Source organism: Poromitra crassiceps, assembly GCF_964638095.1.
Source record: "Poromitra crassiceps genome assembly, chromosome: 9".
NCBI classification, from domain to species: domain Eukaryota; kingdom Metazoa; phylum Chordata; class Actinopteri; order Beryciformes; family Melamphaidae; genus Poromitra; species Poromitra crassiceps.
In genome coordinates, this window is record NC_139630.1 from 22,733,671 (window position 1) to 23,022,028 (window position 288,358).

General features: G+C 44.3%; 4 protein-coding genes across 7 annotated transcripts; 3 read left to right on the forward strand and 1 right to left on the reverse strand.

Annotated features, from left to right (window-relative positions):
• Nucleotides 1-50,839: 50,839 nt before the first annotated feature.
• Nucleotides 50,840-67,736, reverse strand: LOC310782120 (deoxycytidylate deaminase). 2 transcript variants are annotated; one of them, XM_083642804.1, is made up of 5 exons: nt 67,674-67,736; nt 61,621-61,717; nt 60,221-60,356; nt 55,484-55,600; nt 50,840-54,853 (listed from the first exon to the last, which is right to left on the reverse strand). In XM_083642804.1, exons 2-5 carry the CDS (start codon nt 61,669-61,671, stop codon nt 54,816-54,818), a joined length of 342 nt encoding a protein of 113 aa, XP_083498930.1. In that variant the 5' UTR covers nt 61,672-61,717; nt 67,674-67,736; the 3' UTR covers nt 50,840-54,815. The 2 variants fall into 2 exon arrangements, with proteins under 2 accessions (XP_083498930.1, XP_083498929.1); XM_083642803.1 differs by lacking the exon at nt 67,674-67,736 and adding an exon at nt 67,220-67,323 and having other exon boundaries at nt 61,621-61,714.
• Nucleotides 67,737-67,844: 108 nt separating this feature from the next.
• LOC310782575 (RAD52 motif-containing protein 1-like) lies at nt 67,845-92,782 on the forward strand. 2 transcript variants are annotated; one of them, XM_083643254.1, is made up of 8 exons: nt 67,845-67,970; nt 73,450-73,558; nt 74,365-74,544; nt 83,209-83,343; nt 87,789-87,975; nt 88,103-88,201; nt 89,955-90,031; nt 91,369-92,782. In XM_083643254.1, the coding sequence occupies exons 1-8, from the start codon at nt 67,918-67,920 to the stop codon at nt 91,441-91,443; spliced, it is 915 nt and encodes a 304-aa protein (XP_083499380.1). In that variant the 5' UTR covers nt 67,845-67,917; the 3' UTR covers nt 91,444-92,782. The 2 variants fall into 2 exon arrangements, with proteins under 2 accessions (XP_083499380.1, XP_083499381.1); XM_083643255.1 differs by lacking the exon at nt 83,209-83,343.
• Nucleotides 92,783-99,666: 6,884 nt separating this feature from the next.
• Nucleotides 99,667-225,993, forward strand: LOC310782542 (WD repeat-containing protein 17-like; the record flags this gene model as incomplete). Of its 2 annotated transcripts, none has more annotated exons than XM_083643216.1 (31): nt 99,667-99,789; nt 108,477-108,660; nt 120,093-120,323; nt 120,917-121,027; nt 125,286-125,426; nt 128,971-129,093; nt 131,169-131,356; nt 138,960-139,128; nt 145,992-146,083; nt 147,168-147,250; nt 148,539-148,625; nt 152,905-153,069; nt 154,422-154,537; nt 154,922-155,008; nt 160,199-160,348; nt 160,477-160,607; nt 164,056-164,181; nt 166,438-166,593; nt 176,006-176,070; nt 181,771-181,903; nt 182,668-182,756; nt 188,030-188,147; nt 193,682-193,821; nt 198,670-198,781; nt 200,742-200,883; nt 222,057-222,159; nt 223,213-223,314; nt 223,661-223,759; nt 225,245-225,312; nt 225,490-225,587; nt 225,874-225,993. In XM_083643216.1, 31 exons carry the CDS (start codon nt 99,667-99,669, stop codon nt 225,991-225,993), a joined length of 3,852 nt encoding a protein of 1,283 aa, XP_083499342.1. The 2 variants fall into 2 exon arrangements, with proteins under 2 accessions (XP_083499342.1, XP_083499343.1); XM_083643217.1 differs by having other exon boundaries at nt 225,499-225,587.
• A 41,563-nt stretch (nt 225,994-267,556) lies between these two features.
• On the forward strand, nt 267,557-271,191 carry LOC310782214 (inverted formin-2-like; the record flags this gene model as incomplete). The annotated part of the gene is made up of 3 exons (XM_083642896.1): nt 267,557-267,922; nt 268,206-270,317; nt 271,136-271,191. Exons 1-3 carry the CDS (start codon nt 267,619-267,621, stop codon nt 271,189-271,191), a joined length of 2,472 nt encoding a protein of 823 aa, XP_083499022.1. The 5' UTR covers nt 267,557-267,618.
• Nucleotides 271,192-288,358: the final 17,167 nt, after the last annotated feature.

Here is a 288,358-nt window from a genome sequence, read left to right on the forward strand (position 1 = left end):
TTGACATTGAGCATTCTAATTAACACATCAAGACTGACCCCAGGAAGAATAGCTGCAGCTCTGCTGTAGCGAAAGAGGATCTTAAATAAAGACAAAGACTAGCTCCAACGATTAATGATGTATAGTATTTGCAATTAATGTCACAATAGCAAGGGCAACACTCCAATATGCAGGGATTTCTGTTCCCAAGACTAAGTATAATCGGAATATCACTAACAGCTGGCTATTTCAGCAGCAAAGAATTGTCAAAACAGTTTCATTTATTTCCAAACTGAACAGTAGTGCGACATCTGTTTAACAAAATAGGAAACTAATTACCTAAAATATAAATAAAACAATCCAAATCATTCTAGTCCCTGGGGCCCAATTGGGTCTCCAGTGGGCCAGACAGAATATTGTATGGGTGCTTTCAAGGCCCTGCTCTCCAAAGGGGGCCCTCCATCTCTTCTAAGCTTAAAGTTGCGCTGAACCCAAGAATGACTTCCTGGCACAAGGTAGAGTGAGCAGCTGACTGACTTTTAGTTTCACACTTTTTCACATCAAAAGTTCGTTTTTAAAAATTTCATTGATAACAGTAATGCAGTTTGCTGACGTCACCTTGTACCATCAAATTTCTACCCCATTTCAACCAATCATATCACGACATGCAGCTGTCAATCAAATCTTCATTTCTGGATAATCTTCTCTTCCAAATGAAGTCGAAAATGGCGCCTAGTGCCTCTCATCTGGCAGAACTCCTATCCCATAAACTAACTACTAACTTGGCCAATTGTTAGAAACATGAACAAAAAACAAAAACTATAATCTCTAAGAATGCAAAGACATGTAACTGGCTCGTTAAAACGCGCATTCCAGGGATATAGCAACGATAATGGCGCCGCGCATCCGAGAGCTTGGTTGTCAGGGGTTGCACCTCAGAGATTCCAGGCCGACGTGCTGCACTCTCCGCTCGGCAACACGAAGGCAGCTGGCTGCCTGCGGGTCGCTGACATCCACTCCTCCCGTCAAAAGGCTCTTCCCGAGGGGAGCGCCACAACACCACTGAATCCCACTCGATTTGGAGGCGGAACACGCCAGGATTGGCCAAAGCCCAATCCAGTCCCCAGAATTGTCAAATAATATCATCGACATGATACATCTCGTCTCCCGTCTCCTCCTCTCCTGCCCTCCTCTTGTCTGTCCTGGAATAGAGGGACACACGAACCGCTCTCCAATTAAAGCAGTGGGACATAAAAAGAAGACAACAGTAACCTTCACAGTAATCTAAAAAATAATATCGATGATGGAGATCAATCAAGACATTTTTCATGCAGTAACCTCAGCCTTACCCATCATGCGGTTCCAAAGTGATACAGCTGGACAATGCCAGCAATCATGTTGTCATTGAAATCTTCTGATGAGTAGAGGGAGACTTAAAACAAAGCTGCAGGTGTTGGCCATGGGAAACTTCATCTGTTTGGACCTCAAAAACTCCAGTGTCGGAGTGTCACTGAAGCCCAGTGGCGGAATGGTGTCGGCTCCAGTGGCAAACATGAGGATATTTTCCAAGGTGACTGAGGTTGTACGGATTGTGCCGTCCTGCTCTTCCGTCTCCTGCAGATTTGCTTCTCCATCTGCAATGTAAAAGATGTACATCAATGAAATGATTAATATTACATTTATATTTATTTGCCATTTTCTTTTGAATTTAGCAAAGTGTGCTTACTCTGTACATCGATGAGCCAATCCCTCCAATATGCAACGGGAGCGTACCTATGTTCCCCAGGTCCTATATTCCCCGGGTCCTATGTCCCCCGTTTTTGTGGGACCGGGGAACATAAAACCCTTCCTAACCTCCCCCAGACCCTAACCCAAAACCTAACCTCTCCCACCCCTCACGCCTAAACGTAAGGTCGGCATTGCGGGTGGTCGGCATAGCGGATAGACACCCCAAATGTTACGGAGAGTGTTAAAAACGGGGAACATAGGACCCGGGGAACATAGGGATGACCCCTATGCAACAGTGCATTCCTCTGCTGGCCTCCAAGAGTTCCCCACCTCTGAGAATTTGACCTTGAATAAATTGGTCATCTGTAGTGCTGTCAGCGGGGTGGGGGGGCCTCCAACAAACAGCTGTCTGAGGCTGGGAGTTGTTCTTAGAGCATCCAAGACACCCAAGATCTTCAAGCCCTCCTGTAACCTTAAGAAGACATTGCATAAATTGCTGTTAGTGACTCCTTACATTTCCTTCAGTTGTCAAATTATGGTAAATAGTCTGCATTTATATAGCGCTTTTATCCAAAGCGCTTTACAATCAGTAGGTACATTCACCCATTCACACACCGATGGCGGCAGGCTACCACGCAGGGTGCTGCCACACCATCAGGAGTAATTTGGGGTTCTGTATCTTGCCCAAGGACACTTCGACATGCAGAGTGGAGGAGGCGGGAATTAAACCACCGACCTCTTTTATCCAAAGCGATTAGTGGACAACCCGATCTACCTCCTGAGCTACTGTATAATATCTTTAATTATCTATTATCGCCCCTTTAATTATCTTAAAGAAAGAAAAATTTAACACTTACTGTCTGACTGGGGCATCTAGTCTGGCACCCAAGTAGAACTTGAGAGCAGAATCTATAAGTTCATCGCGGTCATTGAGCGTTTGGATGAACCGCATAGAACCTAACATTGCCAGGTTTGATGCCGCGTCGACACAGGCTTGCCGGGCCTCCTGCACTGTTGCCGCTTGTTGGATCTGCAAAAAACAATAAATAGTTTTAGTCTTGGTAAATAATGTCACAAATCCATATACTAGCATTTCCTTCAAATGGCACGAAATGTAGTAGGCTTCTTGTGCTCCAAACATAACGTTTGAATTAAGGGTGCACATTGACAAAGGGAGGACTGTGGAGCTGATGAGAGAGAAGGAATGTATACTTCAGAGCATTTTCAGGGAGGGACCGCACACTCCAGGACTTGACTTTTATAGAAAATGTATTATTAAAAAACAACGCGTTTTGCTTGCGCTTCTTCAGGTGTAGGACTGTGGAGCTGTTTGTTTTTTCTTGATCCCCACACCCCTGTATTCAAACATGAGTGGAAGAATCGCCCTAAAGGGGGCATCCAATACTTAAATTGCCGCACTAGCACAACATGGATTTACCTATTCGCACTGAACTTTTCAGTGCGGGAATAGGCGTAGGCGGGCGCAGGGCGTGGTCTGCCCAAATCTGTGGTGGGTTCCATAATGACATGTGGTGGGGGGATAGTATGAGTTGTGACTTTCAATATTGCTTTCAGTTATTTGCAACTTGCCTTTTGAAACTGGCTCCTGAGGTCTTCATCATCAACCTCCTCTAGGTCCATAGGGGGATTTGGTTCTCCTAGGATCTGGGATAGGAGCCTGTGAGAGAAAACACGGGGCCCCACTCCTGCATGGACAAGGGCGACCGATAAGCTGTTCCCCACCAGCCTGTACGTGCCCCTGTTCAGTGCTGAAAGTATTAGACATTTGCAATTTAGCATTATCAAAAGCAAAACAGTTAATTCATTACATACAGTTGTACACAGTTGTACACTGTACTGGTAGATGTAGTTGGCCCACCAAAATCGGAAATTTGCATATGTTGTCAGGGTTTGGTATGGTTAGATGGTGTGTGTGGACCCAAATGCAGAGAGAGAGGCAGCAGGCAAGGCAGACCAGGCAGGCATGGATTTGAGGAGCAAATAAGTCTTTACTGAATGAATCAAAATACAAAATGAACAAAACGCACTAGCCCGAGGCTATAGCTCTACTCAGGAACAGGATATCAAAACCAAACAGATCACAGGGACAGGATTGCTGATACATACCACACCATGGAACAGATAGACAATGAACCGACAAACACCACACACAGACTCAGACAATATATAGACAGCTAACTAATGACACATGAGGAACAGCTGGGAAGGCAGGAACACAGGGCAAAACGGGAGAACTGATTGGTGATTGGAACTCAGGTAATGAAGCAGACTAATCAGACACAGGCAACAGGTGGGAGGAATCAAGGTAGACTAACAAGGGAACATAAACAGGTGGGGAACAGACAGAGACTACACAAGGAACAAACCTAACATAACTAATTTCTGTACAGTATACTACTGAATGTCCACTGTAAATAGTCACTCAGCAGGCAGAGCAGGCCACACCGTGGACTGAGCATGACAGTACCCCCCTCTCACGGAACGGCTTCCAGACGTTCCCCTGAAACACCGAGCAGGGTGGGCGGAGGGGGACCCGGAGGCGGGACACAGGAACCATAGACCCGGATGAGAACAGGACGGAGTCGGCAGCCTCAGGTGGGCGACCTGGGGGCTGGCCAACCAGGCGGGGCTGGTCTGGCTGACGGCCAGGCGGACTGCCAGGCGGACAGAAAAGGTCAGGAGGACGACCAGGAAAACCAGACCCAGGAGGAAGACCCGGAGCGGAGCCAGGAGTCGGAACACCCGGACCGGAGCCAGGAGGCGGAACGCCAGCATCGGAGCCAGGAGACAGAAGACCCGGACCGGAGGCAGGAGGCAGAAGACCCGGCCCGGAGGCAGGAGGCGGAAGACCCGGACCGGAGCCCGGAGGCGGAAGACCCGGACCGGAGCCAGGAGACAGAAGACCCGGACCGGAGCCAGGAGGCGGAATGCCCGGACCGGAGCCAGGAGGCGGAATACCCCGACCGGAGCCAGGAGGCAGAAGACCCGGACCGGAGGCAGGAGGCGGAATGCCCGGACCGGAGCCAGGAGGCGGAAGACCTGAACCGGAGCCAGGAGGCGGAATGCCCGGACCGGAGCCAGGAGGTGGAATGCCCGGACCGGAGCCAGGAGGCGGAATGCCCGGACCGGAGCCAGGAGGCGGAGGATCAAGACTGGAGCTGGGAGACACAAGATCAGAGTACCTGCGAGACGCCGGGACCAGTGGCACACACAGCACAGGAAGTTCCCGCACCACAGGAACAGGAAGCTTGCGGGGTGCCGGAACCGGTAGCCCCTGCAGCACAGGAACAGGAAGTCTACGGGGTGCCGCAACCGGTGGCTCCCGCCGCACCGGAAGTCTGCGGGGCGCAGGAACCGGTGCCTCCCGTAGCACAGGAACAGGAAGTCTGCGGGGCGCAGGCACCGGCGGCTCCCGTAGCAGAGGGACAGGAAGCTTGCGGGGTGCCGGAAGCGGTGGATCCCGCAGCACAGGAACAGGAAGTCTACGGGGTGCCGGAACCGGTGGCTCCCGCAGCACAGGAACAGGAAGTCTGCGGGGCGCAGGAACCAGTGGCTCCCGTAGCACAGGAACAGGAAGCTTGCGGGGTGCCGGAACCGGTGGCTCCCGCAGCACAGGGACTGGCACTAGAGACTCAAAAAACACAGGTACAGAAAGCTTACGGGGTGCCGGAACCGGTGGCTCCCGCAGCACAGGAACAGGAAGTCTATGGGGTGCCGGAATCGGTAGCTCCCGCAGCATAGGAACAGGAAGTTTGCGGGGCGCAGGAACAGGTGGCTCCTGCAGCACAGGAAGCTTGCGGGGTGCTGGAACCGGTGGCCTCTGTAGCCCAGGAACAGGCCGCACCAGGACCAGGAGACCACGGGGAGCAGAGAGTGAGGGCTCTGTAGCACTGGGCAGTGAGGGCTCTGTAGCACTGGGCAGTGAGGGCTCTGCGACACTGGGCAGTGAGGGCTCTGCGACACTGGGCAGTGATGGCTCTATGGGCAGTGATGGCTCTATGACACTGGGCAGTAAGGGCTCTATGACACTGGGCAGTGAGGGCACTATGACACTGGGCAGTGAGGGCACTATGACACTGGGCAGTGAGGGCACTATGACACTGGGCAGTGAGGGCACTATGACACTGGGCAGTGAGGGCTCTATGGCACTGGGCAGTGAGGGCACTATGACACTGGGCAGTGAGGGCACTATGGCACTGGGCCGTGAGGGCTCTATGGCACTGGGCCGTGAGGGCTTACCCTTGTGACGCTGGGGCTTGGATTTGCGCCTGAGCTCGGGTGGCATGAGGCTCAGAGGGCCACCCCGAGCCAGGCGGCTACCCCAGTAAGGGTTCAGGGCAGGGGAGTGCTGCTCAGCGCAATAGGCTGCCTCCTGTGCAAAAACTTGAAAAATAGTTAGTAATTCTTTTTGTTCTGTGGCCTGGTTGGGCTCAACACCGGGCTGAGACAGAGGCTTGTAGTGTGGGTGCAGATAGTCCTTCAGTCTAGCATTGACCACATCCAGGTGGGGGACAAAGTGACTCACCCATGGCCTCTCCTTCAACCAGCGTTGCTGGGCTGTGATGTCCTCCATCCATGAGGCTTGTAGCTGGTGAGGAGAGGCCATGAGCTGAGTCACTGTCCAGTCCAATGCCTCCACTTTGTCCATAAACATTTGTTTCTCTGCTGGGTCCATCTTTATGGTCGGCTCATTCTGTCAGGGTTTGGTATGGTTAGATGGTGTGTGTGGACCCAAATGCAGAGAGGCAGCAGGCAAGGCAGACCAGGCAGGCATGGATTTGAGGAGCAAATAAGTCTTTACTGAATGAATCAAAATACAAAATGAACAAAACGCACTAGCCCGAGGCTATAGCTCTACTCAGGAACAGGATATCAAAACCAAACAGATCACAGGGACAGGATTGCTGATACATACCACACCATGGAACAGATAGACAATGAACCGACAAACACCACACACAGACTCAGACAATATATAGACAGCTAACTAATGACACATGAGGAACAGCTGGGAAGGCAGGAACACAGGGCAAAACGGGAGAACTGATTGGTGATTGGAACTCAGGTAATGGGGCAGACTAATCAGACACATAGGCAACAGGTGGGAGGAATCAAGGTAGACTAATGAGGGAACATGGAACAGGTGGGGAACAGACAGAGGCTACACAAGGAACAAACCTAACATAACTAATTTCTGTACAGTATACTACTGAATGTCCATGGTAAATAGCAGTGATGGGCAAGCTACTTGGAAAATGTAGTAAGCTAAGCTATCAGTTACTCTCAATTAAATATAGCTAAACTACATTGAAGCTATCCCCAGAGAAATGTAGCAAGCTAAGCTACGAGCAACATGGCAAAAGCAGCTTGCTACATCAAAGCTACTTTTTTCTCACATTGAATTAACTTCATGTAGAACAACTTTCAACCAAACAAATAGGCAGGTAAAAGAAAATATCATTTTGATTGTTTATTATATTATAAAACACACTGAAACTCTCACTGGCACAATATTCAAAAACAGACAATAAAACCTGAAAGTCTTCTTCATCACTGCCAGTGGCTCCCTCTGGCTCTGCCATCTTTCAAAGTTCGTTGCTGATGTGACTTCGCCAGCACATGACATATTTTGCCCTACCCTTAACCAATCGTCAGTCTTCATTGCCTAAACCCAACCCAGTCAGAGGCAGAGTAGTGCCGGGTCTTGCTGCAAGAGAGGCAAGGATGCTAAAAAGCAAGGATGAAACAACAACACTGTCTTGTTGTCCGTCATAATGGAACTGGAAGTGCTTTATTGGCTACACAGGCACACTTGACATATGCAATGTCTCCTCCTGCTTAATCCAAACCGCAGCAGAAATCTCCACTGCGTGCTTTGCTCATGGATTTTCTCTGGCGAGTAGCTTGTAGCTTTTGCGGGAAGCTACAAGCTACTTGGGTCTATAAATAGCTTAGCTACTGAAAAAGCTACTTGGTTCAAAAGTAGTGAAGCTACCACCAAGCTACTGAGAAATGTAGTTAAGCTATGTAGCTTCACTACTTGTAGCAAGCTACTGCCCAACACTGGTAAATAGTCACTCAGCAGGCAGAGCAGGCCACACCGTGGACTGAGCATGACATATGTGGTCACATCTATTTTCCAATCGGTGGTTTTAGTTTTCTAAATATCTATATTGATAGTGCATTTTTCATAGTCTATCAGAGTCCTTCACAAAAAAGATACAATGCAACCATAACATATCATAGAATAAAAATGAGTCAACAAAAATTTCACGATCAATTTAAATCGATGAATTTGAATCGAAACCTTATATCCCATGATATGAGATATAAGGTTTCGATCTGTTATTGTAGTGTAGTTTCAGAAACTACGTTTTCCCATCTGTCACTTTTCATAGAACTTTTCTAGAGCTGCAGCTCTGAAATTAATGGGGCTTTCCGGACCAGTCCCAGCTTAGATCGCAATCAATGGGCCTGTAACTACCCAGATACCCAGAGTATGATCACAGATATTCTATATATATATATATATATATATATATATATATATATAACTTTTTTTTAACAAGTTGGCTCTCTCAGACAGCCTCTTCGATGTGTTTCTCAAGGTGAAAACTAAGTGGTGGGTGCAGTAAGGGTCCCACGCAAGGCCAACCCCCTCTCAAAACACCCCAATCGAAAAATCTATCATTTAGAGTTTAAGCCTATTTTAGAATTATGAAATTATTTAGGTACTACAACAATTAGATGTTTATCAAATTTTGATAATTAGGACTCCTTTTATCAATTCCAGCAAAATTATTGAAAATTCTGCAATATTCCACGTTTTACATGCAATTCTTTTTTTTCTTTACAAAAAACATGATTCCATCCATTTTGTCTCCAAGAAAAAGGTCAAGTTCTGGTAGATACAGTCTGTATATAAATAAAACAGTTGTAATAATATCAATAATAATACATCAAATTTATATAGCGCTTTTCTTAGTGATGTACATACCCGTGGAGTCGAGTCTCAGGCTTTTGGTCCCGTGAGGCCCGTCTACAAAAAACCGGGGGGAGGTCATCAGTTCAATCATGAGAGGCCAGTTGGTAGGATTAGACAAACTTTATTTAGCAATCGGCGTGCATGGCAAATACTTTGGCGCTTGACTCCATTGGCCAGTGGGCGCTTGACTCCATTGGCCAGTGGCGCTGCTCTTGAGGCAAGAGAAGGGCACCTGCATAGGCTAGGAGATCCCCCCCCCCGTGGGGGATCAGGAGTCAAGACTCGTTGGTGGCGGACTGGGGAGGTGGGTGGGGCAAAACAACGCTTCGGAGGACGGCTTCGAGGGAGATGGACTGCCGTGAAGCTACTGCTGCTATGATCGGCCAGAGAGAGAGAGGTGACGTAGAACCCTTGCTATATATATGAGGATTAACTGACGTCATATTTGACGTCATAGCAGACGTCATACTAGGACTTTGACTGACCACGTTATGCTAGGACTTGACTGTCGTCAGGGGATGATCGGATTATGCATGAGTGGCCTTCAGCTTGAAATATGGTCTGGAGACCTCACTTCTTTGATCAGCATAGTTATGAACTGCCTGGTGGGTCCGCCAGTGTCCACCGACCCTTCTCCCACACCGTCTGCATCTACAAAAACTACATCCAGTCTTGATGTGGCATCAAAGGAGCTTCTCTTAAACGCTCTGAGAGCGCAACCCAAAAGGTCAAACTTTGTTGCGTTAATTCGGTTTCCCAGAGGTTTTGCTTTGTCTGGGTCGATTTGTGACTGGAGAGTTGACATTATACTTAGGAGGTCTGCATGAGAGTCTGTCCTGGACATGGGAGGAGACCCAGACCTCTGCAGAGAGCTTGGAGACCCCTGGAAACACATAAGATTAAAGATAAACCATCAGCAGTAAGCACATTGTCCAAGTGTAAATATGGAGGAAAAGGTGGCATTTTATAAATGGGCATGTGACATAACAACAGGAGTGACATCACAAGAGGAGAATGTTCTGCTGGGGCTTACACAGGGATGCAAAGTCATGGAGAGTGAAAAAAGGTGTCAGATGATACCAGGGCAGACCTATAAAACGACTCAGAAATCCTCATATTTTGGGCTGAAAAATGTGACTGTCACCTAAAGGTGACTAGTTTGCACCCCTGTGACATCACAAGTGTTAGTTCCATGAAATGGACCAGTGCCCCCTGCTGATTCCAAAAACTAGTCAAAATGCACCTGTGTGATTGAAAAACAAAAACAAATTCCCCCAAATCCCATTGCTATATACCCCTTCCACATATTAGTGCAATGTGGTCTCCAACCTGCACCATGCTCTTTAAGGCGTTGAAGTTAGCAGTTATAATCAGCTGTCTTTTGCAGCACTTTAATGTCATTATTTTTGAAGTGCATACATTGAGAATAGCAAACATGAGATACATTGCTTATGTTACCATAGCATTGGTCATCAGGTCGACGACTTCATCTCCACCAGTCAGGTCGACCAGTGAATCCAAACCCTGCAAACAGTTGTTGAGTTAACACATAATATTGGGCATTGTTAAGTGTAGTGCTACTGTATATCATAGTCTCGCTTGCCAAACTAGATTTACACATGTTTTTTGATCTGTTGGGGGCCTATTTGACGTCTTTTGCAATATTTATGGGTCTGGGGAAAAACATCACAGGGAGATGTCTCTCCGCGCTCGCCATCCTGCAGCAAAGTCCACACGGGTTGGACTTGCAGGGAACAACATTTCCGCTCGATACACTGCACAGGTATTGCACTCGTAAATGTAATGAATGAAGCCACGAATGAATGCAGTCAAGTGTGATCACAGAAGTCACACATGAACACAGTGTTGACACACTTCACACAGCCCTTACACAATACAAATTGGTTGTGGTTGTGGTACGCAGCAGGTGGATGGACACTGCACTCGTCAATTTTTCAGCTTTCCAAATCGGGTATTTAAACTCACCATGTTGTCCGTGCCTGCCATGTTTACAACATCTGAGTTGGAGGGTGAGTTCTCATGTGGCTAGTGGGGACATGACAGACATAGCACATATGATTACTTTGCTCCCTGTATTTCTGCTGCTGTTACCTTGGTGTCTGAGAGGACATCATGCCTTCTTCAAATTGTGGAACTCCCATTTTTCAGCTTTCCAAATTGGGTATTTAAACTCACCATGTTGTCCGTGCCTGCCATGCTGTCCTCATCTGAGTTGGAGGGTGAGTAATCCTCGTCTGTTTCGGAGGGTGAGTTCTCATGTGGCTAGTGGGGACATGACAGACATAGCACATCTGATTACTTTGCTCCCTGTAGTTCTGCTGCTGTTACCTTAGTGTGTGAGAGGACATCATGCCTTCTTTGAATTGTCAAACTCAATTTTACAGCTTAAGACAAAAAGGGGGACCCAAATATGACAGAACGTGGCTGTAGAGAGAAGCTTAGCAATCCAAAATGATTGTAGGCAGGATGAAAACATTTAACTCACCACGATGGCTACGGGATCATCACCGCTGTCTGTGCTATCCTTTTATTTGAAACACAATGACATACGAAAGGCAACAAAAAGTGCTTAGTATGTTTCATGGGTATGTGAATAGTAGGGAAACTTGTCAGCTTTTGCCTTCACATCCAGATTTATTTTCACTCACCTCTGTGACATCCTCCCCATCCAAAGGTTGCTGTTAAATGAAATAGCACAAGTGTTATGTCAATGTAATACTACCAAAGCTGGCCAAAACATGTCATTGGTATTCTAAGGCAGTGGTTCTCAAATGGCGGTCCGGGGACCCCCAGAGGTCCTAAAATCACAAATCAGAATGAGGGGGTCATACTACCAAAGCTATGTAGCGGAAAGTGTTGTTGTTTTTCAGTAAATGTAGTTTACTTACACTTGGCCTTATGTAGAGCGCCGACCTCCCCAACACCATCCTGATGCTCTTCGGTGTACATTCTTCAAGTTTCTGTACTACATGGTAGCGGTTCACCTTGCAGAAGTCGAAGCTGCAGTTTTGTACTTGTGGGTACTTGGCCCGTACAAAATCTGCAAACTTCTCTTCGGTCATTGATGAGGGTACCGCTACAGTCGTCACTGGATCGGCTACAAAAAAAAAAAAAAAAAATCTGGCATTAGTTTTACCAATATGAGAGGGGTAAAATGCAGTGAAACAACTAGAGATGAAAAATGACTTCTTCCTAAATCTGAGATTCAATGTCAATCATCGCATAATGAATCACATCCCAGCAGAGATGAGGACTTGGACTTGACGTAATGACTGTACTCGTCCTCAGAAGCTTTGAGTCAGACTATAGAATTGGGACTTGTGAACAATCCTTTTTGTGTGCATTAACATAGAGAGCCGCAGGAATGAGTCAGAGTTTTTTTTTTCTTTTAGGTTAGTGAGAGGAAAAGTCTATGAAATTTGATAAGGGGGTTTCACTTCAATGCATAAAATAAGATTTGTGTTAACAAAAGTTTATGAAAACGCAAATTGGTGTTCAGCAGATTATTCTTCACAAACATGAATAACTTTTATGAGTTTTGGAACATAAATGTTTTTGTTTTTTACAGTTTTCATAAAATGCTTCGAAAGTTATAAACGTTATTCACATTTGTGAAGATTAATGCTGCTTAACCCAAATTTGCGTTCCCATACATTTTTGGTAACCACAGACCTTATTTTATGTTTTTAATTGAAATCCACATTCAAAAACCCAATTCACTTTCCCACTGAAGAACCAAATGTCAAATAATAAAAGCTCATACTGTATGCTAATAGATAAGGAGTGATGATAATACAATACATGCTTTGAATTTCTTAGTTTTAGCTATGCAGTAGGCTATTCTAAGCATCCCGGATGGCATCCAGCAGATGATCGAATGCACATCCATAAGCGACTTGGTTTGTGCTACACTCGCAGCAAAATCAGTACATTGATTTGCACTCGGGTATGTGGAGAGTATAGCCTAAGCCTATAACAAGAAATTCAACCTGGGTCAATAAATGGTGTAATCTTATGATATAAAATGTAATAGTCACTGTATGACTGAAGAAGTGTATTTCTGTGTGCTACTTTGAGATTGCCATCCCCTCTAGTTTGTGAATAAACACCTTGATCGTATAAGTATTCTTACCCCTTTGGTTGTTGTACCTATCCATGTCATCATGCAGCAGACACATCCGCATGGAAAAGGTTCTTTGTGGCTGCCTGCCATTGAAAAACAATATCATAAGCAACACATTACAATCTGAATACTTAGGTTAATGCTTTGATTTTTCACTTTCAATGGAAACTATTAACCAACATCATTTTGAAGCAAATGGACCTTTTTCACAACATCCATATTTGGTGTGTAAAAGGCAGGAAGTAACACGGAAGCAAGCTAAACATTAATGAGGGTTTACAACCTCTAATCCAGGGGTGAGCAACATTTTTTCCTGAGGGCCATACTGACTTACATCAAGTAAGCGAAGGGCCACACATTGGAGATTATACCTGCCAACACTCCTGATTTTCGCGGGAGTCTCCCTATTTTTAACCCTCTCTCCCATTGTGATGGGTAATTTCTTGTTAATCTCTTGATACAATAGTGATACAAATCCAATGGCTGTAGCACATGAGATTTATTAACATAATTCTGCCTTTTATAGAGTTTTTGGGGGTCGTTTTGTTTTACTTGGAGGGCCTTGGGGGGCTGATGGTCCAGGGGCCAGGTCCGGCCCTGGGGGCGCATTTTGCCCATGTGTGCTCTAATCCATTTAGGTGTTCCTGTGCCGAAGCCCTCATTAATGTTTCACTTGCACATGTGTTAACCCTGCTTTTTACACCAAAAATGGCTGCTATGAAAAAGCCTGATAATTTAGTAGTTTGGACGTCTTACATTGGCAGGGAGTCGCTATGCGCTGCAGGCCTAAAGAGAAAGCAAAGTAAAGGAATAGATACATGATATATCGAACAATGTGATTCACTAAGGATCCCTAAAAAGAAAACATTTCTTTTTGCAGACAGTTGTAATACACACTGCCTTTTCATAAAATTGTTGATAAGAGGCTCACCTTTCGTGGCATTGTGCCAGGTGCTCGGCAAGCAGTTCCATCCTCACCTCTGTTCCACACTTTCTGCAGGTCTCTTTCACATGCTCTGCCTCCTACAGAGTACCACAAATGTTAATAATTCAATCATAATTGCTGAGAAGACTTCTGCACAGTTCTATCATTGAAACTTATATTTTTTCTGAGCTTTCGGGAAATCAGACCTGCAGAGCATACAAGCAGTCAACAAGCTGAAAAAGACAATCAATCCCATTCCAATAATTGGCATTATGCAATCCACCTGTGTGCACCCTGGTGGTAGAACCTTTCCTCCTGGGAACTGTAGTTCAGTGGTTTGGAAGTACTGTATGAAGTACAGTGAGGCATAGAATTAGAAGCCGCACTTGCTACATAATACCAGATACAGTACTGCATATAGGACTTGCAAGCTACAAACAAGTGCTTACAAACTAGAAAACTTGAATTACAGTACCCAGGAGGTGGAGCTTCTCCCACCAGGGTGTGCACAATTGTATTGCATTATTTGCGTACTGCCAAAATTGGAATGTGATTGTCGTATTCTGCATGCCCATTACTGACTCATGTACAGTATGCTCTGATGAAGGTCCGATTGACCAAAAGCTCAGAATAAAGTAAAGCATTGCATCGATCAAACTGTGCGGAAATGTGTAGTCGTTATGGGCCCATTGATGCTTCTTGCACCTTTACAAATATCAAGCCTGGTGGGGAGGTAGTAGTAGTGATCCTGCTTTCATAATTATCGAACACTGACAAACACAAAAAAAAATCTGATGGTAGTGTGTAAAAAAACAAAAATTGTCTTACATTTGAATTCAGGGCCTCCGGGCACACAACACTGAGATCCACCTGGAGGGGCACAACATAGGCTACGGCCTTGTTGAGGTTGCTGTGGTCTTTTAAGAAAGAGACACTGTAGCCCCCTTGAGGCACAGGGACCTCCACAAGAAGCCGGCTTCTGCAGCACCTCATTAGCTTGAACCCCCCCACACCACACCATGCAATGCAGGAAATGCCTGTTCCAGTTTATCCTTCACCTCCATTGCGGATCCATCGGCAGGAAATGTTACCATTTTCCTGCCCAGTCCACTTCTAGTAAGGTGGGATGTCTCTTCTGCTGTGGGTATCCTCTCTGTGGATTTGAGGGCACAGCAGAAGAATGGGTGGATCCATGGACCGGCACCCAAAGGAGTCCTACTCCCCTGTCTGGCTTCTCGTGTCCTCGGATAAGGACTGAAAAGCCTAGAGAGTGTGTTGGAATAATAAGGCGCTGGCCTCAATGTTGAGTGTACTGCAGGTAGGAGTGGGTTGGAGAGGGTTGATGTGGCAGTAGGATTGGGAGAGGGGTAGGGGTGGGGGTGGGTGGGGGGCGGAGGGATGTGAGAGGGGTTGGGGTGGGTGGGGTCCGCCCGCAGTGCCGACACATCGCAATGCCGAAGGGTCACAATGCCGACCCCCGCCGGCACCTCGCAATGCCGAAGGGTCACAATGCCGATGGGCCACAATGCCGATAGTTAATAGCCTATGTGCCCGCAGGTTATGAGATGCACCAATGTTACAGACATCAAATTGCTGCTCCACTCCTGCGTGTTATTTGTCTGTCTGGAGAGCATAGCCTAATAGTAGCCTACCTAATATCCTACGTTTTCAGATTAAATTAAACACACACATGCACACACGGCGCGCGCACGCACGCACGCAAAAACGTACCTTCAAAAAGAAACCTTGAACCATGCTACACCTTTTTATGGAATTGTATGAAAATCAGCCCTGTAGTTTTTTCCCATATGTCTACTGACAGAGACAAGTCAAGTCAAGTCAAATTTTATTTATATAGCACCTTTCATACACAAAGGCAATTCAAGGTGCTTTACAAAAAAAATAATCGAAAAAACAAGCAGCAAAGCAATGCACATATAAAAAACACATAAAAAACACAGCCGACAGTTTTAGTTAAAATATATACTCAAATTAACAAACATGAAACATTATTTCTGTTTTAAATAAGTTACAAGGCACTCTTCAGTATTATTATTACATGTACAGTCCATTTGTTGGAAATGTACAGGAAAAATCTTTTTAAAATTACAGGCCGAGAGAGGCAGTAGTTTAGTAGCAGTTAAAAGCAAGAGTAAACATAAAGGTCTTTAGCTTGGATTTAAAAATAGGCAGAGTAGGGGCAGATCTAATGTGTTCAGGGAGTTTGTTCCAGTTATGAGAGGCATAGTGGGAGAACGCGGCTTCACCATGTTTAGATTTGGTCCTTGGGACAATTAGTAGACCAGTGCCTGAAGATCTCAGGGATCTGGATGGTTCATAGTGTAGAAGCATTTCAGAGATGTAGTGTGGGCCTGACCCGTTGAGAGATTTGTAAACTATTAGCAGAATTTTAAAGTCTATTCTAAGATTTACTGGCAGCCAATGCAGGGATTTGAGAACTGGTGTAATGTGTTCAGCTTTCTTGGTTCTTGTTAGAACTCTAGCAGCCGCATTCTGAATGAGCTGAAGTTGTTTAACAGCTTTTTTGGGAAGACCATTGAAAAGACTGTTGCAGTAGTCTAGCCTGCTAGAAATGAAAGCATGAATTAGTTTTTCAAGATCTTGTTTGGACATATAGGCCCCTATCGTTGCATCGGCGCAGTTTCTAGGCCGAGCGGCAGGCGCAGATCAAAGCAGTGGGCGTGGAAAGGCGCACTTGATATCGTCGTGCTGGCGCTAGATGCAGCCCAAAGCATTACAACCACGCCTTTTAGGCGTAAAATTATGCACCGTCATGCTCATTGGATAAGTGCAATAAACGAATCGCACGCTTGCCTTTTTAGCTCCAATTCCAGTGATCCCGCAAAACCAGACGAAAGCCAAACGCTCTGCCCCCCCCCCCCTCCCTTCATCCAGCCTGTCTGTCTGCATTATAGGCTATTATTCCATATTATTATGCTTCTCAAACCAATCTAACTGCAGTTTCAATACTGCAAGCATGTAAATACGCTACACTATAGCAAGATCAAAGTGAAAATAATGTTCTATGCATCAGCTAGAAAAATATAGCCTATTAGATTGGTGAAAGTTTGTCCAGAAAGATATCATTTTCTCTCGCCTGCTGCAGGAAGGATGATGCACATAAATATACCCTACATTATGTCAAGTCATTGCATAAATGTGTTTTTATTGTAAAACTAAATGTGAAATAGGGCCAAGTTATTGGACGGACATCACAGTATAGCAGATGCCATTAGAAGCGCGTTCCGAAGCGCGTTCCGCTGTTACTTCTCTAAATCACGTTAACTCGACAAGGGGTATATATATGCCCAGGAGGACATATATGTTTCACATAGGGTGGTGTTTTCATTTCGAGGTTTTATTTGGTCCAATATTGAAATGTTGACAATGGCAGGCTGTGTTACCATTACACATTAATTTAGAACTACCTTTTATATCTATTTTGGCTCATTTGGTGGCTATTTAGTAGCGAAATGAAGAAACACAATGCATGCTGGGAACTCAGAGAGAGAGAGAGAGAAGGGTGACAGAGAAGAAGCAGTGAAGGCAAAGAATAGGCCTGCTTTTGAAAAGCGCAAAGCGCTAAATGTAGGCCAGCTCCCAAGATATGACTAGGCTGGTATTTAGCGCCGACACGCCCACTTTGGGACTGCGCCACGCCCATTCGGCCTAAAGCGCATTTGGCAGCCTAAAGCCTATTGCTATCTTGCCGAAACAGGCGCAAGGCACGTTTTTTTGCGGTTAAGGCCCGTAATAGCGCCGATGGCCTGTGGGAGAATAGAGCCCATAGCCTCTAATCCTTGCTATATTTTTTAGATGATAGAAGGCAGATTTTCTTATAAGCTTGATGTGGGAGTTGAAATTTAGATCAGAGTCAATAATAATGCCAAGATTTTTTACCTGGTCCTTTGGCTTCAGAGATAGGGATTCGAGGTGAGCAGTAACTTTGAGCCTATCTTCTTTTTTGCCGAAGACAATTATCTCTGTTTTGTCTTTATTAAGTTGGAGAAAATTCTGGCACATCCAATCATTAATTTGCGCAAGGCACTGACACAGTGACTCTATGGGGGCATAGTCATCCGATGAGAGGGCTATGTAGAGTTGGGTGTCATCTGCATAGCTATGATAAGCTATTTTGTTTTTTTGCATAATTAGGCCCAGAGAGAGCATATAAAGGTTAAACAGGACAGGACCTAAAATTGATCCTTGGGGTACCCCACATGTCATTTTGGTTTGGTCAGATGTGTAGTTGCCAATGGAGACAAAGTAGTTCCTGTCTTGCAGATAAGATCTGAACCACTCTAGGACCGTGCCGGAAAGCCCGACAGACAGACATACTGTTGGAATGCACTAGAGGGGATTGGATTCAGCCGCAGTGATTCGATTTACATTTTGTTTGCTTGATGTTGTAATTCACACGTTTACACGTAATGCGGTCTGCCAGACTGTATGGGCTAGAATTCCATGTTTATGCATACCCTACAAGCACATCAATAGCGCATTTATTTGATCAAATTAGCCTACTCAAAATTGGGAAATATCCTCCAGGCCACCATGCTTTAATCAATCCCTTGAACTGCCACTGCCGCTTTTCAGTTTCATTCTTTCACAACAAGGGTGGTTTTAACCTAACAATACATTGATATTTACATTAGGCCTATAGGCTATATACAATAAAAAACGATTCTTGATAGGACACAGGTGGGACTAAATCATCATTAGCCTACTCTCTTAGGCCTATAGGCTACTTGTTATTGCATAACTATAAAACAATCAACATACAATAAAACACACATAGATGTAGGCTATTTAGGAAAAGTCAAAAGCTGGCAGGGTCATATAGCCTAGTTTTTATTGAAAAGAAGATAGCCTAGGACTATCATAAATAGCCTATCAAAATGGTCAAAAAGACACATGCGGCGATTAGTAGCTAATGTTTTTATTGCACAAAAAATGAGCCCTTCTGCCCTGCAACTCTCAAATTAGGGTAAAAAAAATCTGCCATGAGGTAGGCTGTAATAGAGAGCCATTCAAAAAAAAAGAAGGGAGCACCATGTGCCCCTCTGCCCAGATATGGCTACATCTCTCAAATTGGAAGAGAATAACAAAGAATCAGCCTTAGTCTTGGGGGAAAAGGTAGTTGACTAACATTTTTCGTCGACAAAATTAACACTGCATCATTCACATGAAATTGTGCACTGAATGCTGCACAGCATCCCAATATTGCTCGAGCGTGCGAACGCCTTGATGGTAGTCGCGTTTCAGACGCACAATTCTCTCCTCTAGGCGCCTCCATTTCCTCTTCTGTGGTGGTCGGGCTTCTCCTCGCTCAGCAGCTCTAATAGTGACCTCCACCAGACGCTGTTCATCTTTCAGCTGCCTCAGGAAGATCCACAGTGATGGATGCCGTCTTTGGAGTTTTGAGTTCCACCTTTGATGAAAACCTAAAATGTTGATTAAAAAAAACATGTTAACCGATGGTAACCCTTCTTGTGTTAGTGTTTGTTTCCCATTTCTTAAATCTTCCTTCCTGGTCCAAAACGACCACCCCAGCTGATTATAAATCCACACAGGCCTAGCTACATTGTTAACATAGAGGCCAATGTTGTTTTAGATAGCCTATATATATATTTTTTTTTTATTCTATCTTACTTTAGAACCTCCATTCCCATTTCACAAGGGCTATCACACATACTCCTCAGGAAATGCTTCTCTGTCATCAGCTGGTACACAAATAATAGTTACTAGTAAACTAATGAGAAACTAACTTTTAGTTAATGAATAGTTAATGATTAGCTAATGGAATCATGGGAATCATTAATTCATGATTAGTTAAAGTTAAAAAGTGAGTAGTTAATCATTAGTTAATCATTCATTAGTTAAAGTCACATTGTGAGTATAGTAGTTCATCATTAGTTAAGGTCACATTGCAGTATAGTAGTTCATCATTAGTTAATGATTAGTTGTCAGTTCCTAGAGTAATTACTCATTGTCAGTTTGTGAGTATAGTAGTTACTCGTTAGTTAATCATTACTTAATTATTACCTGTCCATTAGTTACACTTTTTGTGTTCCCTATTGTAAAGTGGTGCATCATACTCAGGAGTACTGAATCATTACTTAATTATTGCCTGTCCATTAGTTACTATTTTTTGTACCCTAATATAAAGTGAAACATTATACCTAATAAATTCAAGACATGTTCCAGGTGAAATTTGAACCCTCTGCCCCAAGGTTGTAAGTCTTCTACCAACTATGAGCTAACCAGCCTGTTAAGTCAGGTTATAGGCTAGTCGGTAGAGCCATACTATAAATCTGTAGTGCTGGATACCAAGTATTATAGTTTTGAAGGTATTCCACCCAAATACTACTTTCTATCCAAGTACTTCTAGTTTTTGAAGGTATATTATGTGCTTTAAAACACAAGTACTTACACAGAAGTAGTATTTAGCTGGAACATACTAATAAGTACTTAGACATGAAGTAGTATTTGGATGGAATATACCTTTAAAACTGTAAGTATTTGGAGATAAGGTAGTATTTAGTACCTGAACAGAAAGTAGATGTGGATAGAACATAATACTTGGTCTCCAGCTCTATACAGATCCATAGTATGGCTCTACTGACTAACCTGACTTTACAGACTGGTTAGCTCAGTTGGTAGAGAACAATAGTTAAGTTATGTTGAGGTATAATTACCTTCAACAAAGTTGTTGGTCCTGTTGTCTGAGGTCCTGTGAAAGACGTTCCACAGCTGCAGTGGAAACTGGCACCCAGCATTGATGTAGTTGCGCTCCAGGTAGACGAAGAAGTCAGCCAGACTGGGGAAGCGCCTTGTCAAACGAGCTGTGGCTCTAGCTCTTGCCAGGATGCGAAAGTTTTGGCGAACTACAGCCACTGGCAGGTACCCAATTGACATACATTTTTGTATGCACTTCCGTAGCCTGCCATGTCTCCGGTAAGGCCCTGAATGAATGAATTAATTAATTAATTAATGAATAAATGAAAGAATGAATTTACTAAATGTAACAATAAAAAAAACAATGCAGGTGAGGTAAGACACCCAAACAGGCTAATAAATAACAAGAAACCACTCCAACATTAAGTAACCTATGTTACTGGAATTCAGGAATTAAAAGCTTATCATTAATAGTTAGTTAATGAAGAAATGATGGGGTCTAATGAGTAAAAAGTGAAAAATTATTAATTATGAGTTCCTTAGTAATTGTCAAAAGCTTATCATTCATTAATGGTTAGTTTAGGGACCATTGACTAATTACCTGGGGAAGTATCATGGTGTATTATTATTATTATTATTATTATTATTATTATTATTATTATTATTATTATTATTATAATAATGATCTGTTATCGTATCGGTTATCGGCCAGGAGAAGCAGATATTTATCGGTTTATCGTATCGGTTGAAAAAATCCATATCGTGCATCCCTACTTTGATGTACAGTACTTACTAGGGGTGCTCCAAAAAATCAATTCTTGAAAGGATTGCGATTCCTGGATCGATTCCCAACTCCCAAGAAGCGATTCTTCAATGTATAATTTTTAATGCTGTGGTTGTCTTTTTGAGTTGCACGTGAAGGCAGCACTGCGTGATCTACTCGTCATAGGAAGAGCGGAAGGGCTCTCGGCTCAGACGGGCTCAGAGCCACAAGCCAACCTAGCTGGCTGCTATGAAGAGTCACAGAAACAGATGGAATTAAAATGTGTCAGACGATGGTTTTGTACACGGGAGACAGAGCTGCAGTTGCAGCAGACAATAGTGCTAGCTAGCATTAGCTGGCTGGCATGAATGAGATCGCTAGTTAGCTAACATTTTACTTGTATGCGGTAGCGATGTTAGCATTAACGTCAACGTTACAGCGTATATAAAGATCCTTTCCAATAAATTTGAATATTCTTTTATAATTCCATTCAGAAAGTTAAACTTTCATAGATTATAGATTCATTACAAACAAAGTGAAATATTTCTAGCCTTCAACGTTACAGCGTATATAAAGATCCTTTCCAATAAATTTGAATATTCTTTTATAATTCCATTCAGAAAGTTAAACTTTCATAGATTATAGATTCATTACAAACAAAGTGAAATATTTCTAGCCTTTATTTGTTTAATTTTTCATAATTTTGGCCTACAGCTCCAGAAAAGAAAACCCCCAAAACAGTATTTCAAGAAATTAGAATAGTGTGAAGAAAATCAGCAGTTACTTCTCATTTATGACTAACTCCAGCCTCAGTCCACTCCCTTTGAATCTCTGCCAAAAAAAAATTATCGTCTTTGCTTGACAATCCACTGAAGCCCATGGTCATCCATGGTATTTCCATGATATTCAAATTTGTTTAAAGGATCTGTACGCTTTCATGACAACAGTCGTGAAAGCGGCTAGCCAGACTTCAAAAAGTCTGTTGACTATCTGGCTATCGTTATGCAGACCATTTATAAGTTAGCAGCTATCTGAATATGCAGCTATGGCTTCAACTATCTGTGCTTCCTTTATTAGACTATAATAGCAGCTACCGTTAGCTGCTCAACAATATCCACTGTGTCTAACTTTAGTCTTTGGTCAGTGATTTTCACTGGATGCATGCAAGGCATTTTTGTCTAACCTGATGCAGGTGTTTATTCAGAACACTGTCAGTGTCTGCCCACTGTCATCAACCTGCCTGACGATGTTACACTGTGGGATATGTCCACCACATCGATATGATAATATAATAAAATAAGCTATTTGTATAGCACCTTTCTTAACAAGGTTACAAGGTGCTTGTACACTAGACTAAGCACACCAAAGACCAAATGTATAATAAGGCAAAACAATTATAAACAAGCACAGAAGAATTAAAAAGGAAATGTAAAATCACACATTAGAGATGAGAGAACTCCTTTATCTTCCTTAACCTCTCCTGGCTCTCCTGTGTGGTTCTGTGGGTAAAGCATGGCACTAATAATGCCAGTGTGAGCAGTTTGGATTCCCTCTGGGGCAGTCAGTACTATTTGCACTTTTACTTAAAATTTGTGTACTGCCACGGTGCCACCACCTCTTGGGCATAAGATGCGTAGTTATACTCGGGTTAGTGTACCCCCCAAAGTATATTAATAAATCCCTCCCAAAGTCTACAGATCCCCTCCAAACTCTATAAACCCCCCTATCTGAAGAACATAAGGGGGAATTACCGCCTAGTTTGCAAAATGAATTTTAGGCCCTGAATGTAATACTTCAGAAGTTGAATTTGAAGTTCACCATCATACCTTTTTTGTCTTAGATTTGTCTTTGTGTGTTATTGCCATATAAAACTACATAATTGAGAATCGATTGGGAATATAAATAAATAAATAAAAGGGCTCTGAGAAACACATTATTTGGTCTCCGTACTGTTTATGGTCAGATGTGGGGCTATTTGTGAGATTTTCAAGTGGGCCATCAGTTGGAAAGGTTGGGAACCGCTGTTTAGATATTATTGTTATACTGATCCCTTAAAGTTGAGCTAGCTGAAATGAAAAATGACTTATTTTCGATTTTAGATCACATCCCTGGGTATTCAGTGCACCTATTTAATAATGTATACAACAAAAAATCGAATTTCTTTAGTTTTCACATCAAAAGTTCATTTTCCAGGATTTCATTCATAACGGTAACTCATAATTCATAACTGCTTCTCACATCATGTGGGTTAAAAAAATCACATACAATACAATGGTACTCTTGTTTTCCATTTGTTTGCCATGCATTGTTTCTACTTGGTGCTTCTCTACAAAATGTGTGATAGTGGTGTCATCGTGGAAAAAACGCAAGTGAACTTGCTTGACAAACCAATACTGAGTGGAGGACCACATCTCATATATATATATACATGTATATACTTAAAATTGGCTAAGTGGGTGTTGTCTGTGGCAGCGGTGTCAGTCACGATTGTGATGTCACTCGAGCAATTGTGATGTCATCAGTGATGTAATAAATCCTTCCTGGGCGTCCGGGTAGTGTAGCGGTAGATTCCCTGCCGCCTTGTGTTCTCGTATGTGTCCTGGTCACTGCACTAGCACCTCCTCTGTTCACTCGGGGCGCCTGTTCGGGGAGAAGGGAATTGGTGGGAATAGCGTTATCTTCCGACGTGCTACATCCTGCCGGTGAAGCTTCCACTGCCAGGTGAAAAGAAGCGGCTGGCAACTGTGAATGTCTCGGAGGAAGCATGGTGCTACAGCTCTCCGCAGATCGCCAGAGGGTGGAGCACCAACCGGGGCAGCATGAGGAAATTGGCCAAGTACAATTGGGGAGAAAAATGGGGTGGGGGAGGGGCTAATACAAGAAATCCTTCCTGGTATGAGCCAATGGCACACAGTTGCACGATGGCGCCCAGGTTTTTGCTAATTTCACAAATTAATTGTTGTTTTTCTTTTAATTTGCAGCTGTAAATCCACAGCAAGCCCTGAAAAGATACAAGAAGATATTGCGCAAGTTCAAGCAAGGGAAGAACTTGAGCTCATCCTACAAGGCTGTTGGAGTTGACCGGAACACAGTGGTAGCTACTGCTCCGATTGCAGATTGTGTCGCCAACTAAGTATAATGAAGTCTTAGAAGGCTACTCAGGCAAGAAGCTGCAGGTCTTTGCCGATAAGTGTGCAGATGCTTTGAGAAATGACCCTGATCTTTTGACAAAGGTCGCTACATTAAAGAGCAAGGGAAAGCTTCTCCCCATAACTAAGCGAAACTAAAATGTGGGGTGGGGTGCCAGTTTGGCAAGGTTTTATATTTTATAGGTGTTGATACTGTCTTAAAAGTAAGATATCCCACCTAAAATGTTAACAGAAGTCTGTTACTGTATGTTTTAAAAGTAGTCATGTTTAAAGTGTTCATTTATACCATTTCAAAGAAATGGGAATTTATTTTTTTAAGATACCTAGTTGCACTTGCAGGTTTAGTTTTTTAAAGAGTAAGCCACAGAGCCCCAGCTCTCATTTATATAATGATAAGATGCTATGCAGCATTTTCCCCAAAAATAATATAGTATAGTAATCCCTCAATCATCACTACAAGTACCCTGGTTAAAACCATCCAGAACTGTGAACTCACATTCTGTTTCGTTCTGTGGATCCGTCTGGCCTCCAGCCTGAGGTGGGTGTTTTCAGAAACTACATGTACGGGCCAGTCAGGGACCAGCCGCCATGGCTCTCCGGCTCAAGCAGTAATGGCGACGTTTGTTGAGTTTACACAGCCATAAGTGCACTTATTGCAGAAATAGTCAATAACAACAATTAAACCAGAACAGGAGTATGCAACGGCGAAGTTTCTCTGTGGGAAATATGTTTTCCCCGTTTTTCCACACCACCACCACCTTACTCGACCATCACGCTGTCTTTGACTGAGCTGAGGAGGAAGGGCCAACTTTGAAAGCTGCGTTAATAACTATTCCTATTATTCTTACTACTACTATTCCTACTATCCCTGCATAGTATACCTTAAAGAGGACACGAAACATTTGATCAGATATTAATTTGCATTTCACCTCAGACAACACAGGACACAGATTTGCCTGCTAGAAAGACGAACATTTCAGCTTTTTGCCAGCTAGGGCACTGCTAGATGATGTCACTAGGTTGACTGTACAGTAGCCTACAGTAGTAAGCATTTTGAATGTTTTGATGAACCCAAACAACCACGATCCAAGTGAGAAACACAACAGCTGCTGTGAGCCTGTTAGAATTCAAAATCCTTGCTACCACAACTTAACTAGGCAAAATCCTTACTACTGTAGGCTACTGTACAGTCAACCTAGTAGGGCTGTCCCAGCGAGTCGGCGTAATCGATGACGTCGACTACGTAATTACGTCACAAAACAAAAAAGATGGCAGCGATGGCCGGAAAAAGTAGTCATTTCTGCACCGCAGCGAACATAACATTACACCATTTAACGGTGTTATTCGGCCGTTTAACGTTAACGTACATATTTCCGTTTGCTTTCACGGCTAACATGTAGAAAATTGATTAAACTAACGTTACAGACCATTGTTAGTCTGTTGCTGATCACGTTAATTTACTGCGTGCATCATTTAACAGTGCTATTCAGCTTTTTACATTCTTCTGTTTGGGTTCACGGCCATGTAAGATGAGATCAAAACTAACGTTACAGACCATTGTTACAGTCTGTGACTGTTAGTCTGTAAATCGTTTGTATTATTTATTTCCTTACCCCCACACTGATGCAAACATACATTTGGCTGAGTTAGCTGCACAATGCACATTACTCCAGTGATTAAATAAATCCATGTCCTGTAAAAATACTGATCCTCCTCAGTTTAGGGAAAGGGTTCATACATACAGTGATGAATCATGATGATGATCAATTTAATCTATGTGTCAGGTGGTCCGGTATTTTCGTGATGAGAGCAGGCAACTGACAAATAGGCAGGCACTATCTATTATATAATAATAAGATTCATATTAATAATAATAATAATAATTCATATGATCATATCATAATAACAGACATGGAAATTAGACTTAGACTAATTTTAAATATGTCCCTCCCTACAGTATTATATTATTATTTATCTCTCTCTCTTTTCAGGAAGCAAAGCAGTGTGGAAGAGTTTTTCCCCAAACGAGAATGAGATGGTTAAATAAAATACTGAAATTGAGAAGTTTTTGTTTATTTATTTGTTTTGGGTAAATTTATTGTTATATAATAAAAAAATTAAATAGAAAAGAATCGCTAGATTAATCGACTAATCGAAAAAATAATCGTTAGTCGAATCGATAAGAAAATAATCGTTTGGGACAGCCCTACAACCTAGTGACATCATCTAGCAGTGACCTAGTGGACAAAAAGGTGAAATGTTCATACGAGTCGTGATCAAATGTTTCATGTCCTCTTTAACTCATTCATGGCCAAAGACGTCTTTGAGGTGTTATCAGGAATAGCCCAGAGGGCCAATGACGTGTTTGACGTGTTTTTGTTTTGATTAGTGCAGCGCGTAGTTCAAACACTTCCCCAGCCTGTGACATGTTTTCAGGTCCCTAGCCTCAAAGGCAAGCCGACAACACGCGATCAAACACATACCGCAGCTGTTGTATTGAAATGAGCAGGAGGAAAAACAGAGAAACGCGCTTCCTTGTAGAGAGGAGAAACGGGGTCCGGGCGCTAGTCCGACCTCCCGCTGGTTCGACCTCTCTCTATTCCGACCTCTCTCTATTCCGACCTCTCACTAGTCCGACCTACGCTGCCATAAATTCGGCTCTGTCAACCAAGCTTTAATCACATGTAAATCAATGCCATGGGAAGCGCACACAAACAGCCGCAATAGGCGCTGTTTCGCACAACACCCACAGCATGCACACACCTGTGTACACACACACACACACACACACACACACACACACACGCGCGCACACACGCACACACACGCGCGCGCGCGCACACACGCACACGCACACACACACACAACTCAGCCCAACTCAACTCAGCCAGCTGACATGTACCTTTTGAGTGAACTCTGTCCCGAAAAATAAAAAACAATAAAAGAAAGCCACCCCCATGTTCTATTATTATTATTATTATTATTATTATTATTATTATTATTATTATTATATTTATGTTTTTATTGTTATTATGATTCTTATTATTGTTTATTATGTCGCGGGTCCACGTGTGTGTGTGTGTGTGTGTGTGTGTGTGTGTGTGTGTGTGTGTGTGTGTGTGTGTGGTTAATAACAATCTGTATGTACATTGCTCGCCATGACCGTGACATTGTGTTGGATGCAATAGCCTACAACAGATTTGACCATCTAGTGGAGCAATATATAATCATCCAAGAATGTTAGAATGGTCCAATTATACTTGCAATGCCTTTGCCTGCATCCCGAAACCCGATGTTGTTTGTTGACAACCGTCACTAGACAGCACCCTGCGAACTCATACACAGCGCAAGTGTGTATGCACCTCTCCATGGCACGGAGATCTTATTACGCACACGTTCGGTTTACATCAATCATGGCAGCAAATCCAGACAAGATTGCACGTTTCCTTTGTGTAGATAGCTAACATCTGTATATTGCTGCATGTTCTTGTGTGCATGTTGCATTTGGATTCAACCTAATGTCTACATGTTATGTGTATTGATCTTCAAATTGCGGGGCATTCTGTGCGCAAAATGTGCTCGAGTTGAATGTGCCTTTATAGCCTACGAGTGGAGGCATAACGTTAGATTACGTGGACAGCTGTGGAGTGGAGAGAGAGAAGGCAGATCAGCACCTCGGACAGCGACGGGACAGCCTCCGCGCAGGTCGCACCACGGCGAAAGAATCCTAAAGCACAATACAATATTCGTTTTTCAATCCCTACGGCTGCAGCCACTAGGGGGTTAAACCTTTCTCTCGCCTTTGGGCACGTGACCCCACTTCCAGTTTAGGTTAATTGTGTACCTGCGCCATTAACCTCGTGGCCGTCAGATAAGCAGCTGTCTAGACTTCTGGGTCTAAGGTGACGACATTGTGTAACTGGCCAAAGCACATAATTTACTTTAATTTACATTACATTTCATGTCTTGCAAAGTTCCAGTGAAAATGTGAAATAAATACATAATTTAGCTTTGAACCATGCAATAGTCTTTCTTGTGTTACAACTTTTCAGGGACTATGGGGATGTTTGATACAGCCGGTGCCGTGCAACTTTGTCATTTTGTTTATGCTGAAGTCACGTTGCTTTTCATGTTGTTGTTTGAGGGACTCAGCAGCAGGGGGAGAGGCCGTGTCTGATTTTAGCAATATTATGGAGGGGATGATGAAACTGACATGGGGATCGAAATAAAATAATAGCCTAAATGAATAGAAATTAAACAAAATTAACTAATTAACTAAATGACAAGAAAATAAAAGCATTGTAAAAGGAAGATGAATGAATAGACAATACATAACACTGCAGGCTATAAAGTTTGACTGACTGCACGTCTCATCTCTGGCTTGTTGCAGGTAGGCAACTTCTTCATTTAGATTATCTTTCAAGTTATTTAATTTCACGTTCTTGGAGGCGAAGAGACATTTAATGTAGGCCCGCCAGTGTCTTTCTTTAGGCATTAAACGGGAATATATGACAAACTCAGTTCTCAAAGTTTGTGGGGAGTTCATTCACTATAATAAAATATGTTTGTTGGACGATAATAGCTTTTGTTTTTTGTGTTTTATTGTTTAATCTTAATGGGTCTGCAAACCCGAACTGAATTAATTAATTAAAGAAGGAGCAGTGTGCCTGCAGCTCGCTCCCTTTAGACCGCAGTGAATAGTTAGAAAATTATTTGGAAATCAAAAAATGATTTAAAATAAAAATTTTGTTTGCTAAAAAATTATACAATAATATGTTATGTATTTAAGAAATTATTAATCTATCTTTTTTCAATAGGCTACATTTTGACTGGGCCGATAAATATTCTATAAAGCCAGAATTCTGGAATGTCGCCAGCTCAATTGGCCGGCCAGAAAAAATGCTAGCGGAATCCCTGCTCGGGGGCATGTGTGCAGGATGAGGCAGTCTTTCAGCCCTGTACATAGTTCTCTCTCTAGCTCTTCTACATTTACCGTGAATTCTCAACGAATCTGTTCATGTCACCATTAGCGGCTATCGGTGCTTGGATGCACGCAGCCGAAAATGATTGATCTACATTTCAGCACTCCTGCTGATGGACAGCGACAGCTGGGAAAGGATGTTCTCGAGTGGAGGAGAGATGCGGCCTGTCTGTGGAACATTGGGTGGTCGAGGGTATAGGTCGGAATAGAGAGAGGTCGGAATAGAGAGAGGTCGGAATAGAGAGAGGTCGAACCAGCGGGAGGTCGGAACAGCGACATGGAACCAGGAGAAACGCCATTGAAACGCCCCTCGGCGCGCTGCACTGCTCGCCTTGCTGCAGTGCGAACCTGGATTGAGTTGTTCGCAGTAGTCAAACCCGTGACGAACATGATCGATCCGGTTCCAGCGCCTGGTCCCAAAGCCAAGCCGGACCCTGTGTTGCAGCCATGGATTGTATGTCGCAGCATTCGTCCCAGCCCGAACGAGAGGAGGAAAACGATGCAGCAGAGGCAGAGGAGGCTAGACGCTGATCTCAAACCAGTTTGGTGTTCCCCTCCTATGTTAATTTGCGGGGGAAGGAGGTGCGATCCAGCAGCAGCTGTGGACAGAACTCTCTCTCTGTGTGTGTGTGTGTGTGTGTCTGTGTCTGTGTCTGTGTGTCTGTCTGTGTGTCTGTCTGTCTGTCTGTCTGTCTGTCTGTCTGTGTGTCTGTCTGCACACTCACTCACACTGAGTAAACTGTATTGTTGAATGTAAAAAAAGCACATGTATATATATATATACAGTATATATATTTTTTTTCTTTGTCATTTGTGTCATAATGAATAATATTTACATGTCTGATGTCAATACAGTTCAAAATAAAAGAATTGAGAGCGAGTTCTGCCTGAGATTGTGTCTTTTACAAAAATTGCCTTTTCTGCTGTTTCTCTTCTCCGAGAGACCTTTTTGGTGAAAACAGGGTGTATATAAATGGCTATAAGTAGAGTACAGAACATGCTAAAAGCTCACTTTTTTTTCCTGGTGAACCCAGAGACGTACATCTTCATTTTGAGGTATTGCAAATCACTTTGGTGCTAATAGATAATTTACTGTGGGTCTTGAAAGATGACCAACAATTATGAAAATCTTTGGCCTGTGCTAAATATTGGCAGTCCTAAACTGGCCATGAATGAGTTAAGTCATACCTTTGTTTAATTGTGTTTTATTGTTTTGTTCAATTAGGAATGTGAATCTATTTTATTTGATTACATTGGTGACAGTTTACAGTCTTGTACAATAGATTGAGAAAATAATTGCACAAACGTTTGCAACGCAAATTAGGTACATTTTTTTCACTGTTGCAAACAATGTTTTCTACTGTATATTTATTTTATTAATGCTACCTCATTGTTACTGTAAGTACACATTAAAATGCTACCTCATAGTTACTGTAAGTACACATTAAATGTGTCAGTTATACAGTTTTATACAGTAGTAGACTGTGAAAATAATTGCACAAACGTTTGCACAGCCAGTGGTATTGGTTTTATACTGTTGCAATAAACATATTCTACTTTATATGTTCTTCTCTGCTGTATATGCAAATTATTTGTAACGGGTGGAAGATCTACAGATGATATGTAACACATTTATGAGTGATGAATTGTTTACACTTTAGATTGGGGGATAAAGAAAGCTTTACAAATGATTTGTATACATGTACAAATCATTTGTAACCGTTTAGGAAGATCTACAGATGATATGTTACACATTTATGAGTGATGAATTGTTTACACTTTAGATTAGGGGATAAAGAAAGCTTTACAAATGATTTGTATACATGTACGAATCATTTGTAACCGTTTAGGAAGATCTACAGATTATATGTAACACATTTATGAGTGATGAATTGTTTACACTTTAGATTAGGGGATACAGAAAGCTTTATAAATGATTTGTATACATGTACATTTGTAACCGTTGAGGAAGCGTTATAAGTGAGTTGTAAATTATTTACACATCATTTATTACAGTTGGCAAACACTTTGTAGTTTGTGCTGCAGTGCTTCTAAGTGCTGACTGCTTCGGTCGGCCTGGGGATACATGGAGTCAGTCCCTGTTCACCCGCATGGGAGAAGCTTCATTAACAGGTCATAACCGGTACAGTATCATTGTTTTGAGGCTTTTAACAGGCTACCTTACAAGTAATTAATGAGACATCCACAAATTATATGCAGATCATTTACTAATGATTTGTTCATGATTAACAAATGTGTAAGTGGCGAGATACTGATAAATAGAAGATGCAATATAAAAACTGACTTAGAAGTGATTTATAATGTATCAACTAATTACTTTTAAATAATTTACTAATGATTTGCTCATCATTTGTTCATGATTAATAAATGTTTATAGAGATAATGGTTGGAATATAAAAACTTTGGATAGAATATTGATTAATTATTAACAATTTACTAACGTTTTATTTTCATGACTTACTGAAAGTTTATAGATGACTTACAACACGTTTTTAATATGTTTACATAGCACTTATTAATAATTTACAAATGTTTTGTAAATGATAAGTTCATCATTAATTAATAGCTTATAAATGATTTACTACCGAACGTTAATCATTTACAAATGTTTTGTAAATGATTAGTTCATCATTAATTAATAGCTTATAAATGATTTACTACTGAACGTTATTATAAAGTGTTACCGTTAGTTGTAGTACAGTCTGTAGTATAGTTTAGTTAGTTAGTTGTAGTAGTCGTCCATTAGTCTAGTCAGTCATGGTGAAGGCAAAAGAAAAGACCAAACACCGCATCGCCCCTCGGCGCGGTGCCCGAGCTGTTCGCCTTGCTGCAGGGCAGCGAACGCTGGATGAGTTGTTCGCGGTAGTCAAACCTGTGACCACCATCGATCCGGTTCCAGCGCCTGGTCCCAAACCCAAGCCGGACCCCGTTCCTGTGTCCCAGCCCGAACGAGATGAGACGGAGTCAGAACTTTCTGACGAGGAGGAGAACGAGGACAACACAGCAACAGACAGGATTTCCCAGGAGGAGCCGTTTTCCAGAGCGCATTTGCGCCGTGCAAAGACCCGCCGGGATTACATTGAAAGTGACTATGACTCTCAGCCATCACAAAGCTCCCAGTCGTCTGAAGAGGAGATGGTCACACCGTCGCCAATTGTCCATGTCGAGGGCGAGGAAGACTGGACTCCAATGCGACAGGACCCCGATGATCGCGGTAAGGAGTAATTTTGTTGTTGATATATATGCATATTGTACAGACAGTACCAGTACCAGTACCAGCTTCACGCACAAAGTCCCAGTGATGATGTCATCACACTCACACAAAGTCCCAGTAATGATGTCATCTGTGTGTGTGTGTGTGTGTGTGTGTGTGTGTGTGAGACTACACTGTCTCTCTGCATTCTATGATCGTATAGTTTACTGAGACACTAGTACACTACACTGTCTCTGTACTAAATGTGATTATATAGTTTACTGAGACACTACACTGTCTCTCTGTACTAAATGTGATTATATAGTTTACTGAGACACTACACTGTCTCTCTGTACTAAATGTGATTATATAGTTTACTGAGACACTAGTACACTACACTGTCTCTCTGTACTAAATGTGATTATATAGTTTACTGAGGATATGTTGCTTTTATTTCAGATGAGGAGCCGATTGTTGCACAACCCAGTGAGCCCACATCTCAGAATAAACAACCTAGATCAAAAGGTAAGATCTTGTTTCCCTCTTTTCTGTCTTTGTCCAAAATGGCTGATCTACAAGCTCACAATTATACATGTTGTGTGTGTGTTGTAAATTGTATTGTAATGTATGTATTTCTTTATTTACAGGCCGTGGTGCAGATGGAGAGCCGATGGAGGGACAGTCCAATGACCAACCCAAGAAGAAGAGCAAAAAGAAAGACTGCACCAAAGGTATGTTCATTTTCCCTCTTTGCCCAATATAGCTGATCTACAAGCTTGTGCATGTGTGCAATGTGTGTGAGTGTGCTATAGTAATGTATTTGTATTTCTATATTTTTATAACACCTATCCTGTATCCAGAGCAGCAATGGTACTGCATGGATGAAGTGCCGTGGGAGCCAGAGGACATCCCGTTCACTGCAGTTCCTGGACCGCTCAACAGTGCTGCTGCGCTGGAGTCGGACAAGCCAGTGGACTTCCTGGAACTCATCCTGACCGAAGAGCTGCTCCAGTATGTTGTTGACCAGACCAACCTCTATGCACAGCAGCAAATTGAGGCTGGCGCAACAAGTGTAAGGCTCGATGCATGGAAACCTGTTGACATCCCTGAACTGAAGACCTTCCTAGGGCTCCTCTTTCTGACTGGGCTCATTGTAAAGCCTGACCTGTTGAGTTACTGGTCCACGAACGAGGTGCTGGAGACCCCCTATTTTGGAAAGACAATGTCCCGAAACAGGTTCCAGATCATAATGCGTTTCCTGCATTTTACTGACAACACAGCAGTGAGAAACAAGGATGACAGGTTGTACAAAGTCCGCCCAGTCTTAGATATGCTAGTGAACAAGTTCCAGGAACTCTACCAGCCAGGCCAGAACATCTCAATAGATGAAGGAACTTTACTGTGGAGAGGCAGATTGAGTTTTAAAGTTTTTAACCCACAGAAACCTGTGCGTTACGGTATAAAAAGTTATGTATTATGTGAGTCCCAGACAGGATTTTGTTATAATTTGATGCCTTATTGTGGAGACGGTAAATCTCTTGTAGATACAGTGTGTGGTCTCCTGTTGGGGCTGGAACAGCAGGGCTACAAACTGTACATGGATAATTTTTACAATTCTGTAAACATGTGTGATATCCTGCTAGATCTGGGGACTCATGTATGTGGCACACTGAGAAAGCATAGAGGAGAACCACCAGCTATACACCATGCTGAAAAGGCCACCCTGCAACCAGGGGGCAGAATTGCCTTCCACACTGACCGGGTTCTGTGCTTGGCATGGCGGGACACAAATGTTGTGAGAATGGTATCCACATTTCACCAGAACGAGATGCGACAGGTCTTGACGTGGAAGAAAGGTGTGAGGGGGAAGGTGGTGAAGGAGAAGCCTGTCTCTGTATTAGAGTACAACCATTCTATGAACGGTGTTGATAGGCTGGATCAAATGATTTCGTACTACCCGTTCATCAGGAAGTCCTATAAATGGACAACTAAATTTGTTATGTACATGTTCCAAATCTGCCTCCACAATGCTTTCGTCCTGTACAGAGCTAAAAACCCACAGGGCACAGTAAAGACCATGTATGCTTTCCAGGAGTCTCTGATACAGGCGTGGACCACTGCCACAAAGCTCTATAGAGTTCCCTATGCTGACCGTCCGAGTAGGCTGTCTGCCAACCTGGCAAAGCATTTCCCTGTCAGGCATGACCCCACCCCCAAAAATGACAACCCAGCAAAGAAATGCAAGGTGTGTCTGGTCAACAAAAAGAGAAAGGAGACACGTTTCCAGTTCAACTTCTGCCGCATCCCCTTGTGCAGGGTCCCCTGCTTTGAGGTCTACCATGACACTCTGAACTATAAAGAGTAAATTCCCCTCAATGGTGGAATGAACTCCCCACTGAGGTCAGGATGGCCGAATCCCTGCCCATCTTTCGCCGAAGATTGAAAACTCCTTTTCTTTTCTTTTTTCAACTTTTTATTTTAGTTTTCAGTGAGTCCACCTTTGGAAAAAAAACTCACCTTTTCAAGCTCCACTTGAGTCCCTCCTGAACTAACCCTTTTGATGTAGCATCTTCCCCCCCCTTCTCCACCCCAAACCCCCTCCCCCCATCTAGCATCTTCCCCCCCTTCTTCACCCCAAACCCCCCCCCCCCCCCCCCACCAAAAAAAAAACAAAAAAAATACATTGATGTTACTCTACTGCTGCAAGGGTGTATCTGTGTAGATGATGTTCCACAGTTGATTCCACTAATGTTGACGGAATGTGACATTGTAAGTCGCTTTGGATAAAAGTGTCTGCTAAATGACGAAATGTAATGTAATGTAAAGAGACACACATGGGCCCCGCGCACACACACACATTCACACTCACTCACACTGAGTAAACTGTATTGTTGAATGTAAAAAAAGCACTTAATGTATATATATATATTATTATTTTTTTGTCATTTGTGTCATAACGAATAGTATTTACATGTCTGATGTCAATACAGTTCAAAATAAAAGAATTGAGAGCGAGTTCTGCCTGAGATTGTGTCCTTTACAAAAATGCCTTTTTCTCCAATTTCTCTTCTCAGAGAGACCTTTTTGGTGAAAACAGGGTGTATATAAATGGCTATAAGTAGAGTACAGAACATGCTAAAAGCTCACTTTTTTTCCCCTGGTGAACCCAGAGACGTACATCTTCATTTTGAGGTATTGCAAATCACTTTGGTGCTAATAGATAATTTACTGTGGGTCTTGAAAGATGACCAACAATTATGAAAATCTTTGGCCTGAGCTAATATTGGCAGTCCTAAACTGGCCATGAATGAGTTAATGTCATCTCCTTTTGTCCAGAGGAGTTGTTGCTACCAAAGCCTTTGCCGTGGGGTCCATCATCTGTGATTATCACCCGTCCCAAGATACAATGGGGAGAAAGATTAACCACTCCAGGAAGAACTTCAACGTGAAGCCGATCACCTGTAAAATGAAGTTCCCGGAAGGAGAAAGGAACGCCATCCTCTTCCAGGCCACCAGAGACATCAGTGTCAGTGAAGAGATCCGGTTCAGCTGTCTATACAGGAAGTCTTTCCGGGGGGAAGGACTGGACCTGGAGTGGTTGGATTGTCCCAAAGCCCCCTGCACGCCCTGGAGGCCATGGTGATTTATGGACTGCAACCTTTAAAGTACCTTCTTACCAGACCTGTCAAACCCAATGTTTTGTCTGGCCTACCACATTAATGCCCTTATCTCTGCACTTAACAAAGACTAAGGCCCAGGCTTTATACTGTGGACACAGATGAGGAGTGATGGAAAGGTTTTGTCTGTACCTCGTTCAACCTAATTAAAAACAGCCCACTCCAATCAGAAGGTGTGACATATGTTAATACCTTTCCAGTGTGTCCAATTATGTCCAGATATATGAAAAAACCAATACAACAAGCAATTCTGATATTTAGAACATTATTTTATATAGAGAATTTTGCATAGTGGTACAACGGCAGGTCAAGTTATATATTACCCCATTCAGAGATCTCCGAGGTGGATTCGCAGTGGTCCCTCCCTCACAGCTGATATGAAGCAGGTCAAGAAATAGACCCCTGCAAACCGACCTATTCTAATATTTTGCGTGGGCTTTTAAAGTGCATTTCCTTGTGGGCTGGTCTCTCCCCGAAGGTTCCTCCTCCTGGGGGACATCCTTCACTGCTTGGGCTGTCATTGGTGGTCATATCATCTCTCCCTTCTGTCACTCCTATTTGGAAGGCGTGTTTTTCTCCCCCTCTTGGTCCGCATCATGTGACCTGGCTTCCACTGGAGGTCACAGTACTAACCCTCACTTGAATACTGGTCATCCATTTTATTTCCTATCTACCAAAGCCACTGTCAATATATTTACTTCAAATTCCTATTTTCAACTCCTATGGTTTGGTCAGCTAATTTAGCTATTTACCTATTAAAGTCCTAGTTTAGAACATTATGTAAGGTTATTGTTAGACTAGATAAACTTAAACTATATTCTGGATAGGATCAAATTCAGCTAAATCATGGGTTAATCCCAGTCTGAACTGGATTTAAACATCATACAGTTCAGACTTACTGTCTCTCGGTCTGTAACCACCCTAAGGATGTAACCAGAGTAAGAGCGTATTCTTCAATCAAAACAGAGAAAAACTCACCCTGTTTAAACCGGATGAGAAACCCTTATCAATTACCACTTATCAACTAATTTGACTATACCTTTATTTTCCATTTGGTTGCAATAATAACAATAGGCTATTATTTATCTAGATATTATATAGCTCCCTTATTGTGTAGCAAGTAATGCAAATTGAAGTTTATTCAACACACCAAAATACAACATCTGACCCCATTCCATTACTGTTCTAGACACACTCTATCATAAGATAACCAATATATATTCTGCTGAGCATCTAATATTCCCAAAGACCAACGCCGGGCCGTCTGAGATTCGAACCCGGAACCTCTCCTCTCCTTTGCGCTGTGTTCTGTGTCAGATCCTGTCCTCTCTCCTGGGGGAAAAAGGTTAGCACATCGAATGTATAGTCTAAACTTTATTTCATATCAGATGTCAGAACCCACTCATTCAATCAGTAGGATATATATTGAATATTAAGCAACAACCGTCAAGCATGAGAGAAAACCCTCATTCATTTAGATTGTTAAATGCATAGTGTTGATTTCCTCTCCACATAGCTTCTGCCTGCTGGGGCATCTGGTGGAATGTTTCCCCACTTCTGTGGATGCTCTTGTAACCATTTATCTTAGAGAGACGCCATAAACCCTGTGTTGTTTTCCAGTCCCTATCCCAAAGTGACTGAGCAGAGACCATATATCCACTAAAAGAATGCCCTTATGTCGGCCGGACCCTGTGACCTCTGCCCCGACCATATCCTAAATGACCGTCCTTGTGCAGCTTATCCACTCCCAGACCTGTAGGCTTAAAATGAGAGCTTGTCAAAATAGAGCATTGTTCAACTCCACAGAACCTTCTAATGGTTAATTCCCATGGTCAGCACGTCTCCTAATAGAAATGGAGAAAGTTCATCATTACACAAACTCAGCCGCTCCTCCGATGACCTAGAACAGAACATTTAAACATAATTAAAGATATATTTGAATTAACAAATGCATGTATCCAGGGATCTGTGGAGAGAAATTCTATCAGGAGGAAAAGGACGTCATTCTTTTCCTTGCAAACAGGAACATTGATGTAAACAAAGAACTGTTGTTTGATTATGGAGTGGAGAGGAAGTCTTTTAGAGCAGAGGGTTTAGACCTCCATTGGCTCTCTAGACCTTTTGCCACCAGCAGCCTGCCCTGCATTGGCCTTGAGACATTTAGCCTTGACCGTGACCCAGGAACCAGTTCACGGAAAACCTCTCCATTTTGTAAATGTACTTTATTTTTTGCATTTTTGTAAATAAACAGAAAATCACATTTGAAAAAGTGACTGGTTCACCTTATTTATCTAGAAGGCTAACCCTAATTTCAAACATATCAAATTTGAAAGGAAAAAAATTGTATAATATTGTGTTTGGCTTACTATCAGGTCAGGGATACTCAACTTGCTTTGTCCGTGGGCCACTTGTGCAAAATGACAGGAGGCCAGGCGTCAGTTGATAAGCAAACATTAACACATTCACTGCCAACAGTTTTTCCAATACAGTAGGTAGCTTCTGCCAAGGTTTTTTTTGAGGATTCTGGCTCATCTTTCAAGAGCCGAGGATTATTTTCTGCTAGGACTTTGTGAACACAAAATATCTCAAAATAAGTAATAGAATGTGTGCTTTCTCTGTCTAAAAGAGTTAGTTTTTATCATGTTCTGTTATGTAGGCATTAGCAGTTGAATACAGCATGGTTTCAGCGTCTGAGAAGGAAAGCTGAGATCAATGCCTTTTTGTGAAATTCGATAGAACAGGCAGAACAGTCACTTTAACCATTTATTTTTGGCATCAGTGAGACATCAGACATCTAAACAATAGTTCTGAACAGTAATTTCCTCCAAAATAACAGCACCCCCACCCCCCTCTCCTTCAAACTCCTCCCTCCGTGGGTGTGTCTCTGGTGGCTGCAGCGTGTGTCACAGGCGAGTCTCTGCTGCCTGTCTGTGCTGCCTGGCGGCCGCTCCTCGGGCGAGTCTGGATCGGGCTCGTTAGTTTCTGGGTTTTCGGTTGTGAGCTGGGATGAAGCTGCGTGCGATTCTGGGCTTTCTGCTGTGTGTTTCAAAGTGTGTTGCACCCAGAGTCTATTTTTGGAATCCCCCACCGTTGTGCGCCAGCTCCCAGCGCGAAAGCGTTTTCGCCAAACCATTTTCATGAGAATGGTTTCCTCACGCTTTTTCCTGCTGTTTTTGCTCGGCTTTCTCTTGTCTGGAGAGCACTGTCGCCACTTAGTGGGTCGGTAAAATAGGTTATACACATTCAATAGCTCCCATATTTTTATAGGAGATGTAAAAGGGTTTGATCCACATCCCACCGTCAAAAAAAAATTAAAAAAAAATTGACGAGTTAACTCGTCGACGGCAGTGAACGTGTTAATATTATTATTTTTTCTCTAGCGACATGTACGTTTTTGGTGTGTCAGCCAGAGTTTAATCTGACAATTCAGAGCAATCAGTGCTCCATACACTGCCATAAACCCACAGAGCATAAATCCCAACCACCAAGCAGAATGCAAACGAATAATCAAAGCAGTAAATAAAGCGACAATCAAGGGCGTAGTGACTTGTAGGTTAAAGGTGAGAATTACCCCTCTGTTCTGCAGCCTACCATTATTGAAGTGCATTATGGAAACAAACATGCCCACTTGAAACAAACAGTGCCCACTTGCTCCCTTTTATATAATTCCTAGGCTAATTGGTAAATGGCCTGCATTTATATAGCGCTTTTATCCAGAGCGCTTTACAATCAGTACATTCACCAATTTAGGCAAGCTGTCACGCAGGGTGCTGGCACACCATCAGGAGCAATTTGGGGTTCAGTATCTTGCCCTTCGACATGCAGACTGGAGGAGCCAGGAATCAAACCACCGACCTCTTTCATCCAAAGCGATTAGTGACGACCCGCTCTATACCTGAGCTACAGCCGCTCTGCTAATTAATAGGCTCGGCCCTGCACCGCCTCACCTGCCCTGCAGCTCGACCGCTGTGCGGGCTCACATGCTCTTATGACATCACTGATGATGTCACAACTTTGCATCACTGATGACATCACAATTGCTCTTATGACGTCACAAGTGTCATCACTTCCAGTTGAGTGACATCACTTCCGGGACAAAAATTTAAACAGATATTTGTCCCACATGCTCCCTGGCTGGCACATTGACTGTAGGAGGCTCACACAGCCAGGCAGGCGGACAAAGCAAGATGGCGATGGTTATAGCGAATTTTAGAAAACGCTTTCGATTTCACACACACACACACACACACACACACACACACGCGCGCGCGCACACACACACACTCGAGTACCTTTGAGCATAAATAAGACCAGAATCGCAAAAGCTTCATCAAAGCTCTCAACCGACACCCCAAGAAACGAACGAGCCCGTTTTACAGTAATCCAGACTCGCCCGAGAGCGGCCGCGCCGCCAGCAGCAGCAGCACAGACGAGCAGCAGCAGCAGCAGCAGGACCCGTACGCCTCAAGATTGGAAGAAGGGGATCGCGAAGAAATTTCTCTCCCGTGTCTAACCCCCCCCCCCCTCGCCTCTCCTCTCCTCTTCCCCGCTCCTGCGATTCCCCTCTCTTTTTTGGGATCTGTGAGGCAACAGAAACTCGCCTGTGACAAAACACTGCAAAGCCACCAGACCTACGGAGGGAGGAGTTTGGAGACACACACACACACACACACACACACACACACACACACACACACACACACACACAAACACAATACAGTATACAGACTTGACCAAGGGCACCCATAATCACAGGCACGTGAGGTGGTTCTAAAAATCCATTTATCTCAAAACTCTCTGAAAATCTCTGAAACATACAACACAATTAACAGACGCGATATCAGGCCAGTAAGATAATAAACGCTTCGTCCGGTGGTTTTGGTTCGGTACCATTAAAAATAAAAAAGCTAGCGAGCTATCGTAGCTAGCAACAAGCTAACGCTGTATTCGCTAACCTGTTTTTCATGCACAATGCTGAACTTTGAAAACAATACAACGAGTGCAAACTTCGTGCGGTTAAACAAACACATACGTTAGGTACAATTGCAGGAATTACCGTATCGCAGGTTTACTAGCCGTTTTACAATTACAAGTCGTTTTGTGGACAATCTCCAGCGACACTGCTGAGACTTGGACGTTTTCAGGGAAGTGACGTGACATGACACAAGCAAAAAAACAAAAACCAAAAAACCCGCCTTGATGTCAGCCCCCGCCCCCCTGATGTCCGACCCCGCCCCATATCCGACTCCGCCCGATTCCGCGGGCTGCAGCGAGGACCCTCTCGCAGTCGGAGGGGAGCTGTTGGGGGAAGGCGGGGGGGGGGGGGGGGGTGCATACCATGCACGCATGCGTGTTTCGAATCGCACAAAGGTTACGCAAAAACCACGCCCTGTGCCCGCCTACGCAGCAGTCATGCGCCGGGATTGGCCAGGAGCTCATGCTCATGTTGGGCTCTCTGTTACAGGGACACATTCCTGTGAGAAGCAACAACACCAAGCGAGGCTGCAACGAGGATATTGAAAGACAAAATCCTACATCGCACCAAAGCATACAATGTATTTTAATGTTATTTGACGTGGTTGTGGGAGATTCCAGCTTGATCCTAGAACTAGAAGATGTGCTCACATTACTCCAATCCTAATCTCCCACTGCCTCCCAACTCAAGCCATCTGACTTTAAGGTGCTCCTGTTATCATTTAAATCATTACATGGACTTGCACCATCATATCTTTCTGACATCACTATCTATATATAAACTTAGCAATGTGGACTCTGTCTGTCTGTTTGCCACAGCTATGCCGTTTTACGTGCGATCGGGCTGAAACTGATGGAGCTGGATTTTTTAGTTAGGGCAGATTAATTGCCCTAATTGGCCTAGTATTGATTGCCCTAAGGCTGAGGCTATAGTTCAGACTGATGACATCACTGATGATGTCATCAGTGATCAAGTCCTACCTGTCATGCAGTCCTACCTGTCATGAAGTCCTCCTACCTGTCATGAAGTCCTGGGTCTCCACACTGCAGTTCACCATGCTGCTCACACAGCAGGGACTTGGCTTGTCTTCAGTCTGCAGGCTGTGCAGCTTGTTTAAATGCCGCATCCACTCCAGACCTTTGAGCCTGATATCAAGACCATCCACTCCAGACATTTGAGCCTGATATCAAGACCTTCCACTCCAGACCTTTGAGCCTGATATGAAGACCTTCCACTCCAGACCTTTGAGCCTGGGATACTCAACTTGCTTTGCCCGGGGGCCACTTTCGCGAAATGATAGGAGGCCAGGGGCCAGTTAATAAACAAACAATATACATTTTTCTGTCGCGGATTGTAGGTTTTTGGGGTGTCAGCCGGAGTTTAGTCTGACAATGTTGTGCACACCGGATAGTTAGGTTAAGTTAGTTAAGTTAAGTACATACATGAGTGCCTGTATAGTGAGCAGACGGCGGTATTTGACAATTTAGCTGGAGCTCAGCCAAACTTTATTTCACATTAGTTAGTTTTGTGAATTAGATTCTAATTCACAATGAAAACTAAGGTGAAATTATTAGGAAATGGTCGGGGGGCCACTCTGCACCCTGTCCCGGGCCGCATCTGGCCCCAGGGCTGCAAGTTGAGTATCACTGCTTTAGTAGTTACTTGTAGACCTTGGTCAACAGAAGCAAAGGTACACAATTATTCTAGGCCCAGGTTGGAAGTATGTACACTTCACACTCCCTGCAAGATACAGTAATAAAAGTCACGTGGTTAAAGATGAGAACCATGGTGTTTTTACAACACTGCTTTCCACAGCCAGGCCTACTTAACTATGAAGTCCTCCACCTCCTTGCATGTCCTCTTGCCATCATTGTGATGCTGGATGATGGCATCGTAGCCTCCTGTGCTGGTCAGGTCAGAGTTCTGTCAGTCAGATGGACATTAGATATTAGAGTCAAATGTAAGTATGTGTTCATTGTCTTTGGTTTTAGCTGCAGTGTGTTTGAGGTATAATGTAGATTATGTGTTTAGATATGTCTTGTTTATGAATTATTGTCAAAAATGGAGAGAATGCACACCATGAAATCTCAGTGAGGTGCCGGTGACGGACAATAATTCATAGAAAGAATAGAAACCTCACACTCTGGCTCTGATGCAATGAATTTAATAAAAGGACAACGTTTCGGCCTGGTGGCCTTTGTCAAGTCATGTACAAACAAGGTGAAGAGCACAGTCTTGTAGCAGAGACACACCTAGACCACAGCTGCAGCCAATCAATTAGAATCACTCATTACTGCATGTGAATGAGAACTTACAAGTGATCTAAATGTGAAGAGCACAATTTTTCAATGACAAAAAAGGTACAAAATAGAACCTTTACAGCCAAACAAACAATGAATGGTAAAAACCATCCAGAGTGAGAATTCACAAAGGAGATGGTGTTACAAAGTTACAATGGACCATTTTCACAGCTGCCACCCTGCATCCAAAAGGCAGGAAAAACAGAGGTGCAACCAACCCACCAACCAGGGACCCAGGACCAGAACACCTAAATGAACCAGAGACAGGAGACCCTGATTGAGGTTTTGGTGCACCCACGCCACTTCCACCCAAGACACAAAATGGCCGCTGCGAAAGAGGTCAAGTCTGAAAATGTAGGTTTGAAGTTTAATTATCAACAATATATCCTCAGCAATAGAATTGAACCTGCCCACCTCGATTGCCAGAGGGAGGGTACCAGTTCTCACCTGGGCACATAGAGATCTTCTGGATGTATCCAGGCGTAATGGAACATAAGGTTCTCTGGACTATACTTATTTTTAATTTGGATGTATGTTCTGAGTTTTGGTTTGAGCCACTTGTGATTAGCCCGTTTTTCTTGATTGTAATATAGTGATCACTAGAACGTAAACTGTTTCTGAAAATAAATTGCTGGTCAGTTTCCCTGAAAACAGCATTCATATCATTACACCATGGATAGTTATGTGCTTTATCCCCGTTAAACACTTGTTTTGCTACTCTACTCTCTGGCATATTAGATAGACGGTTCCACAAACATTTCATCTTTTTGTTTGATCAAACAAGGCTCCCAACACATGTCCCCTTGAAAAGCCAACACAGGTGCAAATGTATGCACGTCCAAAAAGCAGCAGATTGCACGGTTTTGGATGGCATTCACCTTGGAAAATTCCTTCCTTCCCCAAACTCCAGCTGCATAAAACAAAACTGGTGACACACATGCATCATAAAGCTTTGAAAATGCAGCATAACCAAGGTTTATACTTTAGGTTACTTACTTTATTACCTCTAGCAGCAGTGTCAGCCAACACACATGCCCTCTCCAAACATCAAATGTTCATCAAAAGTAAATCCAAGATATTTGGATGAACTGCTATATGCTAATGACATAGCTCCAGCATGAACATCAAAAGTGCTTCTCCTTGTTCCTGATTTCTGGAAATGCACAATTTGAGTTTTTTCTCTCTCTATTAATATAATAATTAATAGTCTACATTTTAAGATGAGTAAAACAATCATAGAACTCAAACTGGGAAGCTGGGTTTCCTCTGAGTCTGCATAATGAACCATTCATCAATCATTCTTGTCCATTACACTGTGACAAGAGGGTGACATCACAGAGGAAAGATACCAGCCAATAAGAGAAGGCCTGTTCAGTACCCTATAGGTGTCAGGCTTCACCACCAAACATCTGGGTTTAGGTGTAGTTACACTGGTCCTTTTCTTTTGGTGTTGTTTTGTTCTGCTATTTTACATTCAAGTCTTTGACGAGTGTCTTTTGCTTCACCACCAAACATCTGGGTTTAGGTGTAGTTACACTGGTGCTTTTCTTTTGGTGTTGTTTTGTTCTGCTATTTTACATTCAAGTCTTTGACGAGTGTCTTTTGCTTTTTCACAGAAAAGGGGGCGGGGACATGTTAGTACACTATTTGTGCAGTAGGGAACAGTTTCAAACAGGGCCATTGTTTCCATTTGGACTAAAACATTTAGCACAGATAGCAATATTTGGGATACATTTTTATTGCTTTTTTGTGATACATAAACACATGACAACACAACAAAGCACAAAAACATCTACATACATACATAACACTCTAATCCCCCCTCCACCACAGATCAGAGTTAACAGAGCTCCCACACATTTTCATGGATACAATTTCTAAACTTTTCCATGACTTTTAATAATAACAATTAATAGATTATAATTAATAGAATTTCCATGTAATGTGAGGCGGTGACTCTGAATAAATACCAGAAATTATTAGTATGGACAAATCGACACAGCTGCTCTTTATACTGGTTTTCAGTATTTTAGTGTCACTGCATCATGGAAGCCATTGAACTAAAAGAGGAATTTTCAATTAAAATACTAATATAAAATACAAGAATTCAAAGAAGTAAAATCAATACATATTAGAGCTGCGTTATGTCAAATGCTACAGAGAATACATTTGCCCTCATGTTACATTCCATGGAAGGTTATCCACAGGAAGATTACTGCAACAATTTCATTACACACAAAAAAATGTTATGACTTTTCCTAAACGTTCAAGGACTTTACCCATCTGTGTGGACTATCATGTGTTTCTTCAAGTCTCCTTTCTGACCAAAACCTTTACCACAGACTGAGCAATTAAATTGTTTATCTCCTGTGTGGATTATCATGTGTTTCTTCAAGTCTCCTTTCTGACCAAAACCTTTACCACAGACTGAGCAAATAAATTGTTTATCTCCTGTGTGGACTTACTCCACACTAGGGATGTCAATTTTCGGTTAATTTCACTTTCGATTAACCAACGCTAATAATCGATTAACCTATCGGTTAATTCATAATTTTTTAATATTATTCTTTTTTTTTTTTTTGGTCTATTTACTCAACGAGCTCATGCCCAAACAAGGCGTGTCTATTTAGATGCTGAAATGTTAATGCTTTTTGTGTTAGAATTATGCCTTTATTTTTTGTTGGCTTTGCTGAAATTTATAAGTTTATTGCCACATTTTGATCAGGTAATCATTCCAAAATCATTCTGGCTCTTATATGGATGACAAGGAAATATATTTTTGAGAGCTTTATTTCCTGTTTATGTAAACATTACAACAACAACAATCTGTTATTTCTTTTGATTTTTTCACATTAGGCCTACTGTCTTTTGCAGCATAAAAACTTAAACAAAATATAGCCTATTTCGATTTGCTGCCAACAATTGATTTTTTTTTTTTTTTTAATATTAATAGACCGACAGCAATAACCGAACAACGACGTTAGCGACGGTTAATCGATTAACGGTTAACCGTTGACATCAATACCACAGACTGAGAAATTAAATTGTTTATCTCCTGTCTGTGTGGATCATCATGTGTTTCTTCAAGTCTCCTTTCTGACCAAAACCTTTACCACAGACTGAGCAATTAAATTGTTTATCTCCTGTGTGGACTATCATGTGTCTCTTCAAGTTTCCTTCACGACCAAAACCTTTACCACAGACTGAGCAATTAAATTGTTTATCTCCTGTGTGGATTATCATGTGTAACTTCAAGGATCCTTTATGACCAAAACCTTTACCACAGACTGAACAATTAAATTGTTTATCTCCTGTGTGGACTATCATGTGTGTCTTCAAGGATCCTTTCTGACCAAAACCTTTACCACAGACTGAGCAAATAAATTGTTTATCTCCTGTGTGGACTATCATGTGTAACTTCAAGGTTTCTTTACGACCAAAACCTTTACCACAGACTGAGCAATTAAATTGTTTATCTCCTGTGTGGACTATCATGTGTGTCTTCAAGGATCCTTTCTGACAAAAACCTTTACCACAGACTGAGCAATTAAATTGTGCCTCTCCTGTGTGGACTATCATGTGTGTCTTCAAGGTTGATTTATGACCAAAACCTTTACCACAGACTGAGCAATTAAATTGTTTATCTCCTGTGTGGACTATCATGTGTGTCTTCAAGGATCCTTTCTGACCAAAACCTTTACCACAGACTGAGCAATTAAATTGTTTATCTCCTGTGTGGACTATCATGTGTTTCTTCAAGTCTCCTTTACGACCAAAACCTTTACCACAGACTGAGCAATTAAATTGTGCCTCTCCTGTGTGGACTATCATGTGTGTCTTCAAGTCTCCTTTATAACCAAAACCTTTACCACAGACTGAGCAATTAAATTGTTTATCTCCTGTGTGGACTATCATGTGTCTGTTCAAGACTCCTTTCTGACCAAAACCTTTACCACAGACTGAGCAATTAAATTGTTTATCTCCTGTGTGGATTATCATGTGTAACTTCAAGGATCCTTTCTGACCAAAACCTTTACCACAGACTGAGCAATTAAATTGTTTATCTCCTGTGTGGATTATCATGTGTAACTTCAAGGGTCCTTTATGACAAAAACCTTTACCACAGACTGAGCAATTAAATTGTTTATCTCCTGTGTGGACTATCATGTGTGTCTTCAAGTTTCTTTCATGACCAAAAGCTTTACCACAGACTGAGCAAATAAATTGTTTATCTCCTGTGTGGACTATCATGTGTAACTTCAAGGATCGTTTATGACCAAAACCTTTACCACAGAGTGAGCAATTAAATTGTTTATCTCCTGTGTGGACTATCATGTGTTTCTTCAAGTTTCCTTTCTGACCAAAACCTTTACCACAGACTGAGCAATTAAATTGTTTATCTCCTGTGTGGATTATCATGTGTAACTTCAAGGATCCTTTCTGACCAAAACCTTTACCACAGACTGAGCAATTAAATTGTTTATCTCCTGTGTGGACTATCATGTGTTTCTTCAAGGTTCCTTTCTGACCAAAACCTTTACCACAGACTGAGCAAATACATTGTTTATCTCCTGTGTGGACTATCATGTGTCTGTTCAAGTCTCCTTTCTGACCAAAACCTTTACCACAGACTGAGCAAAAAAAAAGTTTCTCACCTGTGTGGACTATCATGTGTGTGTTCAAGTGTCTCTGTGAGTCTAAACCTGACTGAGGTTCACTAGTTTCCATGCATTCATCATCACTGTCTTCAGTCTCAGAAGAGTCTGAAGTCTTGTCATCACTAGTTGGTTGTAAATTACTAGCTGGATCTGATACTCCACAGTCCTCTGCATCAGCTTTCATCTGTTCAGTTGAGCTGCTGGCTAGAGGCTCTGTCTCTCTGTTCTCCTCAGTTTGGCTTTGATGAAGCTGTGAGGACTGAGGTTTCTCTTCCTCATATTCACTCTTCACAGGGACAACAGAAAATGGGAACTTGGTGATATCATCAGCCTCCTCCGGCCGTTGAAGCTGCTCTCCCTCCTGACTGATCCATAGTTCCTCCTGTTCCTCTTTAATGTGTGGAGACTCTGGGTCCTCCTGTTCCTCTTTAATATTATGTGGGGGCTCTGGGTCCTCCTGTTCGTCTTTAATATCATGTGGGGGCTCTGGGTCCTCCTGTTCCTCTTTAATATCATGTGGGGCCTCTGGGTCCTCATGTTGCTCTTTAATATCATGTGGGGGCTCTGGGTCCTCCTGTTCCTCTTTAATATCATGTGGGGGCTCTGGGTCCTCCTGTTCCTCTTTAATATCATATGGGGGCTCTGGGTCCTCCTGCTCCTCTTTAATATCATGTGGGGGCTCTGGGTCCTCCTGTTCCTCTTTAATATCATGTGGGGGCTCTGGGTCCTCCTGTTCCTCTTTAATATCATGTGGGGGCTTTGGGTCCTCCTGTTCCTCTTTAATATCATGTGGGGGCTCTGGGTCCTCCTGTTCCTCTTTAATATCATGTGGGGGCTCTGGGTCCTCCTGGTGCAGACTGGGGCTCCACTCCTGCTGCTCAGTGGGAACCTCTTCTTTAACCAACAGCTGCTGGAGGTCTGGAGGCAAGGCTTCTCTGTGTAACGGCCACTGCACCCGACACAGCTTCACCACAGCTCTCAGCTTCTGGACTTTAGACATTTTGTAACGGCCCTTGGTTTGGACAAACAGGAGGTGGGGAGTCTCGACTGGTGATCCACAGTTTATTTTTCTCTTGGTCACTCACATCATGGTAAACACTGTGAAAACTATAAAAAGATCAAACATATGCAAGGGATCAATAAAGGTTAAACATACAAAATATCAATATAAAGTTTCACAAAATATCAATATAAAGTTTCGCATCAGATTGAATGATGACTGTTAAAAGGCAAAGTTTATTTGACAATTAACCATTAAAAGATGCCTTCCCCAAGTTAAGGTGTAAATGGATAAAATGCAAACATTCAATGGAAAACAGACTTTTGAAATGCAACTTTAATAAACGATCTACTATTAAAACTAATTATCCACCGTGTAAAAGTGCAAAATGTAAAGTGCCAAACATTTAAGTTGGTCAGGCTATACCTCCATTTAATTCACATATAATAAATCAAAGGGGGTAAAGTACGTCCACAACACACAACAACACATCAACCAGACCTGACGAAAATACATTCACATTCATACAAACACTGATCAATATGAATAACACCAACAATTGCGCATACCTCAATCCGCCCACCAAGGGTGTTAAACGAGGGTTTGTAGGTTCGTCACGGACATCGCTCAGTGGCACACTGACAAACAACACAAGCAAACAATGTCACCATCAACTAGACTGAACAACTCGAGGATAGCCAGTCTGCTCGGTACGTACCTCCGGGGGTTTACATGTGCTCATTCCAGGTAGCTCTATTTGTCTCTCAATAGGTGAAAATTGCGTTTCTCAGGCTCCATTCACTCTTGCTGCTAAAAGATAACACGCTGCCACGCCATCTTGGAACGAGTGAAAATGCGGCTTCACGAGCGGGGTCTCCGACTCGTCTTTACAGGGACCAAGAAGAAGAATGGGGGGGGGGGGGAGACTGCCATCTTGTGGACGCTACAGGTAATCACAGTGTCAAGCTGTTCAAATCCAGTTGATGGTGCAAAGCACTACAATAACTCAGCGAAAGGGAAGTGAACATATTTATTATAAAGACAGAGAAACTCGAGCAACAATAGGAGGTTGGCGGTCAGTTACAACGAGAGAGTGACCGGCCAGACTGAAAGGCAGAGAGAACATGGGGGAAATAAAAATGATCACTCACTAGCCAAAAATAATTGGAACACCAGCTTTCCATAAAACACAGCAGTCATGTTTATTAATATTAAGCAAAACCACCTCCTGTTCTTTGATGTTTTCTTCCAATTCATGTGTAACTTTTAGGCTGTGGCTCGGTTTTTTGGAGAGCATGACACTGAATCATAATCGACTGCCACTGGTGGTAATCATATTACTGTTGTTGTGCTCGTTATTTGGGTGAATTTAGTTAGGTAAAATAAAATATTAATAATCCGAAAATTATCAATATTTCATAAAATTATTAAAATCAAATATGTAATCCTTGATAAGGATTAACCTAGGGGCACCACCGGCTTAATCACCGGACCTAATCTGAATCACCTTCAGTCTAATCTGAAAGGGGAGAGTTCTTACACCCTAGACAACAGTTTACCACAATTCCACAAAATCACTCTGAAACAGTTGAATTCTAATAAAAGTTGACAATATTTATTATATATAAAATAAAAGAGAGGGATTGGCAATACAGTCAGTGAATTCAAGTTGTAACTGAGTTACATTCTAAACATTTCAATGCATGGTCGATAAATGTGAGGTAGGGGTATTTATCTGCATCAAAAGTGTAAAGCACCGGATGAACACTAGAGGGAGGCAGAGTGTGTGTGTGTGTGGGTGTGTGTGTGTGAGTGAGGGGTCTTTCCTCAAAATGGCCGACCCGGAAGGACCGACTAGACACAAAATGGAGGATACGGGGGTGTGCTTTCGGGCCAAAATGGCGATCGGCCCAAGATGGAGACTAAGGGAATGTGTTCTCGGCACAAAATGGCGGTTAGCCGACTAGTAGCTATGTGTGTGAGTATTTAGCGAGGAAGGGTCCGTTCACGCGCTTGCGCACGTGCCCGTGAGTGAGAAATAACACCGTCTAGATGAGAACAGGGCCGCGAGGCTCTTACTTCGCCACGATTAGTTAATCGACTTTGAATTGGCGAAATAAGTCCCTCTCGGCTCGTTGGCTATATTAGATCCACTCCGTGGATCGGTGAAGAAGTAACTGGCTAGCGTCTAAACACTCGGATTCAGTAATGCATGTATAACCCACAGTCACAGTCAGACATAAACAGTCACAGATTCATTTACAGTATCATATCAGTCAATCATGTATATCTAAAGATATATATATCATCTAACTCTAACAATTCTAAGCCCGGACTTGAGTGATCAATTCAGTCTTACTTGGCTTGTTCGTTCAGCTCTGCAAACGCGGATGCAGGTTTGTTGCGGTCGGACTCGCAAGGTTCCTCCAGCGGGGAGGAGGGGTGCTCGTGGAGCGGGCGGCCGCTTGTCTCGAAGAGGAAGAAGTGGAGGAAGGAGCGGGGGTTTGAGAATAGGCAGTCGATCTCAGCTGGCCACGCTGGGTTCTTGCATCTGCTGTCGTCTCAGTGGAGGAAAGGGGGAACCTCACAGCTCGCTTCTTCGGGTTGAGGGCACTCAGGCGATGCGGGTCGGTTTCAGGATATCAGAGCTGGCTTAGCCCTGATGTGGAGGTCGTCGACCTGGTTGCGGCCTGGGCTGCTCGGGTCCGGGCAGGGGGGAAGGGCGGTTTGTCTCGGGATACAAACGCACGTCCTGTCGCGACGATTAGTCACTTAGAACTTCTCAGAGGAGGACCTGTCTGCAGCTAGGCTGCTTAGGAACTGAGTTTTTCAGGCTTCAAACCTGTATATGTTTTGGGGTGCAGGGCGTGTCTTTGCTGTGGTTTAGGCACACCGATTGGTTCCCCTTATCTCGCTGCTGTGGGACAAAGGAATCGGCTCGCTTCCCTGTGGCTTTTATCACGGGTGTGGTATTCAAATTGGCCAGGTATGTGGGGGTTGTGTGCTCCCAGTGTCTCCACATACCAGCCAGTATTCAAACAACATGTCTTTCATTCAATGTCAGTGTTCGATCAACATGTCTACTCATTCAATATCAATGTTAATTCAATATCAATATTCCTTCAATATGTCTGGCCCAACAGTAATAATGATAATAATAATAATAATAATAATAATAATAATACATTTGTGTCATTTCGTTTTCTAAACAAATCTTATTTTTTGTTTTTATAATGCATTTACATTGAAAGGATTTGTTTAACTAATATTTGCGCGGACAGCCGCGTCCATTCGGGGTGTAGGCCTACTGTGCACGGCCAGGCGAAAACCGTCTGCACAGGTGTCTTGTGGAGGGGCGCGTCTGCTGATTTGACTCACTTTTCCGTGGGGACACTCGCCGATGCGGGAACCATATGAGACCTAAGCGCTTGTTGTAGGCTACATGCTTTGCAGTATAGCATTAGTTTTCCGTCCCGTTCAAAGACGCACGGGTATTTCACCTCGATGACAATTTCCTCGTTCTTTGTTTCTGTGCGGGGCTGCGAGCGGACACGGACCAGATTATTTTGCGAAAAACTGTAATGGAAACGCAGCTACTACTGGCTCTCTGCTCAAGATGCAATCGCCTGTCGGGTTGTAAATATCTAACATGTTAGATATGCCAGATTCACAATCGGGAAGAGGCAGTCTTCCCGATTGTGAATCTTTGAACCCCACACACTACAGGATCATTTGGGAAGATTATCTGCCCGACGCGCTTCAAATCGGGAGCACCCCCGAGAAAATCGGGAGGGGGGAATCTTGGCCATAATCTTGCAAATTATCCTGTAGTGTGGGGTAGGCATAACCCACAGACATACATGTACTGTAACCACATTGAGACTATAACCCACATACATACATGTACTGTAACCACATTGAGACTATAACCCACAGACATACATGTACTGTAACCACATTGAGACTATAACCCACAGACATACATGTACTGTAACCACATTGAGACTATAACCCACAGGCATACATGTACTGTAACCACATTGAGACTATAACCCACAGACATACATGTACTGTAACCACATTGAGACTATAACCCACATACATACATGTACTGTAACCACATTGAGACTTTAACCCACAGACATGCATGTACTGTAACCACATTGAGACTATAACCCACATACATACATGTACTGTAACCACATTGAGACTATAACCCACATACATACATGTACTGTAACCACATTGAGACTATAACCCACATACATACATACATGTACTGTAACCACATTGAGACTATAACCCACAGACATACATGTACTGTAACCACATTGAGACTATAACCCACAGACATACATGTACTGTAACCACATTGAGACTATAACCCACATACATACATGTACTGTAACCACATTGAGACTATAACCCACAGACATACATGTACTGTAACCACATTGAGACTATAACCCACAGACATGCATGTACTGTAACCACATTGAGACTATAACCCACAGGCATACATGTACTGTAACCACATTGAGACTATAACCCACATACATACATGTACTGTAACCACATTGAGACTTTAACCCACAGACATGCATGTACTGTAACCACATTGAGACTATAACCCACATACATACATGTACTGTAACCACATTGAGACTATAACCCACATACATACATACATGTACTGTAACCACATTGAGACTATAACCCACAGACATACATGTACTGTAACCACATTGAGACTATAACCCACATACCGGTACATACATGTACTGTAACCACATTGAGACTATAACCCACATACCGGTACATACATGTATTGTAACCACATTGAGACTATAACCCACAGGCATACATGAACTGTAACCACATTGAGACTATAACCCACAGACATACATGTACTGTAACCACATTGAGACTATAACCCACAGGCATACATGTACTGTAACCACATTGAGACTATAACCCACAGACATACATGTACTGTAACCACATTGAGAGACTATAACCCACAGACATACATGTACTGTAACCACATTGAGACTATAACCCAAAGACATACATGTACTGTAACCACATTGAGACTATAACCCACAGGCATACATGTACTGTAACCACATTGAGACTATAACCCACAGACATACATGTACTGTAACCACATTGAGACTAGGGATGGGCATTTCTAGCAAAAACACTATTCGAAATTCGCTGGCCAAAGTCGACTTTTAATCGAAATTCGAAAATAAAAATGTAGGCATTAGCTTGTGGACACACAGACATACACTGTATAGCTACTAGGTATTAGCTTGTGGACACACAGTCAAGATCGAAACGAAATTCTGGGAAACAGGAAATCAATCGGTAAGTAGGAGATGAAAGTAAATTACACAAAAAAGTAAACACTTTATCACAAAATACTTCCTGGAATGCCTTGAACATCACAAACCCTGAAACATACAGAAGTGCATGCACTGAATGAAGTCTTCCTGAGTTAGCCTTTTGTGTTTGTGTGTGTGTGTGCCTTTTGTGAGTGAGAGAGAGAGATACCCACTTATATCCTACGCCTGCCAAGTTGAGTAGCCTTCTGGAAGCAGTCATCTCTGGACTTTCATGACTTATCAGAAAGATAGACCACCTCTTTAATACCTGGACAGGGAGGGGGAGAGAGGGGACGATGGAGAGGGAGATGATGAGAGGGAGGAGAGATGAAGCAGTCATCTCAAGAGCATCGTGCTACTTAGCAGATTAAAGAAGTATCAGTGAAGGTCAATAAATGATGAGAGAAGAGAGGGGCAATGGCGTCATGAATAGACTCATTTGGAGCGGACGTCACACGTCACTGCAGTTGCGTGTTATCGCCCCCCTGTGGGGGCGGCTGTAGTTCAGGAGGTAGAGCGAGTCGTCCACTAATCGCTTTGGATAAAAGAGGTCGGTGGTTCAATTCCCGGCTCCTCCAGTCTGCATGTTGGTGTCCTTGGGCAAGACAGTGAACCCCAAATTGCTCCCGTTGGTGTGCCAGCACCCTGCGTGGTAACCTGCCGCCATCGGTGTGTGAATGGGTGAATGTACCTACTGACTGTAAAGCGCTTTGGATAAAAGCGCTATATAAATGCAGGCCATTTACCATTTACCCTCAGTGATGCAGATGTCATTCCTATTATCCAGAGCTGGAAATTACCAAAATCAAATTCCATACTGCGTACGAACCTGTGTGTGTGTGTGTGTGTGTGTGTGTGTGTGTGTGTGTGTGTGTGTGTGTGTGCTCTTCACTCCCACCTGCCTGGATGATGAGCTTGGCACACTCGTTGCAGGGGAACAGAGCCACGTAGATGGTGCAGCCCTTCACATCAGCACTGTTCTTGTTCATGATGGCGTTCAGCTCTGCATGGCACACTGTGGAAGCAGAGAGGACACTGTTCTTATTCATGATGGCGTTCAGCTCTGCATGGCTTCTGGTGGGATCTGATCTGATCTGGTCTGGTCTTGCACTTTAAAAAAAAAAAAATTGACGACAACCTTTGGTCACCGGCAGGGGCGGACTGGGATCATAATTCAGGCCGGGCATTAGATACCAAGCAGGCCAGGCCGATACGGGCCGACGCGCGTGCCTGCGTCCGAAGGGCGGCGGCGAAAAATTTGGGGCCAGATTTGGGTAGTTTAAAGCCAGATTTGGGCTGTTTGAAGCCCGATTTGGGCCGTTTGAAGCCCAATTTGGGCCGTTTGAAGCCCAATTTGGGCCAAGTCCAATTTTACAATGAGATGCACCCACTTTAAACCTGAATAAAGTAATAAAACTAGGGATGCACCGATTGCCATTTTCTTGGCCGATTCCGATTTCCGATTTTTGAATAGTCTGACTTGCCGATACCGATTTTTGCCGATTCTGATTTTTTTTTCTAAAAACAACAATTGACAGCTTACACAAACGTTTTTGTAACTTTGTTTAAAAATTAAGATTCATAGAACAATTCTTACATCTAATGGGGATCCAAATAAACAAATAAACAATTCTTATCATTTGCATGAAGTAGGACCTTCTCACTCAAACACATCTCAAAATAAAAGTGTTCCAGGTTAGGCTACTGGACAGAGCTTTTTTGTGCAAATACAATGAATACAAAAATTAAATTAAATCCAATAGCCTATATCCCACATCTATCATGCATTTACTTTTCCAAAAGAAAACAGGTGCAACAGAACATCAAAATGATCCATGGACAAGGAGTTTATAGACTGGCTCCAGACCAGTCCTCTTGAGTAGAGGGGAAATGAGTTTATGAGTTACAGTAACGATCTTCAGTCTGAATATCAGGCGGAGTTTACACACAGTCCGAAGTTTGGTATGCGTATTTTTATCTGCCATCCGAAAAAATATCGTCACGCACAGAAAACGTTGCACACTTGTGAGTCCGATGCATTTTTATTATTATGTCCGTCGTTCTCATGTCGTTCTATTTGCAATACGAAACAAATAGTCTCTCCTGTATCCACGTCACGTTACAACATGACTTGACAGGCTGAGGCAGCAGCGCTGATGTGGAATGGAAAAGCAGGTCGGGGAATGGTTATCATACTGGACACAATGCTCGCGTTCACCTCGCCAAGCCGGCTGTGCGCGGTGGCGGGTTGCTGGAGCACCGCTTCCCGGGGAGAGAGAGCAGAGAGAGAGGGACCAGTGAGGTGAAGCGAGCCGCTCTGACTGGACTCCAGCCGAGCGGGACTCGGCCGCATCTCTGTCTCCACGGCTTATTTTCGACTTGCATGTGTGACAAACTGCGAGCTTTGTCTACTTCACTGACGGTGAAAAAAATCCACAACGAGGAAGTACTATGCTGGCGTGTGTGGTGTGGTGGCTGGGTGCCTGTCTCGGTGCTTTGGGGTGCGCGCACGTCATGTGAAAATCGGCTCACAGAATCGGCTATTTAGAGTGACCGGAACAGATCACCGATCGAGGCCGATCACGTGAAAATCGGCCATTTCCGGTCACGTGCCGATCGATCGGTGCATCCCTAAATAAAACCACTAGTAAACCAGTAGGCGGCGCCTGGCCTGCTGTTCAGTGAGTGGCCTGGCCTGGCCTGCAAAAAAAAAAAAAAAAAAATTTTTTTTTTTTTGACAGGCCAGGCCAGGCCACCGGCATTTGCCCGACGTGCCCGATTATGCAGTCCGCCACTGGTCACCGGTGGGGGGGGGGGGAGGACCGAAAATATAATCTCCTGCCAGCTTGGCCTGGAGGAGATAATGAGCCAGGCATAGCTAGTTGAATAATCTACACTCATACATACTGTACAGACTAGAACACTTTCTAAATGTCTAAAGAACTAGAACAGCTGTTGTTCCCTAAATCCATAGTTTTGTGGGAGATTCCTTTAAAGTCACGCCAGTCATTATTGTAAGACCGACAGCAGCCAACACTCAAACTGTAAGAACCTGATCACAAAAATAAAATAAACTAGAACGACCGCAACGCGGACTTATGCCTCCGCCATTAGTTCATTTTGGAGTCCAAATCGCCATTTGAGGCAAATTGGAAGAGATTCCGTCAAGGCGCTCCTGTGATGTTGCGTTACAGAGCTTGGAAATTGGGTGTGTGAGAGGTCACAGTGACCTTGAACTTTGACCACCAAAATGTAATCAGTTCATCCTTGAGTCAAAGTCGATTAAATTCCGTCAAGGCATTCCTGAGATATCGCGTTAACAAGCTTGAAAATGGCGTTCGAGAGCTCACCTTGACCTTTGACCACCAAAATCTAATCAGATCATCCTTGAGTGTAAGGCGATGTTTGAGGCAAATTTGATGAAACTCCGTCAAGGCATTCGTGAGATATCGTGTTAACAAGCTGGAAAATGGCGTTTGAGAGGTCACAGTGACCTTGACCTTTGACTTTTGACCACCAAAATCTAATCAGTTGATCCTTGAGTCCAAGTCGATGTTTGAGACAAGTTTGATTAAATTCCGTCAACGCATTCCTGAGATATCACGTTAACAAGCTTGAAAATGGCGTTTGAGAGGTCACAGTGACCTTGACCTTTGACTTTTGACCACCAAAATCTAATCAGTTGATCCTTGAGTCTAAGTAGATGTTTGAGGCAAATTTGATGAAATTCCGTCAAGGTATTCATGAGATATGGCGTTAACAAGCTGGAAAATGGCGTTTGAGAGGTCACAGTGACCTTGACCTTTGACCTTTGACCACCAAAATCTAATCAGTTCATCCTTGAGTACAAGTCGATGTTTGAGACAAGTTTGATTAAATTCCGTCAAGGCATTCCTGAGATATCGCGTTAACAAGCTTGAAAATGGCGTTTGAGAGGTCACAGTGACCTTGACCTTTGACCACCAAAATCTAATCAGTTGATCCTTGAGTCTAAGTAGATGTTTGAGGCAAATTTGATGAAATTCCGTCAAGGTATTCATGAGATATGGCGTTAACAAGCTGGAAAATGGCGTTTGAGAGGTCATAGTGACCTTGACCTTTGACCTTTGACCACCAAAATCTAATCAGATCATCCTTGAGTCTAAGTCGATGTTTGAGGCAAATTTGATGAAATTCCGTCCAGGCGTTCCTCAGATATTGCGTTAACAAACATCGTACGGACGGCCGTACGGACGGACGGCCGTACGGACGGACGGCCGTACGGACGGACGGACAACCCGGATCCATAATGCCTCCGGCCTGGCTATCGCCGGCGGAGGCATAATAAAATAAAACAGGAGTGTGCCTCTGGTGTATTTGATTTAGGGGTGCTCCAAAAAAATCGATTCTGAAAGGATCGCGATTCTTAATGCCACGATTCCTGGATCGATTCCAAACTCCCAAGAATGGATTCTTCTTCGTATTGTAAATAAAATAAAAAATAAAATATATATATATATTTTTTACAGTGCACCTGAACGCAACATGCAAGATACCGGCTGAATACGTGTCCAAATGTTCATGTCATTTGTGTACTGTACTGCCACGGTGCCACACCTCTTGCACTTAAGAACTCTGGTTAATGTATTCCCCCCAAAATCTATAAATCCTTCTCAAAGTCTACAGATCCCCCCCAGCCTATAAATCCATCTTATCTGAAGAAGGGGGAAATTCCCCCCTAGTTTGCAAAATGAATTTAGGCCCTGACTAATACTTCAGAAGTTGAATTTGAAGTTCAGCATTAATACATTTGTCATTTTTTGTCTTATATTTACCTTTGTGTGTTATTGCAATATAAAACTACATAATTGAGAATTGATTCTAGATTCTGGAATCGAGAATCGTTGGAATCGAGAATCGATTCTGGAATCGGATCATGACCCCAGGAATCGGAATGGATCGTGGATTAGCCGGATCGGAGCACCCCTAATTTGATTAGTCTAATTTACACACAAAAGTGTGCGCGCACGGTCACACACGGCCAACCGGACACACGGCCGCCCCCGCCCCCGCCCCCACACCCACACCCACCCACACACACACACACACACACACACACACACAACGAATGTCTGAGTTGTAAGCAGAACATTGAGGCTGATGTGCTGTGAGTGATAAAGAAGGAGGCACCGACGCCAAAAGCAGCAACAGCTTGTTGCCGACTGATTCAAATTCTACAGAATAATCCTTTAAAACGCCACTGGTCATGGCTGTGAAAGTAAAGCAGACGGAATATGCTGACACAGACAAAAAGAACAAAGAAAAAGCAAAGAAAACACACCGTTTCCAGTAAGGGAAAGGAATATGTATATATATATATGAGAGAGAGAGAGAGAGAGAGAGATCAAATTCTTAAGTACTTATTAATAGACAAGGTGCAGATGAGTTCATTATTTATCCTCTAGCTCCCCCTACAGGTTTTGTGAGCATGTGTGTGAGCGTGTGTGTGAGCATGTGTGTGTGAGCGTGTGTGTGTGAGTATGTGTGTGAGTATGTGTGTGAGCATGTGTGTGAGCATGTGTGTGTGAGCGTGTGAGCGTGTGTGTGTGAGTATGTGAGTGAGCATGTGTGTGTGAGCATGTGTGTGCATTCTCACCATAAGGGTACTTTGTGTCCAGCCGGTTGTCAGCTGATCGGGCCCACGGCAGCAGGTCGTCGTCACAGCCGTTGGGCATACCGTTATAACCAATACCAACAATCTTATTCTCCGGGTTCACTATACAGGCTCCTACCTACAGAGAGGAAGAGGGAGGCAGAGGAAGAATCCAAAATTACGAGGAACGGTCATTTTTGAAGTAAATACATAGCCGTAAGTTCTTTCCAAACATGGCCGCCTGGCGCAGTGATATGCACACAGCGCCTCAAAAGCACCATGGCAACTAACGTTACTTCCGTCAACAAAACAAAAGGGACAAGAAGAACAATAGTGCAGGCGCCATGTGTAATCCTAAATCCCCCCTTTTGTGAGTAGTTAAAGAGGGCATGGTTTCACCATCAACTGCTGTACCAACGGCAGTTGCACCCGGAAGTACAGCCAATCCGTCTGTTTACAAACATGCTGATTGGACCTATTGCTTTGGCAACATAGGAATGTAGGGTACTCATCTGAATAAAGGCAGTTAAAAGTGAAAAAATATATATATATAAATATATATATTTGGGCGTCCAGATCAAAGACGACTTCTCCTGGAGCGCCAACACCAAGGAGCTAGCCAAAAAAGCACAGCAGAGACTCTACTTCCTGTGTCTCCTCAGGAAGCACCACCTCCCCCAGAAGCTGCTTGTGGCTTTTTACCACTGCTCCATTGAAAGCGTGCTCGCATACAGTGTGTGTGTGTGTGTGGTACGCCAGCTGCACAGCAGCAGAGAGGAAAGAGCTCCAGAAGGTCATCTCTTCCACACAGAAAGCGGTAGGTTGCCCTCTTCCCACTCTGGAAGAGCTCTACAGCTCCCGTTGCCTCAAAAAAGCAAAAAAAAATCCTCGGCGACGCATTGCACCCGGGACACGACCTGTTGGAGCTGCTGCCCTCGGGCAGGAGACACAGGGCGATCAAAGCCAGAACAAACCGCCTAAAAAACAGTTTCTTTCCTAGAGCAATAATCGCACTGAATGCCGTTTAGATGCACTAGGGGCGTTTTGCCCCCCCTCCCCTTTTTTAGCTGCTGTTCCTTAGTGCAATTCGTGGCAACGTGCAATAGGAGGAAGGCCCAGAATGAACACTGAATGACTGATTGCTTTCTTATTATTACTTGTTTACCATTTTTATTAAGATGTCTGTCCTTGTTGTCCTTGTCTCTGTCTATTGACTGTTTTTATATTCCCTTTTTAACCTTTTACACTGCAGAGGATGCACTTCAATTTCGTTGTTGTGAAAATGACAATGACAATAAAGGATCTTGAATTGAATATATATATATATATATATATATATATATATATATATATATATATATATATATATATACACACACACACACACACACTATGATGTATACCTGTGAGCTTGGATCCTTGCTCCTTTGAGCTGACAGGAAGGCCACAGCCATAAAATACTCGGGCCATTCCAGGTAGTCCTCTCTCTTCTTAGTTCTACTGAGACAGACAGACAGACACACATACAGACAGACACAGATAGAGGCATTATTAGATACTTCTATTGATTGTTAGTATTACAGTTGGAGAGTGTGTGTGTGTGTAAGATATTTTACAAATACTGTAGTTAGAAGCCAGCCTTAAAATCGGCACATATAAGTAAGTTACTGTGTGTGAACTTCTAGAAGTTGAGATTTGATTGGAAAAGACGTTTTTCAGCAACCATTTTGACATGTGAATACTACTAGGGTTTAATCCCGGGAAACGGGAATGTTGATGTATTTTTATATGTAGAACATATTGGAATAGGCCTTATTTTTAGAAATATGCCGACAGTTTACTTTCTTAAAAGATATAGCCGATGTTTTAAAAGAACATGTAATATATTAGGCTACTGTAAGCATTGTAAGTCATTAGATGTAGGCCTATATGCATTTCGGAGACATCAAAGTGAATCAATCAACCAACAATCAATCAATTTTCTATTTATATAGCGCCAAATAACGAGGTATCCAAAGCATATTTTAAGATTATATACTCTCCGACAACAATGCTACAGTCAGTAATTTGAAATGAGATATCCTTTGCAGAGTGGAATTAATTTCTGATTTTATTTCGGCGTGTTTTGGCTATGCGCCTTTGTGCGCTGTGCGCCGGTGGAACACACTGAAAGCTTATTGCACCTAGCCTAATTAATAAACACAAAGCCCACAATGTTTCTTTGCTTTTCTACTACACTTCTGACATGCTTGAGGGGATTTTGCCATGACCGTTAATGCAGTAGCCTACGACACGGCGACACGAGAGCACCGTGCAAACTTCACCAGCGGTGAAAACGACAATCCAGCCGTGCGTCCTCGGTTCCTGTGCCCAAGGTTGGGCATGATGGTCTGGTTGTAGGCGATGTCCATGCACAGAGGGGTGGAGATGGTCTGATAAAGACCAGTGTCTCAGTGGCTCCGGTGTCTCCATCTGGGCACGGCTGGAAGACGAGCGCGCAGCCGACAGAGCGCAGCCCATATCGAAAAGCACATGGTGCCAGATATCAGACAGCATGTTGATGTTGTGCGTAAAAGAGAGTGAAAACGGGCTGATCGACGCGTTTACAGCTGCATTCCTTCGCCCTCAGGCGATTGGTGAATTACGGTATACAAACCCTAACGGCACTATAGCCTAATATGTTTGTTAAATTGCGATATTTTGCCTTAATAAATATTAGGGGTACTCCGATCACGTTTTTTGCCACCGATCACTGATTGCCGATCGCCTATGGGAAATATCTGCCCAACCGATCATCGACCGATCACCGATTACCGATATAAACTCCTCAAAAAAAGTTAGGAAACGTTATTTCGGTCGATTATTTCTCCCCTTTAATTATAAAAAATTGAAGAAAGGAGCTGTTAGGAATTTAAATGACAAAATTTTATTGGAAGTAATTGTACCTGTGTACTGCAAAGAGTTTAACAGAGTACATCTTCAAAAAGGTGATACGGGCAAGGACAATACCGCAACGCGTTTCAACTAGGGATGTCGACGGTTAACCGTTAACCGGTTAACCGCCGACAACGTCTTTGGTCGGTTAAGCATGTCGGTTAAACGGTCAATTTCCATGTTAATTTGCATATAACAGTGTTGCCAATGTGGCGATTCCCCCCCCTCCTTCGTGGTCAGCAATGTAACATAAGTATATTAAATGATGGGGCAAGTATTAATCAAGCTAGATTTGGAAATAAACACATGGTTCATGTTGATTTTATCTACCTGATGTCTGATCAAACGCATTCCGCAGCGAAGCACACACACAGCTGAACACCTGCTGCAGCCACAGAAGTGAAGTGAGCGCACTGACTGCCCCGCCCCTCTGTTGCTCCTGTCTGAGCACACAGCTCAGATGTGCTCTGTGACCATTTCAGAACGATTAACACACCCAGCGAAACAATCAGCTCATACATGTTCTATAGTTTTGTTAACTCCGTGTGTGCTGTCATTAGCCTACTTTTTCTTCACTGTCTCATTCGGTCTGTTACGGCCGGGACACACATCTTGCATGTGCGTGGCGTGTGCGTGTGCGTGGCGTGCTTGCTGCGGCTGGCAACTCTCTCACTCCCTCTCTGCAGTGCATGTTCAGGCACACGCATGCATACGCTCGCACTCAATGATGAAACAGTAGTTTTTACCGTGTTACAAAAATGACATGAAGCGGTCGAATTGACGATTGAAAAGTATCAATTAACGTTAACGTTACTGTCCAACACATGGCAGTTCGGATAAATTGTTTCACAAGAGACTGCGTGCGGAGTGCGGACTCGTTTTTATAATGTTGCCCTGCCAGACACAGAGAGCACAGCCCTCGCCGCGTGTGTGAAGAGAGAGAGCGAACGGGTGAGACAGAAGCAAACTATGTTTTGCAGATCTCAAAAGCAGGTAAACCACTGTGGGATTAGTGAGACTATTGCTAAAAGAGAAGATACTGTAGTGATGTGCACTTTGTCAGTGCGCCCTGCAGCCTGGGCTGTCGTCCGCTCAAACAGTACTTCACGGGGCGGCTGCGTGTCAATTGACGTGTCCTTAATATGCAAAGCGTGCAGCTCTAAGCAGTATAGCCTATCGGAGGAATGTTTTTGTTTAGATGGCTGGAGGGTTCAACTTGTCTTCTCGTTTTGTTAATGTGTTTTTTTCTGCTTGTAGATGTAAAAATAAACGCTTTCTACTGAAAAAAAATCAAGCATTTGGTAGCCTAATGGTTTAATGGGGCACAGACAGTAAAATAGCGCATTTTAATCTTCTCGGTTAACCGACAGTTGTCGGCTAATGAGTGTCGGTTGTCGGTCAAGAAAAATTATGATTTTCGACATCCCTAGTTTCAACCGTTGGGTTTTCGTCAGGCTGTATGGATATCCTATATCGAAAAGTTCGAAAACCCAACGGTTGAAACCATGGATGTATTAAAAGAACTGGATAGGGGACGTGCCACGCCCACCCATGCATTCGGACGGAGGTTGCTCACTGGCGCATGAAGCCATCATGGGGGATTTTTCTTCCTGGTTTTACTTCCTGACCATGCAGCCCAAGGCGAAGTGCGCATGTGTGCCATGACGTGTTCCATGACGTCTCCCACCCCTCCCACCCATGGATTGTATTACAAGAAAAAAACTCTTGTTTTGAGTTGCTTGGTGGATTGGATGATTGCACTCTCCCACAGTAATAAGGAAAAAACAACACATATTGGCCATTTTTACACTTTATTAATTTGACACCGTCAGGGACCTCAGTAGCATGTGTAAGATCCATACGCAGCCACAACAGCTTGGCACCTTGGCACCACAAATTAGGTGCCAATCAGGTGTCAGTCACACACCTGCCAGCACTTGAAGCTCAAAACAAGAGTGAATACCAACAGAAGAATATTGCAGGAGATTTTGGCAAAAGAAATTGGGGCGATACCCACACGTTTAGCTGTGTTGCTCATTCCACGAATGCACAATCCTTACAAGTTGTAAAGATGCGTATTTCTGCACTTTGAAGTCACAGGTAGGGTCGGGTGGGGCAAACTAATTATATTGGAAGCCTAGTTGCCGAAAAAAAGTGAGCGGTGGTGGTCTGTCTAAATGCATTGTAGAATGTATGTACAAGACAAAAATGATGCCAGTGCGCATGCGTCTGGACAAACTTTTGTCTTAAAAAAAGGAACAGCTCACTTTTTTCCGCAACTAGGCTTCCGATATAACTAGTTTGCCCCACCCGACCCTACCTGTGACTTCAAAGTGCAGAAATAAGTAGGGATGCACCGATCGATCGGCACGTGACCGGAAATGGCCGATTTTCACGTGATCGGCCTCGATCGGTGATCTGTTCCGGTCACTCTAAATAGCCGATTCTGTGAGCCGATTTTCACATGACGTGCGCGCACCCCAAAGCACCGAGACAGGCACCCAGCCACCACACCACACACGCCAGCATAGTACTTCCTCGTTGTGGATTTTTTTCACCGTCAGTGAAGTAGACAAAGCTCGCAGTTTGTCACACATGCAAGTCGAAAATAAGCCGTGGAGACAGAGATGCGGCCGAGTCCCGCTCGGCTGGAGTCCAGTCAGAGCGGCTCGCTTCACCTCACTGGTCCCTCTCTCTCTGCTCTCTCTCCCCGGGAAGCGGTGCTCCAGCAACCCGCCACCGCGCACAGCCGGCTTGGCGAGGTGAACGCGAGCATTGTGTCCAGTATGATAACCATTCCCCGACCTGCTTTTCCATTCCACATCAGCGCTGCTGCCTCAGCCTGTCAAGTCATGTTGTAACGTGACGTGGATACAGGAGAGACTATTTGTTTCGTATTGCAAATAGAACGACATGAGAACGACGGACATAATAATAAAAATGCATCGGACTCACAAGTGTGCAACGTTTTCTGTGCGTGACGATATTTTTTCGGATGGCAGATAAAAATACGCATACCAAACTTCGGACTGTGTGTAAACTCCGCCTGATATTCAGACTGAAGATCGTTACTGTAACTCATAAACTCATTTCCCCTCTACTCAAGAGGACTGGTCTGGAGCCAGTCTATAAACTCCTTGTCCATGGATCATTTTGATGTTCTGTTGCACCTGTTTTCTTTTGGAAAAGTAAATGCATGATAGATGTGGGATATAGGCTATTGGATTTAATTTAATTTTTGTATTCATTGTATTTGCACAAAAAAGCTCTGTCCAGTAGCCTAACCTGGAACACTTTTATTTTGAGATGTGTTTGAGTGAGAAGGTCCTACTTCATGCAAATGATAAGAATTGTTTATTTGTTTATTTGGATCCCCATTAGATGTAAGAATTGTTCTATGAATCTTAATTTTTAAACAAAGTTACAAAAACGTTTGTGTAAGCTGTCAATTGTTGTTTTTAGAAAAAAAAATCGGAATCGGCAAAAATCGGTATCGGCAAGTCAGACTATTCAAAAATCGGAAATCGGAATCGGCCAAGAAAATGGCAATCGGTGCATCCCTAGAAATAAGGTGAGTTTAACGCCCAACACAGATTGTCTAACGAAAATCCTATGGTCGGTAAGAGGGCTCTTACTACAGTGAAGTCCTGAGACGAACATAGAAAGTGCTTGAGGGTAAAATACTTGTTGATGCCTCGCCTGACTGCGCTCGTCTGCTTTCCAGGCGAGGCGGCAGTCAACTCAAACGAGCCTCCTGACAGAATGAGACAATACCTAATAACGAGGCCGTCGCCGGCCTAAAAAACATAAACACACAGTGGTGTCTTTCATGCAGGCTAGCAAGCAAAACTGCTGTCTGTCTGATCCACTGAGTCTGACCACAGACTGTAGAAACAGATGCACGTCAAGATAGCCAAGCGAATGTGATTGGATGAAAGTTTGACACTAGGCCAATCAGAGGCAGAGAGGGGCGGGTCATGCCTTCGCCATCATGGGGGAAAAATATCGCCTACGGTTACAGGATGGACAGAACACACGAGCAGCAGCAAACAAGAAAAACACGTTTACCCGTTTTCATGAGCAGCCAGAGCAGGCGTTGGCGGCTTGTTTTCTTGTTCCATCTTGAATGAAGCCAAATCACCGACGTATCAGCTGTAGACTGTAGTCTGTAGTGTGTACACACACACACACACACACACACACACACACACACACACACACACACACACACACACACACACACACACACACACACACACACACACACACACACACACACACACACACACACACACACACACACACACACACACACACACACACACACACACACACACACACACACACACACACACACACACACACACACACACACACACACACACACACACACACACACACACACACACACACACACACACACACACACACACACACACACACACACACACACACACACACACACACACAGAGGCAGAGCAGCAGAGAACTAGGACGAACAACACAACACGTCCTCACTCACAAGTACCGGAGGACATCTCCCGCGCTGGAAGCTGTTCATGAAGTTCCGGAAGTACCCAGTTTGGTGTCTGGACAAGTAACGCGAGACTACTGAAATCCCCGCCCACCGTGTGTGTGTGTGTGCGTGTGCGTGTGCGTGTGCGTGTGCGTGTGTGTGTGTGTGCGTGTGCGTGTGCGTGTGCGTGTGCGTGTGTGTGTGTGCGCGCGCGTGTGTGTGTGCGCGTGCGCGATCCACACAGGCGCCCATGCGGAAGCGCGCAGCTTGTTTGCGGAAGAGGAGACAGCAGGACAACGGCAGGTAGGAAAGCTAATATGTTGATAGCGCATTAATGAATTCCTTATCCCTACACGTTGCCCCTTTCGGAACTCTTTTCGGGTATAATCAATCATCTCAGTCAGGCAGAGTCAGGTTATAACCCCGCTAGCCGGGCGCTTCTCGCTCATACTGAGCACGAGCGAGAAGCGCCCGGCTAGCGGGGTAAAGAGTCAGGTAGATAGACATAACAAAAAAGAAAAAAGGTAGATAGACAGTCAGGTAGATAGACAGTCAGGCAGAGACAGGTAGATAGACAGTCAGGCAGATAGACAGTCAGGCAGAGACAGGTAGAGATAGACAGTCAGGCAGATAGACAGTCAGGTAGATAGACAGTCAGGTAGAGAGAGTCAGGTAGATAGACAGTCAGGTAGAGAGAGTCAGGTACTAGATAGACAGTCAGGTAGAGAGAGTCAGGTAGATAGACAGTCAGGCAGAGACAGGTAGATAGACAGTCAGGTAGACATACAGTCAGGCAGATAGACAGTCAGGTAGACATACAGTCAGGCAGATAGACAGTCAGGTAGAGAGACAGTCAGGCAGAGAGAGAGTCAGGCAGATAGACAGTCAGGCAGATAGACAGTCAGGCAGATAGACAGTCAGGCAGATAGACAGTCAGGTAGATAGACAGTCAGGCAGATAGACAGTCAGGCAGATAGACAGTCAGGCAGATAGACAGTCAGGCAGATAGACAGTCAGGTAGATAGACAGTCAGGCAGATAGACAGTCAGGCAGATAGACAGGCAGATAGATAGTCAGGCAGATAGATAGTCAGGCAGATAGACAGTCAGGCAGATAGACAGTCAGGTAGATAGACAGTCAGGCAGACATGATACAGTCAGGCAGACATACGGTCAGGCAGATAGACAGTCAGATAGATAGACAGTCAGGTAGACATACAGTCAGGCAGATAGACAGTCAGGTTAGTAGATAGACAGTCAGGTAGATAGACAGTCAGGTTAGTAGATAGACAGTCAGGCAGACATACAGCCAGGCAGACATACAGTCAGGTAGATAGACAGTCAGGCAGAGACAGGTAGATAGACAGGCAGGCAGACACACAGTCAGGCAGATAGACAGTCAGGCAGAGAGACAGGCAGATAACTATAGACAACAAGTAACATTAGCTGCTCATTTCCACCACACATAACAGCATAGTGCGGCTCTACTTGGCCTCGTCTCGACCTGATGCACTGTTTGCTTCCACCGCAAGTTTACTCACCTCCGCCCACAACTGGTCGTCATAGCGACCGCATATCTGCCCTCCTCCGCCCATAGCGACATATCTGCCCTCCACTTGTATAGTATTGTAGCGATCCAGGGTCTGGGTGGATAAAGCGAGCACGTTGGTCCTCCTTGGACAAAGGGATTGTCCCTTTGGTCGGACGGTTAACGTCTTGGGCTTGTAAGTTGGAGACCTCAGGTTCGAAACCAGCCTTGAATGTGCCGTTACTAGGGATGGGCATTTTAAGCAATTTCAATACTCCAGTACTCTCCTTCTATTATGAACGAGTACTCAAGTACTCGCGCGGGGGGGGTCTGTGTGATTACTATGGTAATGACGGAGCAGTAATCTGCTGTGTGTGGGGCTGTTCACACATAACGTTTGCATTTTTGCATGGAGAAAGCGTTACCTGGAGCATGTGAGGAGAGGGACTGACTGACTGTGATATTAGGTGAGGTGACGCTAAGCTAACGTCTAAAGCCTACCTCAGACAGTATCTCCGATGGTTGGATGGATGGCATTAGCGCTTCGGAGGGCACAATATTGTTGTGAAACAAGCGAAGGCGTAATTCCAATATCCACGGATTACAAGGTCCGGTGTTCTGCCAAAAAGTGAAAACTGACCACTGACCAGTGTGATTAACGTTACAGCTGCAGCTAAATAGTGATCACCATGAAACGATTGTCTCCCAAAAAGCGATTCTTTCTCCACATTTCTTGTGACTAACGTTATGGGAAACTACAGTGTAGTCAGTAAACTACTGCAAAGTTTTGAATGAGTTTTATCGGGCGTGTGCTATGAAGAAGCGTGCATCTGTCTCCTTCGTAGCACTAACTCTATTGCAGCGGATTGGGCGTGATCAACCCTTCCGCGGGCAACGTTGCAGACAGAGTAGGAAGGCTGATCCGTGAGCGGCTGCTTCTGGAACGCGGGTCTGGGTCGTAATCGGCCTCGGCTGGGTCTACTGGGCGAGGGTTTATGATGTTGACAGACCCGAAACACCCCACGACCCCAGTTAACATCACTGATGACGCGTCCCAGCGCATGCTGTAGTATGTATATTTGAAAATTACTTAAACAAAAGTAAATAGCTTATTGATGCATGTTGGAGGAGAAAAGGGTATTTCAACGAACGAAGCAGCAAACCTTGTATCAAAATACTCGTTGTGATGTTATATGGCGTGAAACTATGGCTGTAAGGCATTACTCAAAATAAATAAGGTTACAACTTACGTTACAATAAGCCTTTTATTTTTAAATCAACAAAGCGGATGACGTACTTGTACATTCTGGCTGACTTGACGCCCGTGCAGTTCATGCTGCCAGATCCACATAACGATGCATGTGTAGATTTAGACAATTTTTAAAGGGGTGGGGGAGTGGGGCGAGTACCCGAACAGCGGAAACGTTACTCGAGTACTGACGTTATGAATGAGTACTCGAGTACCCGAGTACTAGCCGTTACAGTATAATTGTATAACGCTACCTAACATCTTCAGTGAGGTTGTTTTTAATGTTTGCCTGTTATAAATTCTAACTGAAGAAGAGGAAGAACAACTTTGAACTATTTACGATGTGAGATCCATTATTGGAAGAGCCAGCTTTTCTTTACTGTAAAACTGCAGCTAAACTAATGGCTACCAGTTTACAGGGCTGCAAACTAGTCACCTTTAAAGTCGAGGTGAACCCGTTCGTCACGTGCATCTGAGTCCGTTTCAGACTGAAAACAAATTGAGAGGTGGACCATATACGGTGTCGATGATTTGATTTGACAATTCTGTCGACTGGCTTTGGCATCGGCCAATCCTGGCGGGTTCCTCCCCCAAATCGGGTGGGATTCAGCGTGTTGTCATGCTACGCGAGTGGGATCCACGGAGTACCAGGCAGCCACCGGCTTCGTGCGGAGCGAGCGGACAATCCGATGCATGGGTGCTGCCCGCCCGCCTGGAATCTCCGAGAGACGACCCCTGACAGCCAGGGAGGCTGTCAGGCTCGGAGGCGCGCGCCATTATCGCTATAAATGTAAATAATATTCCTGGAATGCGTGTTTTAATGAGCCAGTTAAATTTATTTGCATTCTTAGACATTACCGTTTGATTTAGTTTGCATAATTGCTCAAGTTAGTAGTTAGTTTATGGGCTAGAAACTCTGCCAGATGACAGGCACTAGGCGCCATTTTCCCCTTCATTTGGAAGAGAAAATTATCCTGAAATGAAGATTTGATTGATAGCTGCATGTCGTGAAATGATTGGTTGAAATGGGGTAGAAATTTGATAGTACTAGGTGAAGTCAGCAAACTGTAAATTACTGTTATCAATGAAATCTTGAAAAATGAACGTTTCATGTGAAAAAGTGTGAAAAACTAAAGAAATTAGATTTTTGTGATTTTTTTGGCATACATTATTAACTCATTGAGTGCCAAGGACGTCGATCGACGTCAAAGTAAATAGTGACGTAGAGTGCCAAAGACGTCGATCGACGTCAAATGCGTTTTTTGACGGTGGGACATGGATCAAAGCCTCCTGCATCTCCTGTACAAATATTGTAGCTATTGATTGAAGGTGTATAACCTATTTTACGGACTCATTAGGTGCTCTCCAGATTAGAGAAAGGTCCGGAAAACAGCAGGAAAAAGCCCCGTGATGAAAGAGAAACCGCTCATGCTGCAGCCAGAGCCATATAGATTGCTCTGTCTGCAGCTGACGTTGGCTGCGAACAGCGGTCAATCCGCGCCCACAACTGAGCCCCTCTTCCTCTGTCTGTCTGTCTGCATAGTTTCTCCACACGATTAGCCGCCAGAAAGGCAGCACCTGACGCCGAAGGGCCAAACCTTTCCCTGCAGTCCGGTTTGGCATTTCCGTGTCGCGCTGGGAGCCGGCGCACAAAAACGGAGCGCTCCGAAAATAGACTGGGTGCGTGTTAGGCTGTGTGTTAGTGTGGGGAGGAGTTTGCAGCTGAGGGGGGGAGAGGGGGGTGGGGCACGCAGGGCACCACACAACTACACCACGTCACTACATCAGAAAATATTAGCTTCAGACTCAGTGAATGTGCTTGAAATGCTTCATTTCACAAAAGTGAGAAACGTGTCTTTTTGCTCAAAACAACCTATCTTCTCCGGCTCATAACTAAAGAACGGAAAATGGTATCAATAAACTTTTTTTTCCAGATGATAGAAGAGAGTCTCATCGTTCTTTGTGCGTGTTCGGTGTTTACATAGTAATATCACACAATATTCTGTGGGCCTCGAGAAATCACTGAAAACGCTCTGAAACTCTGGCACTGGGAGCGTCCGTTCTCCAAAAGTGGCTGGCACTCAATGAGTTAAATAGGTGCACTGCATACCCAGGTATTTGAACTAAAAGAGAAGAAAAGTCATTTTTGGGTTCAGCTCGACTTTAAGGCTCAATTATACTATGTTAAAGACGGAGATGGACAGAGCCTTCTGTCCGTACTCTGCGTTCATTTTGTGCGTTTTCTGTTCGTCATCTGAAAGCTTACGGATACGCATGAAATGCAGCAAAACCACACACACACTCATACATTTGACTCTCTACTGCCCACTGGTGGATGTATTGCTTAACATGATACCAACGTGAAAGACGCATGGAAGTATGTGGGCAGTGACGATAATAACGTTTGAAACGGACGCATCTATTTACGTATGAAAATAGAGTATAAATTAGCCATTAGGTGACAGTCACATTTTTGCTATATTGATAAAAAAAAACAAAGAAATAATCGTTACTTTAAGTGACAAAAGTGTATTTTGGTGGGTTCCCTTTTCCTACAGGATGATTCCTGTTGCCATTGTTTCCTCCAATGCATGAACAAAGATCAAATTTCTAGGCTGTTGGTAATGATAATAATAATAATTATAGCCTAGAAATGTAATTTGGAAGGTAAAATTAGACTTTTAATTATTGTTATTATTATTATTAATATTATTATTATTATTAAATTGTTTACATTTTGCATAGCGCCCCAAGCCTACTATGACACATCTTATAGAATATTATTTCGAAATTTCATGCGGAATCTTGCCTACGTGAGCCACATCGTGATGTACTGTATATCAATATATGGGAGAAAAAAAACCTTATGATTGATTATCATGATATTGATTTCAGCCATGTAGCCCAGCACTAATTAAGACTCATCAGTAATTAAGACTCTCACTCTGCATGAATTGACTCTGCGTTAATTAAGACTTGTCAGTAATTGCTTAACGGTCTGTGCAGCCTGATGGATCCGGAGGCGGTCATCGTGGAGTTCCTGGTTCCTGTGGAGAACAACAAGACTCTGTTCGTCTGGGACATCCAGCCCTGTCGCAGTGAGGCCGCCATCTGGGTGAGTTAGTTCACTAATGAAGTGCTTTAACACTGGACTAACTGTGCACCACACACAGCCAGGCTGTCCTCTGCACCACACACAGCCAGATGGAGAGACTCACTGAGAACCAACTCACTTTTTCTAACAATCTGGGAGCCGTTTCTGGCCTACCTCGATGAGGTTAGGGGCGGCGAGTAATTTGCACGCCTGGCTCCTCGCAGACCACTTGCGTGGGACCCCTTACACAACACAACATTTCCTACAGCACATTTTTTATTTTTATTTATTTTTATTTAACCTTTATTTATCCAGGTTAGCCACATAAGCACCCCTGGTTGTTGGTAGCACCACATTGTAACACTGAGTGTAGATATTATATGTATATTTTTCTTTCTTTTCCTTCTTGTGTCTGAGCCTGTTTGTTTTGTTCGTGTACTCTTCTACATAATATTGAAAAAAAAAAAGGAAAAAAAACGAGGTGGGTCGCTGATTGGCTAGCAATTTCTGCAAAGGGCTTGAGGCCAGATGGTCTGGTAGAAGGAAATGAAATGTGAGTTCACGTGACCGGCTGGTTTACCAGGCTACAGACACAGCAGATTACCCCTGCTCTACCATTACCATAGTAATATATATTCTACAGGCATATAGCCTATGAAATTAACTGTTTACCGTAGCCAAACGTTGGTACCGCCTTTGTCTTTCCCATTTTATATTTTTATTTTTGTGAGTACCCGGTTACTCATATTGAAATGACTTAACATGCCCATCCCTAACCCAGACCATGGTATAACTAATGGAAGAAGCTGTCTCCTGGTTGTGTGCAGGAGTGTGTGTTTGGTGTGTTCTCGTCCTTCGGGCCTCTGTACCTGGTGCGGGTCAGTCCCAACGCCCCGCTCGCCCCGCCCGGCTTCTACGCCCTCGTCAAGTTCTACTCTGCTACTCACGCCTCCAGAGCCCAGAGGCACACCGACGCACGCCCGCTGTTCCAGAGCACACCGCTCAAGGTGCAGACACACACCTCACACTGTCTGTCTGTCTGTCTGTCTTTCTGTCTGTCTGTCTGTCTGTCTGTCTGTCTGTCTGTCTGTCTCTCTGTCTGTCTGTCTGTCTGTCTTTCTGTCTGTCTGTCTCACCACTCAAGGTGGAGACACACCTCACACTGTCTGTCTGTCTGTCTGTCTGTCTGTCTGTCTGTCTCTCTGTCTGTCTGTCTGTCTGTCTGTCTGTCTTTCTGTCTGTCTGTCTCACCACTCAAGGTGGAGACACACCTCACACTGTCTGTCTGTCTTTCTGTCTGTCTGTCTGTCTTTCTGTCTGTCTGTCTCACCGCTCAAGGTGGAGACACACCTCACTCTGTCTGTCTGTCTGTCTGTCTGTCTGTCTGTCTGTCTCTCTGTCTGTCTGTCTCTCTGTCTTTCTGTCTGTCTGTCTGTCTGTCTGTCTGTCTGTCTGTCTGTCTGTCTGTCTTTCTTTCTGTCTGTCTGTCTGTCTGTCTGTCTGTCTGTCTGTCTTTCTGTATGTATGTCTGTCTGTCTGTCTGTCTGTCTTTCTGTCTGTCTGTCTGTCTGTCTGTCTGTCTCTCTATCTGTCTGTCTCACTGCTCAAGGTGGCGACACACCTCACACCGTCTCTCTCTGTCTGTTTGTCTTTTTCTGTCTCTCTCACCGCTAGAATGTAAACAACAATTTGAAAATGTCATTAATACAAAGTGAAAATAATATAATTTGCATGCAGAGCTTGTGAAACTGTGATGGTCAAGAGTCTCAGTAGTGATTACTACAGCAGAATAACATGGAGCTGATATCACCATTCATGTTCCTGACTAGGCCTGTCACAATAATCAATTAATCGACTTATCGACGTATCGATATATGGACATGACCTTAAAAGCAAATCTGACCTCAATAATAATAATAATGTTTGTTTACATAAAACATGTTTTGCTGTTATTTCTTGCTGTGCTGCTTCTGTATTTTATTTATTTTATTTTGTTTAAGATATTATAATGTATATATATATATATATATATATATATATATATATATATATATATATATAATATATATATATATATATATATATATATATATATATATATATATATATATATATAAAACAAAAGAAGGTACCACCGCACACTGAAGTATAGCTTTACTGTGATTTATTCAGCAAACAACGTGTTTCGCTGTAGCAGCTTCACCTGATGAAGCTGCTACAGCGAAACACGTTGTTTGCTGAATAAATCACAGTAAAGCTATACTTAAGTGTGCGATGGTACCTTCTTTTGTTTTGTGCCTTTGTACCTGCAACCTACCAGCACCTGATCATTCCACTGGCTGTGCGTGGGGACTCTCCTTTCTCTTCATATATATATATATATATATATATATATATATATATATATATATATATATATATATATATATATGGGACGGCACGGTGGCTCTGTGGTTAACACTGTTGCCTCACAGCAAGAAGGTCCCGGGTTCGAACCCCGGTCCGTCCCAGGTCCTTTCTGTGTGGAGTTTGCATGTTCTCCCCGTGTTTGTGTGGGTTTTCTCCGGGTGCTCCGGTTTCCTCCCACCATCAAGAAAGACATGTATGTTAGGGTTAATACTCCTGTCAGTGCCCCTGACCAAGGTACTGGCAAAAGAACTGGAGTTGGTCCCCGGGCGCTGCACAGTGGCTGCCCACTGCTCCTAGTTCTAGGAAGGTTCCTAGTAGAGGATGGGTCAAATGCAGAGGATGAATTTCCCCAAGGGGATAAATAAAGGATAACTTAACTTATATATATATATATATATATATATATATATATATATATTAGGGCTGTCAGCATTAACGCGTTAATCGCGCGTTAACGCGCGCCGATCATAGCGCGTTTTTTTTTTATCGCGTTAATCGCATGCCGCTATTTTGTCCCTTCATCGCCCCGTACTTGTAGTCAAGCCGTTCGATCCAATGGCTTCACGCGATATACACGTTATCAATACACAGTTTCCAATACCAAGCCATTATTCACATGGAAGTGCCAAAGTTTTTAGCTCAGACACAGCCTTCTTTGGCTGTGTCATTTTGGGTTTCGACTGCTCCACAGCGCCGCCGCCGGAAGTATCGGTTCTGGAGTGTTTACAATTATTGTGCATTTATTTTCTATTCAAGATGCATTTTGTGACCTCCTGTCTACATTGCACTTCTATTGAATTGAAAATAAATCTAAAATTCAAGATCACAAAGTAAATTTATTTGCATTCATTTGATTCCCAATCATGACACACTGGTAATAATTATTAACTCATTGAGTGCCAGCCACTTTTGGAGGACGGATGCTCCCAGTGCCAGAGTTTCAGAGCGTTTTCAGTGATTTCTCGAGGCCCACAGAATATTGTGTGATATTACTATGTAAACACTGAACACGCACAAAGAACGATGAGACTCTATTCTATCATCTGCAAAAAAAAGTTTATTGATCCCATTTTCCGTTCTTTAGTTATGAGCCGGAGAAGATAGCTTGATTCATCCAGAAACAGCAATTTTTTTCTAGAAGCTGAGATAATTGGCCTTTTGTGAAATTAAACATTTCAAGCACATCACTGACTCTGAAGCTAATCTTTTCTAATGTAGTCACACCTCAAAAATAATTTCCTTCAATAAAACAGTGAAGGCCAGGGAATTCTGTTTGGCAGAATAATATTTTTTAGCTACAACCAGCAGCGCTGGCCCCTGCGTGCGCTGCTGGTTGCAGCTTCTTGCTGGTCTTCATTTGCTGCTGGTGGGCATCGGATATTCTGGCTTGCGTTTGTCAATCCTGTCCTGCTGCCTGGGTCTGTCTGGGTGTTGTGTGTGTGCTGCTCTGCGTGCCCCCCCCCCCCCCGCCCCGCCCCGCCTCGCCTCAACTGCACACTCCTCCTCCTGTCTGTGGTGGCTCTCTGCTGAGTTTGCTGTGCGCACAGTGAAGGGTGCTAGACATCCTGCTTTTTTACAGCGTTCCGCGTGTGTTTGTCACCGGCAACGATGCTTCCAGTTGAATAATAACAACTCCACGGTGTGGATGTGCGGATTTGCTGTCGCAACCGACACGGAGCGGCTCAATTGTGGGAGCAGATTGGCTGCTGCAGGCACAGCTGCAGTAACGTGCTTCAGCATATCGATGCATACGGATGCGATGCGATTTCCGTTTCCATAACGACTTCTTCTTTGTTTTTTCCTTGCCTTTCTGTTATGTGGAGAGCACTGTCGCCACCTAAGGGTTCTGTAAAATAGGTTAGACACATCCAATAGCTATAATATTTGTACATCAGAGGCAGAAGGCTTTGATCGACGCCCCACCGTCAAAAAACGCAATTGACGAACATGTCCGTCCTTGGCACTCTACGTTACTAATTGAAATGACGAACATGTCCGTCCTTGGCACTCAATGAGTTAATATCTAATTAAAAATGCTTTGCAATGCAAAATAATAGCATTTTAAACATGCGATACAAAGACGCGATTAATCGCGATTAATTATAGTTAATCGCACGATTAATCGCGATTCAGAAAATTAATCGTTTGACAGCATATATATATATATATATATATATATATATATATATATATAAAATATATATATATAATATATATATATAATATATATATATATAATAGCTGTTCGTTTTGAAGAGTAAGAAAATGCTGGTTTAACTGAGAATTCCCAGTGAACTGCAGAATCATTCTAGAATTCTACTCGGCTTTAGAGGGTTAAAGGACGGCTTTACCGTGGGGAATATGAATATATATTAAATCTCACGCCCCTAAGGTTTTCGAATCCGTTGAAATTTTTGAAATTGGTTGTTCCCTGCCTGACCTATCATCCATCTCTCACATTATTTGCATGTCGCTCTGACGCAAAACGCGTCAGAGCGACAAGTCCAGCCTTGCGGAAGTCGAGCACCTATGAACTACAACTGTTGTTGGCCATGGTCCCGCCTCTAGAGGTCCTCCACGCCCCTTCAGAGGTCTGAAGAAAAACAAAAAGGCAGCCATCTTTTTCGACCACCTAGCCTGCTGTAGCTAGGTTAGCTTTCCATAGCTCCTTGCAAAGAGACGATTTTCTCGGGAACGGAAGCACGGACAAACACGTGACTGGCGGCATTGGAAAGCTCGTCAAATTTTACATCTAGTAGTAGGTGGGTTGAAGTAACGAAATCAACGCTGAGCAATGTACCCGTTTTTACACATTTTTACAGAAAATAGTTACAACATCAGATGCGCGTAACTCCTACGAAAATGCCTTAAAATGCATGAATTTTTTTTTATGAAGACATCTCCCGACATATATACTTCAGTTTAAATTTGGTGCAATTTGGAGGCAATTTATTTTCGATTTATTTTCGATTTATTTCTTCTTCTCTCCATGTAATATTGTCGAAGCCTTCTTCTTCTTCTTCTTTGAGTTTTATGGCGGTTGGCAAACATATATGTGCATTACCGCCACCTACTGGAGTTTGATATCAGCCAAACGCCTGAGGGGTGGGCATGGAAACGAAGGCCACGCGAGCCCAGTGCATTGTGGGAAATGTAGTATTTCGAGTCCCCGCACCCGCACCTCCCCCCACCACCCCCACACACAGAGTGGATTTCTGGTGATATCTCAGGCTGTAAACAACCAATTTCAAAAATTTCAACGGATTTGAAAACCTTAGGGGCGTGAGATTTAATATATATTCATATCCCCCACGGAAAAGCCGGCCTTTAAGAATTAAAAGTTCATCACTATTTGAAAGGGTGTACATTACATTATTATGCTAGTATTATATTATTATATCAGTGGCAAAAAGAAATAGTCTTAAAATGACAGCAACATTGTTTATCGCAATTATTTCAGCGGCAATTATATCAATCAACAAACACTAGTTATCGTTGCAGGCCTATTCCTGACAGCAGAATAACATGGAGCTGATATCACCATTCATGTTCCTGGCACAACATACGGACTGACACATTTTTGCATTGTGATGTATTACATTTCAATATATCGTCCCATCCCCAATCTTTTGTTTTTATAAAATATGTATGTCTACACATTGTGTTTTTATAATGTTAGTATGTTACAATACGTATATACATATGTCTACACAATACACGTCAAGAGCGCTGATCCAATGGTCCCACCAGACTTCAGGATGCCTACTACACATCGCTCTGATCTTTCGCTGTTTGTATTGTATTACTGCTTGTCTTACTGCTCATAGTTCTTTAACCCCAATCTGTGTGGTTCCAGAATGATATTTATGTAGTTTCTGCTAGTGGTCAGAAGGTGGCAGCACCCAACCAGGAGAAACTGCATTAGTCAAAACAGAGCCAAACAGAGATGGATTGCTCATAACTGTGTCCACTGGCAGCCATGATGGCTCAATCAATGTCTGTTTTGCTATAGTAACTGACTGATTATTTGTCAGCCATGTTGTTTTGCTATAGTAACTGACTGATTATTTGTCAGCCATGTTGTTTTGCTATAGTAACTGACTGATTATTTGTCAGCCATGTTTGATCACCTGACTTTAGGCCTGCAACTAATGATTATTTTCATTATTGATTAATCTGTCTTATTATTTTGTGGAGTAATCGATTAGTCGTCTGGTCAATAAAATGTGTCAAAATGGTGAAAAATGTCGATCACACCCAAAGCCCAAGATGACATCCTCAAGTGTCTTCTTTTGTTCTGAACAACAGTTCACAACCCAAAGAGAATCAGTTGAAAGGTCCTTGCACAAACACCCCTCCACCCCTCCCCACCCCACCCCTCCTCACCCCTCCACCCCTCCCCACCCCACCCCTCCTCACCCCTCCCCACCCCACCCCTCCACCCCTCCCCACCCCTCCTCACCCCTCCTGACCCCTCCACCCCTCCTCATCCCTCCCCACCCCACCCCTCCTCACCCCTCCCCACCCCACCCCTCCCATAAAAAATAGAAACCATAAAATATTCACATTTAACTCATTGAGTGCCAGCCACTTTTGGAGAACGGACGCTCCCAGTGCCAGAGTTTTCAGAGCGTTTTCAGTGATTTCTCGAGGCCCACAGAATATTGTGTGATATTACTATGTAAACACTGAACACGCACAAAGAACGAACTGGCTCTATTGTAGGGGTCGACCGATTATCGGTTTGGCCGATTATTATGGCCGATATTCAACATTTTGCCGATTATCTGTATCGGCATTTTCATTGGCTGTTTGCCGATATAATAATTTAATAAAAAAATGCGCTAATTTGCAGCTGCTGCGGCTGGAAGGAGCCTCTCCTACAGTACTGTAGTTCCCTCTGTGTGATCTGGAGCAATGTCCCTCCCACAGCGCTATCTGATTGGTTACACATCGAGCAATAGCCTATCAGAGCGCTGCTCAGAGATTAAATCTGACACCTCAGTGCTCCAGCCTGCACAGAGGCAGGCCGTCTGAGCTGTGCTGCCTCTGTGGAGCGGACTTGACTAGTTGGCTGTTGCGACTGTGTGACAGTCACAGTGTTAAGGTAAAGCTGCAGATATTGCCATGCCGAAGTTGTACTAAAGTTAATATACATAATAATTACCTACGCTGACATTTCAAAAACACCACGATCTTATGAGCGATTCGTATGAAGCGCAGCCTCGCACAGTGCAAAGTGTGTGGAGATAGGTCTGTCTATAAGTGAGAGAGATGAAGCAGTATCATTGAAAATGCGCGCATGCACTTTGTTGCAGTGATAACGATAAGATAACAGAGATTATTTGTGTACTGATAGCATATATCTTTGAGTAACGTTGGTGCCTGCTGTGCAAGTGCAACTCAAACTTATCACCGTCCACCGCTGTTGAAGAGGGCAAAATAGCCTAGTAACCTCACAAAGCAGTGTATGGGGCACTAGTTTTTAATTCCATAGTAGCGTGCGTGTCCACGGTGTAGCGTCGCTCTTTTTGAATCAAATGGCCATGGTTGTCAGTAGCGAAGCTGTTTTATTGATCCAGTCGCACTGCATGTCCGAAAAATACATTGGCAGGCAGGCATGTCTGGGCAAGCAGAGCGGACTTTTTTTCTGCTCTCTCTGACTCTCTCTCTGCTTGGAACAAGGAACCGAATAAACTAGGACGAGACATTTCGTCAGTGGACTCTAGAATGAAACAAGGAACCGAATAAACGAGGATGAGACATTACATCAGCGGATGCACGGATGAACGTGTTTGTTTCAGTATTCTCCTTTGAGAGCCTGGGGGTGAGGTTAGTGTCAGGTGTAAGCGGAGGGAAACCCTCTATTATTTTGGTACTGTAGTGAGTCGGTGTTAGTTTGTTAAAAGTATAAGTCCACAGCTTTATCTTGATATTATGCCCAAGTCTCCACTAGATTGAACACACACACACACACACACACACACACACACACACACACACACACACACACCACTTTGCTTAATGTTAATAGTTGACTATTTTCAATTAATATTGCAGTTGGATAAACTGAAGAAAATGCATTTTAACAATGGGTCGTGTTATTCAAAATTTTGACACCAAGATTTTCAATTTTACCGCAAATGTATATCGGTTCCAAAATATCGGTTATCGGTCTGCTTGACTCGCGATAATCGGTATCGGTATCGGCCATGAAAAACCCATATCGGTCGACCCCTGCTCTATTGTATCATCAGCAAAAAAAAGTTTATTGATACCATTTTCCGTTCTTTAGTTATGAGCCGGAGAAGATAGGTCGTTTTGAGCAAATACAGGCGTTTCAAATTATTAGCTGAGATATTCCGCCTTTTGTGAAATGCAGCATTTCAAGCACATTCACTGAGTCTGAAGATAATATTTTCTGATGTAGTAACGTGGTGTAGTTGTGTGATGCCCTGCGTGCCCCACCCCCCTCTCCCCCCCCCTCCCCTCCTCAGCTGCAAACTCCTCCCCACACTACACAGCCTCACGCACCCACTCTATTTTCGGAGTGCTCCGTTTGTGTGTGCCGGGCGGCTCCCAGCGCAATAGGGAAGAGCCAAACCGGACTGCTGAATGGTTTGGCGTCGGGTGCTGCTTTTATGGTGGCTAATCGTGTGGAGAAACTATACAGACAGACAGACAGAGACAGAGGGGCTCAGTTGTGTGTGCGGATTGACTCCTGTTCGCAGCCAACGTCAGCTCCAGACAGAGCGATCTATATGGCTCTGGCTGCAGCATGCATCGGTTTCTCTTTGATCACGGCTTTTTCCTCCTGTTTCTCAGGACCTGTCTCTAATCTGGAGAGCACTGTCGCCACCTAATGGGTTTGTAAAATAGGTTATAGACCTCCAATAGCTACAATATTTGTACAGGAGATGCAGAAGGCTTTGATCGACGTCCCACCGTCAAAAAACGCATTGGACGTCGAAAGACGTCCTTGGCACTCTACGTCACTATTTAATTGGACGTCGAAAGACGTCCATGGCACTCAATGAGTTAAGAAGCTGGAATGAGAGAATTCTAATAATTTTCTCTGAAAAGTTAGTCCAAACAATTAATCGATTATAAAAATAGTTGGTGATTAATTTTCTGACGATCGACTTCGACTAATCCATTAATCAACTAATCGTTGCAGCTCTACCTGAGTTCAACAATGTGGTCGTCACAGTACAACTTTTACTCTGTGTGTGTGTGTGTGTGTGTGTGTGTATGTGTGTCAGGTGAGGCTCAGCACCAAGCGGACTCCCTCCTACATGTTAGATCCCTACAACAGCAAACCGCTAAGCCACGCCCGCTGCCTGGATCTGGCCAATCACTGTTTGGGATTCAATGGCTGGTCCACACGCATTATTACTGTAAGAAACATTGTGTTTGTTGTCATGGAAATCGTGAGGAAGATGGTAAAGGTGATGATGATGAATGGAATCTGGCCAGCTTTACCTGATACTAAAGAACAATACCAGCTTCCATTGTAGAAAGACCAAAGAATTTGGTAACACTTTCTATGAAGGTTATGCCTATAATGCATGATTCATAAGATAGAATGCATTTATAAGGCTTCATAAAACGGTATAAATGTTTATAACAAGGTTTATAAAGTATAAGTGGTGGACCATAATGTATTATAATAAACATCAATAATATGCTATAGCACGATTTTGTGAACTTTAAGTAAAATTACAGCACTAGATTATTAGCAATTGTATGATACCAGGAACCAGGAAGTGCAGTGACTTCTGGGTAAGACCACAAAAAGACATCATCCCTGCGGTACTCCATTACCTTGTCGTTTTTAAGTAACATTAGAGGAATTAGGTCATTTAAGTGATAACCATGTTGCAGTCCTTCAATGTAGGATTTGAATCTAACTGAACACACATGCCATGGTCTCTACTCTCTTGCCAGGGTATTATAATACATACTTTTTTGTTATTAAACTTAGTATTTCTATCTAATTCAAAATTCAGGCATTGTGACAATACCACTCCTTAATAGGTTGAGGCGATGTCTCGTCATAGCTGGCTCAGCCTGGCTGGGGGCGTGGTCAGGGTGGGGTAAATCCTCCCATCCTATCCATTCAGCAGAGGAAGTATTTAGATGCTAGCCCAGCCCAGGCAGACACGATCAGGGATTTAACCCCCGCAGTAAACGCACATCTGAACAGACGTCTATGTACCTGCTCTAGAATCCCCAGTCCTGTAGTGTAGAGCCGCAGCACCGTCCTTTGGTGAGTCAGCCCATTGAGATATATGGGTGGTTTTACCCCACTCGCGCGCCAGCCGTATAACATTCTGTGGGCGTTCCCACACATGCGGACTGTCTCTATGGGAGAGATCCTTGTCTTCCTTTTTGATTGATTGATTGAGTTCTTTATTGATAATGAATACACAGTATATACAATATACATATATACATACACAGGCCCACCATTATCAAAAGGATAAAAACGCAATAAAGCTGACAGCTTATTTCCATTGCGGTCCTCATGATGACTGTTATAAAATGTGTACTGTTGTGTGTATGTCTGGATGTGTGTAAGTGTGTGATAGTGTGAGTGCCACAAGCACTTGTCAGAGTCTGAGGGTAATGCGTGGGTGTGCCTGCCACGCAGGGGGGAGAATGATATGGGAAAGTGGGGCACAGTGAATAACCAATAAAAATAAGCATAAAATAAGATAAAAGACAATTTGTGCTATTAACACATTGAATGCCAGCCATGTTTTCATTCCTGTAGGTAAGTTGTGCCAGGGGTGTTTTTGACGATTCTGGCTCATTTTAGAACAGCCGAGGATTCTTTTCTGTTAAGAATTCATGAACACCAATCATCTAAAAATAACTAATAGAATGTGTGCTTTCTCTGTCTAAAAGAGTTAGTTTGCAGAGTTAGTAGTTATGTAGATATTAGCCGTTGAGTACAGCATGGTTTCAGCGTCTGGAAATTTATTCAGAGATAAATGGCTTTTTGTGAAACAGTCACTTTAACCATTCATTTTTGGCATCAGTAAGACCGTCAGACATTCTAAACAATAGTTTTGAACAGTAATTTCCTCCATAACAACAGGAAACACCCCTCTCATTCAAACTCCTCCCTCCGTGTGTCTTCTCCTCCTTCCTCCTAACAGCGGGCGTGTGTGTGTGTGTGTGTGTGTGTGTGTGTGTCTCCAAACTCCTCCCTCCGTAGGTGTGGCTTTGCAGTGTTTTGTCACAGGCGAGTTTCTGTTGCCTCACAGATCCTAAAAAAAGAGAAGGGAATCGCAGGAGCGGGGAAGAGGAGAGGAGAGGAGAGGCGAGGGGGGGGGGGGTTAGACACGGGAGAGAAATTCCTTCGCGATCCCCTTCTTCCAATCTTGAGGCAGCCTACTCCGCTCTGCTGCTGCTCCTCTGGGCTGCTGCTGCTGGCGGCTCTCGGGCAGTCTGGCTTACTGTAAAAACGGGCTCGTTCGTTTCTTGAGGTGTCGGCTGAGAGCTTTGAAGAAGCTTTTGCGATTCTGGTCTTATTTATGCGCAAAGGTACTCGAGTGTGTGTGTGTGTGTGCGCGCGCGTGTGTGTGTGTGTGTGTGTGTGGGGGGGAGGGGATCTCTGTCCGTTCTGGGTGTGTGTCTCCGGGCTCCTGACTGTAAAATCGCCAAGCCTGCTTTTGGTGTACCGTGGCTGTGGCTTCTCTCTGTATCTGTCGCCACTTAGTGGTCGGTAAAATAGATTACACACATGCTCTTGCTCCTATAATTATCTCGAAGATGTAAAAGGGGTTGATTGATGTACCACCGTCAAAAAAAAAAAATCTTTATGTAAGACGAGTTAGTCCGTCCTTGGCACTCAAGCGCTGGATTATGTAAGACGAGTTAGGTCGTCTATGGCACTTAATGTGTTAAAAAATAAACCCATCAAATCCTAATAAAAACATACATTAAAAAATAATCAAATAAAATAAATAAAATAAATAAAATAAAATGAGATCTAATAACATATAGGGTCGAGTGAGACACCGGCTCAGTTACTGGCTGGCCGACAACAGGTCGCCCCCCACCTCAGACACCTTGGCTACCATCAAATCCATCCTACATGTACCTATACTGGACAATATTTTATAATATACTATAGCATTACATATCATTACCATACAATATTATATACTATATAATAATATAGATATAATATAATATATAATATAATAATATAATACCACAATATAACACAACACATTAAGTCCAGGTTCTGTTTCTCCTGATCCAGTTCTTGACTTTACCTTTGAAGGAGGGATAGGGGCTGATTGTCTTAATCTCAGCTGGGAGACTGTTCCAGGCTACTGCCGCTGAATAAAGAAAGGAATTTTGGCCGATGCATCTTTTACATTTTACTGGGACCAAATCCTCAAGTCCTCAAGGACGCTGAAGCAGGGTCAGGGTTAGGGATGGGTATCGTTAAGAAATTAACGATACTAGTACTCTTATCGATACTGCTTATCGATCCGGTACTTTAACGGTACTCTTATCGGTACTTTTTGTTATTTTTAAGAGAAAAAACCCCCGAAACAAATGGGACTAGTTGTTGTCGGCTCTTTTTGTTATTTTTAAGAGGAGACGGGGGGAAAAAGAGACAAATTAACCTGGTCACAGTTAGGTGGCACTCATTTATCCTTTCCTCAGTCATTCTCCCACTAGCTGCCATGGTGAAGGGGTTTCTGCTTGGACCAGCAGTAGAGGGAGGAAGGGTGGGAGTGGGACTGGGCTGGTTCATTGTAGCTGCAGGCTCAGCTTTAACAAAAAAAAGTTGCAAAATCTTAATAGGTGCGTTTTTATTATTCATTTAAATATCCTAAAATATCCTTCTACCACACTGTGCCAATAGCAACATTCAGCTATAGGGAAAGCATAATAAAAATAAAGCAAGACAGTATCTGTCTGCTGTACTTCCCCCCCAAATCACTAAATATCCCCCCTGCTCTGAAAGTGAAATTTCTCAATGACAACTGAGAGGATGGCCATCACCTGACGATGTATATAAGACTGGATTTATGATGATTAACACACCCAAACAGCGGGGAAATGTTTACTACTCTCGTCTTAATCATTACCACGTTCACATTATAGTTACCTGATGAGGTAGACTGGGTAACGCAACCGTGGCATCATTGACAGGAGATGATGGAGGGCGAGCTAGCTTGTCAAAAACTGTGCATTTCTCAGTTTGAATGTGATGCACTTTGGTAAGTGTTTAGACAAATTGCTCGTGTTGCCACCTTTACTAGCGAAGGATTTATTGCACTTGCTGTGACAACATGAGTTGTCACCATCGACTCGAGTGAAGTACAACCACACTCTAGATCGCTTTGTTCTTTTGGCCATTCTTAACGTGTTCTGCTGCTCTGCTACTCTGCTCAGTTGTGTGTGGTGGGTGCTGTCAGGCCACGCCCCCAGCCCCTCCCCTCTCTGTCCTCCTCACTCCAGTACTCCTCTCAGCTGCAGGCAGCAGCTGTGTCTCTCTCGTCTGACGGAGAGCAACGCGGAAACGATTATTCCTTTTCTTGTTCGGAAATCGTAAAAAACACATTCATAAGCCTGTCTTACGGAGTTGGTGAGATAAAATGTGCAAGATAACGTAACGTTTATGTAGCAATTATATATAGGAAATCTATTTTCTTAATTTCTCCACTCCAGTACCGATAAGAGAACCGTTAACGTGAAAGCTTATTGATCCTCCGGTATCTAGAAATCCGGCCCCGGGGCCCGTTTGGTACCGGGTCTCGGTACCCATCCCTAGTCAGGGTTGAACCTGGCTGGTCTGGTTTCTCCTCCTCAGCTGAAGGAGCTCCCCAGTGAGGAGCAGGAAGAGGAGGGGCTCCCCAGTGAGGAGCAGGAAGAGGAGGGGAGGGGAGAGACGAGGCTGCATTATGGCTGCCTGCTGGAGCTGTCCTTCCCTCTGCATGGACACACAGCCAGAGGAGCAGCTGTGGTGGAGGAGACCTTCACTCATACTGCTGAGGAAGGCAAGTTGGTACCTGATGTTTCTCTGCTCCAGTTACAGTCATCTCCTATCTGTCTGCCTGACTACCTGTCCGTCTGCCTGTTTGTCTGACTACCTGTCTGTCTGCCTGACTACCTGTCTGTCTGTAGGTCCAGAGGTTCTTCTACAGAAACGGTGTAAACTCCAGAGGTTGGTCAGAGAAAAAGCCTTGATGCAGGCATTCAGCCGAGTGCTACTGATACTACTGGGTAATACTACTACAACTACTACTGCTGTTGTTATGCCTCTTGGCGACAGCCGGGCCGGAGGCATTTTCTGATGTTCATTAACGTCATCTAGTTATCTGAGGTACGCCTTGACGGAATTTCTTAAAATTTACCTCAACCGCCCAGTTGGACTGAAGGATGAACTGATGAATGGGCAAGGGGAAATGTGTAAGAGTCTGGACAGACATGGATGTTGACTGCACTTGTTGGCGGAGGCATATATTTGCGGTGCGATCGTTCTAGTTATTACTATCACTACTGCTACAGGTGCTAATACTGCTATTGTTATTACTTTCACTATCACAACTACTGCTACAGGTGCTACTACCTGCTGCTTTATCAACAGTCTTCCCAACATCTGTCAGAACATCTACACCCTGATGTCTGCGGATGATGTGGTGATCTTCACTGAGGCCAAAAACCTCAGGGAGGTCTCCCATGGTCCTCACATCTGCAATGTCACGACATTCAGAACTGGCTGACTGAATCTTGTCTCCTATTGAATGCCAAAAAAAAGTTTGTATGATGTTTAGCAAACGTCCCCAAAATGTAACACACTCCAGTGTCTTCTTAAACGGTGAAGAGCTTGATATCGTGACAAGGTTCAAATCTCTTGGGGTCACTCTTGACTCCACTTTGACCTTTAAGAGTCACATAAAAAAGATGTCAAACTCCATCAAATAACCTTCAGAATTTCAGGCACATCTGGAATAATCTGACAGAGGATGAAGCTAGGCTGTTCCTGGTGTCGATGATTTTCTCACGTATAGAATATTGTCTAACTAGCTGGTCTCTAGCCGGAGATACAACTATCAAAATCATAGAGTCTCTGTACAAGAAAGCCCTGAAAGTCTTTGACAAAAAAAAAAAAAAATCCTTCCATCACTGACATCTTGACAAAACACAAGTTCCTAAGCCTAGAGAACCTAATACATTTTAAAAATGCCTGTGTCATATTTAAGATCCTATACGGCCTAGCACCGCCCCCATTAGATTACCATATTAGACGGTTAACCAACAGTACCGCCAGGGCCACCAGGGCCTCTGCTAGAGGGGACTAGCCTACAGGCGTAAAACCTTTGGTCTGACTGTTCTATCAATACAGACATACAACATTTGGTCTGACTGTTCTATCAATAAAGGGTGGCAACTTTTGGAACAGTTTGCCACATGAAATGAGAGAATGCCCCACTCTTAGCACCTTTCAAACACTACTAAAGGAATGGCTCGCGACAAAACAAACCTGCACACATTCATAGTTGAGCAGCATGTGTTATGTCTTATGCTTTGATGTTTTATGGATAGCAGTGAAATAATTACTGTAATACTGTAATGTATTTTATATCATGCATTCAAGCATTATTGTGATTTGTACATGCATGTATTTTCCCCCCATTATGCAATATGCTTTTGCTATTGCTAGTACTATATTAATTTGCTATTAGCACTACTGTCATAGTTAGTTAATCAAATCAATCAATAATTAATCAAATGTTTGTATGTCTTTAGATGTTTTATGATTCCAGGTAACATCTTCTAAGGGACAACAGGGAAACTAGCCTTGGCTATAATCTGGCTTGTTTACAAGCTGTTTTGTAATACATTGCTGTAATGCATTGGAGTCTTGTTCATTAACTTGCACTGTCCCTTCGCAAATAAACAAATCAAATCAAATACATTATAACCAATAATACTACAGAGATGTGTAACTCTGCCTGTCTCTCTCTGTCTGTAGGTAATGGTAAAGTGGTGGTAGAGGTGAGAGAGGATGGAGACCAGTTCCAACCTGAACAGATAGAAGGACTCGTCCAGGTAAACTGGACTAAACTAGACTGGACAGGACAGCATGTTTTAACTTTTTTGCATGGATCATAATGGCAGACTCAGTTTTCTGTCGGCTTTGCTCAACTAGAGACTGAGGCCATGTTTAGACGACAACACTCTCTGCATAAAACGGCAAACTGCCATTGTTGCGTTCCGCGTTACACACAGCGTTTGTGATAACGATTAATGTGCTGAAGCCGCAAAGGTCAGCACCGCAACTCGGATCAGTTTCAAGTGAGACAGAATGAAACGGAAACTTCTGCTTACAACCTTCACAATGGCAATTAAATAAAGTAATAGTGTAGCTCCACGTTGCAACATTTTTGTGTGTGATCCGAAATACACAGAACACAGACATTTAAAAGTACATTTAACCCCTTAGTGAGTCGACTGTTCTGTTTTTTATTTACCAAGTAATAAATTATTGCTTTTATTTTGAAGGGAAAAACGCCTAGCTTCCAGTATTCTGTCTATTTCTAGCAGGATTGATGCAACCTTAGGACTAAACTTTAACCACATCATAGAGTGACACAGATGGTTACAGTACAGAATAAAAACCCAGTAAAGCCCTATAAAAAGGCATGTTTTCTTTCCAGTCCTTGGCGCTTGAGGAAATCGATGCATCTGGCCATGAGTTGTAGGGTTGTGTAATTAATTAGTAATGATTTGCGCAAACAATTAATTAATATGCGTGAACGTTAAGAGTGGGCAGTTATCACCCATGTAGTTTTTGCAACTCGTTATCAGATTTTCAGGCCCCAAGAACGCCGTTGCCATCTAAAAGGAAGGCCCAAACGTAAAAAAGGTTTGCCGTTTTATGCCGTGTAAACATGAGAACTTTCTCGCAGCTTTCATGTTAAGACTGGGTGGAAACTATTCCTGCATTGCAGGAAAAAAGTCATTTGCTTGTAAACGGATAAAACAGATAATAAATCAAATAATGTAACGTTGCTCGGGACATCCATTTTCCTGCCGTCGTCGATGATGGTAATTATGGGTAATGCATTGCAGTAACAAAAAGAAATGACTACCTAACCAATCCCAAAAGCAGCAGGTCAGAAAACAAGGAGGCTTGGTACTAACATATGAGCAAATATACTTATCAAACAGAGGCAATTAGAAATAACTAATTAAAGGAAACTGTACTGCCACAATTCCCAACAGTCTTTCTGCTTGTCGGTCTGTCACTGTGTGTGTGTGTGTGTGTGTGTGTGTGTCTGTCTCTCTGTCCCCACCTCTCCATCTCTCTGCCCCCTCTCTCTCTTTGTCCCTACCTCTCCCGCTCTCTGACCCTCTAACTCTCTCTTCATGTCTCTCTCTCCCAGGTGAATGAGCTGTCCTGGAGTGAGCTTGTCCCTGAGGAAGAGGAGGAGGAAGAGTGGGACCTGACTGTATCCTAGAGACAGAGAGAATTATGGGTGTTTGGAGATAATTGATGAAATGGGAGTCACGTTGGAGTCATCCACCAGCAACAGTACACTAGAGGGCGCTCATTACTGGGGTTGTGGTTACCATGGTGATGTCAGCAACCAATGGATTGTCGTGGTTGAAAAGCATCTTTGACCAATCAGATTGCTTGGTGGACACTACCTGTTGTATAATCTGTGGACCAGGCGGCAAACTTGGGGTTGGACAGATGCAGCCTATGCTGAAGTGATACTAAAAGCTCTAGTTCCTAGAATGGCCACTTGAGGCGGCCTCCAAAAGGGAGTCGTTTCCCGTTCACCGCCATGTTAAGAATCCTGACTTTACAACAGGATTAAACATGTTTAGAGCCTTGTTCAAAACACACTTTTTGTCTATATAGCTAATTTCACAACTGTACGGGGAATGAATTTTATATACCTCACCCTTTTAGATTAAAATAGATGATAGAAAACACTATGTTTTGGGTATGATTGACAGGTGGCCTGTCCAGTGATCGCGCAGCTTGCCGATCACGGACCAATAGCATGTGGAGCTGCGGCTCTGGGAAACCCCTGGTCTTGTGCCGTCACGTGTGAGCTGCGCAAGAACCTCAAGATGGCAATGGCTTCAAAAACATATGGGTGACGTCATTGGTGACTACGTCCATATTTTTGATACGGTCTATGGACAGGCCAACAGCACTTTGTATACATCAGCGGTTCCCAACTTTTTCAACTCAGGGCCCACTTGAAAATCTCAAAACGTTTCGCAGCCCACCTCCGACCCCATGAAAAATACACAGGCCAAATAATGCTTTCTCAAAGCCCTCTTTATTTTCCACAGTCACTAACACAGCATCTAAAACATGTTGCAGCATTTTCAGTGTTAGGCCCAATTCAGATACAAGCCGTAGAAACGTATAGTCGTCCGGCTGTAGTACGTCTATAGTATAGTATACGTACAGTAGTCCGGCTGTAGAAACGTATAGTAGTCCGGCTGTAGTACGTCTATAGTATAGTATACGTACAGTAGTCCGGCTGTAGAAACGTATAGTCGTCCGGCTGTAGTACGTCTATAGTATAGTATACGTACAGTAGTCCGGCTGTAGAAACGTATAGTAGTCCGGCTGTAGTACGTCTGGGCTGCGCGGATCTCACTTCACCTTCTCCCCTTCAAAACAAGCATGTGTGCGAGTGAACCAGGAAAAGACGAGTGCTGAGGCAGGCAGGCTGTCATTGACAAACTAACCAGAGCATTTTTATTGTGAAGAGAACAGATAAGCTATAGAGCCGCGATGTTTTGAGGGAGAAGAGAAGAGAAGAGTGAAAGTGTGTGTGTGTTTGGGGGGGGGGGGGGGGGGGGGGGCGTCTAGATTGGCCAGCAGAGCGTGACGTAGGGCTGCATCCCCCAAAAGTGGGATCGCTCTGAGTACGACCTCTGCGTGTTTTTCACGGATACCCCTGCATCGCCCACTGCCGGAGCCTATCGGACTACCCCCATTGACTATGAATGGAGCGCGGGGGGCCAATGCGAGCAGGGTACCTTACCCTAACCCTAACCCGCATCGGATTGTGTCTGAAAGGGCCCTTAGATTTCAAGAACCTGTCCATCAAGCTGTTTTCCCCCTTCTTTTTTTTACTACAGTGTAATGATTTGGCAGCCCGCTTGCAATACCTCCGCAGACCATACAGTAGTTTGGGAATCCCTGGTATACATGTTACAGTGGAACATAACAGCTGTCAATCAAAGTGTCCTGCCCCTAGTCCAGGTTGACATGATTGTGAGTCAGCTCTTCAGCTCATTTTTCACTTAATGATGTTTTGTATTTTATCAAATCATATATCTTGGTTGGTTTGTATTTGATCAAATCATATTTTGGTTAGTTTATTCTCTATGCTGAATGTATTTTTTCTAAACATTAGACTGCATCGCTTTGTGACCGTAAACAGTGTTGTTTTCCTGTTTGTTGTTTTGATGTTAAAACTGGGCTGAGAGAGCTTTTCAGTGGTGCTTATTTTGTTTTAAATGTGGACATGGAGTTTACTTTCTACTGTTTCTCCTTATTAAATCAAAGAGCCTATAGTTTGATCTGTCTTGCCATTCTTTTTACACTGCATGGAAAATATTTTAACTGTTTTTGTTCATCAGTAAACTTTATTATGGAGTACAGCAGTAATTTTTACTTCTACTCATAATGTACAATGTATTATGGATTGCAAAATGATAGTATGATGCACACATTATATAATGTGGTGGTGGTCTGGGAATGAATGCATATTGAATTTATTTTCATGTCTACTGTCTAGTCATTTACATGACCCCTCCCTCATGGGATTATTCAGACACATTATTATTATTGTTCTTTTTGCATGTTTTTTTGGGGGGTTCCTATCTGGAGGCAAACTCCAGACAGAAAGGCCCTTTTGACAAGCCCACCTGGGGAGCACTGAGGACATGGGGATGGGGACACACCCTCAGCATCCCAGCCAGGAATCAAACCCATGACCTTCTTGCTGTGAAGCCACAGCCATCTGGGAGAACCCTTCACATGTTGCTGCTCCACATTGTTGGCAATGAGCGATAAAGTATGTCAAAAACGAGTTTTGCAGGTATTTAGTTATTTCTTTGGTTACTTTAATCTCTGTAGTACATCACACAGTGAATAATTATTTTCATAAAACAAAAGGAACTATATATTTATTTGTATATGGATTTCTAGAAAATATGTGGAATGTTTAAAGCCATTTTTCTCACGTTTTACTTTTAGACACACAACAGGTTAAAATACTCATAACCTTTGATATGAGAGAGCAATCTCAGACATTCACAAAGTTAGGTGGGGGAAGGGTTCCAAATTTAATGGAAATGTGCAAAAAACAAAATGTCAACTTTTCAGGGGTTTTGCAGGCCACCCCACACATATGCCACTTACTTTCATGGTGGTGCTTTTTGTTATGAATAGTAACTACTTGTGGATTCTCTGTTTCTGCCACAATATATAAATATGCCAATCTACTGTATTCTTGTAACCTGTTATATTCATGTAGCCCTCCAAAATCAAAAATTTAATCAAAAACAGCACTCACAGATGTCTATAAAGTTTAAACTTTTAATGCGCACAGCAGCAGTAGTACAATGGACGCGTTTCAGCCTCACAGGCTTTCCTCAGCGTTGCTACAAACAGTGGGTGTGACCCTATAGAAGCCAGGGCCATGCTGAATGAAACCAGCTGTTAAAAATGCATGCATCAATCAATCAATCAATCAATCTCAAACATTAGGGTATATCTAGAACAGACAGAGTGGTCAAAAACATACATAACAAATAAATAAGATGACCACACAGCTAATCAGAATACATCGACATGACTGATTAAATCACTCACAGATCCTAAAATAAATAAATCTGTGAACAGGTATTCAAGTATAAAGACAAATATAAAAAAGAAGTAGCCTAGATAAATATGGACAATTGTAGATATATACAAGTGTCAATCTGTATAAATGGTATCTGCCACAACGATATAAGTAATACCAAAAACACATTAGAAGTAGCCTATGAGAAAAATATAAGAAAAATTTAAGAAAGCCCCTCAGTCTAAACCTGCTTGACTGCCCTCCAAAATCAATCTGATCCTGGTGGATTGCAAAACAAAATATCTAATTCAAATCTGGTTTACAATTTCAAAAAAACGGCCCATGGAATCCAACCGTAATCCAGCCTGGACCAGACTAATGGAATCTTCTTCACACATCGTGTTGACTACTACAGCACAAAACTCCTGGATAATCGCCTCTTCTCATTGACAATGACACGCTGAACAGCCAATAGCTGATCAAAACGATGACGCTGATCCACCAATCGCAGCCGCCACACGCGGAGGAGGGTGCGCAGAGTAGCGCAGAGCGCATTTCATTTCAGCACTGGGAGCTCTCCGTCTGCACGATCCTGCCTTCCTCCAGCCAGCCCCACTCCACACACAGCCTAGGCGACTGACGGTAAGAAGAACACAGCACAGACCACACAGTCACTGCGACACATCAACCACTATAGCAGATAGAATATTAAAACAAAACAATTAATTGTAGGTTAATTGTGATCTCAACACCCACCAGCGATGGATTATATCTGCGACGCCGAGGCGTCACTTCAGTTTGGCTTCCTGAAACCTGTTGACATCCTTGAAATGGGATTAGAATGTCATTCAGGGAAATAAAGCCAGGACACAGGCTAATCGTCTCGGCTTATACTATAGCGATGACAGCGAATGTGTAGCGTTAACGTGTTGGCCAGACATAACACTGCTGGTGTAGGCGTTGTTTTCAATCGTATTAACGTGAATTAACAAGGCAATGAATCCGCTGTTATCTGCCCTCAGATAGATAACCATGATTATGTTGTACTGTATGTAGCCTAGTCGTTTAATTGGGAGCTACTAGATATCAATAACGTATAAACTAGCCTGGCTGGCAGGAGACCTGTCATGTTCGTGTCACTTGCTTACTAGACTCTGGAAGGAGAGTCTAGCAAGCAAGTGAGACGAACATAGCACAGTTCCGAAAGGGGCTGGCAAGAGACCTGTGTCAGGTTAATTATCATTAGTTAGCTACAGTAGCACTGCAGCTAGCATCACTGCCTTATCTGACTGGCTGCAGTAACATTGTAGCTAAAAGGCTCCTGCATAAATATTTGTAGGCTATTTGGCTGTTTTATCTTTTAAATCTCTTCTTAAAAAGCACTTATATCGCCAGGCCGTTGTATAATTTACTCTTATTTGTATTTATTTTTTACAGTAGGCTATGTTCTTGTTTTCTATCTAGCCTACCTATCAGTTTTTAACTTGAGAACAAAAACATTCTAAATTGAACCCCATCTCACTTTCTGTTGCAGTGTTTGCTATGGACAGAAAAGGAAAAAAACAACATTAAGGTGGAGGAGTGAGTGACCATTCCGTGAAAACCATCTATACGAGGGATCAGCCGAGCAGCATTTTGGTAAACAAACCTGGGTGGCAACGGCAATGGAACCCTATGGAGCCTGAGTTTGAGCGTCTGACTCTAGGCTGACCCTGTTTACATTTTAAAAACTGCGACAGGTCACACAACTTTAACATTCTACTCAATTCTACTCTCACTCAGAATGTCAAAATATAGCCCAAGCGATGTGATGTATAGTTTTTGAGATATTAACATTTGTTTGGCACAACTCATACTAGTTAACTGCCGCAGGGTTCCGCATTTCTGGGTGGCAAGTGACGTCACGCTGATTTGTCCTATAGTAACCTTGCAAGCAAGCTGGATTCTCTCGCAAGATCTAAAATCCCGCGAGATAATCCATCTTGGCATCAAGCTCGGCCTTAGCGTGAGTGGCTGAAGCCGCCGAACACCTAGCCTCAACGCCAGACTCGTCATCAGTCATTCTTCCTTCAGAGTCTCGGGTCCGGACCCCCTATATCCACTGCAAGCCCGGCTAAATGGCTGCACGCGATATACACATTATCAATCACAATAAAACTGTACTCACCCACAATGTTGTTATCCAAGATTTGGGTGCCATAACACTCCCAAATAGTGCATAGTTTCCAATACCAAGCCCTTTATTGACATGCCGGAGCCGATGCTCAAAATTGTTGACTGCAGTACACCCTCCCAACCACTGAGCATCATCAGGTCGAGTGGGTTCCTCGGGCAATGATGGATCGCTATTCCTCCCTCGCCTGCATACAAGTCCCAATAGACTACATGCACAACTTCTTTACTTCCTGAAATTAGTACAGCTTCTTTATTTCCTGTCCTACACTATTGGATGAACTGATTAATCAGTTGTGCCTGATCATTATTGTGACTGCAGCACACCTGACATTAATCAGTTCATCCAATAGTGATGACAGGAAATAAAGAAGCTGTACTAATTTCAGGAAGTAGTGGAGTTGTGCATGTAGCCCATTTCTCCTGCAGGGACGCAAGACAAATTTCTGACTTTGTCCGACAATAAAGTGAAATCTAATCTAATAATCTAATCTAAAACAAACTAAAATCTCCAAAAGATCCCAGGCTACACTTTTGGGTAGTGGTCACACCACTACACCACCAGGTCCGCTTGTTCTTGGCTTTTGTAGATAGGGAAAGCTACATGGTGATGGTCTCATTTAGTGCAAAATTCAAATTTTCACATCTTGGTAAGAATGACGAAATCAAAAACATATGGAGGTATTAGATCATTTACAATTTGTCTTTATTATTATTATTGTTATTATTATTATTACTATTATTATTATTATTATTATTATTATATAAGTCAAACTTTATATCAGTGGGATGATGTAGTCTGGGGTGCAAGGAGGGAGAACAGTGTAAGATGATTCCTGTGGAATTGGGGGCGGGGCGATCTATTATGTAAAATCACCAGTATGTGAAAATTTTACAAAGAATTGGCATGCTTTCTACAGATGTAGGTAGTAGTTATTTGCGATGTGATGGATTAATACAGTTAGAAGTTTCTGCTCTATTCCCTTTCCATTGGCATGAATAGTGATACCGGCCCATTTGTGGAGGTCCTCCCTGGGCCAAAACAAATGGAAATGGCTAAGGAAACCATAACCCATAGCTTAAAGTCGAGCTTTGATTGATTGATTGATAACTTTATTGAAACAATAATAGCAGAATTGTACAAGACAATACGACAAAAACTATTGATCAAAAGGAATAAAACACAATAAAGCCCAAGGGCTTGTTTCCATTGTGGTCCTTAGTGTGGGACAAGTGGAGTGAATATGTATGCAGGTAAGAGCGCGTGTGTGCAACACAAACAATGAAAACATTTTACACACAACCATACATTCAATGATAGATTAGTCATTGACTGAATGGTTATTTACATAACAACCAAAAAATGCATCAATCAATAAATAAAAAGATAGAGACCAGCTCATATAATAAAACAAAGACCTACCTAGGGTTTAAAACATACGGGAGATAAAAGAAAAAAAAGAAAAGGTTAGGAACCCAATTGGGGGCCAACCAGCCATTTTTTCAAGGCAAGCTTAAAAGAGAACCTGGAATTAAGGGTCTTTATACTCTCAGGGAGTTTGTTCCATAAAATAGCTGCTGAGTAAGAAAAGGTACATTTACCCTTTAAGTTTTAAATTTGGGGAACAATGTTGGAGGTGCTTCCTCTTGTGGAGTAGCCATGTACCTCACTGACTTTACAAAAGTAGTCAGAGAGGTAGCGAGGAGCCTCCCGTTTAAAAATCCTGAAAACCATGCACAGTTTGATCTGGGAAACCCTCTCCTCCACTCTGAGCCACCTAAGGCTAAGGAAGTGAGAGGGGAGGAGATGGTCTCTGGGATGCAGTTTCAGAATAACCCGTATTAATTTATTCTGGGAGGTCTGAAGCCTGTTTTTAAGTTTAATGGTGATTCCCGTGAACCAGGAGGAGCAAGCATAGTCGAAGTGACATTGAATCAGAGCATTTGCCAAGGTTTCAAGGGCTGAACCCAAAGATGACTTTTCTTTTCTTTTAGTTCAAATACCTGGGTATGCAGTGCACCTATTTAATAATGTATGCAAAGAAAATCACAAAAATCTAATTTCTTTAGTTTTTCACACTTTTTCACAGCAAAAGTTCATTTTTCAAGATTTCATTGATAACAGTAATGTACAGTTTGCTGACGTCACCTAGTACTATAATGAAAGAAGGGCTTTCCGCACACTTAAATTTGCACTAAAATTCACATTTATTGTGAGCTTTCGGTCAGCAAGACCTTCATCAGAGCATACAGAACAATCAATGACAGGCTAAGAACAGGATCAGGATTCACACTATTGAGAAGATTAACAAAATCAGTCAGCTCATTACTGGTCCCTTGGAAAATGCAAAAGACATCGTCAAGATATCTAAACCATTTGAGGATTTTGTAAAAGAAGGGGTTTCTGTTAATGTCAGAAACAAAGACAGCCCTAATATATATATATATATATATATATATATATATATATATATATATATATATATATATACACTGAATATTGTGCAAAAGAAATTCCTTTGGGGCTTTATCCACTTTTTCTTGAATTCAAACATTGTGTGTGTGTGCTTCTGTGTGTGTGTGTGTGTGTGTGTGTGTGTGTGTGTGTGTGTGTGTGTGTGTGTGTGTGTGTGTGTGTGTGTGTGTGTGTGTGTGTGTGTGTGTGTGTGTGTGTGTGTGTAGGTGAATATGTCCCAGGTGAAGCAGGTGGGCTTGCTGGCAGCAGGCTGTCAGCCCTGGAATAAAGACGTGTGTGCTGCTAGTGGCGACCGCTTCGCCTACTGTGCTACTCTGGCCATTTACATCTATCAGGTGAAGTGTGTGTGTGTGTGTGCGCGCACGCGTGCATAGGACTGTATATGTGTGTGTTGGATGTTTTTGTTGTAAACATGTAAAAAAATATTTACATGTTTGTTTTTTACTTGGGGGTTGAGAAAACTCTTCGACCTCGTGGGCTTCTGAAAGCAAAAGAAAATCCACACGAGAGTGAAAAAAGTATTGTGATCACGGTAAAACCAGACTGTTTGTCTTGTTTGTTTTGGGTCCTACATTTTGAGAGCTGTGGCTCTGTGTCAAACGCCTGGGGCCCTATTCTCCCACAGGCCTTCGGCGCTAAAACGGGCCTTAAACGCAAAAAAACGTGCCTTGCGCCTGCCTCGGGAAGATATCAACATGACTTTAGGCTGCCAAATGCGCTTTAGGCAGAATGGGCGTGGCGCACTCCCTGAATGGGCGAGAATGGGCGTTTCGGCCTTAAATACCGGCCTAATGATATCTTCCCACCTGGCGTAAATTTAGCGCTTTGCGCTTTTGAAAACCAGGCCTATTCAGTGCGCCAGTTGCGCGGAGCGCTCCTCTGCCTCTCCTCTGTCACCATTCTCTGTGTCACTCCCTCTCTCTCCTCAGTCTGACAGGCACAATACGACTCTCTCTCTCTGACTCCCTCGCTCAGACAGACACAACACACGTCCCATAGGAAAAATAAGTTGTAAGTTCACTGCCTGGCATGTGAAATGTCCCAGCATGCATTGGGCTACTCCATTTCGCTACTAAATAGCAACCAAATGAGCCGAAATAGATATAAAGGTAGATCTAAATAATGTGTAATGGTAACACAACCTGCAATTGTAGAACATTTCAATATTGGACCAAATAAAACATCGAAATGAAAACACCACCCTATGTGAAACATATATGTCATATTGGGGCTATATATATCCCTTGTAGATTTAACGTGATTTAGATGAGTGACAGTGTAACGCGGTTCTACTGTCATGTCCTACTGTGATGTCCGCTCCAATAAATTGGCTCTACTTCACATTTTAGTTTTACAATAAAAACACATTTATGCAATGACTTTACATAATGTAGGCTATATTTATGTGCATCATCCTACCTGCAGCAGGGGAGAAAAAACGATATCTTTCTGGACAAACTTTCACCAATCTAATTAATCTCATCATATAGGCTATATTTTTCTAGCTGATGCGTTTAGAACATTCTTTTCACTTTCATCTTGCTATAGTGTAGCGTATTTACATGCTTGCAGTATTTAAACTGCAGTTAGATTGGTTTGAGAAGCATAATAATATGGAATAATAGCCTATATATGGAGACAGACAGATGGGATGAAGGTAGGGGGGGGGGAGCAGAGCGCTTGGCTTGTCTGGTTTTACTGGATTTCTCCGTGGAATTGGAGCTTAAAAGGCAAGCTTGTGACTCTTTACTGCACTTCTCCAATGAGCAGATGGTGCATAATTTTACACTTAAAAGGCGTGGTTATAATGCTTGAGGCCGCGTGTAGCGCCGACACCAAGATATCGAGTGCGCTGGTCCACACCCACTAATCTGGGCTGCGCCAGGCCCTAAACGTAGTTTCTACGCCGATGCAACGATAGGGCCCCTGGTCTCACGCAGTCTCCTGCGAGCTGCAGAAGAACCCCAAGATGGCGACGGCCACACTTCCATACTCTAGGCTTAAAAACAGGAGTCCAAAAACCAATGGTCACATGACACTGACTGTGATGTCACTGTCTTTCTATGGTTTAAGCACCATGATTGGCTCGAAGGTCCAAGCACCGCCCAGCCAGGAAACTAGAGGTGGCACTCATGTTACTTGACTATGCATGACACAATATACATGATAATAATAATGTAATATAATACGTAGTACAAAAGACTATAATAATACATGACATGTCCTCGGCTACACCGTAGAGAGAGAGAGAGAGAGAGAGAGAGAGAGATCAAATTCTTAAGTACTTATTATTATTATATTTATAAATTATTATTATTATTATTATTAGACGCATTTACATACTGATGACATCGTCCATCACCCCAACCCTAATTGCATACGCCCATACAACACAAAATTTCAATATGAGATTATACTTCCTGTTTATGGTCATGCCTTCCTGTAACCTTTTCATACTGGGAACACACAACTCTTTATACACAGCGTACATATTTTAACAACTGTGCAATACCTGATATCTGATGTATGTATACAGCTTATTTATACGTAGCTAGCTTATTTATGCATATTTACATTCATATACTGTACATAATTTCCTTTCATACACATATTCAAAATATACTTTTCTTTCCATACACTTATTATTATTTAATTGTATATAGTAGTAATGTAAATGTTTAGCTATCCTTTGTTATTCTTGTTTGTTTTAGGATGACCATACATTTTACTTTTGTGTGTGAGTACATTGAGAGTTAAGCGAACCGGAGCCTATTTCCTTCATCCTTCACATACTTGGCCAATAACGCTGATTCTGATAGCATAACGCAAGCATTTTGCGGGGACACACCTGGTTTGGCATGGTGGAAAAACCGGCGCAAAAGTGGCTGCTATCGTGGCCAGACCGCAAAATGGCAGTCTGCACTTGTCCGACGATAGCATAGACTGACTGACGGCACACAAACCGGCCTGCAAGCGCAAAAAGCAGATAGCGCTTGACGACGACAGGGCCTATAATCTACTTTTGACCCTTAATCTCCAACCCACCACCAATTACAACACATTACCTCACTAATGAACTGCGTTCTCACTGGCTATTGGTCTCCACTCACCTCACCCTTAACTGGGCTCTCATTGGCTATTGGTGGTATTTGATTCACACATACTGTACCCAGTGGTGTAGTCTACCTTTTTTCAGAGGGTATACTGACTCTGACCCCCCCCACCCACCCCCACCCCCCCCATCCTGTCGGGGGCCGTGGTTTCGGACGGAAGTGGGCGGAAGTTCGACCAATTTTTGGTTGTTGTTGTTCCTCCCCAAATTTACAGAATAGCTTCAGCTAGTGTCCTCTAGAGAGAGAGTGGCGTCAGCGGAGGACCATAATGCAAGACTCATTAGCCAATGAACAGCCAGGAATGGGTCTCGCGCTACTTTTGCATGCTAAAATAAAGCTGATAATGTACAATTTGATTCAAGGGATGAAAAACCCTTTCAAAGTACAACACAAACTGTCTATTTTGCTGCAACTCGACAGTGCTGCTGCTTTTACTCAAGAGTTCCAGGACCTTACTTCCTGGAAAAAAACTGATCCATTGCCCCACGTGATAGCCACCCGTCAAGCTCTCTCTCTCTGCTCAATGCTGTAACACCATTTTATTTTGAAATTCAGTTGACTTTGCCATTTCCCACGGATATTATCGCGTTTTTCTTTCATGGCTTGACAGAAAAGTCTGCCTTCACACGCCTAGTCGGCTTGAAAATAGAACTCACGTAAAAATCGGCGCAGCTCAGGCGAGGCGTGGGTACACGGAAGGTTCACGTTGAGGCGCCCTGTGTACACAGCCTCATTGACTAAAAAGGACGCCTATTTAAAAGCGTGGGTAAAGGCAAGGCTTGGGTGCTGTGTGTGAACGTAGGGTAACACACAGAGCGCACAGGGTGAATTTTATGAATGGAAATTGAAAACGATACGTATCATAGCGCATTTCCCAGTGCGCATACGCAAATCTGAGTCATTTCGCAGTGTGTATACTGCGTATACCTGCGTAGCACGTAGACAACACCACTGACTGTACCACAAGTAACACGTCCTCATACCGAAACGACAGAATAGGTATATTTGCACTGACTCCCAAAACTATTATGCTCGAATCAACACAGCTACTTCCTGGTTAGGGGAGCACTGAGTCAGCATTAAAAACAGAACACGCCAGGAGCCCAACCCGCTTCTCTCACTTGCCGCCAGAGGTCGCCGCTACTTCTTGGTTACAGCTCACGACTCTGGCACTGCACACATGCATTTACTCACACGGCCACAAGAGGTCACAAATGGCAACATTGTTCATTTTAACACCCTGGGAAATTGACCAATATTGTTGTTTTTCTTACAAGGATGGTCTGACCACTGGACTTACTCAAGACCTTGCAGATGTTGGGTCATCGAGAGCCAACATGCCAGCTCAGATCAGTCTACTCTGTACATATTTAATCTGTAAACTCCTCACACTAAGAGATCATCCTTGCTGACCGGTCATTGATTCCAACCAAGCAAGATATGCCCTTTTCCATCCATCTATCGTCATGGAAACATGAGGTCACTGGCAAACAAGATGGATCTTTGCCTTTGTCAGTAGAGGGAATATTGTGAAAGCAACCTAATGTGTTTCACAGAGACATGGCTACAGTACTATTACAGTACTACAGTACTACAGTGCTACAGTACTACAATACTACAGTACAAGGCAATACACTTAAGTCATTCAAGTTGATGTACGTTACATGAACATGAGTAAAGGAAAAAGTATCGGCTACATCAGGGGTTCCCAAACTTAAAGGATGGCTTTACCGATGTTGTGCTCGTTATTTGGGTGAATTTAGTTAGGTAAAATAAAATATTAATAATCCAAAAATTATTAACACATTGACTGCCAGCCGTTTTTTTTTGCTGTAGGTAGCTTCTGCCAAGCCGTTTTTTGAGGATTCTGGCTCATTTTACAAGAGCCGAGGATTATTTTCTGCTTGGAGTTTGTGAACATACAATATCTCAAAAGTACTAATAGAATGTGTACTTTCTCTGTCTAAAAGAGTTAGTTTGTAGAGTTAGTAGTTATGTAAGCATTAGCAATTGAATACAGCATGGTTTTAGCGTCAGAAAAAATATTCAGAGATAAACGGCTTTTTGTGAAATTCGATCACTTTAACCATTCATTTTTGGCATCAGTAAGACCTAAACAATAGTTTTGAACAGTAATTTCCTCCATAACAGCAGGAAACTCCCCTCTGCTCAACTCCTCCCTCCGTGGGCGTTATTCTTGGCTGCAGCGCCCTGTCACAAGCACTTTCCTACCTGTGCAAATGCACTTTCTCATACTCTCGACCTCTCAAATAAATTTCTGAATAGAAATTAAATTACTCTAAATTAGAGCGAAAAAGAAACAAAAAAGAATGGGTTGAAAATCCCATTCTAAAAGCCTTTTATGGCTGTTTCCAATTTGCAAAATAGCCTGCTGCACCACAAGCGTGTCACCAGTCTCACTGCCCCGCTGCCGCTGTGCGGCTGTGCCTGGCTGTGCCTGTCTGCGTGGCCGCTCCCCGAGGAAGCCCGGCTGGACTCGCCCGCCTCCCGGAGCCCTGGCCGAGAGCTCCGATGAAGCCCCTGCGACTCTGGTCATATTTACGCTGCGTGCCTCAAAGTGTGCTCCATCCGCAATCCACCATGCACGTTTGCAATCCCGCACCGCCAGCAATCAGCGCGGAAACGAAAGCGCCTCCGCCAATCCATTTTCATGAGAATGGAATCCATTTTCATGAGATGGAAATGGATCACACTGCTTTTTGCTTGCCTTCCTACTTCCTTGTCGCCACTTAGTGGGTCGGTGGAATGGGTTGTACACGTTGTACACGTCCAATACTTATATAAGATATGTAAAAGGGTTAGATGCACAACCCCCCGTTAAAAAAAAAAAATCGATACCAAAAACGTGTTTACACGTTGTTGGCAGTCAACAGCTGGATTCTGAAAACGTGTTTACACGTTGTTGGCAGTGAATGTGTTAATATTTCATAAAATTATTAAAATATCAAAATATGTAATCCTTGATAAGGATTAACCTAGGGGCACCACCTGCGTTGCAGGACCTAACCTGAATCACCTTTAGTCTTATCTGAAGTGGGGGAGTTTCTAATCCTTAAGCAACAGTTCACCACAGCTATCACAAAATCACTCTGAAACAGTTGAATTCTATCAAAAGTTGACACTATTTATTATATATAAAATAATAGAGAGGTATTAGCAATACAGTCAATGAATTTCAGTTATAACTAAGTTATATTCTAAAACACTTCGATGCATTGGGGGAGAAAGCGTGATGTTATGAGAATTTGTCTGCAGGGAAAGTGTAAGGCACCGGTTGGACACTAGGGGGAGGCAGAGTGTGTGTGTGTAAGTGGGTGCGTGGCTGTGAAACTATGCCGATCTCTACCCAAAATGGCGGACCTGGAGTGGTACGCCCGACACAAAATGGATGACAAAGGGGTGTGTGTTCGACCCCAAGATGGACGACACAGGAGTGGGTGTGTTCGACACAAAATGGAGGGCACAGGAGTGTAAGCTCGGCACAAAATGGAGGTCAGCCGACCAGTAGCTATGTGTGTGTTTTTATAGGGGAAAGGTTCGTGCACGCGCTTACGCACGTGCCCGTGAGGGAGAACTAACGCTGTTTAGATGGAAAAAGGCCGCGAGGTGCTCACTTCACCACGGTTAGGTTTAACCAACGTTTAACTGGTGAAATGAGTTCCCCTCGGCTCATAGGCTATCTTAGACCCGCTTCAGCGGCTCGGTGAAGAGTTAGATGGCTAGCGTTTAAACACTCGGATTCAGTAATGCATGTATGAGCACAATTACAGTCAGACACAACAGTCACAGATTAATTTACAGTATCATATCAGTCAATCATGTATATCTATAGATATATATCGTCTAACTCTAAACAATTCTAAGCCCTGACTTGAGTGATCAATTCAGTCTCTTACTTGGCGTGCGCGCTCAGTCCTGCACACGCGTGTGCAGTGGTTTGTTATGGTCGGTCTCGCAAGGTTCCTCCGGCGCGGAGGGGGGGATGCTCGTCTAGCGTGCGTCCGCTGTCCCGTGAAGGAAGGAGTGGAGGAGTGAGAGCAGGCAGTCGAACTCAGCTGGCCACGTTGGGTTCTTGGATCTGCTGTCGTCTCGGTGGAGAAAAGGGGGATCTCACAGCTCGCTTCTTCGGGTTGAAGGCACTCGCCTGGTCGAGGCGATGCGGGTCGGGTTCAGGATATCAAAGCTAGCTTAGCTCTGATGTAGGTTTCGTCAGGCCTGGTTGCGGCCTTGCTGCTCAGCTGCGAGGAGGGGGGAAGGGCGGTTTGTCTCGAGTTAAACCACACGTCCTGCCGTAGCGATGTGCCACTTAGAACTTCTTAACAGAGAGAAGGGGGTTTGAGACCCGGTCTCTCTGGGTTACATGAGATCCTGTCTGCAGCTGAGGCCACGTAGGAACTGAAGATTTTCGGCTTCAAACCTGTATATAATGTGATATGCAGGGCGTGTCTTTGCTGTAGTTGAGGCACACCGATTGGCTCATCTTATCTCACTGCGGGGGAACAAAAGAGTCGGCTCGGTCCCCTGTAGTTTTATCAGAGGTGTGTTATTCAACTAGCCCAAGCACATGGGCAGTGTTTACCTTCTCTCTCCGTTTGTAATATAAGCACATGGGCAGTGTTTACCTTCTCTCTCTGTTTGTAATATAAGCACATGGGCAGTGTTTACCTTTCTGTTTACCTGAAAATCTTCCGGGGCCCACCCAACCCTTTAATCATAACTCTGAATTTGCCGCCAATAGTCCTGATGGTGGCGGTACAGCGACCGTCTAAAGTTTAAAACTTTGAAAATTCATAACAAATCAGTCATATGTGCTACGGCTTTGCAACTTTCACTGAAATGTGGGCCCAAGTGAGGAGAAACCTTTGTACACTGCAACCTATAGCCAATTATGAAGTCCAAAGACTGCAGATTATAGAACGCTCATCCATAAGAGACTTGAGACTTGACTTGGACTTGTGACCAAAGACTTGAGACTTGACTTTGACTCTAGCTCAAAGACTTGAAACTTGACTTGGACTTGACGTGAGCATCTCTGTCAGTGCCCGGCCACGACCTATTGCTGCACAGCAGCTATAATTTTATATTATATTTTTTTATTTCATTCACACAGAGCATGTAAACTTGGGCATAAGGAACATTAATCATCCGTCCACATACAAAAACATTTTGGCAAAATACCCAAAAGCAGATTGCCAACCTTTTCTCCGCCTTTACTCATCAGAAGTATTTGCATGCATAACACATTTCTTGAGACCAAATGTGATGAGCAACAACAGAAGAAATCAATCCACAAACTATTAATGCTAGGCTGTGAAACATGCTACCTTATCTGTAAAGGGGAGACTGGTGGGTACCAATTGAACCAATTTTCATTCAGATAAATTGAGCTGAGAGGTCAAGGGACCCTTTTCAAATAGTTTTCCCTTGCCAAAATTGTTTGTTTGGAGCATTATTTATTCCGCTTCCCGACAAGCTAGCATATTATGCTTGATACCAATGGATGCCTTCTTAGGTCTTCTAGTTTATTCTGTTAACAGGATCTCCACTGTAGCTTTAAAAATGACCCTGCTACAGCCATTTGTTTGCCGTGAAAATCGGGAGTGTTGGCAGACCACTCGCTGCCCACCTGCAGTACCTCCATGGCCCACTAGTGGGCCGCGGCACACACTTTGGGAATCACTGGACATTATTATATTTTTTATGGTTATACTCTTTGCCTTATGATTATCATGTCTAAAAGTCATAGTCCACCAATCATTTTATTTAGCAGAACACCACTGCATAGCGGTTTCATAAAACTATGCCATTCCAGAACTGTTCTTTATCTCTCTACTTTTTGTCTTTTGCCTTCCTTCTCTCTCTCTGATTCCCTCTCTGTCTTCTCATAGTTGGACCAGCAGTACAATGAGTTTAAATTGAGATCCATCATGTCAGAACATAAGAAGACCATCACAGCCATCAGCTGGTGTCCTGACAACCCTGACTTGTTTGCCTCAGCCTCCGCTGATAACCTGCTCATCATATGGAACGTCGCAGAACAAAAGGCCATAGCAAGACTGGACAATACCAAAGGTAGGTGATGACAGATAGATCAACTAATGACAGATGCACAAATACATCTTCACTATAACATCTTTTGTTTAATGTATAACTAAAATGTGAACAGAAATCTTTGAAATTGGTGCAATATTGACCAAGATCTTGCATCAGACCGCTACAATTAGGCTATGCGATAATTCCCATAGATTTACATCCCAGGTGTTATACACATTAGCATAGCTGCAGCATAGACTTACAATGGAGACCTAGGCATTTAGATACATGTAGGGCCCTATTCTCCCACAGGCCTTCGGCGCAAAAACTGGCCTTAAACGCAAAAAACGTGCCTTGCGCCTGCCTCGGGAAGATAGCAACATGGCTTTAGGCCCTGAAATGCGCTTTACGCGAAATAGGCGTGGCGCAGTCCCAGAATGGGCGAGAATGGGCGTTTCGGCCTTAAATACCAGCCTAATGATATCTTCCCTCCTGGCGTTAATTTAGCGCTTTGCGCTTTTGAAAACCAGGCCTATTCAGTGCGCCGGTTGCGCGGAGCGCTCCTCTGCCTCTCCTCTGTCGCCCTTCTCTGTGTCATTCCCTCTCTCTTGCTCATCAGTCTGACAGGCACAATACGACTGCTTGAAAAAAAGTTTGCCGGTTCTCTCTCTCTCTGACTCCCTCGCTCAGACAGACACAACACAAGTCCGATAGAAATGCAACAGCCACACATGTGAAATCTCCCAGCATGCATTGGGCTAATCCATTTCGCTAATAAATAGCAACCAAATGAGCCGAAATAGATAGAAAGGTAGATCTAAATAATGTGTAATGGTAACACAACCTGCAATTGTAGAACATTTCAATATTGGACCAAATAAAACATTGAAATGAAAACACCACCCTATGTGAAACATATATGTCATATTGGGGATATATATATCCCTTGCAGATTTAACGTGATTTAGATGAGTGACAGTGTAACGCGGTTCTACTGTCATCATGTCCTACTGTGATGTCCGCTCCAATAAATTGGCTCTACTTCACATTTTAGTTTTACAATAAAAACACATTTATGCAATGACTTTACATAATGTAGGCTATATTTATGTGCATCATCCTACCTGTGCAGCAGGGGAGAAGAAAAGGTAGCAAAACGATATCATTCTGGACAAACTGTCACCAATCTAATCTCATCATAGGGATAGGCTATATTTTTCTAGCTGATGCGTTTAGAACATTCTTTTCACTTTGATCTTGCTATAGTGTAGCGTATTTACATCCTTGCAGTATTTAAACTGCAGTTAGATTGGTTTGAGAATAATATGGAATAATAGCCTATATATGGAGACAGACAGAGGGGATAAAAGGGAGGGGGGGAGATCAGAGCCCTCAGCTTTTCTGAAGCCGGACTGGATCGCTCCGTGGAATTGGAGCTGAAAAGTGAAGCATGTGATTCGTTTACTGCACTTCCCCAAGGAGCAGAGAGTGCATAATTATCTGCATAAAATAAAATACAGCTCAGCATTCAACACCATAGTACCCTCCAGGCTGGTAAGCAAACTCAAGCATCTGGGACTAAGCACAGCGATGTGTGACTGGATCCTGGACTTTCTAACAGACCGCCGCCAGGTGGTGAAAGTGGGCAACCTCACTTCCTCCCCACTGACCATCAGCATAGGCGCACCACAGGGGTGCGTCTCCAGCCCCTTCTGGTATGACCTCTACACCCACGACTGCGTGGCGACTCAAACTTCAAACACCATCGTGAAGTTTGCAGACGACACGGCGGTCGTGGGGCGGATCTCCAGGAGCGACGAGACGGCCTACAGAGAGGAGGTGGAGGCCCTGGAACAATGGTGCCAGGACAACCACCTCTCTATGAACGTCTCCAAGACAAAGGAGGTCATTGTAGACTACAGAAGGGCGGGGGGGGGGGGGGGGGGGGGCGCACACCCCCCAATCACCATCAACGGCACAGTGGTGGAAAGGGTGGACAGCTTCAAGTACCTGGGAGTCAATATCCACCAGGACCTGACATGGGCCAACCACACCGCCACTGTTGTCAAAAAGGCCTAACAGCGACTACACGGACGCAGGCGCCTGAAGAAATTCGGGCTGAGGCCAAAAATCCTCAGGGACTTCTACAGAGGCACCATTGAAAGCCTGCTGACTGGCTGCTTCACCACCTGGTATGGGAACTGCACCACCATGGACTGCAGGGCGCTAAGAAGGGTGAGGCGCACGGCCCAGCACGTAACAGGATGTGAGCTGCCAAAACTACAAGATCTGTACAACCAGCGGTGCCTCAGGAGGTCCCTGAAGATCATCAAAGACACAAACCATCCCCACAACAGTCTGTTCTCCCTGCTACCCTCAGGGAGGAGATACAGGGTCCCAAGAGCACGCACAAATCGCTTGAGGGACAGTTTCTTCTCACAGGCCACGAGACTCCTTAACATATACAAATAGTGTAGTAGCCGTACTGTACCGCACTGTAGATGCTACCATTATGTATGACTAATGTTCAATAGTATGTTTAATTAGGTATACGCTATTTGCACCTAACAGAATGTTATTATGTTTAATTATGTTTAAAGTATGTTCATGCCATTTGCACTATGGGCAGTGAACATGCCACTGTCTGTGGCGTGTCTTACTGCTTTATTGCTTGTTGCCTCTTGTTTTTTATTTATATATCTTTTATTTTTTGCACTATGTTGTAACGGAGCCTACAGCACAAGAATTTCACACGTGATACTTGTACTACGGAGTGACAATAAAAATCTTGAATCTTGAATCTTGAATTTTACACTTAAAAGGCGTGGTTGTAATGCTTAACTCATTGAGTGCCAGCCACTTTTGGAGAACGGACGCTCCCAGTGCCAGAGTTTTCAGAGCGTTTTCAGTGATTTCTCGAGGCCCACAGAATATTGTGTGATATTACTATGTAAACACTGAACATGCAAAAAGAACAAGGAGACTCTATTGTATCATCAGCAAAAAAAAGTTTATTGATACCATTTTCCGTTCTTTAGTTATCAGCCGGAGAAGATGGGTTGATTTGAGGAAAAACAGCCGTTTCAACTTAGAAGCTGAGATAATCACACTTTTGTGAAAGGAAACATTTCAAGCACATCACTGACTCTGAACCTAATATTTTCTGATTTAGTGACACCTAAAACATTTGAACAGTCATTTCCTTCAATAAAACAGCAAAAACAAAGGAATTTTCATAGCAAAATATTATTTTTTAGCTGCAACAGCAGCTCTGTGGGATCGTCACTTTGGCTGTTTCCAAAGTTTTTATTGAATAATTCAAAAACCCCTTCACCAAAAAATATAAAAATTTACATACGGCAAGTAGAGACCATGAGTGACTATGCCAGAAAGAATGGGCAGGATTCATCCATAGGTGGCGCTATACACGTGTGTACAACATGTGTAAGCATTTCAAAATGCACAACTTTCTTGAATAATTCAAATTCAAATCCCCTTGACCAAAAATGTTCAAAGAACAGTTCAAATGGTAACAGAGGCCGCCGGTCCCATCTGTTTACCAGTAGTACCATGGTCTTCATCGATTACTCTACGCTGAGAGGAAAAGCACGCCGTGCTAACAGAGGCCGCCGGTCCCATCTGTTTACCAGTAGTACCATGGTCTTCATCAATCACTCTACGCTGAGGAAAAGCACGCCGTGCTAACAGAGGCCGCCGGTCCCATCTGTTTACCAGTAGTACCATGGTCTTCATCAATCACTCCACGCTGAGAGGAAAAGCACGCCGTGCTAACAGAGGCCGCCGGTCCCATCTGTTTACCAGTAGTACCATGGTCTTCATCGAACAGTTCAAATGTTCAAAGTACAGTTCAGTTATTTTGAGAAAAAAAGAAAATAAATTTGTACAGTTATGTATGTACTATGGGATGCTGCAACGATGCAAGTCCAGTTCAAAGTTATTGTTATGATGTACAGTTATGGATGTGAGTAGTCCAGCTGAGTGTGGTAAGCTATGAAACACACTCCTGAGTGCAAGGCGACATCACAGGTCTTGCACCTTATTTTGGTCTCGCTGCGCTTGCCCCTGCTTGTGCAGACCTTACACCTTCTTGCTGGTCTTGCCTTGCTGGTGGGCCGCAGGTAATCCAGAATGTGTTTGCCAATCGGGATATTGAGCCTGCAGTCTGGGTCGGTCCTGTATGGTGCCCTGCGTGCCTCACCCCCCTCAACTGCAACTTCCTCCTCCTCCTCCTCCTCCTCCTCCACAGGTAGCTTTGAGGTCCATGACTTCACCACCCTCCGCATGAACTCCAAGAGGGTTTTACACTCCCCTGGGTTCCTGGCTTTGTAGAGGATGTAGGCGTTGAACATGCACACTTGGAACAGATATGCTACAAACTTCTTGGGCCAGTTCAGTGTCTTCCGGATGAAGGGGTAGTAGGCTATGTTTTGGTCCAACCTATCCACCCCATTCATGGAGGAATTGTATGCTACAACACACTCTGGCTTGAGCTGAGCCACTTTGCTTGTCTGTCCCTTCTGCCACACGTCCACGCTCTGCATGGTGTCTTTGTGGCACGTTGTCACCATCTTCACCAGCCGTTTGTCCTGCCAAGCTAAAACCATCACCCTCTCATTGTGACGCACAACTTTTTCCCCCACCCCCAGCTCAGCCTTTGTCACCTCCCTGATGATCGGAGGTTCCCCCCTATTTTTCCTCAGCGTTCCACACACATTAGTTTGTGCTCCCAGTAAACGCTCACACAGTGCAACAGAGTTGTAAAAGTTGTCCATGTAGAGCGTGTAACCATGACCTGGCAGGCGATCGAGGAGCGAGAACACAGTGTCTGGCAGAGTGCTAGGTACCCCAACATAAGGCTGCATGTTGAAGCAGTACCCTGTGGCAGAGTCACACAGTATATACGATTTGATGCCATACTTTACCGGCTTCTGTGGGTTATACACCTTGAAAGACAGACGGCCCCTCCACAGCATCATACCCTCATCAATACAAATGTTTTGACCTGGTTGGTACAGCTCCTTGAACTTGTTGACTAAATAGTTCAACACAGGACGGACTTTAGTCATTTTGTCCGTCGCATCCTGTGCTGCACTGTCACTGTAGTGAAGGAAGCGCCAGATCAGTTGGAACCGGTTCCTTGCCATTGTCTTGTTGAAATAGGGAGTTGCATCTATTTCGTCAGTACTCCAATACAATGCAATGCTTGGTTTCTTTATGTAACCAGTGATGAACGTGAGTCCAAAAAATGTTTTCAGTTCTAGGACTGACACTGGTTTCCAAGCATTACCCCTGCTATGTGGCAGACTGTCCGGGTGTGCTTGGAAATACTGAGTGGCAAAATTGTTTGTCTGGTCCACAATGTGCTGGAGCAGCTCATCGGTCAGGAACAGCTCCAGGAAGTCAGCTGGCAGGCCGGAATCCAGCTCCGCAGCAGCATTCTGGGGTCCACGCGTTGCACTGAAGGGGATCGGGTTTGGTTCCCAGCAGGGGCGGTTTTAGCATCAGAGCTTTGGGTGGGCTCAGCCCACCCAAAGGTCATGGACCACTGAACCCCTAGGGGGGTCCGGGGGCATGCCCCCCCGGGAGAAAATTTTGTACAGTTTCAAGTAAAAATGGATCAAACTGGCGCACTTTGAGATCAAAATGAAGAGACTAGATCTATGAAGAACTACACACATCAATATCTTCTTTACCGTTCTGTGGTTTTACAGCAATGAAAAAATAATTGTTTCCCTATATATACTATATATATTCTGCATACAGGTTACTATATGGTAGAATTATGCTTGCATAAATAATACCAAAATCACTTCAGGGGAGTTTCAAGTAAAGTAACATTTTGCTTTGTAGGCAAAACAAAAGTAAAATTAAATCAAAAGGGAACTTCCTAACTTATTGGCTGGAATAATATTCCGACAAGATAATAATATACTGTAAGCACTAAAGCAGGAGTTTGCAGTCAACTAGTTGAAATTAATATGTGGCAGTATTTGTGGGGGTCAAAATCTATGTAGGGTGTACCACCACAAATAGATCAGTGTATGGGAAACACTGACTATTAAATTGTGTGACTAGAATAAATCTGAGAAAATGTACTTTAATTTTGAACAACAGCACTACAACGGTGGCATTACAAATGGTATTATGAAATTATTGTGTGAAAAAACAAGAATGCCACTTTTTTCATGAACTTTAAGCAGAAAATTAAAAAATAGTTTTAAAGCAAAAATAAATAATAAATAAAGATAATTTTAACATTGGCTCAACCAGCCCATCTTACTGACCACCAGGGGTCCTGGTCCTTAATCCCTTTTTATTACTCCCATGCCACTGGTACTGTACACAAACAAGGCTGTTTAAATATCTGCCTTGCACTCCCTTAGAGCAGGGGTGTCAGACTCATATTAGGTAGAGGGCCGGATTTGTTCAACTGAGACCTCATGAGGGCCGGATTTTTTTTTTACTAAAATCAATTCGACTCATTTACCCATTTACTTCACAAAAGAAATACTGCTCTTTCCATTTCTCTTGAAACTGCCTGCATTCCGTGTCAACCTTTCTCTTTTTCGACAGCATCTTGTTCAGGGGTGGACTGGGATCATAATTCAGGCCGGGCATTAGATACCAAGCAGGCCAGGCCGATACGGGCCGACGCGCGTGCCGGCGTCAGAAAAATTTGGGCCGTTTAAAGCTCAATTTGGGCCGTTTGAAGCCAGATGTGGGCCGTTTGAAGCCCAATTTGGGTCGTTTAAAGCCAGATTTGGGCCGTTTGAAGCCCAATTTGGGCCGTTTGAAGCCCAATTTGGGCCAAGTCCAATTTTACAATGAGATGCACCCACTTTAATCCTGAATAAAGTAATAAAACCACTAGTAAACCAGTAGGCGGCGCTTGGCCTGCTGTTCAGTGAGTGGCCTGACTGCGGCACAATTTTTTTTTTTTTTTTTTTTTGCAGGCCAGGCCAGGCCAGGCCACCGGGCATTTGCCCGACGTGCCCGATTATGCAGTCCGCGCCTGATCTTGTTGATTCTTTTGTTTTTTGGTAGGTAGCTGAATGCGCGATTCAATTCCAGCGTGGCATCATGGCGGCTTTGTTTACACCTGATGACCTACTGACATACTTCCTTGTAGTGCAGGTTAATTAACTTATGAATGAACTCTTAGCTTGCTTATTAGCCACACGTAGTTCATGATAATGGGGTGCGAATTTAATAATAATAATAATAATAATATATATATATATTTTTTAATATTCCAAAACATCTCGCGGGCCGGATGAAACCTGCCCGTGGGCCGGATCCGGCCCGCGGGCCGTATCTCTGACATCCCTGCCTTAGAGGGAAATAACAAGCCTGTAAGAACTTTTATTGAGATACTGAACTAACATCACAGCAAGACATAAGTGATGCCATGCACGCATGTTAAGCTATCGTCATCATCACATCAGACAGGCTGTGTAAAGCAGCCACTTGCGATTCTGAAGGGCTTAATTTCATTCAGATAACAAGGGACCCGTTTGAAAATGTTTGTCACTTATGCCCATATGTTTCTCAAAAAACATCACATCCATTTACACCCGCTTACTGCGAGCTAGCATGACATGGCTGGCTGGTGCCATGGTAGCCTACCTACCTTCCTCCAGTCCACATGTTTGTCTGGCAGGCACAGCGACAAGTTCTTTTGTTTAGCCTACGACAACGTTACGTGCTAATTTGCATATCAATATGCGCTAATTAAGTAACTACTAACGACTCTGACTGCTCAATGCTCACCTCAGTTTCATTGATCATGAGTGGGGAGAACGATTGTGTGGACTGTGGAGGACCACTTCGCTGCTGTACTGTGTGTGTGACCTGTGTGAAGTGATGTGGGATTAGGCAGATAGGTGGAGGAGGGAGCGCCTGCGCAGCCGCGGTTCTAGAAACTTTTCGGGTGGGCTGAACCCCCCTAAATTTTTGTCTCAGCCCACCCTAAGAACATAGAGGGGGGGGGGGGGAAACATGCACACAGCGCATTGAGTGTAGTCAGAAAGTGCTACTAATGACCACCATGACCACCTCTGGAGAGGGATTAAAAAAAAAAAAAAAAAAAAAAAAGTTTTTTTGCCTCTATTTTTTTGGGTGGGCTGAGACTATTTTTGGGTGGGCTAAAGCCCACCCAAAAACGGCCTAGAACCGCCCTGGTTCCCAGTCTGCCTGCTGCCAGCCTGCATCTTCCCCACCTCTGCTCGATGCAACTGTAAATGATTGAAATTAGGGATGCACGATATATCGGCAATCATATCGGTATCGGCCAGTATCGGCCGATTTTTTAACATATCGGTCATATCGGTATCGGTCAGATGTTGCTATGTTAATATCGGTTATCATTATCAGCCAAATTCTTCACATTGATATGAAATAATGCAGTAAATCTATGATTTATGGGCTTTTCCAAAGGCTTTGCAAATAAAGAAATGCATAACTTTTTCAAATTCAGTGTTAACATGTGTTTTTCAGTATGTACAAAATATGATGATCATAAAAATGTGGTTTTATACAGATCATATCGACATCGGTAAATATCGGTTATCGGCCATAACAGCAATGTTAATATCGGTTATCGGCATCGGCCAAAATTTTCATATCGGTGCATCCCTAATTGAAATATATATAATTATCAAATACATTTTTTATTGCTTGGTTATGTGTATATATATATATATATACATATATATATATATATATATATATATATATATATATATATATGTATATATTTTTTTACCTTTCTTCCTTCTACTGCATGTGGGAGTGGGAGTGGGTGTTCTCCTCGATGTAGGAGCTGTAAATTATTGAAATATATATATAAATTATCATAAATACATTTCATTATTGCTTGGTTTTATGATGTGTAGGATATATATATATATATATTACCTGTCTTCCTTGCACTGCCCGTGGAAGCCGTGGGAGTGTCTCTGCTCGATCCACAGTCTGTAGAAATATATAGGCTACAATTATCAACCACAATTGACCACAGTTTTATTGCTGTAGTTTTACTGACTATAATGCCTGAACCTGCTCAATCCATGATCTGTGGAAATATATCTACCATAAATATACATTGTGTTATTGCAATGTTATGGCTATTTAGAAAAAAAGTTTTACCTGCTCTGCTGCGTGTGTCAGGCGACGAATCTCTGCTACCTCCGTCAGGCGACGAATCTCTGCTACCTGCAGATCCATAATCAGGCAACCACTCGTCGGATGAATCTGGATCCGGCTCACTGAATTCATCCGAAGTATCTGAAGTTTCAGTTGTTTGCTGAGATGAAAATATGTCCGATTCTTGACCAGTATCGTCTTCTTCATCTCTTTCTTCTGCACGCTGAGAGGAAGCGCGCACTCCACCATGCTTCACTGTGGTGGGTGGAGAGCTAACGCTACGCTGAGAGGAAGAGCACCCCGGTCTAACGGCTCTGGTGTCTACATCGATCACTTGTTCTTCTGCACGCTGAGAGGGATAACGCACCCGCCTACTCCTAGCTCTCCCACGCTCTGTGGTGGTGGTAACAGAGGCCGCCGGTCCCATCTGTGAAGAGCGCCCAGATCTAACGTTAGCTCTGGTGGTGGGTGCCGTGGCAGTAAAAGAGGCCGCCGGTCTAACGTTACCTCTGGTGGTGGGTGCCGTGGTAGCAACAGAGGCAGCCAGTCCCATCTGTGCATCGATCACTCTACGGGGTGCCGTGGTAGCACTAGCAACAGAGGCAGCCAGTCCCATCTGTGCATCGATACGCTGAGAGGAAGAGCGTCCAGGTCTAACGTTACCTCTGGTGGTGGGTGCCGTGATAGCAACAGAGGCAGCCAGTCCCATCTGTGCATCGATCACTCTACGGGGTGCCGTGGTAGCACTAGCAACAGAGGCAGCCAGTCCCATCTGTGCATCGATCACTCTACGGGGTGCCGTGGTAGCACTAGCAACAGAGGCAGCCAGTCCCATCTGTGCATCGATACGCTGAGAGGAAGAGCGTCCAGGTCTAACGTTACCTCTGGTGGTGGGTGCCGTGATAGCAACAGAGGCAGCCAGTCCCATCTGTGCATCGATCACTCTACGGGGTGCCGTGGTAGCACTAGCAACAGAGGCAGCCAGTCCCATCTGTGCATCGATCACTATACGCTGAGAGGAAGAGCGCGCTGGGCTACCGTTAGCTCCACCAAGCTGCACCGTGGTTTCTGCAGTGGGAAAAGTTTTTTCCTGGTCGCCACCAGAAGTGGTGGCACCGGTATCACCACTAGTGCCTTCTCCAGCGATCGCCACACGTTTAGGCACAGAATACAAGCTCTCTTGCAGAGTAAGCTGCTTGTACTTCTCGGGTTTCCTCTTACGCTTCGCCATGTCTGCCTCATCAAAGGATCGCCGCTCACTACAAAGGACCACCGCGTTTCCGTTTCCCCAAACGACTTCTTCTGTGTTTCTACTCCACTTTATCTCATCGGGAGAGCACTGTCGCCACCTAATGGGTTTGTAAAATAGGTTATAGACCTCCAATACCTACAATAATTGTACAGGAGATGCAGGAGGCTTTGATCGACGCCCCACCGTCAAAAAACGCATTGGACGTCGAAAGACGTCCATGGCACTCAATGAGTTAAGGCTGCATGTAACGCCGATACCAAAATATCGAGTGCGCTGGTCCATGCCCACTACTCTGGGCTGCGTCTGGCGTTAGGCGCAGTTCATAGGCCGATGCAACGATAGAGCCCGTAGTGTAGCAGTAATGTTGGGATAATGTACATTGCCTGCTAGTGTACAGTAAATGACACCTGTGCTACAGCTATGCTACACTAGATTGACTTTATAACTTATTTACGTCATTGGACACATCGGGACAAGTGCAAATGCCTGACTTGAAAAATAGCATAATGCACCAAGCTTGCCTAGACCGGAAGGTTTACCAAGCTTGTCAAGACCAAAAGGAAAGTTTCCAATGCAATAAAGAGCCAAAGTAACGACTTGCCTGACTGGTATCTCGTGGACCCATTGCGTGAGATTGCATGTCGCATGCATGTTCCTTACAAGCACATAAACACTTTGTGTGGTTAGTAGCACCACGTTGTATTATCGAATGTCTAATATACCGGTATATGTATCCACTGTTTTGTTTTTCTTTGTTGTTGTTTGTTTTTTCTTTCCTTTTCTTTTCCGGTATCTGAGCCTGTTCCGTATTGTAAAAAAAAAAAAAAAAAAAAAAAATATTGGAAAAAAAAGAGAGCGAAAGTAACGTCACTTCCTGCTTTTCTCTGTTTGTGTGTGTGTGTGTGTGTGTGTGTGTGTGTGTGTGTGTGTGTGTGTGTGTGTGTGTGTGCGTGCGCATGCATGCTTATTTCCCTCTGTCTCATTCCCTGATATGCTTAACATGAAGAGTTGTTTAAGGTTAGAGTAACGTGAGCATCTCTCTCCTCTTCTTCAGGTATCCCTGCATCTGTCAGTTGGTGCTGGAACTCAGCTGATGGAGTGGCCTTTGCCTCGCATCGCGGGCCCCTGTATATCTGGCTCTATGGAGCTCCTGACCCAGGGCTCACAATACATAAAGAAGCCCACTCCTTCCTTTCTGATATTTCTCTGTTCAGATGGCACCCCACCAAGAAGGGCAAACTGGTGTTTGGGCACACGGACGGGAGTTTGTCAATATTTCAGCCAGGTATGTGGACATATAAACAGATGGGAGGCAGGGAAACAAAGGAAGACAGACAAACAGACAAAGAAACAAACAGGCACTAAGACAGACAAAGAAACAAACAGGCACTAAGACAGACAGACAAACAGGCACTAAGACAGACAAACAGACAAAGAAACAAACAGGCACCAAGACAGACAGACAAACAGGCACTAAGACAGACAGACAAACAGGCACTAAGACAGACAGACAAACAGGCACTAAGACAGACAAACAGACAAAGAAACAAACAGGCACTAAGACAGACAGACAAACAGGCACTAAGACAAACAGACAAACAGGCACTAAGACAGACAAAGAAACAATAAACAACACTACTCAGAAGCCAGATGCTTTGGTTTAAAGCTGAAAACATGTGTTTTGGGGCATTGTTACCCTTTAAACAGGTACTAAAAAGTTGTGTGCTGCATTCGGTCCTTAATAAAAACATGATGTGATTGAAACCCATGAACACACACACACACACACACACACACACACACACACACACACACACACACTCACTCACTCACTCACTCACTCAGACACTCATTAGCCTGCCTGTCCTGTGTGTGTAGGGTTGAAGAGTCAGAAGCATGTGTTGCGTCCAGAGTCGCTGGAGGGGACAGATGAGGAGGACCCGGTCACCGCTCTGGAGTGGGACCCTTTGTCCACTGATTATTTGCTGGGTAGGACATGGTATTAACTATGAATATGTCTTTATTTAGCTTGGTTCAGTGGTTATGAATATGTCTTTATTTAGCTTGGTTCAGTGGTTATGAATATGTCTTTATTTAGCTTGGTTCAGTGGTTATGAATATGTCTTTATTTAGCTTGGTTCAGTGGTTGTCGAACCTTTTCTGTCATACCCCCCTTTGGAGGAAGACAACTTTTCATGGCCCTGCCCTGACAAAATGGGCAAGTTTAACTTTATTGAAATAACATCAAGATCATGACCATTCCTTTCACCTTTCTTTCAGTAATGTATGTTGTGCAAATACAAGAGCAGCTTCCACTTCAACTTTATCAAACCACTTTTTATGTAAATGGCAAATAAACTTGACATTTGTGAGTAGATGCTCCATCACGCTGTGTGCCTTTTCCAAAATTGAGGACAAATCAGAATCAGAATCAGAATCAGAAAGACTTTAATGATCCCCGGGGGGAAATTGGGACAATGAAAATGTGCAATTACTTTGCTGGAACCAAGGGTCTGCGGGAGGTCCTACAAGGACATCAGGACATTTACAATTGTATCCTACTTTTGATTTTGAGCTCAAATGCATATTTGATAGAGACATTGATCTAATTTTCCTCATCTCTCCCTAGTGTTTAACTAGCCTAGGTAAACCCAGCCACCACGTGACCTGCTCTCTCAGTTCCCAGTCACAGAAATCGTTTAACAATGGTGGGAATCCAGACCATAGTGACTGAGAACAGGTCTGAGAGCAGGTCACGTGGGGGATGGGTTTACCCAGGCTAGTGTTTAACCTCCATAAAGGTATAAGGCTGGCAGGTTGAAGCATTAGCCAAATATGTCTCCTCCTCTCTTCTCTGCTCCTCTCACCTCCTCTCTCTCCAGTGTCTAACCTCCATAACGCCTCCTCTCTCCAGTGTAGAGGGGTGCACGGAACTGTTTTTTAATCCCGCTCCCGCTGGATTTCTGACCATTACCACCTGCCCCCGCAATGTGTGTGTCACTGACCACCCCTTAACACGACCGCCTGCTCCCATCCGCTATTTAAAAAAAAGCAGGGTCTCGCAGTACTTAATTGAACTGGGCTCTCTCAAACATCACATCATGTTTTCCTATGTAGCGCTGTTCAAACGCTGTTGCTTTAACAGCCTCATATTTCTTCTTATCTGCCTCAGATGCTGGTTAAACTGCTGAAACATCATCAGCTGCATCTCCAATCCCATCACATAGAAGAGTGAGTTCACCTGATCTTCCTCTCCTTGAGTCATGAGGCGATCTGAAATCTGTCAACTCTTCTTATCCAGCATGGCCATTCTGCTGGCTTTGAACAGTTCAATGTCTCTGGGTGTAACTGAACAGCCCTCGCTGCCGTCTCCAATTTTATTCCCTCGTTTCACGCTGAGTAAAAACTTTTTGTTCTCCTCTCACATGCTGCCTAGCTGTGCTGCTCAGTGCAAAGGGGACAGGGTTGCCTAGCAACTTACAGGCTGGGCAGTGCTCGCACTGATCGTCTATGTCCGAGATGATGACTTACTCGGCAGTAAACGAGGAGAGACTGCAATCGGGGGACCTGCTGTTTATTTTTTGACCGCCCGTTACCGCCCACGCCAACGTGATTACCGCCCGCCCCCGCGAGATTTACGTTGAGTCCCGCGCAACTCCCGTCCCGTTGCACCCCTCTACTCCCGTGTCTAATCTCCATAATGCCTCCTCTGTCCTCCTCTCGCCTCCTCTGTCCTCCTCTCTCCTCCTCTCCAGTGTCTAACCTCCATAATGCCTCCTCTCTCTCCAGTGTCTAACCTCCATAATGCCTCCTCTGTCCTACTCTCTCTCCAGTGCCTAACCTCCATAATGCCTCCTCTCTCTCCAGTGTCTAACCTCCATAATGCCTCCTCTCTCCTCCTCTCTCTCCAGTGTCTAACCTCCATAATGCCTCCTCTCTCCTCCTCTCTCTCCAGTGTCTAACCTCCATAATGCCTCCTCTCTCCTCCTCTCTCTCCAGTGTCTAACCTCCATAATGCCTCCTCTCTCCTCCCCTCTCTCCAGTGTCTAACCTCCATAATGCCTCCTCTCTCCTCCTCTCTCTCCAGTGTCTAACCTCCATAATCCCTCCTCTGTCCTCCTCTCTCTCCAGTGTCTAACCTCCATAATCCCTCCTCTGTCCTCCTCTCTCTCCAGTGTCTAACCTCCATAATGCCTCCTCTGTCCTCTCTCTCCAGTGTCTAACCTCCATAATGCCTCCTCTCTCTCCAGTGTCTAACCTCCATAATGCCTCCTCTCTCCTCCTCTCTCTCCAGTGTCTAACCTCCATAACGCCTCCTCTCTCTCCAGTGTCTAACCTCCATAACACCTCCTCTCTATCCAGTGTCTAACCTCCATAACACCTCCTCTCTCTCCAGTGTCTAACCTCCATAATGCCTCCTCTCTCCTCCTCTCTCTCTCTCCAGTGTCTAACCTCCATAATGCCTCCTCTCTCTCCAGTGTCTAACCTCCATAACACCTCCTCTCTCCTCCTCTCTCTCTCCCCAGTGTCTAACCTCCACAATGCCTCCTCTGTCCTCCTCTCTCTCCAGTGTCTAACCTCCATAATGCCTCCTCTGTCCTCTCTCTCCAGTGTCTAACCTCCATGATGCCTCCTCTCTCTCCAGTGTCTAACCTCCATAATGCCTCCTCTCTCTCCAGTGTCTAACCTCCATAATGCCTCCTCTGTCGTCCTCTCTTTCCAGTGCCTAACCTCCATAATGCCTCCTCTGTCGTCCTCTCTTTCCAGTGCCTAACCCCCATAATGCCTCCTCTGTCCTCTCTCTCCAGTGTCTAACCTCCATAATGCCTCCTCTGTCCTCCTCTCTCTCCAGTGTCTAACCTCCATAATGCCTCCTCTGTCCTCTCTTTCCAGTGTCTAACCTCCATAATGCCTCCTCTGTCGTCCTCTCTTTCCAGTGCCTAACCTCCATAATGCCTCCTCTGTCGTCCTCTCTTTCCAGTGCCTAACCCCCATAATGCCTCCTCTGTCCTCTCTCTCCAGTGTCTAACCTCCATAATGCCTCCTCTGTCCTCCTCTCTCTCCAGTGTCTAACCTCCATAATGCCTCCTCTGTCGTCCTCTCTTTCCAGTGCCTAACCTCCTCTCCACCTCTCACCTCCTCTCTCTCCAGTGTCTAACCTCCATAATGCCTCCTCTGTCGTCCTCTCTTTCCAGTGCCTAACCTCCATAATGCCTCCTCTGTCCTCTCTCTCCAGTGTCTAACCTCCATAATGCCTCCTCTGTCCTCTCTCAGTGTCTAACCTCCATAATGCCTCCTCTGTCGTCCTCTCTTTCCAGTGCCTAACCTCCATAATGCCTCCTCTGTCCTCTCTCTCCAGTGTCTAACCTCCATAATGCCTCCTCTGTCCTCTCTTTCCAGTGTCTAACCTCCATAATGCCTCCTCTGTCGTCCTCTCTTTCCAGTGCCTAACCTCCATAATGCCTCCTCTGTCCTCTCTCTCCAGTGTCTAACCTCCATAATGCCTCCTCTGTCGTCCTCTCTTTCCAGTGCCTAACCTCCATAATGCCTCCTCTGTCCTCTCTCTCCAGTGTCTAACCTCCATAATGCCTCCTCTGTCCTCTCTTTCCAGTGTCTAACCTCCATAATGCCTCCTCTGTCGTCCTCTCTTTCCAGTGCCTAACCTCCATAATGCCTCCTCTGTCGTCCTCTCTTTCCAGTGTCTAACCCCCATAATGCCTCCTCTGTCCTCTCTCTCCAGTGTCTAACCTCCATAATGCCTCCTCTGTCCTCCTCTCTCTCCAGTGTCTAACCTCCATAATGCCTCCTCTGTCGTCCTCTCTTTCCAGTGCCTAACCTCCTCTCCACCTCTCACCTCCTCTCTCTCCAGTGTCTAACCTCCATAATGCCTCCTCTGTCGTCCTCTCTTTCCAGTGCCTAACCTCCATAATGCCTCCTCTGTCCTCTCTCTCCAGTGTCTAACCTCCATAATGCCTCCTCTGTCCTCTCTCTCCAGTGTCTAACCTCCATAATGCCTCCTCTGTCCTCTCTCTCCAGTGCCTAACCTCCATAATGCCTCCTCTGTCCTCCTCTCTCTCCAGTGTCTAACCTCCATAATGCCTCCTCTGTCCTCTCTCTCCAGTGCCTAACCTCCATAATGCCTCCTCTGTCCTCTCTCTCCAGTGTCTAACCTCCATAATGCCTCCTCTGTCGTCCTCTCTTTCGAGTGCCTAACCTCCTCTCCACCTCTCACCTCCTCTCTCTCCAGTGTCTAACCTCCACAATGGCATCAGGCTGGTGGACAGCGAGGCATTGGGCTGTATCACCTCTTTCTGCTTTCCTTCGGCTGCTGCATCCGTTCAGTGTCTCGCCTGGGTCCCATCTGCGCCAGGCATGTTCATCACTGGTGGTAAGGAGTGTGTGTGTGTGTGTGTGTGCGGGGGGGGGGCGTGATGTGTGATCACAATAACTGACAGAAAACACATGATAGACTTAATTTGGAGCCCCTTGCTGCATAAATGTGGATATATATTTAAAGTCCTGGGGCCGGATTCACCAATGTGTTCTTAACACTTTGAGTGCCACGGCCCTTGGGCAAAAGGTGCTGTACTGTGCCACATAGGCCGCAATGCATTTTAAAACAGTCATATAATTTCTTTAATAATTACTATGTAAACACTGAACACGCACAAATAACGATGAGACTCTCTTCTATCACCTGCAAAAAAAAGTTTATTGATCCCATTTTCCGTTCTTTAGTTATGAGCCGGAGAAGATAGCTTGATTAGACCAAAAACAGACCTTTTTTTCTACGAGCTGAGATAATGACCCTTTTGTGAAAGGAAGCATTTCAAGCACATCATTGACTCATTGCTAATATTTTCTGATGTAATGCTGCAGCTGCCTGGGTCTGTTGTATACTGTAGTGTCCTGCGTGCCCCACCTCCCCCCCCCCCCCCCCCCCCCCCCCCCCCCCCCCGTTGTGGGAGGAGTATCTCTCTGCTCGGTTCGGCTCTGCTGTGAGTGCGTTTGCTCTGCATGTGCTCAGCAGTGAAAAGTCCGCTCCGCTAGATCCAGCTTTTTTACACCCGCTTGTATGTCACCATGCTTCCAGTTGAGAACTCCACGGCTGATCATGCGAATGGATTGTTGCAGCGGACACGAGGTGCTCAATTGTGACAGCAGATTGGCTGCTGCAGGGGCACAGCTACGTTATGCTTCAATGAAGCAGCTGCATACGGACGGATGCGATGCGATTTCCTCTTCCCAAACGACTTCTTCTGTGTGTTTTACTCTATGGTTTTACTCCACTTTCTCTCATCTGGAGTGCGCTGTCGCCACCTAAGGGTTCTGTAAAATAGGTTAGACACATTCAATAGCTATCATATTGTAAGAGGCGATGTAAGAGGCATAGATCGACACCCCCCCGTCAAAAAAACTATTTCGAGTTACTGAGTAACCGAGTTACGGTAAATTTCTAATGACGCCATATGGCGTCGCTGGCACTCAATGTGTTAAGATAGATCTTAAGAAATGACATAAGAGGAAAATTTAGGAAGTTCCTAAGAAGGCTCTTAAGTGCAATTCCTCAATATTTTCTTAGGAACAGTCTTATTTCTTACGAACTTCTTACATTTTTCTACTTAAGAACTTCTTAAGATAGGGTCTAACTTAATAAACTTTTTGAGGCTAGGAGATGAGGCTATAGGAGGCAACACAAAGTGCTTACATCTACAGTACTGTACCTATTTACAGGTACAGTAGGACAACTATAGGGCAAAGATTTAAACATTTGCTGGTGTTTGTTGTCTGTCATGTCTGTTGTAAATAAGCCTCTCGCTAATTGTCTTTGCTAGCTTATTGCTAGCAAAGACAATTAGCTAGATAGGCAGTATTATATTTCTCAACAGTAACTACAACTTCTACAACATAAATAAACAAACGGAAACTATTCTAAAACTTAAATGGTCTTTACTGAATGTTCTCAGTCATTACAGCATTACAGCAGTAACAGAGGCTTGCTGTCTCATCTTACGTTGTTCTTCTTCGTTGGTTTTATTCTTCTTCTACTGAACATGTAGGCATTCTGACGTTAATTTAAGAAATACTGCCACCTAGTGGCCGCTTTTAGATAAAAACAAATACAACAGACAGAGTGACCCAACATCAAATAAAGATGTACAATACATGTTCATCTTAATGTTAGGTGTAGCTGTGTAGACTTTGAACTAGAACCTACTTGTCTAAAATGTGTTTAAATATGATATTAGAGGCTTAACTTTTCACTGTAGGAATTTTAAGACAGGGGAAGGACTGTCTTAAAGTTAAGAAAAAAATCAAGAACAAATCAGAGAACTTTTATTTCAAGAATACCATTCTTAAGTTTTTTCTTGGGAAGAAACATAAGAAGAAAGTTAAGAAAATACATACGAACATTTTTTGAGAATAGCATTTTATCCTATTTTTTTTCTTAACACGTTGAGTGCCATGGACGAGATATCTCGGCTTACATAATCCAACCGTTGAGTGCCAAGGACGAGATATCTCGGCTTAAATAAACATTTTTTTTTTTTGACGGTGGGACATCGATCAACCCCTTTTACGTCTCCTACACCAGAATTGGAGGTATTGAATGTGTATAATCTATTTTACCGACCAGCTAGGTGGCGACGGTCCTCTCCCGACAGAGAGAAAGTCAACCAAAAGCAGCCGCCTCCCGCGGCTGCTTCCTCCATTCTCAAGGAAATGGCTTGGCGATTTTACAGTCAGAAACGAACGAGCCTCATTCTCATACTGTAGGCGGGGACGCTTTCGCGCTGCTGCGGTGGGGGGTTCCAGAAATGGACTGGGTGGGCAGCATAAAGCCTAGAGTCGCACGGGGCTTCATCGGGGCTCTCAAACCCAAGAGACGAGTGAGCCCTATCCACACTTGCTGCCAGGGAGGGAGGCTGCTCAAACTCGCTGCCAGGGAGGGAGGCTGCTCAAACTCGCAGCAGCAGCAGCAGAGCACTCGCTTGTGACAAACGCAGGCTGAAAGCCACTAGACACGCCCACGGAGGGAGGAGTTGAAGGAGAGGGCGTTCGGAACTATATTGTTTGGATGTCTGATCTCTCACTGATGCCAAAAATAAATGGTTAAAGTGACTGTTCTGCCTGTTTGATTGAATTTCACAAAACTGCGATTATCTCAGCTTTCACTCTCAGACGCTAAAACCATGCTGTACTCAACGGCTAATATCTACATAACTACTAACTCTACAAACTAACTCTTTTAGACAGAGAAAGCACACATTCTATTAGTACTTTTGTGAACTTTGTGTTGACAAACTCCAAGCAGAAAAGAATCCTCAGCTCTTGTAAAATGAGCCAGAATCCTCAAAAAACGGCTTGGCAAAAGCTACCTACAGCAAAAAAAAAAACGGCTGGCAGTCAATGTGTTAAGACCAAAGTTAAGAAAGAAATGGCACTTGAGAAGATTTTCTTTCTTAAGAAGGTTTTGTGAATCTGGCCCCAGGGTTTGATTCCTGCCTGGGTCACTGTTGACACTGGGGGTATCTCCCCATACCTTCAGTGCCTGGTGCCCAGGTGGACTATTTCGTGAGAAAGAGCCTTTCTTGTGGAGTTTGCATGTTCTCCCCGTGCTCCACTGGGGATTCCTCCATATACTGTATAACCCCCCACTAAAAGCAGAAGTCTGACTAGCGGCGGTTGGAAGAAGTTGGTCCCCGGGCGCTCCACTGCTCCTAGCCTGACCGTAATGTCATCAGTAATGTCACGTATCATCGGCAGGGTCACTTATGGCATCAGACATGATATAAGTTCTAGTTTCGGCTATAAATACAACCAGGGAACATGGGACAAGCGGCCTTACATTAAGATGTCCATGTCCGGACAGATCAACTCGCCTGTCTGTATTAACTATTCATTTTTTATTTGGTCTTTGTCTCTCTCAGACTCCCAGGTTGGAGTACTGAGGATATGGAACGTCTCTCGCTCCACTCCTCTGGACAACTTTAAACTGAAGAAGACTGGATTTCATGCTCTGCACGTCCTCAACTCCCCTCCTGCCAAGAAAGGTAACATTTAGCCATCATGAGAGGTGTTATTCATTTCAAAGGCTCACCAAACTGGAGGGGGGGGTCTACACTCATTGCCTTTATTTTAGAAGCAGCACTTTGACCAATTATAGATACGTCATCCTTCTGTTAAATTTTTTTCGATTATAGAATGATCCCTCACTTGGATAAGCTAGTTTACCCCTTTATGCCTTCAACCCATGACACACTTGGGACCACCAGGAGGTTGTTACCCATCGTTTGATTTGTTTAGTATGTGAAAACTGTCTTCACAACATGAGAGTGTACATTTAGTGAATTCAAGGTTTCTCTAAAAATGGAGGATGTAACCTTAACTCTCAAATCAGGAAATGTTTAATTCTGTGCAATCCCAACAACCCCAAACATAAAAAGTCATTGTGCCAATGTGCCCTGGCTAAATTCCCACACAGGCCTCCCTTCAGTCACCCGTTCTTAATTGGCACATTGGTAAATGGCCTGCATTTATATAGCGCTTTTATCCAAAGCGCTTTACAATCAGTAGATAGTCTACATTCACCCATTCATACACTGATGGCGGCAGGCTGCCACGCAGGGTGCCTACACACCATCGGGAGCAAGGAGGGTTGAAGGCCGGCTTTACCGTGGGGAATATGAATATATATTAATTCTTAAAAAATCTTAAATTTCGAATCCGTTGAAATTTAAGATTTTTTAAGAATTAATATATATTCATATTCCCCACGGTAAAGCCGGCCTTTAAGTGTCTTGCCCAAGGACACAACGACAGCAGCTGGGAGGGAGCGGGGATCGAACCGCCAACCCTTGCGTCATTGGCCGACCCGCTCTACCTCCTGAGCTAAAGCCGCCCCATGTCCACACTAACTCAAATTAATAACTCATTAACTAGGGGTGTCACGATATTTCGTCGCACGATATATCGCGATATCGAAACGTCACGATATGCGTATCGTCAGAAAAAAATTATATCGTAAAAAAAAAAAAAAAAAAAATTGCTCCTGAATAATAATAGAACAAATTTAGCAGAATCAACACGCATGAGTGAGGGGGTAGACTACTACTGGCATGGCAAAACAGCTCAAGGGGTACATAAGATTACATAAGTTTAGGGACCATTGCATGAGTTATTTAAGAAATAGATTGTATACTTTATTTTTCTTTCACCATGCAACAAACATTTAGTTTGTGACAGTGTGACACATTCTATTGCAAGAGAAGCATTATCTTCCATGTTGTTTTCTAGTTATTATAATAACAATTTCCAAAAACAGCATTTGTTTTGTATTTTGTGTATTTCAAATGAAAGACTATTTTTCCAGTATTTTCCCAGGGCTCCCTTGAAAAGAGGTTTCGATTTCAACGGGACTCACATGGTTAAATAAATGATAAATAAATACATAAAAATAATTTACTTTTGTTAAAAAAAATATTGTTAAAATATCGTATCGTATCGTTATCGTGAACCCAATATTGTGTATCGTATCGTATCGTGAAATTTGTGTATCGTGACACCCCTATCATTAACTCAAATCAACTCTCAATAATTGTCAAACTAGATGAATGATGAATAGTTTGACAGTTATTGAGAGTTGATTTGAGTTAATGAGTTATTAATTTGAGTTAGTGTGGACCAGTGACATCACTGGTCCACACTTTAACACTCAATAACTGTCAAATGAAATGACAGACTTCAAAACCGTTTACAGTTTTCTGATATAATACTGATGTTCTAATGATACAAAGCTGGTTGAAAATGGGCGGAGTGTTCCTTTAAGTTTACCCCCCCCTTCCCCCGATATCTAGAAAGGTGCTATATAAATGCAATAAATTATTATTATTATTATTATTATTATTAATATTATGAATGCTAAGCAACCCATAGGCGTCTGACTTCACATCATATTGTACCATATTGTATCATATTGTACTCATATTGTACTGTATGCCAACACAAGTACTGTACTGTATGATTGAGACTCAAGAAATGTCAGGCTTTCTGTGATGTGAAATCACTTGTCTAATAAAAATAAATGTCACAACATCCTGAATTCCCTCCTTTTTTTTTACTCTCTTAGCTCTTAGTTCCTGTTCTCCTAGTAAGAGTCAGTATACCAGTTCCACCAGTGAGGCAGTGCCCCCACCAACGCTTTCCCAGAACCAGTCGTTCTCTCTGCCCCCGGGCCATGCTGTCTGCTGCTTCATGGATGGAGGGGTCGGACTCTACGACATGGGGGCCAAGAAATGGGACTTCCTAAGAGACTTGGTATATTTTAATATCCTTTATCTTGTTATGTTAATAGATGCTTCTTCTTATGTTGATGATATCATTCTTATAATTGTTATTAGTATTATTATTATTATCATCACAATTAGTAGCAGGGCTGTAGTACTCAAGACCATTTTCTGACAGTAATGGTCTCATTTCAGACTCATAGTTAATATGACTCGGCCTTGAATCAGTCTCGGATGAATTAACGTTACATAATGTTATTGTTTGTGTAATTGTAATCTCCTCTAATGGCCCATTTCCACCGCTGGTATCAGCGCGGCCCCGCCCAGCTCGTCTCGCTTTTTTGTCTCATTCCACCGTCAAAAACCTGGCCAGCCCGGGTCGAGTCGGGGTTGAGTCGTGCTAGTTTTGGTCCCTGCTTTGTTGAGGTTCTAGCGCTGTGGACCCGGTACCATACGGTGATGTGAAAACACTGCAGACGACTGATTGGTCAGGCAGAATCGTGTCTACTCTATCTACTGTCAATGCTGGATACCAGTTTAGTGGGGATTACCTTCTCTTCTGTTATTTCCATCAGTCTTTTGTGTTGCTGCCTTCGGCTCTGGTGAAATAAAAGCGATCTCCTTACTCAGCTTAACATGATGGTGGTTTTCAATTGTTTTATAAGAGAAAAAAATCCGCTTCTCAGGAAGCCCTTTGTAGCTGTCTGCAGCGTCGGCTCCGCTAGGCCGCAGGCGGGGCTTTGGTGAAGCCGCGGTCTTGCCAGGTGAGAGGCCGCCGGGGTAGAGGCTTCACTCTGTAGCGCAACCCCCATCCCTCGTGCCCGTCCCTCGCGCAGCGCATATGAGTTTGACTAACAACAAAGTGATATCCATTCTCCTGGCCGATTGTCACATTTGCCCATGTACACTGTAGGTCATTTAGAGGCACCAGTATTTCATAAACAGTTTAAAAGTTCTGTGGATGGATTTAATTGTAACGTTATATGTTATAGCCTACTTCGGAATATGGGCGGAGGGCAGATATGCGGTCGCTATGATGACCAGGTGTGGGCGGGGGCAGATGACCAGCGGTGGAAGCAAAACGTCCATCGGGTTGAAACAAGTAGAGCCGAGTCGTGACGAGCTGTGCAGGGCTGTAGAATGTGGTGGAAATGAGCCATAAGAAAGTAACCCAGGGCCGGCTCACCCTACAGGCAAAACAGCCTCCTGCAGGGCCGGCTCACCCTACAGGCGACACAGCCTCCTGCCTGGGGCCGGCTCACCCTACAGGCGAAACAGCCTCCTGCCTGAGGCGCCAGTTCAGCTAGGGCGTGTAGCCCCTCACAAAACAACAACAACAAACAAACAGGGCCCGCCCCTCCTTTTCTGCACAATCAGTGCCTGAAATTGGCCGCAGGATTGCGGGAATCCCGCATCTGTTGTCACCGATGTCTATTATATTAGCCATGGTGCAGAATGCTGCATGCGATTGTTGGACAAACGGCTTGTGGCTTGTCACAGACAGGATCCAGGCGCAGCGTTAGTACAGCTGCAACAGCTGAGTACGTCGGGGGTGGTGAGTGTCTGAGTTTCACTTCACCTGCCTTCTTCTCTCAAAAGTGAACGAGGAAATTACATTTTTAAAAGGCTGTATACGCTGCTTTAATTTAGTTAACCAATTTTATTAGTTTTGTTTCTGTTTGACATCTGCTAGACTAGCGTTTAACTCATTGAGTGCCAATGACGTCGATCGGCGTCAAAGTAAATAGTAACGTTCAGTGCCAATGACGTCGATCGGCGTCAAATGCGTTTTTTGACGGTGGGACGTGAATCAAAGCCTCATGCATCTCCTGTACAAATATTGTAGCTATTGAAGGTGTATAACCTATTTTACGGACCCATTAGGTGGCGACAGTGCTCTCCAGATTAGAGAAAGGTCAGGAAAGCAGCAGGAAAAAGCCGTGATGAAAGAGAAACCGATGCATGCTGCAGCCAGAGCCATATAGATTGCTCTGTCTGGAGCTGACGTTGGCTGCGAACAGCAGTCAATCCGCGCCCACAACTGAGCCCCTCTGTCTCTGCTGCATAGTTTCTCCACACGATTAGCCGCCAGAAAAGCAGCACCCGACGCCGAAGGGCCAAACCATTCTCAGCAGTCCGGTTTGGCTTTTCCGTGTCGCGCTGGGAGCCAGCGCACAAAAACGGAGGCTCCGAAAATAGACGCTGGGTGCGTGAGGCTGTGTGTTAGTGTGGGGAGGAGTTTGCAGCTGAGGGGGGGGAGAGGGGGGTGGGGCATGCAGGGCACCACACAACTACACCACGTCACTACATCAGAAAAGATTAGCTTCAGAGTCAGTGAATGTGCTTGAAATGCTTCATTTCACAAAAGGCTGAATATCTCAGCTTCTAATTTGAAACGTGTGTTTTGCTGAAAACAACCTATCTTCTCCGGCTCATAACTAAAGAACGGAAAATGGTATCAATAAACTTTTTTTTGCTGATGATACAATAGAGTCTCCTCGTTCTTTGTGCGTGTTCGGTGTTTACATAGTAATATCACACAATATTCTGTGGGCCTCGAGAAATCACTGAAAACGCTCTGAAACTCTGGCACTGGGAGCGTCCGTTCTCCAAAAGTGGCTGGCACTCAATGAGTTAATGCTGATTGCTTTCAGTCGTCTGGAGCCTTGTTTAAACATTTCTTGATGACTGCTGATTCATATAAGGTGAGCTTTCATTGACAAAACACTCGGACGATTTTTAATGTGAAGAGAGGGCGAGAGAGAGAGAGCAGATGGTGGGAGTTCAAACATGCAAGTGAGGAGCTTCTGCTGCTGTGATCCAGAGATGTGCACAGACCGTTTAGGGGCAAAAAGGGGCACCCCCTCATATTTATTTATAAAAAATAAAGTGACATACAAGTCAGGCCCGGATAAACACAGAGTAAGTGACACACTGCTCCCCTGCTACCAATTTACATGTAAAAAAATAAATAAGTAAATGGATAAATAAATAAAAATCTCTTTATTTTCACACAATTTTAAATAACACAATTGATCAATGAAATACTGCAATTTATAGATTCATTATGCTATAACTTATTTGTACTGATATTTATGCTTATGTTAACCCAGTGGCACTCATATTCTGGTTTATTTCAAGGAAAACATTTTGGCTAGTGGAAATTCTAATTGGCTGGTAACTTTAAAATCTAGCAGCCATATTGGCTGGTATTGCCAAATCAAGTCTCGGCTACGGCACCAATATGACTAGAGCCGGCCCTGAAGTAACCAGCAGCGAATGATAAAGTTTTCACAATTGATAAAGTTATGTGTTCACCGAAAGCTTTAGTGACTACTTATTGTAGATATTGCCAACTACGCCATCAATGATTTTGTTTTGATGAAATAAATAAATAATAAAAATCACCATCTGTCCTTCTCTCTTTTTTGTCAGTACTGTACACAACCAGATGGACTGTTAAAGTGCTGAGTGCTATGCAGTTTTAGTATGACATAAGATTATTTCAATAATATGATCTCACTACTATATATAAGGCGAGGGCCAAGGCGTGCTGCTCGTGGCGCCATACACAATTGCAGGCAAGCATGCGAGGCACGCTAGAAATGAGCACGCAATATTTCTAGTTAAATTTAAATGTCATGCCAAGTAAGAATATTGTCAGTCAAGCAATGATGAGAGCAGCATATGGCTGTGGAGCAATATGAAAAAGTAGGTGCAATAGATGAATCCACCTCTAGTTCAGTAAAGATGCAACTACTGTACATTATGAACATAAATAAGCTGCCTACAATTATTGTTGTCCTCAAAACATGCTAACTTTGTTTAAATGGTTTTAGAAACCTCCCTTCTATTTTAGGCAATAAACAAAGATATGCTATTTTAGTCAATAAATACAATGAATAGCCTTGGATAACACAATGCGATGGTATTGCTGTCGAATTGGACTAAAAGTTTTGTGGTCCTGGGGCCCTATTCTCCAACAGGCCTTAGGCGCAAAAACTGGCGTTAAACGCAAAAAAACGTGCCTTGCGCCTGCCTCGGGAAGATAGCAACATGGTTTTAAGCCCCGAAATGCGCTTTACGCCAAAGAGGCGTGGCGCAGTGCCAGAATAGGCCAGAATGGGCGTTTCGGCCTTATATACCGGCCTAACGATATCTTCCGCCCTGGCGTTAATTTGGCGCTAATCGCTTTTCAAAACCAGGCCTATTCAGTGCGCCAGTTGATGACTGATGGAAAAAAGTTTGCCGGTTCTATTATTGTGCGTAATTGCGCGGCCTCTCCTCTGCCATCTCACTCTCTGTCCCCCCTCTCTCTCTCTCACTCCCTCGCGCATCAGACAGCAGACAGGCACAAAGCCACACATGTGAAATCTCCCAGCATGCATTGGGCTAATACATTTCGATAATAAATAGCAACCAAATGAGCCTAAATAGATAGAAAGGTAGATAGAAATAATGTGTAATGTTAACACAACATGCAATTGTAGAACATTTCAATATTGGACAAAATAAAATCTTGAAATCATAACACAACCCTATGTGAAACATATAGGTCATCATGGTGGTATATATATCCCTCGCAGATTTAACGTAATTTAGGAGATGAGTGACAGCCGTAACACGGTTCTACTGTGACTTCCTACTGTGATGTCGCTCCAATAAGACGACCTACTTCACATTTTCTTTTACAATAAAAACACATTTATGCAATTACTTTACATAATGTAGGCTATATTTATGTGCATCATCCTACCTGTGCAGCAGGGGAGAGAAAACGATATCATTCTGGACAAACTTTCACCAATCTAATCTCATCATGACATAGGGATAGGCTATATTTTTCTAGCCAATGCGTTTAGAACATTCTTTTCACTTTGATCTTGCTATAGTGTAACGTATTTACATGCTTGCAGTATTTAAACTGCAGTTAGATTGGTTTGAGAAGCATAATAATATGGAATAATAGCCTATATATGGAGACAGACAGACGGGGATGAAAGGGAGGGGGGGAGCAGAGCGCTTGGCTTTCTGACCGGACTGGATCGCTCCGTGGAATTGGAGCTTAAAGGGAAACTTATGATTTGTTTACTGCACTTCCCCAATGAGCAGATTGTGCATAATTTTACGCTTAAAAGGCGTGGTTATAATCCTTAAGGCCACCTGTAGCGCCGACACCAAAATATCGAGTGCGCTGGTCCACACCCACTAATCTGCGCTGCGCCTGGCACTAAGCGCAGTTTATAGGCCGTTGCAACGATAGAGCCCCTGGTCTCAACTCGGATTCAGTCTTGGCCTTGAGTCAGACTCAATTAACCAATGACTCGATCTGGACTCGACTACAGCCCTGATTAGTAGTCGTAGTAGTATCATCATTATTATCATTAGAATGAGCCTTTATATAACGACTAATAAATGGTTAATTAATCACAACTTAATATCCATTAATTATCACTTAATGGTTGATGTCCTATAACGACAAATTGATTCATTTGCTGTATTTTTTATTATTAATGAATAATGTGTATTGTTTAAACCTGAATTAATGACATGTTAATATATCAATTAATTTATGTACTGTATCATTTTAGTATTCTTAAGACATTCTAAGATTCCCATTAATTTGTTATTATTCACTTAATTACTGAAGTATTTGTAAATGCTTAACACATGATGTGTAAAGTATAAAGTTGTTTACTTAAAGGGTTAACAAGTGACATTAATGAAGACTGTTAACCATTGAGTAGTAATGGTAGTACAGTATTTGTAGTAGTATTCTGTATTAGTATTATTAGAACATTACAAGATAATAAATCATTATGCCTTTGTGACATATTAGTCAATACATATGACTTCTAGCAAAACCTCTTACAGTTTATTTATCCATGAGATACGGCCTACAATAACATCCTTAATATATGTTTTTATCTATTTTGTATTCAGGGTCATGTAGAGACCACCTTAACTCATTCACCGCCAAAGACGTCTTTGACGTGTTATCAGAAATAGCCCTCCCCGCCAATGACGTGTTTGACGTGTTTTTGGTTTTATTACTGCAGCGCTTAGTTCAAACACTTACCCAGCCTGTGACACAGACACAGGTCCCTAACCTCAAAGTCAAGCCGACAGCACGTTATCAAACACATACCGCAGCTGTTGTTTGAAACCAGAAAGAAGGAGGAAAGGAGGAAAAACAGAGAAACGCGCTTCCTTGTACAGAGGAAAAAACGCCATTGAAACGCCTCTCGGCGCGCTGCACTGCTGCCTTGCTGCAGGGCGAACCTGGATTGCCTAGTCAAACCCGTGACGAACATGATCGATCCGGTTCCAGCAGCGCCTGGTCCCAAAGCCAAGCCGCGGACCCGTTCCTGTGTCGTGTCGCAGCATTCGTCCCAGCCCGAACGAGAGGAGGAAAACGAGCAGCAGAGGAGGCAAAACGCTGATGGGGAAGGAGGGGGAAGGAGGTGCGATCTAGCAGCAGCTGTGGACAGAACTCTCTCTCTCTGTGTGTGTGTGTGTGTGTGTGTGTGTGTGTGTGTGTGTGTGTGTGTGTGTGTGTGTGTGTGTGTGTCTGTGTGTCTGTGTGTCTGTCTGTCTGTCTGTCTGTCTGTCTGTCTGTCTGTGTGTCTGTCTGTACACTCACTCACACTGAGCAAACTGTATTGTTGAATGTAAAAAAAGCACTTCATATATATATATATATATATATATATATTTTTTTTTTGTCATTTGTGTCATAATGAATAATATTTACATGTCTGATGTCAATACAGTTCAAAATAAAAGAATTGAGAGCGAGTTCTGCCTGATATTGTGTGCTGTACATAAATGCCATTTTCTGCAATTTCTTTTCTCAGAGAGACCTTTTGGGTGAAAACAGGGTGTATATAAATGGCTATAAGTAGAGTACAGAACATGCTAAAAGCTCACTTTTTTTTTCCTGGTGAACCCAGAGACGTACATCTTCATTTTGAGGTATTGCAAATCACTCTGGTGCTAATAGATAATTTACTGTGGGTCTTGAAAGATGACCAACAATTATGAAAATCTTTGGCCTGTGCTAAATATTGGCAGTCCTAAACTGGCGGTGAATGAGTTAATATATGTTTTTATCTATTTTGTATTCAGGGTCATGTAGAGACCACCTTAATATATGTCTTTATCTATTTTGTATTCAGGGTCATGTAGAGACCATCTTAATATATGTCTTTATGTATTTTGTATTCAGGGTCATGTAGAGACCATCTTAATATGTCTTTATTTTGTATTCAGGGTCATGTAGAGACCATCTTAATGTCTTTATTTTGTATTCAGGGTCATGTACAGACCATCTTAATATGTCTTTATTTTGTATTCAGGGTCATGTAAAAACCATCTTAATATGTCTTTAATTTGTATTCAGGGTCATGTAGAGACCTTCTTAATGTCTTATTTTGTATTCAGGGTCATGTAGAGACCATCTTAATATATGTCTTTATGTATTTTGTATTCAGGGTCATGTAGAGACCATCTTAATGTCTTTATTTTGTATTCAGGGTCATGTAGAGACCATCTTAATATGTCTTTATTTTGTATTCAGGGTCATGTAGAAACCATCTAAATACAGTATATGTCTTTATGTATTTTGTATTCAGGGTCATGTAGAGACCATCTTTGACTGTAAGTTTAAACCAGATGATCCCAACCTGCTGGCCACGGCTAGTTTTGACGGGACCATCAAAGTCTGGGACACGAACACATTAACAGCCGTCTACACCTCTCCAGGCAATGAAGGAGTGGTCTACTCCCTCTCTTGGGCTCCTGGTGGGATATACACAAACACTCTCTCTCTCTCTCTCTCTCTCTCTCTCTATCTCTCTATCTCTCTCTCTCTCTCTCTCTCTCTCTCACACTCACTCACTCACTCACTCACACACACACACACACACACACACACACACACACACACACACACATAGTTGGACCTCTTTGTTTTTGTTTCGTTTTTTAGTTTTTCTGAATCCCCCCCCATTTTCTCCCCAATTGTGCCGCTGCTCCACCCTCTGCCGATCTGGGGAGAGCTGTAGACTAGCACAGTTTACCAACCGCTTTTGTGGTGGGGACATTTATTTCACTCAATTTCACGCAGAAAACTTTGTGAGACTAGGCTGCCAATATTACAGCAGTATCAGACTTTTATGTAAGAATCCACCCATCCCTTGTAGCTGATGAGATTGTAGATCCCCATTTGAATCGTAATTGTGCATGTGCCCCAGAGACTTTCGCCAACCAAGCCGGATAACTTCCAGGTAGCCCTCTGCTAGCTGGAATGTGGATAAAATAATTAAATCGACTTTACAAATGTTATCGGATGGAATGGATCAAATTCTGATCGTGATTAATCGAGTAATTTCACAGGGGTTGTGTGACACTTACAACAATTTATCCACTCTTTTACAGCCGCAACAGTTGTGGCGGAGTAGGCTACGGCTAAGCTATGACAAATGCCGCATTCACGTGTTCCTCGGATGGTCTCATTTCCTAAGTTGGGAAGTCATTCTTGCGACTTCGGTGTGTTCATGAGCTTTTAAGTGGTAATGTGGAAACAACATGAACGCTCCAAAGACGATGTGCTTTTTTTATATTTCTTTTTATTAAGAAAAATACATAAGAAAGAAAACCACAAAAAAGAAGAATGACTGAAAAAATAAAACGTTAGGGTTGTGCTACAACCCGGGTTTTACGAGTGAGAACGAGAGCTCTCACTAGTGCCTAAAATGCTGCAACGCAGCCCTATGGAAGACTGTCATTTTGCTCCAAAATTACTTATCATTAAAACCTGACCACCCACCCGTAGGTGGCGTGGTACCCCCTGGGGCTGACACAGATCCACGTGACTACGTCACGTCCTGTCAGCCCAGGGCTAATCACTCTAATTTCTTCCAGCCCGCTGAGATCCGACGCACCCCGTGACGCATCGACACAGCAAGGCTGGGTAGTGAGAGCTCTCGTTCTCACTCGTAAAACCCGGGTTGTAGCACAACCCTAACGTTTTACTTCGTTTCGAACTCAAGCTCTCACTAGTGCCTCAATTCAACCGACCTTGCTGCCGGGAGCACCCAAAGGGCGACCCGAAAGGCACCGGTGAACCACGGCCATATGGCAACGTTTATGCCTAACCGAATGACATATTAGAGTGGCAACGATACTACTTTCTTGCCACCGACAGCACCGCGTGCGCGAACTGCGAACCGGACACGTCGAGACTATAGTACCTGACAAAAGTGTGATGAGAGGACCATGAGGCCACGGCACACATGTCCTCCACCGACACACCACGCAACAACGCAGAGGATGTCGCAACACCTCGCGTAGAATGCGCCTTGATACCCTCTGGGGGAACCTTGCCCACGGCAGAGTATGCCAACGCGATCGCCTCCACTATCCAGTGTGATAAGCGATCCTTGGAAAGGGGTCCGCCCTGGGCCCTTTGCCCAAAGCAAACCAACAGCTGATCTGTAATGCGTAATGAACGCGTCCTGGCCACATAGGCCGAGAGCGCCCTTACGGGGCACAGCATGAGCAAACGTCTCTCCTCACCCGTCTCTAACTGAACGGCGGGGGACAGAATGCTGATAAGTCTATGACCATAGACCTAAAGCTGACATTAATATTCTTAGGTTGGTAAGCCGGGTTAGGTCGCAATGTAACCCTGCGCCCATCATTCCCAAAACCACACAGGCCTGCTGCACCGAGAGGGCAATCAGGTCACCAACTCTCTTTCCTGACGACAAGGCCAGCAGCAGCGCGGTCTTTAAAGACAGAACCCTTAAATCGGCGGAGTCCAAGGGCTCAAACGGATGACCCGTTAGCCCGTCCAGCACCGTAACCAGGTCCGATTTGGGAAAAAACGCACCGCCTGGGCCAAACAGACTAAAACGAGCCGGAGGCGCTGTTCCCTCACCCTGTCCAACACCTGACGGATCAGGGGGGGTCGGGGGAAACGCATAGAGCCCCTCCCTCGGCCACGCGTGCGCTTTTAGCGCGTCATGACCTAACGGGGGCTGTCCTCCTGGATCGAGAACCACAGTGGGCAGTGTGTCGCGCGCCGCGATGCGAGAGATTGACGCAGGCGCGACCAACCCTGGCCCAAACCTGTTCCATCACCCGAGGGTGGAGGCACCACTCCGTATAACGGGGATTGCCTCGAGACAGCAGGCCGGTCGTAACTCCGCCGTCCTGGCAGATAGACCGCTGACACTGAAAGGAGACGGGGATACACCCACAGGTGAATCCCCGCTATGGTTCAGCGCCCCCGACCGCACACCGCCCTGTTTGTTCAGGTGGGCGATCGCTGCCCTATTGTCCGAGCGAATCAGCACATGGTGCCCATGTGTGAGCCGCTGGAAGTGTTACCTCCGCAGGCCGGGGGGACTGCGGAGGCAACGTTCTCTTTCGAGTCTGGCCGCACGCGGACTTGTCCGGCAGTGCGGTCCCCAAGAGAGCTCCCAACCAACAATGGGCCCACGGCGCCATTGATGGTGGGCTTGTCCTGAAGCAGAGCCCGGCGAATCGCCTTCAGCTCTAGCACGTTTATGTGGCGAAGCTCCTGAGCCTCCCACCGGCCGTTCGCCGAAAAATGCCCGCAAATCGCACCCCCTCCCCAGAGGGAGGCGTCTGTGCGAATCACCATCCTGAGCGGGACAGGGCCCCACCGAGTACCTCTCGAGAGGTAACGGGGGTCCGCCCATATAGCCAGCGCCTGCCAGGCCTGATCTGTCAGAGGAACCCTGCGATGACGGTCCCCGGCCGAGTCCAGGCGAAGCCTGAGAACCATATTTGGACCACGAGAGCATGTGTAGCCTCCCTAGCGGGAGCACATGCAGTGCTGAGGCCATCAGGCCCAACATCACTGTGCACTGATGCACTGACACCGAGGGCACAGACCTAACGTCCTTGGCTTGCTGTCCGAACCGTGCGAGCCTGTCGCTCTGGCGAAAGGCGCGCAGGAAGTATAGCTCGAGCCCCAGGAAGGTCGCCGCCTGCGCTGGGACGAGGCAACTCTTCTGCCAGTTCACCAAAAAAACCCAAGCCAAAGGCTGGCACTGAGCCCAGACCTTGGCGAGCTGTAAGCCCTGCTGGACGCGAAGCGCCAGCAAGGAGCGGTACGTCTATTGTAGCGGAGGTAGCTCGCGCCCAATGTACTTAGCACACAGATACTAACTGCACGGGTGCACGCCAGCTATCTGCAAATACTATCGTTCTGTGCTAAACAGTACTAAATATTGCTATATGCACGCTATATGCTGCTATATGCACTATATAGCAGGCTCCCGCAGGGCGCACCCTATTAGCGGGAGTACTGCTTAAGCAAGCTAGCAGGCTAGCAAGAAGCACAGGCTAGACAGTAAGCAACCCGGAGGCTAGCGAACGTGCGCGTGCAATGGTAACGTAAGCGGCAATAGCCCATCCCGAAGGGGAGGCACCAATACCCACAACCTGTTAACCCGAGAGAACAGGCGTGGAAGCCACTAGCTAAGCTAGCATAAGCACTGAGAGACAAGCGTGCGCTAACACAAGCCTGCGCACAAGCCGGTGCAGCGAGTCTCTACCCTGAGTAACACGGGGAAGCAAGCGTGACCGCAAGCAGAGGCCAGCGGCCCGCGAAGCTAGTCAATCTCAGAAGAAACTCCTCAGAGGGAGTTACAATCTAGTAGATGCACGAGGCAAGCAACACTTAGCAGACAAGCAAGCTGGCTAAGATGGCGTAAGTACTGAGAGAAGCGGCCCACACAACGGGGCGAGCTCACCTAGCTAGCGTAATTGCCCAGCTAATATCTCAGAGTGCCCCCTTCGGGGCCGACGCCAGTAAAGCTACACTACATTTATGTAGGTCCCAGCAACGCCTGTGCGGCGTGCTCCTGCCCTTAGGCATGCACACATTAAATTAATTGTGCCGGTCGTAACCGGCCAGCGTAGCCTCACAGCTAATACAGCACCTAGCTGTTCCCCCCCTCTCTCTGCTAACAGGAATAACGGGGTTACCGTGCAAGCTAAAGCCTGCAACGGTAAGATAGCTGGAGTGCTACACAACGCTAGATACTGGCTTGCACGGGAGCAAGCTAGCTATCTAGCTAACTGAAGAGCATGGCTTCTAGCTACTACTCTCGCTTAACGCGCGCCCTACACAGAGGTAGCTGGCGCGAAATACTTAGCACACAGACACTAACTGCACGTGTGCACGTTAGCTATCTGCCACAAAACCGGGTGCGTTACCCTGTCTGGGGACGCAGCCAGATAGCTGGAGTGCTACAAGGTAGTCCAAGCTAGCTGCACTGAGCAAACTAGCTAACTATCTAACGCGCGCGCTCTAAAGCCGGCGTGCTACAAGCTAGCTGCTAGCTGCACGAGACACTTAGCTAGCTAACTATCTAACGTTACTCCAGCCGGAGTAACGCACGCGCTCTAACGCTAGTAGCTGGCGCCTAAAGTACCTAGCAAACAGAAGCAACCGCACGGATGCAAAGCTATCTATCTGTGACAACTGTGCTAATTAGCCTGTTGTTCTAGTGCTAACGGTACAAGCTATTCTGCACGTATGCAACCTAGCTAAGAGTTTTGAGTGCAGACCTGAGTCAGCGCCCAAGCCTACACAACGTTACCCCAGCCGGGGAAAACGTTCACATGAGCTGCACGGCGGCAGCTAAACAACAGTTAACTAAGGAAGATACTCTTAGCTTAAGATGACTTGTTCCGACGCCGCAGGGTGAAGGGTACAGGGTCGGGTCCCCGAAGCCTGCTTTATCCCGTCCACGCAACCTCTTGAGGTGGGCAAATCAGCCGGAACGAGCCTAGTATCTAAGCTATGTAAAAGAGCTAACTCAAAGTTAACCGCGGAGCATTTAGAAACACGTCTTCTTCAGCGGGTGGAAGAAACGGAAAGTGATTAGCCCTGGGCTGACAGGACGTGACGTAGTCACGTGGATCCGTGTCAGCCCCAGGGGGTACCACGCCACCTACGGGTGGGTGGTCAGGTTTTAATGATAAGTAATTTTGGAGCAAAATGACAGTCTTCCATAGGGCTGCGTTGCAGCGTTTTAGGCACTAGTGAGAGCTTGAGTTCGAAACGAAGTAAAACCTATACATACACAGGCACATTCTCTCAAAACATCCCCTCCCCACAGGACCCACAAACCCACAAAGATATTAGCTCGCAGTAATATATATGCCCTACAGCAAAGAAAACACACAAATGCAACCTAGCTATCATGGCGACGTCCATGGTCCCCACGCAGGGCTTTAATAAATGCATTCCACGCCGTCATATTTTCTACTTTAGCGCCATGCATACGGGCCACCAACATCTCCATGACAGCCAGGTCCACAGCTGAATATGCCAATTGTTCAAAAGGCAGAGTATGGGGAGCCTTCCATCTATGAGCTACTTTTTTTTGCGGCAGTAAGGGGCTGTTCACGCCATACGCCGAAGCAACGCTCAACCTACGCTGAACCCACAAGTTTCATTTAGGCATCCTTGTTAACAGGCGAAGCCGTTCACACAAGCCGCATGCGTCATGCTCAAGGCATGCTCAAGCCTTGCTGATGCCTTGCTCACGTGATCGTTCAGGATTCAGGTCATTTTTCAAGCGTGACGCGTGAAGCTTGAAGCTGCCATATATATATATATATATTTTTATAGAGTAGCTCAAATTCAATGCAAGGCGACAGTAAACGCACAACCACACACATGGAGGCACTAACTGAAATGACTAGTCCATGGTCTTGTCTGATTATGGCTTGGATGTAACCATAATCAGTCTATTAGAAAAGACTTGGTTGGTTCATATCGTCGCTGTCGGGTGGAAGCCTTGTATCTCCAAAACCACAACTTTTCAGGAAATGAAAAAAAACCTGTGTTCTTAAAATAACTGAAGACCACGTCATCAAAGTTGGCACGATGTCTTCATTATGATCCCTTACTCGCTGGATGTGTCATTACATTATTAATATCTTACCTGAATAAGCTCAAATGGTGTTACAGGATTATCATTCCGACTTCGAGGCACTTTCTCCGGAGCGAGCAGCCTTGCGTAGCTGCAACCTTTCTGGAGCACACAGCCGTGCGCAGATACCTCCAGCAGCCAGCTCAAGCCTGCTCCCATGCCGACTGAGAGGCACCGTCTCGGGGGAACACAACCTCTCACTAACACTAACATTAGTCTCGTCAGAAACCACTTTGATCTGCATAGTTTAAATGAGTTTGCAGCCTAGGGATAATTTGAAAACATTGTATTGATCTATTTACATTAGACGAAGCCAGAAATAAACAAAATGAAGTCAGAAACAAATGGCGCCGTTGAGTTCTGGTTTAACATCTCTGCTTTCCGGGTATTTTCCTCCTGCCTGGGGGTCTTGAGATGGAGGCAGGGGCGGAGGTTTGAGGGACAGTTTGAGGGTGAGTTACGAGACTTAGTTACAAGATCATTTTAATGCTTTTCCACTGGCATTGATTTATGACAAAAACATAAAAACGTGAAAAAATTGATGTATGGGTCTCCGCCCGAGAGCGATGAAATTGTTAATCTCTGTGTACTCTGTGTGTTTTGAAGGAGGGGCTAATCTCTCTGTGTACTCTGTGTGTTTTCAAGGAGGGGCTAATCTCTCTGTGTACTCTGTGTGTTTTCAAGGAGACCTGAACTGCATTGCAGGGGCTACATCTCGTAATGGCGGCTTCATCTGGGACGTCAAGAAAGGAAAGATGATCACTCGCTTTAATGAGGTTACTTTAACTGTTTCACTACCTGACTCTTAGTTAGGGGAGAGGGGCTGTTTCACTACCTGAATCTTAGTAAGGGAAGAGGGGCTGTTTCACTACCTGACTCTTAGTAAGGGAAGAGGGGCTGTTTCACTACCTGACTCTTAGTAAGGGGAGAGGGGCTGTTTCACTACCTGAATCTTAGTAAGGGAAGAGGGGCTGTTTCACTACCTGACTCTTAGTAAGGGAAGAGGGGCTGTTTCACTACCTGACTCTTAGTAAGGGAAGAGGGGCTGTTTCACTACCTGACTCTTAGTAAGGGAAGAGGGGTTGTTTCACTACCTGAATCTTAGTAAGGGAAGAGGGGCTGTTTCACTACCTGACTCTTAAGCCTGGATTATGCTTGACGCTTTGGCCGGCCACGGAATCCGACGAGGAAACGTGTGGAGCTTGTATACTCTGTGTGGGTTTCTGCAGGCGGAATTGAGCGCGAGTCTTGAAAACTCCACTTTGTCCGCCCGTCCGCGTCCGCGTAGTTACAAATTTCGGCGTGCGCACGGCCGCTCGAAAACCGTCCGCACGGAGCCTTGCGGAGGGGCGTGTCTGCTGATTTGACGTCACTTTTCCGCGCGGACACTCGCGTTCCTCGCTGATGCGGAAAGCATAATGAGACCTTTAGTAAGGGAAGAGGGGCTGTTTCACTACCTGACTCTTAGTAAGGGAAGAGGGGCTGTTTCACTACCTGACTCTTAGTAAGGGAAGAGGGGCTGTTTCACTACCTGACCAAATAATTGTTGAATCTTTCATATTGATCAACAGCCTCATCGATACCTATCATACCTATCATCGGCTGCAGATACAGTACATTCTAATCTTTCCGTGTTGTGGGGCAGTAAAAAGCTTATGTATTTGACCTTTAATTTACCTTTTAGTGATGACAAGATGCTGTGATTATACATGTCTTTATTTCCATATGAGTTTAATATCATAATTATTAGCAACATTTGTTCCACAATAGCTGAAAAATATAAATACAAATAAGTGTAAAAACTTGTTTTTTCCTCCCTCACTCTCTCTCCCTCCCTCTCCCCCCTCTCCCTCTCTCTAGCATGGTAAGAATGGTATATTCTGTATATCATGGAGCCATAAGGACTCTAAGAGGATTGCTACCTGTAGTGGAGATGGATTCTGGTCAGTGCGTCTTCCCCAACACACCTGTACCTCTTCCCAAACACACCTGTACCTCTTCCCCAACACACCTGCATATTGTGAACAATTGTTCCATTACGGGGGGGAAATAGTACATTTGTCTTTCAATCAGCGTGGGTTGCAGTCTGTGTGTTTGATATTGTTTTGACTACAGCATCACCAGTCTGTGTGTTTGATATTGTTTTTACAGTACTACAACATCACCAGTCTGTGTGCTTGATGTTTTGACTACAGCATCACCAGTCTGTGTTTTTGATATTGTTTGACTACAGCATCACCAGTCTGTGTTTTTGATATTGTTTGACTACAGCATCACCAGTGTGTGTGTTTGATATTGTTTTGACTACAGCATCACCAGTCTGTGTGTTTGATATTGTTTTAACTACAGCATCACCAGTATGTGTGTTTGACATTGTTTTAACTACAGCATCACCAGTCTGTGTGTTTGATATTGTTTTGACTACAGCATCACCAGTCTGTGTGTTTGATATTGTTTTGACTACAGCATCACCAGTGTGTGTGTTTGATATTGTTTTGACTACAGCATCACCAGTCTGTGTGTTTGATATTGTTTTGACTACAGCATCACCAGTCTGTGTGTTTGATATTGTTTTGACTACAGCATCACCAGTCTGTGTGTTTGATATTGTTTTGACTACAGCATCACCAGTCTGTGTGTTTGATATTGTTTTGACTACAGCATCACCAGTCTGTGTGTTTGATATTGTTTTGACTACAGCATCACCAGTCTGTGTGTTTGATATTGTTTTGACTACAGCATCATCAGTCTGTGTGTTTGATGTTTTGACTACAGCATCACCAGTCTGTGTGTTTGATATTGTTTTGACTACAGCATCATCAGTCTGTGTGTTTGATATTGTTTTGACTACAGCATCACCAGTCTGTGTGTTTGATATTGTTTTGAATACAGCATCACCAGTCTGTGTGTTTGATATTGTTTTAACTACAGCATCACCAGTCTGTGTGTTTGATATTGTTTTGACTACAGCATCATCAGTCTGTGTGTTTGATATTGTTTTGACTACAGCATCATCAGTCTATGTGTTTGATGGTTTGACTACAGCATCATCAGTCTATGCGTTTGATGGTTTGACTACAGCATCACCAGTCTGTGTGTTTGATATTGTTTTGACTACAGCATCACCAGTCTGTGTGTTTGATATTGTTTTGACTACAGCATCATCAGTCTATGTGTTTGATGGTTTGACTACAGCATCACCAGTCTGTGTGTTTGATGTTTTGACTACAGCATCATCCGGACCATCGATGGGAAGATCCTCCACAAGTACAAACATCCTGCTGCTGTATTTGGCTGTGATTGGAGCCAGAACAACAAGTAAGACAAGGCTAATCAATTCAATTCAATTGGGCCAGATTTTAAAACTAGGATTATGTAGAAATATTTTTTTAAAGCTTTTGGTAATGACACACTTGACACAAATGCAAACGACAAAAAGTACAAAAAATTGCAATGTTTATTGTTTCACTTTTGACAAATCAAATAATAATAATAATATAATTCCGGTAGCCGTGCGGACCTGATGGCCCTTTGAGTCTCGAGCTCTCCAACAGCGTCCCACTAATTACATACATTTCAATCATTTAAACACCAAGCACATTCGTCTGGCATCCTATTTATGAGCTGCAAGTTAACGATGACTCCGAAGGGTATGAAAACTCTGAAAGACGAAGATATTCAGTCAATCGCCGAAGTGGTGAGAACCTTGCTACGTGAGGAGCTAGATGCTACCATGCAGCAGTGTAATCGCAAGCAGGTATCCAGCAGGCTTGATACCATGCAATCAGAGCTAGCAACAGTGACCACAAGGATCCTTTCAGCTGAAGGGGAACTGGCTACGCTGAAAACCAGCACCAAGAAAGACTCCTCTTTCCTTTCTACCGTTCAAGAAAAGCTGGTGGGTTTTGAGTTTACGGGCTACCAGAGGACACGGAGAAGGACGCTCCAGTGCAATTTCTGGAGTCGATGATTCCAACTTGGTTTCCTGCCCTGAAGCAACTACACCCAGAGATTGAGCGAGCCCACAGGATTTACAGAGCTGGTGGCCCCCCGAAAGATGGAGAACGACCCCGAGCTTTCATATTTTGCTGTCTTCGTTTCGCCACATGGCAGCCATCCTCGGCGAGGAAACATCCCCCCTCTATCGGTAACCGGGTGCTTCGGTTTGCCGCTGACTTCAGTGACTATACCGGTAATCGCCGCAGATCTTTCTCACGAGCCATGGCATTTGCACGTGAAAAGGGGACTGATTATTTTCTTCTATATCCAGCTACCTTCAAAATCAGACTGGGACAGGACACCCACCTCTTCTCCTCACCAGCGGAGGCGGAGCACTTTTTGGAGTGGCGCTACTCAGCGAGACACATCGTAGCCCTGGAGGATACAACAGCGGATGGACCCACTCCACCGATAGATTACTGGCGGAGGCGGAGCGTTTTTGGAACATGGCTCTTCACCTAGACACGTCAATGCCCTGGAGGGGGTTGTGGTGGATGAACGTACGCGCCTCAGCCTCGCCAATGCCCAACCGTCCAACTAGCCTCTTAAACACCTAGCTTTGTTTAGCTGCTAGCCGGCCAGTTGCTGCTACAGTCCTTGTTGAGGCTTGGGCAGGCCTCCAGTTTTGTCCTGTCTCCCTGCTGCTGCTGTGGCAGGGAGGTGGGAGGAGCAGGGGACATGCTGGCTCCAGGCAGGTCTCACCCCCTTCAAGTAATTCTGAAGACTGAAAAAGACACTACTCTTGACAGTTTTGTTGAACTGGGAAGGATTTTAACAAAGGGTTCTCATTGGCCCATCACGTGTCTTTGGTGATGGTTCTGGCCAATAATAGTGTTTTGGAGTTGAAATGGGCTCAACCCACTCTCGAGTTTCAGTCCCAAGGGGCATTGCCCTCTATCGTTGCAACGGCCTAAAAACTGCACTTAGTGCCAGGCGCAGCGCAGATTAGTGGGTGTGGACCAGCGCACTCGATATTTTGATGTCGGCGCTACATGCGGCCTTAAGCATTATAACCACGCCTTTTAAGTGTAAAATTATGCACAATCTGCTCATTGGAGAAGTGCAGTAAACAAATCACAAGCTTCCCTTTTAAGCTCCAATTCCACGGAGCGATCCAGTCTGGTCAGAAAAGCCGACCAAAGCGCTCTGAGCTCCCCCCCCTCCCTTTCATCCCCGTCTGTCTCCATATATATTATTCCATATTATTATTAGGGATGGGGCCGATCCGATCCAATATCGGTATCGGGTGCCGATATTGGCACTAATTCACGGATCGGATTGGATTGAGAGAAAAAAATCCGATCCAATTTTATTTTATTTTTTTCCCCTTCTTTGCCTTATATATTTTCTTAATTTTGTCTGCTTTTTGCAAGGTATATATATATATTTTTTTTTAAATTGGCCAAATCTTTGCCTATACTGTATATTCAAGAAAAATATTGGTATCGGCATAATATCGGTATCGGCAGATATCCAAATTCAGGTATCGGAATCGGATCGGAAGTGAAAAAAGTGGATCGGTGCATCCCTAATTATTATGCTTCTCAAACCAATCTCACTGCAGTTTAAATACTGCAAGCATGTAAATACGCTACACTATAGCAAGATCAAAGTGAAAAGAATGTTCTAAACGCATTGGCTAGAAAAATATAGCCTATCCCTATGTGGCCTATGTCATGATGAGATTAGATTGGTGAAAGTTTGTCCAGATTAGAATGATATCATTTTCTCTCTACCTTTTCTTCTCCAGTGCTGCAGATGATGCACATAAATATAGCCTACATTATGTAAAGTAATTGCATAAATGTGTTTTTATTGTAAAAGTAAATGTGAAGTAAGCCAAGTCTTATGGAGCAGACATCACAGTAGGACATCACAGTAGAACCGTGTTACGGCTGTCACTCATTTAAACCACGTTAAATCTGCGAGGGATATATATACCCCCTGGATTACATATATGTTTCACATAGGGTTGTGTTTGGATTTCTGTTTTACATATATGTTTCACATAGGGTTGTGTTTGGATTTCTGTTTTATTTTGGCCAATATTGAAATGTTCGAGAATTGCATGTTGTGTGAACAGAAACATTATTTCTATCTACCACTTTAGGCAATTTAGGCTGATTTGGTTGATATTTCTTGTTGAAATGTATTAGCCTCAATGCATGCTGGGAGATTTCACATGTGGCTCAACAGCCTCTGAATGACAGGGGCTCAAAACTATGATATAACAACTTTTTTTCCATCTGTCTTTGTGCCTGTCTGACGCGCGAGAGAGAGGGGGAGAGAGGGAGAGAGGGGGGGAGAAAGTGTGAGATCGGCAGAGGAGAGCTGTGGGGAGAGAGTGTGAGATCGGCAGAGGAGAGCTGTGACAGGGGCTCATGCCTGTCTGACGCGTGAGGGAGAGGGAGAGAGAGAGAGAGAGGGGGAGAGAGTGTGAAATCAGCAGAGGAGAGCTGTGCGTAAATACGCACAGTAATATCCGTGGCGCACTGAATAAGGCCTGGTTTTGAAAAGCGCTAAGCGCTAAATTAACGCCAGGGGGGAAGATAAGATTAGGCCGGTATTTAAGGCCGAAACGCCCATTCTGGCCTATTCTGGCACTGCGCCACGCCTCTAAGGCGTAAAGCGCATTTCGGGGCCTAAAACCATGTTGCCGAGGCAGGCGCAAGGCGCGTTTTTTTGCGTTTAATGCCAGTTTTTGCGCCTAAGGCCAGTGGGAAGATAGGGCCCATTGTCTCTATTTTGTTTACCATCTGGCTCTGGGACAATGCTTGACCAAAGATAACCATTATGAACTTTTACAACAGACTACACTTGCTTTGAAGCTGGTCGAGGTGTCACCCCCTGCTGTCTTCAAGGAGTGACTGTTCTGTGGAGACAGTCATAAAATGATCAGGAATGTAGAGGTTTCAGGCTAGAGAGGAAAGCATGTTAAGTCATGGAATGTTCAGTTCACATATTGTCACTCATTATGTACAGCCCAATCGGTGTAGCACAACAGGCCAGGGCAAGCTCGTTTCAATACCTGAATAACTGGAACCGGAACTCAACTCGCCCGGCCATGCCCCATTATTAGGAGCGCTATTATCCCAATTTTCTTCCACAATGCTGACCAATTGTCATGAAAATTGAAAGTCTGTCTTGAGAGATTAGTATTAATTGAACACATTTGTTCCCAACAGAGCTCTCTGTAAGTGGCTGGAATCTCTTACATTGAAGTATTCCTTATATGTATGTTAGTATTCCTTTTGTTATGAGAGTTAATAATAATAATAATAATACATGGGACTTATATAATGCTTTTCAAGGACTCAAAGATGCTTTACACTATACACTAAACACAAGCATGGGGGGACTCGAGAAGGTGGCGGAGAAGAGATGGGTCTTGAGGCGGGATTGAAAGTCGAGTTCAGTTGTTGACTAATGTATATTTTAAGATTGAATCAACATATTGTTGAATGTGATAAATCAGACATGTACAGAATCTTTTTTCTCAAAAGGTTTGTCTATATTTTGGGGGACTGAGAGAGAAAGGAGAGAGGGTGACAATTTCACCCATCACATATCTCCTTATCTTTTTCTCTCTCTCTCCCAGGGATATGATAGCTACGGGCTGTGAGGATAAAAATGTCCGTGTCTACTACCTGGCCACCAGCTCAGAGCAGCCTCTCAAGGTGTTCACTGGTCACCTAGCTAAAGTATTCCACGTCCGCTGGTCTCCACTCCGAGAGGGAATACTGTGCTCTGGTTCAGACGATGGGTGAGTATAGTCACAAAGAGGTAGATATTAAAGGTATGTATATTTCCTTAGATTAAATGAAATTATAATTGGAAACTAGGTCGCTCAGTAGCAAATAATAATACTATGTGCAGATTAGAAAGTGTGCTGTACAAACTGATTTACTGTACAGTATAGCTTAATCCAGAGCACAGCAGTATGTGCATTAATGGGAACATTTGTGAGTGAAGAGAGAAACTTTCCCTGAACTTCTATATCTTGTTAACCAATGGGTGGGCGGGGGCGTCCGGGTAGTGTAGCGGTAGATTCCCTGCCTACCAACACGAGGGTCACAGGTTTGCGCCCCCATGTTACCTCCGGCTTGGTCGGGCATCCATATAGGCACGGTTGGGATTGGCTGTGTCTGCGGGTGGGAAGCCAGATTGAGGGTATGTGTCCTGGTCGCTGCACTAGCGCCCCCTCTGGTCGGTCGTGGCGCCTGATCAGGGTGGAAGGGAACTGGTTGGGAATAGCGGGATCCTGCCACGTGCTACGTCCTGCCAGTGAAGCTCCCGCTGTCAGGTGAAAAGAAGCGTCTGGCAACTGCGCATGTGTCAGAGGAAGCATGGTGCTAGTCTACGGCTCTCCCCAGATCGGCAGAGGGTGGAGCAGTGACCGGGGCAGCAGGGGGAATATAAATACATAAATAAAAAACAACGGGTGGGCTTCTGGTTTGTCATGTGACCACATCCTCTGTTCCTGTATGGCTCAAACTATGTGTTAGTAAAAAGTTTGCGTTTTCTCTGCTTGTTCAGCCATGGCGAAATCTCATTGTATCTCTTTGTTGATGTTGTCCTTTGTCATGATCTTATGTCTCCGTTTCTGTGCAGTACTGTTCATATATGGGACTATACCCAGGATGCATGTATTCATGTCTCTTATGTCTCTCCGGTTCTGTTCAGTACTGTTCGCATATGGGACTATACCCAGGATGCATGTATTAATGTTTCTTATGTCTCTCCGGTTCTGTTCAGTACTGTTCATATATGGTACTATACCCAGGATGCATGTATTAATGTTTCTTATGTCTCTCCGGTTCTGTTCAGTACTGTTCGTATATGGGACTATACCCAGGATGCATGTATTAATGTTTCTTATGTCTCTCCGGTTCTGTTCAGTACTGTTCATATATGGTACTATACCCAGGATGCATGTATTAATGTTTCTTATGTCTCTCCGGTTCTGTTCAGTACTGTTCGTATATGGGACTATACCCAGGATGCATGTATTAATGTTTCTTATGTCTCTCCAGTTCTGTTCAGTACTGTTCGTATATGGGACTATACCCAGGATGCATGTATTAATGTTTCTTATGTCTCTCCGGTTGTGTTCAGTACTGTTCGTATATGGGACTATACCCAGGATGCATGTATCAATGTTTTGAGTGGGCATACAGCTCCAGTCAGAGGCTTGTTGTGGAACACAGAGGTGCCTTACCTCCTCACCTCAGGTACATTTAAAGCATAAAACATCACATTTTCAACATGTTCCCCCTTCATGTTTTTTTTCCCTCGAGCTTACAACAAGCATGTGCCATTAAATGCCTACTACTGTAATTTGTAAAATCAATTTTTAAGGGCAGATTTTTTTTTTTATCTTGTGAAGACAAGTGCATTTTTTCCCCTATTGTAAATTATATTCATGAGACTGTTAGTTATATGGGATCCATTGTTGTAATGAAATGTATTATACTATGTTACATTGAATTGTAATATCTTATATGGTGTTGAATTTTAGGTTTGCACTATTAGTGTTGTAATGCATGGAACTGTATGATATTGATAGTGTATGATATATGACATACAGTATATTATGATATTGTATGCTTTTGTAGGTTCTTGGGATTATACGATCAGAGTGTGGGATACAAGGGATGGAACATGTCTAGACACAGTCTACGACCATGGAGCTGATGTCTATGGTAAGACTGTAACATATGTAGAACAATTCTCCTGTGACTGGCCTGTGTGTATTTAGTAACACCAATTAACTTTCATTATGGGCTCATAAGTTGCTATAGTCATTCATGGTGCTTTCTCACTGGGAGCGATTGCTTTCATTCCCTGCCGAGTACGATTGCCCCCCTCCCCTCTCCTCTGCTAGTCAGCTTTCACATTATAAAATGTATTCCGCGCTTGCTTGCAGAGTACACTTGCGTCATCACCTAGGCCTGGAATGTATCCTCACCCGTGTGTTGTCTATGTGGTTCGGTACGTTTGGCGTTTACATTCGCAGGTTTTCCGTCCCCGGGCACGTCCAAGCGTTCGCAGACCACCTTTTCAAGTGGACCCTGTCACGGTTTGCTGTTCCGCACCCGGGTACGGAACACAACGTTCACACTCATGAAACGAACCGCACCTGGGGTCAATTTAGGGACAAGTGTGCTCAGAAACGTCCCGGGTCCCCAACACCTTTAGTCATACACATCTAAATTATTGATGTTTCCTAATGATGCTTTATAGCTGTTTTCCTGTTGTACTGAGGGCCTTGCACTGGTCACACACATTGTCTGATACATCAAGTCACTTAAGCCTCACACCCTGCAACATTTCTCTATAACATCTTGCACTACAACTTTGCCATTTTCTCACACAAAGAGAATGGAATGGCAAGTAAATTTACATGGCTAATTGTGTGAGTTAATTGGGTGGGACATGAGGCTTGTTTACATGTACAATTGCAAGTTGATTGGGGTTTCTAAAGTGTGTGATGGAATCTATGCACATTTTGTGCAATGTATATTAGGGCTGCTCGATTATGGCAAAAATCATAATCACGATTATTTTGATTGATATTGAGATCGCGATTATTTAACACGATTACTCATTGACATTGAGAACATCATGAATTTATTGAACATCTTTTTAACATTGGATGTCTTTGGATTTTAGATATAATTGAAAATAAATAAATAAGTGAAAATAAATAATGAAAGTGCAAAGATTTAGAAATAAAATAAAAACCAAAATAAATATACAGTGTAGGCCTACTATGTTGCAGTGAACTGCCACAACCAACTGCAACTATTAATCTACATTCAATATGTTGGTAAACATCTGAACTAGTAGTCCTTAAACCTCACACTAGCCAAAATAGTGTCCAGAAAATGACGTGTGATCTGTGATCAATCAGTGAAAACGGTATTTATTTACCGTTGTTTAATTAAGTAGAATGAAAACAGTCGGGACATTTGTTGCAGACAGCAAATTAGTGCTTTCATATTTCATCAAAACTAACCAAATGAGAACGCTATTGAGTAACATTCGTTTACATTACATTAAATTACTCATTTGGCAGATGCTTTTATCCAAAGCGACTTACAATAACATGTTTAGGTTCATAATAGTGCGGCTATTGTTAATGTTTATCTGTGAGCTCGTTAGCTGTTGAATATGCGGTCGCATTGTAAAGAGTGTCCTGAATCGATGACTGTGTTGTGGTGGCAGGAGTAACTAGATGGGGCTTTGTCTTTTTGTTCGTTTAGCGTTTATTGCTTGGTCATAGACAACTTTGTGAGTGGATTTCAAGTGATTAAACAAAGAGGGAGAGCGGTCGTCTTGCGGGGTGCAGCCGCGACCGCGCATATCTTACATACTGTGTTTGGTTTGTTCCAAGTCTGCTCGTAATCATGATTAAAATTCGATTAATCGCCCAGCCCTAATGTATATGTATTTTGATAATAAAAAAATACTATATCACAATCGCACCATTGTGACGAAAAGAGAGCTGAGCCAGAAGGCAAAGCTCTCGATCTACCGGTCCATCTTTGTTCCTACCCTCAACTATGGTCATGAAGGATGGGTCATGATCGAAAGAACAAGATTGCGGATACAAGCACCAAAATGGGTGGCTGGCATCTCCTTTAGGAATAAGGTGAGAAGCTCATTCGATCGTGAGGGTCTCGGAGTAGAGCCGCTGCTCCTTTGCATAGAAATAAGCCAGTTGACGTGGTTCAGGCATCTGGTAAGGATGCCACCTGGTCGCCTCCCGAGGGAGGTGCTCCAAGCACGTTCAGCTGGGAGGAGATCACGGGGCAGACCGAGGGCTAGGTGGAGAGATTATGGGCCCTATCTTCGCAAAAGCGGTAATCTAGCGCTTGTGTGTGTTTAACACCGGGCGCAGCACAAATTGGAGGCGTGCCCAAGCACACTGCTATCCTCCCTGCCCCGCAAAATGCCTGTGCGCTCCCCGCTAAAGCAGAAAATGGGTGTGCTTATGGGAAGATTTATGCAGGCCACACTGATTGTTTTGACTGACTTACATCAATCAAACCAATCATATTGCCTCTCTCACTCCCTTTATACCGTTTGCGGGTGGGGAGAACCCAACACATATTCATCATAAAATTTAAAAAAATCACCTCATAATTTTCACATAAATCACCCAAATAGTTATTTTTCAATGTACACTTAACGGAATATCAAACAGGTGTTGTCTATTAATTTTAAGAATGGTATTTAACTGTTTCTGCAAATGAATTTGAATTAATTTGCGCAGTGCATGCTGTAATCTCCATGCATAATTTGGACATCTCAACACCATCGCATCATATACCAATAACACTTTATCAAATGAAATACTCTGGTTAATCTATTTTGTTAAACTTTTATCCTTCCAAAATCATTCATCAAAAATAGTTTGCCCTTAAACCTGCTGCTTGCTTCGCTCCCCTGGTCAGCGCAGCATCTTCCCCTATGCTTGCTCTCTCTCCCTCTTTCACTCACACACACATACACACCACACCACATAAGGGTGGAAGTGAGAATGCTGTCTGAAAAAAATTGATATTCAATTCTCAATTCTCGAATGAATTGTTGGACTGTTGCGGAGAACAGGCGATATACCGTAACAACATGAAAGCATGGAAAACATTATGGTAGTAACACACACACACACACACACACAAACACACACATTGTTCCCATTGTATTTGAGCCGCGCCGACATGAATTGCACACTTTCCCCCCTTTCTTTTAAGAAAGGGGGACGGCACGGTGGCTCAGTGGTTAACACTGTTGCCTCACAGCAAGAAGGTCCCGGGTTCGAACCCCGGTCCGTCCCAGGTCCTTTCTGTGTGGAGTTTGCATGTTCTCCCCGTGTCCGTGTGGGTTTTCTCCGGGTGCTCCGGTTTCCTCCCACGATCAAAGAAAGACATGTATGTTAGGGTTAATACTCCTGTCAGTGCCCCTGGCCAAGGTACTGGCAAAAAGAACTGGAGTTGGTCCCCGGGCGCTGCACAGTGGCTGCCCACTGCTCATAGTTCTAGGAAGGTTCCTAGTAGAGGATGGGTCAAATGCAGAGGATGAATTTCCCCCAAGGGGATAAATAAAGGATAACTTAACTTAACTTAACTTTTCATAATGTCCTAAAACAAAAATTGGTTGGGTTGGTCTGACAACACGGGCGTCTTTTCTTTTCTTTTCTTTTCTTTTCTTTTCTTTTCTTTTCTTTTCTTTTCTTTTCTTCTCTTCTCTTCTCTATTCTCCCCTCCTCCTGGTTAAAGGAATTCAGTGGTTTGTGGGTTGGGTTGGGTTAGATATTTTTGGACTGTTGAGAAGTCCAAAAAAGTGTGTGTCCTGGACGCAGGCAAAGATACTGGTGCACTCTTGGTCAGCGGAGCCTTATTTTTGTGCTTAGAGGTGCTTATCAGAAGTCTTAGCGAAAAGTCTTAGCATAACACAAGCATTTTGCGGGGACACACTCACATTGCGTTGGCGCACAGACCCCAACGCAAAACTGGATGATATCATGGCCGTTGCGCAATTTGACAATTGCACGAGGCGGACCATGGCATAAGACGCATGGAAGATAGCATAAGACACGCATTACGGTGCACAAACCGGCCGGCAAGAGCAAAAAGCAAATATCGCTTGTACGAAGATAGGGCCCATATATCTCCATGCTGGCCTGGAAACGCCTCGGGATTCCCCAGTCAGAGCTGGCTAATAAGGCCAGGGAAAGGACTGTTTGGGGTCCCCTGCTGGATCTGCTACCTCCACGACCCCATCCTGGATAAGAGGTTGAAGATGGATGGATGGATGGAAATAGTATATCAATACGGATATTAAAGGATATGATTTTTCGCAATAATAATGTGCTCCTCCATCTCCCTGTAGGGCAGTGTTCCCAAACTGGGGTACGTACCCCTAGGGGTATGTGGATGTACTACAGGGGGTACTTAAAAGAAAGGGGGGAAATGAAAACATGTAAGAATAAATCAGGAAAATAAATTAAATTTTAAAATAAATCTGCTCAGGAGGCACTAATTGCAACTATTTCACTCCATTTCTTATATTGTAATGTTATATTATTCAAACGGTGGGTTATCATCCATTCATTGCTATATATATGCTAAAGTTTTATCTTCTCTTGCCGTTTTCTAAGCAAAATGTAGTCAGGTAAAGGGGGTACTTGGATTCAGAAGTCAGAGAAAGGGGTACTGAAGCCCAAAAAGTTTGAGAACCACTGATTGGGGATGGGGGAGTGAAAGTAAGTAAGTAAGTTTTATTTGACAATTTTTTAAAGCACACATAATACTGTTTCACAGAAGACAGACATTATGAGAACACACACAAAAAACTGCAGAGGATAAAAACACAACAAAGCCACAGGCTTTTTCTATTGTGGTCCTCTGGGGGAAAAGGAAGGGGGATGGCTGACAGGATTGTCAGGTGCAAATACAATACTTACGACTCACAATACATAAATACAAACCTACATATAGCAATTAACATAAAATACATAGTTATCAAATACAATACACATTCTCGCCCTGATACAGTACCTACCTATTCTACGAGAGTGGATGCCAACCATTTTTTAATAGCCGTTTTAAAACTGCTCTGTGCCTCAATAAGTTTCAGTGATGCCGGAACTTTGTTCCATTCAATGGCAGCAGAGTACAGAAAAGTGTACTTACCTACTAGAGTCCTAAATTTGAAAAGTCTGTTGTGCTGCCTCTGGTGCCATAGCTGTGGATGTCCCTAAAACGGTTAAAGTAGTTGTAAAGATATTTGGGAGTGGTTCCCATACGGTAGGGGAATCACCCCCCTTGCTGCTCTATCATCATTATTTCATCTACTTATCCAACTCTCTCTCTCTGTGTCTCTAGGTTTAACATGTCATCCGAGCCGTCCATTCACCATGGCCAGCTGTAGCAGAGACAGCACAGTTCGTCTATGGTCTCTCACACCTCTCATTTCTCCACTGCTGCTCAACATCCTTACTGACCAGCCATGGGACAAGGTCATAGGAAACACTGGTAAGGACATTCTATTCTATTCTATTCTATTCTATTCTATTCTATTCTATTATATTATATGCTATGCTGTTCTATTCTATTCTATTCTATTCCTGAGCCTTATTTAACTAGGCAGATTGTCTCTCCAGACAGAGCTATGGTTCCTGGCGCGCCCCCTCTGCTCTGTGGTAAAGTGTCCAGAGACATCAAACAGGAGTTGGACAAACTGAGTTCAGACATCAGGGTCAAGAAGCTACGCTGGTTTTCTGAGTGCTTTTCGGTAACTACATTTCAAACACTCTTTTATCATTAGAGAGCAAATGCCAATAGATTGGCCATCATTATCATTAGTGGTGTTATCTATATCTATCTACACTACACTAATGCCGGCACTGTCTGTCTCTTTCTCTATCCTTCGCATATCTCGAGAACCTTTGGTGTGATCGACTTGAAACTCAGGGAGTGCACTTAGTGGGAGTGGACTGAGTGCAGAGCACTGTTTTTGTGCAATGTGGACGCGAAACACGTTCAATAATATATTTGTGTTCAATTCTGCCCCACCCGCATTAACAACGAAATGAGCGTTCCCTCAGTCACAGCTCTGGAGGTGGGCGGAGCGACCAGGGCACAGCAGCAGTCTCTCAGAGGAGAGGTCAAGTATGCCGACTCGAGCACCTATAGCAAGGAAATCATGCTGTAGCCTATCATCTCTAAATCTAAAGTAGTTCTCTAAATAAATCATAAATAATAATCTCTACATGTTGGCTGCTCTAAACACTGCGGTGAGTGACTGTAAGTGGTTCAGAGCAAGGCTGACTGTACTGTATGGCTGGCTTGGCTGCCTGGCGTTTCATTTCTTAAAACCCTACTGGACATGCTATGATCATATCATTCCATGAGTTTTTCCAAATGTATGCTTCAAAAGCTCATGTTATCAGAATTCCAACACATGAAGTTTGAAAAATGGATGTTTGCATTTTTCTACTTGAAACACACACCTGCAATTTGCAAAAAGGGCGGCTGTAGCTCAGGAGGTAGAGCGGGTCGTCCACTAATCCCTTTGGATAAAAGAGGTCGGTGGTTCGATTCTCGGCTCCTCCAGTCTGCATGTCGAAGCAAGGGAGCTGGAAGGTGGGTGCTGAGGGTACTGCAGCACCCCCTGGTGGCAAGAGATGGGATTTTAGAAATTGTTGGATTTGGCTGTCTTGTGTTTATACCAACAAAATGCATTAAAAAACAGTTTGTGCTTCCCAGCTCTAATCTTATTTCATACGCTCTCTCTTCAAAAGTGTTTGATTTTCATCATAATCTGGTTTTCCATAATAATAAGTTCAGTGTTTATGCCTATGTTGCTGTCTGTTGTAGTGTAAAAACGACTAAAGGGAGAGCAGGTGCTTACATGAAAGTGAGTGAGAAAAGGAGAAGATACTGAATAATTACATCACAACAGTCTAATCCTAATGTTTTTTTGTTTTCTTGAATATATATATATTTTTTACAGTTGTGTGTTAATACATAGACAATGTGAGACAAAGAGGGAAAGAAAACAAAATCATAAAAACCATGGAAATTAGACAGTGACAACAACAAAAACAAGACAAATCAAGACAAAAGAAAACAGGAGGCTACCAGACATATTATGCCTTTTTTTAGATATGCGGTATCTTTTCAAAAGTCTAATCCTAATGTTAATTTAAAATTAAATATTCTTCTAAATATGGATGAAAGTCCAAAAAACGTTGAATTTTCTTCGACGCTGCCCGCACAGCACCCCCTACTTAATAATAGTTCCAGCGCGGCTGTGTCGAAGTGTCCTTGGGCAAGACACTGAACCCTAAATTGCTCCCGTTGGTGCACCCTGCGTGGTAACCTGCCGCCATCGGTGTGTGAATGGGTGAATGTACCTACTGACTGTAAAGCGCTTTGGATAAAAGCGCTATATAAATGCAGGCCATTTACCAGTTACCATTTGTATTGCAGGTGTGTATATATAAGGCTATATATAAGGCTGCAGCAGGCAGCAGGTGATAGACAGATAAAGTCTCTCGCTCCTTTTCCCATTTCACGTTTTCACGCCGGACGTTTCAAAGAAATCTGTGGGCTGTGAGAGTGTTGACTGATCTGTGGGCTGTGACAGTGTTGACTGATCATTGTGGATGGAGCAGACAGTAGCATGAGAGGAAGCAGCCTGCGTATGTTCCCAATTCATGAACATACATCTATATTTGACATTGTTATTCATGCTATTTCCTTTATATTCTAAGATTGGCTATAGCCTACTGTTATGGAAATTAATTTCTCACTCCTCATCCCGCATAAACAACATTTTCAGCCAATAAGAAAACGATGACCAATTATTTGATTGAAGCCAGGAGTCGGGAAGTTGTCTTAAAATAATGTATTAGCCATAACATATACTCTTGTAAACTTCATTACAGGAGGACTGCGATCTTCTCAGTATACATGATGTATGGAATACAGAAGGTCATAGAATGCAGTGAAGATTCGACAGTTGTCATGTAGCTCTTATACAGTAGGCTGAGAGGTGAGAGAAGAGCAGGGAGGGATGAGCTGAAGCACACACGACAGCACATTGTGTGGTGTGTGTGTTTCTGTGTGTGTGTGGCAGCAAGGTCAGCCACGTGTGACATGACATGTTGCTGTGGGCAGAGGGTGAAATCTGCTTGTAGCCCCCGTTCACACAGTACGCCAAAGCAACCCTCAACCGAAGCTCTACCTACGCTGAACCCACAAGTTTAATTTAGGCGTCCTTGTTAACAGGCGAAGCCGTTCACACCACCTGCGCGCATGCCAATGCTGACGCCTTGCCGAAGCCACGCTCACGCCACGCTGAAGCAAACGCCAATTTTCCAAGCATGAAGCCGCGCCGCCGCAGGCATGAAGTCAATGGGAGTTGTGGGCGGCTTCAAGGCGCTGAGAGGAAAAGACAAGGCTTCTTGTGTGAACAACAAGGCGTATGTTCAGCTTGTGCCTGCTTCAAGCTTCAGTTCTACTTACGTTCGGCGTCCTGTGTGAACAAGGGCTTGTATGCAGAAGCAACAGATACGCTGTCTGTAGATGGTGTCTGCCTATTTCCTGTCCATATGACGTGCATTTATCTAATAACTCATACCAATAATTATATGTATGCAATTATAGCTTTATTGAATTATGTAATGACTTAAATTCTATAACACCTACTGAACTTCTTTTGGCAGTGTGCCTGTAATTAATAGTAGACTGCAAATAAAATGTAAATAATAATAATAATAATAATAATAATAATAATAATAATAATAATAAAATGCGGTGATGACGGTAATGACTCATGAGGTAATGATTTTGGGACAGTTCCCGGGACAATGGTGAAAAAAAGGTAGTTTCAAGCCCTGGGCTCATAGTCTCTTTTCTGATCAATTCCATGATTTGTTTTGTTCTCATCCAGGTACATTCTTCTGTTATCTCACATCACTAAACCATCTCACAGGACACCTAAAGAAGGAGTTTGCAGTCATCTGACTACAAACTCCTTCTTTAGGGCTTATAAGTATTGTCTTGGCTGAACATCACTCCAACATTAATGTTAGGAAATTCCCCTTAACAGTTTAGTGTGTGTGTGTGTGTGTGTGCGTGTGTGTGTGTGTGTGTGTGTGTGTGTGTGTGTGTGTGTGTGTGTGTGTGTGTGTGTGTGTCTGCATGCGCCTGTGTCTGTGTTTACACTCCACCAGCCTCCAGGCGGCAGTAGTAACATGTGGGACTTGGTGTCAGTAATCAACGGACATGACGACTCACTGCTGCCACCCAGCTACAGCAAGGGAGTCATGCACATGAAACACCTGCTGAGATTCAAAACGGTAAGTCACTCTGATTCCCCGAGGCTCTGTTAGAAATGTAGGGGATGGTATGTGAAGAAGCTTCTCATCTACCCTCATCATCCATTGGGATCCCGGCTGAGCCAGTCACATTTGCCGCATAGCAATGACCCCTCTATTTCAGGCGTTCCCAACCTTTTTTGGCTTGTGACCCCACTTTGACGCTAGAGACCCCAGACATTTTGGTACAACATAATATAATATAATATAATTATATAATATAATCAGTGACAGCATCACTGACATAATCAGTGACATCATCAAGATGTCACATGTAACAGTACTTTGACTTTTTTCTCAGAATTCTGATTTTTGATCTGAGAATTCTGACTTTAATCTCAGAATTCTGACATTAAACTCAGAATTCTGACTTTAATCTCAGAATTCTGACATTAAACTCAGAATTCTGACTTTTTTCTCAGAATTCTACCATTAAAATCAGAATGCGCAGCTCCAAATTGACAGCTGCGAGGGGGAGGATACCACATGACGGCCGCAAGAAGGGTGGCAGGCGGAAACTCTATAGCGTGGGGCAGTCGGTAGAGCCCTAAGAGTTTTGTACACAATTAAAAGATCTTAACTTAATTCTAAAGGAGGGGCTTAGGGTACAGGCTTCAGACATCTCACCCTAAGTGACGCAACTTCAATCTTTTGCACAGCATCAGTCTTCCCAACCTGTGGTACCTTCCATGAGTCCCTGTCACAAGTAATAAATACTGGTAATTAGGGATGTCACAATATATCGTCCCACAATATATCGCAATATCAAAACGTGACAATATGTATCGTTGAGATGAAATCTCATATCGCGAGAAAAAGAAGCTGAACATGGTGGCACTGATCTGCATCTGATTGCATGCTCGCTCTCCTTTTCATTGCTTTGTTTGAACAGACGAGGGACGTTACAGACACGGAGGATGAAAATGGTGAAATTACTCAAATTAGCATGGAGGATGCCCCCTCAACTTACAAATCGATCGCAAAAAAGTATTGTTAAAATATCGTATCGTATCATTATCGTGAACCCAATATCGTGTATCCTATCGTATCGTGAACTGAGTGTATCGTGACACCCCTACTGGTAATACATAATAATAAAAAGTGCTCTGAGAATGCATTATTTGGCCTCCGTACTGTTTACGTTCAGATGTGGGCCAGAAACATTTTTGAGATTTTCAAGTGGGGCAGAAAAGGTTGTGCACCTCTGCTCTAGAAATTACATGGCTTGGATGAAAAATCACCCAGCAGTGTGTTTTTACATCACACCCCAAACACACCTGAAGCGTATGCGACACTGAAGCAATGCCTCGCGGAGGCAGTTTCAATTTGGCATCCTTGTTAACAGGGGAGACTGATCACACCAGCTGGTCTCATATCCTGCAGTGACAGTTTCGGCGTTGCATCTATTTTTGACGCGTGACACGAGCAGCCGTGTGCAGCCAGGCATGAAGTAAGTACAAGTTGTGACCGGCGTGGAGCAAAACAGAGCAAGGCACGGAGCAAAACAGAGTGAGGCACGCAGCAAAACAGAGCGAGGCACAGAGCAAAACAGAGCGAGGCACGCAGCAAAACAGAGCGAGGCACGGAGCAAAACAGAGCGAGGCACGCAGCAAAACAGAGCGAGGCACGGAGCAAAACAGAGCGAGGCACGGAGCAAAACAGAGCGAGGCACGCAGCAAAACAGAGCGAGGCACGGAGCAAAACAGAGCGAGGCACGCAGCAAAACAGAGCGAGGCACGCAGCAAAACAGAGCGAGGCACGGAGCAAAACAGAGCGAGGCACGCAGCAAAACAGAGCGAGGCACAGAGCAAAACAGAGCGAGGCATGGAGCAAAACAGAGCGAGGCACGCAGCAAAACAGAGCGAGGCACGCAGCAAAACAGAGCGAGGCACGCAGCAAAACAGAGCGAGGCACGGAGCAAAACAGAGCGAGGCACAGAGCAAAACAGAGCGAGGCACGGAGCAGAACAGAGCAAGGCACGGAGCAAAACAGAGCGCTTCTGGTGTGAATGGCCAGGCTCCTACTCAACCCTTCCTTGACGGGCTGCTTCGGAGACGCTTCTGGTGTGTCCCAGCCGTCTCTCATGCCTGTCTGTAGAATAGATGCCCGCTGTACACAGCACAGAATCACAGAAGTAGCTTGTAGAAGATCTCTCATTTAGGGCAGTTATCTCATTGACTATCTTCATAGACTACATGAATATGAATGATTCATTTGTTCTATTCTATTCTCTTGTAGTCTGAGGCCCAAGAACTTACTATAGTGAAGATGTCTAAGTTTGGCGGAGGTATTGGAGCTCCCAGTGCAGAGGAGAGGCTGAACGAGGCAGCAGAAATCCATCTGAGACTGGGACAGATCCAACGATACTGTGAATTAATGGTGGAGCTGGGACAGGTAGGTGTGTGCATGTGTAATTTTACCCCTCTCTCATCTCGCATGTGTCCTAATATCTAACAGCCCAAATACAAACTAGTGAGGTTTCTGACCAAATTTCAATCAGGAAGGCCGCCATATTCACGTTACCTGATCAGCCCGTGACATCAGTCAATAATAATAATAATAATTCATTTATTTTATATAGCGCTTTTTCCAGACCCAAAGACGCTTTACAGAGAACAAGAGACAAGCAACAGGGAACAGAAACAGACAACAGATACAGGTAACAGGCAACAGTTACAGGGAACAGATACAAATGACAGTGGCGGTTCAGGGCAAGGTAGTATGGAGAAGCAGAGGGGGGGAAGATAACAGGAGGGAGGAAGAGGGGGGGGGATGGGGGGGCGGAGGGTGATGGTTTGGAGGAGGTGGTCAGGGGTAGGGGAGGTTGTAAGCTTGGGAGAACAGGTAGGTTTTAAGTCGGGTTTTGAAAGTGGGGAGTGAGGGAGAGTCTCGGACGGTCTGGGGGAGGGAGTTCCAAAGTCGGGGTGCGGCACGGGAGAAAGCACGGTCACCGAAGGTTTTGAGTCTGGATGGGGGGATGATGAGGCTGGCAGTAGAAGAGGAACGGAGTGTACGGGAGGGGCGATGGGGGATGAGGAGGTCAGTCAGGTAGGGGGGGGGGCTAGGCTGTGGAGGGCTTTGAAGGTGAGGAGGAGTAATTTGAAGTCGATGCGTTGCTTAACGGGGAGCCAGTGGAGAGAGTGGAGGACAGGGGTGATGTGATCACGGGACCGGGTGTGAGTGAGCAGGCGGGCAGCTGAGTTTTGGACCATCTGGAGTCTATGGAGGGAACAGGAGGTGATGCCAGTGAGGAGGGAGTTGCAATAGTCCAGGCGGGAGGAGATGAAGGCATGGATGAGGGATTGAGCAGCAGGGGGGGAGAGGCAGTGTCTGACTTTGGCGATGTTACGGAGATGAAAATATGAGGTTTTGACAACGGAGCTGACATGGGGATCAAAGGAGAGGGTGGGGTCCAGGATGAAACCAAGGTTGCGTGCCAGGGGGGAGGGGGTGATGGTGGAGTCGTCAATGGTGAGGGTGATGGGTCCGGTTTTATTGAGGGTGGATTTGGTGCCAATGAGGAGGAGTTCAGTTTTATCGCTATTGAGTTGGAGGAAGTTGTGGGTTAGCCAGGTTTTTATTGCGGATATGCAGTTTTCGATGTGGGTGAGGGGTGGGTTCTGGAGGGATTTGGTGGTGATGTAGAGCTGAGTGTCGTCGGCGTAGCAGTGGAAGTCCAGGTTGAATTGGCGGATGATGAGACCAAGGGGGAGTATATAACAGAGGAAGAGCAGGGGGCCGAGGACTGAGCCCTGGGGGACCCCCTGCTAAACAGAGGAGAGGGTGGAGGAATGACCGGAGAGGGAGATGAATTGTTGTCTGTCGGTGAGGTATGAGGTGAGCCAGTCCAGTGCGGTGCCCTCAACACCCAGTTGGCGCAGCCTTTGGAGGAGGATGGAGTGGTTCACAGTGTCAAAGGCTGCGCTCAGATCAAGTAGAACTAGGATGCTGAGGGCACCGGAGTCAGCGGAGGTGAGGAGGTCATTGATGACTTTGGAGAGGGTGGTTTCGGTGCTGTGGTAGGGACGGAAGCCAGACTGTAGGGGTTCGTAGAGGTTGTGGGAGTGAAGGTGGGAGTGAAGTTGGGTGGCGACGATGCGCTCGAGGGTTTTGGAGAGGAATGGTAGGTTGGAGATGGGGCGGTAGTTGAAGAGGTTAGCAGGGTCGAGGGTGGGTTTTTTGAGGATGGGGGTGACAGCGGCGAGTTTGTAGACAGAGGGGACGTGACCTTGGGAGAGTGACTGATTGAAAAGGGCAGTGAGGTGGGGGATGAGGGCGGGGAGGCAAGCCTTGGTCAGGGGGGTGGGGAGGGGGTCGAGGGAGCAGGTGGTAGACTTGGAGGCGGTGATAATGTCGGTGATGAGGGAGGAGTCAACAGGGGAGAAGGCAGCGAGGGAGGGGGGAGGTCAGGGGGAGGGAAGGTGATAGTGGGGGGAGGAGGGGCAGAGGGGTTGGCGATGGAGGCAGTCAGGGAGGAGTGGATTCTGGAGATTTTGCTGTTGAAGGCGTGGAGAAATGAGTTGCAGAGTTCAGGGGAGGAGAGTGTGTTATTGTCCGGGGGTTGGAGGAGCTTTTTGACAGTGGAGAAGAGAGTGCGGGGGTTCCTGTTGGTGGTGTTGATGAGGGTGGAGAAGTGGGCAGATTTGGCGGCTAGGAGTGCATCACGGTAGGAGGAGAGGTGCTGTTTGAGGAGTTCCGCGTCAAGCCCAAGCATGACGTCAGTTGTCGTCAGTTCATCCCGTGCAGTATGACGTCAGTTGTGACGTCAGTCATCGTCAGTTTATCCTAGTATATATAGTGAGGGTTCTACGTCACCCTCCACTCTGGCGGATCATAGCAGCAGTTGGCCTCATGGCAGCTCGGGGGACGAGCCATCCTCCGAAGCTGCCGTTTCACTATTCTATTTTTCACTATTCTTTCGCTGCTTCTATCCTGTTCTTAAGTCGCCATTAATTCATGGGTTCACTCAGCGTTGACTTTCACTGTCAGCATGTCGGGATTGGGAGATGAGCAGGATGGAAGAACGGGCAGGAGGAAATAGAGCAGTTCGTGGATGAAGACGAGTATTTTTGACGATGATAGCCTACTCTGTTCCTGCTCGGGAATGCTGGCATTCATTCGTTTCCGCGGCTGAGAGGCTCTCAGCTGGCAGACCCGAGCAACGGCCCAGGACACATCTCAGATGGTCACGAGGAGACTGAAGAAGGGCCCAGAAGCAGGAAGCAGAAAAGGAGGCGACCCGGCCTCCCGTGGACGCACAAGGGCGAGGAAAGGAAGTGAGCCGCACACCGCTCCTCAATTAATTTATTAATATCGGTTCGGGTTTGAATTTACAGGCCTGTTAAACAGCAATAAAACACAAAAAACAAGCAGCAAATGTATTTATTATAGTGAATGAACTCTTCACAATCTTTGCGACCCGGAAAGGTTGTTATATTCCGTCCTATAGACACGTTTCCTGGGCACTTCCGGTTTGCTTCCGGACTCGGCCGCGAGATGTATTTCTCTTCCGGTCTTTGTGAATACAAAGAAGCGTAACGTACTAGCGTAGTAGCCATAGTGACCGCCGAAAAAATGCAAACTTGGGATCATTCTCCGAGTCTCCTGTCTAACGAAAGAGTGTCTATCCCACAACCGTTGACAGTGGACACATGAGAAGATAATATGTGTAAATGTCCGAACGTAACTACAGGCAGGATTATAGCGTATTTTGAGGAATCAATGGAGGTGGACGGCAACGCGATGAACAATCTCAAAAGCTCCGAAGCGTCAGCCAGACTAACGTTAGGTAAGGTTGCAGTCCTCTCCTCTGTCACAGTCAGTCAGACTAACGTTAGGCTACAGTCCTCTCCTCTGTCACAGTCAGTCAGACTAATGTTAGGTTACAGTGACAGTACTCTCCTCTCTCACAGTCAGACTAACGTTAGGTTACAGTCCTCTCCTCTCTCACAGTCAGCCAGACTAACATTAGGTTACTGTCCTCTCCTCTGTCACAGTCAGTCAGACTAACATTAGGTTACAGTCCTCTCCTCTGTCACAGTCAGCCAGACTAACGTTAGGTCTCTCTCCATTCAAAAACAACACAGTTTGCCTTGATCACTGCAAAACATGACATGCCGTGTGTAGCCTCCACACAATGGGGCTACACACGGTAAATCATGGTAAATACGCAGCACAATACCTGCCGTGGTAAACAGAAGAAGACTGGGATATTAACTTTAAGGCGACTCACTTCTAGACTTTAATGAAATTGTATTCACTTACTATCTGCTCAGTGGATTACCATTTTACAATTTTGGAGCCGAAATTGTAACATAGCAACGTTGGTCCACAAACGTTGCTATTTTAACTTTTTTTTTTTTTTTTTTTTTTTTTTTTAACCTTTATTTATACAGGGGGAGTCTCACTGAGAGCAATGCTCTCTTTTTCAGGAGTGCCCTGTTCACATTCACACACACATTCATACCTGGAAGCTGACTAGTACAACCACAGTCTGATCTGCTGGCCACTGATCAACTCCACTGGAGCAACTTAATTAATTAAACTTAATTAATAACGTTAGATGTGTTTAACAGAGCTGTATATCGGGTCTAGCAGCTGATCAGCAGCTCAGACAGCCTCAAACACGAGGTGATTGACAGCTCTATAATTAGCAAAATATCAGTGGGTGCATTTTATTTTGCCGACTTTCTGAAAATTAGATTAAAAGTTGCAATACATTTGGATGGAAACCCAGTCACACAATCTAGTTGCTGCAACTTGAGATGGTATTGGATATGCATCGTGTGCTGATGCTCAAAACACTGTCGATCCAACCACTCGTTCAGGCGTTTCTGTGTATTGTGACAGCCACGCACTGCACAATGTGTTCCAGAATAACCCATTGTTAATAACGTCTGCTAACGTTAGTGTAGCTGTTGTTAGCGATCGTTGTAAAAAAGTTCGGATATTTCGGCTGCTGCCTTCTGATATATCCAACTCGCATTCAGAACGGTCTCAATAGCCTACTTCTCATCATGGGAATATTTGCTTTACTTTTAACTGAGGGGCAGAGGTAGGAGCGTTAGCCTCAAGTACTTGTCATGCATGCCATTTGCTAAATAAAGTCTCTTGTTAAACTTTACCGACCGGTCTCGCATGATTGAAATACAAACATGTGTCCTAATATCTAACAGCCCAAATACAAACAAATGCAAGTCAAGTCAAGTCAAGTCAAGTTTATTTGTATAGCACATTTCATACACAGAGGCAATTCAAAGTGCTTCACATAAAATGGTTGACAGGAAAATAAAAGAAAAGAAGAGAGTAAAATGGACATTTAAAAGCATCACAACAAAACTTTAAAAAAAGAGTATAAAAAGTGCATTAAGCAACTTCATTAAGCACATAGAATGGTTGACAGGAAAATAAACAAAAAGAAGAAATAAAATGGACATTTAAAAGCATCACAACAAAACTTTAAAAAAAGAGTATAAAAAGTGCAATAAGCAACAGGCGCAGCAGTTGCAGAAAGAGCTAAAACTTATAGAGGACTCATTGGGTTTGCATAGTAGCTGTCAGCAGTTAAAAGCGACGGTAAACATAAAAGTCTTTAGTCTATTTTTAAAAGTAAGTAAGATTGGGGCAGATCTGAGGTTTTCAGGCAATTTGTTCCAGCTAGCAGAAGCATAGTGGGTAAATGCAGCCTTCCCGTGATTTGATTTGATCCTAGGGACAGTTAATAAGCTGGACCCTGTTGACCTAAGAGTTCTAGACGGTTCGTAGCGTGGGAGCAATTCAGCTATGTATTTTGGGCCTAGGCCATTAAGTGATTTATAGACTAATAACAGTATTTTAAAATCTATTCTCTGACACACTGGCAACCAGTGTAAGGACTTAAGAACTGGAGTGATATGATCAGCTTTCTTAGTCTTCGTTAGAACTCTAGCAGCAGCATTCTGAATGAGTTGAAGTTGCCTAAGTTCTTTTTTGGAGAGACCAGAAAAAAGGCTATTGCAGTAGTCTAACCTACTATAAATGGAGGCGTGAATTAGTTTTTCTAGATCCTGTCTGGACATGTATCCCCTAATTCTTGCTATATATTTTTAAGATGATAAAAAGCAGATTTTCTAATTGACTTAATGTGGGAGTTAAAGTTGAGATCGGAATCAATAATAACTCCAAGATTTTTGACTTGATCCTTAGGCTTCAGGGATAGAGACTCAAGGCGTACAGTGATTTTAAGCCTTTGTTCTTTGGGGCCAAACACGATCACCTCAGTTTTGTCTTTGTTTAGCTGTAGGAAATTCTGGCACATCCAGTTATTTATTTGATCAATGCACTGGCACAATGATTCTATGGGGGCATAGTCAGCTGAGGAAAGAGTTATATACAACTGAGTGTCGTCTGCATAGTTATGATAGGCTACTTTGTTTTTTTGCATAATTAGGCCTAGAGGGAGCATATAAAGGTTGAGGAGAACGGGCCCCATAATGGATCCTTGAGGCATCCCACAAGTCATCCTAGTTAGGTCAGATGTGTAATTGCCAATGGAGATGAAGTACTTGCTGTCTTGAAGATAGGACTTGAACCACTGGAGGACCGTACCCGATAGCCCAACCCAGTTTTCCAGTCTGTCCAATAAAATTGAGTGGTCAACAGTGTCAAATGCAGCGCTAAGATCCAGTAGCACTAGAATTGAATTTTTGCCTGAGTCTGTGTTCATTCTGATGTCATTTATGACTTTGCAAACATGTTTTCTTGTTTGTGCATACGTCTAACAGCATTTCAGACAACTGGGAAACCTGCAGGCGTGCAAATGGGAAGGATAGTCCTGTTAATCTGAACCTGTCTAGTCTGTTGTTATTGGACATGCTTACTATTGTCCATAACAAAAATAATTACAATGGATTAGTTATGCACATCCAGGAACCATTCCAGGCAGGTGCTGGATCCAGAAGCAATGTAATAGCTAAGAAAGAAAGTATGCAATGCATGCATGACTGAAGAAGAGCAGTGGTGCTTGAAGCACCACATTATGCTGCTATACAATAATGCAATAAAAGGGAGCTAGATTGTATACTTTCTTTCTTAGCTAATGTCGACTACAAACATAATGTTTGAGCATGGAGAGGATTATATGTGTACATTATAACATTGCTCATTTGGCCGTTGATGGATTTTGGACTTGTTTGAGACCTGAGGCAAAATTTTCTGGACATCTGCTGATGGATCTGCATCTGGTGGATCAGATGGATCCACCAGGATCAGATGGCAGGGAAGGCTGCCACACAGACCTGGTAAACCCAAAGAGATTCTCGCAAACCATTCAGTGTTCTTAGCTTTAGTTATAATAAATGATAGCCATAATATTTAGCATTGTTAACATAAATATTCAAAGATCAGGCAGTTGAAACACAGGTGAAGTCTGTCCATATACAACACGGAGGTTGCCAGCATAACTGGAGGGAAAACCAGTCTCCATTGAGGTCAGTGAATGGAGACTGTGCCATCTCATGCTGGACATGCTCTGAAGTTGAAACTGTAGAGCATGTTGGCCTTCTGGCCACATCACAATCAGTGATGTCAGAGCAGGTAGTTTGCCTTTGACAGATGATGCCAAACACCCACTTCTACATAACTGATTGGGATGTGAACTGTCAGAACTGCCACATGCTTTACACTGTAAAGTTTACAGTTTTAACCCATAGAGAGTTTTCTGCACTATGTCATTTAATGTTGATTTACTGATTAGTGAGACATTGAAATGGTCCCTTACACATCATCCTGACAATATAGTTTTTTGTTAGTTCATGACCTACATAGTGAATATTCCAAAAAAATATATATACAGTATTCTAATTGTATTGGTGTTGCCTGTGTCCAGACCTTCCAGTCCGCCCACTCCACACAGTTGGCTGCTTGGTCTGGCTTCGTCATATGAAAATGCCTTTTTTTTGGTTGACAGAATGATTCATTAGCCAATCAGCATCAATTGGGTGCCAACACCCATAGTGCCTCCACCCATAATAATACAATAGGGTTCCAGTAAGTGGATGGAGTAGACGCACTACGTCTAGCTCCTGCATCTCTTCTTGTTTAAACCTTTAAACACCCAACAACTTCAACTCGACATCAAGTGGAGGCCTTCACATAGTGGTCATATAGCATAAACATGCCACTAAAAAAAGCATCCAAAGACGTTACAACCGACCCTCCTGGGGAAACCAGTAGCGAGGTGAGCATGGCATCTATTGCCAATCTCTCATCGACAAGCCCTCTCCACTGACTTTAAGTCAACTATTTCTGCACTGGAGATCAAGCTGGACCGCATTCACACCACAGTATCAGACCACGCTTTGAAGATTACTGCTCTCGAAGTCAACGCTAATTCACAAGACGAATGCCTGCTAGCACTTGAAACAAGCTGTGCTTCACTGACAGAGAACAATGCTAAATTCGACACAACAATATCAGAGTCATCGGCTTGCCCGAATCAATTGAGTGTCCCCATCCCACCTCTTCTCTGAGCTGCTGGCGAAGGTCTTCGGGGGTGACCTGGACACTCGGCCTGAGTGCGACAGGGCCCAATGGTCACTCAACACCAAACCGATGCCGGAGCAGAGACCAAGGCCCATCACCATTCAGTATCAGCTTAAGGAGAAGATCATCCGTGAAGCCCGGACCAGAAGAGGCAAACTACTCTATCGAGGGACCCCCATCACCGTCTATGAAGACTACACTCCGGAGGTCATGCAGCAATGCTCCAGCTATTGAGAGGTGATGTCAGAACTCTACAACCGAGGCTTCGGAGGAACTTGGCATTGAATTATCTGATATTATATGGGATAGGAGTCTGTCTGTGATACAACTCTGCTCAGTTAGTAGTTGACACCAACTGATCCAATGTGAGGTCACTCACCATCTTCACTATTCTAACCGTAAGTTGCACAGGATTTATCCATCTGTCTCACCACTATGTGTCAGGTGTCATGTGTCAAAGAGCACTCTGTCTCATGCTTTCTGGTTCTGCCCTTCACTGACCGGATTCTGGGCCAGGGTATTTGACTGGTACTCTAAGGCCTACAAAATAACCCTTCAGCCAGAGGCAAAACTTGCCATCTTCGGCTGCTCGGAGTCCTCTTTGGACTTCCCTACGGCTGTGCAACAGTCTCTGACACAGGGGACAATCGTTACCAAGAAACTCATCCTGCAGGAGTGGAAGTCCCCCTCTCCACCCTCTTTTCAGCTGTGGCTGACGGACATGCTCTCTGTTATACGGATGGAGAGACTCAGCTTCCTGACTTGGGAGATTTCTAGTTGTTTGGGACCCGTTTCTGGCCTACCTCGACGAGGTCACGGGCGATGGGTGATATGCCCGGCTGGTCTCTCATAGACCCCTTCTTGTGCAGGATCCCATGCAATATATACAGTATATACATATATACTTACATATATTGTAAAAAAAACATTCACCACGCTGTAATATTGGAGTGTGTGTGTTTGTTTTTGTTTTTGTTTTCTGTTCGAGTTTGTTCGTTTTTGTGTGTTGGTGTTAAATAAAGGGAGAAAAGAAAACTGAAACTGATCTTTTTGTTGCATATTATCATTACTTGTTCTTGTAAAATATATATATATAATGATTGCTTGACTACTCACCCATGTACAATTGCACCTTGCTTTGCAATAAAAATATTCTTAAAAAAAATACAATAGGGTTCCAGCACCCACAGTGCCTGGACGGGCCTGGACCCATAATAATTGTATTGATGTTTATATAAATAGGATAGTATGGAGAATCAAAATGACTCTCTTTCTTCTCTTTCAGTGGGATAAAGCATTATCAGTGGCGCCAGGTGTCTCCATGAAATATTGGAAGAAACTCATGCAGAGGTAAGTCCAGTTTCATGTATCTCATTTTCAGCTTTTTCTAATAAGATGCATATTTAACAAATAGCATAGACTGTTTTTAAAGCACAAGGGTTATGGTTAGGGTTACGGTTACACATTTCCATTGCTTAACCAGGGGTCAAAGTCTGAGACTGTGGGCCTTCCCTCAGAAAAGGCTTGGAAAAATGTGACCCCCCCCCCCCCCCATCCCATCGCATAGACACTCAAGTCAACAATTGAGCCAAGATAGCCTGACATACTTCAGACTACACCAAATACATTCGTCTGTCTGAAGGTATTTCTCGGTTCTGACTCTGGGAAAGTGGGAAAAACAGTCAAATTCCCCCAAATTATCTCTGAACTATCTCTTTAACAGAATCACACACATTTAACCATTTCTAGACATGAACTCTGGACTATGTCCGTTGAATCAGGTCGGGACATTCCCCAGAGTTACCCTTCCAGACAAGAGGCATTGTTGTTTCCAGTCACAGCAGAAAAAGCCACCACACAAAAAAGTCCTTTCAAAGGTTTAATACCTGTAGTCTGGGTAGGGCAGCAGCACAGCAACAAACAGTTTCGGCACACAGGCCTTCCTCAGTGTTGATGTGTTGTTTTCTCACATCAGGAAAATCATCTGGTGTAGAATAGAGAGAGAGAGTGTGTGTGTGTGTGTGTGTGTGTGTGTGTGTGTGTGTGTGTGTGTGTGTGTGTGGTGTGGGGTCTGACGTAGTGTGCTGCAGGAATCACAGTGTTAATGGGAGACAGACTTTTAATTAAATTTTTCAATGTAGACTACATCAGAAATCTATTAGACTACACCAGAGATATATTTCAGAAAGCAATTCTCCACTCCATCAACGCATTATTCAGGTGATAACGTGGGGAGGCAAAAAGTGAGCGCCTATTCTATGCTGTTTACACATCGCCCAAAACCTGGAGGTCAAATAGTGGTCACACTTACATTACAAACGGTGGAAAAGGTGATTTTACAACTGGCATTCATTTATTTCTCCCCACAAAAGTCGTCTCCCATTTTATTTTGGCGATAGGGTTACGATGTGCCAAAAAGTGAGCGCCTGTTTGCACATCGCGCAAAAGTCAGCTGTCAATAGTGATCGCGGTAACATTAAAACGCTGGAAAATGCGATTTTACAAGTGGCATTCAATCATATCCGACCCGTTTTCAATTTATTTCTCCCAATAAAATATATGTCTCGAATATAGCCTAATGCAGCACTATAATTTTCTTGTTGCATTTGCACGATTCAAACTGGCATATGGAGGAAAAGAAACAATGAAACTTTTACTTGTTTAGGGGCTGTGCACACTGGATGTGTGTATTTCAGATCAGAACACTTTGGAAATCATCTTGAGAGCGCTTCCAATGCGCACAGACAGTTTTTCTTGTTTTGTTTGTTTTGTTTTCCCCTGCCGTCGCGTGCAGTACAGTTCAGGACGCTACGATCACACGGACGGTAGCTAGCTAGTTTCGTCTGTTGTTGTTGATTGTTCGCACTGTAAACATGAAAGGGGTAGGGTCTACTCGCCAACACACAGCAACTAAAATCCACCAGAAAGCAAGATGACAAAAGTTAGGCACACAGTGAGATCCTTCTGAAGACAAAAATTGTCAGACATTCAAAAATATTTGTTAACCTATGAAAGGACATTTGGAGTGCTGGCTTTTTCTCTCTTTAATTAACTCTTTGCTTGCTTGCCCTGCACCCAGTGAGTTTTTTATCCATTTTGAGTGTGCTCGCTACCGGTGAGTTTTCTATGGGAATTATGTAACCTAATAAAACCATGACAAACAAATTCTCATTTTCAAATCAAGGTGTGTTCTTTTTTCAATGTAGGCTATAGTTGAAAATAAATGTGGCATTCTAAAGAGGCGGGGGATGAGTGTGTGCACGCGTGAGGTCGTGAGGTTTTGGAGAGAGAGGGACATCCATGCCTTGCATAATGTATCCAAGTGCGGATTTCCTGCACTGCGCAGAGAATACTGTGTGCGCACAAGCGCAGTGGCGTAAAAATTGAGAGCACCCAAGAACATTTTTTCAAACCCCTCTAGAACGCTTATTTTGGCACGGGCAATGCCCAAACCCGTGTTTACGTTCGGAACATGGCGATGGTACCTTCGCCAGAGTGCAAAATGACACTTGCTGGAGGCAGATGATAGGCTAAGAGATGCGCAAAGGCCAGTATTTAGCATGGACACGCCTGGGCCACGCGTACACCTGTGTATGCGCTTAGATTCCAGCGCAAAACTGGATGGTGGAGGCAAACGATAGCTTAAGACGCAGAGAAGATAGCAATAAGAGGCGCGCTGAGCAAACAATATCATTGTACGACGATAGGGCCCTACAGGTGCAGGCTCAACATTTGGAGGGACAATAAAGATTTGACGTGAAATTAACTAAATCACAGATGAGATGACTCATCCTTGTATTACATGAGATGGGGTCTTGAACTAAATCAGAGATGACTCATCAGAGATGGGGACAGGGGCTCGGCCAGGGATTTTGGGCCCCATGAAAGGGTACCGTATCGGGCCCACGGTTGAAAAATTTTGGCCATTTGAAGCCCAATTTGGAGGAATATCTCATTTTAAATTAATATTCAGATTAGACTATTGTAATGTCATTATTTACCCTTTCTCACTCACCTCCATATCATCTATACCTGCTCTCCTTGCCCTGTTGAATTATCATGCTCTCTGTTTATCTCTCCCTCTTTGCTCTGACTACCCCAGAGTGAACAAAGAAATACTATCGGTAAACTAATGACTTAGAAAGAATATTGATACACATATGGAGTCCAACAGGAGTCTGTTATTATAGACTGTTGTAGGCCAGGGACAACTGATTTAGTATGAATGGCTTGAATTTTTTTTTAAATCCCTGCATTGATTAAATATTGGCTAGAAGAGGAGCGAAATGTAAACACTCCAAAATTTCTGTGAAGTAACAGCCTATTTCACTATGGACTAACCGCTTAATTTCCAGTAGGATATACAAAAGTTGAATAACATTCACTAGGACGGTTAGGATAAGACAAGAGTATCACTATAAACTCTCAGATCCTGTAAGTCCACTGAGTAGGAAATTATTATGTAGGACTAGTATAGTATAGCCATCACAGGAAAAAATAAAAGGCTTCTTGCAGATTTGGACAATATCACAGCATCATGTTCGATTTAACATACATTATCTTTAATATCACAATCAAATTCATTCATATCCATAATGTTTATTACTCTTATGGAGCACAGGAACGTTTTGGAGAGTAGATGGAGAACGGAGATGTCATGTCAGATCCAAAGAGATTGCAAACTGGTTTGTAACTAATTGAATTACTACTTATTTTTCATTCTCAGGCTTTCATATATTTCTGCTTACTTGTAAAGTGGAAAGCCCTCCTTCTTATAAACAGAATAAGGTATAGCACTCCATGGTTTTGTAGAAATGTGATTATCTAAACAGCTGTTCTAATCATTCTGATTGTGATTCCATATAGCACAAACGTTACACGCGGCCAGGAAACCGCATCAAACTATTTGGAAATACTTGGTCGGGGGAGGGGGTGAAATACCTTAAATGTCATGGCTGAGTTTCAGAATTTAAGCGACCTTAGGTTCTGTGAAAGGTGCTATATAAATCCACAACATTCTTATTATAAAAGGAATCCATTCTGATTAGAGGAATATAGCCTACGGTAAAACATTTAAAACACAAGTAACCATACATACAGGGGAGATTTTCAAGTGTTCCCCAATTTTAAACACTAAAGGGTGCATGAAAGAAAGGAAAAAGGGAAAAACACAAGAGGAACAGTGGACACAAGTATCTCCTTTTGCCTGACGCGGCTGGATCTGCCAGTGTTTCGTCATTAAGAAGGTGTTAAGAATGCCCCAGACCCTTCTTACAAAACCTTCTTAACGAAAGATCATCTTAGCGCTAAGAAGCTTTTGGGAAACGCAGCCTTCTTAACGGAAGATCATTTTAGGCTAAGAAGCAATCGGGAAACGCGTTGGCTTCGTTGGCTTCTTACGGGAGCCTTAAGAAGGGTCAAAGAAGCTTCTTAGCGCTGAGAAGCTTTTGGGAAACACATGCCTTCGTAACGAAAGATCATCTTAGGCTAAGAAGCAATTGGTAAACGCGTTTGCTTCTTAAGGGGGCCTTAACCCTAGAACACTAACGTGATTTAAAGTCACACCATCACTAACGTCGGGTGTATTTCACCTGATGCAATATACCCCATAAAACATACTTCTCATCAAAATATCTTAAAGTACAACAATACATGGCAAATTGAGGTAGCCTACTCTTCTTTTGTTTTTAAATGTGAAATATCACAAAAAACACAAAAAAGTTTATTATGGGGGACACTATAAAAAATATGTCAAATTCGGGAAAAATGAGGTAATCGTTATAAAAAAATCCCCCCCCCCCCAAAAAAAAAACAGGAGCTCCCAACTTCTCCTTCGGTCCACCCATTCATGGGACTTGTGTGGTGAAAAAAAAAAAAAGTCACCACAATACCATTGTAACTAACGCGAAGATATTTTACCCTCTATCACTAACGTCGGGTGAAAATCACCCGAACACGTAGCCGGTAGAAAAAACCATGAATGGGAGCAGGGAAACAAACCTACATTCAATGACGTTAGTGAGCATCCTGAAGGTACCTAAGGACCCGCCCACCTCAGACAGCAGCAAGACAATGAAAATCACGTGAATTCAATTGTCCGGGTGAAAATCACCCGACGTTAGTGTTCTAGGGTTAAGAAGGGTTAAAGAAGCTTCTTATCGCTAAGAAGCTTTTGGGAAACCCAGCCAATGACAACTTTGACCATTTCATTTGTTTAATTGGCTCTCTTGCCTTATTTAGACATGATGATGCTGCTGCTGCCATGATGCATTTCTGATAGAATAAAATATTATATTAATGACGATAGGTTAATAATTTAATACTGTAAACAATTCCAGAGTCTTCAATGTTTTTAGGGCCCCTGTCAGGGCCCCTGTCAGTCAAGGGCCCTTGGAATCGTCCACAGTTTCCGATACAATCCTGCCCCACTGGATGGGGCATACGACTTGGTCACACTTAAGTCGCACACTGACTTGAGACTCATCCTCAAAAGTCTTGAGACTCAACTCGGAGATTTGGGACTGGTGAACAATCACTATTATTTATTTATTTTGGTGCATTAACATTAAGGAATTGTCTACTAATCAATGCTGATACTGTATGCTAATAGAGGGAGTGAGGATAATACAGTTCTTGCTATGCAGTGTTCTCAGCAGACCGGATTGCATGCAGCAGATGATAGCAGGCTCATTACAACTTGGATTTGTGACCAAAGACTTGAGAGACTTGACTTGGACTTGCCCCTCAAAGATTTGAGACTTGACTTGGACTCTCGCTCAAAGATTTAAGACTTGACTTGGACTCTAGCTCAAAGATTTGAGAATTGACTTGGACTTGCAAAAAACAACAACTTGTGAGCATTAATGAGGATTCATGAATGTGTCATACAACTATACAACTGTTCTTGGGTTAGGTATGTGTTGTATGGGAGTTCATGTAACATAACGTGTTCTTTAACGGTATCTGTTAGGTATGTGTTGTATGGGAGTTCATGTAACAGAACATGTTCTTTAACGGTATCTGTTGAATTATAACCTGCTTATGTCCCAGGAGAGCTGAGCAGCTGATGGCTGAAGATAATGATGATGCTATCCCCTACTGCATTGCCACAGGAGACATCAGAAAACTAGTGACTTTCTTCACTGGCAGAGGACAACTTAACGAGGCATTGCTAGTAGCACAGGTATAAGAGGGAGGGAAGGATTTAATACGTTGGTGGGGTAATGAGATACACAGTAATAGTGTTTATTGTTGGGAGGAAATCTATATATTTTCTTTAAATACTAGCTGAGCAAAGCACAAATCCATAGACTTGTTTTTTACATTCAAATTGGTCAAAGTATGGAAGTCCAATGGAGGTTTTCGGGATTTTTTTTTTGTCTTTTTAAACAAGAATCAACTTTGTCAACCAAGGACCAATTGAGGGTCCAGGTAGTGCAGCGGCAGATGCCTTGCATACCAACACAAGGGTCGCAGGTTCGAGCCCCTGTGTTACCTCCAGCTTTGTCAAGCGTCCATACAGTGCACATTTGGCCGTGTCTGTGGGTGGAAGCTAGATTAAGGGTATGGGTCCTGCTCGCTGCACTCCTCGCTGTCAGGTATTTTACAACTCTCCCCAGATCGGTAGAGGGGGGTGGACCAATGACTGGGACAGCAGGGGAATTGGCCAAGTACAATTCTAGAGGGGGAAAAACAGTAAAAAAAATGTGTCTACCAATTAAGGCATGATAAACACACACACACACACACACACAGTTTTGACAGTTTGCGCAGCAAATGCTGTCTTTCTAACAAAAAAAACATGGGGAATACTGGTGATAAAAAATCATGATGGCTGTAGTGATCAATCCATTTTATATTTATATATAGTGCCAAATCACAAGCGTGATCTCAAGGCGCTTAAATAACAACGATGATGTTGTCTATGTTGATTTTGCTTATTCCTAGGGAGCGTGTGAAGGGAACATCCATGCACCTCAAAGCTCCTCCATCATCCACACAAGCAATGATGTGGACAACAGACAACAATACCAGGGGTACGTAAACACACACACACACACACACACACACACACACACACAAAATTTGTGTAAAGTGTTAGAATACATAGAATAAGCTTCCCTCGTTGTTTACAGTCCGACGACGTCTCATATGCAGTTATGTTTATAGAGATTAGACAAATTGTTGTCTGGACCTAAAACACCTACAATCTAAAACACCTACAATCTAAAACACCTTCAATCTAAAACACCTACAATCGATTAACTCAACTCACTCAATTTTTGCGTCAATCGGACTGTAAACGATGACCGCGGTGTACAGACTCTACACCGGAAACCCCAAAATATCATCCTTCTGGACTGGACTTGAAACTATAGGGCTACCAATATGGGTTTCACTGAATTGGTATCAGTATACAATATTTTTGCTGATCTTCAATATCTTAAGTGTGTTCAACTGTGCAATAACGGCCTCAATTGATGCGCAAGATGGCGCACACTGGCGTGTAAAGCAGAGGTTTAGTTCTCGTTTCTTTTGCAAAGTGTAACAAGAACGTCTATTTTTGTGCAGTTTTGTAAACGCCTAAATGTGCGTAATTTTAGAGCCGAAGAACTCTTTGCTTCAGAGCTTTGGAACTCTCTAGTGGTAATGCCCGTATGCGACTGTGAACGTTGCTGCCTGGATACGCTAGCCGGTAGGTGGCTAGGTTAGCCTTCGCTCAAACGAACGGAGTGAGTGGACGTTTACAACACTAGAGCCTCGGAAAGAGTGGACTTTCCGGCGAGAGTGGCCAAGAACTCTCTGTTATCCAGAGCTTGGACCCTACATCCTCCCTGCTTCATCTCACACCTGCTAACCTGGCTGGGTCTGTCTGGGCTCGGTTAGCCCGGTGACAGTCTGCCTCCCCTCAGCTAGCTGGATAGCTTGCTAGCTAGCCACCAGCTAGCCGCCCGGTCGGATGGCTCCCCGGGCTCGAGTGAAGCCGGAGATATACACCACCGTCGATGGCAAGGTTATTGTGGAGGATGAACTACTTAATTTCCTTGCTGTTAAAATCAAGACGCTAAGTCAGGATGAAATTGTTCTCCTGACTACTAAAACCTTTGGCTCTGAAGGGATAGAGGCATCTAAGAAAGTGCTGTTTGAGCTGTGCCCTAACTCTCCGGTATGTTATGTTGCTCATAAAGGAGCTCAGAGGGACGCGAACAACATAAAAAGTTGCCTCAAACTATTGAACGAGTTTGGGGAGAAAATACCCAGATTTGTTTCCCACTACTTGGATGAGTTGCCTCCGGTAACTTTTTCTAACATGGATGTCTCGAGCCTACTCGGGAAAATGGAGCAGATGTATACTGAGGCGTGCGCTTTGAAACGGGTGGTGCAGCTTCAGGCGGACGTCAGTGAAGAGTTTCGAGCCATCACCGTGGAGATCAATAACCGAGTGGGTGCACTGGAGTGCCCCACTGACCGGCTGGCTGACCCGGGGCGGGATGGAGGTCCAGCTGAGATTGCGGACTGGGTACCTGGAGCTAGTGTGAGCATTGAGGCTGCGGGCTTGAATGGCGTTGCTACGGAGAAGAATGCTGCTACGGCGGGGGGCCCCGGCCTGGATGCAGGTGTAAGAGCTGTGCCGGTCTGTGCTCAGGATCAGCGAGGATCAGAGAGGAATGGTCCTGGTGGGCTGGCGCCACTGCCAGTTTCACTGAAATGGGCCAGTGTTGTGAGGAACGGCCGACGCCAGCTGGGCTCGGAGAAGGCTGCTGTTCGGGGTAGGCTGAGCACCGCCCCCCCCCCCGGTCGGAGAAAGAGGCCCAATGCGGTTCCAATCGTAGGCACTGGTACTGTGAGTAACATTAAAACTGTTAAAACTAGACTGGTGAGTGTCTTTGCCAGCAGGTTCTCGCCTGACCTAGACGCAAACGTCCTATCTGCACATCTTGGACATACTGGGCCGTGAGGTCACTTGCTGTAAGATCGACACTTTTCACAGTAGATTCAGCTCAGTCAAAGTCTCGGCTGAATGTAATGAGATTGGGGATATGTACAATCCAGAGCTGTGGCCAGATGGGGTGCTGGTGCGTCGCTACTACGAGCCCCGTAAGACCAGAGTCCTAGGATTGGGCACTACACCTGCTGCGGGGGGTTCTGGCGTCCAAGAGGGTGCTCTGACCTCATCTTGATTCTTGTTAATATGCGTGTTGGACCATACAATTGTCGGGGGCTACGCCTTAGCAGTGGGGCTGGAGACATAGCAAGACGCTCTGTAGTTGACAACTTGCTACAAGAATGTGACATTTTATGTTTACAGGAAACCTTTTTACCCAGGCAGGACCTGGGTAAACTGAATGCTTTAATGATAACTTTTACGGGGCTGGGGAATCCACAACTGACCACAACTCCTGTTCTGATAATGTTAAGATCACACTCTTTAGGGCTTACTGTACCCCTATTTATACTGCCCCCTTGTGGGTAAAGTTTAAGAAGGCGAGCATGCATAAACTTCAGGTTGCCTATAATGATTGCATGCACATCTTGCTGAAAAAGCCCAGGTGGAGCAATGCTAGTGACCTGTTCTGTAAGGCGGGGGTGGCCACTTTCCAGGCGCTCCTGAGAAATCTGAGGTACAGGTTCATCTGTAGATTGAACGTGTCTCAGAATGCCATTATTAAGTTGCTCACTGATCCTGGGCTAAGCACTGTGAGATACCAGTCACATATGTGGAAATTCTGGTATGATTCTCTTTTTTAATGTTTCTTTGTTCTTTTGTTGTGCTCTTGCGTGCTTTTTGTAATTGTGTATGTGACATCTATGGACCAAGTGTCTGTCAATAAAGGTTTGATTGATTGATTGATTGATTGATTGATTGATTGATTGAATGTTTCACTTATATAGATCGGTACACAACTGTACAATATCTGACTTATAGCCTTGTTTACAATCGAGTGTGGTTTACGTATACAGTACTTATATTGTACATTATACACATATTTATAACAGACACTTTACATCACACTTAGTATTGCAACTATATCCTTTATTCCTAATGCAATTAATGTAGTCTATAAACTACAGTAATGTGAACAGGGGACATGAGAATTGAGGAGTGCAATACTGACTAATCTATGATATGATGTGTTGTCACTAGGCTGTTGATGTTCCCTTCTGTAGACATGTCTGTGGTTTTTGTGGCTTTTATGTAATTTTTGTAAACATGTTTGTGTTTGTACGTAATTGGGTGAGACCAATGACACATTTCCTGCCTTGGCTGGACAATAAAGTTTTTTCTATTTCTATTTCGATTGTAAATAGCAGTTAATTTGTTTAAATGTACCTCTGTCAACTCACTGTTCTTGTCTGTTTAGCTTGTATGCCAAAAATACCAAAAAGGCCAAGTGTTCAGTGTTTCCCCAGGAACCTCCAGTTGACCACACTCATTCATATTCTCATTCCCAGACAGAGGTGACCTCACTGACACTGACTGAGCAATGTGCCATTTTTAACAGCCACAGCACCGCCGCTGGCTATGGGTGCCCTGAGCATAGTTGCTTCCTCCCAAGAACAACACACAAATACAATCTTCTTTAATAAAGTGAAGATAGATACAGTGGGGAGAACAAGTATTTGATACACTGCCGATTTTGCAGGTTTTCCCACTTACAAAGCATGTAGAGGTCTAATTTTTATCATAGGTACACTTCAACTGTGAGAGATGGAATCTAAAACAAAAATCCAGAAAATCACATTGTATGATTTTTAAGTAATTAATTTGCATTTTATTGCATGAAATAAGTCAGAAGTCAGAAAAACAGAACTTAATATTTGGTAAAGAAACCTTAGTTTGCAATTACAGAGATCAGACGTTTCGTGTAGTTCTTGACCAGGTTTGCACACACTGCAGCAGGGATTTTGGCCCACTCCTCCATACAGCTCCCTCCAAGATTTTCTATTGGGTTCAGGTCTGGAGACTGGCTAGCAGTGTTGGGAGTAACTAGTTACTAAGTAACTAGTTACTGTAACTTAACTACTTCTTGCAGTAACTAGTAATGTAACTAATTACTTTTAAAATGTAGTAACTCAGTTACAGTTACTACAATAGTAACTGGGCTAGTTACTTTAGGACATGAAAATAATGGACAACTTCCTGAATCCTTCACTTCAGGATTATCCCGTTTCTGATCCTCAGACCTCGTCCAGGGAGAGAGCTGCAGCTGCAGCCAGAGTCCCAGAGGCTAATGACCTTGATAGGCTATAAGCCTCCCCAATAAGTGAATGTTCAATGCCAGACTGTGGCACAGCAACACTAACATAATGTGTGCATTAATAACAATCGAAGCAGACTTTGTGCAGACTAGTAACTTTAAGGTAATTAAATTACTTTTTGAGAGAAGTAACTAGTAACTAACTAATTACCAATTTTCAGTAACTTGCCCAACACTGCTGGCTAGGCCACTCCAGGACCTTGAGATGCTTCTTATGGAGCCACTCCTTAGTTGCCCTGGCTGTGTGTTTCGGGTCGTCATGCTGGAAGACCCAGCCACGACCCATCTTCAATGCTCTTATTGAGGGAAGGAGGTTGTTGGCCAAGATCTCGCGATACATGGCCCGATCCATCCTCCCCTCAATACAGTGCATTCGTCCTGTCCCCTTTGCAGAAAAGCATCCCCAAAGAAGGCTGTTTCCACCTCCATGCTTCACGGTTGGGATAGTGTTCTTGGGGTTGTACTCATCCTTCTTCTTCCTCCAAACACGGCGAGTGGAGTTTATGCCACAAAGCTCTATTTTGGTCTCATCAGAGCACATGACCTCCTCTGGATCATCCAGATGGTCATTGGCAAACCTCAGATGGGCCTGGACATGCGCTGGCTTGAGCAGGGGGACAGTGCGTGCGCTGCAGGACTTTAATCCATTACGGAGTAGTGTGTTACTAATGGTTTTCTTTGAGACTGTGGTCCCAGCTCTCTTCAGGTCATTGACCAGGTCCTGCCGTGTAGTTCTGGGCTGATCCCTCACCTTTCTCATGCAAATTAATTACTTAAAAATCATACAATGTGATTTTCTGGATTTTTTTTTAGATTCCATCTGTCACAGTTGAAGTGTACCTATGATCTACATCCTTTGTAAGTGGGAAAACCTGCAAAATCGGCAGTGTATCAAATACTTGTTCTCCCCACTGTAGATAGATAGATAGATAGATAGATAGATAGATATACTCTTGTTTGGCCAGTCTCCTCCACAGGGTCTGTGAGTCTGTGATGGTGATGCCTGTATGAACACAGACCCAGGCTGAAGTAGCTCTTGTTCTGTCCAGTATCCTCCACAGGGTCTGTGAGCAACTGGCCGAGTGCTACTTCCAAGATGGCCGCTCTGTCCTGGCAGCATGCTGCCACTTAGCTATAGACAACATTAACTCATTGAATGCCATGGACGTCCTTCGACGTCCAATTAAATAGTGACGTAGAATGCCACGGACGTCCTTCGACGTCCAATGCGTTTTTTGACGGTGGGACGTCGATCAAAGCCTTCCGCAGCTCCTGTACAACTATAGTAGCTATTGGAGGTGTATAACCTATTTTACGGACTCATTAGGTGGCGACAGTGCTTGCTCGGTGCAGTCCAGATTAGAGACAGGTCCGAGAAACAGCCTAAAAGCCGTGGATCAAAGACAACCCGATGCATGCTCCCAGAGCCATTTGCTCTGTCGCGGGAGCTGACATTGGCTCCGAACAGGAGTCAATCCGCGCTCACAACTGAGCCCCTCTGTCCCTGTCTGTCTGTCTGTCTGTCTGTATAGTTTCTCCACCCGATTAGCAGACAGGAAAGCAGCCCCTGACGCCAAACCATTCAGCAATCCGGGTTGGCTCTTCCCTGCTGTGGCGCTGAGAGCCGACAGCAGCACACAAATGCAGCACTCCGAAAATATAATGGTTGCGTGAGGCTGTGTGCAGTGTGGGGAGGAGTTTACGGGGGGAGGGGGGGAGGGGGTGGTGCACGCAGGGCATCACACAACAACTACGTCACTACATCAGAAAATATTATCTTCAGACTCAGTGAATGTGCTTGAAATGCTGCATTTCACAAAAGGCGGATTATCTCAGCTAATAATTTGAAAAGCCTGAAAACGCTGAAAACAACCTATCTTCTCCGGCTCATAACTAAAGAACGGAAAATGGTATCAATAAACTTTTTTTTGCTGATGATACAATAGAGCCAGCTCGTTCTTGTGCGTGTTCGGTGTTTACATAGTAATATCACACAATATTCTGTGGGCCTCGAGAAATCACTGAAAACGCTCTGAAAACTCTGGCACTGGGAGCATCCGTTCTCCAAAAGTGGCTGGCACTGAATGAGTTAAGGTACATACGTGTGTGAGTGTGCGCGTGTGTGAGTGTGCGTGCGCATGTGTGTGTAAGTGTGTGTGAGTGTGAGCGTGTGTGAGTGCGCGTGCACATGTGTGTGTAAGTGTATGTTTCAGTAGTGTGTGAGTGTGTGCGCATGTGAGGGCGCGTGCACATGTGTGTGTAAGTATGTTTCAGTAGTGTGTGTGAGTGTGCGCGTGTGTGAGTGCGCGTGCACATGTGTCTGTAAGTGTATGTTTCAGTAGTGTGTGTGTGCGCGCGTGTGTGAGTGCGCGTGCACATGTGGGTGTAAGTATGTTTCAGTCGTGTGTGTGAGTGTGCGTGTGTGTGAGTGCGCGTGCACATGTGTCTGTAAGTGTATGTTTCAGTAGTGTGTGCGTGTGCGCGCGTGTGTGAGTGCGCGTGCACATGTGTGTGTAAGTGTATGTTTCAGTAGTGTGTGTGAGTGCGCGCGTGCACATGTGTGTGTAAGTGTATGTTTCAGTAGTGTGTGTGTCTCTGTGTGAGTGCGCGTGCACGTGTTTGTAAGTGTATGTTTCAGTAGTGTGAGTGTGTGCGTGTGTGAGGGAGCGTGCACGTGTGTGTAAGTGTATGTTTCAGTAGTGTGTGTGTGTCTGTGTGAGTGCGCGTGCACGTGTTTGTAAGTGTATGTTTCAGTAGTGTGAGTGTGCGCGTGTGTGAGTGAACGTGCACATGTGTGTGTAAGTGTATGTTTCAGTAGTGCGTGTGTGAGTGCGCGTGCACATGTGTGTGTAAGGTCGTTTTCACATATAAGCTGTTTAGTCCGCTTTAACCGCGCCAGAGTTCATTTCCTCGGATAGTGTGGTTCGTTTGGGATGGTGTGAAAGCGCAAACGAACTCTGTGGCGGAACAAACAAACGAACTCTGGTCCGCTTGAAAACGTGGGTCTCGGTTCGCTTCCAAGTGAACCCTGGCGCGGTTCGTTTGTTGTGTGAAAGCAAAACGGACTAAACACAAGAGCGCCAGTGCATCTCATGCACTCATGCAGTGCATCATGAGTAGAAGACGGTAGAAGGGAGCAAAACAAACACTGCGGCGTGCACACACGTGTACAGTACCTGCACGCCGCGTCGTGACGTACGTCGTCATAACAACAACACATTTCTCAACAGCTGGCTTGCGGCTATCTCCTTTGGTACGTAGGCTACTCTCATCTGCAGAATGAAATGTTCAACAGCTTTCTGCCTCATCTGCTGCTCATATTGGGCACAATCTTGTTAAATAATTATTTGATAGTAACACCAAAGTAAAACCAGAAATCCTAATATCGCAGGTGGTGTTGCTCCATGTCCGTGTTTTGCGGATTCACTTGTGTTGTTCAGTCAGCCCTCAGCCAGGCAAGAAGCCTGCTGAAGAGGAGAGATTTCCCTTCTCCAGGGGCGGTTTTAGCATCAGAGCTTTGGGTGGGCTCAGCCCACCCAAAGGTCATGGACCACTGAACCCCTAGGGGGGTCCGGGGGCATGCCCCCCCGGAAGAAAATTTTGTACAGTTTCAAGTAAAAATGGATCAAACTGGCGCACTTTGAGATCAAAATGAAGAGACTAGATCTATGAAGAACTACACACATCAATATCTTCTTTACCGTTCTGTGGTTTTACAGCAATGAAAAAATAATTGTTTCCCTATATATACTATATATATTCTGCATACAGGTTACTATATGGTAGAATTATGCTTGCATAAATAATACCAAAATCACTTCAGGGGAGTTTCAAGTAAAGTAACATTTTGCTTTGTAGGCAAAACAAAACTAAAATTAAATCAAAAGGGAACTTCCTAACTTATTGGCTGGAATAATATTCCGACAAGATAATAATATACTGTAAGCACTAAAGCAGGAGTTTGCAGTCAACTAGTTGAAATTAATATGTGGCAGTATTTGTGGGGGTCAAAATCTATGTAGGGTGTACCACCACAAATAGATCAGTGTATGGGAAACACTGACTATTAAATTGTGTGACTAGAAAGACACCAATAAATCTGAGAAAATGTACTTTAATTTTGAACAACAGCACTACAACGGTGGCATTACAAATGGTATTATGAAATTATTGTGTGAAAAAACAAGAATGCCACTTTTTTCATGAACTTTAAGCAGAAAATTAAAAAATAGTTTTAAAGCAAAAATAAATAATAAATAAAGATAATTTTAACATTGGCTCAACCAGCCCATCTTACTGACCACCAGGGGTCCTGGTCCTTAATCCCTTTTTATTACTCCCATGCCACTGGTACTGTACACAAACAAGGCTGTTTAAATATCTGCCTTGCACTCCCTTAGAGCAGGGGTGTCAGACTCATATTAGGTAGAGGGCCTGATTTGTTCAACTGAGACCTCATGGGGGCCGGATTTTTTTTTTACTAAAATCAATTCGACTCATTTACCCATTTACTTCACAAAATAAATACTGCTCTTTCCATTTCTCTTGAAACTGCCTGCATTCCGTGTCAACCTTTCTCTTTTTCGACAGCATCTTGTTCAGGGGCGGACTGGGATCATAATTCAGGCCGGGCATTAGATACCAAGCAGGCCAGGCCGATACGGGCCGACGCGCGTGCCGGCGTCAGAAAAATTTGGGCCGTTTAAAGCTCAATTTGGGCCGTTTGAAGCCAGATGTGGGCCGTTTGAAGCCCAATTTGGGTCGTTTAAAGCCAGATTTGGGCCGTTTGAAGCCCAATTTGGGCCGTTTGAAGCCCAATTTGGGCCGTTTGAAGCCCAATTTGGGCCAAGTCCAATTTTACAATGAGATGCACCCACTTTAATCCTGAATAAAGTAATAAAACCACTAGTAAACCAGTAGGCGGCGCCTGGCCTGCTGTTCAGTGAGTGGCCTGACTGCGGGCACAATTTTTTTTTTTTTTTTTTTTGCAGGCCAGGCCAGGCCACCGGGCATTTGCCCGACGTGCCCGATTATGCAGTCCGCGCCTGATCTTGTTGATTCTTTTGTTTTTTGGTAGGTAGCTGAATGCGCGATTCAATTCCAGCGTGGCATCATGGCGGCTTTGTTTACACCTGATGACCTACTGACATACTTCCTTGTAGTGCAGGTTAATTAACTTATGAATGAACTCTTAGCTTGCTTATTAGCCACACGTAGTTCATGATAATGGGGTGCAAATTTAATAATAATAATAATATATATATATTTTTTTTAATATTCCAAAACATCTCGCGGGCCGGATGAAACCTGCCCGTGGGCCGGATCCGGCCCGCGGGCCGTATCTCTGACATCCCTGCCTTAGAGGGAAATAACAAGCCTGTAAGAACTTTTATTGAGATACTGAACTAACATCACAGCAAGACATAAGTGATGCCATGCACGCATGTTAAGCTATCGTCATCATCACATCAGACAGGCTGTGTAAAGCAGCCACTTGCGATTCTGAAGGGCTTAATTTCATTCAGATAACAAGGGACCCGTTTGAAAATGTTTGTCACTTATGCCCATATGTTTCTCAAAAAACATCACATCCATTTACACCCGCTTACTGCGAGCTAGCATGACTTGGCTGGCTGGTGCCATGGTAGCCTAGCTACCTTCCTCCAGTCCACCTGTTTGTCTGGCAGGCACAGCGACAAGTTCTTTTGTTTAGCCTACGACAACGTTACGTGCTAATTTGCATATCAATATGCGCTAATTAAGTAACTACTAATGACTCTGACTGCTCAATGCTCACCTCAGTTTCATTGATCATGAGTGGGGAGAACGATTGTGTGGACTGTGGAGGACCACTTCGCTGCTGTACTGTGTGTGTGACCTGTGTGAAGTGATGTGGGATTAGGCAGATAGATGGAGGAGGGAGCGCCTGCGCAGCCGCGGTTCTAGAAACTTTTCGGGTGGGCTGAACCCCCCTAAATTTTTGTCTCAGCCCACCCTAAGAACATAGAGGGGGGGGGGGAAACATGCACACAGCGCATTGAGTGTAGTCAGAAACTGCTACTAATGACCACCATGGATTTGGAGAGGGATTTAAAAAAAAAAAAAAAGAAAAAAAAAAAGTTTTTTTGCCTCTATTTTTTTGGGTGGGCTGAGACTATTTTTGGGTGGGCTAAAGCCCACCCAAAAACGGCCTAGAACCGCCCCTGCCCTTCTCTATTCTGTCCAATAGACGAGTGGAAAATTTCTGTGTGAAAGCGAACCAGACCAAATGAAAATGGCAACAATGTTGCAACTTCACCCCCCGAATTGCACCGAGTCCACCAGCTTATATGTGAAAGCGACCTAAGTGTATGTTTTAGTAGTTTAAATTGGTGGGTCTGGGAGGTAAAGTAAAAGTTGTGCACAAGCCAAAGTTTTAATTATGTCCTAAATGGCACCTCATTCATTACAATTATCTACATATAACCATCGTGTTCAGGAGATTTATGTCAGATTTGCATACAAACACATATTCTGTGCCACATTTTATGAAGTTGTTGCCACAATTTCAATTAGCTGTTTTTCTCACATTCACTTTAAAAGTGATCCTCTAATTTCTCCCTCTATAATCTGTAATCAGAATATATCATGCATTTAGGTATTGTATTGTAATGTAATACAGATCCAAATCCAAAACCTGTGTGTATCTGTTGTGTTCTCAGTTAGCCTTGTCTAGTCTGATCCGTGGTAATGAGCTGGAGTTGGCCGTATGTGTAGGCGTTGCCCTAGGAGAGCCAGCCAATCAGAGCACAGCTTACTGCCTGGAACTCTTGGCCAGGAAGTACATGGCCACACCTACCTGGTGAGTCCCCATCCAATCAGAAAAATGAAAGTGCCACTTTGCCGATTTTCAACCAGCTTTGTATCATTACGATCGACTCGTTTGAGATGATTCAAGATTCAAGAGATTCAAGATTCAAGATTTTTTTTTATTGTCACTCCGTAGTACAAGTATCACGTGTGAAATTATTGTGCTGTAGGCTCCGTTACAACATAGTGCAAATAACAGTATAACAGTGCAAAAACAGGGCATATAGATGCAGTAAAACAAGAGAACAACAAGCAATAACAGTAAACTTTTCCTTTTCTTTTCTAGCGTAGACCCCTTAAAACATGATTAAACATTCTGTTTGCACAGGTGCAAATAACATAGGCATAATTATCATATGTAATGGTAGCAGCTGCTACATGATTGTTTATTTGTGTGTGTTAAGGAGTCTTGTGGTCTGCGGGAAGAAACTGTCCCTCAGGCGATTTGTTCGTGCTTTTGGGACCCTGTATCTCCTCCCTGAGGGTAACAGGGAGAACAGGCTGTTGTGGGGGTGGTATGTGTCCTTGATGATCTTCAGGGACCTCCTGAGGCACCACTGATTGTACAGTTCCTGCAGTTCTGGTAGCTCACATCCTGTTACGTACTGGGCCGCGCGCCCGTGAGCAAGTTCTGCGCAGATTCGACCAGCGCCTTTTACATTACATTACATTACATTACGTCATTTGGCAGACGCTTTTATCCAAAGCGACTTACAATAACACATTTTTGTCAGCAATAGAGCAATCAACTATGGAGCACAGTCTATGACAACTACAACTTCTGAAGGAACAGTGGTACAAGTTTAGGTTAGTGGTACAAGTTTAGGTTAGTAGTTTTTTTTTTTTTTGAAAGAGAGAGAAAGAAGTTAGATCAAGAAGGGCCCAGATGGAGCCTGAAAAGGTGTCTTTAGTCTTTTCCGAAAGATCGGCAGTGATTCAGCTGTCCTGACCGAAGGTGGAAGCTCGTTCCCCCATTGAGGTGCCAGGGACGAGAAGAGTCGAGAACGGGATGAGCGACTTTTGAGCCCCCGTAGCGAAGGAGGGGCGAGGCGACCTGCACTGGTGGAGGAGCGAAGGGAGCACTGAGAGGTTTGGAACCTGACCATAGATTGCAGGTACAGGGGAGCTGACTGGTGTACTGCCCTGTAGGCCAGTACCAGTGTCTTGAATTTGATGCGGGCCGAGATGGGAAGCCAGTGGAGGTCCTGGAAGAGGGGAGTGACATGAGAGACATGAGCCTTGCTTGCCCCGTTGCATGATGGTTAGAAAGGTTGTCCGACTTGCTCCGCCTGCCCGACTGCGTGAGCCACGAGACTCTCGTGAGAGCGAGGCGGGCGCAGATTTGGAGTGAGGCGCAGCAGTTGCTCCCCACCAACTGCTCGACTGCACAGCTCAGAGGATGATGAGAAAGCTGAGCGCCCATTGGTTCAACACAGGTGCATCACAAACCCACAGTGAAGTGTAGAAACTTAAATTTTATATCTATTCCAAGCTGTCACTCTACATTTTACATAAATACCACCTGTAATGCCTACATTAAAATTAAAATAAGTCATCTGAAAGGGCTGGGTCGTGTGCTGCGGGGGTGTTCAACTTGTTGATGCCTCGCCTGACTGCGCTTGGCTGCTCTCGTCTGCTTTCCAGGCAGTCAACTCAAACAAGCCTATTGTCGGTAATATTGAGATCCAAAGTCACGCCTACTTTCTGCTTCAGAAGAGACACATTCAGATAGACTCCATCGAGACGTAGTGGCCGCTGAGTAGTCTGGCTGTAGTAGTCTGGGGTGGGCGGATCTCACTTCACCCCCCCCCCCCCTTTCTGCCTTCTCCCCTTCAAAACAAGCATGTGTGCGAGCGAACCAGGAACATACTTTTTAAAAGGCTGTAGGATATTTTGTAGCTTTAGTTTAATTTCTTTCTTTTTTCGTTTTGTCTCCGTTTGATATCTGCTATTTCATGCTCATCACTTTCACGTGTATGGAGCGTGTTGAAACATTGAAACATTTCTGCTGAGTGCTGAGGCAGGCAGGCTTTCATTGACAAACTAACTAGAGGATTTGTATTGTGAAGAATAGACATAGCCTACAGCTACGACTTTTAAGAGAAGAGAAGAGACGAGTGAAACCAAGCAGAGCTGTGTGTGGCATCTAGATGGGCCAGCTGCAGTGTGCAGTGTAGGGTTGGATCATCTAGATGGGCCAGCTGCAGTGTGCAGTGTAGGGTTGGATCATCTAGATGGGCCAGCTGCAGTGTGCAGTGTAGGGTTGGATCGCCCTGAGTACGATCTCTGTATGTTTTTCACACATCTCGGTTCTGACAGAGCCTGCAGAGCCGTAGTCAGCAGATGTTTAAGGGGACAGGCAGCGTACACTATTTCATCATGATCTTATGATTTTGGTATAGTGCTAACTGGGAGAGATGTCATTACAACAGTAGAAGTTGAAGAAAAGGCACCGTGAGGCTATAGAGAGGGGTGGGGTCCTTTTAATGTGACAAATACACATCTTTTAGATCATTAGAATGATAATAATAATTGATTTGTTTTATATAGCGCCTTTCTAGATCCCAGGGCACCGGGGTTACACCCTCCAGGGCACCGGGGTTACTCCCCCAGGGCACCGGGGTTACACCCTCCAGGGCACTGGGGTTACACCCCCCAGGCAGGGCCGGCCCGCCCTATATGCGAACTAAGCGGCTGCCTAGAGCCCCGGGAGTTGCCAGGGGCCCCCTAATTCTTTCTTTTTTTTTTTTCTTTTTTTAAATAAACATAGGCTATAATATTATAGGCTGTGTGTGGTAGTTAAAACATAGGTTGACGTTTATTTATGTTTGTAGTTTAAACAAAAACATAAATACTGTAGGCTACATACAGTACAACACAAAAGGCTGTTATTTACCCTTTGTCGCCACCTGGTGAGTAAATATATATGTAACTAAAACCATTAAAATTGACAACCGGTCCTGCATGTATCTACCGGTCCTTGGCACAAAAAAGGTTGGGAACCCCTGGTTTAACTGACCTGGCAACCCCTATGGCTGCTGGGTTCTACACGCTTGCTTGACACTGATAGGGCTACAAACGAGCGTCATCATCGTCACGTTTGTTTGTTTTAAATATTCCTCTAAATATGGCTAAAAGTCCAAAAAACGTCAATTTTTCTTCGGCCCTGCCCTGGCGGGCAGCACCGAGATTCCCCGCCTTACAGCACCCCTTACTTAAAAGTACTTCCAGCGCGGATGCCCCCAAACCCCCGGGGCCCCTAATCTATATCCTGCTTAGGGCCCCCAGATGGATAGGGCCGGCCCTGCCCCCAGGGCACCGGGGTTACTCCCCCCAGGGCACCGGGGTTACACCCCCCAGGGCACCGGGGTTACTCCCCCCAGGGCACCGGGGTTACACCCCCCAGGGCACCGGGGTTACACCCCCCAGGGCACCGGGGTTACTCCCCCACTCTTGTGAAGAGTGCAGATGGGATATTTAATGACCACAGAGAGTCAGGACCTCGGTTTAATGTCTCATCCGAAGGACGGTGCTCACTTACAGCATGAGGGCATTGGGGAGATTATTCATCAGATCAGATTATTCATCAGACCATTCGGACCAGAGGGGAAGAGCACCGCCTACTGGTTCTCCAACACCACTTCCAGCACCAGTCTCCCATCCAAGGAGTATCCTAGGCCAGACCTGCTTAGCTTCCCAAGGAAAGCCAGTAATGTAATGCAGGAGCCACTGGTGCTGACAATTCACACACACACACACACACACACACACACACACACACACACACACACACACACACACACACACACACACACACACACACACACACACACACACACACACACACACTTAACAAAGTTATAGGGTTAGGGTTAGGTATATGAATGCGAGTATTATAATAAAATGTTTTATTATATTCAAGTACATAATTACATAATCCCTTTCATGGGCTTTCTTACCATAGTGATTTTCCATTATATCCTTCATACTTTTGCCACTAACAGCCCTTCCCATTAACAATGCCGCTGCCTGCTACAGCCAACAGGCTCGTCAATGCTTTTCTGCGCTGGTCCTAGGTTTCACCTAGCCTTGTTAATTTGTACCTTTGACTTGAATGTTCTAATGGTCTTTTGCGTGCCAAATTACCACAACCCTAAGATGCTAGGAAAAGAAAATATTAAATATGAAGCGACTTCATTATTCATCTCACTTAAGGAGATGTTGAACTTTGATAGTGCCTTGGGTTGTGTAGCTTCCTGGCCATGATATAACCCCACAATCGGCAATTCTCTGTTATTTGTTGCTCTGGGACTCCGGAGGACACTTACAGAATTGCATTTTTTTCTCTCTCTCTCCATTCACTGTTATTGTGGTGAAACAGGTCTGAAAATCACACATAAACGAATAGGAACAAAGCAGATTCTGACATTAAAATGAATCATTCTGCTGAATTGTGGTTAAAGGGATATGCCACTTTTTCAGGAGTTTAGCTCATTTGCCATATCCCCCCAACATAACCAAGGTACACCATGCCTTTACCGTCACTGTCTGAGCAGTATACAGTGAGCTACAGTATATACGATATTTTTTGGGTTTGATACACCCAACCTAGAGGCTTCTATCAATGGGCCACCCATAGTCTCAATCACCATTGTGTTAACTCAGCTGGCGATAGATTGTGACTTAACAGAAATGTATTCACATGAAAATATTTGAAATTATAATTTTAAAGTAAGCCGCTGTCATGACACCAAAAGGTCAGGGTTACGATCAAAGTGAGCTTGCAACCCCCTTCTCTTGCTTTGTGAGATCTTTTCATCCTTGCTGTGTTTACAACCAGGGAGCTATCAGCTGACCTGCTCCACATGATTCCTGACAAGAAGCTTCTATTGGCCAAGCTCTGTGCATTTTACCCAGGAAGTACTGCTAAAATCAACCAATTACATGAGAGGGTGAGTCAGCATCAATCACTTAAATATAAATTTAGTTTTTGTATTCAATGGAATGACTCTTCTATGTTTTCTGCTGATGTGTTATGATATATATATATATATATATACCGTAAAACTTCCAATAAGGGCCCGGGCGTTTATTATGCTAAATCGAGTTTGACCCCAGGCGTTTAAAGGAGACCAGGCGGCAATTGGAGTCAGGCGGTTATTTCTTTATTGTACAAAATTGACCCAGGCGATTATTATTTTTTGTACAGATTTCCTGGTCAGCAGTATCAAAATGCTCATAATATGGTAAATATACCCCTACTTGCACAACCCCACTACTTCCTGAAATGAGTAGGGCATCTTGGTTTCCTGTCCTACATTGGATGAACTGATTAATGTCAGGTGTGCCTGATCACTGTTGTTGTGACTGCAGCAGTCAGGCACACCTGACATTAATCAGTTCATCCAATAGTGTAGGACAGGAAACCAAGATGCCCTACTCATTTCAGGAAGTAGTGGAGTTGTGCAAGTAGTCTATTGGGATCACTGGAAAAAAATTCTAATAACCGCCCCCGGCTGTTATTGGAAGACCGGCTCTTATGTGCAAACTTGAGTTTGACCCCAGGCGTTTATTGGAGACCCGGCGGCAATTGGAAGTTTTACGATATATATATATATATATATATATATGAGGGCTGTCAAACGATTAATTTGATTAATCGCGATTAATCGCATCTGTGTATCGCATGTTTAAAATGCCATTATTTTGCATTTCAAAGCATTTTTAATTAGATATTAATCATTCTTACCAGTGTGTCGTGATTGGGAATTAAATGAATGCAAATAAATGTACTTTGTGATCTTGAATTTTAGATTTGGAATGTAGACAGGAGGTAACATCTAATATATCTAGAACCGATACTTCCGGCGGCGGCGCTGTGGAGCAGTCGAAACCCAAAATGACACAGCCGAAGAAGGCTGTGTCTGAGCTAAAAACGTTGGCACTTCCATGTGAATAATGGCTCGGTATTGGAAACTGTGTATTGATAACGTGTATATCGCGTGAAGCCATTGGAGCCGACCTCCCAGTGGTTAGAGGACCCGCGCATCCGAGACTCTGAAGGAAGAATGAGTGATGAGTCTCGCGCTAGCTAGCTGGCCGCTAGCTACTTTTAGGTGATCGCTCGCCTCAAACTCGATGTACTTCGGTGATATTTTAATTCCGTTTTACACAAGGTGCAAACTACGGCTCTTGACTTGTCCACTGTGCCATTTGGAGAGTTTTTTTTAAAGTAAAACGAGCCATTTAAAAGCGTATTGCTGTCGTTCTCTTCCATGCCTCCTGCACAAGCAGGAGACAGGAAACCGAATGGCTTGACTACAAGTACGGGTGCGACGAAGGGACAAAATAGCGGCATGCGATTAACGCGATTAAAAAAACGCGTTATGGTCGGCAGGCATTAACGCGCGATTAACGTGTTAACGCTGACAGCCCTAATATATATATATATGTATATATATATAAAAGAAAGTAGTGCCCTGTGCACAGCTGTGCTGCTAGTCCCGCGCACACCAGGTTGTTAGATTGACTTCTTTTATTTAAGTTACAAAAATAAAGCAAACTATTTTGTAACTTAAATAAAATAATTCAATCTAACAACCTGGATCTCCTCACTGTTGCGATATATACCTATATATATATATATATATATATATATATATATATATATATATATATATATATATACACAATGAATGTCAGTGGTGTGATGGTGATAATAACTATGAGTCCAGTTGCAGGTTTGATGTTTTGGTTTTGGTTGGTTTGTTTAATCATTAAACAAACCAACCAAAACCAAAACATCAAACCTCGGGCCACTTAAAAACGGGCAGCGGGCCGCAGTTGGCCTGCGGGCCGTAGTTTGGCCACCCCTGGTTTAATGTTTGTCATTTGATCTGTTTGTCATTCCAGTGTGGTCTCCCTCCATTAGAGGAGTGCAAGGCCTTGGCAGAGGCAGCCATGTCTGAAGGAGATTTGTTTTCAGCCATTAAATTCCACCTACTCGGCTATGAACCTGAGAATGCTCTACGCATAGGCATTGATCACGTTAAAGGTACTGGCAGCTCACCCTGGACATGTGTGTATGTGTATTTAGGGGTACAAGCCCCGAAGGGGCTGAAACCCTATTGTTTTTGTGCTGGGTTATTAGGGGTTCAAGCCCTGAAGGGGCTGAAACCCTATTGTTTTTGTGCTGGTTTATTAGGGCTTCAAGCCCTGAAGGGGCTGAAACCCTATTGTTTTTGTGCCGGTTTATTCTTGTTCTTGTCCTTGTTGTTGTTGTTGTTCATCTGCCCCGACGCAAATTCCCGTGAGTTGGTAAAGGGTAGAGACCTGAGATTTGGCACAAAGACAGATATTGGTGGCTGGTTTCTGCTCAAAAAATATTTTTCGAATCAGCCTGAAGGTGGCGCTATAATTAAAGGTTTTACATTAAAGGCCATAACTTCCACGCCGTTTGTCTGATTTTCAATCTTTTTTTTCCAGATGTTCAGGTCAACCTGCTCTACAAATTTGCCTCAAGGACCCTTAAGGTCCATCTGGAAAATTTTGGGGATATTTTGAAAAGTTTGGAAAACACATTTTTGAGATCTCCTCCTAGACCGTTTGACAGATTTCCACCAAATCGCCAGGAAGCATCTAGGGAGCAAGCTCTACAATCACGATTTTTGGATTCTTGAAATGTTGAACAAATGAATTGAACAAATGAATTGTTTCGGAGATATTGATCGTTAAATTTGTGAGAGGGCGTGGCCTCTCAGCTAAATTGTCATAACTTCATGACCGATTAACGAATCTTCATGAAACTTGCTGGAGATGTTCAGAGATGACCATTTGTGGAAAATGTTGTATAATTCGACCAAGAGAGGGCGCCATAAATGCCAGAAATGGGCGTCGCCTAACACAAAAAAGGCTGTAACTCCACACCTGTTTGTCCAATGATCGCAAAACTTGTCAGATATATCAAGGAGGATGTCCTAGTCAAAATCAGAAGTTTTGTCATCTGCGCAAGGCTTGAACCCCTGCTATCGCCGCTTGCGGCTCTATTTATTCTTGTTGTCCTTGTCCTTGTCCTTGTCCTTGTCCTTGGCACAATGACAGGTGCTAATTTCTGCTCAAGAAATGTTTTTTGAATCGGCCTGAAGGTGGCGCTATAATTAAAGGTTTTACATTAAAGGCCATAACTGCCACGCCCTTTGTCCGATTTTCAAACTTTTTTTTTTACATGTTCAGGTGAACCTGCTCTACAAATTTGCCTCAAGGACCCTCAAGGTCCGTCTGGAAAACTTTTGAGATATTTTGAAAAGTTTGGAAAACCGATTTCCACCAAAACCGCCAGGAAGCATCTATGGAGCAAGCTCTACGATCCCTACTACCCTTCATAATGTCAACCATTAGCACAACCAAATCCGAACCCGAGCTGAATCCTGGCTATCTTACAACCAGCCAGGCCCTGGTGACCGACTGCCTTACACCCAGCCAGGTCACGAGTGGTATTTCAACCGCGTCCGAGGACCGACATCTCGGTCCCTATCTCCATCCCTGTGATTCTGACCGATCACAGCTCGTGAGCCCTCATCCACGATCCAGCGCACTTCACGAGGCAAGCCCAAAAGCTTCGCCCCCAGCAAGCCCACAAGCTTCGCTACAATCGCGAAACTTGTCAGATATATCAAGGAGGATGTCCTAGTCAAAATCAGAAGTTTTGTCATCATTGGTGAAAGTGGGCGGGGTCGATTGTGTAAGCATGTAATAGCGGTAAATCAAGTCCATTCGCATAATCAGTTGCAAACTTCTCAGCCTCATCTGGAATGGCATTTCTGACATGCTATTTCGCAATTTGACAAAAAGGGGGCGCCGCAGATGTAAAAAGTGGGCGTGGCCTAACGCAAAATATGCCATAACTTCACACCCGTTTGTAACTCCCAGGCTGTTTCTCCAATTTTCAAGCAACTTTTTTCCACATGTTCACCTGAACGTGCTCTACAAATTTGCCTCAAGGACTATTAGGTGTTCAATTTGCGCAAGGCTTGAACCCCTGCCATTGCCACTTGCGGCTATATTTGTGTGTATTTTTTTAAATAAAACTTATTTTCAATTTTTATAGAACAATATATGACAAGACAGGCTCAGACATAGGAAAAGAAAGAAAAGGAAAAAAACTAAAACAATGGGAGGTTGCCTGGGCTTGCTCCGCGAGAGCAAGTCCGCCCCGAAGTTCAGCCAGCCCGGCAAGTATGCCGCTGACAGGGAGAGCAGGCGGATGTGCGCCCATCGGTGTATCTCTGCCGCTAACTGGTTCAAGGCCTTCGACTGTACACCGCCCTGGTTGTTCAAGTAGGCGATTGTGGCCATGTTGTCCGAATGAATCAGAACGTGGTGACCTGTGATCTGATGTCGGAAGTGGCGTAGAGCCCGGCGAATATCAAGAAATATAATCTACTAAGTTTTGACAGTTTTGACGGCTTATCATTTTTTTAAACTGATTTTTAAATGTGTGAACAGTCTTGCTCCAGAGATACTCTGCCAGTTAGTAAACAAACAAGACGGTGGTATTAGAACTAGGGGTGCAGCAAGCGGGAACTGTAGAACAGCGAAACGCAGAACAACATTCGGACATCCTTCTCGGTAATAGGTACCAAATTATGGAACACATTACCACCTGAAATAAAAACATTGACAGAACTCACCGTTTTTAACACACAAGCAAAACAATGGCTGAAACTGAAACAAGCCTGTGAACATTGACTTTTACATAGTATTGTACTATTTTAGTTTTCTGTCTTTATCTGTTTTGTGTTTTTTTTTGTCTTTATTTTGTTCTGTTTTATATGGTTCATTTTTAACGTTTTGGTACTGTTTTAACCTTTCTCTTGAACTTTTGTTTTAATAGTAAAGGCCTAAGGGACCGTTCGTTATTTAGAAGGGGGTTCACTGGAGGGATTTGGTGTGCTCTGAAATAAAAAGCTGTGCCCCTTCTCTGATCAAAATATATTTTTCCTTGACCCTCCCCAAGTGATTTGAAAAATATGATTGACCCTCCCCAAACAATATGCTATTTAGCTAGAAAAGAACTCTCAATTGCTGCTGTCCCATCATTGAGAATAATAAATTGTTGACCTGCTTTAGTCCTATAGATTAAAACAGGGATGCCGAGTGATTGGTTTAACAGGCAATCCTGAAACCATTCTATTTGAATGTGTTCACGTTCAAAAAAAGAAGAAAACAACTCAAACGCAAAACTGAAATTAAGCCATCCACACGGTTTGTCGCCGTTGTTATGAGGCAGCAGTAACTCTTCCAGCACTCGTTTGATTCCTCTCAGTTTGTTGTCCTCCTTTTTGTCCAAAGCATCTTCAAATTTGACAAGAACATCGACAGCAGAGAGAGACTGCAGCGAAATCCTTAATCTTCTGTGCAGATAGCTGGTTTTACGGACATTCGTCCTCTCTATATTTTTTGATGCCATGTCTGTTTGTTTGCGCGACTTTGTTCCAGTGGGTTATTCGCGCTGGAAATGTACTTCCGTATTATCACCAGAAAAGCACCACTGATTCGCCAGATACTGTACACGCCTACTGTCTGGATAGGCCAAGCACAAAGATCGACAGATAGGACCGCCAAAGAGAAACAATGCACCGGGACATACAAAACAGTCTGGACAGGACGGGTGTAAATGAAGGGTCCATCCAGATAAGCAGCGTCCGTCACGCCAGACTCATCAAAGACACTTTGCGATGATGGTCCCTGTCCGGATCGAGGTGGTGACTGAGGAACCTTGACAATGATGATGTAGGACACGGCCAAGTCATTGACGACTTCGTTTCTTGGTGCGAAAACGCTTCCTTACAACTCAACGTTTCCAAAACGAAAGAGGTTTGTATTGATTTTAGACGTTCCCCCCCTGTTCCCCAGAGCAGTTTTGTCAACGGTCAGCCTGTCGATATAGTGACAGACTACAAATATCTGGGTACGGTAATTGACAGCAAGCTGAAGTTTGATCTGAATACCGACATGCTGTGTAAGAAAGGTCAGCAGCGCCTTTTCTGCCTTAGGAAGCTGGCCAAATATCAGGTTGATAAAACTCTGATGAAAATGTTCTATAGTGCGTTTGTGGAGTCTGTCATTTCATTTTCCATAATCTGCTGGTATGGTAATCTTTGTACTAAAGACAAGAACTCCCTGGGGAGAATAGTGAAGGTGGCTTCGAAAATAGCCGGAACCCAGTTCAGAAGCCTGGACCAGATCTGTAATAACCAGGTGCTGAAAAAAGCTGTGTCCATCCGATCAGATGATGCCCACCCTCTGAGGTTCGAATATGAGCTGCTTCCTTCCGGGCTCCGCCTTCGTGCCCCCATAGTTAAAAAGAACAGATACAGAAATTCCTTTGTGCCTGTCTCTATCAGAGCGTTGAACGCTGCTGTCCCCTCATCTGCCGTTGCTGTTATTTTGTTATTTATTTATTTTATCCTTTTATTCTTTTATTCTTTTATCTTTATTTATTCTTAGGGGTACAGTACAGTATATCTGTATTATATACTTTGTCTGCCCTTTGGTCTGGACCAAGGTTTTTTTCTTTTGTGCTTTAATACAATGATACATTGTAGCTCTTGTGATATAAATGTGCTGCTGTGAGCGAACTGCACTTTGCTACTATGCACTTTATATCTCTACTGTGCACTTTAGATCGTTGCTACTGTTGTCATTTGCACTTTAACTATTGTGTTGCACTTTAAACTGCTGCTCTAGACTGTTTTTACAATGTTTTTTTTGTCTTATTTGTTTTTATGTATGTACTTTGTACTACGCTTTTTGCAATCCAATTTGCCCTTTTAGGGCACTTAATAAATCTTGAATCTTGAATCTTGAACCAGATCTGGAATGGACGCATGCGTAGTCGTCCCAGCGGGAGCATGGCAACCGCCGCAGCCCTATTACCCAGGAATACAGTGCACTGATGCACCGACGCTGTGCGCCCCGCACGCAGGGCTTTGGCTAACCGCACAATGCGCCCCCGCCTGAAGCTGCGCCGTCATCGCCAAGGAGCTCAACTCCAGCCCCAGGAAGGTGGTCACCTGAGCCGGGGCGAGGCAACTCTTCTGCCAGTTTATCAAAAACCCCAGGGTCTGCAGGTAGTCCATCAATGCCCTGGTATACGCGATGGCGAGGTCCCTTGAGTCCGCCGCTATGAGCATGTTGTCGAGGTAGACGTAGACGCGTATCCCCTTCGCACCGAGGGGAGCCAGCACCGTGTTCACGCAGACGCTGAATGTCTGCGACTCAAGTACAGGCCGAAGGGGAGGCCACAGAACTCGTAGGCCACCCCCTGGAAGCAAAACCTGAGGTATATCCTGTGCCTCTCCACCACCCCGCGAGGAGGGGAGTAACACGCTCTGCAGCGCGCGCGAAGGCTCAGCCCATGGTGGGTAAGCCACTAGGAGGTAGCTCCTCACGGACGGCAGCGGCCCGGTAGCGACGTGCCAACATGAGGAGGGCGGCACACTTACGACAGAAGTGTGGGTCCGCTAATGGCCCCAGACAGAACATGCACAGATCGTGCGGGTCGTCCGAAGCTATCTTGGCACGGCACCGAGACAGAGTGGCCACTTCCCGTCCATAGCTTAGCGAGGCGGGTCTGAAAACACAGCCTGACTAGCACAGGGAAAACTCGCTGACCCGTCCGGGATGCGAGTGAGGCAAGCCGAACGGTGCCAAGCAACAGTTGGCAACCTAGCGAAGAGTTAGCTAACCTACAGCTAACGGTGCACAGCAACAGTTACAGTAAAGGTAGTGTAACAATTCTACCCTGATAGGGCAAGCTAGGTTAATGGCTGGCAAGATCGCTACGTTAGCAACTAGCTAACAACAACACTCCCCGGCTGGGGAGAATTAGCAATCAAGCTAGTCGGGGCTAGCGTAACAATACTACTACACCAGCTACCCCATGCCACGAGGCTGGTTAGCAAGAGACTGCCGGAGCTAGCGGTTAAACTAACAAGAGAAATACTCTAAGCTTTCATAGCAGGTTCCGCCGTTCCTAGCGAAGAGAACTGGGTCGATGAAAAACCTCCCACAGTCTCGTCCGCCGCTCCCGTGTCGGTTTGTGGAACTCAAGGGGACAGGTATCCGCTACTGGCCAAGAGCTAACCGTTGCTAGCAAAAAGGTCAAGAGAGGACATTTTATCCAGGTCGCTGGAAAAGCAAAAAGAGTGAGAGTTCTGGCCACAGGCACGGACGTGACGTGGCGGTCACGGGGGCGGAGCGGGTGGCGGTGTCATTGCCAGTCGCCAAGACGCCTTCAGACGTAATGGGTGGTTTTATAGGGGTTGATTTTTTTAGAAAAATTTACATTTATCCAGTAGGATTGCTGCAGGGAGCAGCTTGGCATAATGTGAGAATCCGAAGTTCGAAACGAAGTAAAACGCTACGTGAGAAGTCACGAAGTAACACGAGTAGAGCAAACACATTGTTGATTTTGTTATTTTCATATGATTTGTTGATGGTAAGGGACCGTTTGTTATTTAGGGAAGGATCCACTGGAGGAAAATAGGGGAGGGTCATCTTGTTTTAAATTTAGTCTGGGGGAGGGTACACTCTCTTTAATTTGAGTCCAGGGGAGGGGTATACAATTTTGATTCAATAAAAATATATAAACTTTTTTTGTGTGTGTAATGTTTGCTTTTCGGACTTCAACAACTACTGAGTTGCTTCATTTACACCCCTCCTGTCCAAACTGTTTGGTATGTCTGGCGGTCCTATCTGTCGATCTTTGTGGTTGGCCTATCCAGACAGTAGGCGTGTACAGTATCTGGCGAATCAGTGGCGCTTTTCTGGTGATAATATGGAAGTACATTTACAGCCGATCTTGCGGCAGCGCAGATAAGTCTCTTAGGAAGTCACAGTAGAACCGAGTTACGCTCACTAATCTCCTAAATTACGTTAAGTCTGCAAGGGATATTTATACCACCGGGATGACATATATGTTTCACATAGGGTTGTGTTTTGATTTCGAGATTTTATTTTGTCCAATATTGAAATGTTCTACAATTGCATGTTGTGTAATACACATTATTTCTATCGAGCTTTCTATCTATTTAGGCTCATTTGGATGCTATTTATTATCCACATGTATTTGCCCAATGCATGCTGGGAGATTGGCTCTGCGCAATTACGCACAATAATAGAACCGGTGAACTTTTTTTCCATCAGTCATTGACCGCTATTTAAACACAAATATTGATATACACAGACTGAAGATTGTTTCACAAGCGAAAATAGCATTATGTAGCGACCGGAGGAGGCGGTCGCTCTGATTGGTGACAGTTCTGCTTTAAGAAGCGCAAAGGATTATGGGAGTTCATGTTCTTGTGGGAAGCTTGTTGCTGTTACAGTTAAAAACGTGCTTTAGTGATGTTGTGCTCATGTTTTGATTGCATTATGTGGTAATGGCAATGTTTGGTGTGGCCAGGATAATGTTTAGTTTTACTATCAATGTAGCCACCACGACTGAGACTGTTAGTGTGTTTGATCACCTCTGGCCAGAGTTTCTGCAAATGGTGAATGATTCCGATGTGGAATAAATAGCACCCCTGCTGTCACGCGGTTTATGAGGCGCAGGAGTGGTTAAAAGTAACATCTCTGTGTCAGTCTGCATTCTTCCACGCAAGCTCGCCACAATATTGTTTGGGGAGGGTCAATCATATTTTTCAAATCGCTTGGGGAGGGTCAAGGAAAAATATATTTTGATCAGGGAAGGGGCACAGCTTTTTATTTCAGAGCACACCAAATCCCTCTAGTGACCCCCCTTCTAAATAACGAATGGTCCCTAAGCAATGCATTCAAAAACACCAGTGCTTGGAGCGTGGTGACGTCAAAACAATTTCACTGACCCCCTCGAAATTGAAAATAACTTGCTTTGTTTTGACTTTTATTGCAAGAAGAATAGCCGAGGGTAATTTCATGGACATTGAAATAAGGAAACTTATCGAAATGTACAGCCAGCATAGGGGGATACTGACAGCAAAGCAGTATAATGTAGTAACGAATAAGAGGAAGAAGACTATATGGGCAGAAATAGCGGAGGCGATTAATGTGTGTTCAGACTCGGGCACAATTCGCACAGAGGAAGATATGAAAAAGAAATGAAAGGATTTACTGAGCAAGGCGAAGAAGGACGCATCAGCCAAAAATAATCATCCTACTGGTGGCGGTTCTCCCCCGAAAGTGTCACTATATAGTGACATAATTGTTGATGTGTTTGGGGAGCATTCCCCTGCATTCACTGGCTTGGAGGGTGCTGAGAGCGGCGGGACGGAGGAAGACGTGGCGGAGGAGAGCCAGGCCGAGCCAGAGGATGTCTGTGAGGAGAGCGGTGTTTGGGAAGGTGTGTGGATTTTACATAAAACTCCACATTTGTTTTAAAACAAATATATGGTAAATAAGTCTAAAATGTATAATGGTGGGCCTAATTAGTTATTTTATTTCAGATACACCCGATGCCACACAGCCTTCAGGCAGCAGCGGCAGCAGCCATGCACCACCACCCCCTCAAAAGAAAAGGAAGAGAGATCGGGAGGAACTTCAACAGGTGCTGCTGGAGAAGGACATAGTGAGGGTTGAAATGGAGACCAAAAAATCCACACAGAACGAGAGAAGTTGGAGTTGGAGAAGGAGAAGATAAAGCTGCAAATTCTGCTGCTCCAGCAACAGCTTGCTAGGCCAGTGACTGTGTCCCTCATTGACGAGGAAGGGCAGAGCATCACTCTGAACCCGCTGTAGTTGTAGCCTATAGGCTATATTGTTATATTTATATTTTTCGGTTTATTTCTATGTTCGTTATGTTGTATAGGCTATATTGTTATATATATATATTGTTCTATATATTATATTACCCGGGAGCAGTATGGGTTAGGGCCCCAGCCTGTGTCTTCCGTGAGGAAGAAGCCCAACAAATCCACGAGAGGCCTTTTAGGAGGGCCATTCAAGCCGCAAGTGGAGCCTGCAGTACCACCACGGCCCAAGAAACATCATACCGGAATGAAATGTTGAAAAGGCGAGACAGTGTACGAGCTTCTGTTCTTTCAATCACAATTTAAAAAAGACAAACATACGTGGCACAACATAGGCTAATGCCTGCGTGAAAAGTATAGGCTACTATTAAGAATGAAAGAATCGACCACATCAGTGTACTGTTAACAATAGAATATTTATTTAATCTTCTAGCCTATGCCTATTTATTTTTTCTTTTTGACTTGTGTAAACAAGTAAAAAAAACAATGTTTTCAAGACAATGAGCAGACATTTAGATGGGAATTATGCAATTGGGAAAGAAGCAATACATTGGAAATGGTCAAATGACAAAGAGCTGATTAAGAGGTTTCGATTATGTAGGAGAGATCTTTTTGAACTTAATGAAGAGCTGTCAACGGATTTACAGTATATGCCAGACGCGGGAATGCAGCGCTACCACCGGCTTTTGAAACAAGAGGAGTCCGAATCTATTAGCTATAGCCTATAACATGTTCACAATCCGTGTGCGGCTAGTCGGCCAGCGATGTCCCCGTGGGCTGCTGCTGGGGCCGCGGGCTGCACATCTTCCTCCTCCTGCACCGGCTGATGGTCATGCCTGGGGAGAGGGATCCTCTTGCTGACGCAGATGTTATGGAGGACCGTGCATGTAGCCACCACAGTGCAGGCTCTCCCAGGATGCATCCTGATCTCCCCGTGAAGACAGTGAAACCTAAAGTGAAGATTATATTAGGGTATTTTATCAATGAGTTTATTGTTCATTATTATATAGCCTACACACACACACACACATATATATATATATATATATATATATATATATATATTAGGGCTGTCAGCGTTAATGCGTTAATCGTGATGCGATTAAGGGCCCACCATAACGCGTTCTTTTTTTTTAATCGCGTTAATTGCATGCCACTATTTTGTCCCTTCGTCGCACCCGACTACAAGCCGAATGGCTTGTAGTCAAGCCATTCGGTTTCCTGTCTCCTGCTTGTGTAGGCAAGCATGGAAGAGAACGACAGCAATACGCTTCTAAATGGCTCGTTTTACTTAAAAAAAACTCCCCAAGTGGCACAGTGGACAAGTCAAGAGCCGTAGTTTGCACCTTGTGTAAAACAAAAATTATAATATCACCGAAGTACATCGAGTTTGAGGCGAGCGATCACCTAAAAGTATCTAGTGGCCAGCTAGCAGCCATCTAGCTAGCGCGAGACTCATCCCTCATTCTTCCTTCAGATTCTCGGATGCGCGGGTCCTCTAACCACTGGGAGGTCGGCTCCAATGGCTTCACGCGATATACACGTTATCAATACACAGTTTCCAATACCGAGCCATTATTCACATGGAAGTGCCAAAGTTTTTAGCTCAGACACAGCCTTCTTCGGCTGTGTCATTTTGGGTTTCTTATGTAGTTATTGTTGGAAGGGGGAAGGGTGTAACTGTCTAATTGTCTAAATGTATCAATGTCCTGTTTCCATGTTATGTCGGAGCTACAACATCATGTACTGAAACTAAATACCACCAACCTTGCTTGGCAATAAAAGTATCTGAATCTGAATCAATGCAGCCCACGATCCCCGGGATGCCGGAGGCCTGGCGAAAACGCTGCTTCATGACCGCAGCCTCTGCTTCAGTGGGAAGGTGAACATGAGCAGCAAGGCGGTGGTTCAGTGCCAGTGAAACCCGGCAGATGGCACGACAGGCAGTGGACTTGTGGACTTGAATCATGTCCCCAACAGTGTTCTGGAAAGCCCCGTTTGCAAAAAAACGAAGCGCAATTGCACTTGCAAAGCCGGTGGTAGAGCTGCATTGCGGTCTGACACATACTGTAAATCGTTAGGGTTGTGCTACAACCCAGGTTTTACGAGTGAGAACGAGAGCTCTCACTAGTGCCTTAAACGCTGCAACGCAGCCCTATGGAAGACTGTTATTTTGCTCCAAAATTACTTTTCATTAAAACCTGACCACCCACCCGTAGGTGGCGTGGTACCCCCTGGGACTGACACGGATCCACGTGACTACGTCACGTCCTGTCCGCCCAGGGATAAGCACTCTAATTTCTTCCAGCCCGCTGAGATCCGACGCACCCCGTGACGCATCGACACAGCAAGGCTGGGTAGTGAGAGCTCTCGTTCTCACTCGTAAAACCTGGGTTGTAGCACAACCCTAATGTTTTACTTCGTTTCGAACTCAAGCTCTCACTAGTGCCTCCATTCAACCGACCTTGCTGCTGGGAGCACCCCACAGGGCGACCCGAAAGGCACCGGTGAACCACGGCCATATGGCAACGTTTATGCCTAACCAAATGACATATTAGAGTGGCAACGATACTACTTTCTTGCCACCGACAGCACCGCGTGCGCGAACTGCGAACCGGACACGTCGAGACCGTAGTACCTGACAAAAGTGTGATGAGAGGACCATGAGGCCACGGCACACATGTCCTCCACCGACACACCACGCAACAACGCAGAGGATGTCGCAACACCTCGCGTAGAATGCGCCTTGATACCCTCTGGGGGAACCTTGCCCACGGCAGAGTATGCCAACGCGATCGCCTCCACTATCCAGTGTGATAAGCGATCCTTGGAAAGGGGTCCGCCCTGGGCCCTTTGCCCAAAGCAAACCAACAGCTGATCTGTAATGCGTAAAGAACGCGTCCTGGCCACATAGGCCGAGAGCGCCCTTACGGGGCACAGCATGAGCAAACGTCTCTCCTCACCCGTCTCTAACTGAACGGCGGGGGACAGAATGCTGATAAGTCTATGACCATAGACCTAAAGCTGACATTAATAATCTTAGGTTGGTAAGCCGGGTTAGGTCGCAACGTAACCCTGCGCCCATCATTCCCAAAACCACACAGGCCTGCTGCACCGAGAGGGCAATCAGGTCACCAACTCTCTTTCCTGACGACAAGGCCAGCAGCAGCGCGGTCTTTAAAGACAGAACCCTTAAATCGGCGGAGTCCAAGGGCTCAAACGGATGACCCGTTAGCCCGTCCAGCACCGTAACCAGGTCCGATTTGGGGAAAAAACGCACCGCGACGGCGGGCGCAGTTTACGCGCCCCCTTCATGAAGCGCAAGACCAAAGGGTACGCCCCCACGGGGCTCCCTTCAATTCCCCTATGGCAAGCAGAATCGCGGCTACGTACACCTTAAACGACTGCGGGGACTGACCCGCGTCAAGCAGGCTCTGAAGGAAACAGAGAACTGGTCGCACACTGCAGTTCACTGGATCCACGCCCTTACTTGCTGCATAGTGCATCCCACATTATCAGGCAAGCCCTGGGCTAGCAACTGGTCCGGTTCAGGAGCCAGACCGCTAGCTTCCACCTGCCTGGGGAGGGGTGGAACACCTCCCCCTCCGCCTGGGATAGGAGATCGGCCCGTACCTGCAATGCCCAGGGCGGATCTTGCGCCAGGGAGACCAGGTCCGCAAACCATGTCTGCCTGAGCCAAACAGACTAAAACGAGCCGGAGGCGCTGTTCCCTCACCCTGTCCAACACCTGACGGATCAGGGGGGGTCGAGGGAAACGCATAGAGCCCCTCCCTCGGCCACGCGTGCGCTTTTAGCGCGTCATGACCTAACGGGGGCTGTCCTCCTGGATCGAGAACCACAGTGGGCATTGTGTCGCACGCCGCGATGCGAGAGATCGACGCAGGCGCGACCAACCCTGGCCCAAACCTGTTCCATCACCCGAGGGTGGAGGCACCACTCCGTATAACGGGGATTGCCTCGAGACAGCAGGCCGGTCGTAACTCCGCCGTCCCGGCAGATAGACCGCTGACACTGAAAGGAGACGGGGATACACCCACAGGTGAATCCCCGCTATGGTTCAGCGCCCCCGACCGCACATTCAGGTGGGCGATCGCTGCCCTATTGTCCGAGCGAATCAGCACATGGTGCCCATGTGTGAGCCGCTGGAAGTGTTACCTCTGCAGGCCGGGGGGACTGCGGAGGCAACGTTCTCTTTCGAGTCTGGCCGCACGCGGACTTGTCCGGCAGTGCGGTCCCCAAGAGAGCTCCCAACCAACAATGGGCCCACGGCGCCATTGATGGTGGGCTTGTCCTGAAGCAGAGCCCGGCGAATCGCCTTCAGCTCTAGCACGTTTATGTGGCGAAGCTCCTGAGCCTCCCACCGGCCGTTCGCCGAAAAATACCCGCAAATCGCACCCCCTCCCCAGAGGGAGGCGTCTGTGCGAATCACCATCCTGAGCGGGACAGGGCCCCACCGAGTACCTCTCGAGAGGTAACGGGGGTCCGCCCATATAGCCAGCACCTGCCAGGCCTGACCTGTCAGAGGAACCCTGCGATGACGGTCCCCGGCAGAGTCCAGGCGAAGCCTGAGAACCATATTTGGACCACGAGAGCATGTGTAGCCTCCTTAGCGGGAGCACATGCAGTGCTGAGGCCATCAGGCCCAACATCACTGTGCACTGATGCACTGACACCGAGGGCACAGACCTAACGTCCTTGGCTTGCTGTCCGAACCGTGCGAGCCTGTCGCTCTGGCGAAAGGCTCGCAGGAAGTAAAGCTCGAGCCCCAGGAAGGTCGCCGCCTGCGCTGGGACGAGGCAACTCTTCTGCCAGTTCACCAAAAACCCTAAGGTTCGCCGGTGATCGGTCACCACCTTGGTATGTTCCGCGGCACGGACCCTCGAGTCGGCCGCTAAGAGAACGTCGTCGAGATATAGGGAGACGCGGATCCCCCTCGCGCGGAGGGGAGCCACGGCTGCCTCCACGCACACCGTGAGGGTTCGCGGGCTCAAAGACATGCCGAATGGCAAGACACAGAACTCGTAAGCCTTCCCCAGGAAGGAGAACCTCAGGTATTTCCTGTGTCTCCTGACCATGTGGACATGGAAGAACGCACCTTCCAGATCCCCGGAAGTAAGAAATCCCCCTGTCGCAAGCTCCGCCAACTGACGCGCTGTTGTATCGAAGTAACCCCCCCCCCCCTGCCATGCGCCTTTCGCAGGCTGGGGGGACTGCGGAGGTAACATTCTTTCTCGAGACCGGCCGCACGTGGACTTGTCCGACAGTGCGGCCCCCAGGCGAGCTCCCGACCAGCAAGAGCCGTCGGTGCCATTGATGGTGGGCTGTCCTAGAAGCCTCTAGCCGAGGCCAGGCCGTAGCCATGGACCAAGGCGAGCCTAGATGATGGGTATGAGACCCTGGGCGAGCTCCCGACCGAACTCGGGCCTTGGGCACTGAGGACGGTGGGTCTAAAGCTACAAGCCGCAGGCTGGAACTAAGCCCAGCCTTGGTGAGCCAACCGGTGGGCTTGACCTGGGCGCTGCCAACCGAGGCCAGGCCGTGGCCATGGACCAAGGTGCGCTGTGCCCCCAGCCAGGCTCCCTGCACTTGCAGGGGGCGCCCCAACAAGGGAGTGCGACCCATGGAGAGCTCCCAACCACCCCGGGCCTTGGGCACCAAGGGCGGTGGGCTTGTCCTTAGAGCTACAAGCCAAAGGCTGGCACTGAGCCCAGACCTTGGCGAGCTGTAAGCCCTGCTGGACGCGTAGCGCCAGCAAGGAGCAGTATGTCTATTGTAGCGGAGGTAGCTCGCGCCCAATGTACTTAGCACACAGATACTAACTGCACGGGTGCACGCCAGCTATCTGCAAAAAACTATCGTTCTGTGCTAAACAGTACTAAATATTGCTAGACCAAGGTGCGCTGTGCCCCCAGCCAGGCTCCCTGCACTTGCAGGGGGCGCCTAACAAGGGAGTGCGACCCATGGAGAGCTCCCAACCACCCCGGGCCTTGGGCACCAAGGGCGGTGAACTTGTCCTTAGAGCTACAAGCCAAAGGCTGGCACTGAGCCCAGACCTTGGCGAGCTGTAAGCCCTGCTGGACGCGTAGCGTATGCAAGGCAAGCTAGCTTCCACACCTCTTTGAGAGCGGACCTTGGTCCGCTCTCAAGAGCTTAGCTGCGGACAAGACCGAGGGTTCAAGGCGCCTGTGCAGCGTGCTCGTGCCCAAGGCAGAACACGCACTTAACGTGCCGATTCATACTCGGCCAAAGTAGTTTTACACACGGCCCATCCCCTCCCTGACCTTCCCTGCTCAGTAGCAAGAGGAAGCAGGAAGCTAACCACTAATAGCAAGCTCCCGCAGGGCGCACCCTAATAGCTAGCTTAAGCAAGCTAGCAGGTTAGCAAGAAGCACAGGCTAGACAGTAAGCAACCCGGAGGCTAGCGAACGTGCGCGTGCAATGGTAACGTAAGTGGCAATAGCCCATCCCGAAGGGGGGGCACCAATACCCACAACCTGTTAACCCGAGAGAACAGACGTGGAAGCCACTAGCTAAGCTAGCATAAGCACTGAGAGACAAGCCTGCGCTAACATAAGCCTGCGCACAAGCCGGTGCAGCGAGTCTCTACCCTGAGTAACACGGGGAAGCAAGCGTGACCGCAAGCAAAGGCCAGCGGCCCGCGAAGCTAGTCAATCTCAGAAGAAACTCCTCAGAGGGAGTTACAATCTAGTAGATGCTATTTGCACGAGGCAAGCAACACTTAGCAGACAAGCAAGCTGGCTAAGATGGCGTAAGTACTGAGAGAAGCGGCCCACACAACATGCGGGGCGAGCTCACCTAGCTAGCGAATCGCCTAGCTAAAATCTCAGAGTGCCCCCTTCGGGGCCGAAGCCAGTAAAAGCTACACTACATTTATGTAGGTCCCAGCAACGCCTGAGCGGCGTGCTCCTGCCCTTAGGCATGCACACATCAAATTAATTGTGCCGGTCGTAACCGGCCAGCGTAGCCTCACAGCTAATACAGCACCTAGCTGTTCCCCCCTCTCTCTGCTAACAGGAATAACGGGGTTAACGTTCAAGCTAAGCCTGCAACGGTAAGAGCTGGAGTGCTACACATCACTAGATACTGGCTGCACGGGAGCAAGCTAGCTATCTAGCTAACTGAAGAGCATGGCTTCTAGCTACTACTCTCGCTTAAGGCGCGCCCTACACAGGGGTAGCTGGCGCGAAGTACTTAGCACACAGACATTAACTGCACGTGTGCACGTTAACTATCTGCTACAAGGTAGTCCAAGCTAGCTGCACTGAGCAAACTAGCTAACTATCTAACGCGCGCGCTCTAAAGCCGGCGCCTAAAGTACCTAGCACACGAAAGCTACCCGCACGGGTGCCAAGGTAGCTATCTGTAAGAACTGGGCTAATTAGCCTCTTTGTTCCTGTGCTACGTGGTACAAGCTATTTGCACGTATGCAAAGCTTAACAGTTTGAGCGCGGACCTAAATCGGCCCTCAAACGAAAACGCTGCCCCAGCCAGGGGAGCGAAGCAAAGCTACACAGCGGCAGCAATAACCACTACACGGCGGTAGCTAGCAGAGCTACACGGCGGTAGCAATAAACAGTTAACTAAGGAAGATACTCTTAGCTTAGATGACTTGTTCCGACGCCGCAGGGTGAAGGGTACAGGGTCGGGTCCCCGAAGCCTGCTTTATCCCGTCCACGCGAACCTCTTGAGGTGAGCAAATCAGACGGAACGAGCCTAGTATCTAAAGCTATGTAAAAGAGCTAACTCATAGTTAACCGTTTGGAGCTTTTAGTAAACACGTCTTCTTCAGCGGCTGGAAGAAAGCGGAAGTGATTATCCCTGGGCGGACAGGACGTGACGTAGTCACGTGGATCCGTGTCAGTCCCAGGGGGTACCACGCCACCTACGGGTGGGTGGTCAGGTTTTAATGAAAAGTAATTTTGGAGCAAAATAACAGTCTTCCATAGGGCTGCGTTGCAGCGTTTAAGGCACTAGTGAGAGCTTGAGTTCGAAACGAAGTAAAACCGGTGACAGCTCTTCAATAAGTTCAAAAAGATCTCTCCGACAGAACTGAAACTTCTCAATCAGCTCCTCGTCATTATACAAGTCCAATGGGTTGCTTCTGTCCCTAATTACTCTCTCCCGTCTAAATGCCCGCTCGTTGTCAAGATGGTGGACAAGACGACGTGCCATTGTTGTCAAATTTCACGCCGTCACTGTGCCACTACGCTCTAATATACAGTCTATGGCCACTACTGTATGTGCGTCACTACACCCTCCTACAACAATGGCAAATCCCACCCTCCCTCCTCCTGTGGAAGCTCCGGGGGAAAATGGCGGCGATTGAGTGCCAGGCAGTCTGAATGAAATTGAATGTAACGTTCCCAATTCTATGTATTAAATTTAAAAAAACTAATGTCAACTGGGCTTATACCCAGTCTTAAGCCCTGTTGGTGCAACTGGCCCCTGGAGTCTAAACTTGACTCCCAACAACCCAAAACATCTTTGGACAGGACTCCACGCTGCTTCCGATTTCAAGGTGCTGAAACAACACACCCCAAACACCTCACCCACCCTGCCGGACAAACTCAACGCATTCCATGCAAGGTTCCATCCCTTTGCCAGAGCACCCACCTCCCCACCTTTACACCCACGACTGCATGGCGACACAGACCTCAAACACCATCGTGAAGTTTGCAGACGACACAGCAGTTGTAGGGCTGATCTTGAATGGCGATGAGATGGCCTACAGGAAGGAGGTGGATACCCTGGAACAGTGATGCCAGGTCACCCACCTCTCCCTGAACGTCTCCAAGACCAAGGAGGTTATTGTGGATTACAGGAAGGGGAGGGAGACTCACCCCCCAGTGACCATCAACGGCACAGTGGTGGGAAGGGTGGAAAGCTTCAAGTACCTGGGAGTCAACATCCACCAGGACCTGACGTGGGCCAGCCACACCGCCACAGTCGTAAAAAGGCCCAACAGCGACTACACGGACTCAGACGCCTAAAGAAATTTGGCCTGAGGCCCAAAATCCTCATGGACTTCTACAGAGGCACCATCGAAAGCCTGCTGACCGGCTGTTTCACCACCTGGTACGGGAACTGTACCACCATGGACTGCAAGGCGCTGAGAAGGGTGAGGCGCGCAGCCCAGCACGTGACAGGATGTGAGCTGCATGCCAAAACGACAGGAACTGTACAATCAGCGGTGCCTCAGAGGTCCCGGACGATCATCAAGGACACGAACCACCGACATAACAGCCTGTTCGCACAAGCACGCACAAGCCGCTTGCGGGACAGTTTCTTTTCGCATGCCACGAGACTCCTCAATAAATAAACCCGGATTATTGACATTTGCACACCTCTCTGCACACCTGGACACTTTTTTAAATACATTCCATCTCATTATCTTTAATATTTAATACCTTACTACCTATATATTACCCTTCGTATTTTAGTGTTGCCACAACTGCCTTACTAGTTAACTATATTGCCTATTGTTGCTGCTGTGATTGTGTTTGCTGTTGTGATTTTGCACCTATTTAAATCTGCACCTTGTTTGTAACGGAGCCTACAGCAACAGGCAACCAGTGTTCCTCATGGTACACTGGCAGGGCCGCCGCACCCTATACGCAGAGTACGCAGACTGCGTAGGGCATCATGTGACTGAGGGCACCCAATTTTTTTTTTTTTTTTTTTTTTTCGTGCCCTCAGTCAGGCCACTCACTGAACAGCAGGCCAGGCGCCGCATACTGGTTTACTAGTGGTTTTATTACTTTATTCAGGGTTAAAGTGGGTGCATCTCATTGTAAAATTGGACTCGGCCCAAATTGGGCTTCAAACGGCCCAAATTGGGCTTCAACCGGCCCAAATCGGGCTTCAACTGGCCCAAATCGGGCTTCAAACGACCCAAATCGGGCTTCAAACAGCCCAACTCTGGCTTCAAACAGCCCAAATTGGGCTTCAAACGGCCCAAATTGGGCTTCAAACGGCCCAAATTTTTCGCCGCCGCCCTTCAGACGCCGGCACGCACATCGGCCCGTATCGGCCTGGCCTGCTTGGTATCTAATGCCCGGCCTGAATTATGATCCCAGTCCGCCCCTGCTTGCATGTACAGTTTAACAATCGCTTGTTTGCTGACATGTACAGTAATTCTAACAATTGTTTGTTTGCCACATGTAATGTAATGTGAGATACACTCAGGGCCGTAACTAGGGTTTCCGAAATAGAGGAGGTCCAGCAAGGGAAGGCGGCGGGCGCCGCCGGAAAAAATTTGAGGTTTTTTCCCCCCCTTTTTTAGCCATATTTAGAGTAATATATAATTTTAAATCAACATTAGGATTATACTGTTGTGATGTCATTATTCAGTATATTCTCTTTCATGTCACCACCTGCTCAGCTCTCCTGTCAACATAATTGTAACTAACAAACACAAACTGTTTTAGCCAAATTCATATCAAAATGACACCTACAAACACAGGTACACAACCCAAGCCGTACACAACACACAAAGTCATCATCGATAATAAAAAAAAACATACAGAGGGACATTTATTTATTCCTGATAGGAACGATTGAAAAATAAAATAAAATATATTATGTTGTTTTTAACTTTACACCACCTCTTTTTGTTACTTATTGGGTCATGAAACTGAAACCATGCATATAGCCACCTGCATACCTGACTTCGGGAGCTTGGCAATTGGCATCATGCATGATTAGCCAGTAGCATCCCAACGTGTCACACAGGTAACATTACTTAAGAGACAGACTAGACACTTACTTTCTTGGTTGTTGCTAAAAAATCTGTCAGTGTCACTCACTGTCTGTCGTTCACTCGCTCACTGTCTCGCAGCTCGCTCACCTTTAATTATCTCGCCAGGCAGACAGACAGTCATCACTCACCACCATGCTGCTGCTCTCTCGGAATCAAGTTACAGCGGACGCGGCGTCAGATGACTTCCTGCCTGACCTGCCTTTCGTTTTCCAAAATAAAAGCGATCCCGTGTTTTTCATGCTTTTCCATGCAGATTGTTTTATAATAAAAAAAAAAAAAAAAAAAAAATCTCTGAAATATTAGGGGAGGTCCGGACCTCCCCGTCCTCATAGCTAGTTACGGCCATGATACTAACACGATACTAGTGTTAGTATCGTTCATAATTAATGATTTTGCAGTCTTTCGTTTGACAGTTATTGAAAGTTTTGGGGGGGTGGGGGGCACCACAAAACAATTACGCTTAGGGCACCCAAATGGCCAGCAGGGTGCTGCATCACTGCAGCACTGAAAAGTAGGTTGCAGACAGCTCAGAACAAATTGGTCAGACTCATCCTGCAGCTTCATCCCAGGACTCACCTTTTACAGTCTCATTTTGACATCCTCAAGTGGCTCGGGGTAGAAGAGAGCATAGCTCAAATCAAACTGTGCATGGTACACAAGATAATTAAAAATGTTGTCCCACGATACCTCAGTGGCTACTTCACCAGGGTTTCCAGCTAGATTTAAAAGAGTAATAGGCCAAAACACATTCCTTTACTCGGCAGCAGTCCTATGGAATAGCCTTCCAATGGAACTGAAGTCCATAAACCCCTTCTTCTCTTTTAAATCATCAGTAAAGAGCTGGATCAGGAGAAGCAGGAGCTGGGTCTAGTTGCCGTCTTATTGGATTTTATTATTTTATTTTATTTATTTTACTGGATTTTTATTATTTTATTTGATTCTAACTACTTTACTGGATTTTATTATTGGGATTATTGAATGTATTTTATTTTCCCTATGTTCTCCCCCCCCTGCGTCGTGGGCTCACCCACGCATACCCACAGGCTCTGACAATGGTATTCTTACCATACATGTACACTCTTACATACATTACACGCACCCACGTCATCCACGCACCAGTACATATTCCACACAGTCATTATTATTAAGGACTGCAATGGAAACAAGCTATCAGCTTTTTTGCGTTAATCCTTTTGTTAATGGTGGGCTGATGTATATAATGTTGGTATTGTATAATTTTCAATCAAATAATCAATAAGTAGGTCAATAGATACAGTAGTTTGGATTTGCAGGGATTTAGCTTCCTACCCAGACTCAGAAGAACTTGTGGATAAATTTGTTTATGCACGCAGTTAGCATAGCTGGAAGACTACGGGATCAAATAGCAGCACCTCTCAAAAGTTTAATCCGCCTCTAACAAATATGGGTCTAAAACCTATTCGAATTGAAGAAACAATCACAATTTTCAAACATACCAATTGCTATTTTGATGAGTCAAATCATCCAGCTTTAGATAGCAGTTGTAAAATGTAAGTTCACATAACCTACTGTATATAACCTACTGTATATCATCACTGTCTTTTGCCTATATAAAGCTCTGATCAATCAGGAACTCTCTCTGATATCCCACCTCCTCAGAACAGCTGAGTGGATCTGATTGGACGGTGGATTGTGTCCAGCCAATTCTAGACCTGCTGAGCTACATCAGAACTGACTGCCTCATCATGGCCAAGTTGACTGAGTAAAATTATTATTATTATTATTATTATTATTATTATTATTATTATTATTATTATTATTGTTATTGTTATTATTCGGTAGTAGTAGTAGTATTTTAATTATAATCATCATCATCATATTGACCCATACCATTGCCATCAGGCGCTGCCTTGTGGAGTTCATGATGTCGTGAAGTGTGCTATGATGCGGTGTGATGTAGGGATGCGTGATTATATAGGTATGTCATCGGCTGATAAATGATTTAAAATGAAATATCGGCATCGACCTGAAACCAACATTTCAGCTGATATGACAGGTCGATACAATGACACTTTAATTATGCCCAAATGCTTGATTCTTGACTTGAGATTACATTATTTGTTTTACAACTTGTGAAATAGGTCAATTGTCCCCGGTTGTGGTGGCTATGGTCAGGATTGTCTCAAGGAGAGCATCGTCCAAGCCTGTAGGATGAATCTTACAGTTTGTGAAGTAGTTTTCTTATTTTGACCAGTGAAAGACATGCACATGTATGTGAACATTTTGAGAAACGTATTTCTCTCTGCATCTGCCACTGCCATAAGAGGAGGCATATTAATCTGCCACTGGGCCATCACCATAAGAGGAGGCATATTAATCTGCCACTGGGCCATCACCATAAGAGGAGGCATATTAATGTGTTAATTCCACTATAGAAGAGACTTGATGTTCTCTGAAATTAGGGGGGGGGTGCGCATATATCGGTATTGGTAATTGGCCAAAAGAGTTATAAAGTATGTGCATATTATTGGATATTGGCAATTGTTGTGTATTGTGCATCCCTCATCTGATATACATCTCTCTCTTCACCTCACCTCATGAATCAGGATCATTCAATTTACTCAACACATACATGACAATATAAAGTTCAATTAAAAATACTAAGATTTCCATACAGCAACAATGTTAGTATATTATGGAAAATGTTTGTACTTTACATCATTATCTGTGTGTGTGCGCGTGTGCCTGTGTGTGCGCACGTGTGTGCGTGTGTATGTGTGCGTGTGCGTGCGTGTGTGTGCCTGTGTGTGCGTAGAGCCCGCAGTGAGCTGTTGATCCTGTGTGGCTATATTGGAGCTCTGCTGGCCATTAGAAGACAATACTCCAGCATCATACCTGCACTCTATGAATACACAAGGTATGTATGTGGAATTAGCTGGACTGGAGTTGGCTAACAAGCCACCAGTGTCTTGTTGTTCATGATTTTGGTGACACCTAATGGTGATAAGCAGTCATTGCTTTGGTCCTTTGCCCTCAACTGTAGGCACTGGCCAAACGTACTGTAATAAAGACACTCAGTGGTGTCTGTGGCTTCATACAAAAGCCAAGATCACAACTTCATTACCTGGAGATACCAAACTTCATCAGTTATTTGTGTGAGATGAGTTTGGTTCAGGATTTATTTAGCGATTGTTGCTGTAATCAGATTAAGATTGGATTATTTAAGTAGATGTAGCCACTGTGTACTTTTCTATGTTTGTCAGTCAGCTGTTGAAGCGGAGAGAGGTGTGTGTTCCTCTGAAGATCGAGCAGCTGACTGTGGAGCTGGACGCCTGGCGGGCCTGCACACAAACTAACAGCAAGTAGGTTATGCACGCGCACGCACGCACGCACGCACACACGCACACACACACACACACACACGCGCACACGCACACGCACACACGCACACACAGTCATGAGAGGTGAGAAATGGCATCTTAAGAGCACGTCTAGCTAACCAAATTGTGCCACCACAACATCATGGCTAGGTTGGTAATCAGACCAAAGTTTTGTTGAATGCTTAACCAAGTTGTTTTAACCAGACTTAATTTTTTTTATCATGAAATTTGTATTCTTTTTCACAGATTACATCATCATTATTCATTTAGAACAAAAAGAGAAACTAGTATGCCTATGGGAAGGTCATCAATTTTTGTCTTGGATATCCAACTTAGATCTTTGTGGATCTAAGATCTTTGTGGATCTAGCACCCCTGATTTGGGAGGGAGGCCCAAAAAAACTACCCTGGATCTAAGCAAATAACACATTCTAGAATTGAACTCAACTTCTTTGTTATGCACACCCAGAATCTGGCTATTTTCGGACATTCCCAAAGACAATGTATATAATTTCCATCTGCCACTTTACATTTGGTACAAAGGGGGCATCTGCTTGGGTCAATTTTATTTAGGAATTGAGGCGTTCTATGTTGCCTGTGTAATATTCTATATTGCATCTCCTTGAATCTATTAGAGAAAAACAGACAATTACAGGCTCTAATAGCTTCCCCCCAGCTCTTTTTGTCATATTCAATTTGAAGATCCTTTTCCCATCTTGCTGTCACTTTATCTATATTCTGATCATTATCGTTTAGGAAGTCATCATAAAAATACGAGATCAAGCCTTTGTTCAATGTACAGTGGATAATAGCTTCCTCCATATGTCCAAGAAGGGTCTTATCCTGTGGTAACTTAGGGACCGTTCGTTATTTAGAAGGGGGGTCACTGGAGGGATTTGGTGTGCTCTGAAATAAAAAGCTGGTGAACGGAGTGTAGTTGATTGCCAAAACTAAACCTTATGTTTCAGTTTCAGTACAAACTGCTACTTTCTTGACATGCATAGTTATCTTTTAAATTGACAAAATGTAACTTGTACCCCATTGCACAATTCCAACGGGATCTTAAAAGTAATGTACAGGTATCTCTCCGTTCACCACCATTCATATTTTTTCACATGCTCGTACAGGGAGAAAAGCAGGAAGTGACCTTCACTTTGGCTCTCTATAGATATAGAAGTATTTTTTATTCCATGTTGATGTCTGCTTGGCATGATGCCGGGCAATGATGGCAACATTGGCATCAATGATATTTTTGCAATTATATAAACTACTTGAATTCAGGGATGTCTGTCTGCCTGCTTGCCTGCCTGTTTGTCCGCCTGCCTGCGTGTCTGTCTGTGCTGTCTCTCTGTCTGTGTGTGTGTCTGTCTGTCCATCCGTCCGCCTGTCTGCCTGTGTGTGTGTCTGTCTGGTCTATCAGGTGTGATAGACACCTGATAGTGTGGGAGACATATGATGTCCCTAACAGTCCTCCATCAGAGTATCAAAAAGAAGAGTTCATCTGCCTAGAGAAGAGAATCCAGCCAACAGACTGTGGTAAAGAAAGAAAAAATACTCATAATAACACTACCATGTTTTAAACTAAGTGATATATGGTTGTGATTATGAATGGCATGTTTGACAATATTCAGTGAGAACTTCCATCTATCTAATGACTGAATACATACTGTATTAAATGAAATAATTTGAAAAGGGGTTTGGTACCTCCCCTAGCGGCGCTAGTCCTGTATGGGCCAGACTATGTGACAGGCTCCAATCTACCCAGCCACTCAGATGTTCAACTTTCCTGTTTCACTGGCCACAGAATACAGGTCAGTGATTTGTTTGACTACTGGACACAGAATACAGGCCAGTGCTTTGTTTGACTAGCTTTTGTATAGACACTTTTAGCTTAACATAAACATTCTAAATTTCCACTAGCTTACTTCCTGTTGCAGTCTTTGCAAACCCCTTTTCAAAGCTACACAAAATAAGCTAGGATTCAAACATCACTGTAAACCACAGCCTCACACAATTCCGTGAAAACCGTCTATAACTACCCTAAAGAAATGTCTGCACAGCTGACGACATGTTCATGTTTTTTCTTGTCATGTGCAGGGTCCAGTGTTTCTGCTGGAGGACGGTAAATCCGCCATCTCCCTCAATGATGCTCTTATGTGGGCTAAAGTCAACCCCTTCTCCCCACTGGGGACAGGACTCCGCATCAACCCCTTCTAACACGCACGCACGCACGCACGCACGCACGCGCACACACACACACACACACACACACACACACACACACACACACACACACACACACACACACACACACACACACACACACACACACACACACACAGTAGCCTCTCTGGGACAAGAGTGGGTCTGTAATAGAAGGGAGGAGGTAGGGAGCAAGAGCCAAAGAGTGAAGGAATGGAAGAAAACAAGAAGAAAATTGACTGAAAATAATATCTTACTCTATGTTATAGTTTATTTGACAAATTTACTGAAAACAAATAAACTAATATAATAAGGCAAGTCAAGTTTATTTGTATAGCATTAATTCACAAGCATGTCTCAGAGATGTCTTCACAGAAAATATGTCAAGCTGATTCTAGCTGACACAACAGTAGCAAATTACAGTAGTAATAATAACACATTGAACAATCATATGATGGAGAAATATAGGAAATATAGAATAGAATGGTGCCATGCTTTAGGGTAGAATGGGTGCCATGCTTTAGAATAGTGGGGGAGGAGAGATCAGGAAAGGGAGGAGGTGGGGAGGGTGCAGGGGAGGGAGAGCAGGGGGAATGTGAGAGAGGAGAGAGCAGGAAAGTGATGAGGTGGGGAGGGAATGGGAAATGTTGAGGAGGAGAGGGGGTGGAGAAGGAGCAGGGGAAGGGGGAAAGAGGAGAGTGCAGGAGAAGGGAGGGAGAGCAGGGGGAATGTGAGAGAGGAGAGAGCAGGAAAGTGATGAGGTGGGGAGGGAATGGGAAATGTTGAGCAGGAGAGGAGGTGGAGAAGGAGCAGGGGAAGGGAGAAAGAGGAGAGTACAGGAGAAGGGAGGGGGGAGGGAAAGCGTGGGGATGTGGGGGAGGAGAGAGCAGGCAAAGGGAGGAGGTGGGGAGGGAATGGGAAATGTGGGGGAGGAGAGAGCAGGGGAGGAGAGGTGGGGAAGGGGGAGAGAGAAAGAGAATCGGTGTCATGCTTTAGAATAGAATGGATGGGGAGGAGGTTGGGAGGGAGAGCAGGGGGAGTATGAGAGAGAGTATCATCAGACGTAGCACCCCAACCTCCGGGCGGGTGCCGCCCGTGCCGGGAGCCCCCTTCCCGGCCGCGAGCACACAGCACAGCCACTGCCCATGCCAAGAGCCCCTCGCGTGGGCGGGTGGCTGCCCTGGGTGTCCGCGGCCTGAGAGGGGCTCCCGGCACGGGCGGCAGCCGCCCGAAGGCCGGGGCGGCTGCTAGCTAGTTGTGGATTGCTGCTGCCAAGCTAACTCGCAAATGTTGCTAACGTTAGCGTAACATCAGTTAATCCAATCAGTTACATTTAACGTGCAAAATGGCCTACCTGCACTTCATCCTCAGTCAGACATCTGCAGTTATTCTTCTTTCTTTTGGCAAATTGAATAGTCAATGGTTGCACCTAATATTCACCTTACAAAAACAGCAAAAATCTCCGACTTCCATGCTAACTATTTAGCAATTGTAGTCCTAGCTGTTTGTGTTGACCAGGCGCTGCCGCTGCTACGTCATGAAGGGAAGTCGATCTGATTGGTTGGCGTTGGCAAGCCCAGACGGTGACAGACAGACGGTCCTGCCTAGTAGCTTGAAAAAAGTGACCGCCCTCTTCAGCAATGTAGCTTGGCCGAACCCAGATGGATGTTGGTTGTGAAACAAATGTGAACGAACTCATCCATGTGGCAGCATCAGGTTAGCTCTGTGGTGGGAGTGTGTGGCTCTTCATTGCCATCTGGTGGCTGTATTGAAGTTCTGACACCAATGAGCCTTATACCATTTGACTCGTCTGACTGTGCTGAAATCTGCCTGAATAGACTGGAGCTCTTCAGTCATAAGTTGGTTGTAAGATAGCTATACAGAAATAAATAATGTTTAGAAGTAAAACTCCCACTCGCCACAGGAAGTGAGCAGGGGCCAGCGAGGGGCAGCTGGCCACGAGGCGCCAGGCCGCGAGCCACAGGGTGACCCACAGCCAGAGTCCGGATCGATTCAGCTCCAACACTGGAGGTTTCTGTAAATATGATGTGATGCAGCAGCTGTCTCAAGACAATACAAAATATATATCAATGACATGCTAATAAAAGTACAATAAAATCCATGTTCTGTGCCTTTATGTTCACTTTGAATGGTATGCTATCTCTCTCACTCTCTCTCTCTCTCTATCTATCTATCTATCTATCTATCTATCTATCTATCTATCTATCTACATATTATTAGTAATTGTGAATGACATTGTGAATGGCTAACCCTAACCCTATCTTACAAGATACCATTAATTCATGCAAAAGTCAGTACCATAGTGTAACATATACTGTAGGCTTGCAACAACAACCTTATCATCATCGTCGTCGTGAAATGGGTGGGAGGAAGAATTAGGCAGTTACTGTACAATGAAGGCAAACACATTATTATGGCTCCAAATGCCTTGAAATGATCTGAAAAGATGTTTCCTGCAGTTTCACAGCACTGGGAAGCTGAATTAGGCACACTGTAAAAAAAACTTCCTGTAAAATTTACAGTAAATAACTGGCAAAAGAGTTACCAATCATTTGTTATAATTTGCTGTAAAAGAGGATTACAGGAAATATCTGTATATCAATTTACAGCAAATTGTTGTGGAAAAAAAGCACAATGTTTTTCTACAGTAACTATATTGATATTGTAAACCAGTTTACAGTTATTTCCTGTAATATGAATTACAGTAATTACCTGGCAACTCGAGTTGCTAATAAAGACCTGTAAATTTCCCAGAATACAAGATGTTGCTGTAAAACATTTACCATGCAGAATGACACTGCAGTGACCCCTCACATGCTGGCAGAATGACACTGCAGTAACCCCTCACATGCTGGCAGAATGACACTGCAGTGACCCCTCACATGCAGAATGACACTGCAGTGACCCCTCACATGCTGGCAGAATGACACTGCAGTGACCCCTCACATGCAGTATGACACTGCGCAGTGACCCCTCACATGCTGGCAGAATGACACTGCAGTGACCCCTCACATGCTGGCAGAATGACACTGCAGTGACCCCTCACATGCAGTATGACACTGCGCAGTGACCCCTCACATGCTGGCAGAATGACACTGCAGTGACCCCTCACATGCTGGCAGAATGACACTGCAGTGACCCCTCACATGCAGAATAGTGTCTCCCCAGGGGGGCTCCAAACCGTTTCAGGGGAGGCTCAGTGAATGGAAGTGAAAATATATTACTTTAGTTATCAAAATTAGATCACATAGAATGGCCTAAATGTGTTTGATTTGGTTAAAGAGATGGTTCAAAGAGGTTTGAGGGTTTTTTACTGTTGTTCCTACTTTCCCAGAATCAGAAATAAATAAATGCCTTCAGACAGACCTGTGTAGTCTGAAGTATGTCAAACAGCAATATCATATATAATATAATATTGTCTCAATTGTGGAGTGTCTATGGGATCAAATCCCATAGGCATCCATGAATCTATGGAAACTATGTTAAGCGAGTAAACTGGGGAGGGGGTGCGGGGGGCTTTGTCTGGGGGGAGGCCCACAGTCTCACACTTTGAAAACCCTGCTCTAGAGAAATTGTTCATTTTCTAGCACAGACCAGTTCCCAGCAACTCAATGTGGTAACTGTCGTAACTCATTACAAAAGTAACATATTACATGTAATATATTACTGTTAGCAGTAACTCAGTAATATAACTTATTACCAATAAGGTTTGAGTAATATTATACCAGTTACTTTGTCAAGTAACACAAGTTACAAATTGAGTTACATACTTTTTATCAAAGCACATTTAAATAAAGATACATCCATTTCCTAATCAAATTGTGTTCGTATGCAAATAACCACTATAGATGACAATAGCAAAGGAAAAGGATAACATTTAGAAATTTGGACAGTTTACACTGACTTCAAGACGGTTGAAATTCAGGATGGTTCCAGGTGGCGATGTCATTCTGTTGCTACTGCTGTTATTTTGGTGAAAGTAATGTAAAACTACTGTAATAAGTAATGAGTTACTCTACACAGACAGTAATATTGTAAAGTAACTTATTACTCTCAAATGAAAGTAACTAGTGATATGTAGTATATTACATTTTGAAAGTAACTTGCCCAACACTGGTAAAAGTAGGCTTATTGGATCTTCAAATGAGGACATGCTCTGAGGACGGGGATCCTCTCGATTTACAGCACAAGTCTAAATGTAGGACAATGCTGTTCTCTAATGAGCCTTATAGTCATTAGTGATGAATGCTGTATATAAAATGCAATGTTCAAAATGACAAACAGCCACTGGAAAGGTGTGAAGGAAGCCGTCCAGCTATGAAGAGGAGACTGACCTTCCTCCTGCTCCTCACAGGTCAGTATATCACCCCCTCTACAATGTAAAATCTCACCCACTAGATATGGTCTAGATGCAAGAGCTTGAACACCTACAGTACATGTGTGTAGATGTAAGCGCCTGAACACCTACAGTACATGTGTGTAGATGTAAGCACCTGAACACCTACAGTACATGTGTCTAGATGCAAGCACTTGAACACCTACAGTACATGTGTCTAGATGCAAGCACTTGAACACCTACAGTACATGTGTCTAGATGTAAGCACTTGAACACCTACAGTACATGTGTCTAGATGCAAGTGCCTGAACACCTACAGTACATGTGTCTAGATGCAAGCACTTGAACACCTACAGTACATGTGTCTAGATGCAAGCGCTTGAACACCTACAGTACATGTGTCTAGATGCAAGCACTTGAACACCTACAGTACATGTGTCTAGATGCAAGCGCTTGAACACCTACAGTACATGTGTCTAGATGTAAGCACTTGAACACCTACAGTACATGTGTGTAGATGTAAGCACTTGAACACCTACAGTACATGTGTGTAGATGCAAGCACTTGAACACCTACAGTACATGTGTCTAGATGTAAGCGCCTGAACACCTACAGTACATGTGTGTAGATGCAAGCGCTTGAACACCTACAGTACATGTGTCTAGATGCAAGCACTTGAACACCTACAGTACATGTGTCTAGATGTAAGCGCCTGAACACCTACAGTACATGTGTGTAGATGCAAGCGCTTGAACACCTACAGTACATGTGTCTAGATGCAAGCACTTGAACACCTACAGTACATGTGTCTAGATGCAAGCACTTGAACACCTACAGTACATGTGTCTATGCAAGCGCTTGAACACCTACAGTACATGTGTCTAGATGCAAGCGCTTAATGTCGCTGTGTGGTTAGGGACTGTTCGTTATTTAGAAAGGGGGGGGGGTCTGAATTAAAAAGCTGTGACCACTGACCAAAATATATTTTTCCTTGAACCTCCACAAGTGATTAGAAAAACATGATTGACACAAAATGTTATACATGACTGAAGCTCATGGAAATTGGAAACCCTCATTAGTGTTTTGCTTCCACTTGTGTTTTACCCTGCCTTTTTGACACAAAATGGCCCCCGTGAGAAGGGTCTATTGGAACTACTTTCACTGCGTTCCGATCGGCTAGCAGTTCCCTGTGAAGTGGACTGCACAGGGTATTGAGCCATATTACTTAAAATGGCTGAATACCCTGTGCAGTCCACTGTGCAGTAACTATTAGCAGATATTGCTAGTAGTTAAATAACCCTTAGTTAAATTGGCTAATAAATAGTTAAATAATAGCCTAAATAGTTAAATAAATAGGCTAAATTAAACTTAATAAATAGTTAAATAACCCTAACCCTTAAATATGTTTTCCTTAAAATGTTTAACCTTATGGAGAAGATTTAAGGGTGTTTTGTGCAGCTGATTCTATTTTATGGACACCTTAACTCTGACTCTAAGGGAAATCTTAACCTAAGGTGCTTTGTGCAACTGGGCCCAGGCTCTTTCTTAACACATTCACTGCCAGCCTTTTTTTTTTTTTACTGTAGGTAGCTTTTGCCAGAGGGTTTTTTTGAGGATTCTGGCTCATTTTACAAGAGCCAAGGATAATTTTCTGCTTGGAGTTTGTCAACACAAAGTTCACAAAAGTACTAATAGAATGTGTGCTTTCTCTGTCTAAAAGAGTTAGTTTGTAGAGTTAGTAGTTATGTAGATATTAGCCGTTGAGTACAGCATGGTTTCAGCGTCTGAGACAAAAAGCTGAGATAATCGCAGTTTTGTGAAATTCAATATCAAACAGTCACTTTAACCATTTATTTTTGGCATCAGTGAGACATCAGACATAAACAATATAGTTCTGAACAGTAATTTCCTCCATAGCAGCACCCGCACCCCCTCTCCTTACAACTCCTCCCTCCGTGGGCGTGTCTGGTGGATTTCAGCAGCGTTTGTCAGTCACAAGCCAGTCTCTCCTGCCTGTCTGAGCAGTGAGCAGCAGCCTCTCTCTCTGGCGGCCCCTCGTCGGCGAGCGTGGATGTGGCTTAATCCGTTCTTGGATTTTCGGTTGAGAGCTTTGACGAAGCCTTGTGTGACTCTGGCTTTATGCTGCGCGCTTCAAAGTGTGCTTTCCACCCAGTCCACCTTTGGAAGCCCCCACCGCCGTGCGCCCGTGTGAAAGGTTTTCGCCTACAGTATGAGAATGAGGCTCGTTCGCTTCTGGGTCCTCGGTTGAGCTCAGCTGGAATGCGTGCGTTTCTGGCCAAACAACACTCAATAGTCTGAGCACCGTCGCCACTCAGTGGGTCGGCGGAATGGATTGCACACGCCCGGCGGCTCTAACAGTATAATAGAAGATGCAAAAGGGCCAGATCAACGATCCACCGTCAAAAAAAAAAAAACGATTTTTTTGACGTATCCATACGTCGCTGGCAGGCAACGGTTGGATTCTGCTTGACGTATCAGTACGTCGTTGGCAGTTAACGTGTTAATAACCTCTCACCTAACTAATTCATGCTTTTATCTCCTAGGCCAGTGGTTCTCAATGTAGGTTCCGGGGACCACCCAGGGGTCTTTGAAGGGATTCCAGAGGTCTCCAGCAAATCGATGAATTGCTAGACTTCACCATTACAATTCCTACATCAACTTCACACAATTAGAAAATATTGTAGCATTGTCATAAACCAGGCGGAGTCCGGATATAGTTACCGCACTTTATTCCGTTAACACAGACAGGAACTACTGTTGGCCGTAGCCCACGCCAAAACAAACCCGAGCAAAAATCCGTCTCCAAAACCACACAAGGCCCAATTATACTCCATTTTCATCCGTAAATAAGGGTGTCCGTTTCAAACGGTGTAATCGTCACTGCCCACATACTTTCATGCGTCTTTCACGTTGGTATCATGTTAAGCAATACATCCACCAGTGGGCAGTAGAGAGTCAAATGCATGAGTGTGTATGTGGTTTTCCTCCGTTTCATGCGTATCCGTCAATGCCCAATTAAGGCCCAATTATACTCAACGCTAAAGACGGAGACGGAGACGGACAGAGCCTTCTGTCCGTACTCTGCGTTCATTTCGTCCGTTTTCTGTCCGTCATCTGAAAGCTTACGGATACGCATGAAACGGAGGAAAACTACACACACACTCATACATTTGACTCTCTACTGCCCACTGGTGGATGTATTGCTTAACATGATACCAACGTGAAAGACGCATGGAAGTATGTGGGCAGTGACGATTACACCGTTTGAAACGGACGCCCTTATTTACGGATGAAAATGGAGTATAATTGGGCCTTTAGCTTTCAGATGACGGACAGAAAACGGACGAAATGAACGCAGAGTACGGACAGAAGGCTCTGTCCGTCTCCGTCTCCGTCTTAAACGTTGAGTATAATTGGGCCTACACCCGTCTCTCCCAACTCTCTCCAGCCCTCTCCCGCTTCCTCATTCAGCACACCAAAAACAATCCCTCCCTCTATAGTCTTAGCCAATCACCGGCGGGCTCCTTCCCGCGACTCGCTCTCATAGGTGCTAACATGACTGACAGGCCTCTCAGCCTCTAGTTTACAGTTAATCCCCGTAACGTTCAAGTCCCTCCGAAACTCGTAATAAAGTGCATGCACAGAACATTGCATTAACAGTGTCAGACTTAACCATAACAGTTATCCCATAACTCAGTCCGTTACAATATAGAGGCATGACTGCTTTGATGTTACACTGTTACCTCTGAAGTTCTGAACCTACAACACAAAGATCATTGAATCTGAACAGAATAACCTCTAAAAGAAAAGAAAAAATCAGATTTGGGTCCAAGAGACAAAATCTCATCAGTGGGGGTCTGTGACCTTAATGTGGGCTAAATGAGGGTCTTTGATATGAAAACGGTTGAGAATCACGATCCTAGACCACTATGTGCTTATTCTGGCATCAGTAAATGCATGTATCGTGTGTAGGCTACTAAAATCCAGCAGGTCGAATTTTAACTGGCAGAGAAAATCACATCTCCTGAATGCTGGCCTCGTTTCACTGGTTAGGCTACCTGTTGGGTTTAGAATTGCATTGAAAAATGCCACTGCTCATTTCTAAAACAGAGGTAGGTCAGATCCCAAGCCAAATCACGTGACCTTTAACCCCATATTGCCAGTGTGTAGTCTCCGATCCTCAGCCACAGCCCTTCTTGCAAAGGCCAAGTGTGTTGCACAAATTATGTAGGCGTATATTATTACAGGTGTGACACAAACATCTAGAGATTATCTGGATATACAGTTTTGAGAAGTTTAGACTTGAGAAATTGTTGTCAAATATAACAAAATCACACATTTAAAACCACCAATTTACAATATTTGTTGTCAGCATTAGGCTACTATCCAGATGTTTAAATGTTTCACTCGTCCACTGGAGGGCAGTGTAGAGGATAGAAACCAGCGCTGTCTTATAACGACCCGGTTACTGCTAGCCAGCTACAAACACCAAAACAACAGGCAGGTGATTGTACAAAGGGAGCCGGAAAAGGAAAGAGCAAGTCACAGTAATGTTATCTGTATGGACAATAAGTGATTCCTGGCATTCATCGCCATGGTGTTAAACTGTGCTGCTAGTATGACTGGGAAGACGGAGAGGACTGAAATGGTGGTTGACGCTGCAGAGATTTCTGGATGTGGTTGATGTATCTGGAGCAGAGATAGATAAAATACTGAGAGATGCATTTGTGTAAACTCAGGCGTCTGCATCTTACTGATATGGAAAGTAATTATGAATCGGAGTACTTTGGGTGGATATGGTGTTATTTTGTTTATTTTAGTTCAATTAAGAGCAGTTTAGGTTTAGTTCAGTAGATGGCGGTAATGCAACATTTTGGATGCCAACCGCCGTAAAACCAAACAGAAGAAGAAGAAGATCTCGATAACGCTAACTAGGTGCATTTAACTGGCTGCATTTCATTGTGCATTGCCATAGCTTATTTAACACATGATTCCATAATTATACTATGGAGAATTTGCACTATTCGCAAGAATGACTGATGATGGTTTTTGTTGCCGATTGACGGCTGCGCATCTGGATTTTGCAAAGCTGGCTACTAGCTACTAGCTACTAGCTAGACCTGTGCTATGCTAGGCTAGCTAGCTAGCGAACAAGCTAGTGGAGTAGTGTGTGGTAGCGCTATTGCTTATCCTATGTGGGGTTAGAAATCACGCGGTAGCGCTACTGTCACTAGTGACTAGCTAACGGCAAGTTAGCTTCTGTACTAAGCTGCTCACTGAAAATGTAAATGACAATGGGGCCGAAGAGACGGGAACTGGTGAGTATGGTGATACAAGCTTGCTAAATAACCAGCTAACGGCCATTGGCTTTGAACGTTATTAGCTGGATAACGTTTCGCACTCACGTTAGCCTTGTTTTGATAGCCTGCGGAGACCTGGTTGCTGGTTGTTATTAGCTAGCTTAGCTGATCAGTTACGCTAGCTAGCTAACTTTAGATAACGCTATAATGAATGCAGTAAATACCCAAGGCTATATCATTTGGGTAAATGCGTCGCAGTGTTAACTAGGCACCTACCAGCTACCTATGCAACCTAATTGAGCTGTCACCAGTCATTGGTGGTGGTGGTGGACAACGTTAATCGGGCTAAATAGGCATTGGGTCCAGCTTTAACGCTACATACCACACAAGTTCACAGTGGTAAATCAATGCGCCACAACACTAATAATCTAGCTGCATATTTGATCTTGCTCTAATCTTGATCCTCATGAGATTCAGAAACGTTTGCTGTCTTGTCAAAAATGTAAAAGAAAATATGTCATTCACGTGAGCTGGAACTTCAGCCAAATTCAGCCAGGCTGAATTTAATCCAGTGAACTGTTACACCACCCAAGTCTACCTCACCCAGCATCGCCTTCAATTTAGCCTCCATCCCTATCCCGCATATTCTCTCTGAGGTAGCCAGCAAACGTCTTCCTCTGTGTGGCTGCGGCAGCTTGATATTGTTCTTCGTGGCTATTTTCTCTATGATGCATCGATATGAGGGCGAGTCAACAGTGCAAATAGGTAGCATCTGCCAAGCTGCTCGCACATAGTTTACAAAGGACAATAATGTTCCAGCTTTTGAACGCATATTTCTCTTGCTCGTCGTCTCCTTCTTCTGACTCGGTTTGTTTTGAAAGCCGGCGTGCACGCTCTGACGCTGTATCGCGCACACGCACTATGACGTATATGTGCGCGCGACAGGTCTACCTGAGTCCGTGAGGATAAAATGTTTTATTTTCTTCTTTTACATAGAAAACACTGCATTCTGGCAGGCAATGATGTAACGCAGTAACGCATGCGTTACTTGGATTAGTAACTGTAATCTAATTACTGTTTTGGAAATTGTAACGCCGTAATTAGTTACTAAAAAAGTAACTAATTACAGTAACGCGTTACTTAGTAACGCGTTACTGCCCAACACTGCTCACTGGCGACACTACACTTTTAGCTAACCTGTTCACATCTATGTTCGCAATGGCATCCCAAGTATCCTCATACTATTATGGGATGCGATGTGAATTACACCCGTTGACACGTTTTGGAACAGCGCTGCACGCTGGCACAATGCTCCTAAAAGCAAAATGCTTATTGTTTTGAATGATTTGGCATCTTCTATTACTGTCCCCTGTCAACACCAGTATTGTTGTATTGTAATAATATGCCATAAAGGTTTATTGAAATTTTGGGGGAAGCAGAAAAAAAATCTAAAAAAACAAAACAATCTTTTTTCTGGCCTGCCGGGGGCGCCATTGGCCTGGCGCCGGCTGGCGGGCCCACCATGCCTGTAGAATGGTAGGGGAAACACTGAAAGCACTTTATAAATAAAGTTGGATTGGATGGTGAGCGCTAGTTTGGGTGAAGTAACATTACGCCCTCTGCTGGTATAAATGTTAATATAGCCTACTACATATACAAAAGGAGTCTCTTGCGCGTCAGCCCCTCCGCAAAAGGAGGTCGGTGCTCTCAGGACAGGACAGTATTATGACAAAAGTTCAATGGACAAACCAAAGAGGATCCTGGAGCACACGATTCACTGGGAAATTGCTTTATTCAATGACTAACGTTTCAACGCCTACTGCGTCTTCATCAGAGTCAAACAGGGTGACAAGGAAAACAACTTGCTTTAAAAAGCCTCCCCAATACACATCGCAGTCCGTCATTGGCTGCTAAGGATGGGAGGTGCCCAAACCCAGTGGGCCAATAGCACTCAAACCGCACAGTGAAGTAGGCTATAATGGCCAGCCACATTTATAAATAACAATATAATATAAGCCATAGAATAGAAATACATAGGCACAAATAACAATTTCTCCAAAGGAAAGGTACAGGTTATAAATAACAAGAGAGGCTTAGTTCCTCGTTTAGACCATTTGGTTCAACAGTATTTAGGCTGTGAATCCAAAATGCTTCTCTTCTTAACAGTTTATTGACAGTGTCGCCTCCTCTCTGTGAGGGAGACACATGCTCAATACCCCAGAATTTCAGTGTGGCAGCAGAGCCATGCTGGGCCTGAGCATAGTGTCTCGCTATTGCATAATCCATGTTGTGGTTGCGGATTGCAGCCTTGTGTTCAGCAATACGGACTTTTAATGCCCGTTTGGTCTGTCCGACATACACCATCCCGCACGGACACTTCAGAATATAAACCACATGTGTGGTGCTGCAGTTTATGAATGAGTTAATTTTATACTTTTTACCAGTCCGTGGGTGAGAAAATTGTTTGGTGTCGGCGGAGTTGGAACAGTGGGTACAGTGACCACATCTGTAAAAACCAGAGGGAGGGGCGGGTAACCACGTAGGCTTAGGGGGGGGTGTCATGGTACTGTGAACCAGTCTGTCTCTTATTGACCGAGATCTCCTGAAAGAAATTAACGGAGGCTCTAAACACAGTGACTTGAGTGCAGGGTCACTCTGTAGAACGTGCCAGTGTTTGTTGATGGTGTGTTTGATCTCTCCACCGATTGGAGAGAACTCCGTGGAGAAACAGAGGCGTGGTGCGGAAGAGCCAGAGCGCCTGGATTTCTCAAGGAGGCGGGCTCTCGGGGTGCGCACTGCCCTTTGATAGGCTGCCTCGATAACTGTCTCCGCGTAGCCCCTGTCCAGGAAGCGTTTCCTCATCTCAACTGTTTTGTCCATGAATTCTTGGTCTGTGCTGCAGTTTCTCTTCAGTCTGAGAAACTGGCCAGTGGGAATGTTGTTGATGAGTCGCCTGGGATGATGGCTGTCAGCTCTCAGTAGAGTGTTCCTACTAAGAGGTTTCCTGTAGATGGTAGTGTCTACACCCCCGTGTCCGTTTTTGTAAATGGTTAGATCCAGGAAATTTATATTTTTATTGGAGTGTTCCATTGTAAAACGAAAGTGTTGTGTGGTGGAGTTAATGTATTCCATGAAATCATTGAGTTCGCCAGTGGTACCAGTCCAAATAAACAAAATGTCATCAATGTACCTTTTCCAGAGTTTAATTTTAGGGAGAAATTGGTTATTGGCTGAATTGTGGATGAATATCTCCTCCCAGAACCCCAAAGTCAGACAGGCATATGACGGTGCAAAAGAACTTCCCATACTAACCCCTCTTTTTTGCAGAAAATAGGAACCTGCATATAGAAAATAGTTTTTTGACAGGACTATTTCTGTGAGTGTTAGTAAAAAACCAATGGGGGGTAGCATCTCGGTAGGGCGAGTTTCAAAAGAGTGTACCAGGGCTTCGATGCCTACATTGTGAGGGATGCAGGTGTACAAGCTTTGAACATCACATGTTGCCAACAAAAAATCTTCATCACTATTGAATGTATCCAATAGTTTTAAAACATCCGTCGTGTCTCCTAAATAAGAGGGAAGATTAGGGACAAATTTCTTTAAGAAGAAATCCAAATACTGTGAAAGGGGTTCCGTGAGGCAGCCGATGCTAGAAACAATAGGTCGAAGGGGCGGATTATCAAGAGATTTGTGGATTTTTGGGAGCCCGTAGAACACAGGACATATGGGGTGTTGTACACACAAAAACTCTTTTTCTTTTTCTGTAATCCAGCCCCTGGAGAAAGCTGACTCGAGGACCTGATCTATTTCGGCTTTATATTCATTCACAGGGTTAAAAGAAAGGGGGGTGTAGCAGTCTTGATCTCTGAGCTGGGACTTGATGCTCTCATTATACTGTTCAAAGCTCATAATGACTATGGAGCCCCCCTTATCAGCAGAGCGAATCACAATATCCTTTCTTTTTTCCAGTGCATTAAGACATTTTGATTCATCACATGAAAGGTTTGATTTCTTCTGATTTACCTTTTTACAGATTTTTGCCAAATCATCTTCTACCAGATGGCTGTATGTAATGATAGAGGGATTTAAATTGGCAAAGGGAACAAAACGTGACTTTTTTCTGAATGGTGTGGCTTCTCTTGTGTCATCAGTGTTGGAGTTTCTAAGGATGACATCACCATTAGATAATACATTGCCTCTGGGGGAGAAGAAATGTTTTAATTGAAGAGACCGGAAAAATTTGAACGTGTCCACTTTTAATTTAAATGGATCAACGGTATTAGTAGGGCAGAAAGAGAGACCTTTACTTAATACATCAGTCTCCTCCTTGCTGAGGTTTAGACCGGAGATGTTAATTACTGACTCTGGTTCTGGTTGCGTGCGGAGCGCCGCACGGCTTCTGGGGGAGGCACCCCTCGTCCCCCTTGTGCCCCTCCTCGTCTTGCGCGAGGAGGCTTGCCGTGGGGTGGCTTGGCGTAGCCCAAAAAAGGCATGCTGTTGCGTTGGTTGTCCGTGTCACTCGTCTGCGGGGAATCCCGTTCACTGGCAGAAGTAGAGAGTTGCAGCCTGTTGGTTCTCGGGCGAGTCGGGCGCCGTGCAGGGTGGGGCTTCTGACGTCTCCTTTCATTCATCCAATCATAGACTGTCCCGTCAGCATAGTCTTTGATGTCTCTTTCATACTTCTTCAGTTTATAAATTTGTAGTTCTTTTTGAAAGGATTTGAGTGAAGCCGTGATTTTATTGGTGATTGTGTTTAATGTCTCTGTGTCAGCTTGTGCCTTGATTTTGGTTTCCAATGCAATGATCTCACCGTTTATCTTCTCTTTCTCCGTCTTGGTTTTTTCAATGACCAGCAGTATCAAATCCAGAGAACATTTGTTCAGTATCTGTTCCCATCTGTGCATGAAGTCTGTGTCATCCAGACCAAAAGAAGGGATTTTGTTCAGGCGAAGCCCGCGGGGGATTCGCTTCTCTCTCCAATATTCAGAGAGAGTAATTGAATGCCAGAGGAGTCGAGTGTCTTTCTTTTTCAGATCCTCCAGCTCTCTACTGAGGGAGAGAATACATGGCTCTGGTGGCGTTTCTATCACTTCTTCAAATAAAGAGTGCGGCTACCGAAATGCAACTACCGAACTGCAACTACCGAAATGCGGTCTGAGACTCTATCCTATACGGATGAACAAGGTGCGAACATCATATTGCCGCACTCTTTATTTGAAGAAGTGATAGAAACGCCACCAGAGCCATGTATTCTCTCCCTCAGTAGAGAGCTGGAGGATCTGAAAAAGAAAGACACTCGACTCCTCTGGCATTCAATTACTCTCTCTGAATATTGGAGAGAGAAGCGAATCCCCCGCGGGCTTCGCCTGAACAAAATCCCTTCTTTTGGTCTGGATGACACAGACTTCATGCACAGATGGGAACAGATACTGAACAAATGTTCTCTGGATTTGATACTGCTGGTCATTGAAAAAACCAAGACGGAGAAAGAGAAGATAAACGGTGAGATCATTGCATTGGAAACCAAAATCAAGGCACAAGCTGACACAGAGACATTAAACACAATCACCAATAAAATCACGGCTTCACTCAAATCCTTTCAAAAAGAACTACAAATTTATAAACTGAAGAAGTATGAAAGAGACATCAAAGACTATGCTGACGGGACAGTCTATGATTGGATGAATGAAAGGAGACGTCAGAAGCCCCACCCTGCACGGCGCCCGACTCGCCCGAGAACCAACAGGCTGCAACTCTCTACTTCTGCCAGTGAACGGGATTCCCCGCAGACGAGTGACACGGACAACCAACGCAACAGCATGCCTTTTTTGGGCTACGCCAAGCCACCCCACGGCAAGCCTCCTCGCGCAAGACGAGGAGGGGCACAAGGGGGACGAGGGGTGCCTCCCCCAGAAGCCGTGCGGCGCTCCGCACGCAACCAGAACCAGAGTCAGTAATTAACATCTCCGGTCTAAACCTCAGCAAGGAGGAGACTGATGTATTAAGTAAAGGTCTCTCTTTCTGCCCTACTAATACCGTTGATCCATTTAAATTAAAAGTGGACACGTTCAAATTTTTCCGGTCTCTTCAATTAAAACATTTCTTCTCCCCCAGAGGCAATGTATTATCTAATGGTGATGTCATCCTTAGAAACTCCAACACTGATGACACAAGAGAAGCCACACCATTCAGAAAAAAGTCACGTTTTGTTCCCTTTGCCAATTTAAATCCCTCTATCATTACATACAGCCATCTGGTAGAAGATGATTTGGCAAAAATCTGTAAAAAGGTAAATCAGAAGAAATCAAACCTTTCATGTGATGAATCAAAATGTCTTAATGCACTGGAAAAAAGAAAGGATATTGTGATTCGCTCTGCTGATAAGGGGGGCTCCATAGTCATTATGAGCTTTGAACAGTATAATGAGAGCATCAAGTCCCAGCTCAGAGATCAAGACTGCTACACCCCCCTTTCTTTTAACCCTGTGAATGAATATAAAGCCGAAATAGATCAGGTCCTCGAGTCAGCTTTCTCCAGGGGCTGGATTACAGAAAAAGAAAAAGAGTTTTTGTGTGTACAACACCCCATATGTCCTGTGTTCTACGGGCTCCCAAAAATCCACAAATCTCTTGATAATCCGCCCCTTCGACCTATTGTTTCTAGCATCGGCTGCCTCACGGAACCCCTTTCACAGTATTTGGATTTCTTCTTAAAGAAATTTGTCCCTAATCTTCCCTCTTATTTAGGAGACACGACGGATGTTTTAAAACTATTGGATACATTCAATAGTGATGAAGATTTTTTGTTGGCAACATGTGATGTTCAAAGCTTGTACACCTGCATCCCTCACAATGTAGGCATCGAAGCCCTGGTACACTCTTTTGAAACTCGCCCTACCGAGATGCTACCCCCCATTGGTTTTTTACTAACACTCACAGAAATAGTCCTGTCAAAAAACTATTTTCTATATGCAGGTTCCTATTTTCTGCAAAAAAGAGGGGTTAGTATGGGAAGTTCTTTTGCACCGTCATATGCCTGTCTGACTTTGGGGTTCTGGGAGGAGATATTCATCCACAATTCAGCCAATAACCAATTTCTCCCTAAAATTAAACTCTGGAAAAGGTACATTGATGACATTTTGTTTATTTGGACTGGTACCACTGGCGAACTCAATGATTTCATGGAATACATTAACTCCACCACACAACACTTTCGTTTTACAATGGAACACTCCAATAAAAATATAAATTTCCTGGATCTAACCATTTACAAAAACGGACACGGGGGTGTAGACACTACCATCTACAGGAAACCTCTTAGTAGGAACACTCTACTGAGAGCTGACAGCCATCATCCCAGGCGACTCATCAACAACATTCCCACTGGCCAGTTTCTCAGACTGAAGAGAAACTGCAGCACAGACCAAGAATTCATGGACAAAACAGTTGAGATGAGGAAACGCTTCCTGGACAGGGGCTACGCGGAGACAGTTATCGAGGCAGCCTATCAAAGGGCAGTGCGCACCCCGAGAGCCCGCCTCCTTGAGAAATCCAGGCGCTCTGGCTCTTCCGCACCACGCCTCTGTTTCTCCACGGAGTTCTCTCCAATCGGTGGAGAGATCAAACACACCATCAACAAACACTGGCACGTTCTACAGAGTGACCCTGCACTCAAGTCACTGTGTTTAGAGCCTCCGTTAATTTCTTTCAGGAGATCTCGGTCAATAAGAGACAGACTGGTTCACAGTACCATGACACCCCCCCCTAAGCCTACGTGGTTACCCGCCCCTCCCTCTGGTTTTTACAGATGTGGTCACTGTACCCACTGTTCCAACTCCGCCGACACCAAACAATTTTCTCACCCACGGACTGGTAAAAAGTATAAAATTAACTCATTCATAAACTGCAGCACCACACATGTGGTTTATATTCTGAAGTGTCCGTGCGGGATGGTGTATGTCGGACAGACCAAACGGGCATTAAAAGTCCGTATTGCTGAACACAAGGCTGCAATCCGCAACCACAACATGGATTATGCAATAGCGAGACACTATGCTCAGGCCCAGCATGGCTCTGCTGCCACACTGAAATTCTGGGGTATTGAGCATGTGTCTCCCTCACAGAGAGGAGGCGACACTGTCAATAAACTGTTAAGAAGAGAAGCATTTTGGATTCACAGCCTAAATACTGTTGAACCAAATGGTCTAAACGAGGAACTAAGCCTCTCTTGTTATTTATAACCTGTACCTTTCCTTTGGAGAAATTGTTATTTGTGCCTATGTATTTCTATTCTATGGCTTATATTATATTGTTATTTATAAATGTGGCTGGCCATTATAGCCTACTTCACTGTGCGGTTTGAGTGCTATTGGCCCACTGGGTTTGGGCACCTCCCATCCTTAGCAGCCAATGACGGACTGCGATGTGTATTGGGGAGGCTTTTTAAAGCAAGTTGTTTTCCTTGTCACCCTGTTTGACTCTGATGAAGACGCAGTAGGCGTTGAAACGTTAGTCATTGAATAAAGCAATTTCCCAGTGAATCGTGTGCTCCAGGATCCTCTTTGGTTTGTCCATTGAACTTTTGTCATAGCCTACTACATGTATGTGAGCTCCGCCACAGAAATGATGCACAGAACACATTTTCGCTTAATCAGTTATTAATACATTTTTAATCTGTGAAGATCTTAACGGCAATTGGTGGGTTAATCATTAACATCCCTAGTGCTGACAGTGACCAGCAGCCTCTTACTGTGCCGACCTGCCACAGCTGTTTCTGCGTTAATTTAGCGGTTTCTAAAGAGTACTTCTATCGAGGCCTCATTGACGGCACTTCTGCCGATAATGGTGCATCTATTTATCTGCATCAACAGATAATATCGGCTGCGCGTTCTATCTGTCGGGCCATAATACATACTGTATCTATGTACAGTGCCTTGGAAAAGTACTCATACTGCATATTTTGTTGTGCTATCCAGTTAGAATGCATATATACAGGATTTGTATTGAGTTCTATGCAAATAATTTGATCATGTCAAAGTGAAAAATGATTTCTATAAATTGATGTGGAAGTTTAAAAATTCTAAGATCAGAGAAATCTATTTAGTATTCAACCCCTTTGCTTCGTTGGGGCTAAATTGCCACACTACAGCCGTAGTGAACACGTACTGAACTCTGGATCTTTTGCTGCTCGGAGGTTGCCTGATTCCAGTAGAAGCTGGTCTGCAGCAGTGCCCATTTGACATGCTGAATCAGTGCATCTTGGGTGGGAGGCAAGTTCTCAAGGGACATTTGAGAAAAGCTGATGTCTGGCTTCATCGACTTGGCTGGAGACACAGCTCTTGCTGTACATGACGACCATAATGCTTCCAGTCTTTGGACATGGACATCTGAGTTGATCTGTTCAGACTCCAAGGTGAAGGCGTCCACGGTCTCAGTGAGATCCGATGTTGCTTCCCAAGCTGCCCATGCACTCCTTTTCCCATAGCCCTGGAAGGCTGATGTAGTGTCACATCATTTTAGCACATGGAAGAGATGTAATGACAGTGACCAAGAACATTGCAGATTTTGTGAACATAAATGTACTTTCCACATGTGAAGCCGATCCAGTGCTCTGTGAGGCCTAATGTGTAGAAGAAGCGTATTGCAAGTATTACAACATCACTGTCGGACGTATGGATCCTGAGTTTCTATGGCTACTGGCCGCAGCATGTGCCAGGTGCTATAACTCATTCTACTGTAGTGTCTGCTTCAGGATGGTTACAAGGCTGAAGCGCAGATGTTACTTACTATATGTCATATTCACATCTGTTGGAGAGTATTACATCCTTCTTGGTAGTAGAAAGGAGTAGTTCACCCCAAAACCCTGATCGCCCTCACCTTGGGGTCGTCATGTACAGCAAAAGCTGTGGCTCCAGCCAAGTAGATGAAGCCAGACATCAGCTTTTTTCAAATGTATCAAGTCCCTCGAGAACTTGCCTCCCACCCAAGATGCACTGATTCAGCATGTCAACTGGGCACTGCTGCCGGCCAGCTTCTACTGGAATCAGGCAACCTCCGTCTAGTTCAAAAGTTATGACCCCCATTTTCATCAGACATTTCAATATGCCCGCAAAGATGGCCGCCAAACATGGGACCCTATTTCAACGGGGTAACAACAAAATGTGTTTTATTAGAGACACCTTGAAGAGTACAAAAACCTGTTAGAAAAATATATCTTTGGGGTGCATGGGGAGCCCTGTTCCTACTGGACTACTGGGGGTGGACTGCCCGCAGTCTGGCTGCCTCTGTTGAGGCGAGCTCATGCTGTCAGAGTAGAAACCAGGGAGAAGGAAATCAAGATTTAAATGGGTATTTCACAAATCCGATCGTGGCAGTTCTTTGTATGTACATCAACCACATGCTCTTGTTTTTGTATCTGTTGGGGAGCTTTTTCCGATTAATTTTACGAGATTTATTTACATTTACATTACGTCATTTGGCAGACGCTTTTATCCAAAGCGACTTACAATAACACATTTTTTGTCAGCAATAGAGCAATCAACTATGGAGCACAGTCTATGACAACTACAACTTCTGAAGGAACAGTGGTACAAGTTTAGGTTAGTGGTACAAGGTTAGTTTTTTTTTTTTTTTTTTTTTTTTTTTATATAAGGAAAGAGAGAGAACGAAGTTAGATCAAGAAGGGCCCAGATGGAGCCTGATTGTCCTTATGGGACTGGGGAACTGTCTATTCGCCAGGCAGGTGCTAGGGGTGCCCAAGCACCTGCCCATTACCTTACCTGCACCTTATGCCCAAAGGGCCCCCCTTTTCTTTTTTACAGTGAAGGCATGCCCAGCACCCTTCAAGAAGAACTTATAACAATAAACAGTTTAGCAATAAATAAAATGTCTGGACAGTTTACACATGTTGACCTTTCAACCGGAAGTTAAGTAATCGTCTGCGTCTCTGTGACGTGCACAATATTTTTTCCCCAGGATGGCGAAGGCATGACCTGCCCTTCTCTGCCTCTGATTGGCCTATAGCATCAAACGTTGATCTAATCACATTCGCTTGGCTATCCTATCCTGCGTCTCTCCTCGTCTCCTGCGCCAATCAGAGGCAGAGATGGGCGGGTCATTCCTTCGCCATCCTGCCCACTGCCCAGCTCCGACTGACTGGCGGATCAGCAACAGTGAAACCGCCCCGCACCGTGGTGTTGTGCCCTTTTTAAAATTCTGAGCCCCCTGCCCCTCTAAGGGTCTCTGCACGGCCCTGCTATTCGTCCTGGCCAGCCGGCAGCACACAGTCCATAGTCAATGGGTTGAACATGCAGAGAATGCAACATTTCACTCGATACACTGCATGGGGCAGGTTTCCCGCTAGTTATAATAAAGATGTGGTTAAAAAAATCCTTCAGAGTTGATAAAGATGTTTAAAATGTTTAAAAGAAGATATTGAAAAAAGGAAGTTTTAAAATCTTAAATCTTTATCATATATTGATAAAGATGTTTACAACATTCTTGGAACTCGTCGTTATGCCCGAGAGGAGCATACAACAATAATGGCAATAATAATTGGGGTTGGGGGGGGGTAGGCGCAGCTGTCTGTATGTTCTCTGGGGGGAGGCCCACTCTCCCACACTTGGAAAACCCCTGTCCTCGACTATTCACCTTATTCACCACGCCCACTTTTTCTCTCTTCCGTGTTGGACGCAATTGTATTTGTTCTTCCGGTTCAGCGCTAGTTGGCGGCCAATTTCAAAACAATGTAACTATGAATTAAGTTTGGCAACATTCAGAAGCTACACTGCGGCCAACTTCAGTTACATGTTCATAGCGTTACTGCTGCGAGGTGCCGATGGCTGTACCCGGTCGGCATTTAACATTAGTTACAAAAGCACGTCGACAGTGTTTTCTACTGTAGCTTACAGTAGGTTGACAGATACTAGCTAGTCCGACTGGTCACACAGCCAGCACTCTGTCCTCGCTGCTCGTTAAATATTTCCAAATAGGCGTTATTCTGATAAACTGGTCACATATTTGGAATGTTACGTTTGTGCTGCCTTGGTTAGTCAGTTAATTGTATCTTGTTTTAGCACCCTCTGCTGGTGGTTTTGTATATTAATCATTTAATTTCAGTCAGTGATGTAACCTGTGTCTCTAGTTGGTGACATCATCAGTAAGCGCCAAGGCAATTCCCCATGTGCTTCAGTAAGCAGTTCTCCATGTCTGAGCTGAGAAAGTTCTTGCCTTTTTCATTTCTGCTTCATCCAAACGTTCAAGTCTTTGAAAGCATCGTCGGTATGTAAAAGTTATCTTTGAGTTTATAATTTATTGATGTATATTTACTACAAATTAGAGATGTTTGAACAGTTTATGTGCAGATAGGAATTCAGATTGGTTATTCATGTTCTGTCTAGTTTTTCGTTAAGATACACTGATACATTGTATTTAGCAACATGATAATTACCAGTAGCCTATATTTTGATATATTTGGGACTTATTTGTATAACTTGCATATTATTTGTATAATTCATGGCATACTTACCTTACTGTAATTCTTACTGTGTACTACTTACATAACTACGGAGTATATTATACTTACCTTAATAATACTTTACTATAATATACTTTACAATATTATAATGGGAATTTGTACAGTTTTTGACTGTATGTTTCTTTCTGTCTGTCAGTTTTACCCTACTGCCAGTTGCTGCATTAAAGAAGGTCAACTTGGAACACCTTGGTCTTTGTAGTAATTGGGGATGGAGTTTATCTGCCTGTCAATTTATGCAAGGCGTGTGAAGAGGACAGGACAGTAAAACGACGTTTTCTGGCGGACTGAACCGTGGTGAGCAGGACAACGAAGTGTCACAACACAATACGAAGGCAAGTCACTTTCCAAAATGTCGGACAAAAAATCACTAGGATCTCAGAGATTACGGACAAGGTCTAGTAGGACCTCATTATCATCTAAACGATCATATGACTCAGCAACCGGTGCAGCTGCAGTCCTAGCTCGTGCTGAAGCCCAAGCTGCCAAAGCAGAGGCAGCATTTGCAGAGAAGGAATCTCAAATCAAAATGGATCAAGCACGCTTAGAGGCATCTTTGAAGGTAGAGAAGACACGTTTAGAGGTAACATTTGATGCTCTTCAAGTGGAGAAAAAAGCTGCAGCTGCCGAAGCCAAAGCTGAAGCATTAGAGGCAGCCATGAAAGAGCAAAGTGAGGACTCCGGCTCCATCAAAGATCTTGAACAACAGGATTCTGCAGAGCGCACAAAAGAGTATGTGGAAAAGCAGACAAAGCATGTCACCGATCAGTCAACACCTGCATTGGATGTAGTCTCTAATAACAGTCAACAAGGAACTGTTGTACAGCATGCACACACAAATAATAGGCAGTCTCCTCATCGGGAAGATGAACCCAGGCATGACTGTCCTCTTCAAGAGCATTCTCCATTGGATGGAAGTAAGGAAAGGCACACTGACGCGTATCTGTCACACCCTTCAGACAGAAAGCCCCCAAAAGAGTGGAGGTCAAAGAGAACCATGGATAACATAAGTCACACAGAGGTATATGAAAGAAATTATCCTCAAGCTCACCAGTATGCAGAGGCTCAGCAGGTTTATCCTGCTGACAGTCAGAGCATGTCGGACTTTGTCAGATATTTCGCAAGACGTGAACTTGTGTCTTCAGGGCTTCTACAGTTTAATGATCGTCCTGAGAGTTACAGGGCGTGGAAAGCATCATTCTTGAATGCCATAAGAGGTCTTAACCTTACAGACAGTGAAGAGATGGATCTCTTGGTGAAGTGGCTCGGTGCCGAGTCAGGTGAACATGTGAGAAGGATAAGAGCTGTTCATGTCCACCACCCACAGAGAGGACTCAAAATGGTCTGGGATAGACTTAACGAGTGTTATGGCTCACCAGAGGTCATTGAGAATTCGCTGTTCAAGAGAGTGGATAGCTTCCCGAAGATCTCTAATAAGGACCACAGGAAGTTAAGAGAGCTAGGGGACTTGTTAATGGAGCTTGAAGCCGCTAAGTATGATGGGGACCTGACGGGACTCACCTACTTAGACACAGCCCGTGGTATCAACCCCATTGTGCAGAAGCTGCCTTATAATTTGCAAGAAAGATGGCTCTCACACGGCTCTAGGTTTAAGGAAGAGTACAAAGTTCACTTCCCACCATTTTCCTACTTCGTGGAGTTCGTTTGCCAGCAAGCCAAGATGCGAAATGATCCGAGCTTCTCCCTCATTCCAATCAGTACTGACCCTCTAGTGATGGAAAAGTCAGCTCCTAAATACAGCGGTCAGAGGTTTCCAATCTCAGTCCACAAGACTGAAGTGGCTCCTCACACTGACACCTCCTCTTGGACTGACACAACACGCAAGAATAAACTGGATCCTGTGAAACAATGCCCCCTACACAACAAACCGCACCCTCTCCAAAAGTGTCGTGGATTTAGGGAGAAGTCCATTGAGAATAGGAAAGCCCTTTTAAAACAACATGGCATCTGCTATAAATGCTGTGCTTCATCAGCACATCTAGCTAGAAATTGTGACAGCAACATAAAGTGTGCTGAATGTGGAAGTGAAAGTCACATCTCCGCCCTGCACCCTGGACCTGCTCCCTGGTACTCAGAGTCCCAGACCCCTGCACGCGAGCATGGCGGGGAGGAAGGTAACAATATTGCAGAAGCTACTGTTTCCTCAAGCTGCACACAGGTCTGTGGGGGAGACCTCACTGGAAAATCATGTTCAAAGATGTGTCTTGTGAAAGTCTACCCAGCTGGCCAGCAGGAAAAGGCAGTCCGAGTATATGCAATACTGGACGATCAGAGTAATCGTTCGTTAGTAAGGTCTGAGTTCTTCGACCTTTTCAACATCAAAGGCCACAACTCTCCTTACTCCCTCAAGACATGTGCCGGTGTAGTTGAGACAGCAGGCAGAAGAGCGCATGGTTTTCAGGTGGAATCAGTGGACGGGCAGATTATTCTCTCTCTACCAACATTGATTGAGTGTAACGCAATTCCGAATAATCGCTCTGAAATCCCCACACCAGAAGCAGCAATGCATCATGCACACCTGAAACCTCTGGCACAAAAGATCCCTGAGCTTGACCCTCATGCTCCTATCATGATTCTCCTGGGCAGAGACATCATAAGGATCCACAAAGTACGGGAACAGATAAATGGGCCACATGACTCCCCCTATGCTCAAAAGCTCGACTTAGGATGGGTTGTCGTTGGCAACGTCTGCCTAGGAAATGTCCACAAGCCGGCCACTGTGAGCACCTACTATACCAACACTCTGGAAAATGGCCGCCACTCTGTCTTTGAACCATGCCCTAATCGCTATGTCATAAAAGAACATTGGTACGGCAGCAAGGGCCCAGGACCTGTCCATGTGGAGGGCCCCACATGTGATGACTATGGAGAGCACCTGGGATGTGGTGTCTTTCAACAGACAAAAGATGATGATAAGATTGGCCCTTCAGTTGAGGATTTGCTCTTTCTGAAGACCATGGAACAGGGAGCATATAAAGATGAAGACAATAGCTGGGTAGCACCCCTTCCATTCAGAGAGCCACGACCTCGCCTTCCCAACAACAGGTCACAAGCAGCAGACCGCCTGTCTTCACTGCGCCGCTCCTTTAACAAGAAGCCTGAGATGAAGGATCATTTCATCTCATTCATGGAAAAGATATTCCAGAATGGACATGCAGAGGTGGCTCCTCCCCTCGGCAAAGAAGAAGAGTGTTGGTACCTCCCTAGCTTTGGGGTTTACCATCCTAAGAAACCAGGGCAGATTCGGGTGGTTTTTGATTCAAGCGCTCAACACAAGGGAGTCTCACTGAATCAGGTCCTTGTGACTGGCCCGGACCTCAACAACAGTCTTCTCGGAGTGCTTATCCGCTTTCGTAAGGACGCCATTGCCATCACAGGGGACATACAACAGATGTTCCACTGTTTTGTCGTCAGGCCCGAAGACAGAAATTTCCTGAGATTTCTTTGGTATGGAGGCAACAACCTGGAAAATGACATCACAGAGTATCGCATGAAAGTGCATGTCTTCGGGAATAGTCCATCACCAGCAGTCGCCATACACTGTCTCAGGCTAGCCGCAGAAGAAGGAGAGAGAGAGTTTGGCAAGGATGCAAGGCAGTTCGTTCAAAGAGACTTTTATGTTGATGACGGACTTAAGTCTCTACCCACACCCAAGGCTGCTATCGACTTGCTCAAGAGAACACAGGACATGCTGGCTTGCTCTAACCTCAGGCTACACAAAATAGCCTCAAACAGCAGAGAGGTGATGGAGGCATTCCCCACTGAGGATCACGCCAATGACTTAAAAGATCTGGATCTTGGAGTCGACTCCCTACCCGTACAGCGCAGTCTCGGACTCTGTTGGGACTTGAAGACAGACACTTTCCTGTTCCGGGTGGCAGAAGAAAAGAAGCCTTTCACTCGCCGGGGAGTATTATCAACAGTGAATAGCTTGTACGACCCGTTGGGATTCGTGGCACCCGTCACTATACAAGGCAAGGCCTTACTACGAGAACTCTCAATGGAGACGAGTGATTGGGATGCTCCATTGTCTCCCGACAAAGAGGAACTATGGGAAAAGTGGAGAGAATCCTTAAAAGAGCTTCAGCACCTGAACATCCCCAGGCCATATACAAGCGTGTCTCCAACAAAGGCCCAGCACAAAGAACTCTGTGTCTTTGCGGATGCTTCAGAAAAAGCAATAGGTGCAGTTGCCTATCTGAAAATTTCGGATGCAGAAGGGATCTGCCACACAGGCTTTGTATTGGGAAAAGCACGATTAGCTCCACGTCCAGAACAAACCATACCTCGGTTAGAGTTATGCGCTGCCGTGTTGGCTGTGGACATGGCGGAGCTCATTACCTCTGAGCTTGACATTGAGTGTGATGCAGTCACCTTCTATACAGACAGCAAGGTAGTTCTGGGCTACATTTATAATGAAAAGCGCAGATTCTATGTGTATGTCCACAATCGGATCCAGAGGATCAGGAGGAGCACTCAGCCACAACAATGGCATTACGTGTCCACTGAACACAACCCTGCTGACCATGCCACAAGGTCCATCCCTGCAGCCCGTCTGAAAGACACTACCTGGTTTACCGGGCCTGCATTCTCATCTCAGCCAGAGAAAACCTCTCTCAAGACAGCCGTCTTTGAACTAGTGGACCCAGAACAAGATAAAGAAATTCGCACACAAGTGACAGTGCTCACCTCCACCGCCCATGACAGCCGACTTGGATCTCAGCGCTTTGAGCGCTTTTCTACCTGGAGGGCTCTTAACCGTGCCATATCTGGTCTCAGACATGTCGTATGCCAGTTTAAGAAGACTTCAGAAGATTCTCAAGGGAGCTGCAGAGGATGGCATCATTGCAAGATACCATACACAGTGGAGGAACTCAGTCAGAGCAGAAACGTCATCATTCGATCTGCGCAGCAGGAAACGTATGGTGAAGAAATGGAATGCATCAGGACCAAAAGAGCTATTCCCAAGGAAAGTCCTCTGAAAATGCTAGATGCATTCATTGATGACGATGGCCTATTGAGAGTCGGAGGACGTATACAGGAAGCACAGTTGGGACATGAAGAGAAAAGGCCTCTAATCATTCCTGGACGTCATCATGTTGCATCCCTCCTCGTGCAACATTATCATGTGGAATCACAGCATCAAGGACGCCATTTTACTGAGGGCGCTGTCCGCTCAGCTGGATACTGGATTGTAGGTGCCAAAAGGTGTATAAGCAGTTTCATCTTCAAGTGCATCACCTGCCGCAAGCTTCGGGGGACGTGTGAAGTCCAGAAAATGGCTGACTTACCTCCTGATAGACTCAGCATGGAACCGCCTTTCACGCACGTTGGCGTTGATGTGTTTGGACCTTGGACCATCTCAGCACTCCGTACGAGGGGTGGCCATGCCGAAAGTAAAAGATGGGCAGTCATATTTACCTGCTTAAGCATCAGAGCCATTCACCTTGAGGTGATAGAGTCCATGGACAGCTCAAGTTTTATAAATGCCCTGAGAAGGTTCTTGGCGATCCGTGGGCCAGTCAAGCAAATCCGTTCTGACCGGGGAACAAATTTCATCGGAGCGTCCAAGGATCTGGGAATCTCCTCCAATATTGATGAAGAGGTGGTGAAGAGGTACCTCTCAGAAAAGGGCTGTACCTGGACATTCAACCCGCCTCATGCCTCCCACATGGGAGGGGCATGGGAAAGAATGATCGGCATCACCCGCAAAATCCTGGACTCTATGCTTCTCCAGTCATCTTCAAGACTCACTCATGAGGTGCTGACCACCTTCATGGCCGAGGTGATGGCCATTGTGAACAATAGACCTCTAGTGCCCGTGTCTACAGATGCAGAAGATCCATTCATCCTCACCCCTGCCACATTGCTCACACAGAAGAGCGGCCCTCATCCCAATCCTCCAGGTGAATTCGACAGCAAGGACCTGTACAAGCGACAGTGGCGACAGGTGCAAAGCCTCGCTAATACCTTCTGGGACAGATGGCGTCAACAATACCTGTCGACCCTGCAGTCACGAAGGAAATGGATGTCCAGTAGGCCAAACATAACACCAGGATCCGTGGTGCTTATGAGGGATTCTCAGTCCAAGAGAAACGACTGGCCTTTAGGAATCATAACTCAGGTATTTCCCAGCAAGGACGGAAGAGTCCGTAAGGTTGAGGTGAAGATCAACAGACACGATGGACCAAAGCTGTTTCTCAGGCCTGTAGCTGAAGTGGTCCTGTTGCTCTCGTCGGGCGACTAGGAATAAGTGACTTGCTTATTCAGAAGTGAACTGTAAATATGTTAAAATTGTGATATCTAGAGATACCAGACGGGGAGTGTGCTGCCTTGGTTAGTCAGTTAATTGTATCTTGTTTTAGCACCCTCTGCTGGTGGTTTTGTATATTAATCATTTAATTTCAGTCAGTGATGTAACCTGTGTCTCTAGTTGGTGACATCATCAGTAAGCGCCAAGGCAATTCCCCATGTGCTTCAGTAAGCAGTTCTCCATGTCTGAGCTGAGAAAGTTCTTGCCTTTTTCATTTCTGCTTCATCCAAACGTTCAAGTCTTTGAAAGCATCGTCGGTATGTAAAAGTTATCTTTGAGTTTATAATTTATTGATGTATATTTACTACAAATTAGAGATGTTTGAACAGTTTATGTGCAGATAGGAATTCAGATTGGTTATTCATGTTCTGTCTAGTTTTTCGTTAAGATACACTGATACATTGTATTTAGCAACATGATAATTACCAGTAGCCTATATTTTGATATATTTGGGACTTATTTGTATAACTTGCATATTATTTGTATAATTCATGGCATACTTACCTTACTGTAATTCTTACTGTGTACTACTTACATAACTACGGAGTATATTATACTTACCTTAATAATACTTTACTATAATATACTTTACAATATTATAATGGGAATTTGTACAGTTTTTGACTGTATGTTTCTTTCTGTCTGTCAGTTTTACCCTACTGCCAGTTGCTGCATTAAAGAAGGTCAACTTGGAACACCTTGGTCTTTGTAGTAATTGGGGATGGAGTTTATCTGCCTGTCAATTTATGCAAGGCGTGTGAAGAGGACAGGACAACGTTGTCATCTGAAAAAATATTAAAACTTTAAAACAGTTTGTTTTTTTGCTTGAAAACAGCTTTTTGGAAAGTCTAAAAATTATTACGTAGACTTCCGGGTCTAAAACGGAAAGACGATTACAAAATTACGTTATGCAACACATAGGTTGGATTAGAATTCTGTGTGTGTGTGTGCGCGCACACATACAAGTCTGCGTATTATGCTAAATCAACTTGGACCCCCGGCGGGAAATGGAAGACCGGTGGCAATTAGAATACAGGCGCTTATTGGAAGAATTACGATATATATATATATATGGTATATATGTATATATACCGTAATTCTAGCTAGCTAGCACAAGTCACACACTCAGATTTGAACCTGAGAAAAAAAAGTCTATGCAATGTGAATAAAAGGGACATAAGACCATCTGTTGCAATGAAAACAACAGTGAAGGATTATGAAGTTGCCATTATCAGTGTTTTTGGTGAATTCTGTTTTTAATTTGGTATTTTGTTGTTGCTTAAAGGAGTATGCAGAGTTCCAGTACAGGCAGAGACACAGGCAAAGGAGGCGAGGTGACATGGCGAGTCTGCGTAGCAACACTCCTGACCCTGATGACCCTAGCGAGAGCACCTTAGGTATTTCACTGCATTTTTCACCACATCTCACCACCAGTGTTTAACCTTTCATGAACTCGATGTTTGTTGAAGAATGGTTTTTAATTTACTGATGATAAGAGATGCTGCACCATAACAATATTTTAAATGATTTCCTTTGAAAAATGTATTAAACGCTGCTTACAACTCGTTCTAGTTGTGAGATATATATATACCCCCCTTCTAAAAATGTGCTTTAGACTTAGGGTGTTAATTCATATAGTCAAATTGTATTTTTTTATTTTGGCCAACATTGAAATAATCCACAATTGCACGGTGTGGTAAAAATAAATATCATTATTATCTACTGTTACTGAGCTAATTAGGTAGGGCTAGCTCTTTCAGGTTTTAGCAGTGAACAGGATGGGGTGACGGTCAGGACACAGAATGACGATGAGGAGACATAACTTCTTGGTTGAACAGTAATGCGATCCAGTATTTATTGTTGTGACATGTAGTATTATCATTAGTCTGAAATAACACAAATAAACCACAATTAGGCACTTAGATCTTCAGGGCTACAGAATATAAAATACAGTGAAATTAAAGCTATATATTTCCCCATATTACGAAATTAAACCAAGACCCATTTACAGTAAACATAAAATATAACAATAAGCATTGTAATGCTCCTTTAACCATAACATAAAGCTGCATACAGCCGAGTAAGTTACTATAGTCGACTCTTAACAGAAATAAACCAATTTAACCTTATGTATGGTTAATAAGATCACGGAGGGCAATGTCGACGCCCTGTGGCCAAACAAGGCCACAGGGGCTAATGGTGTCCGCACACAATGGAGTTGAGCACACATTCCCCCCATACATAGGAATGCTATCTACTTAACAATTACAGCAGCAGAAATAAACACTTCAACTTAAGCACAGATCACAATAAACTGAATACTCCAGTCAATTAGCTACCAGATAAGCATTGTGACAATTGCAATGGAAATATCTCTCCTCATGCTGAGCACACGTAGACACACGGTGAAACTGGCAAGATTTAACATAAAAACAACAACAGACACTTTACAGCATGGACTCAATCCTAGAACCAATGTCACAAACTGGAACACACAGGACGAACTAAGGAGGTTTAAACGGCAACATGGTCAAGCTGAACTAAAATGTGGGGCACACTGAAGTGAGCTGAACACACTGCCTTAATGAGGTGCAGGTACATGCATTGCATCATCTCACCAGTTAACAATACTCTTAAATACATCTACCACTTATTTAGCTTCATCTGGTTGCTTCCTTGTCAACTTATGAATGCCACAATGCATCTTGGGACATTATGCAAATGTATGTTTGTCAGTGTGTCTGCGTCTGCGTGTGTGTGCTCTGCTCAAGCCCCACCCGCGGGAGACATTAGGAGAAGGGCTCATCATACTTTGGGGCGGCTGTAGCTCAGGAGGCAGAGCGGGTCGTCCACTAATCGCTTTGGATAAAAGAGTTCGGTGGTTCAATTCCCGGCTCCTCCAGTCTGCATGTCAAAGTGTCCTTGGGCAAGACACTGAACCCCAAATTGCTCCCGTTGGTGTGCCAGCACCCTGCGTGGTAACCTGCCGCCATCGGTGTGTGAATGGGTGAATGTACCTACTGACTGTAAAGCGCTTTGGATAAAAGCGCTATATAAATGCAGGCCATTTACCATTTACCATTTACTTTTGCCAATGACAGGTTCAACAATGTTTTTTCGCGCTGCCCATATGCTAGGTTTCCACCTAACCTTGATTATCCACCTTATTTTTGAATGCCCCGCTGTCAAATAATTATGCGTACAAGGTCCGGTTTAATGTGACTTGATTGTTGCAGCTTGCAGCTCCTTAAAACTTTGACGCTGGGAGGTTCTGCACTCACTCAAGCTGCAACTTGATTGTTGCAGCGAAATGCGCTAGCTGCAACAATCAAGTCACGTTAGCCCCCCCCCCTCCCAGCATTGGAGTTTTAACGAAATTATAGACAAAACTTTAGTTAAAATTGGCTAATTTGTGTCTGTGGCGGTGTCAGTCATGATTGTGATGTCATCAGTGGTGTCACTTGAGAAATTGTGCTTGAAATATGGAGTTTAAAAATTCTATTTCAGTCTTTTGTTACTGTAATCATCTCAACATTCCTGTTTCTGAAGACACTCTTTAGACCAGAATAATTTGGGAATGAATTTCTGATTTTCCCATTTACATGTACCCAACTTTGGTTATTGAGCTAAACTTTACGGGGGCAAAGTGTATGAGCAACAGGCCAGCGTCAAGTTATTTATTGAAGTCCTGTTCATTACTTTACTTTGCTTTTGGCTGTGGGTTGGAAGACGAGATCGAGTTTGCAGTTTTCCAGCAAGCTAGTGTAATAGGTTTTTTGGTGCCAAGAAGGATTAGTGGATGTCAGGAAAATAACTGAATCAATTTCAGATGGTGAAGATATTGAGTGTATTTTCTGGGCAAATGCTGAATGGCACATTGAAAATCCCCTGTGTCAGGTGGCTGATACTTGATCATTCTGCAGCGTTCACTGAAAGGAGGATGATTTCCCTAAATGTGGCGATTGGCAATCGGCTGAATTGCTATCCAAGTGCAACTGTAAAAGTTTCTGTTTAATATGACAATGGAGTTTTGACTGTGGGCTCCCCCCCCCCCCCTCTCTCTCCTTTTCTTTGACAAAGATGGACAGAATGGCCACAGACAAGGTCCTCTGATGGTGAGTTGCCTCCAAAGTTTCCACTCCAGCATGCGTTTCTTTACATCATCGGAAAACTTTTCAGATAAGGTCAAACAAAAAGCACCTCAGAAATCAATTAGAATTCACTTGTAAAAGTCCTTGCAGCACTAAGTGGCTCGGGAAGCTGTGGTGAGAAATATTTTCATAATTCTCTCTCTCTTTAACAGATCTATAAAACAATGTCCTTGTACTGCTATTTGGGCACCATGCCAACAGAAAAACAGTTGAATTGATTGTTCCAAACACAGTGGGAATGGGGCTACAGCAAACTACAGATAATCCGCTTAAGAGCAACATCTGTGAAACGTTGCCATAGCTGTGCCTATTTTATGCAATGTCTGCATTTCATTTCTCACTTAACAGGATTCCTCTGAATGTGGGTGTTAGGTGTGTGGGCACAGGTACCGTAAATTCCGGACTATAAGGCGCACCGGTATATAAGCCGCAACAGCAAAATTGACTGTTTTTTACATATATAAGCCGCACCGGACTATAAGCCGCGGGTGTTTTGATGTTTAATTACCATATGTAAGGGTTCGTGCACAGAGAGGAATGTCGGGAAAGAGATGGCTGTTTGGGGAAGCTCCCATTTATTAACATTTCAACAAAACAAGCATATCCCGCTGGGGATCTTTTCTTTTGGCATTGTGAGACGCTTAAAAATCACCATCGGCGGGAGCTTTACTCCAGATGCTGTGCAGCCAAGAACACAAGTGAAATTCGTTCTCTCGTGACCTGTGGTTCTCAACGTGATGGACGATTCACCTTTCTTGTTAACAGTCCTAGTGAGAGGCAGGTCGAACGTCAAAGGCACTTCATCCATATTTATGATCTGCTCCGGTCCGATGGAATATTCCTTGATCTTTCTTTGTGTGAATTCGCCGAAGTTTGTAATTTTCTCCTGGTAGTCGGGAGGGAGTTGCTGACACACAGTCATCCGCGCCCTGACGGACAGTCCCTTTCGTCTCATAAATCTGAAACACCAGGATGGTCCACCTCTAAAATGTTCAATTTTCATTTCGGTGGCGACTGTTTTGGCCTTCAGTCGGATCTGAACGGTGGACACACCTCGGCCGTCTGCTCTCTGTGTCAACACCCTGATGCCAAGGTTACGTGCTGCTGCTCGATTTCCTTCTTTCCTTCTTCTTCTCGCCGCCATCGTCGTAACACAGCCAGTTCTCCATCTTTTGAAGCATGATGTTAGATTATATATAAAATAATCGAAAAAACAAGCAGCAAAGCAATGCACATAAAATGTGCTGATGAACCTGTGTAACCTGTAAAATCCATCGATTTTGGAGGTCACCGAGTGGCCGTTTGCTTACCGTAATTACCATATGTAAGGGGTCACGCACAGAGGGGATTGTCGGGAAAGAGATGGCTGTTTGAGGAAGCTCCCATTTACCGTATTACCGTAACATTTCAACAAAACAACATAACACAACACCACCTTTGTTTATTTTTACAGTGCACACAGTGTCCGCGGTGTGGTGAAAAGAGGGCAAGAGAGGAAATTAAAACAGAAGTGGATTTATAGTTAGAAAGAGTGCTAAAAAAGAGAGATTTTATTTGTATTTTTTTTTTTTTTTCTGAAAAAATCCATAGATAAGCCGCACCGTTATATAAGCCGCAGGGCCAAAAAACGGGGAAAAAGCCGCGGCTTATAGTCCGGAATTTACGGTACTTTCCTAGTTTCTTTCAGTGCCATTTCCATGGGCATCCTCCCTTACAAAAAATGGTTGAAAAAGTAGTGACACTATAGTTGTCAAACTGGTGCAATTCTAAGCACAACGACAACTATGATAATCAAGTAAAAGGGTCTCGCCTTTGCGGTCAGTCTTCCAGATGTTTTGATTGTTTTTCACCTGGTTGCATAAATGCTAAACAGGTTTTTTCTGTCCTGTTCCAGGCTCTTGGTTCTTTAGACGACGATGACCCTAACATTCTCCTGGCCATCCAGCTATCACTCCAGGACTCTGTGATGGCGTGTGGGACCAGCCACCAGTTCCTCGCCAACGAAGCGTCGCTCGGTGCCATCGGCACCTCACTGCCCTCCCGGCTGGAGCGGAGCGCTCCGGGCATGGAGGTCCTCCCCAGAGCTTCGCTGAGCAGCTCAGAGCTGCTGGAGCTGGGAGATAACCTGGCCAGGCTGGGCAACATCAACAGCCAGTACTCGGCCAGTGTCGCCGTGGCGTCTCGGCACTCGGAGAGTCACCGGCGGAGCTACGGCGGCTCCGTGCCCATCCCGGTGGCCCTGGGCGGCAGCAACTCGTCCACGGGCCTCTTCTCGTCCTCCAGCGACACCACAGACTGGACCGCGTGCGACAGCCGCGACCCGTCCTCGGCGGCGGCGGCCAACGCTAACCTGCTGGGCAACATCATGGCCTGGTTCCACGACATGAACCCTCAAGGCATCACGCTGGTACCCTCCACATCCACCGACACGGAGACGGACGTAGACACACTCCCCCTGGCCGGAGGAGGCAGCCCGCAGGATGAGGAGAAGACGGGGGTCTTCGTCCTCCCCGCCGACAACATGAAGCCTCAGGAAGGGCCGGCGGAGGAGGTGGCTTTCTGCCCTCAGAGACCCGGCCTCCTGAAGGAGAAGGAGTCGGCCGTTACCCAGAGGCCCACCCAGTTAGATCTGGTAGGGCTGGACGCCATGACGCTGCCCTACATGGCCGCCCTCGACACGGGAGGCGACCGCGCCGAGCGGGGAAGCACCAAGGTCCGAGTCGACACTCCGGTGGTGTCCGACCAGCTGCCCAGCAGCAGCTCCTCCGAGTGGGAGGACCAAGTGCACTTGGTGTGATCTGATTGGTTGAGACAGGAAGGAACTTTTGTTTTGGAAGGCCAAAAACCAATCTGGATGGCAGAGTAGAAGTGAGGAATATGGATAGTCTCTACCTATTCCTCCAGTAGGACCCGGACGAATGTATACAGGAATGAAGAACATGTCACAGGCTGGTAGCTGGTTGGAAAAGATAGAAGAAGAAGACACTCTGCTTTAGCACAGTTAAGCCGCAGACGCACAGGGAGCGTCAGATCCCACCCATTGTTTTAAATGGCCGAACACGCACCAAGAGCGTTCTGACGCGCGTCAAACTGCCTTAACGCTCGTACTCCGAACCTGTTTCGATTTTCGAGCGTCAAATGAGGTTCCAGCAGCGACCAAAGCCTCTGAGCTCCCCCCCCTCCCTCTCTGCCACTTCCATCCCCGTCTGTTATACCATAGTTTTGAGCCCCTTCTAAACATGAACTGCAGATTATAACCGTAGAATCCGACTATCCACCGCAGTTACCCTGCTAGACATGACTCAATAAACCGCTCAATCACTTTCTAAACATGGGGAGAAGCTCTGGCGCGGTTTGGAGCACAGTGCCGCTGCCTGGCTACTGCAGAGGAAAGGTAGGCTACAATTCTCTCCTCTGGATCAATATGTTTCGAATGCATGTATTCCTCTAGTATTCTTCTCAGAGATCGACTTTGCAGCGGGAAATATAGCCTTTTGTTCAGCACGTCATTCTGGGCAAGCTTGAGATAGAGGCTGTTGGATCATCCTACCTGTCTGTCGCTCTGCCATGCAGAGGGGGAGAGAAAAAAGGCAGCGCTGCGGGGGGAAATTATACAATTCTGTCCAAACTTATTCTAATCTCATCATGACATCCAGGGATAGGCTATGTTTTGCTAGCCGATGTGTTTAGAAAATTATTCTCACGTTGTAGTCTTGCTAGTGTAGCAATGCCTGTATTTAAACTGCCGTGAGATTTTGAGGAGCACTACGAGACAGAGACGGGGATGGAAGTGGCAGAGAGGGAGGGGGGAAGCTCAGAGGCTTTGGTCGCTGCTGGAACCTCATTTGACGCTCGAAAATGGAAACAGGTTGGGAGTACGGGCGTCAAGGCAGTTTGACGCGCGTCAGAACGCACTTGGTGCGTGTTTGGTCGTTTAAAACAATGGGTGGGCTTCCAAATGCTGGGATCTGGCGCTCCCTGTGCGTGTGGGGCTTTAGCTTATATTGTTGCAATCCCAACCCCCCCACCCCTCCTCCTTGCGACAGATGGCTAGGCGATTGATTTCATTCCTGGATAGAAAAGCACTAATATATTTCCTAAAATGGATTGTGTGCAAGTTGCTTTTTTCTGAAATCTGTTATAGAAGAGATAAAAACATTATAAATATAGAGGATTTAGCCTAGAACATATGCAGGCATATACCATATACTTTTTTTTTTTTTTTTTCAACTGGAGTAAAAGCCTACTGTATGTGTTTTGGATTGGAGGTTTTTCAACTGTACATAGTGAGCAGAGTGATATTTTGTTCCAATGTAAGGTTTGTAGAGTCAGTCTGAGAAATACTTGTCTCACTCCTGTCCGTATCTGCCTACTTTATATAGGTGCCAAAACACTGACTAGCAAAAGCACAATTTGCTATGACCAAGTGGATTCTTCTTGCTACAATCTCATTGATCCAGCTCAAATTCAATGTGAAGGACTCCGTAAGAGAGCCATATGTTCTTTGAGATTTCAGCTGAGTGATATTTTCCAAATCACACTAATCTAAAAGCTGTGTTGGGTAAATCTTTAGTTATTTTTGCAAAGACCATGGGGGGACTGCGTGCAACATTCACACTCGAATGTCGAATTCATTTTTCAAATGAAAGTATGCTAGCTAGTGAAAAACATTTGAAAATGGAGTTGACAATAACCGTTGTCAAGTCCAAATGTTTTTCGCTGGTTATTCATCTCGAGGCCTCAATACTGAGACGCTTTCATGGAGAAGTGTCTTAAAACAACAAATGCTGCCATCCCAATGCAGCTGCAGAATATCATTCAATTAACACCATTTGTAACAGCATCCTCTGAATTCCATTGTAGCCTGTCTTAAATGAATGTTGTACTGTGGCTGAATGTGGAGCATATCCAAGTGGTAAGACAGACTAAATAGGCAGTGAGCTGCTGTTGATATAATGCAGGAGAAAGGCCAGTAGACAAGATAATCAGGCGATCACATTCAGTCTGTGAATTAAAGGCCGGGTTTTCCGTGGGGAATATGAATATATATTAAATCTCACGCCCCTAAGGTTTTAGAATCCGTTGAAATTTTTGAAATTGGTTGTTTACAGCCTGAGATATCACCAGAAATCCACTCTGTGTGTGTGTGGGGGGGGGGGTGGTGGGGGGGGGGGGGTGCGGGGACTCGAAATACTACATTTCCCACAATGCACTGGGCTCGCGTGGCCTTCGTTTCCATGCCCACCCCTCAGGCGTTTGGCTGATATCAAACTCCAGTAGGTGGCGGTAATGCACATATATGTTTGCCAACCGCCATAAAACTCAAAGAAGAAGAAGACATGGAGAGAAGACATGGAGAGAAGAAGAAATAAATCGAAAATAAATCGAAAATCAATTGCCTCCAAATTGCACCAAATGTAAACGGTAGTATATATGTCGGGAGATGTCTTCATAAAAATTTTTTCATGCATTTTAAGGCATTTTCGTAGGAGTTACGCGCATCTGATGTTGTAACTATTTTCTGTAAAAATGTGTAAAAACGGGTACATTGCTCAGCGTTGATTTCGTTACTTCAACCCACCTACTACTAGATGTAAAATTTGACGAGCTTTCCAATGCCGCCAGTCCCGTGTCGATTAGTGCTTCCGTTCCCGAGATAATGGTCTCTTTGCAAGGAACTATGGGAAGCTAATATTAGCTACAGCAGGCTAGGCGGTTGACAAGATGGCTGCGTTTTTGTTTTGGTCAAGGCCTCTGAAGGGGCGTGGAGGACCTCTAGAGGCGGGACCATGGCCAACAACAGTTGTAGTTCATAGGTGCACGACTTCCGCAAGGCGGACTTAGGCCAGATGACGCGAAACGCGTCGGCTGGCCCAAAAAATATGTGAGAGATGCTTGATATCTCTGGCAGTGAATATCCAATTTCAAAAATTTCAACGGATTCGAAAACCTTAGGGGCGTGAGATTTAATATATATTCATATTCCCCACGGAAAACCCATCCTTTAATCAAGCCCAAGTCACTGTCATTTGTCACTGGCTTCTTTGAAACTGTCATTTAGGCTAAGCCTTTGTAAAGCTCCGGGGCTGCAATGTAACACGGGGGGGAAATGAATGTCTCAAAAACATGGCATGTGTTTTGAAACGGTTCTCTACACAATCTATTATAGTGCCTTTATGTCAATCACAGCTATTTATTTTTCTTTCTTTTGATTATTACACAGTAATTAATAACTGTGTATACAAACTAAAACACCTGTTTAAAATTATTTTTCTCACATCAAGTTAATTTTTTTTCTTCATCTAAATATTTGTAGCCTCCCTTTTATGGTCACATTATGACATTGTTAGATTTTGTGTGGAGGTGGATAACCCCTACACACACACACACGTTTTATACATCTCTCATTTTGTGCAGTAGAGCTTCTTGGCTTTGCTCTTTTTGATACAGTTGGTTTGTCTGTGGTTTGGAAACTAAAAACATTGTATTGACTGAGTTGACTTTATTGTATGTGTTCCATGTATTAGCTGAAGACACTAAATGGAAGACACTCACAACATAAAGTTGGTATTTATTTGAAAAAAAGAAAAAAAAAACAGTCCTTGACAATGGATAACCCATTTGAGTTCAAATGTATTGATTGTCTACAAAGTGTGTGGAGTATAATAAGTAAGGTTGGTATTTTAGAAATTACATCCCACTTATAGATTTTCTTTTCCAGATTTATGTCTGACTGTTCTTTACTCAGTTACCTTTATATTCTAGCTGACTGAGAGCCACTGAAATCTAAATGTATTGATTGCTTTGAAATGTGTCTTGAAGTTGTGAAACTGAGTGCCATATGGTTAGTGGAGCTAACTTTGTTGGACATGGGTTAAGCAGAGGAGTTAACACATTTTGTCCTTTTTCTGTAACAGTATGCTGTGCATGAAATGGGTACAAATCTAAATGGGATTTGGATTTTCCTTTGTATTTCACTTCCAATGTCAAGGTGATTTATTTTTAAATGGCAAACATATTTTGTAATGCATTGAGATTTTCTATTGTAAAACAACTAATCCTTGAAATGCTATTTGCACTTTCATAGTCTATACTTGATACATTCCCTGAAGGAAAAAAAGTTAGATGTGTGATGCCAATAAACTATGTGTTGAGTTTTACTTTCTCAAGTTTTTATTTATTGGTTAGTGTTACAGGGTGATATATGATTGATTCTCTGGAGCCCCTGTTCACTACGTAGTAGTTTTCCCTCCGTTCTCACGGGTGGGTGTTAGTGTGTGTGTGTGACTTTTGTTTTAAGAAGTGTCTTATGAGCTGAGGCTGCTTGTATCTGGCCTCCGGACCACAGACTGAGCTGTCTATGAAAGACAGTTTATAGCTGTCAACGCCCCGGCCTGATAGCAGGTGAGCTGCTCCCATTCAGTTTGGAACTTCTTGTTCGATGTTTCTGTGCAAAGACGTTCTGTGTTGTTGTGGCAGGTTTGGATGGACTAGACACTAGCTTGATCCTATTTTGAGAGTCAGTTACAAATTATGACATTTCAGTAGGGCATAAAAATACAAAACTACAGTACATACAGTATAGTGTCGGACCGCTATTCTGGAATATCCTCAAATAAGTGGATATTGTTTCCAATTCCAATGTTTTGCTTGTATTTGAATCTTTTCATTTCCAGAAAATGGTTATAATGTAAAATACAAGCGCAGTTTCGCAATAGCTGCAGCCACATATAAAAAAACACTCAAATTTTTTCCGGCGCGCCGCCAACACTCCGCTTGAGGGGGGGGCCCTGCAGAGATGAATAGCCCCAGGGCCCATGAAGTGTAAAATTGGCCCTGGGCAGTAAGACGTCAGAAATCTAAACAATAGTTTTGAACAGTAATTTCCTCCATAACAGCAGGAAACACCCCTCTCCTTCAAACTCCTCCCTCCGTGTGTCTTCTCCTCCTTCCTCCTGGCTCTGCAGCGGGCGTGTCAGAAGCGCGTTGCTGCTGCTGCTGCTGCCTGCCTGCCTGCGGACGCTCCTTGGGCGAGTCAAGATGGGCTCGCTCGTTTCCCGGGGCTTTGGCCGAGAGCTTTGATGAAGCTTCCGCGACTCTGGTCCCATTTATGCTCCCGTGCCTCAAAGTGTGCTGCACCCACAATCCACCATGCAAATCTGCAATCCCCCACCGCCAGCTCCAAGCGCGAAAACCGAAAGCGCCCTCGCCAAGCCATTTCCCCGAGCCATTTCCTCCTCCAGCGGCTGCTTTCTCTCTGCCCTCCCTCGTCCGGAGAGCAGCGTCGCCACCCAGTGGGTCGGCCATACACCTTCAACACATTCAACACCTCCAATACTTGTACAGGAGATGTAAAAGGGTCTAATCGACGTTCCACCGTCAAAAAAAATAAATAAATTTTTAAGACGAGATATCTCGTCATTGGCAGTTAACAGCTGGATTTTGTAAGACGAGATATCTCGTCAATGGCAGTGAACGTGTTAAGAGCAATTTTGTGAGCAACACACACGCACACACACACCTGTGCGCAAGCCAATAGTCCAGGCGAAGCCATGCAGCAGCGAAGCTGCGGGTGAGGCCGCGCAGCGGCCGAGCTGCGTATGCGAGCTGCAGGGCGGGCGAGCCTAGGAATCGAGCGTGCGAGATGCCCAGTGTACTTAACAGCACACTATGCAGGATTGGTCGGTTGCCCTTGCCCTTTGTTGTCTCGGGTACACTACCAAAACAAGAAAATCCAGGCACATGCTGCATAGTGTGTCTTTAAATTGTGTGTGTGTGTGTGTGTGTGTGTGTGTGTGTGTGTGTGTGTGTGTGTGTGTGTGTGTGTGCGTGCGTGCGTGCGTGCGTGCGTGCGTGCATGTCACAGCTCAGGTAGACTCTACTGATCGTCTGCTGGAGAGGCTCCTCCCCTCAAAGTCGGCCTCAGCCAAACCCAAGGTCCGGACCATGGACAGAGCTGTGCAGACACGACTGAAGGACAGTCCTGCCAGCCAATCAGAGCCTCTGACCAAAGCCACTTCAGCAACAGCTCCTCCTCCCCCTCCTCCTCCTCCCCCTCCGCCTCCTCCACTTCCTGGAATGGGAGCTCCACCTCCTCCGCCACCTCCTCCACTTCCTGGAATGGGAGCTCCTCCTCCTCCGCCGCCTCCTCCACTTCCTGGAATGGGAGCTCCTCCTCCTCCGCCGCCTCCTCCACTTCCTGGAATGGGAGCTCCTCCTCCTCCGCCGCCTCCTCCACTTCCTGGAATGGGTAGGGCTGTGTATTGGCAAGAATATGGTGATACAGTACGTATCACGATACAGGGGTTACCGTTACAATATATTGCGATACTGTAAGCGAGGTGATTTTCTTAATTAATCTAATTTTAGGAAAACAATCATAATATAAAGAACACACCACCCTATGCATAGCATCTGAGTAAAAAAAGTTATTATTATTATTATTATCATTATTATTATTATCATCATTTTGAGAATCTATCACAAAACACAATATTGTACTCAAGTGTATCGATATTTTCTTACACCCCTAGGAATGGGACCTCCGCCTCCTCCTCCACTTCCTGGAATGGGAGCTCCGCCTCCTCCTCCTCCCCTTCCTGGAATGGGAGCTCCGCCTCCTCCTCCTCTGGCAGGAGGAGGTGATGTCATCGTGGCCCAGGTGTTTCGTGGTGTGGGGAGGGCTTATTACAGCTCCGCCCCTCCAGCTAGCTCTGCCCCCTGCCCCACCCTCCGCATGAAGAAACTCAACTGGCAGAAACTCCCTTCCAGAGTGGTGACGGCCAGTAACTCCATGTGGACATTTCCCTCTGATGCAGTGGAACCAGACTACTGCAGCATTGAGGAGCTCTTCAGTCTTCCTGTAACCGAGACCAAGGCCAAAACCACAGCCAAGGCAGAACCCAAAGAGATCTCTTTCATCGATGCCAAGAAAAACCTCAACCTCAACATCTTCCTGAAGCAGTTCAGATGCTCCCATGAGGAGTTTGTGTCTCTGATCCAGAAAGGAGATCGGTCCAGGTTTGACGTGGAAGTCCTCAAGCAGCTGATCAAACTACTCCCAGAGAAACACGAGGTGGAGAATCTGAAGGCCTACCAGGGAGAGAGAGAGAAGTTAGCTGGAGTTGATCAGTTCTACCTGCGACTGCTGGCTCTTCCGTGCTACGCTCTGAGGGTAGACTGCATGTCGCTGTGTGAGGAGAGCAGCTGTGTGCTGGAGACGCTGCAGCCCAAAGCAGAGCTGGTGGAGCGAGCCTGCCAGAGCCTGAAGGAGAGCACTCGGCTTCCCAGCTTCTGTAAGCTCATCTTGGACATCGGAAACTTCCTCAACTATGGAAGTCACACGGGGAACGCAGAGGGTTTTAAGATCAGCACTCTGTTGAAACTGACGGAGACCAAGGCCAACAAATCCAGGATCACCCTCCTCCACCACATCGTAGAGGAGGTACAGCAGCACCACCCCGACCTGCTGAACCTGCCAGATGATTTGGAGATCTGTGAAAAAGCTGCCGGAGTGAACCTGGAATCCATCCAGTCTGAAGCCAACTCTCTCATACAACGACTGAAAAGCTCTGAGAAGAAGGTGGCAGGCTCCTCTGCTGAGGACCTGAAAGAGCAATACCTGTCCGCTATCCAGGCCAGCCTGGGGGCCTGCGGGGCGCTGGAGGAGCTGTTGACCTCCATCCAGGACCACAGGGAGCAGCTGGCAGTGTATCTGTGTGAGGACAGCAGCAGCTTCAGCCTCACAGAGCTCTTCAGCACTGTCAGGACCTTCAGAGGAGCTTTCCTCAGAGCCATCAAGGACAACCAGACACGAAAAGAGCTGGCGGTGCGGGCGGAGAGGAGGAGGAAGCAGCAGGAAGAAGAGGAGAGCAAACGGCCGAGAGGAGAAAACGGAAAGGTCATCAGGAGGACCGTGGCCGTCCAGGAGGAAGGCTGCATCATCGACAACCTGCTCTCTGAGATCAAGAAAGGCTTCAACCTGAAGAAGACCAAGCCGCATGGAGACAGGAGAAGAGACAGCAACCTGCCCCCTGCTGACAGCAGTCTGCCCCCTGCTGACAGCAGCCAGCTGGACCAGCATGGTAAGATGGAGAGGTCATTGGCTGTAGAGGAAACGCAGAGCGTCTCTTCACAGCAGGAACAACCTCCAACACCTGCAGACACTCCAGAGGCAGGAGATGCTCCAGATGCAGGAGATGCTGCAGCTCTCCCTGCTGAGTCACCCGAGTTGGGGTCAGCTGAGACTGTCAGCCCCTCAGAGTCTCCCACCCCGAGCCCCCCTGCCCAGGCTGATGCCACCCAGGCTGACCCCACCCACAGTGCAGACCCTGCCCAGGCTGACCCCACCCACAGCACGGACCCTGCCCAGGCTGACCCCACCCACAGCACGGACCCTGACTCTGGGCTGCACTCCTCTCCTGACTCCCAGACCAGAGAAGGAAGTCCTGCAGGAGAGGAGGAAGAGTCCGCCATGCCGGAGGAACCGGTACACACAGAAGCTGTGAAAGACAGAAAGGAGTCGAGTGGGAACAAAGAGCCAGAGGAGATCAAACCATCAGAACTGACCAGAACCCAACCAGCTGAGGAACCGGATTCTGATTCAGACAAGACAAGGAGGAAGGACTCCAAAGGCTGTTTTCCAGGTAATTTCTGCCCAGGAGCAAACGACTGTATGTACAGTACTGTATGAGTGTATCTACTGTGACTAAAATGATTATTTTATTTACAGTGGATAAATGGAGGAGTCGTTTAAGTTTATTTTAGTTTATTCATTTGCACATTTTAAAATCAAAAACAAATGAAGTTGATCCATTCCATCCGATAACATTTGGAAAGTCTCGAATGACGTTTGACTTTGTAATAATTCTGCCTCTCAAGTTGCTCATCAGATTGTAACCAATGAGTGGCGCACAGAAGAGGAAGTCTTGGCCCAGATGTCCGCTGGCGACAGCGAAAACCACAAAATATCTGCCATTATCCCCAGAGTCTAATCGCCGTCAGACAAATAGATGATGGGGTTCCCACATTGTAGAAATATGGGCCTTTTTCACATCAGCCATTTTGTGTCTAAAAGGCAGGATAAACACAAGTGCAACCAAAACATTAATGAGGGTCCTAGCACTGGAAAACCTAAATGGATTGCAAGTTGGAAACTGTCATTAATGTTTTGGTTGCACCTGTGTTTACCCTGGCTTTTAGACACAAAATGGCTGATGTGAAAAAGGTCAATTAACATCAATACTTTGGCAGACGTTAAGATGGAGATTTGGGGGTGATCTTTATCTGTTTCGGGGGGTAGATAATAACTAAATTGCCATTTTGAGGTAAGCTGTTCCGTTAGACTTGTAAACACAGTTAAGGTTAGGATTACTGTCCCGACTGATTACATTTAAATATTGAAGGATTCCTGATGTTTCAGCCATCTCTCTCTCTCTCTCTCTCTCTCTCTCTCTCTGAGCAGATATTCACAGTGGAAAAAAACACTCTAAACATAAAAAAGGCTGCGTGTCTCAGTGAGGTGGGTCCAGCTGTCGGAGGGTCCTCAAATATCCTCAAATAACCCTAATCACCACTTCCTGTCTGTCTCCCTTCCTGTCCATGTCACTTCCTGTCCTTCTCACTTCCTGCCCATCTTGTAAATACTCATTCTTAAAATTCATCGGAGGAGTGACCAAGTCATCTTTGCTCAAGTCCCAAGTCAATCTCCAAGTGCAGTCCATGTCATTAATGTCAAGTCTCAAGTGTAAATGCAGAACAGCAAGTCAAGTCAGAAAGAAACCGCTTTGCAATGCAGTTTCACAAGAATTTAAATTCAGTCGTCTGCTGGAACAAATCTCATCACTTTCAATCTAAGCCATTTAGACAAGATCTCAAGTCAAGGCTTTAGAAACCTTTTCAAGTCATCAAAGTACACAGTCAGAGTTAAGTCCCAAGTCACCAGAACCAAAGTCAAGTGAAGTCTCAAGTCTTCTCTTCATGCATTAAGTCAAGTCTCAAGTCTTCTCTTCATTCATCAAGTCAAGTCTCAAGTCTTCTCTTCGTGCATCAAGTCAAGTCTCAAGTCTTCTCTTCATGCATCAAGTCAAGTCTCAAGTCTTCTCTTCATGCATCAAGTCAAGTCTCAAGACTTCTCTTCATGCATCAAGTCAAGTCTCAAGTCTTCTCTTCAGGCATCAAGTCAAGTCTCAAGTCTTCTCTTCATGCATCAAGTCAAGTCTCAAGTCTTCTCTTCATGCATCAAGTCAATTATCAAGGAGTTCAATGTGACTCAGTCCCCACCTCTGATTATCAAGGAAATAATAATAAAGTAAATATAAATAGGCTACCTCACCCTAACGTCTTGCTTCACCGCATCATTGTAGCCTGAAATCGGACCCGTCACATCCTTCACCAAGGTTCCTCTCCGTCCCCTGATGATGACATCACTGCTGCCACAGGAGTTTGATGGTGAATCCAAAGCCCTGTTCCAAACCGGTCCCTATTACAGAAATAGTGGACTATATAGTGTGTTCGCCATTTTGTACTCGTGTCCCAATTCTCAACTGTTCATTTGATTCACTCACTATATAGTCCACTATAAAATACCCACAATGCACTGCAATTTCTAGTGAACAGAGAATGTATCCTACATTTTGTCCCATATAATGCAAAGCGGTCGTGTTTACCAAAAGAGAAGAAGAGTGAGGTAGTGACATGTTTGCTCGTTCTCCATATAGTTCACTATATGATAAACACTACATGGGGAATAGTGAGTGAGGGAATGAGTGTCCAAGAGAAAACATGCACATCCAAAACCAGATAGGGCAGGTGCCGAGCTCAAAGGTGAACAAGTAGTACAAAATGAATAAAAAGCTCGCACACTGCGTGGGCTCCAGTTTCAGTGTTTTTTATTTTAACACCCAAAAAGTGACGTTTCGAGCTCTTCATCAGATGAGGGAATGAGTGAACCATATAGTTCACTATATGATAAACACTACATGGGGAATAGTGAGTGAGTGAGTGAGGGAATGAGTGAACCATTCCGAACACGGCTTAAGTGTCCACCCTCCGGACTTGTGGACTTCAGTCGTACTTTCCATGACGTTATAAAGCTGCTGATAGAGAAATATTCAGGAAACAGTGAAATGACTTGTTTGGCTTTCCAAAGTCTGGGAAGAGTTTTCTTGAAACCAAACAGAATTACAACACAAAGTGAAACCAAACCCAGGTTTAAATGATTCACCTGTCTGTCTGACTGAGTGAGAGAGTGAGAGAGTGAGAGAGTGAGAGAGAGAGAGAGAGAGAGAGAGAGAGAGAGAGAGAGAGAGAGAGAGAGAGAGAGAGAGAGAGAGAGAGAGAGAGAGAGAGAGAGAGAGAGAGAGAGAGAGAGAGAGAGAGAGAGAGAGAGAGAGAGAGAGAGAGAGAGAGAGAAATTGTAGAAGCATTTTGGTTCGGGGACAATGAAAGAACAGATTGACCATAATATTTCTGTTGTTACTCTCCCCACTCTCACAATTAGGCTTACAAGTTATACCTTGAAATATATTAAGTGCAATTATTTATTCTTGTTTTTACTGAATACAGTACAAAAGGAACTACAATATGCAAAAAAATACAATCCCCACATTACACAATGTACACTGTAATACAATGTATAATACAATATACAATGTAACATACAACACCAGCAGTGTGAGTGTTATGAATAATATCAATGCTAAATAATAAACTCGCATTCTGTGAGTGTGAGTTCACGTGACCGGCTAGGTAAGTGGTAATATGATATAAGTAGTCAACACTGATGGCACAGTGATACAATAACAGTCCAACATCTGTACAATAAGTACAATAACACAATAAGTACATCAGTCTATCACTTATCAAGTTTATTTTATAAAGCCCTCAAGTGTTTGAACATAAACATAGGAATGAAATATCAGAATAATACACAGAATATGGTGAGAGGTTTGCCCAAAAAATCTCCACCGACTCTCACTTCAACACATCAATCCAGTCTGATGGCTTGAAGTAGCGTGTGTAGACTATTACAATGATAACTTTAACTGGATTATTTTACCACCGAGTTCCCATTCACTGTCCCCCACATTGTATAACTTTAAGGCTCGAGATATACTTGCTTTGACGATGCATTAATGTGCGTATCTTAGTGTCTGTTTGGATTGTTGTTGTGCACGTCCTCAGAAATTAACGCTATGTGTACTCTCCATAAGGGCACAGGATACGCGAGGCAGCCATCATGCAAACGGGTTTCATATAAGTATATCTATATCTCTAGCCTAACTGTATGATCTGCTTTACTCACTTTATAATCACTGAGTGCCCATTCATTAGCAATGCCGCCCCCTAGCTGCACAAAGTCAACATTACTGTGTGATTTACAAATGAACTGAAATGAACAAACAAAGACTGGGATCAGACTTTTTATATAAACAAAGTACAAATTGCAACTATTGCTGCAACTTTCAAGAAATAGATTGGTAACGCTTTAGAGTACAGTGAGCAACTTACAGGGTAAGCACAGGTAACAAAATCTGTATACTTACAGGGTAAGTACAGGGTCACAAATTCTGTACCCTGTACTTACCCTGTAAGTACAGATTTTGTTACCCTGTACTGATTTTGTACCCTGTACTACAGATTTTTAATTACTTGTAAGTACTGATTTTGTTACCCTGTACTAACCCTGTAAGTTGCGGGCTGTATTCTAAAGTGTTACCAATAAATAGAATATTTTGTGCGTAAAATTGTTGATATGATGTTTACAGATTGTTCACCTGTTACTGCCGATCTTTTTGTGATGTTAGACTGAAAGATTGTAAAAGTTTTGATACAACGGGCGATTTTTTGGGGCAACTCTCGCAGCAACAGGCAACAACACCTCTGGATGAGAAATCTACTCCCATGGGTTTAGGTTTAGGGTGGGACCCGTCATGTCCATTTTTAAATCCAGCATCTTATTCACCTTATGTAGCCACGCCCATTTGACCCGGTTCTGTGGCCGTCCTACGACTTCCGGCAAAAAAAAAGAGAAAAAAAAATGGCTGGCTGCTCCAATATCATCTAACTCTGAATTAACTAATAATTTAGCCAATTGTATGTAACATACCAAATAAAAGCAAACGGCAATGTCTAAGAATGCAATGCCATGTAACTGGCTCGTTAATTCTCGCATTCCAGGGAATTACGTTAACGTCTGCGGGTCTTATAGACGTAAGTGGCTCGAGCTGCGCTCGGAGGAGAGAAAACCTTCTGAAGCTTTCTTTGTTGGAGTCCAGGTATGTTTTACAAGAAAGTGCTCGTCATTGTCGACGATAACGTTATCTGACCTGGCTAACAGTGGATACTCCGCTTGCTTGCTGTGTACCGAGCTCAAAGTAGTAGGCTACGTTTTTGTTTTACACCCTGCGCTGTCCGCTACAAAAACAACTCTCTTCTTCATGACGTTCTTTCATATTTGGCGCCGTGACCGCCGGAAGTGTTAGACGGACCCGGAAGAATTTGGCCCACTGTAAGGTCTGAACATAAGGTGAATAGCATATGAAACTAGAAGACCTAAGGAATCCATTGGTACCAACCCTGTTAATCTACCATGTCGGGAAGGCGGCTATATAACTCTCCAAAGTCAATCTAAATTTTGACAAGGGAAAAAAATTTGCATGGCCTGATTCAGAGTCCCTTGACCTCTCACCTCAAGATATCTGTATGAGAATGGGTTCTAGGGTTAGGGCTACACACCTTGAGTTGCATGCACTTTCTGTCAGAAAATGTTTAAGCTTTTTTTTTCCAATCAAGTCTAAATCTAACTTTAATAAGTTTTGAATAAAAGTTCTAACAACATGTTTCTTATCTTGAGAATTTATTTTAGATTTAGAATATCAATTGTCTATAAATTATAATAAATCTAATATAATTTCACAGCATTTATTTTTGGGCCACGGCCCTCCATCCAGATTCATTTTTGGCCCTTCATACGAAAGAATTTGGGCACCTCTGATTTAGCTGCTGTGCCGGATTGTTACGCTGTTCTGCTGTTGGGAGAGGTGCATGCGTGGTTCTGATATTCTGAATATACAGTATTAAGTTACAGTATAAGGTTGTAGATTGATTTCCCTGCCGTGCTGCTGTTTGGTCATTAAATAAATGGAGAGAGAGTCCTCCAAAGATATATGTCGGTTCAGTCTTTGTTTTTGGATATGTGAATGTTCTTAATAAGAGTGAGAAAGAATTGACTGAATTCTGTATGCAGAATATATAAGAAGGAGATTTTTTTGTTTTTGTTTGTATCATTGTAAAGCCACAGCATAGTAAAGAGGCTAATGTAATGTGTGTAGTTCTTCATAGATCTAGCCCAGTGATACTCAAATGGCGGCCCGCGATGGAATTGCAACATTTTTTTTTATTATTATATTTTTTTTACAGTGCACCTGAACGCAACATGCAAGATACCCGTTGAATACGTGTCCAAATGTTCATGTCATTCTGGCCAATAGTCCTGCCCAATACTTATAGCATTTCAGTCTGGAATATGGAATATCTTTCAATAATCTATGATTTAGCTGCTAAATTGTCAAATACCGCCATCTGCTCGCTACCCAGGCACTTATGTATGTACTTAACCTAACTATCCGGTGTGCACAACATTGTCAGACTAAACTCTGGCTGACACTAGGGATGTCAACGGTTAACCGTTAATCGATTAACCGTCGCTAACGTCGTTGTTCGGTTATTGCTGTCGGTCTATCAGTTAATATACATTTTTTTTTTTTGACACGTTTTTTGAGTTTCCTTGCAGATTTTGCACAGTGTTTTGCATCATGCAACTATTTTGTTCAAATTTTGTTCAATTGTTGGCAGCAAATCGAAATAGGCTATATTTTGTTTAAGTTTTTATGCTGCAAAAGACAGTAGGCCTAATGTGAAAAAATCAAAAGAAATAACAGATTGTTGTTGTTGTAATGTTTACATAAACAGGAAATAAAGCTCTCAAAAATATATTTCCTTGTCATCCATATAAGAGCCAGAATGATTTTGGAATGATTACCTGATCAAAATGTGGCAATAAACTTATAAATTTCAGCAAAGCCAACAAAAAATAAAGGCATAATTCTAACACAAAAAGCATTAACATTTCAGCATCTAAATAGACACGCCTTGTTTGGGCATGAGCTCATTGAGTAAATAGACCAAAAAAAAAAAAAAAAATTAATATTAAAAAATTATGAATTAACCGATAGGTTAATCGATTATTAGCGTCGGTTAATCGAAAGTGAAATTAACCGAAAATTGACATCCCTAGCTGACACCCCAAAAACCTACAATCCGCTACAGAAAAATGTATATTGATTGTTTATTAACTGGCCCCTGGCCTTCTATCATTTCACGAAAGTGGCCCCCGGGCAAAGCAAGTTGAGTATCCCTGATCTAGCCTCTTCATTTTGCACTCAAAGTGCACCAGATTGATGCATTTTACTTTAAAATGGACACAATTTTCTTCCAATGGGGGGGCGGGGAGGGGGGCATGCACATGCCAAATGTCCCCACCACTTTCCAAATCAAACCTACACCCTTGTCTACTCCTATAACTCCTCTAACAAGCTGTTCACAGTGATTTAAGGCAAAAATGCCAAGGGGCTACTCATTGGACATGCAATGTTGCCCTGTGTACTGCAACAGACTGAGTTTCTGATCACTGCTGAACAAAATAAACTGAAGCTCTCAAATGTTAAACATGAGCTAACTGACTGTGTGTGTGTGTGTGTGTGTGTGTGTGTGTGTGTGTGTGTGTGTGTGTGTGTGTGTGTGTGTGTGTGTGTGTGTGTGTGTGTGTGTGCACGCGCATGTGTGTGTGTGTGTGGGCTAATTATCCTAATTTGCCAATTGGTGTAGCCTAAGTGGAGATCATTAGTGTGATTACAGTGATTACGGTCAGTTCATGTAGGCTAGCACATCCAAAACTGAGCTGATATCACTGATGCTAGTAATTGGAAAGTACTGCTATGGCCTACTGCTACTGGTACTATATTACAGGTCCCGGGTTCGAACCCCGGTCCATCCCAGGTCCTTTCTGTGTGGAGTTTGCATGTTCTCCCCGTGTTTGTGTGGGTTTTCTCCAGGTGCTCCGGTTTCCTCCCACCATCAAAGACATGTATTTTAGGGTTAATTCCTGGCAGTGCCCCTGACCAAGGCAATGGCAAAAGAACTGGAGTTGGTCCCCGGGCGCTGCACTGTGGCTGCCCACTGCTCCTAGTTCTACGAAGGTTCCTAGTAGAGGATGGGTCAAATGCAGATGATGAATTTCCCCATGGGGATAAATAAAGGATAACTTAAGTGCCAAACCCCCCCCCCCCCCCAAAGAAAAGTATATAAACTTTGTTTCCATGGGTTTACTTAATTCAGGGAGAAAGCAATTATCTACACATCTAAACATAGCATAACTGATTGACCTTTTTTTCACAGGAGCCATTTTATGTCTAAAAGGCAGGGTAAACACAGGTGCAACCAAAACATTGTGTGTGTGTGTGTGTGTGTGTGTGTGTGTGTGTGTGTGTGTGTGTGAGAGAGAGAGAGAGAGAGCAGTGCTGGCATGACCACAGTCGCCTGAGCAGCCAGCTCATAGCATCACAGCATGTTGGGCGGGTGTTACAGTGTACATGGGCAAATGTGACAATCGACCAGGAGAATGGATATCACTTTGTTGTTAGTCAAAACTCACAAGCGCTGCGCGAGGGACGGGCGCGAGGGACGGGGGTTGCGCTAGAGTGAAGCCTCTACCCCCGCGGCCTCTCACCAGGCAAGACCGCGGCTTCACCAAGCGCCTGCGGCCTAGCGGAGCCGACGCAGCACTGAACTACACAAGCGCTTCAGAGCAGCGGACTTTTGGACAATTGAAACCACCGCGCCGATTTTATTTCACCAGAGGCGAAGGCAGCAACACAAAAGACTGATGGAAAAGCATAACAGAAGAGAAGGTAAGCCCCCCACTAAACTGGTATGCAGCGCTGCATTGACAGTCAGTAGGATAGAGCAGAGGTTCTCAAATGTTTTTCAGCCAAGGACCCCTTACAAGATAGAAAATATACCGGGGACCCCCTCATTCTGATTTGTGATTTTGGGCTAAGCTTAATTGTTTCCACGGTAACGTGCTTGACTTTTAATTTGATAGGTTTGTTATTAGAATGTAATCCATGAACCATTTTAGATTTAAAGCATAAACTATTTTCGTTGAACTATGAAGATTTTGCAAAAAAAAAAATGTTTTTTTTTTTATTACATTACATTTACATTACGTCATTTAGCAGACACTTTTGTTTTATCCAAAGCGACTTACAATATCACAATTTGTCAACAGTACAGAAAACCACTATGCAACACAATCAATGACAGCCAAGATATTTTGATAGACTAGCACCATGTAGGAAGTAGTTTGAGAAGGAATAAGTAACATGTAGCATTTTATTAAAAAAAAAAGAAAAGAAAAATTACTTGAAAACTTTTCGCGGACCCCCTGGCAAAGTGCCACGGACCCCTGGGGGTCCGCGGACCCCCATTTGAGAACCACTGGGATAGAGAGTAAACACGATTCTGCCTGACCAATCAGTCGTCTACAATGTTTTCACGTCACCGTATGAACCCGGGTTCGCAGAATAGAACACCGACGAGGCAGGGACCAAAAGTAGCACGACTCAGCCTCAAATCAAACCGGGCTGGGCCGGTTTATACCGGTGGGATGAGACCATTTATCGAGTCGAGCGGAGCGGGACCGCGCTACTAGCTGCGGTGGAATTGGGCCATAAAAGACCCCTCTGTGAACCTCCCTAACAAGTTTCGTAGCTGTACCTCGTATGGTTTCTGAGATACAGCTAATTTAATGTTTTTTTTTTGTCTACATGATTCTCTCTACCCAACATGCAACACTCCTGCTCAGAGTTACTGTTAAGCTATATTTATCTGGTGAAATCACACTGGATTCCTGCTTCCAGTACACTTTTTGCATGTGTTTTTTAACAGAGAAGAGCTGCAGCTGCTCAAAAGATAATCTGTAAAATTTATGAGTGAGACCATGAGTGATATAGCACTTGTAATACATGTATAGGTATGTCTGAAGTCCAAACAATAGCGTGCGTGCGTCAAGTCAAGTGTCATACAAGAAGGAAGGCTGGCCATAATGACAATGAATCCGCACTTCCTGCCGCCCTTCAAAATAAAACAATTTAGAAGGGACAGGTACTGAATGCTGCTATAGCGCCCCCTAAAGGCGAAATGACACAATATTTCTCCTATAGGCTCAGAGTACATCCGTCCACACCTGTACCAAGTTTGGTTAGCATCGGACGATTTTTGTGAAATAGGCCCCACCCACAGAAATGTGGAAGTGGATTATATCGCAACGGTGCGTTTCTTTCAAAAACCTCCAAATCAGTGTTGTGCAGGACAGTCCCCACATGATGTGTGCGTTGGTTTGGTGAAGATTGGACAAATTTTCAAGGAGAAATCGCAAAAAAACTGTTTTGGACAAAATGCAAAATGGCGGAAAATCTAGTCAGACGATAATGGGCGTGGCCTAGTTGAGTAGATGCGGGAGGACCCAAGGAATCCAGGGAAAAAAGAAGTTTGATGATAGACCCTACAGTTCAAAAGTTATGGACCAAAAGGTAAGGAGGGCTGTTATAGCGCCACCATCGGGTCGATTGGTGTAATTTTTTCGGGGATAGTAAAAGACCCCTCTGGGAACCTCCCTACAAGGTTTGGTCACTCTATGCCATATGGTTTCTGAGATACAGCTAATGGAATGCAAGCTTTTGCCAGATTTATCTAAACCCAATGCAAGTCAATAGGGGAAAAAATGGCGCTTAATGGCGAATAGCGGCCAAACCGCTTTCATGTCCTCAATAAGCCGCTCATTTTGAGGTCTGGCATGTCTACGTGGCGCAAAAATTGTGGGAGTTATTATGCGACAAACTTTTGTGGCAGATAGAAGAGGAATAATAAGTATGTCGGACTTTAAGATTGTGCCTTCCTTGTCAGCAAGCACAATAATTAGATTACGAACGAGGAATTTGACTTAGTGCAAGCATGACATTTGAAGCGTTTCCTGAAAATGGTGTATTAAAAAAAACGCATAACAGTGGTCCTCGTTTGTGAAGATTGTCTTGCCGAGCACAAACTTCGCTGTTTCATAAACCACAAACCTTATTTCCTGCATTTAACCGAAATTCCCATGCAAAAATCCCATTGCCTTTGCCCCCTACGAACCAGCAGTGCAGGGACTTCTGGGTAAGCCTACAAAAATACGTCATCCTTGTGGTACTCTATTGTTAGTGTGCCACCCTTTAGTGGTTGTGGTTGTTGTTGTTGTTGTTGTTGTTGTGGTGGTGGTGGTGGTGGTGGTGTGCTTTTTGTTGTTGTGTCTTGTGTGTTTTGTTAAATACAAAATAATCACAAAAAATAGTGGAAGACAAAGCAATACAGACAAATAATCACACATTATAAAGTGCAAAACTAAAGGCCTTTAAAGTGGCATATAATGGGGGGGAGGGTGGAGGGTAGGATAATGTCATTGGGGGGGGACACCGGCCCATTACTAAGCCGGCTGTGCTCAGGGGAAAATGGGTCTCATTAAAGAGGCGGATGGCAGTTGGGTAGAAACTGTCCCTGTGACGAGAGGTTCTGGTACCGCCACCAGACATCAGTCTTCTGCTATGGGGGAGGGCCTTAAAGAGTTTATGACCTGGGTGGGAGGGGCCGGCTATGATTTTCAGAGACCACTTTAGAGTCCCGGCAGTGTGTAGCTCCTGAAAGATCGGCAGGCTGCATCCGGCCACCTTTTCAGCATGGCGGACGATGCGCTGCAGTCTGGAGATGTCCTTGTGGGCAGCAGCAGCAGCAGCATACCAGGCGGTGATGGAGGAGGTGAGGATGGACATGACGGTGGAGGTGTAGAAAAGTACCAATGCTGCCTTTGGCACCTTGGCACCAACTTCCTCACCCGCTGCAGGAAGTCCATTCTCTGTTGTGCCTTCTTGGTGAGAGCTCTGATGTTCAGCTCCCATTTCAGATCGTGGCTGATGACTGAACCCAGGAAGCGAAGGACGGGACTCCACAGTGTTGACTGAGGAGTCACCCAGGGTGATGGGAGAATGTGGGGCTGCTATGGGGGTATGTCTCCCCATGTCTTTGGTTCCTATAGTGCCCAGGTGGGCTATCTCTTTAAAAGGGCCTTTCTGTGTGGAGTTTGCATGTTCTGCCTGTGCTCCGCTGGCGTTTCCTCCCTATAACCAGTGGCGCCGGAACGAGTTTGCAATAAGGGGGACATTCTTTTTTTTTTTTTTTTTTTTATATATATATATATTTTTTTTTTTATAAGTTCGGCGTCCGAAGGGCGCTGTTTTTTCACCGACGAAAAATTTACATTTTTATGGACGTTTGGATGATTTTTAGCCATATTTAGATGAATATCTCATTTTAAATTAACATTAGGATTATACTGTAGTGATGTAATTATTCAGTATTTTTCCTTTTCTCACTCACTTGGTGACCTGCTCTCCCTTTAGGTCATTTTATAATTACACTACAACAGACAGCAACACAGGCAGAAACACTGAACTTATTATTATTAGGGGTCCAAGCACGAAGTGCGTGGATCCCTATTGTATCTGTTCCGATTTTTTTTTTTTTTATTATTCTCCGGTAAAACTGTATGTACAGCAGAAACTGTAAGGCTCAGCATAGCCAGACTGGGCACATAGATTGTAAATGTGCCTCACTACTCAGAAACAAAAAATTACCCATATCGGCCAGATGGTGGCGCTATAACAGACCATTTCGCGTTATGGTCCATATCTTCTGAACAGTGAGGCGTAGAATCAAAATTCCACTTCGGCTGTATTCCCTGGATCAATACGCATCTATCCATATAGGCCACGCCCATTTGCGTGTGCCTAGATTTTCCGCCATTTTGAATTTTATCAAAAACCTACTTTTGCGAACTCCTCCTAGACCGTTTGGCCAAATCACATAGGAATTATTCTGGGTCATCTATGGACTACCCCGACCCAAAGTTATTAAAGGATTTTGGATACGTGAAACCGTTTTGAAATTATAAATGTTTAAACTTTTGTGTATTTACTTTTGTTCTTTTCCTGCCCTAAAAGTGTGTGGATCTCAGAAACCATACACCCCCCATCACCCAAACTTTCCACACAGGTTCACGACATCACCCACTACTCAGAGTAAAAAAATTACACCAATCCACCAGATGGTGGCGCTATAACAGCCAATTTCACGTTTGTCGGTCCATAACTTCTGAACTGCGAGCTGTAGAATCAAAATTCCACATCTACTGGTTTCCCTGGAGCATCATGTATCTAACCCACTAGGCCACGCCCATTTCTGTGTGGTAGATTTTCCGCCATTTTGAATTTGATCAAAAACCTACTTTTGCGAGCTCCTCCTAGACTGTTTGGCCAAATCACACAAAACTTTTTCTGGGTCATCTATGGACTACCCCGACCTAAGGTTAGTAAAGGATTTTGGATACGTGAAACCGTTTTGAAATGATACATCTCGAAACTTTTAATGAAACACACGCCAACACTAAATTGCCCACAACTCATTAACCGGTCAATTACAACTACTGCTGCTACTACTGCTACCACTCCCACTACTACCAACACTACTACTACTACTATTACTACTTCTGCTACTATTACTACTACTACTACTACTACTACTGGAAGTTGGAATGTAGCATTTTGGGTGGGGTTAATGTGTTTTGGGGTTCTGCATCTGCTGTAGCATAATACATAGTTGGTTTAGATGTCACACAGTAATGCCCGATCCACAAAGACTTGACACCCACGTTTGAATAAAAACAAGTTTATGCCATAATAAGGTTATATCCGTGCCTTGTCATTGCTGTGGAAGGATGGTGTAGGGGTAAAGTAGCAGACACCAAAGCTGGAGGTCCTGGGTTCAAACCACGGCCAGGTAACTGTTTTATTTTTTGAAAATGTAGAATAAAGGTTAATCTGGATATAATTATGTATAACGCTGCTGAATACACACTGTGTACATAGCAGAATAACTGAATATGCCTATTTATGGTAACGTCATATTTCGACGTCCTCTTGACATTCCTGTGTAGATGTCTAAATGATCCCCAAATCGGCTGTGATTTGGCCTAGTCCTGGACGTCACTGAAAGATGATATCAGAACATCATCATGATGTAATTGTGTTTGCTGGGAGCCTTCTTTCAGATATATGAAAGGAAAAACATTCCAATACATTATTGTGTCTTCAGATGTGAAAGGTCCAAAAAGAGAATTAAATCTGAATTATCCTTGTCACTCATGTGTCCAGCTCAGTGGCCTTGTGGTCTGAATGTCCGCCCTGAGACTGGGAGGTTGTGAGTTCGATCCCCGGCCGAGTCATAGCAAAGACTATAAAAATGAGACCCATTTGCCTCCCTGCTTAGCACTCAGCATCAAAGGGTTGGAATTGGGGGGTTAGATCACCATATGATTCCCGAGCGTGGCGCACGCTGCCGCTCACCACTCCCCCAGGGGATGGGTCAAATGCGGAGAACAAATTTCACACATTGTGTGACAATCAGTGGGACTTTACCTTTACTTTACTTCCATTGTAACAGCACAACCCACACCAATTAGTTCAAACACCTCCATTCAGGGCAGACTTTTAATGTAAAGTGGTGGATTATGTGTGTAATACAGACATGTCCTTAATGGTAAATGGACTGCATGACAAGCTGCAATGCAGGGTGCTGGCTATAGTCATCAAAAGCAATTTCAGGGATAAACCCCATCAACCTTCTGTAGTGGACGCCACTACGCCCTATGGTTTGATGTGTGTGTGGGAAAGACAATGACAACTGAAAATTCTGATTTTAGAACACAAAAGCTCCATCATGAGACAAGAACTAACCTCTCCTGTTGCAAAACACGTTCTTGAACACAGCCACGCAATCTCCAGCTAACATTTCCAAGATATTGAAAAAGTTCATGAAACACCGCAAAATAAGGAGGCAGCATGTGGGGTTTTAATTACTGTTACTGACTTACCTGTCTGAAGTTGAAAGTTTTTCATCCCACGTGGGGTTTGAACTTTGAGCGGCAATGGTCTTTAGTTAGCATAAGTCACGTGCTTTACCAAGTGAGCTATCCAGACTGTTGTATTTAACTTTGTAGACCATATTATATGTATCTGCAGAGCCAGAGAAGTACTTGTCGTATTGACAGTATGTTCTACCCAAATACCACTTTCTGTCCAGATACTTAAAGGGATATTGTACACAAAAACTGCTTTCTATCCAAGTATTACTTCAAGTTTCAAGACATCACCCACTACTCAGAGGAAAAAATTACACCAATCTACCAGATGGTGGCGCTATAACAGCCAACCACCACTACTACTGCTGCTGCTGCTACTACTACTACTACTATTGGCTACTAGTGGCGGCTGTGGCTCAGGAGGTAGAGTGGGTTGTCCACTAATTAGAAGGTTGGTGGTTCGTTCCCCGGCTCCTCCAGTCCGCACGTCGAAGTGTCCTTGGGCAAGACACTGAACCCCAAATTGCTCCCGATGGCTGTGCCAGCACCCTGCGTGGCAGCTGGCCGCCTTCGATGTGTGAATGGGTGAATGTAGGCACATTGTAAAGCGCTTCGGATAAAAGCGCTATATAAATGCAGTCCATTTACCATTTACCATTTACTATTCTTAGTACTTCTGCTGCTACTACTGCTACCACTCCCACTACTACCAACACTATTACTACTACTGCTACTACTACTACTACTAGTACTGCTTGGAAACCGTCAGGTCACCGGATCTCAACCAAACTTTGTTTACTTGTGCATATACCAAGTCTGAATAAATGTGCACTATCTGACATATACCCCCCAAGTCACCGGAAGCTTGGACCCCGCATCGCCGCTTGCGGCTATATTTAGGGGTCCAAGCACGAAGTGCGTGGATCCCTATTGTATCTGTTCCGATTATTTTTTTTTTCTTCTTCTCCGGTAAAACTGTATGTACAGCAGAAACTGTAATGCTCAGCGTAGCCAGACTGGGCACATAGATTGTAAATGTGCCTCACTACTCAGAAACAAAAAATTACCCATATCGGCCAGATGGTGGCGCTATAACAGACCATTTCGCGTTATGGTCCATATCTTCTGAACCGTGTGTCCTATACTCAAAATTTCACTTCTCAGGGATTCCTTGGATCAATACGCATCTATCCATATAGGCCCCGCCCATTTGCGTGTGCCTAGATTTTCCGCCATTTTGAATTTTATCAAAAACCTACTTTTGCGAACTCCTCCTAGACCGTTTGGCCAAATCACAAGGGGATTTTTCTGGGACTTCTATGGACTACCCCGACCTAAAGTTATTAAAGGATTTTGGATACGTGAAACCGTTTTGAAATGATAAATGTCTAAACTTTTGTATATTTGCTTTTGTTCTTTTCCTACCCTAAAAGTGTGTGGATCTCAGAAACCATACACCCCCCATCACCCAAACTTTCCACACAGGTTCACGACATCACCCACTACTCAGAGTAAAAAAATTACACCAATCCACCAGACGGTGGCGCTATAACAGCCAATTTCACGTTTGTCGGTCCATAACTTCTGAACTGCGAGCTGTAGAATCAAAATTCCACATCTACTGGTTTCCCTGGAGCATCATGTATCTAACCCACTAGGCCACGCCCATTTCTGTGTGGTTGATTTTCCGCCATTTTGAATTTGATCAAAAACCTACTTTTGCGAGCTCCTCCTAGACCGTTTGGCCAAATCACACAAAACTTTTTCTGGGTCATCTATGGACTACCCCGACCTAAGGTTATTAAAGGGTTTTGGATACGTGAAAGCGTTTTGAAATGATAAATCTCGAAACTTTTAATGAAACACACGCCAACACTAAATTGCCCACAACTCATTAACCGGTCAATTACAACTACTGCTGCTACTACTGCTACCACTCCCACTACTACCAACACTACTACTACTACTATTACTACTTCTGCTACTATTACTACTACTACTACTACTACTACTACTACTACTACTGGAAGTTGGAATGTAGCATTTTGGGTGGGGTTAATGTGTTTTGGGGTTCTGCATCTGCTGTAACATAATACACAGTTGGTTTAGATGTCACACAGTAATGCCCGATCCACAAAGACTTGACACCCACGTTTGAATAAAAACAAGTTTATGCCATAATAAGGTTACATCCGTGCCTCGTCATTGCTGTGGAAGGATGGTGTAGGGGTAAAGTAGCAGACCCCAAAGCTGGAGGTCCTGGGTACAAACCACGGCCAGGTAACTGTTTTATTTTTTGAAAATGTAGAATAAAGGTTAATCTGGATATAATTATGTATAACGCTGCTGAATACACACTGTGTACATAGCAGAATAACTGAATATGCCTATTCATGGTAATGTCATATTTCGACGTCATCTTGACATTCCTGTGTAGATGTCTAAATGATCCTCAAATCGGCTGTGATTTGGCCTAGTCCTGGACGTCACTGAAAGATGATATCAGAACATCATCATGATGTAATTGTGTTTGCTGGGAGCCTTCTTTCAGATGAGAGAGGAAAAACATTCCAATACATTATTGTGTCTTCACATGTGAAAGGTCCAAAAAGAGAATTCAATCTGAATTATCCTTGTCACTCATGTGCTCATTGTAACAGCACAACCCACACCAATTAGTTCAAACACCTCCATTCAGGGCATACTTTTAATGTAAAGTGGTGCATTATGTGTGTAATACAAAAATGTCCTTAATGGTAAATGGACTGCATGACAAGCTGCCATGCAGGGTGCTGGCTATAGTCACCAAAAGCAATTTCAGGGATAAACCCCATCAACCTTCTGTAGTGGACGCCACTACGCCCTATGGTTTGATGTGTGTGTGGGAAAGACACAATGACAACTGAAAATTCTGATTTCAGAACACAAAAGCTCCATCATGAGACAAGAACTAACCTCTCCTGTTGCAAAACACGTTCTTGAACACAGCCACGCAATCTCCAGCTAACATTTCCAAGATATTGAAAAAGTTCATGAAACACCGCAAAATAAGGAGGCAGCATGTGGGGTTTTAATTACTGTTACTGACTTACCTGTCTGAAGTTGAAAGTTTTTCATCCCACGTGGGGTTTGAACTTTGAGCAGCAATGGTCTTTAGTTAGCATAAGTCATGTGCTTTACCAAGTGAACTATCCAGACTGTTGTATTTAACTTTGTAGACCATATTATATGTATCTGCAGAGCCAGAGAAGTACTTGTCGTATTGACAGTATGTTCTACCCAAATACCACTTTCTGTCCAGATACTTAAAGGGATATTGTACACAAAAACTGCTTTCTATCCAAGTACTACTTCAAGTTTCAAGACATCACCCACTACTCAGAGGAAAAAATTACACCAATCTACCAGATGGTGGCGCTATAACAGCCAACCACCACTACTGCTGCTGCTGCTACTACTACTACTACTATTGGCTACTAGTGGCGGCTGTGGCTCAGGAGGTAGAGTGGGTTGTCCACTAATTAGAAGGTTGGTGGTTCGTTCCCCGGCTCCTCCAGTCCGCACGTCGAAGTGTCCTTGGGCAAGACACTGAATCCCAAATTGCTCCCGATGGCTGTG

Bases quoted from the DNA above. Each gene is read 5' to 3' on its own strand.
- LOC310782120 (XM_083642803.1), bottom strand. From the start codon at position 67,272: ATGGAACAAGAAAACAAGCCGCCAACGCCTGCTCTGGCTGCTCATGAA. The intron at 60,357-61,620 runs GTATACATCATA...TCCTCTCTGTAG, and splicing joins GCAAGGATCCAAGCTCACAG to GTAGGAGCCTGTATAGTGAA. The intron at 55,601-60,220 runs GTGAGAATGCAC...CTGCTTCCACAG, and splicing joins GGACACAAAGTACCCTTATG to TGTGCCATGCAGAGCTGAAC.
- LOC310782575 (XM_083643254.1), top strand. From the start codon at position 67,918: ATGCGGAAGCGCGCAGCTTGTTTGCGGAAGAGGAGACAGCAGGACAAC. The intron at 74,545-83,208 runs GTGCAGACACAC...TATGTGTGTCAG, and splicing joins TCCAGAGCACACCGCTCAAG to GTGAGGCTCAGCACCAAGCG. The intron at 90,032-91,368 runs GTAAACTGGACT...TCTCTCTCCCAG, and splicing joins AGATAGAAGGACTCGTCCAG to GTGAATGAGCTGTCCTGGAG.